This window comes from Callospermophilus lateralis, chromosome 1 (assembly GCF_048772815.1).
Source record: "Callospermophilus lateralis isolate mCalLat2 chromosome 1, mCalLat2.hap1, whole genome shotgun sequence".
In the NCBI taxonomy this organism is placed as follows: Eukaryota; Metazoa; Chordata; class Mammalia; order Rodentia; family Sciuridae; genus Callospermophilus; species Callospermophilus lateralis.
Genome location: NC_135305.1, coordinates 134,788,379 through 135,076,736, shown reverse-complemented (window position 1 = coordinate 135,076,736; position 288,358 = coordinate 134,788,379). Strand labels below are relative to the sequence as shown.

General features: G+C 44.5%; 2 pseudogenes; both read right to left on the bottom strand.

The window, feature by feature from the left end:
* Positions 1–93,601: 93,601 nt before the first annotated feature.
* LOC143407296 (uncharacterized) lies at positions 93,602–94,332 on the bottom strand (annotated as a pseudogene).
* A 149,179-nt stretch (positions 94,333–243,511) lies between these two features.
* On the bottom strand, positions 243,512–248,587 carry LOC143398654 (transmembrane protein 132B pseudogene; annotated as a pseudogene).
* Between the last annotated feature and the right edge of the window lie 39,771 nt (positions 248,588–288,358).

The following is a 288,358-nucleotide window of genomic DNA, read 5'->3' as shown; positions in this document are numbered from 1 at the left end:
TCATGGCTACAAAATGGCTTCCAGACCTCCAGGCATCACATCTTACAAACACAGCAAAATAAAAGAAGACAAATCGGGCAGGAAATGTTTAGGATAGATATCATCAATATTCCCCTCATATCTCCTAGACCCACATTGGGTCACATGCCATTAAAAAAAAAAAAAGTTTGAGAAGATGGAAATCTGTCATTGTAGACTCTGTTGTGGAGTGTGGACAGGTGACTTTAATCTTGAAGTGCTAAGAGTTAGTCAATGAGGAAGGAGACAGTTTTGCTGGTGGTACTCAAAAAACCTTCTAATCCTGGCTGCTGCGGAGAGAGGCTCCTGTGGAGTTGTCAATCATCTGCTCAGAGCTGTCAATCAACCACCACCCTCCTTACTTCTGAGAATATCTGCAGGTCTACTGAAGCAGAGGAACCAATTTGGGAAGAGTAAAGCAGTGCAGGGGTGAGGGGGTCCCCAGGAAGAGCTCTAGCCGGTTATCAGAAGGAAAGACACGTACAGACACCAGCCTGAGGCCTCAGTCCAACCAGTACTGACCTGTGGGCTCACGAGGCACGAAACAAATTGCAGATCAAACACGCAAAGCACCCAATTCACTTGCCAATATTTGCTATTTTTTGTTTTGTAATCCTGGGGATCAAGCCCAGGGCCTCACACATGCTAAGCAAGTGATCTACCTCTAAGCTACATCCCTTGTCCCAATCAATATTTAAAATTTGTGATAATTGATATTTTAGCCTCTTTTGAAAACCTAGAATAATTGATCTACTGGGTTTCTGATCCTAAATGACAAAATGAAATAGCACAATATCGACATCCCTGAGAGATCCTGTGCACCACGATCTTTTGTGTTTACCACCCCATTGACCCTACGTGCCATAAAATACCACCTTAAAATAATTTAACATTTTTCCTTTATCAGAAGTCCCAGTCTTATTGCTTTAAACCACTGTTGGAAGTGAAATTTAAAGAAAAATAGGGAGTGCAAATAAAGCAAGAAGGAAGTGTTGCAGAATTTGTCCACGGCCCACCTAGCAAGTTCGCTTCCTCCTGTGCCAACTTGGTGTGGAGGCCCCGGAGAGGAAGCTTGTGCACTTGGGACAGCTCCACCTGACCAGCTTCAGGTCTCAGTGCAGGTGTGGGGCCAAGTTCCCCCAGCTCACAGGGCTAAATGCCTGAGGATAGGAGGCTGGAGGGCTGGGTGGCCATCCTGTGATACAAGAGGGTCCAGGACATCCTGACCACACCAGCACCCCAGGCCTCTCGAGATACTGAACCAGCCATCATCTGCAGATCACCCGAAGCTTGCTCAGCTCTTTCTTGGAGATGTGAAGATGTTTTCAGGGATTCAAGAGGTCCATCCAGGTGTCTTTCTCTCTGATATAAAGGAAAGGATGAAAAAATAATCTAAGAAAAATACTACTTCTCACTTTGTGATTCTGTTATTTAGCACTGTTTATAGAGCACCCCAAATCAATCAAATGCTACTGGGGATTCTCCCCACACTGACAATAACCCTGCTATAACATGTCAGGCCTGGGGTCCATATTTATGCCACTGAACACAATTCAGAGGTACAGACTGAAGTAGAACTTTTTTTCCATTCATAAAATTGTTGTAGTTATCCAATAATGACATTTTTAAAAAATGGGGGGTCTAATTCTGTAATCACTAATTAAGACACCCATCCAAGAAGTGACCTGTCTATCACTATGTCTATGTGTCTATCCATCAGATCCACCTACCTATCATTTATCTTAGTTCACAATTTCATGGCTTCCGCTGTTATTTTAATTCTAAATCACAAGGCAAGGGATCAATACATTTTGAATTGTGCTTTGAATACATCAGCTTCTTTTCAGAAACAATAGTACTTAGTACATAAAAGGATGAGAAATACCATTATAGCATTTTTAAGTTTTCCATTGATTTTGCCCTAAAAATTAACCTAGATTCAACCTTCAGCTTTCTCTTCTAGATACTCAGTTGTCCCAGAAACCCTCTCCCAGAAGGCTTTGTGTTCAGCAATTCTTAATTTTCAAACTATTAAAAAACCATCTTTATGATTAATTCCACATTGACACAATATTTGTTATATTATATTTGAACTAACCTGTATTATTGCTAAGTGTATTCCAAGATGATTCAATATCATGATGGTAAACCTTAACAAAGTGAAATAAATGGAGAATAATTGTTAATTTAAGTCAAGTGAATGAACCCATGATAGTGTGGTGCTGGTAACCGCATACAGCTCTAAACCAGCTTCCTCTCTGATAAAGGTGATTAGGATTATGTAAGAAAAAAGAAAGTATTTTGCAACAAATGGACTTTTCTCCTTGATTCAATCAGAAAAAGAACAAATTTGTCACTATGATATTTAAATGTGTCTGTTTTCCTTTATTTAACACTGAGAACCATCTCTCTTATATGCAGAAGAGTGTCTTATTCACTTCTTACCCTACTGGGTGGCCACCCAACAGCTACTCCCCATTTTGTCCTGACATTTGATGAGCAGCTTATTGTCCCTCCCCCAGACTCAGGGGCAGGTCCTGATTGGTCAAAGCTGGTCACAGTTACAGCCATTCTATACTTGTGCATCTATTCCACAAAAGCCTGTGATTGATTGAGGTCTTGGCCATGTGATGTGGTCTTACCAATGAGTGATAAGAACACATCATATAAAGATTTCAGGGCAAGACTTTGCTTCTTCATTCAATAATATTAAGGCCACATGGCCTTCCCTGGCTTTATTCCTTCAACTCTCCTGGAAGAACTAAATACCTGCAACCATGATGTCTACCTTTCTGTTATAAGATAACAACATGGCATAAAAAGACAAATATGTTAAAGATGCAAAATTAGAAATATTGAAGGAATCGAGGTCATTGATGGCCACATGAAGCCAAATACCCCCCAAAATGCTGAAAACATATCACAAAAATTCCCATTGGGGTTGGGTATGTGGCTCAAGTGGTTGCATGCTCACCTGGCATGCGTGTGGCCTGGTTTCCATCCTCAGCACCACACACAAACAAAAGATGTAGTATCCGCCGAAAACTAAAAAAATAAATATTAAAAAATTCTCTCTCTCTCTCTCTCTCAAAAAAAAAAAAAAAATTCCCATGACTTAAGGGAATATAGATAAATTCTGTCCTATAGCCAAACACACCCATTATTAACAAAGTCATCATAGGCCTCCTGCAGGTGTGTTTGTGTTTGTGTGTGTGTGTGTGGGGGGGGGTGTCCTGGTTAGTCCACAGGTATAGTTTACCTAATTCTCTGTTTGTCACTCACCTGGTCTCCTTCCTCAGCCTCGGTAAATCCAAAGCAACCATTTATAATTAGCTCAGAAGGCAAATTAAAGAAGCATAAGCCAAGAAAGTGGGAAATTCTTTCACACAAGTGGATATTCTTGGGATTGGTACTAATTAGGGGGGAAGAAAAGAAAAAGAAAAAAAATAGCATAGCCCTCCCCCTCAAATTAGAATCTATTTATTCCATGAAGCAAAGGAGGCAAAATACATTTAAAGCAACCTTTGTTTCATTGGCTAATTCATAAAATATATAATAAGCCTCTACTATGCACTGTTTACACCTGATACAGAGTAGTGCCTAAGAAAACAGGATTCTGATTGTTGTGATGATAATTTTCACTGTTGACTTTTCCTCTGTCACTGCATTCTGAAAATCCCTCGGGCTGGCACTCTTGGTTAGCTTGCTGCTGCGCCAAGAGCCTGTTTTGCAGAGTGCTGTCTGACCCCAGATGGAGTGCAGATATAGTGGGGCCCAGGAGGAGAAAAAGACCAAAGCCGCCCTGATTCCTTTGTTCCCTGTGGTTCACTGACTGAGCTTTAGTTCCTTTCCCACAAATTAGAGTTTATTGACATTAGTTTCAAGAATGGTTTGCTCATGTGGTAGGAGGGGGCATCGTGGTAATTGAGCCTCCTGGAGTGTGTGTGGTCTGGAGAGGGCAATCATCCAAATGCCCCACCAGTGAAGGACCAGATTTAAAAGGTGTGGGGTCCGTGCAGAGGGGTGTCACTCAGCCAGTGAGAGGCAGGGTGGTATGAGAATATGAACTCCTGAGTTAACACGGTTGAAATTGTCCACATTGCACTGAATTAACGACACCAGTTACCAACACCACTGATCACATCCATCCCTTTAGAGGAAATATCTAGAACAGGTAAATCCATCAGTATGGAAATGGGTCAGTGATTGAGAAGGAATTGGGTGGGGAAGTGGGGAATAGCCTCTAAGGAATCTGAGGGGCTGGAACCAGATTGTGGTGATGAGATCCCAAAATGGTGACTGCACCTCATGCCAATTGTCCTGCAGTACCTGTGACTGCCAACATGTTGTGTGAGCTTTTAGCAGGATGAAGTGGGGTGAGATTGAAATGTTGCCCCTTTCTCTCTGCTTTGGAGTGTCTGTTTCCATTGACAATAACACAGTGACCCAGCTGGCCCTGGTCCTGAATTTTAATGGTCACAGTCAAGACCAAATGCCCGTAAGGCTGGGCTCTACCCCTAGCCTGTGCCAGGGAGAGGAGATTCCCCAAACCCTCCTGGATGAAAGACCCCATGCAGACTGTCTCAGAGAAGGACAACAAGAATAAGTTCTCAAACAGGTTTTACCAATTGCTTTGACAGCTTTGCTGCTTCAGCTCCTGCCTCTGGAGTGGAGATCTCTATTTTGCTTGGATTAAATTGTCATCCCTGAGAGCTCTTGGGCCAGCAATCCTCTTGCTGTAAACAATGGTTGCCATCTAATGAATCTGTGTGCTTAAGGTTTTCTTTTTTAGAAATTTAATTTATTTGTTTTAAGAAATCCATGACACCAAGAATTGGGGAGAAAGACAGAGAGAATAAATAAATTCTCTGTGAAAATCAGTGAGGCTGGGAGGCTCCTAGCATTTGGTGGATTATTTATAGAAATGTGATAATTGTTTTTCTGCTGTGGTGTGACAGGTAAAATAAGAACGTGTGCCAGGGGATACCTGCAGACATGTTCTTATTTCTTCCATTTTCTTGGTGTGCCGGGGAGATTCTGCCACTCAAAGGCCTCTGAGTTACTCTCTGAGTAACTCACTGATTGGAAAAAAAAAATGTGAAGCTATGAACTGGAAATATTCTGGCCCCAGAACAATAACTCTCTAGATCGAGTTAAATGTACTTACCTCGACAGAAAGAAACCCCTCCGGTGCCGAAAACAGGGTTCACAGCACCCAGCAAGGGCTCCTGGGGCAGCTGAATTGTACTGGGAAGGATCGTGATGCGGGTGATCTGAGGTTTAAATATCTGAGACTGGATATCAACCAACTGAAATAGATTAATATCCCCGGCTCCCAGAAAGACATCCAAAGTTCTGTGCTTAATTTAGAGCCAATGTTAGAAGTACTCTGCAGTCACTTAATTCTTTAGTATTGGAGCCAGCACTAAATCGATATGTGTCCCTGAAGGCCATTCTGGGGACATTTGCTGAGCTTTAGAATGCTCCAAATAGGCTTCCTTGTGACTTCCACAAGGGCAATTAGAGGAAGCCCCTGGGATGCGTGATCTCATATCAGTCCACATTCACTCAAATGCAATGGCATCCATTTGGCCACCAGTCATTGGCACACGATGATGAATGAATTGGAATCTGGGCTTTGCCTATGTGAGAGGCAAAGAAGAAAGCACACACAAGTCTCAGAGGAGATGGCTTATTTTGTACCTGTGATGTGCACAGAAGGAAGGTAAGGTCTGAAAATTGAAGAAAAATGAGTCAAGTGTCACCTGAAACCAATTTATGTGGTAGACAGCCTGTGTGTTCCCCCTCAAGTGTGGAGCTCGATTTCCTTTATACCTTAGCCCCTTCTCCTCCCCTCAGCTACTACCCCCAAGAGGGACTGCCAGGAGGGACTGGGATTCGAATCTCTTGGTCAGGAAGATTCGATATCATCTCAGGAGGTGCTGCTCTGAGAAGCCAGGTATACTCAGGGTATGTGAAAATGTGAAGTTAACCGTATTTCCTGAGAAGTACAATTCATGCTATTTGAATGGGGAGGAAAAAAAAAAAGAAGGCAGAGGACATCTCCCTACCTTCCTCCTTTGGGCTCTGGAAAACTGGAGAAGTTTCTTACTCCTTCCATTTGCTCACTGGGCTTCTGAGGACTAAAGTCCTGCTGAATTGCAAGGCCAATGTGTCAGTCAGCCTTGCACCAGAGTGACCAAAGGACTGGTCAAGGGCAATGTAGAGGAGGAACAGTTTATTTTGGCTCTCAGTTTCAAGGTTCAGTCCGGGCTCAGCCGAATGCAGTGCTGTGGGGTGAAGGTGCAGCAGAACATCATGGCGGAAGGGAATTTTGGAGGAAAGCAGCTCAGGACACGGCAGCCAGGAAGTTCTGAAAACTCTTCTCACCAAGAACAAAATATAAACCCAAAGGTAGACCCGCATGACCCACCTCCTCCAGCCACACCCTGTCCCCATGTGGTCAAAACCCAGTTAATCCACATCAGGGAATTAATCCACCGATTAGGTCATACCTCTCCTAATCTAATCATTTCACCTCTGAAGATTCTTACATTCTCTTACATCTGAGCTTTTGAGAGACACTTCATATCTAAAACATAATAACTGGGGAGGCTGGCCTTTCGTCAAGAAGAGGATACACTTGTTCTAATGTGTGAAGGCTGCCATAATTGGCTCCAACAGCAAGGATTTACTTTCTCAAGGAAATCCCAGGTCATGGTGTTGGCAGGGTGGCTTTTTTGGTCTCTCTGTGGCTTGTAAATAGCCATGTTCATCTATCCTGGGCCTTCACCTGGTCTTTCTCCTCTACATGTTTGTGTGCACATTTTCTTCTCTGACAAAAACCCTGGCCACATTGGATGAGGGTTCACCCCCAAAACCTCATTTTTACCTCATCACATCTTTAAAGATTCTAACTTCAAATAGAGTCACATTCTAAGGTGCTGGGAGATATGACTTTAACATGTGAATTATTTGGGGGAGACATAATTCAGCACATAACAATGATAATAACCATTTTTCCTATTCAACATCTGTGATTCCTTATTCTTGACTGAATTTCCAAATGGCAGAAAAATGCTCACTCGGCGTGAGATCTGAGCTAATGCTGCTGTAAGCTCATCTTAGTTTGGGATGCTGTAACAGAATACCAGATGCTGGGTGGCTGAAACAAGATGCATTTTTATTTCTTATTGTGAAGGCTGAAAAGTTTGAGATCACAGTGCCAGAGATCTCATATCTGGTGAGGGCTCCCTTCCTGGTTTACAGATGACCGTCTTGTGTGCTCACTGGATGGGGAGCAGACAGAGGACACAGAAGCTCTCCCTTGCATCTCCTTATAAAATAAACTCTGCCTCAGGGGAAATACATCGAGTCTGTGCAACTGTCTTGTTTCTCATTAAACTTCCACCTACCAATTTTAGCACCCATATACTTATATTGGATGCAAAAAAACACTGTGTGTGCGTGTGTGTGCGTACACGTGTGTGGTGCTAGTGATTGAACCTGAGGCCTTACACATACTACCAAGCACCCTACCACTGAGCCATATCCCCAGACATTCCATCACCATCAGCATGATTTTTTATAGTTATTATATTATCATCATAATCATTTTATTTTTGAGGCAGGTACTCAAATTGCCCAGGCTGACCTTGAACTTGTGATCCTCCAGCCTCTGCCTCCTGAGCAGCTGGAATTACAGGCTCAGGCACCAAGCCCAGGGAATGCAGGAATTTAACGTGATTCCTCCCTCTAGTGGTGACTTCTATACCCCTAATTCTTTTTATATGTAATAACGGAAATTCATCTTTGAGAAAGAGCCAATTTTTCTGTTCTATTAAATGTTATTTTTTAATGTATTTGCTTATTTACTTATCCCCATGAGGTCTCCAAAAGGCTATATTTTTTTGGATATAACCCAGGGCCATCCTGTTGGTTTTGCTTCTCCAGTGTTCCCATTTCTGATGTCTGCGACAATTTCACGGTGGCCTCTGCAGCATTCACCCACCTCCCCGTCTTGTGAACACTTTGTACTTTCTGAGTCTGCGGGATGCTGCAGGCACATCTGTGCTTTCCCTACCTGGGCCAGGAGTCCCACCACTTCTTCCAGGAGCCCTGCCTTATTTATTGAAGAACAGTATTTACAAGCCAAGATGGCTGTCCCACATACCCGTTTCCACTGAGTGCCAGGCCTTGGTGGAGAAGAGAATGGGAATGCTCATTGTGTGCACTGATCTGATGTGGATGGACAGATGGTCTCTCCATCTACATATTTGCCTGCCCACTATCCGTCTACTTATCTGCTTACCTGAGTCTAGATGAGTATCTACTTATATCTGCCGAGACACAATTGCAGCTATATCCAGATACAGCTATATTCATAGACAGAGGTTAGACAGAGGGTAAGCTCTAAATATCTATTTATTCATTGAAGTCTCATAGAGATTTAAAATAGCTTAGGAAATACTAACGTGTACCCTCATGGAAAGCAAATGGACCCATAGAATAATCAGCACCGTCTATCCATCTCTAACATTACAACCGCCAATCAAAATGGTACTATTCAAAATTACTTAAATCAATGTCTCTACCATTTGCTCCAGGTAGCTGGTTAATTTGTAACATAGAGATGTTACTTTGTCACAGTCTGCATCCTGGCTTGCATTTACCTAACTTGCTCTTTGATTGTTTTTTTTTTTTTTTTTAAGTTTACATACATGAAAATTTACTATTGCCCCAAAGTAGAGGATGAGCTCCCCCTACCCTGGGGTCACTCACAGGATTCTGCTTGCCCTAGGGGCAGCCTCTGTCCCATAGAGTGAGTCCTAATTTAGTTCTTCTGTCCATAACCAGGATGCGGGCTCTGGAAGTCAGCAGATGAATCTCGTTCTTGCTTCTCCTGCAGGGTGCTTGCTGCAGGGCAGGTGCTCTGTAAGCCTTTGCTGAATGAAGGAGTAAAGGAATCATCAAGCAAAACCACCCCAGAAGGACAAGGGATTCCAAGGTCATCTGTTTCCCACCAGCCCTGCCCTAGCAGGAAACATTAAAAAATGAATTGCAACATTGGAAAATTATAAGAATTGTATGCCAAAGTCCAATTCTTAGTCTTCCTATGAAGTTCGGATGCTCTGACCCCCTGGCTCTTGCTCTGTCTGGCTTCCATCTGTGGGCTCTAAATGGAGTTGGCCAGCCTCAGCAGGACATCTGCTCTCCATTTTCCACAATCCACAGGGCTCCTTACTGTGCCCTAAGGGTGAATATTGCATTTGGTCGTATGGACTGCATTCATCACCCTGTTTCTGCTTTTTTGTTTGTTGTTACCCTTGTTGTTTTTAAGATAGGTTCCTACTGTGTTGCCCATGCTGCCTTGAGACCTGGACTCCAGCAATTCTTCTACCTCAGCTTCCCCAGTAGCTGGGACGATGCATTGTGCCATTTTAAAAAATTTCCCCTGGTTTAGAGTTACAAGGGAAGTGAAACACTTTTCCTCTCTGGCTATATTGAAAACTGATAAACCAAAGCAACACCAAAAGCACCAGGTGTTTCCAGAAAAGTGAGAAATCTCACCTTTCCTTCAGAAATGGAAAAATATAAGTATTTGTTTAATGATCTATAAAGAATGTTCCCGAGGAAATCCCCCAGCATGCTTCACTCATTGGTACATCCTTCTGGCCCCTGGAGGTATGTCAGCTTGGGAAGGCCAAGTCCACTGGCCAACGGAGCTGAACATGCTTCCTGGTTCAAAGAGACAGTGGGGATATTTCCAACCTTCCTCATGCCCTGGCATTGGGATGCCAATGAGTGCCGTCAAGGTCACATCAAGGTTAATGCTGAACCTTTCTTTTTCTTGGTGAACTTTTATACTTGGATGAATTGAATAAGCTCCTTTTGCAATTCATTTTTCTTGTCTGAGTGTTTGGATATTCATCTGGCCATAGAACAAATTTAAAACAGCAGCTGAATGGCTTGTTGAGTTTGGTCAAGCTGGTGTGTCCTCTGTCTCAACTCTGCAGAGTTTCCAGTAAAATTGGATTGTTGGGGATGAAGTCTTTATTTCACAATATTTACTGATGAGTATTAAACAGGAAAATAAAGTTGTGTGAAAGATTAAAGCTCTTTTGTGTTGAGAGACATCTGTTTATTGCTTTCATTATAAATGTGCTCTAGCTCCAGAGGCAAAACGCAAAGCAAATTTAAATTAAAGTAAAAAGACACAAAGCCAGACAAAGCTGTTGTGCCCTTGAGAGAACAATCAATTGTGGGCATCAATAGCTGGAACGACTGTTTCAGGGGACAGGGTACACCATGTTGTTCCCAGGAGAGCCAATTCACGTCTGAGTTTCTACCTTGCAAGTGTTGCTCCTGACGCTGGCCATCTTTCTTTTACTTACTGATTCAACACCTATTAATCAGCACCCCTTGTGCCAGGCATGGGGCAAGGTCCAAGGGCATCTTGGTGAGCAGTCAGCACCTGGTCCCTCTCTGCTTCTAAACCAGGTTGTGGCATCCGGGCCTGGCCAGCTGGAGCCCACAGTCAAACGCAGCTCCAGAGAAGTTAGATCTTTTTTTCTCTTGCTTTCCTTTCATTGTATTTCCCATCCTGCTTTATTTCTTCCCTTCACATTTCTTCACTAAGGCATTGAACTTGGTGGCGAGAGTAAAACGTGGATTCAGTCTTGTGCGCTGGAGCACCCCTGTCCCCTACAGCAAGCTCAGGAAGAGGGAGGCTGGCTGTCATGCGCTGTCCTGAGGCTGTCTCTTGTCGCTATTTACTGCCTCAGTCTGGCTGCGCACAATTCAGGAGCCATTTGTCAAAAGAAACTAACTTTATTTTTAGAACCACACACACCAAACAAAACAGCTCCTCAGGAAAAAACCCTAAGAGCTCAACTGCCACCACTGGCTTCCCACAAGCCTCTCTCCCAACCACCAGCCTCTCCACCTCCCACAATCCTCCTGCTCTTGAGGCCGATTGGCTGGGTCTTGTGGGCGGAGCCAAAAAAGTCCCCCAATGAGCAGCTCCGTGGCCTGAAGGGGCAGGGAAACAGCCCAATGAGCATCACCGCAGAGGAGCCAATCAGCTAGATGTTGCTGGGGCTGCTGTGAGCCAATCATCAGCTGACAATCTGAAAGTTTGCTGGGGCCCCTTCTGCTGTGGCTCTCAACAGTTCACTCCTTTGCTTTTCATTACAACAGAACCTGGAATAAAGTAGCTTAAAAAGCAAAAGAGAAACTGAATTCATGAAAGGGCAAAATGTATTGAGGCAGAGAATGAGCAGAAACAAGAGGGGCTGTGTCCTTTAAGAATACAACCCAGGGAAGCAAGCTGAGATAGGGCTGCAAGTGCTGTCCCCAGGGAGCATTTGCAAGTGAGCACTGGTAAACCGCCTTTCTTGCATTCAGCTGTCCAGAGGCAGGAGGACACAAGGGGGAGGACATCCAGGCAGCCAGTGAGCTCTGAGCCCCCATAATCAACTCCTGGATGCAAGACAGTCCTGGCAAACTATGAAGGGGGCATATCTCCATCAGATCTTGCAAACCTAGAATGTGAGGAGCAGAGTGGTGGAGGCTGTCTCAAAGCAGAGGAACTTGGAGGTGCTCACCACAGGAAATGACAAGAGTCTGAGGTGATGGTGTTGTTGATCCACCAGAGTTGATCACTGCCCACCCAGTGTCCACAGGAATCAAAGCAGCACACTGTACCTCACACACAGGGGCAAATATTATGTAGCAATCAAAAATAAATAACAAAATCCAAATAGGATCTCTGCCCACTCCCACACACAGAACTAGAGCAGATGCTCAGAAACCATCTGACATAGAGATTTGTCTAGCTCCCATTAGAACGGTTCTAGAAAGACTCAGTATCAGCTAACATAGGCTCTTTTAAAATGTCTCAGACTTTCCAGGTATGTTTTTTAGTTTCTGAAAGTTGCCAGGATGTTTGTATGTGGAGAACAGCAGGGTGCATAATTTAGTTAGAAATTCCACCAATGGGGCTGGTTCAGTTATGTACACATTACGATGACCTTGCTCAAGACCTATAGTGCAGAAAAACTCAATTTCACAGCCACTTCATTCCTGGGGGAATTGCATTTGAGTCACCTACATATTTATATCATGTAGCCTTTGAGAGCGAACATCAGATATTTTTTGTTGTTCATGAGCTTAACACACAATAAAGAAAATGATCTACAAAGACAGAAGAAACTATTTTATCCAACATGAAAGGATTTAAATATTCAAACATTTTGATACTCAATAGGCAGATAATGGAATCTGGTGTATTTTCTAATAGCGTTTCTACAAGGCTTTTGAAGGAATTTGGGTTAGATACATTGTTTTACTTGTTGTATTGTAAAGCTTTTTTCTTTTTTCTTTCTTTCTTTTTTTTTTAAGAGTTCCATTTCAGAAACATTGACATCATCATGACTGTCACGGAGTGTGCTTGCAGAAATTGATCACTGTAAATTCTTTTGAAGTTTAAAAAACTGAATTTTGGGTTATGGCAATTATTCTTTTAAACATTTATGGAACTTGTCCATTTTTATTTTCAAAGATGGAAGTTTTAATTACAGTGGGGGATGAATTGTCCATCTATGCAACCTCTTTTATCCTGGACTTTGCTGAATTAGTTAAGGCAATGTCAACTACAGGGGCACAAAAACTCTGGCAACCCAGGGTTTTACCCCAATAGAAGATGCAGCCATTGCTCTTCTCCATGAGACCCCTCCAGGACCCAAAACTTCCACCACAGAGCCTGACACCCTGCAGCCTGGCTGACCTCAGCCACCCTTTTGCATGTGGGAAGAGTGCAGTTAGAACACAGTTCTAACATGTGGAAAGGTCCTGGGGTGCAAACCAAGAGTGACCGGCCCCATGAAACTGTAATAGAGGGGAGATGATACAGTCTAGCTGTGTCCCCAGGAGAAAAGGGAATCAGATTTTGTAACACATACAAAGTTTTGCTACACATTAACTACATAAGTTCCTAGTGCTCTGTGTGCAAATTCAATTTTCTGACATAGAAAACACACAAAAAAGAAGATCTCCAGTCTTCTTCTACCAGGATGTCATGTTGGGTGCCCTCAAGGCCACCCTTAGGTTTGGTAATTTCCCAGGAAGACACAGCACACAGTAGCCTCCAGGTATGATGATGGATTATATCAAAAAGATACAAAGCAAAAGCCATAAAGGAAAAGTTCATGGCTAAAGGGCAGAAGCAGCCAGGTACAGGCCTCCAGGAGCCCTCTCTCCATGGAGTCACCTGAGATTTGATTCCTCCAGCATCCAAGGGTGACACATCTGAGACACTGTCTACCAAGGAGTTTCATTACAAACTTAGTGCCTAAAGACTTGACTTAGTGCTGGTCTCCTGGTTCACACCCAGATTCCTGACTCCCTGGGGGAAAGCAGGTGCTCAGCATGGACATTCTTGGTGGCAACAGTTTAGGACCAGGGAGCCACTCTCATGTCTTCCAAGAACAGGAAGCTTCCCAAATCCAGTGTCCCAGACACTAGCCGAGGGCTGCCTTCCCAGCAGACCCCAGCAGGGCAGGCTCAGGCAGTCTTTGTGGTGTAGGTGATTTTGATTTTTGAGATGACAGCAAGAAGTGTGAGACTTTAGTAAGGAAGCCAGATGCTCAAGGATATTGACAGTTATCGTCTGATCACTTTTTGCTGTGGGTGGTGGAGTGTGGTGGACTTGAGGGGGCAGAAAGGAGAAACCCCACCAAAGCGGCAGAGTCACTGGGGATCTCCTGCCTGGTGTGTGCCTGGCAAGCCCTCACCGTCACCCAGAGCCTGGATTCCACACTCCTCCTCCTCCCTCCTAACAACTATGTTTGAGCTTCACTAAAAACCCCTTCCTGCTTAAACTGATTGAATCAAACCGGTTTTCTGTGCTGAGAATGTCAAATTGCACAGCCCCTTAGCTTTAGAGTGTGACAGAACAGAAGCTCAAGCCACAGACATTTCAGTCGATTGCTACTTGAAAGTCTTAGACTATGGTCACCCATGGAACTGTCAACGTCTATTTTACCACTTACATTCTAATGTTTTTAGATTTTCATTAAAAACATTTTGAGACTCAGCTTCACTTAAAAATCAGAATATTTGGAAACTCTGTAAAAGAAAATAGAGTTCAATAATGAATACAAAGGAGTCTATGAAGAAAACTCATTTATTATTAGTTATGAATTAAATAGTATGACTAACTAAGTTATGTAATTATTGAGCACCTACTGCCTCCCAGGCTGTGGACCAGGAGCCACGTCTGCTGTGGTGATCAGAGTACAATGCGGAGAGGGACCAGGACTCTGTTTCCTGATCAGTTTGTTAACCCACTGGGGATATCATCAGATAAAAATGCAAGAAGGTCCTGAGGAGACTATTCTGGATCAGGCCCACTTACTTCCTTATGTGGATGCCATTTCTTCCTTAAAACATTCTAAGAAGTAGACACTATTATCATTAGATGAGGCACAGAGTGAACAGACTGCCCAGTACCACACAGCTAACCAGACAGCATGGGTGCTGCTGAGCTGGTGCCTGGCCTCCCTCCCCACCCTGCCCTCTGCATTTGGGACCAGAGGGGCTCCAACCCTACTCTTTAACACATCTCAGTGTGGCGGGTGAGATTGAACTTGGATGGCAGAATTGTAGCAAATAAATATTTGTTAATTTTTAAAAAGCAGAGGTTGGTTTTGAGGCTGATGCAGTTGCTCTACTGTGCAGCTGAGGAGTTTTGCCAGTGGGCCCAGGAATCCTGAGGCAGTGGCAGCTTGCCATCCTCTCCCAAGCCCTTTGCTCCTGTCTTTAAGTGCAAAGCAGCCCCAGTTCTACATGTGCACACTGACTCCATATTGAACATCCTCCCCTGGGTGGAAGGGCATCCTGCTGGCAGACTCTCTGCAGCTGGCAGGAGAACCTTCCCTCTCCAGGGGAAACACCATCCTCTGAGCACTTGGTGCATCCTTGGACTATGACACCCGCAGACTCTTTCCCAGAGCAGGTGAGAGACAGAAACTGGAGGGCAGATTGTCTGTGGACATTTTTGATGCCTGGTGCAGACTGGGGCTTCTCTCGGTCCTACCAGGTGATGAAGCACAGGAGGTTCTAAAGAAAGGGATTCCTTGATGTCCAGGTGCATTTCCACGAGCAATGGCAGACCAGCTCGTTCAAGCTTGCGCCTTCACAGACCACATTCTGCTGAGGCTGAGTAAGTAGCATTCAATATTTCTAGTGGATTTTCTTAATGGATTTTTTTTTTTTTTTTTTTTGCATATAACAATTGCACCTCCTCATGGGACACAAAATGATATCTGGATACATGTGCACGCTGGGTCCTGCCTATATAAAAGCTGATCTTATAGAAGGTGAGAACAGAATACTGGTTACCAGAGGTCTGTGATGATGTGTGTTCATAGAACTACCTGATAAATCCCTCTGTGATGGGGACTTGCTCCTGTCCTTTGGGATCTAAACGTCTTTATCCTGTGAGTTGCCTGTTAGGCAGAGGTCTCAGGTCACCCTGGGGCTTTATTCTGCTCTTTAAAAACATCATGCTGTGGGGGAGGAAAACCTTTGACACAAACTGAACTGCCCCTTCCCAAGGGTCTTGGGCTCACAGAGGTGCTCAATTCTTGGAGAACTTTTATCTCCAAGATGAGCTTATTAGATGCAAAGGCATTTATGAGGTCTGTAGATTCACTAGAATCATTGAGCTTGACAGCAGAGCCACACACCAGAGATGATGATTACATCATCTTGTATCTCTCTCTCTCTCTCTCTCTCTCTCTCTCTCTCTCTCTCACACACACACACACACACACACACACACAGAGTTTTTTATGTTTTCTAAATCACTTTATATGCAATATCTCATCTGCTGAGACATTAAGGGCAGCCTTTATACTTATAATAATGACCCTTAATTGCATGACAGTCCCATCATGGGTATTTTATTGTTCACCCAGTCCTCCTGATTTCAAGGTGCCAAGGTTAATGCAGGGGAGGAGAGCGGCTATGATGCCATTCCCTCCATTGGAAGTTCAAGGAGGTGATGCCAGGAGAAACCAGAGCTTGTTCAAGTCACCGAGCACTGTGAGGCTTTCTGTCCCTGGCCAATGGAACCCCATGCTGTGCCCCATCATGCATGCCCCTGACCCCCTCACTATAAGGACAGGGAGGGCCTTTGCCTCCTACTGCTCCCTGGCTCTGTCTACATGTGCCCCTCACTGTGGTGGATCTGCAAAAGAGCAGAAGCTGCAGGGATCTAGCACATTCTTCTGAACAAGCCTCCATCGGAGTTAGGATTCTAAGCTCCACTCCTCACTCCTCTGGTGCCATGTTGGTTGGACAGGGGGCCTCTATGAGCATCAGCTTACCCTGCTGTCCTGACTGATTGATGATCTTGCCAGCATGTGGCACTTTTGATGAGGATCTCCATGTAACCAGGATCAGATGAACCCAGCAATTTAAAATGCACCTCACAATTTAAAAAAAAAACAAAGGGAATAAAATCACAAAGTGTGTTGGATAGGCAATCTATAAGCCACAAACTCACAAAGAGCAAAATGATAAATTTTTAAAAGTTCACATTCAATGGTATTTTATGGAATATAAATTAAATCAATATGTAGCTCTCGACTTACACGGAACAGATCCCCAATAATTTCACAAAATGTAAATGTGAATTCCAAACCTTTTTTCTATTAGAAGTGCAAATTTCAGGATGAAGTTTCAAAACAATTGTGGACCTATAAAAGGGCACATCTTTTTGACCAAGTGGTTTCTTTAGAATTCCATTAAGAAAATAGAGGCATATGTACATGTATGTAGAAAGGTTATTTACAGTGATTTGTAGTAGCCACAAAAATAAAAACCTTGAAACAGCATGAGTGTCTCAAAATAGAGCATTAATTAGTTCATACCTGGCGTGAGGGAAGTGGTCCACCCCAGTGACACCTGCCACAACCTGCCCCGTGCCCCTGATCACTCTCTATATCTCTCCAGGAACTCGGCTGTCCCTCTAGTTCTCATCCTGCCTGCGACACCAGGCTCTGTCACCTGGCCTAAGAAGCCTTTCTAGGGAACAGGTGCGCTGGCCAGACCTCAGTTGCTCCCTGAGCCCACCAGTCGGGGAGGCAGGAGAGTCCATCCAGGGTATTCCAGGAGATGACTCCCCTCTCCAGATAACTGCACTCTCCCTTTCAGGCCAGAGCAGAGCAGGGTGACCGACATTTGTCCACAGTAGTGCCCTTGCCCTGGGCAGTCAGCATTTTCTTTCACTGTGGAGGTTACCTTTTCTGCAAAGTTTTAGTTTCCTGAGATCTTGGGTTTAAATCCAACATTTGGGTAATCTGCATTACATTTTGTAAATGGTAAAAAACAAAACAAATAAACAAACAAAAAACAACAATAATAACAAAAAAAATTATTATGGCTAAGAATATTTGGCCAAATATCGTTTTTTCTCATTTTTATTGGTGCATTACAGTTGTAAATAATGGTGGGATTTGTTGTTACCTATTCATACCCAGGCAAAACATAACAATAGAATTTGGCCAAGTTTTTTTTTAATTCAGTTTTGGAAACTGGATTTTGAAATCAGATGCATTTCCCTCAAGGCCCGTTGTTTCTGTGAGAAATTTAAACCATGTGTCCATCCTAAAGCACATCTGAATCGCTTTGGATGTCCTTGCACCAAGTTTCTCTAGAGCCCACCAGCCTCTGTGTTGCCCTTGGGATTCCACAGCACCATCCGTCTCCACACTGGTGCCTCAGAACTCATCTCACCAACCACCTATGTGTGGGTGTAAGAGTGACCACTGAGGGCTGAGTGTGTGCTCCGTGCACACCTGCCCTGTCCACCATTCCTGGTATCAGAAAGACGAGTCTTAAGAGTGTCACAGATCCACAAGCTAGCGAGGACAGCAGCCAGCCCATGAGCCTGGTCTGGACAGAGACCATCTGATATACCCACGTAACTGAGATCCTACCCAGGACGACATGCCCAGGCCAGCTAGCTTTCAGCCCCCATGCTGTGTTTAAATTCAGGATCCTTCTGCTGTCAGTAACAGAATCTCACTTGAGAAGTGTAGATCAGTCCACAATGAGGGGGGCACTTTGGATACCCAAATTTTCAAATAGATTTGAATCAGTTGTCAACAATTTAAATAAATTTTACATGAGGGAAAGATGTTCCAAATATCTTTGTGATTGGTAGAGTTTGGGTCCCCGTGACCTTTGCCCCTGATGTTTTGCCCATATATTGCCTTCTGTAGCAAGAGTTATTTGCAAACCTGATTGAGGTTACTAATTAGTTGACCTTGCAATAAGGAGAGGACCCTGAGTTCTCCAGGTGAGACTGGTGTCCTCATCCTGGCCATCCCTCTTGCCAGAATCTAACTCTGAAGTTCAGTTTCCTGCTGTCCTTCACACACCACTGTGCCAAATGGCCCAGAGCACGTGCACCTTGATTGGTGGACAGCATGTCATCCTGGACATTCTGCAGCTAATATAAAGCCAGGTCCATGAGCATGCACGAGCAACTCAAAACCTAAGTAAGGTAGAACAGGGCAGTCTTGACCTGTCCTGGGATCAGTGAATGCCAGAACTTTATGGGTGTCACTGGAGGGAGGGAAACCTGGTTTTAACAAGATATAAACCCAGAGAGAATTGGAGCCAGGTCTGCAGACAGCCCTGTTGCCACCACGGTGGTGCTGTTGGAGCGGAGAAGAGATCAGAGACTCAGACCCGGAGTCCTGCTCACAATTCTACGTTTTTTTTTTTTTTTTGGTCTAAATCATATGCACTTGTTTTTATCCCTTGCAAAAGAAAGGGAACTAATGGATTCACTTTTAAAATGCAGGACCACACACTATCTCCATCTTTCTAACATGAGGAACTATGGAAATAAAATGTCTGATGGAAGACAGGAAGGGAAGACAGAGGGAGGAAGAGACCCCAGATGACCCAGCAGGAGCTTTAACTGAACATTCACCTAAGAAATAGGAAGGGTCTAAACTCACGTTCTGCTACTCTCCACAGAAATGTGTTTTGCCTAGGGGGACGCCTCCTGTGACACCATTGCACTGTCCCTGAGCAGCTCACAGGTGCTTTGTAACCAACCTCTTCTTTCAAAAAGATCTCATTATTATTTCAGAAAATCATTTTTGTTGGATTGTGAAGTATTTTGTTCCATGGAACCTGATCAACAAGCTTGTTCTAAATTGACACTCCAGGAAAAAAAAAAAAAAAACAATTCTAAAGACAATTAAAATGAGCTGCTTTCCATGCATCATGGGACCCCACTCCGGCAATCTCATGTGGGACCCAGGTGGGCGATATTTATGGCTTCAGCATCAACACCCACTCCCCAGAGGCTGATCACCAAGCTTTGGTTCTTCATGATGATATGGAGCAAAAATGTTTGAAAACATCTGGATCTGTATTGCAGCAAAACTTCTCATGGAAAACTAAAAAGTTTTTATTCCCCTCTCATTTTAACAGAGGCCGTGAGGAGAAATTCAGGCTTGGAAAAGAGGAGAATGAAAGCCAGTTTTAGAAACTGGAGAATTCATTGAGCACTTTTGTAAAATGAGGACGGGGGGAGGGGACACATCCTTTTTCAGATGGCTCTGTCACAAGCCCTGGAGGGAACTTCTCTGGGTAGAGGTCCCCTGAGCCAGCAGAACTGGAGGGCAGCAGGGATGATGAGCTCGGCCAGGGTCAGGGACAACCAGGGACCCATGGCTAAAGGCTGCTTGGTCCCACTGCCCAGCTCCATCCATTCCTTCCAGGGAACCTGTACCCAGCTGTGCCACACTGTCTCCTCCATGTTTTCTGTGGATATGTGACATGCAGCATGAACTTCTTTGCTAGAGCAGCCTCTTGATACCTCAGAGGCCCTGGCCAACAGCCTTGGCCAAATCAGCTGAGCTCCCCGTGCAGGGTCTCCAGTTAAATACCAAGCATTTGCATTGTCTTAGAGAAAAAAAAAATATCACCAGGGACCAAGGGACTGCAGATATTGGTGGGTGTGTGACATCCTTACCTGTAGTGATCCCTTCACTGTGTTTGCCTAGGAAAACCTCCTGCTGATCACCTTAGGGAATTAAATACACACGTGCTAATTAAATGTGCGGCAACTGCTCCTCTCAGCTTGACAATTCAAATGCTTATGAATCTTTACTTCTCTGATTTATTTCATTTTATGGTCCTATTTATTGTCCAATCTAAAGAGAAACTGATGCCCTACAAGGGTAAAAATATACTCCTTCAAGATGGTGAATTTGGGTATGATTTACAAGTTTTACATTAAATTATTTCGGGTTCAGTTTCTTTGCAGGCAAGAGTGAAAGCAGACAAAGGATGGACCCAGGAACAAGGATCTGTGTTGAAGAGCTAGACCCCCTTGTGTCTGATAAACCGGCCACCACCTAGAATTTCATCAGTAGCACCAGAAGGCTCCCAGGATTCCCTCCCCCTTTCCCCTTTGCCTCTAGTCAGTGTGGGACATTCTTCTCCTGGAGTCACATTTCATCTTCTGCTGGAAATGCAAAGCTTTCACTGACTCCTGCTGTGATCCCTGTCCTCTTCCCAAGAGGAAGCATATTTAGGAAGGATGCTGGAAAATAGAAACTAATGAGCTCTCTCAGGAGGGAGACTAGTTGCCTTTCATCTGAGGATTCCAGAAGATGTGGACTAAACCCTCCTGCAGAAAGCACAGCAGCTGTGCCCGTGATGTCCAGCATCTGGGCTGTTATTCCCCCTTATCCTGGTACTGATAAATTGTGGCCCAATAGCTGTCATGTCGGGCGGAAATCTCTACACTTCCCGTGGATGTCCACAGTATCACAGGCTTTAGCTGCGCATATTTCTGGTTTGAGGTAGTGACAGCAAATATTTTGTGAAATGAAATGCTGCTGTCCAACATATTGCAACCATGGGCCTCTGTCTACCCTGTGGCCATGCAGAGCTCCTGATTTCAGGCCTTCTTCTGGATAACAGCATTGGCATTAAGCTCACCCCAGGCTACAGGTTTGTCTCAAGTTACCATTCAGCTACAATCTGCACTTGGAGATTAATTTAGTGACTTTGACTGCCCCGTGGAACCTGCCTGTCAAGGTTTGCTTGCTGTTTCCAGTGGCTCGTCAGTTAGAAACCTAGTGCTGGGAGTGAACCCTCAGTTCCCAGAGACGGTTTTCATCTATAAATGTGCTCTGAAATAAGGTGCCATCTGCAACGTCATGGAGAGATGGGCGGTCTCTCCAGCCTCCATGTGGAGGCTCGACTTTGGCCTCCCCAGCTGGAATTTCAGGCTGATCCCCTCAAAAAACGAGGCTGATGGTGGGGTCAGGTTCTCCAACCATCTGTTTCCTAAACCCCTCCTTCTTGATCGGGGAGAAGAAGTCCAGTTGGATTTTTTTTTCTTTCTTTTTAAAAATATTTCTTCTTTCTTCTTTTAATCTTTTTTTTTTTTTTTTTTTTTAGAACATTATGGCTAATCATAGTAGTTGGGTTCATTTTGACAAAATCATACATGTGTGAAATTTGGTTTTCTCCTTTTCAATCCTTTCTTTTTCTGTGTACTAATGTCACTGCAAAGTTAGATGACAAAAAGAAAGTGCATTTCCAGCCATAATAAAATTGAGTGATCTGTTTATCAAATGTTACCTTTGATTACCAAAACTTCCAACGGCTCTGTCTTAATGGACTCTGCCAAGAAAGGGTGCTCCTCTTTCTGTGATCTTAGTGTGGATACACTGGAGGCTACTGCATGGAACAGAAGCTGTCCCAGGCATGGGCCACTCTTCTGTGACCAGTGTGAATGTCAGGGACCATGGTTGAAGCTGTCCGTCTAAGCCCTGTTTGTCCCCTTGTTAAATGACCCCAATGGACAAGGTCTTTGAAATCTCCCCCTTTGATTTATTTTGTTGCATGTTTACTGATAAATAGTAAATTTGCATATTTATGGGGTGTCAGGTGATGCTAAGTAACATATCCATTACCTTTGCTTATTCTGGGGGAGGTCAGGAGAGGCTGAGGGGTGGGTCAAGGGGAGATGTTGGTCAAAGGGCACAGGCTGAGTTAGACAAGGCGAATGTGGTTTTGAGATGCACCACTTGGTGAGCACAGTTGATAAAATGCCAAACGTGCTTCTCCTCTGACCTGCGGCCTTGCAGATCTGCTATCTCCTGTCACTTCTCCCTCCTCTTTTGAGGTTTGTTTTTCTAGACTTTCAGTGTTTTTTGTGAATGACATCTGCCTGGGAGGCTGCATGCCCTCTTGACTGTGTGCTTCCTGAAAGGAGAGAGCCTGACCACCTTATTCATCCAAACTTCAGTAAGTGCAGCACCAGGCTGCTTTCAATTTGCCCATGAGCATTGGCCAAATGAATAACCCAAAGCATTTCAGATGTTGTGAAGAATCCATGGGTTCCACAGCCTTGTGCCACCCACAGATGGACAGATAAAGAAAATGTGGTGGACATAAACAATGGAGACTTATTCAGCCAGAAAGAACAATGAAATTATGTCATTTGCAGGATAATAGATGGAACTAGAGACCATCCTGCTGTGCAAAATAAGTCAGACTCCTTTTAAGCCGAGGGGCACATGTTTTCCTCTCATATGCAGAAGCTAGAGAAGAAAAAGGAAAAGAAAATTGGGGACAGATCTCATGAAAATCAGAGAGAGGTCACTAGAAGAAAGGGTCCAAGAGGTGGAAGGTGGGAATGGAGGGGGAACACTAGGGAGGGATATCAGTCACACCCTATTGTTACACTTTGTGCAAGTATGAATATGTAACAATAAATCCCATCATTATGTACAACTATAATGCACCAATTAAAAACATGTAGGTGGAAAAAACAATCAGTTTGTTCCAAAAACCCAAAGGATTTTCCTTTGTTAAAGGTGCAGGGGTTTCAGCCATGAACCCAATGGACCTGCACAGGATTGAGATGCTCTCAAGCCATCTCTTCAGTTTGGGCTATTGTCTTGGGGAGCAGGGCTTAGACATACTACTTTCTCTCTCTTCCCACTTCATTTGGGAAATATCCTTTCTTCTGTCTATTCAGTTATATGTAGGACTTGGTGTTGATAGTCTGGAGAGTCCCAAACACCTATTCCACATTCTGATGTTTTATTTCAGGGTCAGACTAGAAAGAATCCCTTGCAGAAACCTAATCACAGAGGTTCCTGTCATTTTTGCCTTTCTGTGGGTTTTGTTTGTTTGTTTTACAGAATTTGTCTTCAGTAACCATTCTCCTATGTCAAGCCTTCCTAAGGTGTCACTGTATAATTGTACAGGGTCTGATTTGGAGCTAGTTACATCAATTCGAATCTCTCCCAGGAAGCAGAACCCCTTTGTTTGCTCTCTGATAACTTACTGAAAATGTGGAGATTGATAAAAAGCACAAGAATTCAAGTTGACACTTCACAGCTTACCTTTCAGATTGTCCATTTGCAGCACAAATGTGTTCTGCTAAACCCAAGGCCCCAGGGACTCTGGCAAAGCCACAGGCTTAAAGGACTGCATTAAATCCTGCCAGTGTTTCTTCAGCATGTTTAGCTGAAAATTTGAGCCAGGGTTGGGGGAGGATGGGGTGTTATCCATTCAATAGGTTGAGTCTCAGTATTGAATAGAGACCTGGGAAATTTCCATTTTTTACCTTTCCATTTATTGGCACTTAACAGAGACTTTTAAGAAGTTGCTCTGTAGTTTCCTTTTGTCTTGAGATCAGCTGGCAATTTGTGTTGTGCTTTTTTAGATGCCTGGTAAATTTCCTCCTCTCAGCTCTCGTGGATCAATCCCTAAGGATTGTTGATTTTCTAAAATGCCCCACAAGGTCTTGGGTGGCCTGCATTTCTTAGACTCTTCTCCATACTTGAAGTTTAGTCCTCTGTTTTCTGTGTGCACAGGGAGATTTAACATATCAAGCCTGGCATTTAAAAAGCAAATAAGACACCTTCAGATTCCTTGCAGGAGTTTCCTGTCAATCTGATGGCTGAGAGTTCCCTTAGGACTGATTATTGCTTGTGGTGGGCAGAATGCCCAGCCCCAAGATGTTGAGATCCAAATCTCTGAGACCTACTACATGTTACCTTATATTGACCAAAATTATTCTGCAGATGTGTTTCAAGTTATCCTGGTAGGACCCATCTTATCCTACAAATCCCTGAATGTGTAGGAACCGCAGAAGGTGGGCATCAGAAGACCATGTAGCGGTGGAAGAAGGGCACAGGGGGTTGCAACATTGTTTACCTGGATGGGGGGAGAAACAGGCAACCAACCCAGGAATGCAGGAGCCCCTGGAAGCTGGGAAAGTCAAGGAAAAATGTCTCCCTTGGTGCCTCCAGAAACAAACACAGCTTGGTGGGCCCCTTGCTTTTATCCTGATGAGAGCTACATGGTGTTTCTCTCCTACAGAACTGCTTCTTTCCCTGCCTGCGGGTTATACTGAGCTAAATGACAGCTCTCTGCACAGGTGAGCCAGCAGCCAACTGACCAACACAGCAGGCTGGAAGGAATTCTACCCTACTTCAGGAGCTATCACCTGGGGTGGCTGGGCTCAGACACCTGTGGGCCACCAGATCAGATCCCTGGGCAGCTCTCATCTGGGTCTGGGTCCTGTCCCTGCCCCTGTCGGTCCCTGCAACATCACCCACTCAGAAACCCACCCATTCTGTGGACTCCATTTTCATAAGGAGAGCTGTGCCTGTCTTAGAGAGGCTGAGCATCCAAAGAGTCTGGACCACAGCAGCTTTCGAATGTGAACAGGGAGCCTGGGTGAGGAAACGCTCTTGGAAAATCTGCTGCTGACTGGTGGTTATATATTTATGTTTCTTAAAAACAGGGTATTATTATCAAGGTCTGAAGAGTAATTGGGAACTTATACAATGTCTTCGGAACATGAAAAAGGATCATGAAGTGCAGTGCTGTCGGATTCAAACATTGCCAATTTGTTCTCTATCCTTTTGCTGCTTCTGGATGCTGAATAACAATGTCTCTCAAGAACAAAGTTTCTCAAGCCATCAACACGCCTTCCTCTGGGAAGAATGTGGGTTCCAGGGTTACCTTTTGAACAAGGAAGAACTTGTTATCCTCTCCAATCATTTGCTCTCCTTTGAGTCCACAGGACCCTCACATGTGTTTGAAGACATTTTCATGTACTTTCGAGAAGTGGGTCGCATACCTGGCCTCCTGCAGCACTGGCCATGTGGCTGGGACTGCTATTTGCCTGTGCTCAGCAGATAATGTTTTGGATTAGAGAGAAAGCACCAAAAGTCAATAGTCCCCTGCCACCCCCATCACTTATTCCAAAGCCAAGGCAGAAATTCAAGGCATTAGAAATTCCCAGAGGCTTCAATTTACCTGAAATAAATTTCAATGTTGGGCTAAAAAACGTTATGGTCAGTCACGTGCTACCAACAGCCATAACTTTTAAACTCACATCTTTCTGCTGAAATAAGCAATGGAAATTTTTCTTGTGCTTTCCTGTTACTTCAGAATATTGCTCTTTCTCTAAGTACTGTCTTCACTTCCCCTAAAGAATCTTTAAAAGAGTCACTGGCAAAACCCTGTCCTGGAGATGCCTGCTTTTAGAGGGAAGTTGTGTGTGTGTGTGTGTGTGTGTGTGTGTGTGTGTGTATACCATACTTTGTCATTTTACAAAATCAAATACCTTTCACATTTGAAGGAAATAGTAATTATGAGTTATGGATCATTTGCAAGAAGCAATATACAAAAATTAGCTTCTGGGCCTGTTTCCAAACTTAGAGTAAATTTATGAGAAACTGGATATTGATCACTGATTTATACAGTCTGTTGAATTTATCAGCACAGCCTATGAGGGAGGACTTGTTAGGTTAAATAAATTAAGTTGTAATGAAATAGATTGTTCCTTTATGAAAAATTAAAATGCATGAGATCTGGTAATTGTAAGTTGAGATTTGAAATTTCTCCTTTACAGATATTCTCGCTGCAAAGTGTGAATTATGTCTTTAAGTTCTAGGGCCAAGAATAAGACCAAGCTCCAAACTTTAAAGGACTTGCACACGTGATTTTGGAACTCAGGGCAATGAATATCTCAGAGTGGGCGAGAGAAATTTAAATGGTCCCCCAAATCTCCAATTGTGGTTGTAAAATTTTACTCCTAAAACCACTTTGGCACATGCAGCTGTTGCTACATTATTCTCATCCTTCTAGAAGAATATCATAAGGGGGAAATATTTGCACAGCTCCACCAAGCAATGGAGATAAATCCATTTTCCAGTCCACAGCACTAGATCCTCATTGCAGAGATGGTGACTATAAATATTGAAGCCACAGGAAGCCCCAAGTCCCAGAGCTGAACTAGAGAGGGGGGACTTCCCTGGAGAGAGGGAAGAGTGTGACCTCTCCTCCCAGAGCTGCAGGGGAGCTTCTGTCTCCAGCCCCCTAGAAGTGAGAGGGGTTTGCCTTAATTTGCATTCCTTCAAAATCAAACCTGGGGACAAGTTTTCACACAAAAGTAGTTTATGTGAAAAGGATTCCCTGGAAGCATTAGTGGAGGTGGGGAGAGAAACCAGGAAGGGAAAGCAGTTGAGAAAAACTGCTGAATTGTTTTTCTTTCAAAATTGAGATAAATCCATACACCATGGTTTTTTTAAAGAAGTGCACTGTTTTTTAGTATATTTGTAGAGCATTTATCACCATCAGCACTCTTTAAATCTAGAACATTTTCATCTCCTCTAAAAGGAACCCTGTGCCCATAGACTGTCCCACTTCTGTCCCCCACCCTGGCAGGTGCTAGTCTGTTTTCTCTCTGTGACTTATCTAGTCTGGATATTTCATACAATTGGTATTATATAATGAGTGGATTTTTATAACCAGCATCTTTTGCTTAACGTGAGGTTTTACAGCTCCATTCCCATTATAACAGGCATCAATATTTGATTGTTTATTTTATGGTTGAATTAGATTCTATTGTGTAGATATACACAACTTTTGCTGTTCTATTCATGATGGATGGACATTTGGTTCATTTTTACTTTTAGATAATACTAATAATACTGGAAAAAAAATTTTGTACACGTTGCATGTGTGTGTTCATATGTGCTCAATTCACTTGGAAGCAGAAGAATGTCTGGGTCTTCTGGTAACTGACTTTTGGACATGCTGTGGTTTTCTTGCTGTGGTTTTGAGGATGTCACCCTATTTCCTAGTCTTTTATTATCAACATCTTGATGTGTGAGGAATGGTATCTGGGGTTTTGACTTGAATTCCCTAATGATTAACAATGTTCAGCATCTTAGAGCATCTTGCCATGTGCTGATGGAATATTTGAATGTTTTTAGAGAATTGTCTAATCAAATCCTTTGCTTATTTATTTCAGTCATGTGACTTTTATTTGTTAGTTGTCAGAATCGCTCGGGTGTGCTGCATACTAGATCCTTACCAGTACTGGCAAATATTTTCTCCAATTCTGTGTGTTAATATGTTCATTGATAATGTCCTTTGATGTTCAGAACTTAAACTTTGATGAACTTCTCCATTTTTCTTTAATTTTTTGTCATGTTTAAGAAAATATTGACTAATCCAAAGCCATGAAGATTAATAACTTGCCTTTTAGAAATATTTTTAATGAAATTTGGTTACTTCATCCATTTTGAGTTAATCTCGTGTGGCTTGTCACACAGTTTATTCTTTTGCATTTGGATATCCAGTTATCTCACACCATTTCCTTGGGGGAAAAAAAAACAGTAATTCTCTCCATTGGCTGTCCTTAATAGGAGTCAATTCTTCAGGAAAACATCTCAATCCTAAGTTGTGTTCCCTAACAATACAGCTTGAAAATCTATAAAGCAACACCTCTGGGAGCAGGAAAGAAAAACAGATATATTCCTAAAAGAATGGAAATCTTCAGTAGCCTCACTGCACACTTGAGCTCTTCCTCAGATAGGAAGTCGGCCAAGGGTAGAGACATTCTTAAATCAGGCAAATCAACTGGGTCCACATGAAACTGATACAGCACATCACCCAGCAGCAGAATGCATATCATTTAAGGAGCATATGGGACATTTCCTGAAGTAGACTCTATTCTATGAAATAAAACTTAATTAGTCTAAAGTAATGGAGGTGACATTCTTTTTTTTATTATTAGTTGCTCAAAACATTACAATGATCTTGACATATCATACGTTCGATTCAAATGGGGTATGAATTCTCATTTTTCCACATGTACAGATTGCAGGATCACATTGGTTATACAGCCACATTTATACATACAGCTATGCTAGTGTCTGTTGTATTCTGCTGCCCTTCCTATCTCCTTCCTATCCCCCCTCCCCTCCCCTCTCATCACCTCTCTCTACCCAATTTACTGTGACACATTTCTCTCTTTTTTTCTTCCCTCTCACACCATCATATATGTAATTTTGTATAACAATGAGGGTCTCGTCCATCTTCCGTGCAATTCCTCTTCTCCCTCCCATTCCCTCCCACCTCTCTTCCCTGATTAGTAGTAATCTTCTTCTCATGCTCTTCCTCCCTACTCTGTTTTGAATCATCTCCCTTATATCAAAGAAGACATTTGGAATTTGTTTATTAGGGATTGACTAACTTCACTTAGCATAATCTGCTCTAATGCCATCCATTTCCCTGCAAATGCCATGCTTTTGTTATTTTTTAGTGCCAAGTAATTTTCCATTGTGTATAAGTGCCACATTTTTTTTTTATCCATTCATCTATTGAAGGGTATGTAGGTTGGTTCCACAGTCTAGCTATTGTGAATTATGATGCTATGAACATTGATGTAGCTGTTCCCTGTAGTGTGCTCTTTTTAGGTCTTTTGGGTATAATCTGAGAAGGGAATAGCCGGATCAAATGGTGGTTTCATTCCCAGCTTTCCAAGGAATCTCCATACTGCTTTTCAAATTGGCTGCACCAATTTACAGTCCCACCAGCAATGTACAAGTGTATCTTTGTCCCCTCATCCTCGCCAGCACTTGTTATTGTTTGACTTCATAATGGCTGCCATTCTTACTGGAGTGAGATGGTATCTTAGAGTGGTTTTAATTTGCATTTCTCTGATCGCTAGAGACGGTGAAAATTTTTTTATGTAATTGTTGATTGATTATCCTCCTCTGAGAAGTGTTTATTCAGATCCTTGGCCTATTTATTTATTGGGTTTTTTGTTTTCTTGTTGTTTAATTTTTTGAGTTCTTTGTATACTCTGGTGATTAGAGCTCTATCTGAAGTGTGAGGGGTAAAAATTTGTTCCCAGGTTGTAGGCTCCCTATTTACCTTACTTATTATTTCTCTTGTTGAGAAAAAATTTTTAGTTTGAATACATCCCATTTGTTGATTCTTGATTTTAACTCTTGTGCTATAGGTGACATTCTTATAAGCAAATCAAACATAATAAAAATTTTAGGAAGTCATCAGTTTTCTGGAATCAAACACACACTTCAGAATCATCTGTGGATCATAGAAGAAGTCACAAGGAAGATCAGAAAATATTTTTATTTAAAAAGAAACTTTTAAAATAATAGTTGGAATTTGTGGAAAAAAGATAAACTGTTGCTGACAGGAAGGCATGTACCATCAAATGCACACATAAAAGAAGAAGAAAATGGTCAAATTAATAATGCAATTCTCCGCTTAAGAAACTGGAGGAAAGAACAACTTACATGTTTAGCTGGCAGAAAGAAAGCAGCCATAAAAATGAGAACATAAGGTAAAAATTAAAACAGAAATGTGGGGGGAGCAGAGTGAGCCGAGCTGGTTCCCCACTGCAAAAGGCCCAGTGGTTAGCTCCCAGTGGGTTTCCTGTTTATGCATATTGTCATTTGCAGGCATTATCCAAGGGGTTCTCATGGACATTTTCTTCATTTAGATATATTTAGCTTCTAAATTTATGTTCCTTAATGCACGTAGATGGGCATATGTGCATACCCATGTGCATTTTGTCTACGTTTTATATATACTGCTGTACACAGTAACAGCAGCTTGATATTCTCTCTGTAGAGTCTCTGACGGCACCACATCAGCTCAGCCTCACTATGACAGGTCACATAGTGCCCTGTGGAACCGGGAAGTTCAGGTAGGCCAGCTCAAACATGGCTGGATCCCCAGGCTCAGCAGGTCACAGCAACTCCAGGTAGCCTCATCTTCAAAGAATCATCTTATGACAAAAAAATCTTGGAAAAGAAGAGTAAATGATCTCCTTCAGCATCCAGATAATGACTGCAATGCTCTCAATCATGTGGAGTCTGAGGAAGTTGGGGTAGGAGAGTGGTTAGCCAAGGCTGGGGAGAGTTGGGCAGCAGGAGGGCTAGGGAAGGCTGGTCAGTGGGGACCAAGTTACGTTTGGACAGAAGTAAGCTCTGGTGGGTTCTTGCACCAAGGGGAACCACAGAGGATGATAAGGTAGAAGCCCCCTCAAAAGATCTAGAAGAAGATGCTTTACATATTTTCACCAAAAAGGAAATGATGCCCACCTAAAGAGATCAATGGGTCTGGTTTGAACATTATGCACCATGTCCATATATCAAAACATCACATGGTACCCTATGAGCATGTGTGATTTTAATGTGTCAACTCTTAAAAAATATATAATTGATATGCACTGAGTTTTCCCTGAAAAGGTAGGAGCCAACCCTGAACCATGGGGGGTGCCACAGAGTTCATGACCCTGAGGCACCTGCTAGACACACTACAGGAGTGAAGACCAGGCTCTGGGTTCAAATCCTGCCTTTCATAGTGCAATTTTATTGAAGGCACAATATCTGCCTGGATTGCCATCTCCATGCAGGCATGTTGTGTTGAATGAGGTGACACTGGAAATTCACTCGGAATGCCATCCAAGGAGGGAAGACTCTCTGGCTTTTACTGATTTCAGGAGCCACACATTTTACGGCTGCTGCAGAATCTCAGGGCAGTGGAAAAAGTAGCACTCAAAGGAAAGGACAGAAGGCAGAAGATGGCAATCATGCCCATTCTCCAGCTTCTGAGCTGGAGCAACACAGAAGTTGAGAGATGCTCACGCTTCATTCTTACAGAGGAGAGATGTGAGCTTCAGCAAGTCTGAACTGCTGTTCCAAGGACAAAAGTTTAACCAACAGTTTGACTTGCACCTGAGTCCAGGTCTGTATGTCAAACAAAGTCTGCACCTGCTCTACCACCAGGCATCCTCAAAGATGCCTGCACCCCATGAAACTTGAACCCACAATGTGCATATGGCCGGTCCCTAACGCATAGGCTTCAAATATGACGCAAACAGCAGAAATGATGCCCTGGTTCTACAGCTAGAGCACAGGTGAGCCAGGTGGGTCCTGCCCTTTCAGGTGACAGGTAGCACAAATCTTCAAACAGCCACTCCCCTGGTGTCACCAAAAACACAGTATCTCTGTGGCAGTTTCAACTTGAAACTCAACTTCACTGAAAATAGAGATAAATCAATAAAAATCCTGAGTGGTAAGTTGTAATTTTCGAAACGGTCCAACAGTCTTCTGTAATCTTTTATAAAAAAGTGGTGGAGGAAAGGGCACAAAAGAAGGTGCCAGGAAAATTCATGTCTACCTTTTAAGTCCTTGAAGACTTAAAATCCTAACACTACAGGAATTTTCCCATGCCCTCCTCTGATGTCTGCATTTCCACATAGAACATTTCCTTACTGTGGAGATAGGTGCTGTGCACAGTAAAACAATCAGTAATGGATTCTAATGGATTCAATTTATTTAAAATGCATTTAAAATGTATGCTGTATTGTACTATTCAAAATTGAATTTCAGTAACCAAATGGTGAAGTTCCCTAAACATAAAATTTTAATTTAGCCCCTTCACTTTATAATTAAAGAAAATCACAATTCCCAAGTCTAGATCTTTGTTCCAACAAAACTATTGATTTAAGAATGGATTTCATTAAAAGTACTAAAAGTAGAAACTATTTAGAAATTGTAGACAAAGAGTATTATCAATGTGCTAATTATCTCTAATTTAGGTATGTGTGGTTACGGTAAAAATGGTTTTAATATTAATTTTTTTAGGTTAAAATAGTACAGAAATAATGTTGTTGTTGTTATTATTATTATTATTATTATTATTATTATTATTATTTTAGGGTCAAGTGTTAGAAGCCAAATGCTAAGTCAGAAACTCTTTTCAAAAAAAGTTTATACACATGGTTTTCTATGCATTTAGTCTTGAATTGATTAATTTAACTCTTTCCCTGGCCCAATAGCCAGGTATTCATTATTGGACTAAAATGTTTGCTGGGTTTGTTTTGTAAAAGACCAGTGCTGCAGTGCTACTACCTTCTTTAAAAGCAATAAGAAACAACACTCAATTTCTAACCCAATCTTGTCAGAAACCCTGACTAATGAAAGTCTCAGCGTCTTCCCAGAGGGCTGGCTATATCTGCTCCAGCTGCTGCTATGAAAAAACCATCCCACAGCCCCCAGGAGGTGTGGGTCCCCTCCAGCTCTCTGTTGGACATATGGGACCTACAGTCTGGGCACCTGTTAATGATATTCTAGAATCTTCCTCTTGTCCCCATTATGAGAGTGATAATGAAGCCCAGAGCAGAATTGGAGTCAGGGAAGTGCCCCTGCTTCCAAGGTGGCTCAGAGCAGGGGACAGGGCCTGGCTGGGAGTCTACATTGCTTCAGGATGTGCAGTTGTAAAGAGGAACTCCCAGGCTGTTTTCCCTCCCCTGTCACCGTAGAGAAAAGATGGGCTCTACCCCAGTAGGACTGGAACCCTGTGAATGTGCACCCACATGTCGTTCCCATCCAGGAACACGAGGAGTGCTCTAAGATAGGGAAGGTGGAAGCCATCAGTCAAACACCCTTGGGCAAGTAGAAGCAAGCAGTGCTGGTCCCCAGGACTCTCTGCTGGTCACACCTGGCCCTTGGCCAGAAGCTTGCAACTTCTCTGTGATTTCTCCAGTTCCAAGGCTGAGCAGTGTCCACCTGTGCAGGGAGCCCCTGAGGAGGAAGGAGAGAGAGAGGCATATATTCCCAGGACTGGTGCTGGAATTCAAGCACTCCCGGGAGCATAGAGCCACCTTTCACACCAATGGGCTTCTCACCACCTCCCACATGGAACCCATTGCCAGTTGGAATGAGAGGCTGCCTCTTGCAGCAAGTATGCTGCGTCGACTTTTGGAATTCCTATTTAGCCCTGTCACCACCCCGGTTCTGACTTCCTCTGGGATCCCCTGCCTCTCTGCCTTTTAAACAGGGCGATGCTGCTTGTCTTCCCTGGGGTGTTAGAACGGTGGTCATCTGCACTTTCCCAGGTCTCATGAACATTAGGGACTTGTTAGAGAGTGGCCAGGTGAGGGCACTTTCTGTTTCTTGCTTACCCATCCCTAGGGTATCATCTTTCCCTATGTCCTTCAAGATGGTGCATCCTCACCTCCGATTACAACCAGCGAGAAGAGACACATATAGGAAGACAGCCTTCCTCAAAGATGCTTGTCGATGGTGCTTGCTCGTTCTCCTTATCTTCCTGACCAAACTTGAATCACATGACCATATGTGGCTGCAAGGAAATCGGGAAATGCTGTTTTCAATGTGCACGGCTGGCTGAAACCAGAGATGTCTTGAGTGGAAAGGAGAATTTCAAATGTGTGCCTGGGGTGCGGGGGTGGAATGGGGAGCTGGTAACCAATAGCAGATCATGAATATGCACCAGGACATGGGTAAGCGCTCCATAAATGTAACAAATAATAAGATCGTAATCTGCTATCTGGTAGATATTCTCTGATCTTAAACAAATAGGGAACATTTTTCAAACCACTTATTAGGATTGCTGCTGATGTCTGGCTATCTGCAAAAGAAATGTTGCTAAAAAAAAAAAAAAAACATTTTACACATAGGGAAGAAGTTAATTGCTAGAATATTGCTTTCAAACACAGCCAGTGGTGGCCAGAGTTTAAAGACTGTCTCCAGATCATAGTAAGTCAAACTCAGGAAACTTAAAGATGACTTACTGTGATGAAATTTCCAGAATAACTCCTAATTGCCTGTTATGCTCATACTCTAGGCACATGGCGACCATGTGCCTTTTAAGAAATGATCGCGTGTTGGGAGCCAGCCCAGTGTGACTGAATGTCGTGATTAGGATGTGTTTTCAGCTGCAAAATTGTGAGCAAGCACAAAGCTAAACAGGGAAGATGATGTATGACAGGACGAGGGGACCAGATGTGAGCTCCAAAACTGATACTTGGATGCAAACTCTTGTGTCAATTCTCCCAAGAGCAAAACATAAAACCCTGTTTTGCCAAGAGTCCTACCTTCCTGGATGACAGTCTCTTTCTCCTCTGAGTATAAATGCAAAATGAAATCTGTAAGCCAAATTAAAGGTTATTTTCATGAACTTAAGAATGTCATTGAATTTTTAATGAGCTAATTTTGGAGATAATTTTAGCATAATTTAAATATAGAAATAAATTACTAATAGGAATTACTTCTCTAGCAATCAAGGGACTATATTTAAAATTTAAAAAGATGGTAGCTACTTTGCTTAATCTAATTTACTTTATAGTTTAAAATAATTTAATTTTTATAATTTAGATGAATATTTTCAATAGGTTGCATATTGCTTAAAAGAAAAGCAATCTGATTTGTGTAATTCTCATCATAATTTTGGATTAATAAGCTTTACTTTGAAAACTACCAGTTATCCAGGAACACAGCTTTGGAGTATGAAGAGCTATGCAATTACTTTGGTGATATTGTCATAGAATGAGAATTTGGGAAATATCACCTATAGCATCAGTGCTATCAGCTCTGTGAATGCCATCATAATATCATAAAATTAATATGAAATGCATAATATGAAGGGTTTCACTTTTCCTTTCAGTGGCCCTGAGAGGCAATACCAATGAATCACTCCTTAATTCAACATGTGCTCTCAGTTCCCCCGTGGGTTAGCCCCAGGATGCCAGAGCAAGTGGATCAGACGGCAGGGGAGCCTAGCCTAGTAGGTGCTCCTGATCCAAGATGATTTTGACCAGACTGGCTGTTTTGCTCCTCAACAGCTTAGTGTGAAAGACGGAAAGATCTCCCACATGGTGATGAGATCTATGCAGGGATAAAACAGCTCCTTTAATACAAAGTGTTTTTAAATGCAATAATGCTTATTTTTTAAAATGCTAAAAATAAATCATTAATTTCATTTCATTCCACAACAAGCCCACCATTAGCATCTTGGGGTCCTGTCATCAGTTTGGAGATGGGTTGGTTAATGCTGGGGTTAGGACTCTGTCGTGGGACTGGTCCTCCCCTGGGACAGGTCAGCGGTGACCAAGTCAATAGATGAACAGGATGGTGGGAGAGAGGAACACACATGTGCACACACAGACATTTGGTAAATCCCTTACCTCCTACGGAGCTGGTGAACTTCTGATGTTGTATTGCCTTCAGGTACTTTCAGAAGTAAGAGAATCCATCCTCGGTCTAGAGCAAATATCTTCCCACGTCAGGAATGATTTTAGGATGCAAGTTGTCAACATTTCAAGGGATGCCCTTTGGGCTGGCTAAGGTCTAGGTCAATGTTTTGTTCATTTATATCTGTGAGTGGCAACCACATCAATGGGGCACAGTATAACAGCCACAGATGTGTTTGAAGGATAGTGGTCGAGTAATTCTCACTCTGATAATTTTTGTTGTTGACAATAGTGATCAAGCAATAAACATACAAATAAAGGATGAAAGCATTTCATAATATGTGTACAGAGAAACACACCATGAAGCTCAGTGTGTCCCCATGACATTCTATGGCTCCATGACTCACATGGTAACTCTTTTCAGTCATCCTTGCCTGACTTTACCCTCCTGAGGAAAATGGCGTGCCCTCCCTGTCCCATGTCAACTACATCTGGCACAGTATCTAGCCAGGGCTGTGTTTGCACCAGTAATGGTGGTCAGGCTGTGCTCTGGGAGCCAACAGCATCTTCATCTTGTGGCATAAACATAAATGACCACAAGGAAGAATATTTCATGCTTTTGCCACAGATCCAGTTGGGGGTTTGGGTTAAGAGTGGAGGTCTCCGCGCTGTGGATACCCAGTTGGGCAGAGGCTCCATCTCAACATGAGATCCCACCTGCATGGATGGGGAAGTAGGGAGAGTCAGGCATTTCGAGAAAGTTCAACAGACCCGTTTTCCAGGCACACACAAAAGAGGCATATGCGGGGCTGGGCTGTGGCTCAGTGGTAGAGCACTTGCCTAGCACATGTGAGGCACTGGGTTCAATCCACAGCACTATATAAATAAATAAGTAAAGGTTCTGTGTCATCTACAACTAAAAATATTTTTAAAAAGAGAGAGACAGATGCACAGTGGATTGGAGAAGATGACTCACGTTGGTGATGGTGTAGTTATTGAAATGATCTCTGGTGGCCTTCAGGCAGGAGAGTGAAGTAGAGCAGCTGCCATTTTACACAGATCTCTGCAGGTCCTTGATGGTATGTCAACACAAGAGCAGACCTGGGGTGAAGTTGGAGGGGACAGTGAGAGTCCAAGTACAAGGAGCAGCCAGAGCAGAGTGGTAGAAGTTGGGACAGAAAGGAGGGCGTTTGGTGTTGGAATAATCAAACTTGGTGCTTCATTGCATGTGAGAATAAGGACACTTCAAGACTCAAGAACGACCCCGAGACAGGAGAGTGGCAGAATAAACTAGGAGGACCTGGACGAGCTGTGGGTATGCAGAGGAAGCGAGGCAGAGGAGTTCGATGCCATGGCCTCCTCAGGATTGCTAAACCTTGGGGCTGTGACTCGAGACACTGTGGAGCCCATCACAGCACAAATGACACTCTCATCTTACCCACAGCGGGTGCCAGTTGGGGTGCAGGACAGACCTGGAGTGGGGGTAGGAAGCCCCGCATGGCCCAGAAAAAAGACCTCAGCCCTCTTGATGCTGTTTTGGGAGCTCTGAGTCAAAGGTTCCTAAAGTCTATGGACCAGGGGTAGGGGAGGATGGAGGAGTGGAAAAGTGCTGGCTCCCTGGTCAGAGTGGGGAATAGTGTCCCCAAAGTCTCCTGCCTCCCCAGTAAGCAGGACTTGGTTGAAGAACCCAAACACTCCTCGTTGGCCCAGAACTCAGAGACCTGGGGATGGAGCCACATGATGTCCAGCTGAGAGCCCACACAGTTGACATCAGAGCCAGCAGCACACAGCTCCCCACAAAGCCTGTCAGGAAATGCCTGCATGACCCTTGTCCCCTGCTGATGCTGGACACCAGATCTTCTAGCCTGAATGCAATGGAGATAGCAAGGACACAACAGGCCAATGGGGATGTTGGATAGGTCTGGAAAGAGTTTGGTTGTCAGGACTTGAAAGAAGGCATGGTGTCTCCAGGGGCAGAGGTCAGGGACACTGTACCCACAATTCACAGGATGGTCACCCATGGTACAGTCTACAGTGCAAAGTATCCTACACCAGGTAGAAAATTATCCAGCCCAAAATATCAAGTGCCATTGCTTGTCAAATGCCACTATGTAAAGATGGCTTTGTTAAGATGGTAGCTAGGTTTCTCCAGGTGGAAGGACTGAGAGATCATTTGTTCCAAGGTCCCGGAGCAACAGGCACTGAGAATTTCAGGAAGTGGGGACCCGTCTGAGGTCAAGTAGGCATCTTTGGTAGGGCAGGATGAAAATTGGAAGATGAGAGCAGGCACCGCTTGCAGGTGATGGCTCTTTAACACCTGAAGAACAGTGTGACTCCCCACAGGTCTCAGGGACACGCTGGGGGACTGGACACATGTTGAAGTCAGTGGTGCCTTGGCACGTGCTGGTTTGGCCAGGAAGCTGGGGAAGTCTGGGAAAGGAGTGATGGGGGTGGTGGTGGAGTGGGCTCTTGTCAGCTTTTGCTCATGCCCTGCCTTAGAAATACAAGCCACATAGACATGTCCACCTGCCTGGGGCAGGAGGTGTCCCTTCCTCCAGGCTAAGTAGCACCTCTGTTCTTGGTCACCATGACTTCAGGAAACCCAATCCGGGCCCCTGAGTGTCTGCACAAGGGGAAGAGGGTTCAGAGTGGTTGGGCAGCCGGCCAGCACCTCGCCTTTGTGATTATTTACTGTTACCCATCCATCTGAGTTTCCTTTAACTTTTTGCCAGAGCACCAATGTACTCTCTTCCTGCACCATTTAGAAATTTCAAAATTTCATCTCAGTTTTCCAAGAAAAAAGAACTCTGATTATAATGATTGCTCTGGGCCCAGCAGGGAAGATTGCCGAGCTCCACAATGTGAGCTCCTAATTTGTCCTTGCTCATAATTTTCCACAAGTGATCTTAAATAGACATTATTTTCTTTAAATAAAGGAAATACATTAATTATCTTGCTCATTGGGTTTCTGGTAGATGGCACTTACATTTCTGATTAAAACTTCCCAGGATAGAGGTAAAGATCGTGTGCATTAGCAGTTTTGTTCAAAAGCTGCCAATAAGGAAGGAAATGTGGATGTAGCAGCTTAAAACTTCACTGGTACAAATTGCAGCCACCTGCTTGCCCAATTCCAAAGGAAATAATTCTGTGAAGGATGAATCAATCTCTGAATGAGTGTTGTAAGTATAGGGTTGCTGTCTTTGCTGGTTGGACTATTACAGAGGTCCCCCACCTCCATCCTGACCCAGCCCATATCGCTCTGTGGGCCACAAGGGGTCACCTGTAGGGGGCAGCTTGAAGAGAAAAGGGGTTCAACTGGTACCATTCCAAGTAGCAAAACATCACCAGATACCTGAAGTTCAGAAGATTCATTGTGCTAATGGATTATTGATTTCAACCAGGGGATATATTTATCAAGTGTTGATGTTGCTTGTGACTAATTACAGAACAGCACCTGAGGCTGAGGTAGTGGGGGACTGGGGGCAGAGTCCCATCCATAAAGCTGCAGACACATGGATTTGGTTGAGCTCATGAAAAAGGCATCTCCCTGTAAAGCCTGGCCAACACATCAAGTCAGGAATGGGCTGATCAGCAGGGAAACAGACTTCACCTGATTGTTTCGTAATTCTGACATTATTTTGGGAATACGCTTGTACATATCTTTTGTCTGGTAATCAAAAACACAAATTTACTGAAAACACACTCACATATTCATGTATTTTTAAAAATTATTTTACTTTTATTTATTTGTTAAATTAATTAATTTATTTAAATTAGGTATATTTGACAGCAGAATGCATCTTGATTCCTTGTACACAATTGCAGCACAATTTTACATTTCTATGGTTGTACACGATGTAGTGCCACACCATATATGCAGTCATACACGTACCTAGGGTGATGATGTGCATCTCATTCCATCATCTTTCCTGCCCCAATGAGTCCTCCTTCCCCTCCCTCCCCTTTACCGGTCAAAGTTCCTCTATTTTTTTCCCATGCCTCCCCACTTCCCATTATGGATCAGCGTCCACTTATCAGAGAGAACATTCAGCCTTTGGATTTTTGGCATTGACTTACTTTGCTTAGCACGATATTCTCCAGCTCCATCCATTGACCAGCAATTGCCATTATGTTATTGTCTCTTAATGCTGAGTAATATTCCATTGTGTATATATACCACAGTTTCTGTATCCATTCATCTGTTGAAGGGCATCTAGGTTGCTTCCACAGTTTAACTATTGTTAATTGAGCTGCTATTGAACATTGATGTGGCTGCCTTACTATAGTATGTTGATTTTAAGTCCTTTATGCAGCAAAATGAAAATAAACCCCTGTCTCTCACCATGCACAAAACTCAACTTAAAGTGGATCAAGGACGTAGGAATTAGTCCAGAGACTCTACATCTAATAGAAAAAAAAAAAAAAGTAGGCCCAAATCTTCATCTTGACTTCCTTAACAAGACTCCTAAAGTGCAAGAAATAAAATTAAGAATTAATAAATGGATGGACTCAAACTAAAAAGCTTCTTCACAGCAAAAGAAATAATCAAGGAGGTGAACAGACAGCCTACATTTGGGGAGCAAATTTTTTGCCACATACGTGTCAGATAGAGCACAGATCTCCAGGATATATAACAACTCAAAAAACTTAACACCAAAAAAACAAACAACATCCATATGGGAAAAAACCCACCACTATGTGTTCATCTTCATGCCTGGATTTAAGGACTTTAATGATTTTCAATATCTTTTTTAAACTGTGTTTTCTACTTTGTTTTTAATAAATGTGCATTTATGTGCTAGAATATGTTAAAACAAATAAAAATGTCTATTAAAAGAATATTGACCTCATGGGCATGCTGGTGCACTCTTGTAATCCCATGGCTTCGGAGGCTGAGGCAGGAGGTACCCAAATTCAAAGCCAGCCTTGGCAAATTAGTAAGACTGGGGATGTGGCTCAGTGATTGGGCAGCCCTGGATTCAATTCCTGGTACCAAAAATAAAAAAGAAAGAAAAGAAAACGAAGAAAGAACAGGGCCTCTAATTTGTGAGGAAGCTGCAGGTCTACCTCCAAGCCCTGCTGTGGCTGGGGCCATGGCTGATGGAAGGGGACACACCTCATGGCTGGGACCAGTCCACATCCTTCTCCATCCATCCGCACTTGGGTGGTGCCTCATGTGACATCACAGTCCTTCATTTCTTTAAAAGTTTCCACTGTGTGAGTCATTGCTGAGGCTTCACATCTGCAGGAGAAACATCTGAATGTGTCTGATGATTATTTCCTGGGGTGTCTCATCAGAGGTTCAGCTATTAATGTCACCAAAATGAGCTCATCACGCTTGATTCCACATCATGTCTGAATCACCCGTGACAGATGGATGTAGTTTTTGCAGAATTAGTGCCATGGCAATGCGTGAATTTTGCATATTGTTTTGAGGATATATTTGCCTTAGTTGTCAAAGTTATAATGGTGGCTGTCCATGTAGGTCACGGTGAATGACCCGTGAAATAGTGACCACCATCTCTGACTTTCTATTAAACAATGAGAACTAATCAACAGAACTGATCATGAAACATTGTTTGATTGTTTGTTTTCATGTAAGAGAACAAGAAAACATTTTGGCCCCAAAATGCCTTCTATGTACTTGATTTTCTCAGGGAATCTTGACATTAATCTATCTTACCACATCTCCAAATTAAACTTCATTAAAACACAAAACAAAACCAAGAACACCTCCCACTGCCTCATACCCCCAAATCCCCCTATTGCTGCCAATGGATTGATGTGACATTAATTGCAGTCATGTTTTTGAGAGCTATTTTTTTTTTCCTTTTTAAGGTTATATATGACCAGGAACGTAACCCTCATGCACCCTCAAGTATTGAGACAGTATCTAATTTTCACCTGTGTGGTTTTTCTGCTTGAGGGCAAAGGATAATTAAAGGTGGGTTTTGCTATTAACTGGGGTCCCTGCAGGTCACCACTCCTTTCTTCATTATGTCCCTATCCAGCAGGAAACTAAACTGTGCTTAAAAGTGTTCAAAGTCCTTGAATGGTCCTGTGGCAGACACCCAGCCGCCACCCCACCCTTCTAGCAGCTCACAAACCAGTGCTGTGGGACTAGCCATGTTCTCACCCTGGGAACCAAGCAGGACCAGTCTGATCTGACTCCACTGCACAGTTCCCACCCAATGATTGGCCCTGAGACCCACATGTGATCCATTTCTGGACAATGGAACATAAATACAATCTACTGAGTTTTGAGGAAAACATTTCCTAATTAAAAAAAAAAAAATCCACAGATAATCTTGTTCACTTATCTTACATTCTGTCCCTGACTGGTAGGCTCTCTGTGACAATGTGATGCCTGAGCGGAGACAGTTGTTTTGGGATTATGAGGCATCAGAATACAAGGAGAAAAATAACAAGTTGAGTGTGTGAGAGAGAACAAGTGGAAGGAAACTGCTTTTCAGATAATGTTATTTAGTTTTGAGGAAATCAACCTTGAGATAGATATTGCTGGACATTCATTTATCTCAGGAGCAAATGTCTTCATATTTTAAATCACCCTGACTTTGGTTTTCCAATGCTTACAGCTAAACACAACATGGAAGGATAAAATTTCTTCATGGCATTACTCTTTTATCTGGACCCAAGGCAAAAGGTCAGGTACTCCAGGCAGGACCTCCTGACACCAACCCCACACGGCTCCCACCTTCTCCACTCAAACACAGCAGCATCTGTAAAGATGGAGGGTGCCAGGAATACAGTTTGAAAACCACTGATATGTGTGCAAATATGACGGGAACATTGTTGTTTACCACTGTTCATAATGATGATTATCCCAGGTGGCCTACTTGAAGCTCCACGTCAGAAAAATATGTATCCTATGACACTATTTTTATTTCAATGACATTATCATGCAGACATAAAAATATCAGCCAGAAGATCTAGCTGTGTCTGCTTCTAGCAATTTTATAAGGATCATCTTACTGGAAGGTATAGCATTTTTTTTAAAAAAAATCTTGTATCATCAATACTTAGTGCACAGAGTATTGAATTATATAAAAATAGAAGTCATTTAGGAAAAATGAGACATCTCCCCATTTTCTCGTCTTATCTTTATACAAACATTATATTAGAGGCTGTTAAGTTGCCACTTAATGTTAATTCACAGGATGATTTATTGTTGGTGGCAATGTTTCCAACAGATTTGAATGTGAAAACCGTGTCATGGTAATGCTTCCCCGGCTATCCGTTGGTGCTTTTGAAATTCAGCATGTAATTGTGTGAGCTAAGATTGATCTTGTGAGGGATAAATATTTAAAATATGGTAAATGTCTAGAAACACAACTGTAAGTCAAAATAATGACACACAGTGGAGAAGTCGATGGGCAACCCTCAAAAGGAGGCATTCCCAGGGTGGCTCCCAGCATCCTAGGAGACCTCCTGAGCTGTCTAGTTCACGAAGTCCTAAGGCAGACACTGAAACGGGCTTTACCCTTCTCTTGCACAAGTATGCATGTGTGCAAATGGCTGTATGTCTGCATGCATAGCTGTGTGTGTATAATTAGAAAATAACTATGTGCATACATTGCATATGACATATCTGTCCTCCCTTCTGCCGACTCCACAATCCAGTTGTGAAGTGTGCTCACACAAGGCAGGGAACCCCAGAAATTACCCCTCCTTCCTGTCACTGTGCCTTCCGCCAGCCCCACCCTCCCTCCTCAGCCTCTGGTAACCACTGTCCATTTTTATGAAATTTAGCTTTTAAGATTCCACATCATGAGTGAGATCATGCAGGCTTTGTTACTAAGTCTGGCTTATTTCACCTAATGCAATGTCCTCTGGATTCGTTCTGTTGTCACAAGGACAGGACCCTGTCCCTTTCTCTGGCTCTGCCCTGCTGTGAATGTTCAGCACATTCTCCTGACCGAAGGCTCAGCTGATGGACATCCAGGAGGATCCCATGCCCAGGTGCAGTGACCTCAGCTGCTATAGCCCGCAGCCTGCAGAGGTGATTTCTTGCCCTCGGGGGCGTGTCCAGTGCTGGGACGGCCAGGTCATATGGGGGCTCCCTCTTCAACTTTTGTGGATGCTCTGTACTGTTCCCCAGGTTACTAACTTGCATCCCCACAGGGGTCAACGAGTGCCCTGTCCAGGCCTCCTCCTCAGCATTTGCCAGCTGCTCTCCTTCCCCCTGGGCCGTGATGGCTTCAGGATGGTGGAGATGCATTTTTCCATGACAATCAGTGATGTGGAGGCTGTTGGCAACACACCTTCCCCACAGGCCATATGTTGCTTTTCATCTCCATTCAGCCGGAAACCCTTTCCAGCTTGGACTTTGAGGTCTTCTTCCTCAGGATCATATCATTTTCCTTCAAACATCTGGCAAGTGCTGCAGGTCTCTCAGTTATGGGTTTCTACCTGGGTTCCGTTGTGGTCAGAGAATATCATTTAGGTTATTCTTGGCTATTCCTTGGCTCCCTGCTCAGGACCTGGATGTGGCCCATGGTGGCAGCTGCTCCATGGGCCTGAGAATGTTCTGCATTCCTGTTGAGGGCCACAGCTGAGTAGGGATGATGCATGGCATTTTTGCCAGAAGTAGTGGTTGAGAGGTGATGCCAGAGAGTCATTAAGATGATGACTTTTGAGTTCTCACGGAGTTCCTGTTGAGTTCCAGTTGAGCTCTCACGGGGATTCCTGAAGAGTTCGCATTGGTTGGGGAAGTGCCGGAGGAGGGATTTCCGGTTGGTGTGTGGTGTGTCCAAAGAGAAGGCCGCGTGCCTGGTATTCGGGGGAGTGCTGAGAATAAAGGAGTTCCTGTTTTGAACCTACAAGGCTGTGTGGCGGCTCGGTTATTTTGTGCCCAGCCAGACTGAGTCATTCATTAGCCCAATGTCTCCCTCTACGGCATCACGGGCAAATACCCGGTATTCTAACCTTTTGATACCTAGCTTTGCTAAACCCTCCTCCTATGGGGAAACTCCTTTTAAAATGTCTTGTTTGTTCACAATTGTAGCATGTTTTTGGCCTGGCATCTAAAGCCTGTTGTACTGTAGCTGCCAAGACTTGCCCTTGTTCATTAATGTCTCTACATAATTTAATATATGTGTTTAAATCTCCATGTTTCCATGGTCTAATGGCCTCCTTGCACCATCTGTTTGCTTGCTCAAAGGCTAGCTGTTTAATTAATGGCGATTGCTTGTTCTGTGTCCCCAAATACTCTGATAGCTGTTTGAATAAGCCTATCTACAAATTCAGCGGAAGGTTCATTAGCTCCTTGTATTATCTTAGATAATTGACCTTATAAATCTCCATGTCCTTGTAAAGTCTTCCATGCCCTAACTGCATCTGCAGCAATTTGTAAATATATAGCAGGATCATATTCAGTTTGTTGGTGTTGACCCTCATAAGGTCATTTTCCAAACAACATATCTAAATTTCTTTGAGGGTAACTGGCTGCTGCATTTCGCCTAGCCATCTCCATGCAAAATTCCTCATTGGCAACATTCCATAACAAATATTGTCCTCCATTTAGCACAGATTTACACATGCTAGCCCAGTCTGCTGGCATCATGTCCAAGTTGGTAATGGATTCGATCATGCTTACAGTGAAGGGTGCTTGGGGACCATAGGTTGTTACAGCCTCCTTTAACTGCTTCACTGTTTTGAAATCTAAAGCACAGTGAATTCACTGCCCTCCTGCCTGCTCAAGTACAGGGCATGCTAATCTTTGAGGTCCTGTCTCAGGATCCCATCTATCAACTACGGGGGTTGGGAGCCCCATAGGGTATGTTGTCTCTATAGGTGGAGCAGTTGGTTGGACACTTACGCCCTCTGGTCATAGAAGGGTGTTAGTAGCAGCCTCCAGAATCCCTCTCCTAATTCTCCAGGGGTCTGTGTCTTCTGTCTTCATTTTCTTCCTAACTGACCGTAATATAGAACTAAAATAAAATATTACATTATTTTTATCATTATGTTATTGAAGAGTTTTAGGTTAGGGTTCTTAATTATGAAAACTAATGAGGAGGACATTTCATATTTCTCCAAGCATATAAAATTATTTAATTTGATTTTTACTTATGAGATCTATAATTATTCCCTTCATGGATAATTATTCATATTAAGGGGGGGAAATGGTCCCCATCTCATCACTAAGTTGAAAAAAATCTCATCTATTAATAATAATTTATATTAATAATAATTACCAAATTAAATATGCCATCAGATTACCCCAGACTTTAGTGAGTTACTGCTTCCCTGAACCAGGAGCAGAGTAGGGACTCTTCAGATGAACCCAATGTAATCTAATTTTATTCTGATTCTTAAGAACCCTTCCTTACTCTGACACTCAGACTAGTTAGTATTCAGATTGCAAAAGGCAAGCTTACTCCCTACTTCTGCTCTTAAAACATGGTGGCCCTGAGTTCCAACATGTCAGCTCATCCTCAATGGTGTGGCACCCCAAGGGATATCAGCCATGGAGCCATGATGCCCTGGCAGCCAGGTTCTGCAGACAGCACATGTCCCTCTCTGAGTCATCCATGAAGGGGCCTCCCCACAACACCCAAGTGACAACATCAACATGATCAATCCTGTCCCTTGTTTGATTGTTTGTTTGGTACTAGGGATAGAACCCAGGGGTAATTTGCCTCTGAGCTACATTCCAGTTATTTATTTATTTATTAATTATTGAGACAGGGTCTTCCTGAGTTGCTGAGGCTGGCCTTGAACTTGCAGTCCTCCTGCCTCAGCCTCCTGAGTTGCTGGGGCCACAGGCACAGCCTGTCTGCTCCAGATGCCTGTTCTTCCTTGAAAAAGATCCGCATGAAATCCTTGGATTAAATGTCAAATTCTCTTAATCAAATATCAGCATCTCTGTACATATATAGAGATAGAAAAAAATGTCATACTTACAAAAATTTCAGGCAATTCAACTTTGTGTTCAGGAAGGGCAGCACAGATCTGTAGGTGCGATATGAGAGGATGAGGCTTGTGGTCACCTAGTGAGTATGAGTTCTTGACAAAGTTATTAAACATGGATTGCACCACAAAGCTCTCCATAGCCCAGATCCGTCCAGGTGATAGCCCTGCATACTAACTGGGAAGTCAGCATTAAGGCAAAGGATTTTTTTTCTTTGACTCAATTTCTAAGAATATTGAGCCGCCATGACAGGCAACTGGCACTTCTCTCAAAGGACTGGTTTACACTTGAAGACGCCAAGCTGTGGTCAGTGCAAGGCAGCCACACAAAGTGGACTCTGATTCAGTAAAGTGAGATGTTTTACTTCCCGAGGAACATTTAACCTTGAGGAGTTGGCAGTAAGCTCATTCTCTGTCCATTTAAAGCTGAAATTGCACCAGGGAGCATGTCAGAATCATGGATAGAGAGGGCGCTCAGTGAACGTATGCAGAGAGCAAGGTTTCTCCAGAGAGATGCTGGTATCCACGCAGCCCGAGTCACCCTGAGGAAGGCTCAGGGCACCTTTGGGCCTCTTTCTCCCTCTTCTGGCTTCAGGACACATTCACAGCCTCCTGAGCCTTATAAGCCCCAGAACACCAGTTATCATCCACCTTGGCTCCGAGGCAAGTTTTTCCACAGTCTCCATGTGCAGATTAACAGCGCAGGTTCTCATTCAGACAAACCCAGGTTTAAATCCAAGCCCTGTCATGCACCCGCTGTGGCCACTTGAGACCCACCTCCAGTGAGCCACTTCCCCTCAGCTGGAGAACCATGGCCCCACCTTCCCAGAGGAGCATGGAGAGACCAGATCAAATGGGAATGGGCCTTCCTGGGGTTGACCTCAGCACTGCTGACCCTTACTGCCCTTTCCAATTATTCTTCTCCAATGAAGCTCACCCGGCTTCTTTGCCATGGCTGTTCCATAATTCTCACTTTAATACCCTGAGAGATGATGATGGCACTTGACAGATAAGCCACTGCTGTGCAGTTAGTGTACATTTAAAGTTTTGTCAATCTCTGCGGGGGGAGAAAAGGATGGTCGTGCAGTCTTAGCCGCTGCGAGGTCAGCACAGGCTTGCAAAACCCAGGCTCCCGTCTGCCTCCGACTGCATGCCCTGAATGCTGCCGGGAAAGCTCTGCTCATTCATTCATCAAAATGGGCACCCATCCTGTGACAGACCCACGAGGTTCACAGCAGAAACCGTCTGTGCAGAACAGGCACGGGGCGTGCGGAGACTAGAAATCTGTTCATTGTTGGTCTGAAATCCATATCCATCTGGCTGTGCTGGGTTTGTGTGCTGATCTGCTAGTCCCAGCCCTCAGTGAGGGTGAAGCCGAGGGGTGACACAGTCACATGGAGGCACAGACATGATACAGTGCGGTAGTTCATGGATGAGAAGCTCAGGATCCGCAAGGAACTGCAGCAGCTCAGCTAATCCAGGGTTTGGAGGCTGAGAAGTCAGCAGTTAACCTACAACAGGTGGCAAGAACCAGGCCAGGCAAAGGAAGCACATATCTGTCCTTAGACGGAGGGGACAGACAGCATTTCAAATATTGTCGGTGGCCCACCCTTCCTATAGCTTCTAGAACATTCCATGTGAATGTTCTAACCTGTGCTTTTTTTTCCTTGACTTAATTTCTAAGAATATTAATTAATTACTGAGCTTGCAACCTCTTATGTTTATTTCTGGGCCTGCAGGCCCTTCCTCCTCCCTACAACTGTGAAGTGAGAATGTCTACAGTCTGAGGTGGGCGGGCAGGAAGTCTGAGGGCAAGGCTTTCCCTGCCCCAGGAACAGCCCTTCAGCCATGACTCTTAAAAGTGGAATGAGGACTGGCTGGTGGAGGGAGGGGCTGCACTGGGGAAGAGGAGACCCAGACCTGATCCCAGAGAGCAGTCCCTGAAGGAAGTCCAGGAGGGGCCCAGGCAGCAGGGGTCCAGGTGGTCCCTGAGTGGGGTTCCGTCCTGGTGTTGCAGACGGAAACTCAGGTCTGGGAGGAGAGAAAAGGTGCTCATGAGAACAGACTGAAGGGCATTTGAGAGGACTGTCAAGGAGGGCCGGGCCACAGGTGCATAGAGGATCAGGCAAGGCTGCATAAATCAAAATGGACGTTTGTTACAAGAACCATGCAAGAAATCACAGACCGTCACAGAAATACTGTCCCAATGCAGATGTGTGTTGGTCATGTAAAGCAGGTGATTGACACTATTTCAGATTCTGGAAAGATATCTGCTATGTGAATACACAGATGAGGCAGAATCAGGGCGAATCAGACTCTGCTATCTGCAGTAGCCAAGGGCAAAATCTTCTGGCTCAAGACTCCATGTTTATCACCCATCTCCTCAGCAGAATTGGCAATAGGTGTCAGCCAAGGTTTCAGTAAAGCAGTTGGTACAAAACTAGATTTTCTCAATGTACTAGAAAGTTAAGTGAATAACATTTATGAATAGTTGTTACCAATGCAAAGTGCAGATATTATAAACCTGGAATATACTTGTCTGTGTTTGTAGGTTCTTCTATATAGAATTGTACAACCGTATTAACTCCACACTCCTATACAGAAGACAACTTAAGCTCAACACCCAACCAGAGTTCACTGTAAGTGATTTAAGAGTTTCACTATTTTAAGTTGAAGTTTTGGGGCTCTATGTATGAGTGTGTAGTCCTAAGGATGGAACCCAGGGCCTCACACATACCAGGCAACACTCTACTACTGAGCCGCATCCCCAGCCCTTTCTATTTTATCTCAAGACAGGGCATTGCAAAGTTGCTGAGGCTGCCTTTGAACCTGCCATCCTCAACCTCAGTCTGCCAAATTGCTGGGATTACAGGTGTGTGCTGTTGCCCTGAGTAAAATTTCAGCTTTTTAAATACCTCCATCAGGCCAAGTATGGTGGCACACACCTGTAATCCCAGTGGTTTGGCATATTGAGGCAAGAGGATCTCAAGTTTAAGGTCAGCACAATTTAGTGAGGCTCTGAACAACTTAGCAAGACTCTTATCTCAAAAAAAAAAAAAAAAAAAAGTCTGGGGATGAAGCTCAGTGTTTAAGTGACCCTGGGTTCAATCCCTGGTACCAAAATAAAGAAAGAAAGAAACAAACCTTCATTAGCTGAACTGCGACTCTGTGGGTAGCAAGTCTGTGGGGGCAGTGGAAGTTTCCTGACCTCTAGGGGTCACTCACAGGGATTGCTCTGGGTTGACTTTACTTGTGCTCGTCTCTCTCCCTATACCCACTCTCCAACCTAGAAAGGGTGAGCAAGTAGGGAAGTTCTGAAAAGCAACAGTGGGGTTGAGTGCCATGTCATATACCTGTAATCCCAGCAGCTCAGGAGGCTTAGGCGGGAGGGTCCTGAGTTCAAAGCCAGCCTCAGTAACTTATTGAGGCCCCAAGCAATGTAGTGAGATCCGGTTTCTAAATAAAAAGGGCTGGGGTTATGGCTCAGTGGTAAAGTACCCCTGGGTTCAATCCCTGGTACCAAAAAAAAAAAAAAAAAAGCATAGGTGGTATTGCATGTGAAGAGGCACATCAGCTGCTTCCACTTGTGAAGGTCAAAGAGTAACAGGGAGGTGACTATTGTAAACAAGAGCTGAAGGTGGCTGTGTGCACGGAAGTTGATCAGGAAACGTAAAACTTTTAGAATATTTCTCATTACTACATTGTGACTCTCCCTAAAATTTCCAAGAGAATCTCTCTGACTTTTCCTAGAAGTTCCCAATAAAATAGAAATCTGCTTCAGCTTTTTCTCAATCTTCCAATAATCCCTGCATTTATTGTTTTTCGAATCAGTTTTTCCATTACCTATAGTTCATCTTGAGAATGGGAGAGAGGGGTTGAGGGTACAATTCCCTGCATGGATATGTTTTGAGGTGGGTGGGAAGGAATCGAGAGTGGCACAAAGTATTGCAACTAATTTCTTTGAAGATGTTATTTTGACTCCTGGTAAAGTTCTGCTTTGGTTAATATTAAAGCGAGGGTTTTCTCCCACAGCATAAATGAAGGGGAGCTCCAGGGCATCATGCTGTGATCTCTCCTGTCTGCAGGGGTGAGGACTAGGTCTAACAGTCTACAGCACCTGCATTTGATGGGAGGTTAACCTGCCACCCGAGTTTCACCACAAGACTGGATATTGCACAGAACATAATAGAAAGTAGGAATCCTGCCTTGCAGGCTCCTAGCGCAAATCAAACAGCAAAGATGATCTCTTGGTTTCCCATGTGGAGAAATGCCGTGTGTGGCTATGTCTTTCTATGTGAGAGTGAAGGGAAAATCTATTTCATTTGATGTTGAATTTGGTTTCTTCCATGAGCCCTGGGCAAAACTGAAAGCATGCAGGATGTCCTTCACAAAGCAACAGCTGGGCTGTGCTCTGTAGCAGCTGTTAATATAAATGTTTGCCATTAATTGGTTTCAGAGGCACTCCAGAAATTGCATGTCAAGCTGTATAATGGGATAATGGTGCAATGCAAAGAGATAATATTATGATTATTTATTCTCATGCACCATTGATGGTTATAAGAAATAGAAGACTTGGGCTACATCTTAATCCCTTTGGTGTTGCTGTAACAAAATTCCTGAGGCTGGGCGTTTTGTATAGAAGAAAAGTTTATTAGCTTGCCATTTTGAAGGTCAAAGGGCATGGCGTTGACCTCCAAGGGGATCTGCTGGGGACTACAACACAATATGGTGGAAACAGGTGCAGGAATGGGAACATACACAGCGTGATGGGAAACATGGTATTCAGGGAGCAGTTTCACCTCCTTCAAACAACTGTTCTCAGGGGAACTAACCAGGGTCCTCCAAGAACTAAAGTTCCTTCCCAGGGTGGTGCCTCCAGTGACCTAATCACTCTCCACTGGGCCCCACCTCTTGAAGACATCTCTCAGCATTGCCTGAGGGCTCAGCTTCCTTAGGGAATTCTTCTCAGGAACACAGAAAACCACATCCAAACCATCCCAGGCTCCAATTCCCAGGTCTAGGAATCCGTGGGTCATGGCTTGAAGTTTAAAATAACAACGTATCATTGTGGCCTGAAGTCTCAGATGCTCCAGTTCCAGTTTAACAAGGTCATTCATCCATTTGTCAGGTTCATTTTCTGCCAGGCCACTTAGAGACAATCCATCTCAAACATTTTTTGAAGAGAAGAGTATCTGGTGACCCCTGTTGTTCCCCTGGTCCATGTCTAGTTCAGTTGGGGGACCTCTCTGTGCTAGTTCCACTGTACAAACAAAGGGGACTGAGACAGTCCCCACAGCCTTGGCCATCACAGTGGGGGTATGGAAGGCTTGGGGTCACTGTCCACCTGCATGAGGGTACGAAGAGGGAGGGCACAGTGAACTGTGGTGCCACCAACTGAGAGCAGGCAGTTATCTTCAATGGACAGAAGCAGGAGCCGGAAATAATGGCATGAGTGAAGGTGACAGGGCACAGGAGTGCTGCGTGTCCTTGTGACAGTCCCAGACCCAGCACAAAGAGGAGGGCACAGAAATGAATGCAGAAGGACAGAATCAGAGGAGCACTCTTTGTTGTGGAGAAGTGCGGGAGGGGACCACGTTCTCTAAACTGTTTTCAGGTGGTGAGATTTTCATCTTTGTCTCTGTTTTATTCTGAAATCTCAGGTAAACACTTCCTAAGTAAAACAAGATGATACCTGCAGCTCCAAACTATTCACGTACCAGTTGAGAAAATGAAAAAAAAAAAGAAAAAAGAAAAAAAAAAAAAAAACGAGCAACTTCCTCTGAATCCTGCAGGGGAGCCTGGGGGACATCTCACTGATTGACACACTTGTCCTTTCAATGTGCCCCCAGGAGGCGTGGTGCATGGATTAGTCAGGCCTGGTCAGGTGACTTCCTGCCTCCTCCATTAAAGTCAGTCACAAATGAACCTGAGGAGGGAGGTTCATGGGATGGAGAGAGGAGAAAATGAATCCTCAGGAGAAACCATAATATCAGAAGGGGGGTTTACCATGGGAAGAGAAAATAGAAATGCAAAACTAAAGAAAAACAAATCAGGATGTTTACCCCAAGCAGGGAGTCCTGGAGAGGTTCTGATGCTGTCTGTGTTTATATGCAGTGGAGATTTACTATGGGGAAGGCACTGAGCCTGGTTGGAATTGCAGATATGCAAAGCCCTGGGGGAAGCAGCAGAACAAACAGGGGCAGATGAATAGCTTTGCTTGTGGGGTGTGTGTGTGTGTGTGTGTGTGTGTGTGTGTGGTTTTTTTCATTTTGCTTTGCTTTGTTTTCTCTGCAATAAAAATAAAATGCTGAAAATTTTACTTTAAAATGCTGAGAGTGATGCCCCTTGGAGGAGAACACCAGCTGGGCTTGGAACACCGGGTTTTGCTGCTGCCTCAGTGTTCACAGCCCTGGGTACAGGAGGGTCCAGAGAGGTGCCGGGTGTTATTCAAATTACAGTTCAATGACTTAGAAAAAATACTTACAAGTCCTCCATACATTTGTAAACGCCAAGGTGCCAAGGTGCCCAGTGTGGGTGGCATGCCCATTTCCTTGTCAAGGTTTTTCTCAAGACTTGAAATATCTCACCTAGTATTTATTTAATAAACCTGAGAAAAGCAAAATGCAAAATTATCCGAAATCTCTGTTTTTGCTGTTCTCATCTTTCTCCTTTCTTTAGTATGTGGGGCTCAGCAAACCAGTGGCTAGGAAGCTGACCATCTCCTCTTCGATCTTGGGGAACTGAAAGCATAATCCCTGTTGCGTGAGAAGCGCTGCTCACCAGCATCAGGCTGGATGGAGCTGGCTGGTACATTTGCAGCCACTGGACTCAGTACAGGAGACAGACCCTAGGTCCATTTGATGCCAGTCGCTTAGGAAATAAAAATGACTACAAGTCTCCCACATTTGTGGCTGCAGGGTCCAGCTCAGTAATATTCTGAGCTCCTTTTAGGGAAACCTCTCTCTCTTTCCAAATGTTGAGAATGAGTCATTGTGTTTCAGCCTCTGTAATACCACCTTTGTTTTTCCTGCTTGGAGAGTTAGAAACAAGGCAATTTGAGCTGCCAGAGGATGAGTTTTGAACCTGCTGTTTGAATTCAGCCCTTTAGAGTTATATCCCCGCACTTCAGTGAAAACGCTTCCATTGATCTCTAATAGCAAAGCCACAGCGGCCTCCACTCAGAAGCTTCAGAATCAACTAAGAGCTGGGGCTCAGCCACGGGTCTCAAGACTCAGCTGGCAGAAACCCTCTTTGTTCTGTTCAGGAGGACTGGTCAGTCTCTGTGCAGCAGGTGGGGGCTGTGGACGCTGGCCTCCCAGGGCTGCTGGGCCATGACCACCTCGTCACCCAGGACCTGGAGAGACCAGTGGGCCTGACTGGGATTTCACGAGGGAAGACCAGCAACAGGCCCAGCAGCTGTCTGAATCCCTGTTCCCTTCCACAGTTCCTTTCTGGGCAGCAAAGTAATCAAAGTAAAATGGAGGCGAGTGGATAAGTAAACTCAAGAAGCAGCCATGGGAGACTCGGCAGTTCAAAGGTTGTGGGCAGGATTCTCAGCAGAAGGAAGGGAAGAAGGATGATGAACTGCTTTTTATTTCCTTGGACGTTCAAGGTACCCTCAGTACCTAAGGGATTCTTTCATAGTCAAGAATGCAGAACTGGACCCTCCATCATGATTTCTTCAACTTCGAGTCAGGAAAATGCTTCAAGTCAGGAGGAGACGCTTAGGTGGGGGAAAGAGAATGTGACACAGTGACAGTAAAAGCCAGACGACTGGCAGCAGTATTATCTCCTGCGTCTAAGACAACACCTAATGACCACAGGATCCCCTCCTAGGTGTCTCCCAAGAGGAATTTGTCCTCCAGAAGATTTGATTTCTTCAGAAAAGCCACATCTTGGAACCACCCAAACACCCACAAAGAGGAGGATGAATAGACACATTGCAGTGTGTTTGTACAATAGAATAAAAAAAATGAGTACAGCAATAGGATGAATTATCTGCTACAGAGAAATGGCACAGGAATCTCAGCATAATGAAGGAGGAGCAGGGGCAGCCAGACTCTAAGGAGTCCTCACTGCATGAGCCCTGGTGCGCGAATCTCAAAAACAGATGAAACTATGATCGTGGGTTAATTCTCCTCTCCCTTTCTTGAAAGGATGCGGTAGGGCTGGACATTGACTGGGAATGCCTGTGGGGAAATTATTAGATGCTGGAAATGTCCTCTGTTCTGGATAACTACGTATTTTGGAAATGGGTATATAGGGGTTTACCGCTAAATAAGTGCCCACCACGCTGTAGTCTGAATATTTGAGCTTATTACTGTGACTTTTGTGCTTTAGTGAACAGAAAGGAGTCGATTCAGTTGGAGGGTATTAGTCTACCTGCTTGTATTAATTCTGTACATGGGTCTTCAGGAAGTCTGATTTTTTTAAAAGTCTTCTAACAGTTTAATGGATCATAAGTTGGTTCATTAAAAAATTATTTTTAAAAAGGAAGAAAACACATTTCCATTTCCAGAAAGCCTATTTTGTGAGGTGTCTCCTTTTTCTCGTAGCTGAGGACACATGTGAGAACTGCTTTTCCTGGAGTCCGGCCTTGTAGGGACAAGCCATGGTCAACGGTGGCAGGCACATTCTCTGACATCATGTGACATGGGCACCCAGCAGTGGCCCCAGCTCAGCAAGACTTGAGGCTTGTCAACCCGGGAGCTTGACAATGAAGCTCTCAAAGCACATCTGCTCTGTGATGGAGGGATCAGGGATTACGAGGAGGCAAACCACAGGAAGATTATTTTCAAATACTCAGGGGAGGGTTTTAAATGTCTGTAACAAATATAAATTATAGATAGGAAGATGTGGCTACCAGAGACTGACTTCAAATAAACATGAATTTGGCTCCACAATGTAGCTATTTCTTGGAGTTCTGTCAGGTAAATAATTAAACTGCCTTCATTGGTTCTCAGCCCAGAGGTGGTATTGCCACCAGGGGGTTTGGAAGGCCATGGAGAGGCTTAAGGTGCTCACCCTGACCAAGCCCCACTTATGGCACTTAGTGGCCAAGGGCCAGGGCTTCTGACATCCTGAAGTGAGAGAACGGTGCCAGACCATGAAGAACAGTGCCGTGCAGATGTTTATCACTCCCCTTCCCAAGAAATCCTGGAACAGAACAGGTGAGGGCCTCTGTTCTGCTTGGGAATTCCTAAACCATTTCTTTAAAATGGCCCCACTGCATCCATCTTTTACAACACAGGTGACACCTTGTTACTATGTGAATGTTCCCAGTCACTCTCCTGCCCCCTGCTAAACATCCCCACGTCTTGCCAGGTCTTCCGCATCCTCCCACATCCTGGAGAGCTCCTGCCTTGACAGATGGTGTCTTTGTCCTTTGGTGGTAGACAACTGGGAGGAAAGAAGCTAAGAGTGGGCTGTGACAAGAGGCACGTAGGCTGGGGCAGAGGGGACTGTTCCAAGAGGTTGGGGTTAGGAGTAGAACTGAGAAGCCGTGGAAGGTGTGCAGAAGGAGGATCAAGCTCACCTCCTCTTCCAAAAAGCAAGCCCCTCACATCTTTGCCTCGATCTGTGGGTGTCTCCATGATGGGTCCAGATTCCAAGGTGGACTTGATCCAACCCACTCTCCACCTCCTCTGTTATGGTGGATTCCTCAATGAGCTCACGGAAGGGGACGTCTCTCATCCAGCGAGATGTGTGCAAAGTGGCTTCTTCAATCACAGCCATCTCGTAAAGCCTGTTTGAGAACAGAGGTGCCATCTTCCACTTGGGGCTCTCGTGTATGGATGAGTGAAGCATGGAGTGATTCATGTGCCTTGTCAACGAGAGCAACAGAAGACACGGTCCTCTGGCATCTCACATGATCCTGGGCATATATTTTATGAATGGCATTGGTGATGCTCCCTCCTGTGACTCTTGCCTTGATAGCACTGGTTACCATGGAGACAAGATGTCACAGCTCTGGGTGATGCAGAGATTTCACAGGAAAGGACAGCATTTTATCAGGTGGCAACTTGTCCTGTCCATGCAGTTAGCTCTCTGAAGGTAGCCTCCAGTTTATGAAAGACACTCAAATAAGCCACATGGGTGAAGCCGCTATATGCATGCTCAAGCATTCCTGTGGCTGGACAATTAAAAGTAAATGACCTGTGCTATTATTCCATATTGATTCTTCTAAAGATTCAATATCAAAGGTGACATATTTCTGGATCCTAATTCCTCCGCGGCTAAATGTTTGAATTGTTTCATGCCTGAGCTTTTGACGGCTATAAAAATGTTCAGCCTCAAGTGTTTGAAATGGGCCATAAATTCTTGTTTGTGTCGCTGTGGTGATTTACATTGTCACCCTTTTAATAACCACATCAAATACAGGCATTAAGTGGTGATAGAGCACTTCTACATAATTTAACATCAGCCATTTGTAACAACTTCTGGCTTAGTTTGGAACATTGGATGAGGAAATTAAAAGTATACAGAAATAAATCACCTCGGGCCTGAAACATATAGTATTTGAGGTATGTGCTGGTCAGCCCTCCATCACTACAGCCAGCACTTGATGTACTCAGCCTACAAAGAGGAAAGGCTCTTTTGGGGTCACAGTTTTGGAGGGTCCTACCCATGCCTGCCTGATGGGCCCTGTTGTCTTTGGGCCTCTGGCAAGGCAGCACATAATGGCCAGATGTGAGAAAGGGAAGAACACGGGGCCAGAAGACCTTCACTGTACCCTTGAAGGCCATGTTCCTGATGGCCTAAAGGTCACACCACTTCCTAATAGCACCAAGCCTTAAACATAAGGGCCTTCCAGGGACATTTCAGTTCCACACTATAGCAAGCCCTGAGCATGAGGAGGAGACCACACTTATAAAGGAAAAGCTAGTTTTAATAAATTGTGCAATTCTACACTTATTGTAAGGAATGACTCCTGACCCTCATTTCTCCTTTCAAGAAACCCATGCTGCAGGTCAGCAGGGCTGGCAGCTTCTTGCCAGGCTCCAGGGATGAGCTTACCCTCATAAGCTCCTGGACGGTGGATCATTAGTCTTTGGTAAAACTGCAGACTGAACAGGTCTCTGACATATTTCTGGTGGGTCAGACTCACATGGGGTCACTCCTTACTTCCCTCCCTAGACCTTTCCTCCTGTTGAGGGAAGGACATGCCGCCCCTTCACAATCAACCCCAAAGCAAAAGTGAGTTGGCAACTGGTTGAATCCAGGCCCCGAGGGCAAGGAATGATTTCCTGATTCAGGGGAGCACCAATGCCTTTCTAACTCCTGAGAGAATGCATATCTGATTCAAAGAGTCCTTCTCTTTTCTTTCAGGAAAACTCACCCCATTGCTAGCTCCAAGACCTATCTCAAAATCCAGTAAATGCTCAGCTTCCCACAGGTGACAGTTTGGGCCCAAGAGTAAACACATGACCTGAATTGCACCAATCTGAAGAAAAGGTGCTGCAGTTTTGGTTGGAGAAACTAGATACTTTCCTCCTCCTCCTCCTCCTCCTCCTCCTCCTCCTCCTCCTCCTCCTCCTCTTCTTCTTCTTCTTCTTCTTCTTCTTCTTCTCTCTCTCTCTCTCTCTCTCTCTCTCTCTTTCTCTCTCTCTCTCATCAATACACTCACATGCCAAGTTGCTGATCACAGACCTCTTGCACCCACAGGGGGAGCGAGGCTCCTGTGGACAGGCTGGAAAGAGGCTTAGGTGTAGGGCATGATGGAGGAGCTGTGTCAGCTGCAATGGGGACCTTCTGCCAGGGTCTCTGCAGTGTGAGGTGCTGGTTTCCCCATGTCTTGGAGAGGGGTGAGGCTGCCTTTTTGGCACCTGGAGTTGGAATCAGCATCCTGTGTGCTGTAGAATTGAATTAGTGAATCATATGTCCTTGATTCAAGGACCTCCCAGTGGAAGAAAACCCTGACCTCTTTGTGGCCTTGCCCTGTGCCTGAGGACCTGGGAGTTTGCTCAGGGGAGGTGCAATTCTAGAGGCAGGACCCCATCATTCTGTTCCACTCCATGCAATGTTTGGGGCACCTCAAATGTGTTGCGCTGATTTGGAGGCCATCCAACCCCAGGGATGCAAACACCCCAGTATTGTTTACCTCACAGCCTTTACAAGCAGGGGGATATCTAGCCTAGGTTGCCTGCTCCCTGGGCAGGTGGATTCCTCCTATGTTTATGAATGCATCCATTAACTTTAAAACCAAGGTCACTCTGTTTAGATCCTGTCCAAAATACTGGAGATAAGGGAACTAGCCAGCTCCTCATCTCCCTTTCCTCCATTATCGCATCCTTTAGAGAACTTATTATCTCACTCCAAGCTTTCCTAGGCACTGATTAATTTTTAACCCAACAGAGGCCTCTCTGGAGGACCATGATTAATATTTCCTTCCTGTTTCGGTTGCTATGGCAGCCGGGGTGTTTTGTTTGTTTCCCAGAATCAGTGGCAATAATTTGTGAAATCATTTACCAAGAAGCAGAAGCCAGTTGAAGGGAAATCACAATGTGGTATCTAAGGACTGGTACCAATAAAGACCAGTGATGATTAACCACGGTTGTCAACTCGACTGGATTGAGGGACACGTAGAAAACTGTCAATGCATCATTCTGGGTGTGGCTGTGAGGGTGTTTCCAGAGACAGGGTGTCCGTCAACCCCACTGGGGAAACCTTCCCTGAGAGAGAGAGGAGCCCTCCAACAGGCTCAGGTCTGGACGGAAGGAGAAGTTGAGGGTGAAGCGTCCTCACACGCACACACACACTGGGCCTTCCTGCAAGGGTGAGCCTTTACCTGCTGCTGTCACTGTGTAGGCCAGACTCCTGGGTCTCCAGTCTGAACATGGACTTGCATCAGCAGTTTTCCAGGGGACTTCCAGGTCTCTGGCCTTGGACTGGGGCCTCACTGGCCTCTACTTTATTCTAAAGTTTCTTGAAATGAGCAACTATTTTGTCCTTCCTCTGAAGGCCGCAGATGGTCACTGAGGAAATAAATATTCAGTCTCTGGTCATGTGAGCCAGTCTTATACTTAGATATTCTATTAGTTCGCTCCTCTGGAGAATCCTGACCATACAGCCCATCGTTACCACCCACAGGCCTGAACAGTCAATGGGAACAAGTCTACCTCAGCACCTGGAGCCCAAGAGGGCAGTGACCTCAGACAACATCATCAAGCTACAGGAAGGGAACCAGCAACATACCTACTCTGGTTCGCCTCCTTCATTCTTTTCCTGTTCTTTCCCATGCTCTGCACTGTCACACCACCTGGGAGCAAGAGGGAGGGCAGGGAGATCCTTCCTGAGTCCACTCTGAGCACTGGGCACCGAGCAACTCCAGGCAGAGTGGGAACCATTAGAAAACATCATTTCTGGTGCTGTCTCTTCTTAGCAACCACCTCGGTCTCACTCAGTTTACCTAGTGGCCCTGGACAGACCGTGCTTCTGCCACCCAGACTTCTGCTGTGACTGATTGAGAGGGCAACCTGGCAAGATGGAGGGGAAGAGGCGAGTGTGGGCAAACACCTGGTGGGAGGGGGCTGAGGGTCTTTTCCTGCAGAGACGGGGCTGTGCATTCCATGGCTTCATGTGTCTGTGTTGTTAGTTAAGTGATAAGTGTCCTCTGTGTGCCCGGGAATAATATACTATGGACCAGAGAATAATGATGTGACCAAGCCCTCTCTGTTCCTGTGCCGTGCAATGCATATGAGACAACGTGGAGAACAGAGAATGCAGAGGACCTCCTGCCACTCTCCTTGCTATAAACAGAATGCTACTATGAAGAAAAGCAGAGCAGATAGACGTGCTTAGGAAATGGCCATCTGGAAGCTTCTTCTTGTAGGCATCAGAAGAGCCTCCCCAAGGACACATTGCTGGCTGGCAGGCAGGTGGAGAAAAGCAGGATCCGCTGCTCTCTGGGTTCAGACTTTCGTGCTGGGAATGGCATCCCCTTGAAGACTTTTGACTCTTTGGGTACATCAAAAAGATATCCAAAGGCTGAGAAGGTAGCTCAGTGGTAGAGTCCTTGCCTGGCATGTGCAAGGCCCTGGATTCCATCCCAGCCCTGCACACACACGCACACACACGTGACCCAAAGTTTTGCTTTCTATGGTTTCCGTTATCTGTGGTCAGCCACAGTCTAAAGCATTAATATTTGTCATTATTCTTTCAAGAGAGACCATATTCACTTTTTCATGGTAGCATATGGTTATAACTGTACTGTTTTGTTACTATTATTAATCATTTACTGTGCCTATTCCATAAGTTCTCCTTTATCACAGAAATATATGTATATTTCAGTACTATCCATGGTTTTGGTCATACACTATGTGTCTTGGAACATATCCCCCAGATAAGGGGGAAAACATTATGCATCTTCAGATTTCAGAAATAAAAGTTCACATCTACAACATCCATCAACCTAAGATCTACACTTTCTCATGCAGAGGGTCGGCTGCTGGGGAGACCTGGATGTTACTTCAAGAGTCTGTGGAAGGAATCAAGGGCCTCATGGCTTCTACTGAGATTCCTTGGTGATGTGTCCCAGAGTTCCAGAGCACAACTTCTTTTCGCTTTTTCCTCTGTGTTTCACTTGACAGAGAAGACCTTTAACAGTGGCCTGTGAAGTATCGTTTTTCCTAATAATGGATGAAAGACTTGGAAAGGTGAAGTCAGCTTGAACCAAACCCTCAGCCTGTACCCAAGCCTGGCTTGTGCCTTCAGGATTCACAGGATATGTCCCAGAAAAATAAATTCCTGAATTAGGAGCAACCGAGATTTTGGTAGTATTATGCTCTGCCATCACCATGGCTATCTAAGGAGGATCGCAAGTTTAAAGCCAGCCTCAGCAACTTAGCAAGACCCTAAGCAAATTAGTGAGACCCTATCTCTAAATAAAATATAAAAATGGGCTGGAGATGTAGCTCAGTGATAAAGCACCTCTGGGTTCAATCCCCTGCACCAAAATAAATAAATTAATAAAAACAACAGCTGCCTAATAGAGAACATCACCCACACAGGTCTGCTTGTTGTTGCAAACACCCCCAGATAGAGGAAACATTTGTACATATTTATTAGAACATTCTGAGGATTACCAAAGCTCAGAGTGATTACAATAATTTCTATCAACCATATCAGTTGTTTTATGATAGTTATTTCATCATTATTATTGACATAATTTATTTTACCAACACTTACTGTTGAACTTCCAGGTGATTCCTAATAGTTGAAAACTTGAGTCAGCCCTGCTAAAGAAGACCCACTCTGTGTGGCAATGTCTGAGTATATGTGTGGTATGTGTGTTTTCAGTCAGCTCTTGTATTTGTTAGTGTGAAATACCAAGTAACTTTTTCTCATCTCCAAGTATAGTAAAAGTTGTAGTTTTCTCTAGGAGATCCTAATAATAGCAGACATATTACAAATCCCTTGTGGATTGACTGCTACTCAGAGTACCACCTCACCATTTATTTTTAGCAAGAAACTGACCCACAAAAATGTCAGCTTGAGTGATCCCCAAGGTCTTCTTCAATGATAAGTTGTGGGTGATTATGGTCACCAGAAATGTTAAAATCAATGTGACAACAAGTGAATCCAAATGGTATTTTTCCTTGGAAATTTTTCCATTAGAATTTCCAGAATATCAGACTTGTTTGGAACTGTATAAGTTAGATTGCTGAAGCCCTGCTTGCCCCCATAAGTCAATATTTGGGCATCTGAATCAAATAGTACTGCCAATTTTACATATTGTGAAAGGAAAAACTCGAGGCAAATTAAATTTAGCAGAGCTTGAGCAGAGAATGATTCACAATGGGGCACAATTCAGAAGCAGAGGAGGTTGAGAGGGCTCTGCCTAGCAAGCAGAGTGAGCAGCGAGTTCCACAGGCTGGACAGGAAAGCAAACTAGATAACTCTCCTGCTTGGCTACAGGTAGGTGGCTGTCTCACTTGGGCATTGTATGAGGAGACATTTGCCTTGTAGGGCCATGGTGTGACTAGTCGCTGCCTGGAATATGCTGGAACCCTAAAATATGCTCTTAAGATGGGTTTTGGTTTATGTGCCAAATTCAGCTGCAGTTCATCATGTAGGAATGCAAAGCTCAGAGTCGCCTCAGCTATTTAACTTAACCTTGTTGGCAGGTGCAACCGGGTGCTGAGTGGGAAGTCTCTGGAGAACTGAAGGCCAAGTGACAGCGGCCTTTGGTTGAGCATGGGAGAGTTGCTGTTTTGTCCCTGCACCAAGGTAGAGGACTTGATGAGGACCCTGCAGGGTCTGGGAGGAAAGCAGAGCGTCCTGGCACAGAGGCAGGGCCCGGGGCTGAGTCAGTTCTGCAATCATCTCCCTCCCAGCACTGGTGTTGGCTCTGAGCTTGGGCCACGGTCTGGGGTTTGGTCTGATATCCACTGGGTTCTTGGTGACACCCCCTGCAAAGACACAGGTCCCTCCCAAGAACCCTCAGGCTCTGGGGCTCAGTTTTGTGCAAAGCGGGCTCCAAGCCCTTCCCAGGAGACCTTCGTGAGGGATGCGGGATGTCCTACATCTGAGCAATAGTGTCCTGTGTTTACTTGGCATCCAGAAGCGTGAAGCTGCAGCAATCCTCTGCCAGGTCAGGACTGCCTAACTCCCTCAATGAGCCTGCAGGGCCCTGCTGGACATGCCATTTGTGTCCGCCCCAGCGTGGTCCACACCACAGCCTTCTGCGGTCCACACCACAGCCCCTCTATACACCACCACCCGTGTCACTCCTCTGCAAAGCCACTTGGGCACATGTGTGGTCCTCGTCTTTCCGTCATCCATCCAGTGGATTCCTGGCGAGCTGCGGTCCTGACTTGGTGTCTCAGGAACATGCGTGGTGGTCGCGTTCAGATCACATGGGGAGCAGAGGAGGGCTGGGGACCCAGAGCAGATGACTGCTATCCAGACGGGTGAGAAAGGTGCGTGGGCAAAGCCCTTGGGACAGTGCAGGTGTCTGATAGAACCTAGGAGAGGAGTGGGCGGGCACTGGCCCAATGCAGGTTTGAACCTGTGACTTGTCTGAGGTCATTGCCCCTTCGAGTAGCTGGGAGATCCTTAATAGAGAGAAGTGGATCATCTAAAAACACACACACATATATTCTCCACTACACATACCCACACCCACAAACAGACAAATGCAATTCCTTTTATATATATATGACTCCATTATATAAATAACTGTATATGTGTTTGTGTGTATATTGTGTGTACGTGTGTTATGTTTATTTTTTTTTCTACCCATTCATCCATTGATAGGCTGATTCTGTAGCTGCTGTTGTGCATTGTGCTGCAATAAGCATGGGTACGTGTGTATCTCTAAAATTCGTTGGCTTTCGTTTTGGGGGGGGTAAATACTGAGGAGTGGTAAAGCTTAATCATATGGTAGATCTACTTTTAGCTTTTTGAGAAATCTCCGTACTGAATTCCATAAGGGCTCCACTAATTTACATCCCTCACCAACAGTGTATGAGAGTTCTTTTATCCCCCCAGGTCTTTGCCAGGATTTATCATTATCTGTATTCCTCATGCTTGCCTCGAGTGTCATTTTCTAATAAAATGAACCAGGGCCCTTTGGAAAAGAATCTGAATTTACAAAAAAGAAAAAAAAAAGGTAGGGAATACATAGCATGAACCTGAATCATATTGTGGAGGAGAAAATAAGGAAGGGCTTAAAAATCTCCTGCTGTTGGAATGTATCAGATGGACACAAGAACAATGGAAAGGGGTTCCAGTGGCCAAACCTGGAATCATGTAAGCAAATAAATAAATCAAATGGATTGCACTTCAGCTTAAAATATGCGCAACTATCCATGCTGAAATAAATGACTGAATAAGTATTGAGCAAGGGAGGAGAATAGATTTATCCCCAATATGGAAGAATTCCAGAACTTCCATAGATAGATACTCCTCCTCACAGATGTGGAGCATGGTTCTTGGATCCTAAAATTTGGAACTGGGCATAGTGACTTCCTTCCAAAGGGTGAAGTGCTGAGGTGGGTAACTTTAGAGCGAGAAGCATAGTAAGAACTACTTCAGCCCCGTGATCAAGTTCAACATCGACAGTGGTCATTCACAGTGACAACATGTCACCTTGACAGGATATGGTTAGCAGAGCCTGCTACCTCTGTGGTCTTTCTCATCACTCATACCTCTGGTCTGATCACAGAGAAAATGTCAAGACACATCCCAACCGAGACCCAGGCCACAGAACACCTGACCAGCACTCCTTAAAATCATCAAGGTCATCAAAAACAAAAATTATCCCAACTGGGAGGAGCCTAAGGGGATGTAATAACTAAGTATAATGTGGTTTTCCAGATGGAATAGGGAAACTAAAGTAATATTAATAAAGCTGAAGGATTCTGAATAAAATAAGAAATTTGGTTAATGTATCTATTTTTTTTTCAGAAATTGTGACAATCATCACTGTTCAAAGATGCAATTAGTCAACGAGGAGTATATGTAAAAGTATACCATCATGCCATTTTATCTGAATGTAAAAAATAAAATAAAAGTTCTATTTAAAAAAAAAAGAAACTGAACTTCAATTTTTCAAAAGGAGGAGGGGGAGAAGGAAGGAGAAAGAAAGAAAGAAAGAAAGAAAGAAAGAAAGAAAGAAAGAAAGAAAGAAAGAAAGAAAGAAAGAAAGAAAGAAAGAAAGAAAGAAAGAGGAGGGAGGGAGGAAGGGAGGAAGGAAGGAGGGAGGGAGGGAGGGAAGGAAAGGAGGGAGGGAAGAAAAGAAAAATAAGCACATTGGATAAATAGGTTTAGAAAACACACTAGACAACTATCTACTCCAAATCTATCTTTTAAAATAACTTTTTTGAATTTTCTTAACGTGTTTGTCTTAATTATCATAGTATAACTTGAAGGTCAAACACTTCTGAGCTTCAGCTAGAAACTGTTACATGATGAAGAAATTACAAAATTTTGTACTTTAGGAAAGGAAGAATCTTTTCAGACAGGATTTTACTCCTGTACAGCTGTTAGGATGAATTTTAATGATAAAGAAAATACTTGTTCATGTGCAACAAAGACAGGTAGTGTCCTACACCATGTGTCCCCACTTTTCCAGGGTCCCTGATATTAGGCTCTTCGGCACCTGTGGACTCCAGGGGCTAGTATTTGCTGTCAATCCTGGCAGACGCAGGTAAGGGTCAGGGCAACCTATCAAATCTCCTTCCTCATTGCTGCAATATGGAAGAGAGCTTCCTGACAACTTTGGATTTAGCAGAGAAATAAAATTTTGCTGCCTTAACCCAATAAAATCCCAAGATTTCTCTTTCATAGCAACTGGAATTAGATCCTCTAATGAAGGACATCTCCGACCAATGACTTTCCCCCAGCCTGTCCTAGCCAACGCATACAAGTGTGAAAAACATGTAAGGTACAGATGCCAAAACCAGGGTTTCTAGGCCAGATCCTAAGATCCAGGTGAGAGAAATAAAGGGCTCAGGCTCTAACCATTAGCTATTTTCAGCCTGGCATTACTCCCAGCTCCAAGCAGTCCTAGAGCTCCCTGGGTGATGAGTGATGAAGTATGACCACGTGGGAAATGCAGATTTAATAAATCATTATAAACCTTTACTGAACTGTAAACACAGCTGGAACCAGAGCCTGACATTTCACACCTCTTAAATTAAAAATAATGGCTCCTTCTTTGGCCTTTTGCCCATAAGTACAGTAAAATATCATGAATTTTAGAACTGTTATTTTCTAATTCTCTCATTCAAGGAGTATATGTAGCCGCTACCATGCAAAAACACTGTGCAAAACTCTGAAATTTCAGGTATAAACAAAACACAGCCCTTCTCCTCCAGGGGTGTGTGTTTTACGGGACTGAGCAGCACATGGCTGGCTGCTTTAGATCCCTATGATTAGTGCAGCAGCAGGGGCCTGCTTGAGGCACTAGAGGAGCACAGGGAGATTGGACTTAGCACAGCATTGGGCTGCAGTAGAAGCTTCCAGAAGGAGCTAATGACACCATTAAATTTGGCAGAAAGGATGGGGAAGGAATTGTAGGCTGCAGGAGGTAGTGAGCAAGAATGAGAATTGGAAAAATGCAGTATGGACGTGATTATCATTTACGTCAGGCTTTGCATGTGTCATAAGGATTTAACTTTTTTCTGTATATTATTATGTAATTGCACCTTATTTATTATCAGTAGTCTATAAATAGTGCAAGTAGCATCCATATTAAACAAAGTGAAATGATATGAATTAGAAGTTAAGAAACTGATGAAAGGACATATTCTAGGGTGCATCTTAACAAACATGTGCCTTCGGTTAAAGGACTTTCAAGAGCACAGTCCTGTGGCTATGCCTGTTGAGAATGAGCTACTATTGAAGTGAGACTCAGTATAAGGTGATTTTGATTACGCTCTTCCTGTCAAACAGTGCACACTAATTTTGGAACATGATGACCTGCAGCTCAAATCTTAAGAAGTATTGTGATCTATTTGGTCAAATGTTAAATCTGTATTAAATTATTCTTAAAAATTATTTCTCAAATAGGAAGGAAAAATTGGAACCTCTGTCAATATCTCTGATACATAAATAATTCAAACAGAAATGAAAGAGAAAAATGAACAACATTCATGAATAGGCATCAGCCAAAGAAGGAGCACCAGTGAGCACTACAGAAATGAGAGATGCTCAGATGTCCCAAGAATCAAATAGCTCTAACTTTAACACCAAAATTAACATGATGGTAATATGCAATTAGCATGTATAAAAGTACTACCATACCCAGAGCTGGAAGGTATAAACTGATAGGCACTCACATGGGCCACTGGTGGTTTCTGTTATTAGAGATGTTATTGAGGGCGCTTTGCAATACACATTAAAAACTTTAGAAAACCTAACCTCTAGAAGTCTCTGTCATTGACATCCACCCCAAGGAATTAATCACACACTGCTTTCAAGGATTTGGACTCCAAATACATTCACATCAATATTGTTTGTAATAGTGCAAACGTGGGGATGACCCAAGATCCACAAGCAATGAACGTTTAACCAGCCACTGCAAGCTCTACCTCCACCGACTTCTTGTGAAATGTCACTGCTATCTTTAAGGACAGTAATCCTCAATCACCCTTCCTTTGCACAAAATGGTCATGTGATTACCATTGAGACTCTAATAATAGATGCATAGTACAGAGTGCTGGGGATAAAGTAAATCCATGGCATGAACTATTGGGGGTTTCTCCCCCTCCATTCAACAGAGACCACAGCTAATGAAGTACCAACAAATTCTTACTGAAAAAAACAGTCCGACTATTTTCTCTATCATAAAAAGCTAGTGATTAAAGTTCAAGGAAACTCACTGGGATTGGCAAAAGCAGTGTATACACATGCTACCTGCCCATAGCTCCATCCTCCTGCAGGTTGGTCCTGCAGCTGGCTTGCATGCTGGCAGCCCAATTTCCCTTCTGGTTATGCACATATCAGAGACTGAACCTCCAGGTCAGTTCTGCAAACACCTACTCCATAGACCTACAAATTGGCTTTTCTCCAGAAGAAAATAAAAAGTATTGGCTTTTTCTCTTTCCATATTTTGTCTGCTTCTATATTCTGATCCTTCTGGGTTGTATAGGGAAGCCAGTTTTAATCTCTGTTTCCAATTAAACAACTGAGATCATGCTGTTGCACTTAAGAACAAAAAAAGTTTAAAATGAATAATAAAATTATTGTTATATGGGGAAACAGCTTATTTTTCCTATTATTCTGTTGCTATGTTAAAAATCTTAAAGATAGATTTATTTAAATGAGAAATATAGATCCTGAAAAGTCTTAGGCTAAAGTAATGGCCCTTTGAGGTCTGGGCCTCCTGGTGAACACCTGGTGGCTAATTCATTACTCCAGGAAGCCCTTTCCCCTTGCATTGTATGAAGCAGAATGCCCTCAATAGCTCTGTTAGGAGGGTCTGGCTACTGGGGCTTGTGCTGATTCTGTTTTCCTAAAAACAAGCCTGTGTTAGTGTGTGCATCAGCAGGCATTTGAAGAATATTGCCCATCTTTGGAAGTGAGCTTTTATTTTAGCCCCACTGTGAGCCTTCTGTGTCCTGGGTGCACAGAGGGCTTACCCAGAAAGCTGTGGAGGAGAAGCTGGTCTTAGTTCTGAGGGCTGCTGCTTCCCCAGGGATGAAGCCATAGTGCTGCCTGGTCTCCTGGAGGGAGTAAACATCTACCAAGCTCCTCTAGTGGATGCCTTATAGACTGGGGAGGTCTTGTTTCATGATGCCCAAGGAGACTCAGTTCTCCTTTGCTCCGTAGGCAGTGTTGGAAAAATAGATCCTGTACATCTCACATTCTGGCTGATTAGTGAGATTTATTGCTGAAGCAGGTCAACTCACCTCAAACTTTTGAATATTTTCTTGTGTGACAATTAGGAAGACTAGCATTTTTTTCACTGTTTTGTGTGTGTGTGTGTGTGTGTGTGTGTGTGTGTGTGTGTGGTGTGGTGTGCTGGGATGGATCTCAGGGCCTTGTGTGCTAGGCAAGTGCTCTGACATTAAGCTACAAGTTCTAGCATGTAATTGTGTAGCTAGACTTTCCTTCAAGTTCTATCGTGTTGACACATTGTGTTGTGGATACATGTTGCATCCTGGATGCATTTCTGTCATCATGCTGCCTTGGGTCTTATTTCCTTAGGTCACCTAGTGTGAGTAAGAGTTGATACCACTTACACACGAGGCTTCAGGCCACACACCTCTCTATCGCTCTCTTGCTCAGTTCCCATGACAGTCCTGTAACATTGGCACTCGGGTTATATCCAATGTGCCTGCGAGACACTGAGGTCCACAGGTGGAGGGAGCAGTCAGGGCATGGGCTGGAGAGCATGTCCCACCCACTTCGTGTCCATGTGCACCTGTGCTTTTGCGTGTGCCAGGTGGGGGCTGCGTGGTGGAAGTCCCATAGTGGTTCTGGAGTCCTGAGACTCCTCTGCCCACTGTGATGACTGACATGACCCCATATCTGCTCCCCTCTTGACCATATCTGAGCAAACCTGGATGACAATCTGGCACCTGGTTTTCTGAGCACTTGCAGGTTCATGTCACAGAAACCCTGGCCTGAGCAAGGGAAGCCTCACCCCAGCCCCACCTCCTGCCAATAGCAAAAAGCAAAGGCGCCCATTCCTCCATTGCCACCTCTGTTCCACTCAGAGGACTGGCTTCCCCTTGCACCCGGAAAGCCCCATCTTGTAAACAATAAACCATTTCAGATGTTTTTGATGCAGTTTAGATCAAGAGTTGTTCCATCTGTCTTAGCATCCTAAGCAATGAAGAAAACTACAGAATAATTGCTAAGTCTCTGAGTGACCTTGTGACAAGGCCCTTTAGCAAACTAACTCTTGCTTTCCTGAACTGTAAAATAGAAATAATCAAGTTTCCCACCCCACAAGCTCCTGGGGAAGGTGCTTATTCCTGGAGGCACTGACTAATGGCGTATATGAGAGATGCTACTAACAATCGTGGAGGTGAGACTTGTATTTCAGATTTGAATCTGAGTCATGGGAACCAGCCAGGCTCCTACCAGTGGGGTTGAGGGGGAACTTCTAATCCCTGCCTGGCCTTGGTCTTCAGGTTCAGCCCACACTGCAGGAGCAGGGAGCATGCTCCAGTCCTTTGAGGGAAGAATATGTACTTGTAATTACTGGGGAAGGAAACTGAGCGAATTATTTTCTGTGCATCATGTGTGAATGTGGCATAAGGAATCCCACTATCATATAGAATTATAATGCATCAAAACAAGATAAATTTTTTAAAATGTGAGATTGCCTCAGTAGTAACAACAACAAGAGTCTATGTATGATCTGGAATCATTCTTCCTGTGAGGCTTATTTCTTCTCATTGACGTATTCATTTATTTAATCATGAATTCACAGATAGCTATCTTATACTCCAGGCTATTCTACTTTGGGCCATTGTCCTTTGGGCTTGTTACTCAAACTTTTTCAGTTCTGGCCAAGAGTTCTCTTGACCTTTTCTTCAACTGCCCCTCAACAGCGACTTTTGTCCAGCCATTTCTTACCTTCTCACCAGGAAGGTGCTCCAGGCCCAGCTTCTGTCGTCCCTGTCTCAGTCCTAGAAACAGCCATTTCTTCAGGGATCCCGGGTTCCCTTTATAGAAAGAAAGGGCTGGGGGACCACAGGATTCTCTGCAGTATTCCACCATATTAGCACAAGTAGATGACCGTTATTTCATGCTCTCTCATTTCCTCAAGTCACTTTCAAATAACCCCTGTGTATTTAGGAGCTCACAGTTCCTGGTTCTCTGGTCAGAAATGCAGCAAGATGACTGACTTCTCTGCTGCATATCTCTGAAGCCAGTATCTGTGTGATGGGGGCTATTTAAACCTCTTTTAATTTGGAGTTTTGGGTCACCTCAGCATTGCTCTCCAGTAATGACGCAGGGATTCCGTCCATACTGTGTGGAGCTCAGGGAGGGTCAAGGAGGCTGCCGATATGCTCCTTGCCTGGGAAGCCAGCTGCCTCCCAGGCTTTCTTGCAGGCTCTCATGACCAATTTGCGCATAAGAAAGTATTTGGCGGAAGCATCCGCTACACTCCAAGAGATTAAACTCTGCGGCTCTCTCCGGAGCAATTAGCTGCAGGCTTGTCATGATGTCTTCCTTCTGGGCCACTTTTGGAACAACCAATTGCAGAATCTTTGGCAGCTCTCCGTGGACATTAGCTGAGAAAGAGTGTGGCTCTGCCCCTGCCCCTGCACACGGGAAAAGTGTGAGGATGGCTGGGGGCTGAAGAGGGGTGAACAGGACCCTTCTCAGGAGGCACACAGCATCACCTGCATTTCTCATTTCCCCCTGCTGCCCTCCCTTTGTGGGTCAGTGCTGCCTGATGGTCTCACCAGAATGAGAGAACAATGGGCTAAAGAAAGGAGCCACAAAATGCAGCAGTGTCCACGTTGCCATGAAACCACCTATCAAAAGTACAGAGAAACAGGGACGTGGATCCTGATGTGATACGTAGGCAAGAAAGGCCTTCAGATCATAAAAAATAAGGAATCAACCACACCAAACCACTTAAACTAGACAACATTTTGGAATCCCTCTTCATTGCACCATGCCAAAACAAATCTAAAAGGCAACCGATATGTGAGGGAAAATATTTGCAAAACTGGTGAGAGATCATGAAGATTCTCAGGACAGAAAGTTTGGAAATTTATCAAGATAAAACTAAATGGATAAAGGTCATTAATAGGCAAGTCAAGCAGAAAAAGTCAACAATCATTTGAGAAAAAATATTGTGCAGCTCCCTTAGTCATAAAAGGAATAAAAAATAAGGGTGAAGTGGTTGTTCTGGTGGCCTAAATGACACTTGACTGGTAATACAACTGGCCTTGCTGTGGCCTGGGTTGGAATGGGCACATTCAGATGTTAGTAGTGATGCTGCACATTTAGTGACCTTTCTGCATGACCCTTTGACAATCAGAAGTTAATGCTTGTGGGTGAGTTTATGCCTGATTCAGTCATTTCCTTCCTGGGTATTTTCCTGAGTCAAATCGTTAAAGATGCACAAGGTTCTGAAGTTACTGACCTCCTGTTCCTGTTTCAGAACAAGCAAGCAGGAGGGGCAGCCGTCTATTGGGGATACTGGCAACCCTGGGAGAGGACTGGGTCCTGTGAGTGGCAGTTCAAATTTGCTCCATGTGTGAAATGCTATGACTTGACCATATATTGTCAAAATAAAAATGTCCAGAAAACCCTGAAGATAGAGTAAGCTTCTCACAATATTATTGGATGGAGAGAGCTTATTTGACACTTGCAACTTACCTGGAAATGTTTGAAATACTTTACTTATATAAGCTCATCTGCTGGATGGATATTTTCATTTTATTTTATGGACAAATAAGTCAAGCACAGAAATAAAGTAGCATTCTCTAGGTCACACAGCAATGTGTCCAGAGGGCTCTCTGTGCCACCTGCACTGGGTCATTCCTCCTGCACTAGGTGCCTTCTTATCTGCCAGTGCTATGGTATTCACGGTCTGAACCTTTTTGGGTTTATTGTTTGTTTGTTTTAACTAGGTATATATGACAGCAAAATGCATCTTGATTTACTGTACAGAATTACAGCACAACTTTTTATTTCTCTTGTTGTACATAATGTAGTGTCATACCATAATTGCAGTCTTATATGTATCTAGGGTAATGGTGTCCATCTCATTCCACCATCTTTCCGTGCATTCTCCCTACCCTCCCTACCTTTTGCCCAATCAAGATTCCTCCATTTTTCCACTTCTTCCTCCCTCTGTATTTTGGATCAGCATCCACTTGTCAGAGAGAACATTTGGCCTTTGGATTTGGGGCATTGACTTACTTAATTTAGCATGATATTCTCCAGCTCCATCCATTTATCTACAAATACTATGATCTCACTCTCTTTTAATGCTGAGTAATATTCCATTGTGTATATACACCTCCGTTTCTTTATCCATTCACAATTGAAGGACATCCAGTTTGCTCCCACAGTTTAGCTATTATGAATCGAGCTGCTATGAACATTGATGTGGCTGCATTACTACAGTAGGCTGATCTTAATGGGTATAGAGTGAGGAGTGGGATAGCTGGGTCAAATGGTGGTTCTATTCCAAGTATTCCAAGGAATCTTTTTCCAGATTGGTTGCACCAATTTTCATCCCCACCAACAATGTATGAATGTGCCTTTTCCCCCCACATTCTCACCAACATTTATTGTTGTCTGTATTCTTGATAACTGCCATTCTGACTGGTGTGAAATGAAATCTTAGAGTAGTTTTGATTTGTATTTCTCTAATTACTAGAGATGTTGAACATTTTTTCATATATTTGTTGACTGAATGTTCAGCCCCTTAGCCCATTTGTTGATTATATTGTTTGTTTGTTAAGTTTTTGAGTTCTTTATGTATCCTGGAGATTAGTGCTCTATCTGACGTGTGTGTGGCAAAATGTGCTCCCAAAATGTAGGCTGACTCTTCACCTCATTGATTGTTTCTTTTGCTGGGAAGAAGATTTTTAGTTTGAGTCCATCCCATTTATTAATTCTTGATTTTATTTTTTGTGCTTTAGGAGTCTTGTTAAAGAAATCAGGGCCTCATCCGACATGATGATGATTTGGGCCTAAGTTTTCCTCCATTAGGCGCAGGGTCTCTAAACTAATTCCTAGGTCCTTGATCCGCTTTGAGTTGAATTTTGTGCATAGTGAGAGATAGGGGTTTATTTTCATTTTGTTGCATATGGATTTCCAATTCTCCTAGCACCATTTGTTGAAGAGACTTTCTTTTCTCTACTGTATGTTTTTGGCTCCTTTGTCTAGTATGAGATAATTGTATTTATGTGGGTTTGTCTCTGTGTCCTCTATTCTGTAACATTGGTAGACCATGTCTATTTTGGTGCCAGTACCATGCCATTTTTTGTTACTATAGCTTTGTAATATAGTTTAAGGTCGGGTATTATGATGCTTCCTGTTTTAAGAGTAAAATCCTTGCTAAGGATTGCTTTGGCTATTCTGGGGCCCCCATTTTTCCAAATTAATTTCATGATTGCTTTTTCTATTTCTATATGGAATGATGCTGAGATTTTAACTGGAATCACATTGAATCTGTATAGTGCTTTGGGTATTATGGCCATTTTGACGATATTAATTTGCCTATCAAAGAGCATGGGAGATCTTTCCATCTTCTAAGGTTTTCTTCAATTTCTTTGTCTAGTGTTCTATAGTTTTCAGATCTTTTACCTCTTTTGTTGAATTCATTCCCAAGTATTTTTTTAGGCTATTGTGAATGGGGCAGTTTTCCTAATTTCTCTTTCAGAGGATTCATCACTGATGTATAGGAAAACAGGAATGATGTTAGAATGAGATGGACATCATGACCCTAGATACATGTAAGGCTTCACATACAGTGTGACACTATGTACAACCAGAGAATTGAAAAGTTGTGCTGCAGTTGTGTACAATGAATCAACATGTATTTGATTTGTGGGTATTTATTTTATTTCCTGATACTTTGCTGAATTCATTAATTAATTCTAGAAGTTTTCTGGTGGAGTTTTTTGAATGCTATAAGTATAAAATCATGTTGTCAGCAAATCATGATAGTTTGAGTTCTTCTTTTCCTATTTGTATCCCTTTCATTTCTTTTATCTGTCTAATTGCTTTGTCCAGAGTTTTAAGGACTATGTTGAATAGAAGTGGTAAAAGAGGGTATCCTTATCTTATTCCAGATTTTAGAAGGAATGCTTCCAGTTTTTCACCATTTGGAATGATGTTGACCTTGGGTTTAGCATAGATTGCTTTTACAATGTTGAGGTATTTCCTACTGTTCCTAGTTTTTCTAGTATTTTGAACATGAAAGGGTGCTGTGTTTTGTCAAATGCTTTCTCCACTTCAATTCATATAATCATATGATTCTTATCTTTAAGTCTATTGATATGACAAATTATATTTATTGATTTATGTATGTTGAACTACCCTTGCATCCCTGGAATGAACCACACTTGATCATGGTGCACTATTTTTAAAATACATTTTTGTATGTGATTTGCCAGAATTTTACTGAGAATTTTTGCATCACTATTCATCAGGGATATTTGTGTGTGAAAATCTCTTTCCTTGAGGTATCTCTGCCTGGTTTTAGTATCAGGATGATACTAGCTTTGTAGAATGAGTTTGGAAGGATTCCTTCCTTTTCTATTTCATGGAATAATTTGAGGAGTATTGGTATTGATTCTTTCTTGTAGGTCTTGTAGAACTCAACTATGAATCCATCTGGTCCTGGGCTTTTCTTGGTTTTAGGTTTTTGATGGTGTCTTCTATTTCCTTACTTGAAATTGATCTGCTTAAATTGTGTATGTCCTCTTGACTCAGTTTGGGTTGATCGAATGCCTCTAGAAATGTGTTGGTGTATTCAAGGTTTTTTATGGTATTAGAGTATCAATTTCAAAATAGTTTTCGATTGTCTTCTGTAGTTCAGTAGTGTCTGTTGTGATATTTCCTTTTTCATCACAAATTTTAGTAATTTTAGTTTTCTCCCTCGTTCTTTTTGTTAGTGTGGCTAAGAGTTTTTCAATTTTATTTATTTTTTTCCAAAGAACCAGTTTTTTGTTTTGTCAATTTTTTGAATTGTTTCTTTGGTTTCAATTTCATTGCTTTCCACCCTGATTTTAGTTATCTCCTGTCATCTACTACTTTGGTGTTGGTTTGTTCTTCCTTTTCTAGGGCTTTGAGATATAATGCCAGGTCTTTTTTTGTTGACTTTTTTCTTTTTTTAATGAATAAACTCCATGCAATGAATTTTCCTCTTCGCACTGCCTCCATAGTGTCCCAAAGATTTTGATAAGTCGCATCAGAGTTCTCATTTAACTCTAAGAATTTTTTTTTATTTCCTCCCTGAAGTCTCCTGTTATCCATGTGTCATTCAATAGCATATTGTTTAGTCTCCAGTGTTAGATTCTCTTTTTAATTTTATCATTGATTTCTAATTTCATTCCATTATAGTCAATTAGAATGCAGAGTAGTATCTCTCTCTCTCTCTCTCTCTCTCTCTCTCTCTTTTATTTGCCAAGACTTATTCTTTGGCATAACATAGGGTCTATTTTGGAGAAAGAACCATGTTCTGCTGAGAAGAAAGAATATTCACTTGTTGATGGATGGAATATTCTATGTATGTCTGTTAAGTTCAACTTATGATTATATTATTGAGTTCTGTAGTTTTTTGTTTGGTTTAGTTTGGAAGATCTGTTAATTTAGTGATTAAAGTCACCCAGTGCTATTGTGCTGTGGTCTATTTGGTTCTTGTATTTCAGAAGGGTTTGTTTGACATACACAGATGCCCCCATTGTTTGGGGCTTAGATAGTTATGATTCTTATGTCTTGTTCATGCATGAATCCCTTAAACAGTATGAAATGTCCTTCATTATCCTTTTTCACTAGCTTTGGTTTGAAGTCCACTTTTTCTGGCAGGAAGATGGAAATCCCTGCTTGTTCATGCAGTCCATGTGAGTGGTACGTTTTTCCCACCCTTTCACCTTCAGTCAGTAGATGTCTTTTCCTATGAGATGAGTCTCTTGAAGGCAACATATTGTTGGGTCTTTTTTTTTTTTTTAAATCCAATCTGTCAGTCTAGGTCTTTTAATTGATGAGTTTAGGCCATTCACATTCAGAGTTATTATTGAAATACGATTTGTATTCCTGGACATTTTGGTTTATTTTAGGTTTTTTACCTAACTTGGTTTCTCCTTTGATTAGTTTTTCCTTTAGTATAGTTCCTCCCTTTGCTGATTTTCTTTTTTTTAAATTTATTTTTTAAATACCTTTTGTAGTTGTAGATGGACAGATGCCTTTATTTTATTCATTTATTTTTATGTGGTGCTGAGGATTGAACCCAGTGCCTCACACATGCTAGGTAAGTGCTCTGCCACTGAGCTACAGCCCCAACCCCCCTTTGCTGATTTTCCTTGTTGGTTTTCACATCCTCCTCCTGGAATATTTTGCTCAGGATGCTCTGTAGTGTGGGCTTTCTCACTGCCAATTCTTTTAACTTTCATTTATCATGAAAGGTTTTTATTTTGTCTTCAAACTGAAGCTTAATTTTGCTGGATATAGTATTCTTGGTTGGTATATATCTTCTTTCAGAGCTTGATATATGTGGTTGCATGGTCTCCTGGCTTTGAGGGTCTGGGTTGAAAAATCTGCTGAGAAACAAATTTTATTTATTGTAGGTCTCCTCCCTACATATGATCTGATTCCTCTCTCTTGTAGCCTCTGTATGCTAGGCATTTTCATTATAATGTGCCTTGGTGTAGATCTGTTGTAATTTTGTACATCTGGTGTCCTGTAAGCCTCTTGTATTTGATTTTTCAATTCTTTCTTTATGTTTGAGAAATTTTCTGATATTATTTCATTGAAGAGTTTGTGCATTTCTTTGGTATGAAACTCGGTGCCTTCCTCTGTCCCAGTGACTCTTAGATTTGATCTTTTGATGCAGTCCCATAATTCTTGGATGTTCTCCTCATAGTTTCTTACCATCTTCACTGTGTGTGGTCAATTTTATTTTCCAAGTTGTATACTTTGTCTTCATTATCTGACATTCTGTCTTCCAAGTGCTCTGATCTGTGGATGATGCTTTCTATCAAGTTTTTTATTTGGTTTATTGTTTCCTTCCTTTCAAGGATTTCTGATTTTTTTCTTCAGAATCTATTTTTCTTGAAGTAATCTTTTGCTCCCTGTATTTATCCCCTTATCTCTTTGTTGGAGTGATTAATTTTTGCCTGTATTTGCTCATTTAGGTCATTCTTTAATCACAGCTCATTTTAATTATGAACCTTCTGAACTCCTTCTCTGACATTTCATCAACTTTGCTGTCCCGGGTTCTGTTCTTGCAGGATCCTGGTTTGTTTGGGGCACTCTCCTCCCTTGTTTTTTCATGTTGTCTTCCTTTCTTGCAGTGTGGATCTGAGATATTACAGTTTCTACCCTACAATCTTATAGTATCTGTGAGGATTATCTGTATCTCACCTTGGGGTTGGGCTTACAGACCCTGCCAGTGTCCCGGACGGATGCTACTGCAAGTGTAGGTGGTAGCAGCCATAGCGGAGGTAACTAGAGGTATAAGTGGGGGTGTCTCAGAATGGATGCAACATCTTCTAGAGATGAAACTTAAAGGGTGGGCTTTGCACTGGCTTTGGGATTCTATTCCAAGGTGCAGCCACTTCTAGGCCCTGTCCGCTGTCCCAAGGTGGAGGCTATGACAATGGCTGCAGTGTCCCAAGAAGGAAGTAGGTCAGACCTGGGCTTCCAGGAGGGGGACGAGAAGTGGACATGGGCTTCCCCTGGGCCTGGGCTCCTGCACAGGTCGGCGAGTGGTCCTGGACTGGGGCCTGAACTCCATGTGGGTCTCTGTTTTGTTGCTTTGTTTTTCATTTTAATTCAGAATCTGGAAACCCCCCAGCTCCTCACGGCACTTCCCAGTGTGTGCAGCGCTCTCCCACAGTCCTCATGGCACACTTGGCCTAGACAGCGAGTGAGAGGCTAAGAATGGCCCACAGAAGGGCAAACCCAAGCCCAGAGAAGCCTGCTGTGTACATGTGTAGCCCACAGTGAGTGGAGATGACACTTTGCTGGCATCTTTCTAGCCCCTGTGGAAGACACAGAACCTACACTCTGAGCTTTGCAACCATCAAGGGCACCAGAGAATTCGAAGCTGGGCCTGGACCTGCCAGGGCCCTTTTCCCACCAGGGCTTCCTGCAGGGGCTCTGGCTACTCTGGAAGAGCTCACTAGGGTGTCTCAACCTACCTCCATCCCTCGAGGGCATGACCCCATGATCCAAGGACCTCCCACAAGGCCACACCTCCTAAAGGCCCCCTTGCCTCAAGCAAGGCCACTTGGGGACCAGGCCCCAGAAGACTCGTGACACTAAGGGAAGCCCAGGCCCTCTGCAGGCCAGGCAGCTGCCCTTCTCAGCTTTTGGAAGTGGGGCTTTTGCCTGAGTACTTTCACTAGGTACAAACTGGGCTTAGTAACCCCACCCTTGTATTTTCTCATAATTTTCTGGAGAAGGCAGTCACCTGGGGGAGGTCATGTAAGTCACAGCTGTGCCACCACAACGGGGCCTGGGCTACCACAGTAGAAAAGCAGGGGTGGTTTCATGGTGTGGCAGTCTGAGGCTCTGTCCTCACTGTGAGCCCTGGTTGCCTACTCTGGGGCCTCTGACCCGGGGAAGAGGTGGCCCTCTGCTCACCTAGAGCCAACTGCTAGAGAGAAGGCCAGGCTGCCCGCCTCCGAGGGCCCCTGGCCTCTGGCTCCACGTCTCCTCTGCTGCCTGCTAAAGCCAGGGTCTGCTTCCCGCAAGAGAAGAAGAGGATCTAAAGGGGTTCACCAAACCTCTTTAGAGCTTTCCTTACCCCAATGTTCCTGCATTGGGGGGAAATTCTAACAGTGTAAGTGACCAACACTTGACAGTGCTGTTTTCTCTCCCTATCTACTTGGACAGCAGCCCTGTGTCTGCAACTGAAAAGAATCCGGGTCTGCTTACCTGCAGGAACTCAGATGCTTGCTTTTTTGCAAATTGGCACTGGTTGTACTATTGCACACTTTCCTTTTCTTCTATGTTCACAGTAGTGAGGAATACACACAAATGCACTGGTCCACACACACATGCTTACACATGTGATTTTGTCACTTGGTTAAGAATAATTATATAAATTCATGTAACCACAAATATACACAAATATATATCTACTTATGTAACCATACTGTTAGGGTGAACAGAAATGGAGACACTTATTGGGAAAGGGAGCTAAGGTGCCAAGTGACACGATGTCAGGGCAATTTTTACTTTATACTCTTTTGTATATTTTGAAGTTTGACCTGTGAATAAACTATAGACACACATCATACACATATGCGCTCACATGTATTCATTTTCTACTAATTTTAAGAACAAAGAGTAGCTTAGAAACCTTTCCAGAGGGACCTATGAAAATCCTTTCACCTGCAGAATACTATCTCATTTAATGCATACATTAGAGTTGAAGCTACTATTTATTCCATGTCTTCACAGGCGACACTATTGTTTTTATTACCAAATATGTTTCATAGACCTGGTATCAACTCATTGAATATATCTTAAAATAAAAAATGTGTATATTTATATCATCCATATAAGTGTGTAGTTTCTTATGCATGAATAATATAATTCCTGGCCAACGCTGTCATGTGTTTCAAATATCAAATCTGTGTTTATGGATCTGTCTGGGGATAAGCTGTACTAACAGTGACACAGGCACACCAGCTGAAATATCATCATTACCTAATGTAATCCCAGGCCTATCTGAAAACTGAAAATGCTTTTTCAATTAAAGAGTTATCAGCAGGCCTTGTGGCTTTGCTGGGATGAAAGTGCTCAGCTGTGAATTCCTCTTAAACTCCCGCTGAGAGCCTGTGCACAGAAGTGATTAAACCCACAGGGCACAGGGTGCACATGTCCAGTGACCCAGAAGGCAATGGACACAGGCAAAAAACACCCAGGGGCCTCCGCCTGCTCCTTCTTGGGGCACAGACAGGAGGAGTGGCCTTAGAGTCCAGGGCCAGTCCCAGAGACCTGGCGCAGGGCTTGTGTTGTGTTTCCTGGGCTTCTGCTCTCCAGAGTGTGTCTGCTATTTCTGGATTCTCTTCCTCACTTCTGACAGCAGTATCACAGTGTTCTGCTAAGAATGTTTCTCTCCCTCATCCAGTGCCTGCCAATTTTGTATTGTCATCCCCCACAGCTCCACAGTGAGCATGGAGGCCTGTGGAATCCCTGCATCCTGCCCCTCATGAGTGGCCAGGACAGAGGTGTGCACACACCATGCTCAGGGAGGCTCAGCGGGAGCCCCTGTTGGAACTGAGCAAGGCTAAAAGACATAAGGACAGGTAGAAAGGGGTGGGGGACAACACATGAATGGCCATGATCGAAAGTCCAGGGTTAAACGCCACCACCACCTACCCTGAACACAAACACACTAGAGATCAATTATGAGACCTGTGAGCAGATCCATAAATAGCCTCTCCCCTGACTTGGGCCTAAAAAATGCTCCTGCTCAACATACAGATGTTTCTGTGATCTATATTTTTAGGATCTGATTGCTTTGTTTCTCCTCATGGTCTCCATCAAACCCTCAGGGTTCCAAAAATGTAGTACAGTTCACATTCACTGAGCGGAATGATGAAGAAGCCCCAAGATGGGGAAGCTAGCTGAGACATTTCATCAAAAGCAAAGAAGAAAATAAACCTCTAACAAGTATCTATCAACATGTCAATAACCAGCACAGGAGAACGAGAAACACCCTCTCCCACCTTGTGCTGTAGATCAACATATATACACACCGAGCAAAGCCTGCACCCACATCACACCCTATCGGTGTGTGCCCCTTGTTTTCTTCCTAATTAAACAGATCTGTGTCTCACTTTGACCCATCTTTACATTACCTTCTGTGAGGAAGCGAAAGACTCTCAAGAAGTCTTCTTTCTCTTGGGGACTTCCTCTGCACCCTCCAGCCCTGTGACAGAACTGCAGGGGAGACAGAGGAATAAGGATTTGAAGATGATGTCCTCCTGACCTGGAAGATGTAGGAAGCCTCCATGAGCCAAGAAGTGGGTGGCCCCTAGCACCCAGAAAAAGTGAGATAATTTTCCCTGAAGTCGCCTTAGTTGTAAGGAAACTCATCTTCAGAAGGGTAGGGCGATCAACTGCTGTGGTTCTAGCCACTGTGCTTGTGCTCATTTGTTACAGTATCGATAGGAACAGATGCAGTTCCCTCTCCTTCCTTTCTGGGCCACTGACTCCCCCTTTAGGACCCACTCCTCCCTGTGCACACCATCCTTCCTACAACAGAGCTTCGATTATGTCGCACCCTGGCCAAGGGCCACCCAATGCCTAGGGAAGAAGATTGAACCTGCTGGGTTGGCATTCTTAATCATGACTGTCCACTCACCTTCCAGTCCTGTTCTCTCCTGCCTCCCTCACAGGCCGTCTCTTGAGAAGCCAGAGCACATCCATGCTTTGAGTCCAAGTCTCAGGACGGCTTTCTCACTGATCTCTCCATTGACTGTCTATCATATCTCACTGCATCTCTAAATGCAAATTAAGGGGATAAACCAACAATTATCCCTCATCTGCAATGTTCTAAACATGGTGGTTTCATATATATGATCTGATTTAATGAGCAAGCAAAAGAGACTACAATTTTCTATCACATTTCAATTGTGATTAAGCAAGTCTAGAGTTCAGATTCAAAAAAGAATGATCTTTATGGAGGGAAAAAAAAGAGCCTGAATGTCATTCAGCCAACACATGGGTCGACATGCATGCATGAGTGTGTGTGGGCTGGGAAGTGGATATTAACATACTGTTGTCACTATTGGTGGGGACATTCCACATCCACTTTTATCTCAGGCAGTGCTTTGGTTTGGATCTGGAATTTCCCCCAAAGGCCCATGTGTTATATGTTCCACAGTCAGTGGATCAGTGTGCATGCTAAAAAATGAAGGTCATTATCTTAAAATCATTTCAATGTGACTGTAAACTATCATGAAGCAAAAGGAGGCAAGAAATATTTTGAAGTAACATTGCTTTCTTTTCAGATGAAAAAAGATGGCATACATTTCCAATTCATTTCAAGTTAAAGTAGCAAGTATTTGGAGTTCTAATTATGTGATCTGTGCAGAATTATGAGGCATAAATTCAAAGAAGTATTTTGATGTTTTTTTCTCATTTCCTTTTTATTTTCTTTTTTCTCCTGCTCTCAGACTGAAAGCTGAGTTGTCAAGGGAAAGATATGAAAATGCTTGAAGACTAAATATCCCCAGGCATTGTTCTTCAGTGACTGTCATCATTAAAAGTGGAGGTCCCCCATGGCAACAATTTGGGGGGCTGATCTCAAACACACCAGTATGATTTCAAATACAAAGCTTCCTGCTGCCAGGCTTAGAGGAAGGGAGAAAGCCAGGTGACAGTGATAGCTTTTGTTGTCATTGGTTTTTTGGTGTTTTTTTTGTTGTTGTTGTTGTTTATTTTTTAATTTTTTGTTTGGAAAATACTTTAGATTAATGAAAATATTTGAAAATAAATATCATGCAAAATCCAACTCTACATCTTTGCCAGGATACCCCTGTTGATAATATTTTGCTCAGTTTGACTCATTCTTCCTTTGCCTCCTCCCTCCCTCCTGCTCTTTCCCTCCTCCTTCACCAGTTTAGTGTGATGATAGATAGCATCCTGTGAAGGCCAGTTTGTGTCCTTTGCTTCAGCCTGGTTCAGGGGTTGTTTACTCTCATCTTATTTCTATTGATTTAGTTAAACTTCTGAATGGATATGTGTGTGTGTGTGTGTGTGTGTGTGTATGTGTGTGTATGTGTGTATTTGATTTTTTTAATATGTATAACATTCCTTATTCTTCATTATCCCCACTCCTTATTGGTAATCATCTCATTTTCTGATTTGTCCTTATTTGTAAAGGTTGATTTTAGGTGTCATATTGACTGGGCTAGGAGATGCCCAGATATGTGGTAAAACTCGATTCTGTGAGTCTCTGTAAAGGTATTTTCAGAAGAGATTTGCATTTGATTCAGCAGATGGAGCAAAAGTATCTGCCCTCATCAGCACGAGTTAGAATCATCCAAACCACTGAAGGTCCAAATAGGATATGAGATGGGAGAAGGGTAAGTTACTTTCTTCCCTTGAAATGGACCATCTCTTCAATGGCCTCCTATTCTTGACACTTCAGATGCAGACAGGGCTTAGACCAGCTGATGTACTGCCACCCAACCCTCTGTGCTCCTCAGGGTTCTGGCCTCACAGTGAGTTACAACACTGGACTTCCTGGCTCTTCAGCCTGCAGATGTATCTCATGAGGCTTTTTACACCCCAAGATCCTAAGACCCAATGACCTAAAAGTCTCCTCTTAAATATCGATGCTATATGTTTGTATAGTAGCCCATTGATTCCATTGCTCTAGAGAACTCCACCTCACGCATTCTTGTGATTGCTTTGGTAAATAAACACAGATATGTGCATATTTTACTATTTTCTCTTTTTTCTTACACCAGAGATAGTGCACTCTCTGTCCTCTTTTTATTCATTGATTTTTTCTGTGCAGAATTTATGCACAATTTAACCTGTGCCTTTCTAATCTTGTTAGGAGTAGCTGGTTCAGTGGCTTCACCTACCTTCCCACTGTTATGGAACCCACAGCAACACCACTTCCAGAACCCTCTGTGTTGCCCAAACTTGATACTCTGTACTCATTAAGACACAGCTCACCATAGGCCCCTGCCCACTCCTGGAAGCCACCCTCTACTTCCTGTCTCCCTGAATTGACTATGGGCATTATATAATACTAATACTAAAACTATTGTTATTATTATTATAATTATGCTTGCCCTTTTGAGTCTGGCTCATTTTAATCAATTAGCACAATATCCTCCAGCCACATCCAGGATAAAAACACTGATCAGAATGTCATTCATTCAAAACTGAATAATTTATATTCCCTTTTGCCTTTTGCTTCCCCCTCCCCCATTTTGTCTGCCCCTCTGGCCCTCAGAGTGCTGGTCCCTTGCGGCCCCCTTTGTTTTGATACCCAGCATGACAAACCCCCTCCAAGACTTATAGTCTAGAATCTTTCTGGCTATTCTTCTGCTTATTGAGCTATACAAATTTTAAAATCAACTTGCGGGGCTCCAAGAAAACGTTCCTTAAGATTTTCACTGGGATCACATTAAAGCTGTACGTGAAGTCAGAGATAATTGAGCTGTTGATAATGTTGACATGTGTCACCTTGACTGAGGGGGGACCAACCCATTCAAGCTTATTTTTATTAGGAGATGTGTTCATGCTTTCCTGTGTATTGGCTGCAAACTCCTCTGCTCCTGCTTGTCCATAAATGTTTATTTCTTGTTTCTATTATAATTGGGGTACATGGACTAACTTCATCTTTACCTGGTTATAATTTGTGCATATATACACTATTGATTTTGTATGTCAATGTTATGTTTTCCTGTCCTGTGGAAATCTTTTGGGTCAATTTTATCATTAATTCTGTAGCTACCTAATCAGGTCTTCTCTGTTTTATTTCTTCTTCCTAACTTTGATGACCATAATCATTTTTCTTCATCTAATTGTCTGACGAGTACCTCAAGATCACTTACATTATGGTGGAAATGGTTGACCTTCTTGCCTTGCTCATAGTTTCACTGGGATCCTTCAAGGGTCCTCACATTATGTCAACTGTTGGCTTTAACGCTCACATCCAAACACCCCACTTTTATTTTCTCAGTATTGGTCATTAGGACAAACATGTTTAATTGCCATTTTGGTGTCTATGGACATAAATGCTCTTTCTGTTTCCTCTTCTTCCTTCCCTGTCAGCCCAACAGCTGATGGCTGGCTTGCCAGGGTTGGATGGAAGGGAAGTGAACAGAGAGGGTCCGTGAGGCTCTTATGCAGGTGGCTTCTCAAGCTGGTATCATGCTCTGGTCTTGTGGAGGTGTACTCCATTTCCTGTGGGGACTTTTTTACCCTTTCCGAGGCCTCCTGCTGGACTCCTTGGTGAGATGTCCTCTGGTCCACTCACAGCGGGCTGCTGTGGCCTTCTCTCCCCTCCCTCCTCTCCCCTACTTCTATTTATCCTCCATCCACCCAGGACAGACACTCATTTCCCACGGCTTTCCCAAAGAGGTCCCTGAAAGTCCTTGTAGATGTTTAGACTGCCCTTTCATCCTTTATGGGTAGGTTATCATGCGTTATTTTCCGAAAAACCACCCCAGGCAATTTCTGTTGTTGTGGCTTAATTATTGATATTACCCTCTTCATTCTCCCAAGTCCCTGTTGGGCTCCGTGGCATGACTGTCCCAGGTCTGGAATGCAGGTGAATTCATCCTTCTAACCTGAGCACCAGGTCCCTCCTCACAGAGCAGCCCCCAGACCCTCTGCCACCAGGCAGGTTACAAAGGCCCCTGCACATTTCTGGAGGAGAAATCGTACCATAGTCCATGACATCTCCAAGTTTCAAGTTGTCCATGTGGCCCATCAGTCAGTACATAAAGAAAGCAGCGGACCCCAATCTCCCCACTTAGGAGTGACAGCTCTCATGAAAGATTCTTCTTTTCTCCCATAACTTCTACCCTGTTGTATAAACAAATCCAAGATGGCCTCTGTACGGTGGCTTCTAGGTTGTTTACTTCTTTATAAGAGGCTGGGAACTGTTAGCTTAAAAGCCTGCCAGAGTCACACTCAAACTTTTACACATCTCATTGTTATTAGCACAGCCTCAATAAGCATATTTTTAGCCATCAAAAGCCTGCCTGCCTGGCGTGCTCTGCAAAGTGGTCTCCAACATCTGCCAGCCACAGATAAGACAAATCTCGTAGCAATAAAGACCCCCGAGTGGCTCCTATGCTTCTGAGCTCTCTGACCTGGAGACCCCCACCATACAGTTGGGCCACAGAAGCTAGATGACTGAGCATCTTTTCTACCAGGAGTCCTCTGGCTCTCATCCCTTCTGGGTGGTGGCCCCCACACCTTTGGGCTGTCTCATTCTACGAGGGGCTTCCTCTGCCTGTCAATGTGTCAGTGTGTCATACCAACAAGGTGTGAGTGCTAGCATCCCTGGGTGGTCAGATCTTGGTCCCTGATAGCCCACCCAATCCTGAGACTTTCCTAATCTTCCCACCTACTCCCTCCTCCTGCCTGCTTTGAATGGCAAAGAGACTGTGAGTTGGTGAGTAAGTTTTTAGAGGCTCCTTTGAAAATCTGCATGCTGGTCTCTTGCCTTGCTTGGGCGATGGTGAGAACATCCTGCTCCAGGCGTGCAGAGCATCTACAACAGATGGAAATGCAACATCACAGGGGCACTTATTTTCTGGCATTAGGATCTAATCTGCCGGTGAGGTGTTATCCTGTGATCTCATTTAATCCTCACAACAAGGAAAGGACATGAACTGAGATCAGGAAGGCTGAGGAGCGAAAGGGAAAGGGGTGAATTTTAACCACAGGCTGGGGCTGCTGGGGATTCTCCTCTGCTGCTCATCGACCGATGAGGATTTGATGGCAATCTGTAAAGGAAGAAGGTTGGAAGCACAAATGTCTGCTTACAGCTTTCCCCTGGGTTGCTTCTTAGTGGCTCTCATCCTGGATGGGGCATAGTTATTACAGGGCAAGTCTCACAAATGCAGCAAAACCTGCATGCTGTGTCCTTGAGACTTATTTTCAGAGCTCTTGGGTGGCAGTTCTCCAGAGTGGGTTTCCCTGTGTTCTGAAATCAGAAACCCTGCATCAACATGCCAGTGTGGGAAACATGGCAGAAGAAATGGAGAGAAGAATAACTCTGTGCCTGTACCCCACGGGCTCTTCTGCCCGTGCCCTAGCTAAGCTGTCATAGAGTTTCATTCTCACAGTGCTGACTCAGGTGATGTGATGTGTTTGAGGCAAAGGAAGAAGGTCACAAGGCTGAAGGTAGACAGCAAAGGGGAAGTTGGCAGGAGGAAAAGAATCAGGTCCTGTCCAGAGGTCTGCTAAGGTGTGGCGAGGTCTTTGAGTTTTATTCCAATCCAAAGGGGAAGACTCTGATAAGTGTTCAGTAAGGAGAGACGATAGTTGATTTACACCTTAAGATAACCACACTCTCCATGGAGAGTGGATTGCAGGACATGAATACAAGTCAGCAGACTGGGGCCTTGAAGACTTCAGAGACGGTGTAGACAAGGGGCCTCCATCAGGCCACATTGTTTCTTTCTAAGCTCTGCTTCCCATTTCCCTTCATAGGACGTGTACAGCAGGAGGCTATTGTGATGACTGAGGTTTAAGCACTCATGTCCCAAGAAGATTGATGGAGTCATCAGCACCTTAGCATTCAAGAGCAGGACTCCAGGAAGAAAGAACAGAAAGAAGCACAATTCAGTTCCCAGTCCATCCACATGTCGCCAGGCAGACTACATGAGCGACTATAAAAGACATATTCTGAAGCTAATGCCTGGAGCTGGGAACATGTCCCCAGTCAGCACACCTGCAATAGAGTCTAAATCAGGGGCAATCTGTGAAATGGACAAAAAGACTCAGATTAAGGTGTTGGTTTAGCACTGGCTGCACACCTGCCACATCATTGTCACACTCACATATGCAACATAGGCACACAGGGATGTAAAAGAAAAAACTCAGCCCTGTAAGATCTCACTACCAACCCCAACCCCCAGAGATACCTGTCTGTGCTCAAAGGCTTCCAAGGGAATGGCATTTCCATTCTAGAGCTGGGTTAGCCAGTGAATCCCACAGAGCCGGTGCTTCTGCCTACCTGCCGGATGCTTCTGTAGCAGAGTCTTTTAGGACTGACTCAGCCCGAGGCCAGCAGCCTGGGTCGATTTGCTAATCTCAGAACCTCTCCTGTACAGCATGTTCTCATTTCATTCATTTGTACAATAGCATCAGGGAATTGTTCCACTTTGACTCTGAGCCCCTGGGATGTGAACACTGCGAATCCCATTCTTCATATGTGAGGTACAGTCTTAATGTCTTGGGACATTAGGAGGTACAGTGAGACTGGGACTGTGAGGTACAGTCTTAATGTCTTCCTGCTGGTGTTTTTCTAGGTGTGATGGTCACCTGTTAAATAACTTGAGAGCTACCAACAGAGCTCTGTCATTCTAAAGGGTGCCCGAGTGCCTTGTGCCTGGGCTATAAGAATGCCCGACCCCCAGACCCTCACACTATGTGTGGACATGTTTGTCCCTGCCCAGGCAATGCTCAGCTGGGACTTGCTGGCAAATCTGAAGTTGGAAATGGATATTTAGAACAAAGAGCTGAACAGTCTCTTCAATTCAGACTATACACATGTCCACTGGAGACCATTTGAGTTTCTAAATTGAGAAAATGTAGCAATCTGATTGCCTGGAAGCCTTGGATTAGAAGAATTCTGAGAGGATCCCAAAGGAAACAGTGTTATTACGGTGATGATCAGAGACTTAAACAGGAGATTTCCCCCTGAGCAAAGCTCACATTATTGGAGGCCTGGGGATATATCTGATAATAAGGTAAGAATTTGAAATCTGATTTAGAAAAAAGTATATCTAGATACATTAGCATAGGGTTTCAGCTTTGTGTTGTGACTGCATGAATAGGCAAGGTTTTCTTTCTAGAAGCTTGCTAGCATCCCTTGGTAATAAAAATTGTCTAATTGTCTAATTTTATACAATTTCAATGGTTTCCATGTGCTGTTCTTATATTCTGTTATGATTCAGTAGCATTTCATTCTTTTTCAGAGGACTGAAATACCTAAATTTCCAAAGTCCAACTAAGAATTTCCCATTTAAAAAAAAATCCCTTCCTTGATTATAAATTTTCAGAAGAGCCTTCAGCTATGAAAGGGTTTTTCCAACTCCTTTTAGTTCCATCCTCCACATGCCAATCCCCCCCCAACACACACACACACACACACACACACACACACACCTTTTTCCACCCTAAATGTCTGAGCTGGAAAGGGCTTTCTAATGTTAAACTCCTTCTAATGTCCAGAATGGCACTCTTCATACCTGCCCTCACCGTGTGAGAACAACCCAGGGACTGTTGGTACTCCAGCTTTATTTCAGCTCTGTGGATCCCTAGGATCACAGAAATCCCTGTTACTAAGCATCATTTTATGGGTCAAATTGTGTCCCCCCAAAAACCTAACCGCTATACTTGTGAGCATCACTCCAGCAGATACTGGAGTGACTCAGGAGCCAAGGGTTCCTGGGGCTGCCAGAAGTGGAAAGAGGCCAGGAAGGACCTCCGTACAGCTTTCAGAGGGAATAGCTCTACCAACCCTTTGAGTTTGCACAGCTAGACTCAGAACTTCTGTTGTTCCACTTTGACCCTAAGCTCTTGTGGTACTTTGTTAAAGCAGCTCTAGGAAACTAATACAGACACTACACTGGAAAGATGTAGAGAAGCAACTAATGCACGTATTGCTCAGAGCCTGAAGCGGGCTTCTCATCGTCCCAATGACAGGGTCTGCCTCTGTGCTGCGCATGCTCCGACAAGAATCTCCAGGTGTGTTCAATCCAGGGGATGGAAGTGCGGCCTTTAAGATAAGTTAAGGCAATCTGTCCTTCAGGGATTTGTACACAGGTTAGAAAAAGATTAATAGATACAGAAATATTTATCAAACAATAAAAGCTATATCAATGCCGTATAGGACTTTTGCAAACAAATCAAAATAATTGTGATTTTCAGCGATTGAAGATTGTAGCATGTGCAAAGGGAATTCAGTCAACATACAGTCTACCTACAATTTGTCCTGACACCAAGGGCAATCTCAAAAGCCCTGGCTCATTCCATCAATGCACATGAATTCCCATCCTGAAGGGGCTGTGGAAGCCAATTACGCTCTGAGTCTGCTTGGCATGCACAGTCGGAAATGTGCTAATAACTAGAAACTTGGTTCTTTGCTTATTTATAATTTTTTTTAATAAAACAAAATTGTTGTAAAGAAACTAAATTGCATATTTCTCTGTGCTCTAGAATACAGGGTTTAACTTATTTTTTCACGTTGTTTTACTGCAGTGTAACAGAGGCCTCTCCTGTGCCTGTGTCCTAACAGGTACCCTTAAGCATTACTCCATGAATTAATTCAGCTTGATCATCTTTTAAGGTAATTGAAATAATAAGGTATAAAACTATATTTTTTACCAAATGGTTGGTTGCCATTTGGAATTCTTTTTATTCTTTAGGTCCATATTTCCACCTATTAGCAGTATTTTCTTCTATCAAATGATTTTTTTTTGGGGGGGGGGTGGTGAAGGGAGTGCAACTATATCCCAGCTCCTTCCATTTTTCATTTTGAGACAGGTTTTTAACTAAGTTGCACAGGCTGGCCTGGAACTTGAGATTCTCCTGCCTGAGCTCCCAAAGAGGCTGGGATCCTAGGCCTGCTCCACCACATGCATCTCAGTGTGTGTGCATATTTTAAATGCAGAGGAAAAAAAGGACATTTTCAGACTTAAAAATATTCAGGGAATTATGAGAAGACTTCACTTCAAAAAAATGAATGAAAAATCAGTTGGGTTCCATGACACAGGCCTATGATCCAGCTACCCAGGAGGATGAGGCAGGAAGATTGCAAGCTCCTGATCAGCCTGGGCAACTAAATGGAATTTTACTCAGCAGTAAAAGAGAACAAAATCATGGCATTTGCAGGTAAATGGATGGCATTGGAGAAGATAATGCTAAGTGAAATTAGCCAATCTCCAAAAACAAATGCTGAATGTTTTCTCTGATATAAGGAGGCTGACTCATACTGGGGTAGGGAGAGGGAGCATGGGAAGAATAGATGAACTCTAGATAGGGCAGAGGGGTGGGAGGGGAAGGGAGGGGGAAGGGGGTTAACAAGGATGGTGGAATGTGATGGACATCATTATACAAAGTACATGTATGAAGATACGAATTGGTGTCAACATATTTTATATACAAACAGAGATATGAAAAATCGTGCTGTATATGTGTAATAAGATTTTTAATGCATTCAGCTGTCTGTTTTTTGTACATCAATAAAAATAAATTTAAAAAAACTAAAAAGGGCTGGGTATGTAGCTTAGTGATAAAGCACCCTTGGGTTCAATCTCCAGCACCTCAAAAAAAAAAAAAAAAAAAGAGTAAAGAAATAAAAGCATACACACATCCATTTCTTACTCTAGAATTCTAGTTAGACAGCTTTCTTTCTTTCCCTCATTTGAAAATGGTGTCTTTGTTTCTTCCTGCTTGCCTTGCTTTTGACAAGAAACATACAATTCTCAGAGTCCTTCTTGGTGTAACGTTTCTTTTTCCTCTGGTTATTTCCAAGATTTTGCTTTGCAACTAGTTTTGAGCAGGTGGTTGTGAGTTCTCTATATGATCTTTAAAAAAAAGTTTCCTGCTCTTGACTTTTATTGAGTTTCTTGGATCCCCGAGCTAATCGTTTCATTATATTATTTATTCAAATGATTTTACAACCTCCCTATTTTGAAAATTTCAATTGCATACTTATCAGGTCACCTCTTCTGAGTGTAATGAATCTCTGCTACTTTTTGTTTCCATTTTCACAGGGTCTTTTTAGCTCTGTGTGTCTGAGTTTGGATGGTCTTGATCTCTTTGCATCACTTTCACTAATTTCTTCTTCACCATTGTCTAACCTGCTGTCCACATTCCCAGCATGACTTTTCCTCTCACACACATTGCAGATGTCATCTGGACCATTTCCACTTGTGGTTTTTTTGTTTGTTTGTTTTTTTTTTTTTTTCATCTTTCAGTGTCCAGGAAATGTATTCAGCCTTTCTCCTGCTCTTTGAGCCCATGGAGTACCTGTCTTAATATCCTCTGACTCTTATCCCGGCCTATTTGCTGGTAGTAGGACAGCTCAGCTGACTGACATTTCTTCTTTATTTCAGAAATATACTTGTCAATATTCAGTATCAAAACAGTTGCACTATTACTTATCTTTCTCCCAACTGGCCCCAAAGAGACCACAACAAAGGAGAATACATTTTAAGCCAATAAGCTGCAGGATGTACACCTAACATACCTCACAAAACCTCACCTAAAAAAGTGTGGATTGGGCTGGGAAAGAAACTTTGAAAGATCAGCACACTGCCAGCCCAGACTGCAGGACTCTCTACAGCCAGAGGAGGTGGCCAGGTATCCCACCAAAAAGATGCAGTTTTAAAATGATACAAAGTTTAAAAAGTTGTGTACATAAGCTATTCAAGATTCTCCAGCACTGACTGATACAAAGCACAATGAGATGGCGCTTTTAGATATAGCAGCTTCAGACCCAGAAAAGGGTGATGAGATGAGTTCATAGGCTAAATCAGTGGCCAAAACATAATTTTCTTTCTTTTTTCTTTTTTTTTTTCCAAGCAGTCTGGAAAGCAATTAAGTGCTCACTCAAGATTAAGGGGCCCATGATCCATTCTGTGAATACTTGGGAAGTGGGTAGAGATGGGAGAAAAATTTGGTCTCAGGGCTAAGAATATGGCTCAGTGGTAGAGCATTTGCGGAACAAGCACGAGGCCCTGGGTTCAATCCTCAGCACCAGAAAAACAAAAAGTCTCAGAGGTCTCACCATGTTAATTTGGTCATTTCTGATGAAAAAAGTAAAAAATAAGAATACAGTTTTCTAAAGATACCTTAAAGCTAAAAACAAAACAAAACCTGAATAGCAAGGTTTTTGTGTTTTGGCGAACTCCTCTTGGAATCACCTTTCTGGTTTGGCTGCTACTTTGCACTGAGCAATGAGGTTTGCCATAGTAGAGTCCTTCCTTGGGCTTTGCTTGGCTCTCAGTAAGGCAGGCCCATTCCTCTTTTCCTCCTCCAAGAAGAGGGCAATAGGGATTAGGCTGAAAAGCTACCTTCCAAAAGTGAGAAGGGAATTAGATTGCTGCTTCAGAGCTATGAAATTATTTGGAATGTTTTACAAATGGTTACTGTAACAACAAAAAAAGTAATTACAAAATGTGTACATCACAACATGCTTTTAAAGACACTTTGTGTTGTGCTCACATTCCCTTAAATGCTGTTCCCAAAGGTGCTCAGCCTCTAGCCCACCTGGAATCTCTGGTAAGAAGCAGAGACAGTTTGGTGAAAAAGACAAGGGGGTGGGGGTCGAGGGGGTGTTGAAAGGAGAAAGCAGCTTTCCAGTTAAAGATCAGCCCTCAGTTTCAAGGCTGGCTGGCCTCAGGGTCAGAGGGAGGAGTAGCAACAGGGCGGGACTGGGGAGCTCTACATCTCATTCAGGTCAAGCAGAGTCTAGTCCATCATCCTTTGTGTACAGAGGTGCTCCTCTTTGGTGCATTTCAGCTTATATTCCAAATCATCAATTGTCTTTTCCAGTTTGGCTACCGATCTTGGCAAACTCAGCGTGGGTCTCTGCCTCCTTGAGTTTATCAGTGAGAATCTTTATTTCTTCCTCATATTTGACTTCATTTTGAGAGTACTTTTCTTCAGCAGCATTCAGACACTTCAGGTTCTGGTCCATCAGTTTGATCTGTTCATCCGTCTCTCCACAACGGGACTCTGCCAGCTCAGCACAATCCTCTGTGCGTTCCAAGTCTCCTAACTTAGAGCCACCTCTTCATACTTCCTATCTGCTTCTTCTGCAATGTGCTTAGATTCTTTGAGTTGGATTTCCTAGAGTTCCATCTTTTCTTCATCTTTTAGGGCCCGGTTTTCAATAACCTTCATACCTCTCTCACTCTCATCAGCAGCTTTTTCTGCTTCCTCCAGCTTTTGCAGGGCAGTAGCAAGGCGCTCCTGAGCACGGTCCAGCTCCTCCTCAACCAGTTGGATCCTTTGGCTCAAGGAGGCTACGTCTGCCTCAGCCTGTTCCCGGGCCTCCTTTCTCCCTCAACTCCCCGCTGGAGGCGCTCAGCCCTCTCCTCAGCATCATTCGCTTGCTGCTGTAGAACCTGGATCTTGCGCTTCACCGCCTCGACTGTGGTGATCCCGGCCATGGTGCCCACCCAGCGGCTTCTCGATATCTGCCTTCTGCCTCCTCTCAGCGCTGCAGCCGCTTCTCCATGACCGATAATATTTAACTGAAAGCAAAATACTGTAAAATTTTCTCATGGAGAGCCACACACATTTTATTTCTCTATATTCATAAACTGTGTTTGTGGTGGAACACTATTAAAGGACTCAGAAATCATTGGATCTGTTTTGTTAGGCTTTTAGGATTTCTTCAGAAGGACTGGGGCAGCATGAATCTAGAGCTAAGAGCTGGTTATTTCCCAGTTTGGATTGCAGGCCTTATAAAGTGCCCCACCTTATTTCCACTTGAATTTTGAGGTCTTCTTGTTTCCCTGATGTGGCAGAAACCACCCCAGGCTTTTCCATAGTACCATGGTCCTGCTCTCTGACTCTTCCATGTGGCCCTTCCCAGGGCCTTGGTAGGTTTCTCCTTCATGTGCAGGTCAGCACCCTGCTGGACAGCTGGAAGGACCCCCACAGGTCTCCAGAGACTTTGCTCTGCATCCTTCAGCTGCCTGGACCCTCTTGTCTGTCTCCTCACTTTGCAGTAGATGGCCTCACCCTTCATTCTCCCTCCCTTCCTGTGGACACCCTCTAAAAGGAACATTTGGGACAGGTCTGGAATTCACCTCATTATTTTTCATTTTCTCAAGACTCACTACCCTTGGTGGCCCATATTCTGTGCATTTGAAATTGTTTCCTATACTTTTCTGATCATCTAACTCATTAATTAATATTTTATGTAGAAGGGTGAACTATTTATTATTACTCCCTTTCCTGGAAGCTACTGAACATATTCTATTGGAAAAAAAATAAAAGAAAATAACACAGCACTGCAGAACACATATTATCACAGACATGCAGAAAGCTTGCCTCTTTCAGATTCCCAGTTCGTGGCTTTGAATGTGTTTCTTTGGTTTACCGTTTCAACATGTTACTAAGATGATCAATTGTGTTTGATCCTTTAAATAGCATGAGTTTAGAAAGATGAGAATTGCATCTTTTATTTCCCTTTGACTATTCTTTAATTTTAAAGTCCTTTTATTGATATTTAGGATTAAAGAACTAAGCAAAATAGGTAGCTTAAAATAAAACATTTAAATGCATTCATAAAATATCAGGTTAAAATGCAGGTAGAATAAATAGGGTTAGTCTTTTAGGTAGAACACAGATGTGTGTTTCTATGTGAGCAAGGAGAACCCTGTAATCCCCTGCGATAGCTCCTTAACAGTTGAAGTAAGATGATGAACTTTCATTGATACTCAGTTCTAAGTTTTCCATGGGTAAGAACTGGGTTTCTCTTTCTAATCCCATCCAGGTAATGTGTAGACCTTACTGTATACCAACAGTGTTTGCTTAATGGGTATATGATGAGTAAGCTAATGTAGAATCTAATGAAACAGGATATTTCAGCATCCCTCCAAGAAAGAGATAGCTATTATGAACATCACCGGTGGGAGCCAGCTTCTTCAACTCACCTGAAGGGAAAGCCTCTCCTTTTCCACACATTACCACTTCACGGATTTAAAAATCAGCATCTCAGCAAACAGTCTCTCCTATATAAGCATCAATATGTGACACACAAAGAATAAGTGAGGAAAGTCAATGGAGCGGGTTCATAAGACAAGAGGGCAGGTGACACTGGAAATAAATGAGAAGCCCCGGGTTCTTACAGGATTCACAGACTGAGAGGTGAATGCTCAGAGTTCATTCAGCAAGAGGCAACCTCCACATGGTCATTATTGTTTCTTACCCAACTTATCTGTATAATTCATCTTTAAAGGCACAGCAGGACGAGAATGGTTTCTGCCTGAACCAATTACTTATGAATATTTTCCCTGAAAAATCAAAAGCATGTTCAGAAGTCTCGTCTAATTCACTTTGTGCTCAGCAGAGTTAGAAGAGCCATCATGGTGATTTCCCCTTTAGAATCCTGGAACCTGCTCTGACCTACAAAGTAGCCAACTAGGGCAGAGACAACTGGGGACAGAGGCAGGAGCTGGGCTTTTCCAGCTCCTCTTGGGGCGAATCTAATCTGTGCTTCGTGGCTCTGCTAAAGTAGAAATGAGAATTCTCAAAATGGATTACTGTAAATTCCCATTTCCATTACCCAATAAAGTCTGTTTATTCTCTTATATTCCCACCTATTTCATTGCCCACGGACAGCTAGGTGTTCAGACGCCAAAGAGCACAGGAAATGAGAGCTCTCTGCAGTGCACAGGGCTACGGCACCTCCTGCTCCAGAGCCACAGTGACAGCCTAGCCCTCACCATGGCATGTGGGCATCTTCCTTCTGGCCCCCAAAGGCCACCTGGAGTCCCCATACCCTGTCCGCCCCTCTGCATCAGGTTCCTGTCACCCTGTCTTCTTGCTGCTCCTCAAGCAGCTTAGATTTCCTCTCAGGTTGGGCTGCTTGTTTTTGTCCCACTCTGTTCTGGATTGATCTTCCATTCCACTTAATTTTGCTTGATCCCTGTTCTTTATTTGGGTGTTAGTACAAATACTCTCTGTCTCTGGAGGCATTGGCCGTGATCACTCAACCTACTTTTCCCTCCCCTCCATTCACCTTCCCCAAATCGCCGGATGACTGCTCACGCACCATTATCTTTACCTAAGTTATGATCAGCTGTGTCCATCTCTTCCAGGAAGACTCTAACTGTCCTTGTCAGAACCTAGAATTCTGCCTACCCAGCGCACATCCTCAAGTAGCATTTGTGAGAATCGTAAAGTAAGCATTAAAGCAGGATGGACAGCTAGATTGTGATGTTGTGGTGTGCTCATGCCAAGAACTCTCTACAGCAACAACGAATTTTCCATAACTACTTGCAATACAGTTTTGCAAAAGAAGCCAGACACAGAAATGCATGCTGCAAATCTTTTGCCCATCACAGAATTGCCCAGGGTCCATAGAGAAAAACTTCTATGTATATAGTACAATTCCATGTGTATGTATGTATGTATGTATGTGTATGTGTATATATATATATATATATATATATATATATATATATATATATCACATGCAGAATTAATTGAGACACTCAGACATCAGGATAGTGGATTCCCTTGAATAGATGGAACAGGAAGGAGCTTAGGCAGGCCTCTGGGGGCTTGTCCTACCTTGTCTCTTGAGCTGAGTACTGACCACAGAAGTAATCAGATTCTAACATGAATCAAGCACTCAACACCTGCAGAGTTTTAATTAATTTGGCCTGAATCCAATAGGTTAACATTTAAGGATTTCTTTCCTATTTACCATGACTTTGATGTCCAGGTTTTATATTATAAATACATAAATTTCTATGTGCTTATGTGTATATGATTAAACATAAAATATGTGCCATTTTATATATACATATAAATACTTTTTACATGAATTCAAAATAAATTGAATGTATTCATTCAATAAACGTTTAATTTTATTATATATAGTCATTTATATTATATATATATATATGTGGGGGAAGTGCATATATATTTGTATATATAACTATAAAATAAATATATAACTAAGGATTCCTCTTTCTCAATTTTTTTTGTAGGTGGAACTCTCTGTCCTTTCAGGGACAGAGCTCAGATGGGCCAGAAGAGACCTGGCAGGCTGGTTTCTCTGCAGGTCTCTTGGGGCTGGGGTGTTTCCACGGTTGTCTCCTGTCCTGAGGAAGACTGTCTTTGATCCCATTGTGCACATGGGGGCCTTTGGTTCCATGTGGAGTCCCAGGAGGCCTTATTCTGCAACCAAAGGCCCAACGGCAGGAGAAGGCATTGCCTGGGGCACTGTTCCTGGACCTGGCCACTCCCCACAGGCCTTTTACAAGGGCAAATGTGTGAGGACCCCAGCAGCCCCCTTTCTCAGAAGTACCCCAGAGTATGCCTGGACACTTGTTCAAAGAGGTCATGAGCAGAGGAATTATCAAAGAGATACATAGAACAGTGGCAGAAATTATGACCAATGTCCAATCGGAAGGAGACTGGGTGTTCATAAAACAGAATCCGTTCTCATGATGCATTCAATAACGGCATTAAAACCCATGGAACACATGTACATGTTTATATATGGCATAAGCACAGATGACTGCACAACAAGAAATGACCATTCTTGACGGGCATAGGGTGGATGCTCAAGTCTGGCCTATTTTTTCTTTTGAATTTCCAAGTTTTCTACCATGACAATGTGTTTTTCATTCCCAAATACTCTGTGAAACATTATTTTTGTGAGCAAGTACTACAAGAGATTGTGAAACTAAGATCAAAATTCACTGCATCAGGGTAGTAATTAAAAACATTTTTAATATGAATTTTTTTCTGTCTTACACAGGAAGCCTTTTGTGTATGACAAATTTGAAAGAAGTAATCTTGACTCCACACTATGCCTGAACTATTCCTGTTTTATAGTTACTACGTATAAATAACTTAAACATTTGACTAAGATGTACAGTGCTAGTGGTTAGATTGACTTAGTAGAGTAGTGATAAATCATTTAAAAATAAAAAAAAATTAAAATGTTCTGGCCCAGGTAAAAGGAAAGCCATTGGCTGTCGGAGCATGGATAAGAGCCTACTGAAGCATTTCATTAAGATGGATTGCAAAAGTCAGAGGCTGTCTGGGTTTACCATCCCCTCCAGAAACCAATTTAGTCCCAATGAATCATGCAGAAAGATGGTATCTCAATTCTGGTTTTGCAACCAAACCCCAACATTGCAATTTATTTCCCCCTGAACCAAGATTATAAATCACGCTGCTCATAGGTTGCATGTTCCCTAAGGGAAGGCATTTGAAACCAAAATATATTTATATAATATATATATTTTTTTCTCATTGCTAGAATGAGGTTAATTAATACAGTGTTGGGTTGCAGTTGAGGTTTCACTCCCAGGAATCCTGGGAAATCTATTGCGACTGGTTATGATTTCATAAAATCCCAACTCAAGCTCTTAGTCTGAGCCCCACTATGTGACCAATGGGTCATTGTTGGGGGCCTCCATGAACAGGAACTGAGCACCTACCCTTGGCCTTGAATAATGAAGGTGTGGAACTGGCCTCTGCTTGCAGTGTGAAAGCAAGGAAGTGCAGCTCTGATAGTGGGCTTTCCCCAATGGACTGGGCCACACCCTGCTGTTGGCTGTCACTCAATCCCTTGCCTTGTTTGGGTGGAATATTCTTGAAGGGCTTCCCCCAATAAAAAGGAGGGTTTCAGGTGTACTCTCTCTCTTTTGCCTGCCTCTCTGGCCTCCCTTGTGGGAGCTGAGGTCAAGGAGCCAGCACTGAACCCCCCCCCGCAACAGGTATTTTCTGCCTCTGTGTGGTTATTTAGTAGCCAGCCCAGTTCACCTGAGTGATCCTGGCTGATTCGGTCACATGTCGCAGCAGGTAATCCAGTACCATCTATGGCTTTCAGCTTCTTGCTTTATCTGTGGCCTCCAAGGTCATTCCTTTTTTTTTTTTTTTTTTTTTTTAAACCTGGAAATCAGGTTCTCTGCCAAAGGCAGTTGAGTTGAGGAGGCTCCTGGGTCAGCCACCTTGATAAAAGATGGAGGAAGGAGTAGAAATGGATGCGGCCCATCTCCATCCCTGCCTTCTGCTGTCAGGTGGCAAATAGAGAGCATCCCACACCACAACTGAGTTTTTCTGTTCCAAGATGCAGCGAAGTTAGTGGAGTTGACGTGCCACTTTGAGATTTTTCTATAAAAGGTCATCTGTCTACAGCAAGGGAACTAGGAGGGAGGAGGCAATAATTGCCTTGCTCCTGCAAGCCAGCTCCCACCTCCCGTGCCCGGTTTCCTGACCTATTTTATAGCGTGAGTAGGAGCAATAGTTACTTCTGCTTGTTAAATGTGAAAAGTTTATCCCAGACACCGAGTCAGCAAAAGTTTTGTTTTTTTTTTGTTTTTTCCTTTTCAACTCAGGATGCTTCTTCATTGAGTCAGGAAAATGTCATCTTAGAGGGAATAAAGGGCAGAATCATTCTACTTCCTTAGAGGTGGATTTCAGGTGGCTGGTTTTAAGCAAAGCAGGTTAAACAGACAAGCTTTCACAAAAACAAAAACAACAACAACAAAAAAAAATGTTCATCCTCTTGGCTCCTGATGCCCCTAAAAATGACTTCTTAGGCACATTTCCTCTTTAAGTGAACAGCTAAGTATCTTGACATTCCCAGGCAGGAGGTGCTGTTGAGATGGCATCCAAGGAAGCCCAGGACACAAGCTACTTGGATAGACTTAATGTCCCTCTCTGGGCCTGGTCTCTGCCACCTGTATGAAGTGGATCCCAATAGGATCCCCCCACCTGGCAGGCATGAGACTAGAAGGAGAGAGTGCTACAGGGGCAGGCCGGGCCAGGGGTGGAGACAGGGAAGAGCACCTGAGCCTTTTCATTCTGTTTCTTTTGGTACAAACCACCCCTCCCCCACTGCTGCAGCACCAGCTGATGTGACAGGTGAGCAGCACCCACTTAATTTGCAACCCTCACCAGGAACCTCTGCACCTTGCTATTGTGAGTGCCTTTCACAGTCCAAAGGCATTTGGAGAGGTTGTGGTCAGGGGGCCTGCTTGTACTGTGATCCTAAAGCAGCAAGGAGATTCAGGAAATCTCCCTATCAAGACCTCCTAGGGAGAGGCCATGAAGGATCTGGATTGTCTGGCACCCTGCACAGGGCCCAGGCTGGGCAGGGAATTTGCTTCTTGTATTCATCACATGTTCACCTGAGAAAGACTCTGCCTGTGAATTCAAGGATTTGGAAATGTTTGGGTGATAAGTCAAATAATAAGCTGAAAATAATATGAACTGTGTTGATCACTGTAGCAAAAGCACCTGAGATAATCCACTTTAAAAGAATTAAGGTTTCTTTTGATTCACAGTTTTAGAGGTTTCAAGGGATCAGGCAGTCCTTGTGCTTTGGAGCCAGTGGCAAGGCAGCAAAGCATGCTGGGAGCACAGGGAGGAGGAAGCTGCTCAGCTCAGGGAAACCAGGAAATGAGAAGAGGAAGGGGGAAGAACAGGGTCCCCATAGCCTGTCAACTTATTTTCAAATCTTTTGGCCTGCATGCTCCTGTGTGTGTGTGTGTATGTGTATGTGTGTGTTTGTGTGTGTGTGTGTGTGTGTGTGCGTGGTGTTGGGTAGGGAGTTCATGGCAGAGAATTTGACTGTAGCTTGTCAATGCACTTACTGAATCCTCCTCATACTATGCAAGTCAAATGTTGCACAAACACCTGCTTCTGGGTCTCCCTACGGTCAGCAGCACTGTTCTGCCCTGACCTCCCACCACCATAGTGCTCTGCCTCACCCAAACAAAATGGAACAAAGGGATCATGGACTGAAGGCCCTGAAACCAGGAGCCAAAATAAGTCCTTCCTTCTTATAAGGAATCAACTGACAAGTTGATTATTTTGGGCATTTTATTACAGTGACAGAAAGCTGACCAACATAGGTCCCCAAAAAATGACATTGGGGAGGACACTTCAGATCCAACCATAGCATGCGGGCTGGTGAGTTCCTCATCCTCAGCATACGTGCTGGTTTATGTTTGGTTACTATATAACCAACAAGGTTTGGACCCACAGAGTGATGGGCAGACTGAGAGTGGTATTGGCCTCAGCTCCAACCCTCAGTGACCTCAGCTCCTCATGAAGTGTGAGCAGCACACAGGTTTCTACTGACTGATAAGATCCCCAGCCAGTATTAGGGCCCCTGGCCTGGACAAGCAAGGACTCAACGCTGCCTCCTGCACTGCCGCTCAGGGCTGCACAGCTGAACTGAGACTCCAGAAATGCGTCCTGCTGGTGTTCAAGCCAGCGCTCTGCTTCCCATGAACTATACTTCTGTGGAAGTAGATCCTAGAACAGTGGCTTCCTGCAGGTTTCTCACCAAGGGAAAAATGATGGGGATCCAAAGTGAGAATGGGCTGGCAGAGACACAACACTGATTTCCAAAATAAACCATTATTTACTCAGGGCCATCTCAGCAATGGAAACTAAGATGAACTAAAGCTGGAGACAACTGAGGATGCTCAGGCAAAGCCCTTCCCTCCTCCTGCCATCCTCAGAGATTCCAGGTATGTCTTGATGGACACCCCAGAGGCTTATTGTATGCAGATGTGCTCTATTACCTAAAATACCACAGTGCCTTGAGTTCTGTTTGCCTAACTAATGCTGTTGTAAAAATAAATCAGGAAAATACTTTGAGTGGGATATTATGAATCCCACAGAAAAAGCCAGATGATTTTTTGTTTTAAATGCCAGGCTTGAAAAGATTTAATTATATTGTTGTGACTGAGTCCACAAGCAATGCTCTGAAAACAGTACTCATTGTTTTGGAAGAGACTTCCTTAATAGATTACTTCTAAATCAGTTTTAGCTTTGCAGAGAGTATAAAAAGTTGCTGAACATTCCTTCACCTTCTTCCAGCTACCCTTTTATCAGCACAATCTTGCATAGACCTGGTACATTCGTTCTAATTTTGAGCTAATACCATTGCATCATTATTAACTAAGGCCTCTAGTTTTCAAGAGGCTACTCTGTTGATATCATAGATTGTGTGGACTTTGAAAAATGCCTTGTGTCCTGAATGCACCATTAAGGTAACTTACATCATAATTTCTCTGCCCTAAAAGTCCCTGGGCTCCCCCTATTTATTGCTTCCCCCCACTCCTCCTAACCCCTGCCAATAGATCCTCTTTATTGTCACCGTAATTTTGTCTTTTTGAGATTGCCATATATTTGAAATAATGTAGTATATAACCTTTAGAGATTGACTTATTTCACTTAGAAGCATTCACCCACATTTCCTCCATATCTTCTCCTGGATCCATGGCTCATTTTTATAGTTGAATAACAGTCATTGTGTGAATGTAACATAGTTTATTACGGTGGCATGGCATAGAGGTTTGAACTTCGTATGGAAGAGTACAGATCACTGGACTTAGCTTTCTCTCCTAAAATAGAATGGAAAATGCTTTCCAGTTTCTTTAATACCATTTATTTGCAACCTTTCAGCTGTGAGCCCTGGTCTAAGCTTAGATAAGCTTAGATTAATGCCCATTAAATTAATTTGAGGTACCTAACTCAAAAAACTGAACTCAAAGACCAAAAATATGCTGAGATGTATTCAAAGAAGGTGATTTTATATTTTATTTATATTGTTTTATTTAACTTAGCAATTTTCAGGGAACTTATCACCCCCATGTAGACACTTCAGCTTCGAGTGGACCAGCCCTCCCCCTAGAATAGCTCAACACAGGACATCAATGGACAAAGAAATTGTATCTTGTTAGCACATAGCAGAACAGCTATGTTCCATCCTGTCTTGAGGGACCTTGAGGGACGAGGCCCCTAGGAAAGAAAGGAAGCGTCTTATGAGAGTCTTACCCTTGGAGCGGGGTCCTGGGTGGCCAGGGAGGTGAGGCTGAGGTGCCAAAGAGAAGGAAAGTGACATAGAATAGCAGAGAAGCCAGTGGAACTCTTAGCAGACACATAGTTTGGGGAACACTAAATATGGAGGTCGGGTGGTTGTGGTCAGCATTTGAGAGAGAACAAAAGTGTAGAGACATAACCTTGCCAGTCTCCATGCACTGACCCTGGAGAGAGAGCTACTCACTTGTTCTGAATAAAAACCCAGAGGCAAAAGAGTCCAGCATGAGGTGGCAGCTAAGAGGCTGAGAATTATCAGGAACTTTGCAAACCCTGGTGCATACAGAAAGGAAAAAAATGGGCTCAGGGCCCCATGGGTGCCCACAAACAAAACTTGCACCGAGTGGTCACTCCATTTAGAAAGGGAACATGAGACTCCACAGGCCCTATATAAACTGAAAACCAGCCTGAGGCTTCTCCATGGAGAAGCAGGGAATACATGCCCAAAAGGGATTTTTAAAAGCCAAGTATACTCCCTGATTTATGCCTGCAAGGACTCTGGCCAGTGATTGCATGTGCCACTGTGTTTAGAGAGGGGATGCTTCTCAATAGGGCACTGTGGCCTGCATCTTAAATAGCTTCAGAAAGGATCTAGGTTTGAATTTAAAACATTCTCAAGCTCATCTTGCGCCCATTCATATTTATTCATGCCAAATGCAAACATCCCGAAGGACAATTTTGCATTTAGGGTGTAGAAAGGAATATATCCGAAACCAGCTGGAAAAATGCTAAGAGTCCACGTGGGCATGTTTGAGTTTGCCTCACCTGTAAAGCTTACACCTGATGCCCAGAGAAGAATTAGTCTCACAGCCCCTGTCAGGCAAGACGAGCCAGAGGCTAAGCCATTGCCACCAGGTAAGCAGTGAGTTGGTATCAACAAATGAAACACATGGTTATGTTTGGATATGGTGATCAGGCGGCACTCCAATTAGTGTGGACCCCAAAGTACACACTCAGGGTAGATTAAACTCAATGCATAATGTTCATTTCCCACTGTGAACCAAACTGTGTGCTGGGTCACAGATATTTAAAACATAGTGGTGCATACCTGTGATCCAGTTACTCGGGTGGCTGACGCAGGACAATGACAAGCTCAAGGTAGCCTCAGCAACTTAGCAAGACCTGGTGTTAAAATTTTTAAAAAAAGGTGGGGGGGAGACGAGGGATGTGACCAGTGACAGAGAACTCTGAGTTCAACCTCTCAAACAAACAAATCTATGAGGTGCCATTTGGAGAGCCTGGGGATTGTGGGGGAAGACACAGAGGGTGTGGACAAGACTGGAGCACTAGGTCATGTCAGAGAGACTGGGTGTGATGTTGGGCTCTTGTGGATGGACAGTCCATGGATCCCTAGAGGGGACATTTCAGGTGGAAGAGGAAACAGGAATGGAGGAGGGGAGGTCCCCTGGTGAGGAGGGAGAATATGGGAGGTGGCTCTCCCTGAGTTAACTGTTTGTGCATGGCATTGAGACAGCAGGATGGGAACACAAGGTGGTGTGCAGTGTCGGGGAGATGGGGCTGCTCAGTCCACCACGGACAAAATGATTAGCCTAGACTGCAGAGTGTCAGCACCGAGGCCCTCCTGCCTATGTCTGGCCTCACTGATGCTCCCAAGCTAAGGAAGTGCTATTACCTCACTTCCTGTGCAGTCAACCTGAGGTCCAGAGGAAGCACAGCTTATTCAGTCACCTGGGAAATGGAGGAACCAAGCTGAACCCTGAGCAGAGCCCAGGACTAGCTCAGCTCCACAGCCAGAGGACAGGTCAGAGCCCGAGCGCTGGCCCTCACCACTGGGGGGTGCCAGCAGCACCCGGCTCTCTGTGCCTGTTACCTTCTCTGTGAAAGGGGGTGGTATTAGTATCCTTGAAATAAATGAAAACTTCTAATGGAGTGTGTTTTTGGTAACAGGGATTGGACCCAGGGGTGCTTAACCACTGAGCTACAACCCTAGGTTTTTTTTTTTTTGTTTTTTTTTTTGAAGCGCTGGTCTCAAGCTTGGGACCCTTCTGCCTCAGTCTCTTGAGCTGCTGGAATTACAGACATGTGCTACCATGCCCAGACCTGAATGGAGTGTGTTAAAGATGCTCTAGATACTAGTGGACATCTGCAGAGACATTTAATAGTTACTGCAGATGATGCCTTGTAAGGCCAACATCCTCCCCCCCACCTCTCTCTCTCTCTCTCTCTCTCACACACACACACACACACACACACACACCATACACACACACACACTCACTCACATACCCCCTTCCATCTCTGACTTTTTAGATAACGTGATTCCCACTATCCTTGGTTAATGTCTCCTATTGACTTGGGTGGGACATCCTCAGGATGAGGTTTGATCTTGCTGTGGATGCAGGTGTGCCTGATTAAACACAGCTCCTGTGAGACCCCCAACGAGGCCCACAAACCTTGGAGACGCTGCTGCCATGAAGAAAACACACAAGGGAAATCCCAAGTGGTTCCATCAGACAGTACAGACAGTACCAGCGTGCGCTTGGGTTTAAGAGGCTCTTGTGTTCCCTGAAGCCGGCACACAGCCCCTGATTTCCAAGTAATGAGCATATGCTGGGATTAATCAGTGTGATCAGTGCAGAGTTTATTAATTCATGCATTAGCATCTGTGCTGGGTGGAGGCTCAGCCAGAGTGAGGCAGCGCTGGTCTCAACCCGGCCCCTCACAGTGAGTCAAGGCCAGGATGGACGAGAGTTTGGAGCCTGCAGCGTCGTGTGCAGGTAAAGCTGTGTCAAAGCGTCTCCAGCCTGGTTTAGCAGACCAGGGCTGTTCCTGGTGGCAGAGGCCCCTGGTGCCCTGGAGACTCAGCATCTTGAGTCCTGTAGTCGGTGGTTTCCACCCCAGGTGGCTGAGGGCGGCTACTCCTGACGCAGCACCAGCCTGGGTCCTGTAGGTGCAGAGGAGTCCAGGAGGGGAGGACGGGGCACCAGGTGCTGTCACACCAGTGTCACAGGACCTCTGGGTGAATGGAGAGCAATGGGCATGTCTCTGCAGCCAGTGACATCCAGCCACTTCCTGCTGGTCATGGCCAGGCTCTGAGGTCAACTCTGCCAGGCAGGGAGCTGGACCTAAGACTGAGTGCCGGGCACACCATCTCCTTAGAGCAGGGGCGGGATAGGGTTCTGTCTCCACACATGGTACAGAGGACGCATCTGTGTGCACCTGGGGAGAGTGACACCTGTGCCCCGTGCAGTGATGTGAGTGGCCCTTGGTGACAGGGGATGAAGTGTGACGAAGGTAACATCAGGCTGAAGAGATGGAGAGATGGGGTGGGGGATGGGGCTGCCTGAGACAGCGGGGACAGGGCAGGCTCCCCTGGAGGGCATGGGGACACTGTCCTCTGAGGAGGAAGAGGCCAAGGGGGGAGGGGCCTGAGGCAGGAGCAGGTGTGGCTGGCGTCAGGAACAGAGGCTCTTGGGTCACCCTGGTGAGTGCTGACTGGCTTGTCCTGTGCCAGCAGGGCCCCAGGAGGTGGCTTTGCAGCACTAATCTAAACCAGCTGAGCAGCAGGGCAGCCCAGGAGATGTGGGGTTTGCTCTTCTCTCACAACAGATGGAGGCCGATGGGTCCTGCAGCTGCCCCCGCTGACATCAAGGAAGTGGGGAAGGCGCTATGTCCAGCCAGGACTCAGCTGAGCACCCCTGGGTGCAGAGCAGAGTTGGGCTCTTGGGAGGGGCTGTTCCAGTTTCACATCAGAAGTGCTGTGGGGCGGCATGGGGCTGTCCACGTGGCCCAGGGAATTGTGCACCCAGGCAATCCCATGGTCATTGTCGAGCCCCTGTTTGCCACTCTTACCCATTCTCAGGGCAGCTAGAAGCTTCTCTGCTGCCGTTTGGATCTTGAGTGAAGGCCCATGTGTTGAACCCTTGGTCCCAGCCTGTGGGGACCTTCTGCAGGTGGCTGTACCTTTAAGAGGCAGGGCCTGGTTGGAGGAAGTTAGGTCATTGGCTGCACCTTGCGAGGATTTGGGAGTCCAGCCCTTCCTCTTCCCGCCTTTGCTTGGTGGTCAGGTGAGGAGGGCATCTTGCTCTACCATGCAGCCCCACCCTGTCCTGCCACAGACCTCAAAGCAGCAGGGTCCACTCACCATGGACCAAAGCCTCCAAAACTCTGAGCCCAAATAAACATTTCCTCTCTTTAGGTTCATTATCTCAACTACTTTGTTATAGCAATGGAAATTTGGCTAATACATTCATGTTCGCTTTTTTCAAGTTTTCTCATATTTTAATTCTATCTTTTGTTTTAAGAAACATTTATGTCTTCCAAAATATCTGTGGTAATTTACAATTTAATATTGACTTGTGTCATAATAAAAGCTTACTTCATCTTTTTAGTCAATACTTCAAATTTCTGTGCCATTGGAGGAAAGACTCAGCTTTTAGACAAAGCCAGATTTTTGTTTTTATCTGTTCAGCTGTTTAAATTAACTACTGCAAAACACCCAGGTGTATCAGAATCTTAGCCATGGGTCCTTGGGGTCCAAAATAATCTAATTATAAGGTTGATAACCTTAATGGAATTTATTAAAAGTCTGATATGCTAATATTTATGGCATAATATGTATGCCATAAATCTAAGTTCAAAAAGGTTTAGATCTTTAGCAGAAATGTGATGATATGGAACTAAATCCAGTAGTCTCTTGGCGGCGGTCTGTGAAACTGTCCCCTCTTTCGGAGACAGTGCCCCATCCCTTTCCAACAGGAGTTTGACTGTGGCCGCACCCACTGCACCCACCGCGCCTCTTGACCCACAGGAGATGTGGTTAACAGCTCATGTGCCGTCTGAGCTGTGAAACAGCCACTCTCTCTCTTCCAAAGCCTTGGAACACATTTTCAAAGCTGAATTTGGAGTCTTCTGGATCGCAATCTTAGTAAGCGTTAAATAAGTGTTATTTTTCTTTGCACTTAACCAGGATGATTTTATCTCAGTTGACATGAAATTATAAATAGCGCTGACAATGTAATTAGCTCTCGTTTATGAGACAGTAGCTCATTATGACTCAAATTTCCATCCCTTTCATCAACAAGCTCATCTGTTTTTCTGACAGAGCCCTCTCTGTGCTTTGGAGGGGGGCCTTTTCCCGGAGAGATGTCAGGGACGTGGGTGGATAGGAAGCAGGCATTTGTGGTGCTGGTGGCAGCACCCAGTGGAATGAGTCCCGAGTGGGCCTGCACCAGCCAGAAGAAGCCTGCACCATGCGAAGTCTGGAGAATCCATTTGACCCCTGGGTTCTGCACTTGCCTGAATTTCAGGGCAATAATAACAAATAAATTATTGAACTGACCACCTCGGCTCATCTGCATCTTCATTCAGAGGCAAAAGGGAAAGCCAGGCTTTGACCCCAAAAGCCTCACCAGAGAGCAACCAGGGGAAAGCCACATGAGGGTACAGTGTGGAGAGAAGCCCTCTGCCATGGGTAGAGGGAGAAGGCAGGCTGGCAGAGTGTCCTGCAGTGTGTTCCAGGCCAAGTTGCTTATTCCCTTCCAGGCCCCCTCCAAAGGCTCAGAACCTGATTGACCCATTAGGAGTCCTGATAGTCACCAGAGTGGGAATGAGCAAGGGATTTGGGAGACACCAGCACTCTGAGAGTCTTTGCAGAGGTGCACTCCATGTCCCCTGAGCCCATCAAAGTGACATTTCTTCCTACTCCAAGAACGGCTCTAGATTGGGGCTGGGGCATTGAGAAGGGTAGCTAAATACAGGTCAGAGCTAAATCTCCATTTCCTGTTAGATGGAAGCCACACCCTGCAGCTCATGACATTTTCACCTGGAGAGTTGCACAGGGCTCCCTCTAAGGAGGCACTGCAGGTGTCCTGGGTGTCCTATGCAGCAGCCCGAGGGCCCAGGGTACACAGAACCAGTCAAGATTGCATTCTGTCCCTGGTTCGTAATAGAACTGAAAATAGCTGTGACTCTGAGGTTGCACACTATTTCTTGACATACAGAAATCTGCTTGTTTGCAGATGAGGATCCCCAGAGCCTGTGGCCTCTTAGGTCTTGCCAGGCCCCATTACAGGCCCAGATAGGCAAGGTCACCTGTCCTGCAGTGGTCACAGGTGGGGGACATTTGAATCAGTCTGGAGATGTGGGGTTCCTTGATCCTGGTTTATCTGCTTAGATGTTCTCAGCCACTGTACCTCTCAAGGTTGTCCCCAAAGGTCTCTAGAGAGAGAAAATTCCTCTCCCCAAGATCTAAACAGATTTTTTATAGCTAAGGAGCCGCCTCAGCCTTACTAGGAATTATCAACAACTGGATTTTTGTAAGGTTAATGGTCCTGTGATCTGAGCATCCCTTTAGCCATGTGCTGTTGTAGATGCCAGAGAGGGTGCCCTGGACACCCTCAAAACATGGCCATGCTCAGGGAATGGGGACTGAATGGAGCAGCTCAGGTTCCAACAACAGTGGCTGTTCCAAGAATGAGGACAAAGAAATATGCAGTTGTGGGGGCTGGGGAGAGGGTGAGGGGAGAGTAGTTCATAGCAAAAATAATAATAATGATAATAAAGATATGTTTATTTCAGACGTGAGCGAGTCCTCACAGTTTTCAATCAAGCTCCCTATAGTAGTTTGGTTGGTGTTTTTTGTTTGTTTTACTTATTTTATTTTTATTTTTTAAAGCAGTTCTATGCCAAATTTTCACCATCTCATGATTTAAAATGACACAAACTGACTGCGTTACAGGTCAGTGATGAGAAGACATACCCGGGCCTCTGGGTTGACGTTGGTGTCAGAACTCCAGGGAACTCCTAGAAGGTCAGGAGGGAATTGCTTTCCCTTCAGTCTTGTAGGAGCTGTCCGAACCCCACGGCCCACCCTCCAACCTCAAAAGCCAGCACAGCCTCGAGCAGTGTCCTCCCATCGCCTCCCCAGCCCCGACCCTTCCACTGCTCCCGTCCATGACTCTCTACATTAAGACTTTTTAGCCATTGAGATACGTTAGGCCCACCTAGAAAATTCTAAATAATTTTCCACTTTTAATTCAGTTGGCCAGCATCCTGAACTCCATCTGCTCCATAGTGCCCCTCCCAATCTAGAGTAATAGACTAATAATCAATTCCCATTGTGTTCTGGATTAAGACCTGGACACCTGTGGGGGGCGCCCCCTCCATGCATTTCCATCCAATACCCAACTTCTCAGCTCCTCCCCTGAGCACCGGGTCTCAGCTCAGATGCTATCCTTTCTTCCTGCATGGAGACCAACACCTTCTCTCACCCAGAAGACAACTATTCAGCCAAAGTGGGGCAGAGATCATCAGAGTGGAACACACAGAAGGTTTTCCTGTGACCATGTGAAGATGAGTTTTTAATGTTAGAAAACTTCAACCATCAAACAACAACCCCCTTGACCTTTATGGCCAAACATGACATTTTCACCATTGGAAATAAATGAGCTCAGAGGCAATGCACAGTGCGAAAACCACCAGCTTTCAGGGGCTCTAAGAAAATGTCGTTCTTTTGTACTTGCCTCATTAAGACTTTAGCATTTCTGTTTTTTTCTTCTTTTTATGTTTAAATATAAAGGTTCTTTAGGCATTTTCTGCCGCAGCCCGGCTGGCTGGGCAAAATATCCGGGGGGTGACGAATGACTTGTGTAGATTGATGCAGCAGGAATAGGAGCCCTTTATTGTAGGATCTGAGCGATATTTATACATTTTACACAGCTTATCTAATTAGCATAAAATAGATACAGCACTCAACCAATAAGGAATCTCCACACTTAATGGCTTGCTTTTGTTACTTTACAAACCACTCCCTCTGGCATTTGGCCAGGCGCCATCCAGACTTGTTTACAGACTTTAACATTTCTCTGGCAAAATACCAGGTGCCATCCTGACTTGTTTACAGACTCTAACAATTTTCAGTAAAAATGCATGAGTTACAGGAGATTTGGTTGCATCTGCACTTCTTGTGTTGAAAGCTGACTCCTCACTGTGCCCCTATGTAGTGATGTAAGGTTAGGATGGATTGAAGTTCAGTGACCAAGAGGAATGTAAGGACAGCCTCAATGAATCCGCATTCTGGCCTCCTGTGTTGGGATGCACACAGCACACATTCCTTGCACAATTAAAGCTATCAGCCTCTTTCTGGATGTAGACGTGTCCTACATCCTCAATTGCACTTGATAGAAAATGACCTCATGGTCAAGACTGACGTAATTCTGGAATGACCTAACTGTTGTGTTTTATTTAATAAAGATAACATGATAATTTATATGTAAAAACTTCAGATAGAAGTAACATCTTCTAAAAATGACTGAATCAGTATTAAAATCTTAAGAGGACAAATACTTCAATAATGCATTTTATAAACTACTTAAAATGGCTCAAAACTTTGTTAAGTCTTTGATACACACCTTTTGTAGAAATTGAATATTTTAGGACTGCTAATTTTGAAAAATCCAGATGACCCTTTATGATTTTACGTGACCATCTCTGGCTAAAGCATACTGTGTTTCTCCACTGCACAAAGGAAAAAATTCTGTTAATCATTGTATTACCTTTATTTGATAGAAATTAGCATCAAATTGTACCTGATTCTAAGAAAGTGGAAGATTCAAAGACTCATCCCAAATCCTTTGGTCTTATGTGCAGAGCTGGGACTTCGACTGGAATTATGCTGAGTTGGTAGGTTTGTTTTCATATGTATCTTGCTAATTTTTCATATTTTTAAATGTATCTCCCAAATAAGAAGTAAAGCCCACAGCTATATTTCTTGTCTGATTAGCCTTAGGAATACATGAAGCAAATGGTTCTTGATCCACAGTCTTACACATCTTTCCAATGGATAGTTCTCATTATAATTAATTCTATTTTTTAAAGAAAACATTGTCTGTGCCAAAGAAATGAGATTTTTCTATAAAAGCATAAATAGACACTTTGAAATTTAGAATATACTAAAGAAAATATGTATAGAAACTTTTTAAACAAATTTTTTAAAAAAGGAATTTTGCATTTGGTGAATAAAATTGCCTGGTTTAAATGTGAGAAACTTTCAGAATTTTAATATTAAACTAGATGAAGTTTAACAGAATAATCTAAACCAGTGGGAAAAATAAAATTGAATATAGCAAATTCAATGGAGGTTTTAGAAAGCAAGGAAGAAGGGAAAAGTGATTATCTAATAAGCACTGCTTCTTTAGGTGTCCAGGTCTGTTTCTGGGGTAGAATCTTTCAATCTATAGGTCACAGCACATGACTGGCTATTTCAGTTTAGATATGAGGTGTTCCCCAAAAGTTCATGTTTGAGACAATGCAAGAATGTTCTGAGGTAAAATCACTAGGTTAAGAGAGCATTCACCTAGTCAGTACATTATGGGAGGTAAAAATAGCAGAGGCCCTTATTATAGATCATAAAAATGACTATGACAGTAATAATAATAATAATAATAATAATAATAATAATAGTATTAGTAGTAAAAATATAAAATTGCCATGTGACAGTTGCCCATGTACTTTCCATAGATTATCATTTAACTCTCACAACTCAACTTTATGAAGTAGATCCCATTATTATCCTAATTTTAGAAATTAAATATATCTTTAGTAAAAGAAGAAAGGCAATTTGGAAACCAGATTCAGAGATTGTTGGAGGATGGAGGGTCTGTTACTTTCATAAACTTAACTATTCACCTGTTAGTGGGTTTACAGTCTCTTTCAGGTCTCTTGGAGACCAAAGGCTGTTCCACTTTTGAAAGCAATGGTATGGAGGGGAGGCTACTTCAACAATGGCATCAGCATGATCTATTGATGTCCAAGTCCTTCATCCCCCCAGGTAACAAACGCCTGGCCTCCACCCAGGAGAACATGTGTTCCTATTTAGGGGCAGCTCCAATGCCTTGCCCACACTTCTCGGAGCTGAATAAGAGACCCTGCCCCAGATGCTGAGCAGACCAAATGGGAGAAACAATTTTCTGGAAGCAGTTGGAGACATTGGCTCTGAGCACAGGATGTGACAGGAGAGACACCTGTCGCGGATAGCTGCCTTCATCCAAGGATTCTTTCCTTCACTGAAGCCCATGAGCATCGAGGTCAGAGTCTGTGGTTGGCATGGGGGCACTGTGGTATAGCCATGACCCAAAGGGCACAAAGCCTCTGTCCCCATGGGGCATATATTCAATTAGGGAAAGATGGTCAATAAAACCAACACAAAAATACAAGATAACAGCTCTCCAGACAACGAGTCTGCTCCGATGGGTCATAAAGCAAAGGATAAACTAGACCATCTCTGGGGAGGCAGAGTTTTAGTTAGAATGTCATAAAAGTCTTTCCTGTGGAAGCAATATTGTATCAGAGTCCTGAATGCAATGAGGCCACGGGGAAGGATTCATTCCTGCAGAGGGAAGACAGGAATTAGTGTATTGGTGGTGACCTCATACAAGTAAACGTGTCCCAGAACTGTTCACCATCTGCTCCTAGCTGCAGATACTCATTTGGGTCTGGGATCTGACACCTGAATGCCAGCAATAGCTACCTCGGGGGAGTGGAGTGCTGGGAAAAGGGGTTCTCTTTCCTTCTCTGTGCATGCTAATGCCTTTGAATCTTCTCCAACAGTCTCATCATCATGCTTGCAGATTGAAAGCATGAAGGGACTTGCTTTATTTGTGGATCTCACTTACTCCTTCAGATTTATGCCATGAGTCTTGATACTGGATGAGTACATATTTCCCAGGCTCCTCTTCCTATAACCAATTAGGAAAAACTTCTGGACATTTCTTTAAGGGAAAGGAAACTATTGATTCTTTGAAAACTCAAACCATTATATTCCCATGTCTCGAGGAGATAGGTAAAATCACCCTCAACGCAGGGCCCCTCAACCCCTGGCCTCTGATTTTCCAATGTGGTTGCCATGGAGACCCCAGCACACCTGGTAGCAGGGCGGAAGCTGCGGGTGAAGGGATAAGAGAGATAAGCCTAATTGTGGATGGGTGAGCAGAGGACGCCAGGGTCTGTAGGCGTGGGCATGTGGCCATCACTTGGAGTAAGGGCAGGGGAAACCTCTCCTGAGCACCAGGAGTCCTGCCCAGCTGCAGGGTGGAGTCCGGGAATCTGACCAGGAGGAGCGCTTACCCTCTCCCCTTGGCTCCAAGTCCAAAGAGGACACAGGGAGCCAGGGGCCAGCTCCAGGAATATCATCTAGTGACCACAGTCTTCATAAACAGGGACGTTGCAAGAAGAGACAGCTCTTGTGATGTGGACTCGTGTTTTGGAAATCTATGCAGACACAGGGTTTGAAAATCTGAGAATTGTGGGTCGTCTTTACTCTGTTGGGTTTTCCACCCAAACGGTGAATCTGTGTTGAAATGTTTCTGTCTGCTTCTGGAAACCCTTTCCTATTTAGAATGCAGAATATATAAGGAATATAGGAAAATCCAATAACAACTACCAAAATAACTCCAAATAATCCAATTAAAAATTGGGCAAGGACATGAGTAAGACTTCTCAAAAGAACAAATTTAAATGATTTATGGGAAAATGCTCAAATGAATTAGGGAAATGCAAGTCAAAATGTACAATCCATCTCAATCCAGCAAGAATGCTTTTATTAATAATTAAGAAAATAAGAAATGCTGGCAAGGATATGGAGAAAAGAAGGGACTCTCACACAGTGTTGGTAAGGACAGTTTGGGGGGGTCACCCACATCATCACCGCCTTATTCATAACAAATGCCTGTCAACAGATGAACGGGTAAAAACAATGTGGTATGTATGCACAGTGGAATATTATTTGGTCATAAAAAGTGTTATCCTATCATGCTAAATGAAATTAGTCAAAAAGACAAATACCAGATGTTCTCTCCCCTACATGATTGTTAAGAAGCACAAGTCAGATGGAGTGTATGATAGTGATTACTAGAGGTTAAGAAGGGCAAGAACGCGGGGAGGCAGAGGGAGGCCTGGTACTCAGACACAATGGCTAGAAGGAATAAATTCTCATTCTGCAGAATAGAGTATTTTAATAGTTCATAATTTCTGTTAGATAATTTATGAATGCTTAGAAGACAGGAGCTCAAAGCCTTTAAACACTCTGTAATAATGAGATGGAAATGTTAATTACCCTGATTTGACCAGTATATATTGTACACGTGTTGAAATTTAACACTTTTCCCCATAAACATATATAATTAGTACAAAAAATTCTTTAAAAAATGTTTAAGAGGAGGGAACAGTTAATGACCCTGACTTGGTTATTACACACAGTATGCATGGATTGAATTAATACTGTATCCTATAAATGTGTTCAGTTAAAAGTGAAAAAATAATTAAAAATTAATACTGATTTTACTACCAGCAAAAATGAGAAGGAGGGTCATGTTCAGGAAGAGGTGAGAATGCCCCAAAGTCAAGGAGTGGAGCAATTATCTGCTCAGCAGCTGCCAAGCATTGAATCTGCAAAACCAACTAATGCTTAGGTGTCGTTTGAGTGGTGACTAAAATCTGAAGTAGAGGAAAATTCCAGTGTTGTTTAATAACAAAATTTCTTTAAGAGCCACATCAATGTTTATAGAAGCACAATTCACAATAGCTAAGCTGTGGAACCTACCTAGATGCCCTTCAGTAGATGAATGGATTAAAAAAAAAATGAGGCATGTATACACAATGGAATATTACTCAGCAGTAAGAGAAATAATCATGGCATTTGCAGGTCAATGGATGGCATTAGAGAAGATAATACTAAATGAAGTTAGCCAATCCCCCCAAAACAAATGCTGAATGTTTTCTCTGACATAAGGAGGCTGACTCATAGTGGGGTAGGGAGAAGTAGCATGGGAGGAGGAGCATGGGAGGAATAGACAAACTCTAGATAGGGCAGAGGGGTGGGAGGGGAAGGGAGGGGGCAGGGGGTTAGCGAGGATGGAATGGTGGAATGTGATGGACATCATTGTCCTAAGTACATGTATGAAGACACAAATTGGTGTGAACGTATTTTATACACAACCAGAGATAGGAAAATTTTGCTCTATATATGTAATATGAATTGTAATGCATTCCACTGTCATTTACTTAAAAAAAATTAATAAAAAATGTCTTTAAGTATCCAGAATTCAAGTAGATCCCACTTACATACTTACATACCTACTTCAATACCAGTTTTTACTCCTTTAAAATATTTTATTTTCTCAACTTAAAAGAAATGACATAGAGGTAGAATTACAGTGAAACAGTACCATTTCAAAGGCTGATCAGAGTAGGGGACCCTGTGGGGTGTATGCCAACTCTGCGCTGAGGTCTAGCTCTCCAAACCCCACTAGGGCTTTGAGGTAAGCATCCCGCCTGCACATGGATGTGTGCCCAGGGACAGTCTGCAAAGAGCCTGTGGATGGACACCATGCCTGAGCCTCTGGTTGACTCATGCAGTCTGGATGCTGAAGACAGTGACCCCTTCTGCGTAGCCATGGGAACAATACGCAGGCAGGTGCTCTTCAGTGTGACCCGAGGCTCTGGGTTGTCTCTACACTGCTTTATAAAAATAAACCCATCCAATCAAAGAGGAAATTTTCAGTTTCAGTTGAGAAAACAATGCGAATCTCAACCACATACAGCTTTCCTTCCCCGCCCTCCAGGTGCCTGGTTTAAGGACCACTGTATAGGCCAGTGAGAGGCCCCTTGCAGAGGTGAATGGAAAACCTCCTACTGGGAATGGAAAAGCTACTTGAGGGTTGTACTACTCCAGAACCAACTGTGAATTAGCTCTTTGAAGACTTATTGAAGGAGCCGACATAAACCCATAGCTCCAAATGCTATGACGGCGGTCAGATGGATAGAAACCCACTTTTCCTTCTCTAATTCTGTGCCTGACAACTGACTGTGGGGGGCTCATGTGTAGGGTCTAAATAAACATTTTAAACCAGGCAATGAAGAGTTAAATAAAAATAAAAGAGTCAATGAACTGGGGAACAAAAGAAGGCAGAGGGGCCCCTGGGGGTGCCGAGGGGGCTTGCAGAAATCTTCTCTGCTGCTGGGAAAAACCAGAAAATCTGTACTTGAAGAGTTATTGGATGGCATCTGAAGTTACCACGGTAACCAGGACGTGGACAAGATCTTCCACAGGAGGAGAACTCACTGATAGGAAAACCTCTCCTGGAAGGATTTTCACTGTGAACTCAAGAGAGGGTCCTGGCAGCCAGGCAGAAGGCTGTGCCTCTGTCGCAGCCAAGCAGGGGTCCGGAAGCCTCCCCAGGGTGCTAGACACAGCTGGAGTTCAGACCCTCCAAAGCACTGGAAGTGATGACCCCACAGAGAGCCACAGAGAAATGGAGAAATGGCGTCATGCAGGGCTCAGCCCTGCTCACAGGTAGGGTGCACACTGTCTCCGAAACCCGCTGTGCTGATGTGCAGAGAAGGCCTGCAGAACGTTGCTCCTAAGGGGCTTCTTGAGAGGCTGAGCCAATTTTGTGGATACAACAGTCAAAATTAGAGATGGAGCCTGCCAAGAAGTCAGGCTTTAGATACAAAATCCAGGTTTATCACCATCTATTCTACCTGGAGGCCTAAGGCTGGGTTCACAAAATCTAACTATTCCAATAACTTAAGAAAACTGCGAAGGAAGCATGTGAACACACAGAAGTGCCTTTTCAAAATCCAGGGACGGCTCTCCAAACTTAGGGGTCCGTGGATAGAGAGGAGGCCACTGGAATTCTTTATTCTTATACAGGGGACACAAAAGGGGAGGTTCCATGGAACATTCTATCCCCAAAAGGGCAAAGGGGTAGGATTACAAAGGAACAGGGGAGTGGACCTCAACCCCAGCAGGTGACACTTACTCCTGGAGCCGCACCTTGTTATCCGAGCTGGGGTAACCCCCAAGTTACTGTGACCTGGCACTGCCGTGCCACATTGAATGCAATAATTGTTCAGAACCTGGTGCATCAGGACTTGACAGCTCCTGACACAGGTTCTCTATGGGCAGCCCTGGATGACAGTGAGCCAGGGTCAAGGGCCAACCAGAAATAAACCCTTAGACAAAAAATGACGTTTCAAACCAACTCAACTCAATTTGTTATTGGATTAAGGTTAACTGCCCTCAATCTAACCCCAGGCCCAAAGCTAAAAACAACATGCCTTTAAAAGACTATGACATTATTGAGTCTCAATTTTTTAATAGAAACATCCAGCATTAAATCAAATCAAAAAGCTCCAGAGAATCCAGAGACATTAGACTAGGAGGAAAAAAAAAAAAAAAAAAAAAAGCAAGCAGGACAGACTCAAGAGTTGTGCCAATATTTTCATTCTAAGGATGGATTTAAAGACTATAATTAATATATTTAAAGAAAATAGATGTTATGGAACTGGAAGGGTTTCTTAGAAGTAGAATTTTAGATTAAAAAGTAAAATAGGAATTTTGGAAATAAGATCAAATGAAACAGCACTCTATAATTTTTCTAGTTCTCTGTTACATTGACTCAGATTCATCCCAAGGATTAAAACTGATGACTTTAATCAGATGGGAACATTCTAGGACTGTACCACCCAAGGGCTTTGGAATTCTCCAGACAGTGAGTCTCAGAAATAAATGGATTTAGGTTTTTGTTGAGTGTATCTAGAAATTGCTTCTCTTCACATCCAGGACTGGCCTCTGGTGGCAAACCAATGTGCTAATTCATGTCAACACATGTCAATAGCTCCACCATGCTGTGAGGAGATCAATGAAATGAACAAGGCCCTGTTCATGCTGGGACTGGGACGTGCTGCTTAACACCCTGGCATTGAGATCATAAAGGTCAGGAAGGGCAGGACCACACATGGCTGTTGGGGATGTTCTGACCAACACTGTGGGCAGCTAACAAGAAAAGGGACTTCATCCTTATAAAACCCAAGGAACTCAAGTCTGCCCACAGCCTAAATAGGCCTCCAACATAATTAGCCCAAGGGTGGACAGTCCTTGGGACTTCCCACACCTGAATATTAACATGGTGAGATCTCTTGGTCTCTAAACCATGCGACTGTATACATTGGTGCTCTTTTAAGCATCGCAGAGTGTGGTAATTTGTTACCACATCAATTAAAAAATAAATTGAATGTCATCTATCTCATTGGTGGCTGGGAGGATTAAATCAATCAGTCATGTGTATTTCAAAGGACTGTGCATGATACGTAATAAGTCCCCCATTGAGGTCAGCCATGTGGTTAGCTGTTACGTGGAGAAGGGAGGTGTTAGCCCTGTTCCAGGCCCAGAACATGGAAGATGATGGATAAAGTGTAATCATTATTATAAGAAGGAGAACTATAGATTATGCGACGTTGTGAAGATGAATATTAGGCCCTTGGTGCTGCTTTTTTTGTAGAGAATGTTGAGAGATCTAACTGAGCTAAGAACCAATCATGAGTTTAAAGAAAATTGTTAAAAATGACGTCATATTTGGAATTTTTTAAAAAGTGGGTCAGATTGTTTTATATGTGACCTTCCTTGACCTTGAGACATCTCTACTGAAAGATCCAGGAACTTGCTCATCTTGAAACATTTAAATGTGTCCCCTTTAGAGCAGTGATAGGGACACCATGCTGGTCGGGGCAGGCAGGGGCAGGCTGAGTGACTGAGTCCCGGCCTTTGCAAATGGTGTCACACTATAAAAACACGGCCCAGCATTTCTGAATGTCAAGTCAAGTAATAGAGCTGACCTGAGGACATTTGCCTTACAACAGCTGAATAATTAAATACTGCAGTTCCTCAGCATCCTGCTCCAAGTTGAATATAAGGATTTATGTCCCTCTTAGCCACTGGCACCTTACTCAGAGCTCTAAAACCCTCAAAATAACCAGGGTGTCCTGCCCAACCCTTGTGCACACAATCTTTGAAGCATATCAGCTCCTGGAAACAAATGTATTTAGTCAAAATAATCTGTACATCAGCAAGCAAACACGAATCATGGTTTAATGGAGCTTGAAATGATGTCCTCTATAATGCCCAGAAGGGAGGCCACACACCCGGGGCGGGCAGGCTCTGTCTGCTGTTGCTGCCCCGACCCCACATGGAGGTGTTACCAGGGCTGCAGTGCACACCCTGGACAGCCCCATCTGTCACAGAACATGTGCTTCAAGTTCCCTTTCCCCTCTATATCACCCATTACGAGTGCAATAGAAAGTTACCCTATGCAGTCCTGCAGGGGGTCTCAATCAGCAAAGGATGAGTAAACAAGACGGGAAGACAACGGTATGGTATACAACCTGGAAGGATTGTGCACACCCTCTGTGGTGACTTATGTCACTTTAAGAGGTGACATATACCCATTTCATGGATAAATAAAAGCTCCAGAAAGGAAAACTCCTATTCAAAGAATATTAGTGCCCCTGTCTTTGTAAAATTAGCTGAACCCTGAAATAAGACTAATTGCATCTGACGAGCAATTATCTGTCTGAAATCCTAACTGGCAACAGACTGGAGTAGAAGCTGCAGTTTAACCTGTGAGATACCCATGGCATACCATGCCCCTGACTTACAAGACAGTCCAGGAGCCTTGCCATCCTGCTTCCTAGTCATGGGCTAGCTGTGCTGTCTGCGAAACTGTGCACAGCATTCACCAACATGCATTGATAATGCACATCAGTGTCTCCTCTTCAAATGTCCATATATTAAGATAGCTTGAATTGTGTAGTGATGACTCATTGGACCATCCATTAGGAGGCACTAGTTGAAAGTCCTGACTACTTCTCCTAGAGTTTATGAAGTAGGAGGCAGTGGGAGCAGATGATCATGGAACAGGTAAAGGAGTTGCTAGTGGACAGTTTAGACAATGTCCAGGAGTGCAAAGAATTGCAACAGGGCATTTACTCTTTTGTGAAGTGCCATGAAAGGGGAAAAATGTGCAGAGGCTTCAAAGGCAGAGACAGGGATGGGCATGGAGCAGCGAGGCACAGCAGATGCAAAGTGCACTGGTGAGACCCCCACTGGGCGTGCTGGGAGCCGTGAAAAGTGACATTTTGAAAATACCTGAAATCTGTTATATTTAAGATGCAGTGAAGTCACATAAAATAATACTTATTAAATGTTCTAGACAAGACAATGAACTGCTCTCAGAATTGTCCCCCAACAAAAAATAAGGGTTTAACTCTTGACAAAAGCAGAAGGGTCCCGTCACTCACTAACCCTGCCCCATGTACACTTTTCTTGGATCACTGAGTTTAGAAAACGTTTCGGTCCTTGCTTGGTGTATGGAAATAGAGTTGTTTTTAAATGCTCAGTAAGTCTCCTCTAGCTTTAACATGCAGCATGTCTCCTTGGAGGAGCCGGGGTCCTCTCTTTGGAATGCCGTTATCTGGGAAGACAGAGCCCTCTCCCCCAAGATCCCTGGGACCGTCAGGTCCCCTCTCTCCAGCCGCAGAAGTACCTCCTGCCATGAAGGTAACACTCTGCTTTTCCTTTGAACAATCCAAGCAGCTAGCACAGTTGGCCATCCCAAGCGCAGGTGAGCTTAATGTGCATTCTGTGACTACAGGACGAGTTGTCACTTCTCTAGAGAACACATGTGTCATGGGTGGTGCCTGCCTGGCTGTGTGAGAGGGTGAGGCTTCCTTCTGCCATGGCCACCTCTGAGCAGGTGCCCTTGCGTGCCTTGCTTGCTGGCTCAATGCCCATTCAGTGACAATACTGTCTTCCTTCTCTTTTAGCTCTGGGGACAGATTCTCTGGAATGGGAAGGGGTTCTGCTTAGCTTTTAGACTTATTTCTCTAACACAACCCAGGGTACAGCTAATTTTAAAAAGACAGTATGAAGGAACAGGAAACACATTCAATGACCCTAGGGTAAATTCTGATTTCACAGATACCAGGGGGCAAGATGCACAGGGTCCGTTCTGGGAGCTGTCAGCCGCCGAGGCTACCCATGGCCTGACAAAAGGCATTCATGTCCCACTGTCTTGATTTCATCTTTGGCTCTTGTGACCAGACAGGACTGTCAGGTACTGCCCCTCTGCACTTCTGAAGGCTTGTGAATCACTTGTAATTTAGACAGTAAGAACTAAGCAGAGGGGAGAGAACATGTCATTGCTCCCCATCCTTGCACATCTTCTGAGATAACTAGAAGGGAAAACTCAAGTGTAAATAAAAAAAACACCTTCTTTTAAAAAAAATGTTGCAAAAAAAAAAAAAAATGGCTGATAGAAGCTAAGGGTTTGTAAGGCAACTCGTTTTCTCCTCCTCCTCCTCCTCCTCCTCCTTTTTCTTCCCAAAGCCTTGGAAGGATGCTACCTGGTTTTATATCCAGCCAAAGCTGATGTAAACTTGTCCCTAACAGCGAGGAACCCTGAGCATCTAGGTGAAAGATCCTTCCTTCCTCCTCACTGGAGGACCATTTGAATTCCACCCAGCCTCTGGCAATGCCAACGCAGAACTGGAGTTGTGAAGGAGCTACCCCAGAGAGAGCACAGAGAGTACAGAGCAGGTGAAGGAGGATCTAACAGGGTGGTGCCGAGAAGATGGAGCTTCGAGCTGTCGCCCTTTAAGAAGGAAACAGAACTCAGCAGTGACTCTTCTTGTGTTTTGAAGCAGAACAAGGACCAGCTGTGGCTTTAGTTACTCACCTGTGTCATGTCCCAGCAAGGACAATGACTGAGAAGTACCAGTTCTATCACAGACTGACAGGTCCACATTGCAAAAGGGGGAACTGCAGGAAACAGAGAATGTTGGGAACTCAGGGAGAAGTGACACTTAGGACGGAGGAGTGGCTGGTCACTTCATCACTGATATTATTTCTCGGATGAACGTCAATTCTTATTTCACAACAATCACTCTCATAGCTAGGATATTTTACATGTATTTGTACTCACCTGAAGATGAACCTAGAAGTGATTAGAATATACTTCTGGGTTTATTCAGTTTTATTCGGCAGCATAATTACAAGAAAATAGATAAAATGACTAATATGCTTAGGGATAATTGTCAAATTATAAGAGCTCAAGAAATACTAAGAGAGAAATGAATGAACTTTAATAATCTTTGTAATTCCGGGAAGGCCGACGCTCCTACTGAAGCTGACTGGAAATAATGTGGGCAGAATAAACACAAACACAAAAATTTAAGAAAAAATTCATTCATGAGTCTGCAGGGATCTAAGAACTCTAGGCCAGAGCCTGGGACTGCAGAGAGCCCTGGGACAAGCACAGCATGGCAGGCCTCTGTTCTCACCCTGCAAGATGAGGAGGCCCAGACTGGAGCTGAGGTCTCCTCCTGGTTGAGGTCCCCCCTTGTCTGGACCCCAAAAGCTTGTGTCCTAAGGGCCAGAGGATTCAGATGAGACCACTTTGTCACTGTTCCAAACTTCAACCTCTCCTCCAGGCTGCTCCCACTTCTGGAAATGGGGATGACCTCTGGGTGGTAACTGTCCATCAAAATGTCAGCAGGGGTATCTATCATACCACTTCCTCTCATTATCACTGCTAACCATGGAGTGCCTTTCCAAATGTCATTAGCTAAGCTCCTCCAGCTCCCTCAGCAATATTTTCAATTAATCCACTCACAGAGCCGCTCTTATCAGCGCAATGGGCGATTAGTGGGCAGTGGCCGATATTCTCTCCAGACAGTGTGTGGCTTGGCAAGGACCGTGATTTACACACAGCCCAGGTGGATTATGCAAACTGCTTCCCCAAGTTGTCAGAGCACTAAAAGACACCCAGAGATTTCCCAGCCATCTTTACATCTCTACCATCCCCTGGTTTAGGGGGAGAAATAAATAAATCCGTATAGATATTTATTCTTTTCTAAACCTAACTGCAGTCTTGGAGTGCAGAGATGGGGAGGAGCTCAGTGAAGTCTGAGCAGAAAAACAGGAACAGCCCCAATTTACCACCTTGGGATTTTCTCGCGTCAACCCGAGGTGCGTGTTTTACAGAAGTCTCTGCTCACAGCTGCTCTACCCTCCCAAAGCAGCCCTTTGGTAGAGGTTAGAAGCTCGACTAAATTGCAGTTTCACCTGGGTGGCCAGACACAGGTAGAGCAAGACACTGAGAAACAGGGATGGGCTGAGCTGACCAGGACCCCAGTGGGAGGGGACACTAGGCTGGCGGAGCCCAGCAGGAGCTGAAGGTGAGGGGGACCTACCTGCAGGGCTGAGTAGCAGAGCCAGCTCTGGAAGGGAGACTCCCAAGTTGAGTTCCTGCCTCCTTCCCCTGTGAGGGAGTCACCAACCTACCTGCCCTTCAGCTTCTCCAGCCATAGGACAGGAGGGGAGGACAGAGACCTGCCTCATGCAGCCGTTGGCACAGTAATGGGCGATGCTCCTGCCAGGTGTGTCTGATCAGCACAGGTGCCACCTCCCTGCCACGCAGGCACTCTGCCCTGGCTCCGCCTTCTCAGGGGCTCCTCCTCCTCAGGGGCTCCTCCTCCAGCCTGCCCAGGTGTCTCCACTCTCCCTCCAGAGAGTCCTGGCCCCAGGAAGTTCGAGGACCAGAATGCTTGCCCAGGTTTACTGTGGCAATCCCACCTGCCCGTTTCTGGAACGATGTCACTCAGCTTGCCAGCCACAGCTCTGTCACTCCCAGAGTGGATCACCCTGGGGACAGGGGCTGCCTGTGTATCATACAGCTCTGCACATCCTGGGGCCTGGACTGTGCTGTCACAGAGCAGCTCTCCCGTCCCTGAGCCGCTGAAGCCTTAGGTGGGCTGAGGAGTGGACCGGGGGACGCAGGAGTCATCGGAGCCGGGGGTGAATCCGTGACACCAAGGAAGCCACATTGGGGGTCCCCCCTCCCCTGTCCACTTTGGAAGCCCTGCCTTGCCAGAGCTCCTTTCTTCCCGTCCAGACTGCTCCTGGCTGGCTGCCTGCCTTTGGCACCTACTAAGCAGATCCCTGGAATGAAGAGCTGAGGCGTGGGGTGGGACATCAGAGTGGCACCTGCCAGGTATGGTTGTCTCAGACCACCTGTGCTCCTGGTCAGGGTGAGTACAGAGGGAAACCTGGCCAGTGGACAATAGGAACTTTGAGACAGCACTGTCTTCCTGCTAACATGACCTCCTTTCTTCCCATGTGACCCCAAAGTGGCTGCTGATGTCATCCCCAGTTTACCAGGGAAAGAAATGGCTCCCCAGAGCTCTAGAACTTACCCAAGATCAGGAAACTGGTAGGAATCCAGGTCAGAATTCAAATGCAGGCAGCATTACTCCAGAGCTGTCATTAACCACAGGCAGAGACAGGTGCAGGCCCCTCATGTGGGAGGAACACGGGGCGCTCCGCAGGTAACAGGACCCGCCCAGGAAGGGAGAATATGAAGACACTCCTGGGGGTTTGCTTGGTCTAGTTTATTGCATGGGGAAGTGAATGCCTGCCAGAGCTAGGGACTCAGAGACTCTGGGAATAGGAGCAGCTCAAGCCCCAGCTGGAGGTAATAGATACCAGGGCTATTTTCCAGGGAGAAATGAAATGCCACTGTGGGTAGATACTGCTGTTGCTTCTCAAGAGAAGACAGAAAGTGAGGATTTGAAAAGGAATTCTACTGTGCCCTCCATTTTAAATTGGCAGCTGACTTTGTCCTGGTAAGTCACCGAGCAGGACAACACAGGAGCAGGGGAGATACTGGGAGCACACATGGTCTGCAGCCATCAGCTCTAACATTGGGAGCGGATGGCTTGGATTTGAGCTGACTCAGTTCTTCCAGATGAGCTGTTTTTTGGATACGTGGAAGTCCGGAAGCCCTGTTGCTGTGTATATTTGGAAATTCACCACCCTCAAGGTCCTGGGATCTGCTCTTGATCCTTAAGATGTCACTCCCCATGGAAAAGGGCACTTGCATAATTAAGGGGCAGTGCATGAAGCCCTCAGGCACACTGGGGACACCAGCAGCATGGCAGGAGAGACACCGGTCCCCTCCGTTCAGGTCTCAGCTCTGTGGGGAAGTGGACCTCCACTTGGAGGTAGGAATTCTATAGTCAGGGAATTCTAATGTCAGGGAAGGGAAATTGTAACCCTCCCCTTCCTCCTGCTGGTGGGAGTCCTTCCATTAAGCAGCAAGTCACAGGTGCAGATGGAGCCCCCAGTCAGGGCTGGATGACCAGAGTCTGGCTGCATGTTAACCCTGAGGGTGTAGTCCCTGTCCCTGAAGAGACTCAGGAAATGTGCTTAGCAATGTGACAAATTAAACTCTCAGCTCACTGAAAAACACATGGATTTTTCTACAGGAAGAGAGGAAGCAAATTTGTTTTTTCTTACCTCAAGCCATTATGATCCTCAAGCAGTTTGATTAAATAATGACACTCCAAATACAGAAAAGAAGCAGTTTTGTCATGGAGGGACTGAGTCACATTGAGAGGCAGTGTCCATTTAGCGAATGAGAAATGTGAATCAGTGCAGGCAAAAACTGTCCTCGGCAGCAAATGAATTTTGCCACATTTGAAGAGAACTCCATGTTTTTTCTTTGTCTCAAAAATAGGTTTTGCTGGGTGCCGTGATGCACACCTGTAATCCCAGCAACTTGGGAGGCTGAGGCAGGAGGATGGCAAGTCAAGGCCAGCTTCAGCAACTTAGTGAGGCCCTAAGCAACTTAGCAAGACCCTGTCTCAAAAGAAAAAAGGTTGGGGAGGTGGCTCAGTGGTTAAGCACCCCTGGGTTCAATCCCTGATGCAAAAAAAAAAAAAAATGGAATGGTAGAAGCTGCTAAATAAAACTGCTCATGCTTTATTAATCACATACATTTTGCATGAGATCGTTTTCCTTGCTGCAGTTGCCACTGCAAAATTCTTTGATGTAAGTGTGGGTATATTTGGTTGGTGACAATTTATTGTTATTTTCTTAAAAGCCCAGGTTTGCAGGGGCTTTCATGTTTCTCCTCACTCCTCTGCTGTCAGCTCTAACTCCAGTGCACACCAGCTGGGGATCCGGGAGCAGGTCGAAAGCACTTCCAGTGCCGGCCCAGCAATTCCACCCAGCACAGTTCACCCGTCCTCTGGGTTTACATTTTCTCAACTAGACCTCAGAATGAAAAGGCTTCTGTTACTTGGATACCTGAAGGCAGGTAGTTTTATTTCTTGAGCTTTAGGTTTCTTATTAAGGAACTCAGTGTCTGCACCAATATGTTGGAACATGGAGCCTACATTTTATTCTAGCAGTGATGAAATTTCTTGCCTAATTCCTAGGTCTTTGATCCTTTGGGAAGAATGACAGACAGGGATGGAGTTTCATTCTTTGACATATGGACACCTGGTTTTCCCAGTCATTTGTTACAAAGGCTATATTTTCTCTAAGGTGTGTTTGGGGCACCGTTGTCGAGTCTCAGATGACCGTGTCTGTGTGTATTGGCCTCTTCTGTTCTGTTCCACTGGTCTTTCTGTGTGTTTGGTGCCAGTGCTATGCTGTTTTTCTCACTAAAGCTCCATAGTTGTTCTTAATAACCTCATTTTAAAATATTCATTTATAAGGTTCTTAGCCACAGGACTTACATAGTGCTTTCAAAGACATTTTTTTATATCTTTAATTTGGAAGCATTAATTTTTTTCCAGAAAAAAAAATGTTTGTCCTTTGCCCTGCTTTCTCATCTCTCATCTGCAGCTGGAGAGAATCCCCACACCTCTTTTTCAACAGCTTTCTCTTCCAGTAGGACATCTGTATGCTAGCACCCTCCAGCACCCTTTACCTCCCACTTCAAGAGAGGAGAACTAGGTCTTTAAATCATGGTTGGGACCCTGGTCACTCATTGCTTCTTGCTCTAGGGGTCATTTGATCTGGAGTTTCCAGAAATAAAGAGAAGCAAACATGGACTTTGATCGTGGCATCTCTTATTTGAGGATGTTCCCTTCTTCCAAGGGAAGACCCCATGTAAGTAGCAGCTCAGAGCAATGAACTGTCCTTTGAGCTTGATGTCGAGATGACTGAGTTCTATGCTACGTGACTCTGCAATCTTGAGCAAACAGGTCTCAATTGGTGACCACCAGTGATCTCCACCTGGTGACCACCACTGAGCCTGATATGATCGATGGGTAAAGACTCTATGGAGAGCTGGTTTAAAAATGAAAACCAATGGAAAATACATTCCGGACTGATTAACAATGTCTGCCCAGGTCACAGGAGATGCAAATGGTGCCAATCCTCTATGGCAACTGCCCTCTCAGGAGGAGACAGCCTCTGTGTGATCTGCTGTATTCCAGTTCCAGTGATGTCATTCTTCATGACTTTAGGGCAGTGCATCTTGCTAAAAAATTCACTTATATTTTAATAATATTGGCAGATCCAATCACTGCACTAAATCCTATATATTAGGTATATCACATATTTGTTGTAGATGTTATGTAATCAATATATTCACAGTGTGTATTATGAGAGTGCGTATAGTCAATGCTGAATTGTGGTACGTAGTCCCTACTATATGACAAACAATATAATTTCTATATATCCTGGCTCATGTCCTCAGCATTAGACTTCTGTCAGAAGGATATTCGCTTCATGTTGAGATGAGGGCTCTGAGGCTGGATTACAGAGCATGCATGAGGCCCTCTACCAAATAAGGCCTGGCATCCACACTAACCATCAGGGATCTGTGAGCCCTGTGTGAGGTGGCCCGTCCTGCTAGAAGAGCAGGATGCACGTATCCTTCAAGTGCAGTTGTACCGTGCAGTTCAGTTATCATTATGTAGCACCAATTTGACATCAGCAGGCAAATTATTCTTAGGGTCCCCATTAAATTTCCTTATGACCTTGAGTTTATGGTCATGAACAGAGCTGCTGTCTGTCTTTGAAGCACATCTTATGAATAACATATTGCAACACATCTTGAATTTTATTTTCAGTTAGGTCTTGAGTTTTATTGATTCTCATCTAGGACTTTTACTTAAAGCATTATTACAGGTTTTATTCTAGCAAGTGCAGGAATGGGTTTTATCTTCTGTGTCTGTTTTTCTCAAACTTTCCCCTTTCTTTTTTTTTATTTCCTCTTTGCCAATCTTGTTACTTTTTAATCTCTTTTTCTACTATAGGAAAAAGACATGCTGGCTGGTAGCCTGAATAATTTAAAAAAATCATTCATATCTAGGACCACTAAGGCATTAACTGTGCCAACCTATTTATGGGCAAATGTATACTTGTTTATGTTAAGTATCTATTTCAGAACAGAATTCCATTTATACAGAGCCGCCTGCACATGGAGCATTATGTCAGATTATGAAGATCTGAGAACCAGCCCAGGATCCTTATTCAAGACAACATCTCATTCTCTCACTGTTTAAAACTATTCCTCTATAAGCAAGTGACAAATCCTTGTATACTTTTGGGTTCATATACCTTCCTTTCTGACTAGTTCAGAAGTCAATTTTAAACATTTGGTGGTGCATAAAGCAATTCAAACCCAGGCCACATGGGCACAACCTGGGTCGTCACATCTGCCCATCTGCCTGAGGGCCTTTGTGCAGTGAAGATGATACCATCTGCACCTGTTAAGGATGTTGGGAAGAAGAGATTAAAACACAGAAGTCTCTCTGAACAGTGCACAGCAGGCAGGAGATGACGGTACCCTTCCCACTTCCTGTAAGGCAGGAATCACTGTGCCTCCTTGGGGACCTGCTAGGGGCTCACCAGAGATAAACGCCTGGTGTAAATCACTTAACAGTCTGGCCCCTTCTTATTCGCACTGGTAATGAGCTCAGGGACTCCCTGTCCGGATGCAGAGCTGCATGGAGAGAAGTGGGATGGATTCCCTGGACCTGGTGTGATCGCATCCCAGCGGTAAAGATGCTGGAGTAATTAAGAGCCCTTGAGGTGGCCCACTGAGCAGGAAAGTGCTCCTTTTCCCCAGGAAACACTACAGACATGAAGCCACTTTCAGCCCATAGTTGCAGCTACTCCAAAGGCAAAGGAGATGGCACCTTTCAGCTGGAGGCCCAGTTGACATTAGCCGCTGCACCTTCCTCCCTCATCTGGAATCTTCTGGGCAGACATTTAGGTAAATCTCCACTACCAGGCTTGGAGGGTAGCACCAATGAAGATAACAAAGCCCAGTCTGGGTCAGAGTTAAGGGGGGGGATCCCCGTATCCGAGATGCTATTGCTTGAACCCATGCATGGGGCAGGCTCATCTGAGAGCAGTGGCAGGCAGCGTTAGCTCCCTGTGGTCAACGCATCAGATGACGTGAACCATTTCAGGACATAGCAGATGCCATTGCAGACATTCTTTGGCTTAGCCCCTTAACTCGCTGTGCTGGGGACCCACAGGGGATTATTTACTAATATCACCTTGTGGACCTGGAAGGCCAAGCCCCCAGGCCAGAAGAGAAAAAGAGAGTCAGCAAACCATGACCCTGATGGCAGCAGAAATAAGGTAATGACAGAAGGTAGTGACAGCTGTGGTGACAGGTTGGTCAGGGAGCTTCCTGTGCCAGACCTGCGGCACCTGGGGTCACACTGACCTGCACTGACCCACAGGTACACACACACTGCACACGTTGCAGATCACCATAGAACCACCAGGACACACCAAGAGGCAAACCCAGATGAGCAAATGCGGCTTGGGAAGCCAAGAAGCCCTCCCTGTGTCTTCTGGCCATGGAGAAGTGGTCCCAGCCCCAGGCAGGGAGACTGAAGGCCTGAGACTCAGTTCTCCACCAGGGGGAGCTGCTGTCCCGGTGCCTTTGAGGCAGAAACTCCAGGAAATGAGGTTTCAGAAGGAAATCTCACCCTAATGTCCCCCTTCGGGGCCAGCCTGGCAGCCCTCCAGGCCTCTCTCCACCTGCACCTGTTGGGGTTCCCCGTGGCTAAGCCCCCAGTCATGTCCCTGGCCCACCTGGTCTTGTGCATCTCTTGGCTTCACACCTAAGATTCTGTTTCCATGTTATGTCTTGTTTTTGAGTTCAGTAGTTTGTCACCTCGGTGACTTCAGAGGAGGAGTCCCCTGTCCTTAGAGCTGGTCTTCCTCCATACCTGATATGTCACTTGTCTCAGCTCTAGTACTTTGTCATGGTTCCTTTCTGTCCTTGGAACTGGAATCACAGTGTCTTGCCATGGAGTCTTTGGGTTGATCTTACTTGAAATCTTTTCACATTCTTGAACCTTAAGTTCTGGTCCTGATGCCACGCTGGGCAAGTGCCCGCCATTACTTCTTGGTGCACCACTTCAGTCCCACATTCCTTCCACTCCTTCCCCAATGCTCTGCTCACTGGCTTTCAATCCATTTGCTCTCTCATTTGGATTGAATGAATTCTCTTTTCTGACTTCAATATGAGCAATTTTTCTCTCTCTCCCAGTGTTGCAGTTTGGAGCAGGACGTCCTCCCAGGGCCCATGTGTTGAGGGCCTGGTCCCGGCTGGTGGTTCTGTTGGAAGGTGGTTCAAATGGAAGGCTTGGGGCCATTATGGTCGTACCTGCCAAAGGAGCTGTGGGACCCTGGGCTTTTCCTCATTTCTTTTGATCCTGGCCTTGAGATGAATAGTTGTGCTGCGCCCTGTGCTCCCTTCATGATGTGCTGCTTCACCACAGACCCAAAGCAATGGGGCCAATTGGTCATGTACTGAAACTTGCAAAAGCTGTGAGCCAGGGAAAGCCTTTCTTCTTTATAAGCTTATTTATGTCAGTATTTCCTACAGTGATGGAAAACTAACTAACACATTTCCACCCTACTCTTGAATCCATTCAGCTCATTTATTTCCTTTTATTGTGTTTTCATCATTTTCTAATTTTCTTTTGAGTGTTTTTTCTAACTGCTGAAATTTTGTTTTTCATTTGTTTCAAGAGAATTTTTCACATCTTGTTAAATACTTTATTTTATGATCCCTGCTTTAAAATTCTTCTTAAATAATTCCTAAATCTGATTCATCTCAGTATTCATATCTATTGTTTATATTTTTCTCAGACTATGATTTTACTGGTTCGTGTTATATAGACTTACTCTTTAAAACTTTATGTAATCTGTTTATTTTTTTGTGTGGTACTGAGGATTGAGCCCAGTGCCTCACAAGTGCTAGGCAAGTGCTCTGCCACTGAGCCCCAGCCCCAGCCCCTGTAAACTTATTCTACTTCATATCTGGGAAGGGATGGTTTTTTATTAAACAACACTGGGTCCTATTTAAATTTTTTCTTCCATCAGACAGTAACTGCCTCAGGTTTAGGTGTAGCAGGCAAGTTGTGGCCTGTATTTTGCTATGTAGTTTTAATGATACCTAAAGTCAGAGCACTGGCCATGTCTCTCTGTTTTGCTGTGTCCTTCAGATGCTGCTGTGCACCCACCCAAGTTCCACTGGTCCTGCCTGCGTCTACAAAAGTACTTTCTGGAGACACCTGCTGTGCAGACACTGTTGCTCCTTGATGTACTGATGCCACTGCACGTAGCCCCAGTGGTGAGGGATCCCAGAGGGCCTCACTTCTGCTGCTGTCAGCCCACTGGGGCTCCAGGTGTGCAGTGTGTGTGGCTTGGTCCACAGGTGCCCTGACATGCTGCAGGCAGAGCACCCAGTGCATGCCCAGGGGCAGAGTGGCAGTGGGGGTGCCCACCAGGCGTCTCCAGGCAGCCCCTCTCCCAGGCCTCTGGTCAGGGAAAGCAGACTTTCCTTGAGGGTTTTGCTGAAACTGCTGGTGGCTCTGGATGGACAGCTCTCCAGTGCCCTCCTGAAAGACAGGTGGGACAAAAATAAAACGTAAACCACAGCCCCCCAAGGCCTGGGGGCCCAGCATGTCTGCCTTCCTCCTGGAACATCTCAGAGTCCTTCTGTGCTTCTCTGTGAAAGCCTCGCCAGGATTTGGTGTATTTGTGGGTGAAGGGAAGGGGACAGTGAATATATATCTCCTTGCTGTGAGATCTATATAGTCTGCATACTCTTAAGGATCCCAGGGTCTCATCTCTTTGTTGTACCTGTGAACCTCATTTTCAATATTCACTCTATGCGGCACAGCCAGTGAGAGGTGGGGTCTTCAGAGTTGAGCCACCCACCGTCCACGGTGCATCAATCTATATCACATTGCCTTGGAACAAAACTGAGCAGACCTCAGTCCTTCTGTCATTAAAAACAAATGCATTCGGGCTGGGGATGTGGCTCAAGCGGTAGCACGCTTGCCTGGCATGCGTGCGGCCCGGGTTCGATCCTCAGCACCACATACAGACAAAGATGTTGTGTCCGCCAAATACTAAAAAATAAATATTAAAATTCTCTCTCCCTCTCACTCTTTCTTCAAAAAAAAAATGCATTCTTTCAGGGGTAAAGGAGGATGATTATACAAGAAACTGACAAGCATTACAATAAAATATCTGTAAGGAAAGAGATTTCTTCCTATGAGATTCTCTTTAGCAAATTCATACGCAGCTGTTGGAATTAACTTCAGCTAAAGGGGAACAGTACAGCGGCTAGCCATATTGATACATGCAAATAATTTCCCATTGCAAATGCACATTATTTTCATTTTCCATAAACTAGAGCAATCAAAATAAAAATAAACTGGTAGGGGGGAAATGGCAATTGGGAAGCTGTGCGTATTGTTGGATTCATCAAATTATGCACCTTTTTATCTTCGAAGTTAATGGTGTTATACTTATAGCTTTCATGTCCTAACTCATTTTCCCTGTTTGCAAACAATTTCCTTGTGGTGAACCTGCTTCATAAATACTGACACATAATCTGTTTTTGTTTGATCCCCAAACGTGTTTAGCACAAGTAGTTTCCAGTCTGAAAAGTCTGAATGCTCCTCAATCTTTGGCTTCTGGAGAGCCTATTCCATTGACTTGATCCTTACCTTCCATCCTGAGGTGACCACTCCCTGCAACAAGGGCTGCTCTGGTCACTTGTCATAGCATGTGTGGACTACAGTATAATTAGTGCTATCAGATAAAACACAGGGATACCCAGTTAAATGTCAGTATAAGACACATACTGAATAATGTTATAGTACAGCACGACTCAAACATTGTATACACTCATGCTAAAGGGGCATTATTTTCAATCCAAATTTAACTCAAGACCTGCATTTTTTATTTGCCAAATCTCACCACCTCAAAGAGTGTAGTGGTACATGACTCCACCTCCTGAAACATACGCAGCATAGAACAAGCATTTGTACTCCAGGTGTTGTGGAAGATCGTTTAAAGACGCTGCAATACGACCTGAGTGTCACTGGCCATAGGTCCTTAAGAAGCCCTGACGTGGCCACCAGCGCAACACAACAAGGAAAATCTAATAATCAGCATCACATTCACATCCAATAGTATTTATGTGAATCAAAAAATACAAAATATTACTAAGGTTTTGCCAGAACATATGCCCTGGACAAAATCATGACAATAACCATGGAGGCCCACACACCCGGTGATATCGCTGAGCTGTGAGGTGAGGGGCTCTGCTGAGCTAAGCCTGAGCTCCTGTCCCAGCATCAAGGAAGGAAGCCAGGGGTGACATCGTGTTTACGGGGAGGACAGGGAGCCCTCTTACACAGGGCAGTGAGAGGTTAGATCTTAACTGTGGCCTAACATATGGAAGCAACTGGCTCATTCACTTGTACTAAGAAAAACATTTGGCTGGAGACAAAACAGGATCTGTTCTCATGACACACCAGGAAACATGTGCAGACGTAGCAGGTAGGACCGTTGGGCCATAATCTTCTCCTTCCTCAGGGTCATGGTGCCCCACAAGAGTCAGCCTGGCATGAGCAGGTCCTGCTATCCTGCCCTGTGCAGCATCCCAGCTGCTGGGCTTCCGATAATGAGCAGAAACTCCACGTGGGGACTCTTCAGGATGCACTTTCTGTGACCTTAGAAGATCAAAACCCAACATGGGGACACCTAGCCTGGCCCCTTCACTCAGTGGCCAGAAAACCTGGGACAAGCTTCTGAGCTCAGCTGGTGTACCTGCAAAGGAGGAGTGAGCTACTCTCTTCCAGAGTCAGGGTTCTAGAGGAACAACCAACAGTATGTCTCTGTGTGTGTGTGTCTGTGTGTGTGTGTGTGTGTGTGTGGTAATACAAAAGAGGTTTCATTAAATTGGCCTGCACAGCCTGAAGCTGGATGGTCCCACACTTGCTGGCTGCAGGCTGGGGAATGGGGGACCAGTAGCTGCTCAGTCCAAGAAGATGAGGCCCCAGAACAAGAATGATCATCATGCAGCCCCAGTTAGGGAGGGAAGGCCTGGAAACTCCTGGAGAGCCACTGGGCAGGGTCTACTTTGAAGAGTGGAGGAGCGAGTGTCTGGTGCCCTCAGGGGATCTCAGGAGCAGCTAAGAACCTGCTCCAGAAGAGTCAGGGCTACATCTGGGGCTGCTTCTTTGTTCTTCCAACTTTTGTTCCATCTAAGCACTCAACCTATTGATGGTGCTGTCCACACTGAGGGAGGGTCTCCACTTTGGTTGGCTCTCCCACATGCCAATCATCCCTAGACACACCCTCACTGACACACCCAGAAGCCTCTTAATCTTCGGCATCTCCTAATCCCATCAAATTGACAATTCAGATTAACCATCACAGAAGGACAGAAGGCTACAGGGTAATTTTGATTTTTGATTTGTCTTCCAAAACAGGATCCAAATTTTTTGAGTAAGCCAGGTACATTTTACCTGTGTTTCCTGGCTCTCTCCACTCCTCAGCTCTCACTGAACATGTAGGCATGCTTCAGGTAATTGAGGGAGGAGGGCAAATGAGGGTAAGAAACCCAAAGTCTTCAGAAGAAAGATCAAGAGGTTCAAGGAACCAGTAGCTCGAGGTGGTTTTGCTTAGAGACAAGAAACCCTGACAGGGAGAACGTAACACACTTGGAAATCTACCGGGGCCACTTCCTGGAAATTAGCCACATGTCATCTGTAAATACTTTCACTTTAATATTGGCACTGATTGCAGGCAGCCTTTGTTGTATTGCTTGTCTATAAAAAAGTCAAAGTTCGAGTGCTGCAACATCTAGATACTAACAAGGAAACCATTTTCTAAGAAGCGAAAGGGAACAGAGGAGACTGTGGCAATCTGATGGCATTTCAGCCTGTGCCCTGTTGAAAGGACTCGGAGGAGCACCTGGCATGCAGCTCCAGACAGGGGCTGTCAGGTGGGAAGGCACAGGCTGAGCTGGAATCACCAGAGGTTTCAATTTTTCATAAATTGTTGGGGACACATAGACCCAGGTAAAACTTTGCAGTTAGAGCACATTGACCTTAAAATAGCTACGGCTATGAGGGAGGTAAACAAAAGGAGTATATGTCTGCACAATAGATTTGTCTCACCAGGCTGCCAATCAGTGTGTATTTGCTTTAAGTCGCAAAGGGATGATCCTCTAAGGCCTTGTTATAGGTGTAACACTTGGGGCCCAGAGAGTGGACCCTGCCTCCCACAGCCGCTAGTGAGCATGGCCAGGCTGGAACACAACCCCTGCCCTTCCGTCCTGGGCCCAAAGTTGAAGGAAGGCAGTGGCCAAGCCCAACCTCCTGCAGGATGCAGGAGGGAATCCAGACCTCACACTGTGTCCATGGCCTCAAAGTCAGAAAGTGGAAGATGCTTTGCTTCTTTTCTTCTTTCCTTTTTTCTCTTCCTCCCTCCCTTTCTTTCTTTCAAAGGAAAACACAATTTAAAAATGCTGCATGAAGATCAAGTAAGCTTCCTGACAGATTAGGCTTGTGTGAGGTCTGTGGTCAGACCCATTGTGTTCTAGCTCCTGAGTGGGAGGGGGAGGGTGGCATGGGCTCCGTACGTCAGCTATCACTGCAGTCGGACCCAGCTGTCCCTAAGCAGGAATTCCACCTTCCTCCTACAAATACATCCTTACAATGTGTGCTCACCAAAGGAGAAAAACAGAAGATTAATTTTCATCCAGCAGTGCGAGCTAATGTATAAAATATGTCTTTTAAGCTGTTTTATTTAATAAAGGCAGCAAATCCATTAAAAAGTCATAACTCAATTCTACCTTCTTAACAGAAGCAGCTCATATTGTTTATAGTCGGCTTAAATGTTAATATTTGCATCATGAAGGACTTCAGAGAAAGGGGAATACAACGCATGGGGCTCTCTGTCACTATTTATTAAAAGGCTTTCCCATCACACAATATCACCAAGAAAAAAAGAAGAAGGAGGAGAAGTAGAAGGAGGAGGAGCCCGAGGAGGAGGAGGAGGAGGAGGAGGAGGATCCCGAGGAGGAGGAGGAGGAGGAGGAGGAGGAGGAGGAATGGAGGAAGCCATCACGAAATAAACACACAACATTTATTCATGAGGAAGCCCAGAAAATATCATTCTTCTAACTCTGGGAATTTAAAATTGACCTGTAGTCCTCACCCCACTTTTGTGTTATTTTTCACAGATAAAATGGTCTCTCAATGGTAAGACAATTGTTCTGAAGACACGAGGTCCAGTCCAGGTGCTGTTCTCAGAATTTGTTCCTGGTATCTGGCAATACTCCTCTGTAATCCCATTATAAAACAAACAAACAAAAAAAAGAAGTTTTTTTTTTTTTTTTTTTTTTAGGCCACTTCTGTTCTTAGACACCAGCTTGATTATTTCCATAATCATACACAAGTTCCGTGAGCATGCTCTTGTGTATGAGCTTACCATCGCACGACCGAATATGAGGGAATTCATAATGAAGGAGACAAGGATGACGTTGGTAAGGAGAAATATGTAAATTTCCCTTCCATTTCTGTCTAGTGACACTTGCATGGATTTATTACAAAATGCTCCCTAAGCATCTCATGTCAAGTGTTGTGCAGGGGACTCCAGTCTCCTCCACAACACAGCCTTGGTGCTGAGGTCCTTGAGTCTCCAGGGGACGACCCAACACACAAGCATGGCCCTTTCCCAGGGTAGATGCTGGAAGGATAGTGATGGAGATGTCAAGCTGATGCCCAGGCTCTTGGGGACGGGAACCCCTGTCCTCCATGCTGGTAGTAGGCCATTCCTGGGGTAGGTCAGACAAAGCCAAGGCATCTCCCTGCAGAGATGGCATATTTGTAGTGGGGAGCAGGAGAGCGTGTGTCCCTTATACCTCAGAACCACCTTCCCAGGGGGGAGAAGGGCAGCGGCTGCTGACTGCACCTCCCTTAATCTGGGAGCAGGTGATGTAAGGGTGCAGTGTGAGCATGTGCTCCTGCCGGGGGAATGGAGGCTACTCATTTATCTTTCATTCTTGTAACTATTTTGCAAGATCACCTACACTGGAGCCAGTGTGTTACAATATTGCCTGTCCTAGGCCACTGTAACGAAGCCCTACAGTGACATGATGTCAAATAGTAGGATGTTTTTTGTTGTTCTGGAGGCTGGAAACTCAACATCAAGGGTCAAGGGCGTCAGTTCCTCCTGGAGACTAAGGGAAGGAAGATGTGCTTTCTCCAGCTTCCAGGAGTCACTGACTGGCTTTGTTATCCTCGGTTAGACCCATCACTCGCATCAGCCTGCCATACTCAAATGACATTCTCCCTAGATGTGTCTCTGTTTTTTCTCATTATAGGGACATCCTCATAATGGACTAGGGGCCCATCCTACTCCAGCATGACCACATCTTAAGTTAACTGCATCTACAGAGACTCTGTTTTCCAAATAAGATCATATTCCAGAGGTGTTGGGATTTGAGTCCTGAACAGATATCACTGGAGTCACAATTCAGCAATAAACATAGAATTTTAAATAATATTTTTACATGGATCAAGTATATGTTAGTAGCCTGAAAAACTCCATATACAACCATATTAAAATGGGATAGGTCTCAAAAATAAACAAACAACAACAAAATTCATGAAAATGTTTTAAAAGCAGGCTAAGAATAAGAACACAATGTCACTTCTGAAGATGAAAACTGTGTTCACCACCTAATCACTGCATATCTTCCAAGAACAAATATGTTTTTATGTACCATATCCAATAGGTCAGAGCAGTACCTCTGGGGGAAAGGAATGATAGGTGGGCTACGGATGAGGTGGGTGGTTTCCAACGATTGTCCCCGATCCTTGACATTCTTCCTATGGAGATGCAGGGTCTGTGTTACTTGCCCTCAGTTCTCTGACAGTCTCAAATATTAATATCAGATCCCCAGGCAATAAAATGTCATGTGCATCCCCAGGGCTCTCTTGAGACATTTACTCTGGGGAAGCTAGCTGCCCCATTGGGAGATGCCGCAGCCCGGCTGGCTAGGCAAAATATCTGGGGGGTGATGAATGACTTGTGTACATTGATGCAGCAGGAATAGGAGCCGTTTATTGTAGGATAACAGAGGTATTTATACCTTCTTAACAGAAGCAGCTCAGTTTATCTTAATTAGCATAAACTAGATAGAGCAGTCAACCAATCAAGAATCTCCACACTTAATGGCTCGCCTTTGTTACTTTACAAACCACTCCCTCTGGCATTTTGCCAGGCGCCATCCAGACTTGTTTACAGACTCTAACAGGGAGAGGCCAGGTAAGTTTGTAAGTATGTATATTGTAAGTCCCAGAGAGCTGCCAGCTGAGCTAGAATGGTCAGCCAAGTGAGTGCCGCCTGGGACCTGCAGCCCAGAGGGCTGCCTGCCACCAGGGCTCATGGCTGGTGTCTGTTGTGAGAGAGTCCATGCAAAAGCTGCCCCACTGAGCTCTTCCTCAATCCCAAACCTACAAAATCCTGAGAAAGTCACAGTTATTATAAGTTGGTATTTGTTTCTTAGCAATTCTTAACTTAAACACAAACAGAAAAAAAATGAAATAAGATTACAAGACAGACCTTGAGTGGACCAAATGCCAACATTTCCCTATTGCCAAGGACTATGGTTAGTTATTCGGGCTCAGCAGAGCTTGGCTGGCAGAGGTTTGAGTGCAGAGGACAGTGTTCATTGTTAGTGGGTTGATTGCATGTGGGATGTGTTGGTTTTCTTCAGCTGTCATAAAATTGTTGGCTTATAACTGTGCCCTGGGGCTGGAAAGGTTGGGCCCACCCAGGTTATGACAGCCTTACCCCTTCATGCCTGCAGTGTCCATGTTCCACGTAAGGCTGTGCTCAGAGGGCCGCAGGATCAGGCCCTGATAACTCCATGCAACGTTATTCTGTGTACCACCAGTGGATCAGGCAGAAAATAAAATAATTAAGAAAAATGGAAGCCAGGCTCTGATTATCAGAGAAAGGAGCTGCATTTATGGAATGAGAGAATCCACAATAACCTGTGGGATGTTGAAATGGGAGACATCAGCATGAACACTCAGTTCTTAATATGTGAGTACACGATGCATGTGGACATGTGGGTCACGCTTCTCTTGCATCAATAGAACCTAGACATATCGACCTCCCAGGAACAATGAGAACACCTAGCACTGATTCTGTGACTCCAAATGGGACCTCTACGGAAAGGACCCAGACTCCTTGGAGAGATGGCTGATTCCAAAGATGGGACAGTAGTGGAAATCCTGAACCTCAGCCGTTATCTTATTGTACCAAAAGCAAGGAAGTGATAAAACACAACAAGGACACATGGGTGCATTTGAGGGGACTCTTGGCCACGGGTGCCTCGAACATAGAAAGTAGTTATGCAGTAGTTCAACCTTTTAAATAAATGGGAATCCTGCTACAAACACTGAACCAACAAACAAGTAAATGGTGGAGAAGAGAGGACTCTTTTTGTAATAGAATCCCATCAAACAAATATAGAAAAGGATTTGCAGAACTGGAAACCGTTCAGCAACCACGTCGCCATAATTGATTAAGACAAGCACCACCGCTGGGAGCTGAACTTCACAGGTAAACGATAATAAATGGAACACACACATAATTCTAAATTATTTTCCCACAGAATGTTTGTTAAATTACTTATTAATTAATGATCACAGAACACTTCCTTAATTAACCATAAAATGGAGAAATCTGGTGGACACAATCTTACACAAGGACTAAAACTTAATGTTTCCAACAATGGGGCAGCTGGTGAGTCCCCTCCACGTCAGCTGGCGAGGCCCAGTTTCCCACAGCAAGGATTAGACAATGTTGCTTTCTATTTCCGTCAGTCATGCAACACCTGAAGCTAATGCTAAGAAGACATCAGAGAGCCCCACGGGGAGGGGTGCCCTACAAAGTAGCTGACTTCGGTTCTTTCAAAGAATCAGTTATGAGGGCTGGGGATGTGGCTCAAGTGGTAGCGTGCTCGCCTGGCATGCGTGCAGCCGCGTTCGATCCTCAGCACCACATACAAAGATGTTGTGTCTGCCGAGAAGTGAAAAACAAACGTTGAAAAATTCTCTCTTTCTCTCTCTCACTCTCTCTTAAAAAAAAAAAAAAAAAAAGAAGAAGAAGAGTCAGTTATGAAACCCAGAAAGGCATGAAGTGTTGTTCTTATTAATTAACACACAAGAATCATGAGGACAAGAGAGATGCATGCTCCTCCTTGGGTCCTGTACTGAAAACAATAAATAAATAAACAAGAAAGAAAGAAGAATAGTTGTTTTTCTTTATTGTTGGCATTGGCTTTAGAGCACATTTGTGACCCACAGGCCAAACTTCAATGGGACCTTTGATGAGACAGAAGCCCCATATCAATGTTGGTTTCTTTCTGTTGATGTTTGTTGTGTGGCTGCGAAACCAAGTGTGATTTTAAGAAATAAAAAATAAAAATAGACACTGAAATATCTAGGTGTCATGAAGCATCATTTCTGCAATTTCCACTCAAATGATTCAGAGAGGAAAAAGTTCCCTACCTAGGGCATACGCTTTGGGGAGAGATGTGACGCAGCACACATGCAATCTGTCAAGGCTTCAGTAAGAAAGATAAACACGGTGAGAGGGTGAAGGTGTCTCGGGGCTGTTGGCTTGAATCAGAGAAGGTGAGGCTTCAGCTCAGGCTGACTGACAGAAATACCAGTGGGCAGGAAATTGGCCAAACCCACTGAGGCAGAGGCAGCCACAGGGCACAGGCCTCTTGATGCAAGCAGCCAGGCACAACTGGACCTGGAGCCTCAGGGCTGCGTGGGAATGGGGGAATACAGGGGCAGGATTAGGGAGGAAGGGTGTGCGGGCACAGGACGGGCCCACTGGACTGGCAGGGCCTCCATGCTTTTCTGAGGAGATGAGGAGCACCTGGACAAGTTGGAGCCAGGGACAAGGAGGTCTGAACTGTCATTCAACTTGTTCTGAACTCTTTGTGTAGAACACACTTTGTTACCCTGGCTCGATCCTGGTCCAGCTCTGTGGCTTAGTTTCTTGTCTTTTTTTTTCTTTCTCTCTTTCTACATTTTCATTGGTGCATTACAGATATACATAATAATGAGATTTGTCATTACATATTGGAACGTGCACACAATGTGACAATCTAGTGTGGCCAATTCCCCTCCCAGCACTTCCTCCCTCCCTCCCCTTGGTCCCTTCCCTCTGCTGATCTCCCTTTGATTGTCATGAGATCCACCCCCACCTTTCTTCTTTTTCCTCTTTAGCTTCCACATATGAGAAGAAACATGTTTGGCTGTTGCGAATCATGCTGCTATACATGGGTGTGCATGTAGTGCTATAGTATACCAACTTTAATTCTTCAGTGTAAATATCGAAGAGTGATATAGCTGGGTCATGAGGTGGGTTCATGCCTGGTCTTTTGAGGAACCTCCACACTGATTTCCATAGATTCCTATTGATCAAGTCACCACCTATGTACAGGCACAGGAAGTGACTTGATCAATAGGAATCCTAAAGCTCAGGATATAATGCTGTCGAATTAAAGAGCATGAGGTTAAAAAGCATCTGCATAGCTAAGGAAAGAGGAATGTGAAGAGAAAACCTACAGAATGGGAGAAAATCTTTGCTAGCTACTCTTCTGGCAGAGGATTAATATCTAGAATATATGAATAGCTCAAAAACTTTAACTCCAAAAAATCAAATAACCCAATTAATAGATGGGAAAATGAATTAATCAATCATTTCTTGGAAGAGGAAATACAAATGGCCATCAAATACATGGGGAAAAAAAAGAACTGCACTAAGGTTTCATCTCACAACAGTCAGAATGGCAGCCGTCAAGGATACGAAGGATAATAAATGGTGGAGAGGATGTGGGGGGATAGGAGCAATTTCACAGTTTCTGAGTCTTAAAAATGAAAGGATTGGAGACAGAGGAGCCCCTCTCCCTGATGGCACCAATGTTACACTGCATCCTGGTCACCCTGAGCCTCTGAGTGCCCCTTTCACTCTGCCGTGCCCACCAGCTGGACCCTAGGGAGAACGTGACCTCCCTGGCCTGGGACCCTTCAGGACCAGCTGAGGCCATCAGAGAGGCTGCCATGGGATTTGCAGCCCTTGGCACCCGGGGTGAGGAGGGTGGCAGTAACCGCAGCTTGAGGAGCAGCCGGCTGTCGGGCCGCCATCCTCGAGCAGGTCCCTGCAGCACTGGCTGAAGCCTTAATTGGGAGCGGCTGTGTAATTGCTGCCATAAACAGTACTGTCCTGGTGGTGTGGCCAATTATGGAAGATGGACGATTAGGGAAACCCCACCATCCCAACTTAGTAGAAGCACTGCCCAGAGGGGCACAGGAAGGAAGCACGCAGTTTCTTGTGGCGACAGGATCAGCACAGATGGAAAGAGGAAGACGAGCCCCAGCCAATTAGCACAAACCCTGGCATGCAGACTGCCAGCCCTTTCGTCACCTCTGAAGGGAAGGGACCAGCGTGTCACCACGACGCACCTCTAGGAAAGGCCGTGCCTGAGGCTCCACTCCCTGTCCCCTCACCTAGCCTCTGGGGGACTCACTGGAGATGGCTTAGAGACGTGGATGAACACGACTAAACAGGTCAATGACACGAGGACACTTCAACTTCTCCACAAACGGACAGACCCGCGGCTTTCTTCCCTGTCCCCGTGGCCCACAGACATTGCGTGGACAAAGATGGGAGGCCCTGACAGATGGAGAGAAGGCCGACTGGGAAGGACCTCAGGACCCAAGGGAAAAGGTGGTGGTCTGTTCCCTGGGCTCTCATTTGTGTTTTCTATCCTAATCTTGGAGCTAAAGGAGCCAGAAAATGAGAATCCCTGATGAGCTCAGGCAGAGGAAGGAAGGAGGGAAGAAGAGGGAGAGGGAGGCAGAGGAGGGAGGCAGGGAGGACAGGGAAACCATACTGATAAACATGGTCACTTAGAAAAGGAGACCCTGGTGTGAAGACACAGTAGACCAGAGGACTCCATGCCCGTCCAACAGCCCACTAAAATCCTGTGCCCACGCCAGACCCCCAGACCCAGTGCCCAGCCCCGACTCCTGTGCTCACAGGACTGTAGCGAGGTGCCTCAGCATCCCCGTTGTACTGGGGGCAGAGAAGGCCAGGTGCGTTCCGTCCTGAGACTTCTATCCTGCTGGCTGGTAACAAGCCACCATCCCCATCCCTTCCTAAAGCCTCTCTGGGAACTGCACAGGAGGAGGTGACTGCAGTGCCCCCAGCAGTGATGAGATGTCCTCCCCATCTCTGCCTGCCGGCTCAGGCCCTAGGGGGCAGTGAAGAGTCCTTTACTGCCCACAGTCATGGGGCTACCTTACCCCAGTGGTGAAGGCCTGTGGGGAACTGGGACTCCAACCCCTTTAGAGTTTGTATCCGGAGTGTTCCTAAGGGCTGCTGGGTTGAGGGCTTAGTTCTCACTGCTGGCACTATTGGGAGCCGGTGGAAGCCATAGGGGGTGGGTCTATCTAGAGTAATTAGGTCACTAGGGGTGTGACCTTGACATGTGTAGGAACTTGGCATTGTCTCCCCACCCCCTCAGCTTCCTGAATGCCATAAAGTGAGCAGCTCTATCCTGTTACATGTGTCCTCACCATAGTTCTTCTGCCTCCCCCTGGGCCATCACAATGGGACCAAGTGACCATGTATGGAACCATGAGCTAAAATAAATCTTTCCTCCTTAAGTTAATTTTCTCAGGGATTTTGTCAAAAGGAGAGAATGGTGACTTACAACCCCCACCAAAAGCTGAAATGTGGCCTCCTCAGGTGTCAGCGGAGACGACCTGGGATTGTGGATCCCAGCGGAGGACAAGAAAAACCCTGGACTGCCCCTCACTGGGGTCCTGGACATCCACTTCTGCATGGCAGACACCAGGCCGCATTCCCTTCTTTCCCTGAAAGGTGTGTCAAAGAAAGTCACTTACAACAGGAAGTGTGGACAAGATAAAGTGCTTCTGAGCTTAATGCTGCAAATTACAAGCCCATAAAGAAAATCACTTCCTAGAAAAACAACCAGGAAGATCAAAAGTCAACTGAAGAAAGGTCATCTGCAGGTGCCAGTCCCAGGGGTCAAGTAAACTCTTCCCAAAAGGAACTCTAGAGAAGCGATTAAAGGATGCTGTGTGTGTCCATAGTCAACTGCCTCTTGGTGGAAAGCTGGAGCCCCCTTGGCCTTCCCCTACCCCTTAGCCTCCTGCTGGTCCTCCTTCCTTCCTGCTCCATTTCTGGTTTTTAGTCACACTTGCTGCCTGAGAATCACACTCTACAAACCAACCAACAAAAGTGTCAGGACACAAATTTTACCTTGAGATATTTTTTCAGCAACAAAATTCAGTTGATGAGTCGGAGCTCCCAAGGACAAGTAGCTTGTCTTGTCTCAGAGTCTTCTGAGTTGCAAATGTATTTTATGCTATTAAGTAATTATGTACTATGAATATTATATAGTCCTTTTATCTCAGTCCTGGTCTGCTTTTTCCAGCTGGGGATTCACCCTAGAGGAAGTGTCGTCCAGGGTTTGCATGGCTTCTGTCTCACCTTTTGCACAGGGAGGCATATGACATAGCGGATTAGAGTAGAGGCTGTGTCCACAGGGCAGTCAAGACGCAAAATGCAGTGTTTCCTAGAGGGGATTCCAGAAGAGGAAGGGGGCGTTGGGTAACTTGAATGAATCACGATTAAATACAAACTTTAGCTACTAATCACATCAACATTGGCCGAGAGATTTTGACCAATAAGCCACAGAGGTGTAAGATGTAAGATGTAGGAGGAAGGAGGCTGTGCATCTGGTAACTGTGTCGACTCTGTGCAACTTTTGCTTGAATCCAAAAATATTCTAAAGGCCAAAAATCACATTTTAAAATATACAAATCTCAGATTTTAATAATCAGTGGGTTATTGATTTCATTATATCTGGTAGGACTATCAGTGTTTGTTTCTATTTTATTTCAAGTTATATTCTATTTAACTCATTAATTCCACATTTATTTAGTAACTTAAATAAAATGAGCCACTGTATTTGTTCCTAGGGTATTGTGTATATTAAAATTTCTTTTTTCATGAATAAAAATTTAGTTTACTCACTTGCTGCTATATTTTTTTCTCTGAAACTTAAAGAAATACTTAAATGTATTTTATTCTATTAAGTAATTATGTACTATGAATGTTATATAGTCCTTTTATCCACACAACCAAGGCCAGGGATTAGAAATCTGGAATTACAGTAGTTAATATTAAGAGGGAATATAATCAAGTAAAATATACTTCCCTAATTTATTTTCTGAATATGTTGCTCCTTTTCTACAAAGTACAATATGTTGCTCCTTTTCTACAAAGTTAGGATATTCTAAACTAAAATTTTTATGTGTATCCAAGAAACAGAAATGTTACTGGCATGAATCTTCTGAGTTACAAGTTTTTAGGACACAATATCCAACAACCAAGCTTCCGGCTTTGGCAAAGGAGCCCCTCCCACATCATGCTCACCTGCTTTCCCAGATGGATAGAGTTTCTGTGGGTTTACCTTTTTTTCCTTTTTTTATTGGTACTGAAGACTGAACACAGGAGAGCTTAACCATTGAGCCACATTTCCAGCCCCTGGTTTTGGGAGTTCATTTTTCCCCTTTAATTTTAAGAGTGTCTCACTAATTAGCTTAGGGTGATCTTCCTGCCTCAGCTTCCTCATCTGTTGGGATGACAGGCATGGGCCACCCCAACTTGCTAGGTTTACCTTCTATAACTGGCAGGACTGAAGTCTGGGATAAAGATTGCCTAGGGAGGAGGGAGGTCACTTTGGAAGTCCAGACTGAATTGCTTATTCCACTCCTGTCTTGTAAACCCTTATCCACCAGGGTGTAAAAAGTAAACCACACCCCCACCCCCACTCCCCACACACACTGGTGAGATTATAGTCTCAGCTGCCCATGTTAGGATTTCCCACCACCAGGGCTGCCTCCATATCTAGCACAGAACAGAAAGAAGCCAACCTGTGCTCCATAGGCCTGGATGGCATTGACTATTATTATTCTCCATGGTTGACTTTTCTCTTATGTAAAAACAGCTCCAGAGGTAATTGAGTGCTACCTAATTCTGACATGCACAGCTGAAACAAGAGGGTGGGAGGGGACTATGCTGCTGTGCTCAGAGGCATTTTCTGCTTAATCAAAAGTACAAGCCACAAATGCATGGGATGAAATGCAGAGAGCTGTGTAATTATGTGCACTTTAATCTTGTAGGGTCTCATGGTCCATCCCACATGAAAATTTCTCCCCTATTCCACTGGCCAGATTTAGTCACATGGCCCAACCTAGCTGCAAAGGAGCTGGGGACATGCAGGCTTCCTATAAGGTAGGGTGAAGATAACATCTGCACCCATTGCACAGTCCCCACACACCCCTAGGCTGAAAGTCCTGTTACCAGGGTCCCCTGGGGAACTAAGATTCCACATTCAGGTTTATTTTATTTGTGAATCTTTTCCCAGAGTAACAAGGTGCTTCTATGCCAGCCTGAGTCTCAGCTTGAAGAAAATAGAGCTAGTGGTGCCTTGGAAGAGTGGACACTTCTCCAGGACCCCAGCTCTGCCAGACTACAGCACTCCTCAATGACTTAAGTAAACAACAAAAAGCACGAACCATGGCTTAAAGTAGTGGAGTTAATTTCTGTCTTTCCTCTCGGCATTAGTTTTCCAAATGGAAAAAAAAAATCAGTAAAATACAAAATGTAACCTTGATCTTCAGGCACACATCTGCAAGTACAGTCTCCATTTACTGTTCATAATTATCTCCATTTCTTAGTCTTATCAGATACAGATAATGGGCAAGGCAAAAGGAAAAATGGATTTTAACTTTTATTTCACCAGATGATTACGATTTCATACCAAACACTTTCCCACAAAGGCAATTCTGTAAATGAAATGAAAGAGAAACATTTCCAATAACAGTTTTCCTTTTTTTTTTTTTTTCTTGTCTTTGAAATCCGGGTGCTGGAGGACATTTGAATCTGAGGTCGATCACACTTTCAGTCCCTGGTGATCCCAGCACCCTCACAGATCCCCTGCGTGGTTTAGTGTCTAATGTATTTGCTCCCTGTTCTTATGCCTGTCCGACAAACTAATGTTACACCCAAGCAAATCCATTTGCTGCAAAGATATTTCTTGATGGTAGGGGATTTGAAGACACAAGCAACCTGGTAGTTATTTTTACCAAACATTCTGCTTATAAGGTCTTTACCTAGAGTTTCTATATTACTCGGGACACCAAGACCATGGTCCCACATGGTGTAATGTTACCACTCACATCCCTCAAACACAGTGACTTTTCAGCTGATTTTGATTGAGTTCAGAAATATTTACCGTCAGGTGTCGGCACCTGGGACATGCAATGAGTATGTTTACCACACAATTCTCTCCCACTGAGAACTGGGTTTATGTTCTTCCTGCCTTGCTGGGCCACTTCTCTAGGCTGAGTTTTGTGGTTGGTACTGATCTTTCCTATATTGTTTAATAATTACTAATCCAGATTTGCATTTAGTTCTGAGGGTATTAGCATATTTACCACTGAGTAAATATTGGGCTGTATCTTATGCACTTCTACAACTCCACCTCTACCTACTGTAGTAGATAGTGCACAATGGACACCCACAGGATCCTTGGGGGTCTCTGATAAACCAGGAAGTCATGATATCTCACCTGTAGAAGAAGCAGGCTAAAAATGGCATGTATATCATTATTACTGACTGGAAGTAGTTTAAGAAAGTTGTGTTCAGAGTAAAATTGCTTATAAACGGTTAACTATGTGTACTTGGCAAAACTAAGTCAATAAAGAAATCAGATTAAAAAATTGAATGACTTTTACATTTTACAAAAATTATTCATATACATAAAGACAATAGGATTTCAGTATTCAGAACTAATTTGTCAAAGCAAATGTTTCTCCTTTAAGAAATGATTAATCATCATGCTAAGAAGTATTTGCTTTCCAACTACCCATAATATTGCAATGTCATTTCAAAAAAAAAAAAAAAAACAAACAAACATCATTTTTACCTTGAAGTAATAAACAATAACTGAAGACCTTTTTTTTCAGATCTCACTGAAAGATAAACAAAACAGGAGGGGAAGCATATGATGTCATGAGTCTGGCCTTACTTTGAAGGGTTCTCTGTTTGGTAGATACTCTAGAGATACTCGAGTTAGAGAAGAAAGCAAAAATGAAGGAAGCAAGGAGGACTTGCAATGCCCTGGGGCATTCAAGCCCCTACATCAACACTGCCCAGTGTTTGGAGAGCTGGTGGCCTAGGGCATGCCTGTTCATGTTGAGTTCCTAATTGCAGCCGGCCTTATGCAAATTACAACATGCAATATTCCTTCCTCAAATGGCGAAGCCAATAACCACTTCCAGGGGGACAAGGGGGGGGGAATGAACTAATTTGTAGAATAACAGGCCTGCATAGGGCATGCAGGTGAGCTGTGTAGATGCTTTCCAAAGGAGGGGACAGCCACAGACACCTGAAAATTGAGTGCTAGCACAGCAGAATCTCTGCTTTCTAACTGCCACCATAAGCTGTTGCTACACCTTAAACGTCTCTGCAGAAAGCTTGAGATAGACACCTGAGCAAATGTGAATGACCATGTTAGGACCACAGTTTGAGGATTCCATCATCTATGATTAAGTAAAACGCTACATACTTAAAACCACCCTGTGCATTCCCTGTGGATGGTAATGAGAACTATTTCCTCCTTCTATGCTGACCCACATTAGCTTATAAGTCATTGTTTCTTCACCAAGAACATTTACCATGATGCTTCTTCATTTTTACTTGTACCCATGTAAACTTGACGCTGAGGATTAAATGGAATGTTTATTAGATATACAATATTTCCAATTATTGGGATTCCCCCTTCATTCTCTTTCATTTTCTTTAAGCTTAGAGTTTTAGAATAAATGATAGAAAAAGAACCACCTCACATGAGGCTAGTATATACTAAGAGGACATATCCCTTGAGATCTATGCTACTAAAATTAGAAATAGTCTCTGGTTGGAGGTAGAATGCTTTGCAACATATCACTTTATGTATTTCAGATGTGCTGTTTAAGCTTTTTGTTTCTTTGTTCCAATGCATTGCTTTTGAAAGCCCCATCTCTTCTCAGGCTCAACTTGCAAGCTATTTTACATAAGCAGCTTGTGAACATTGGTGGAAATCTGTGGTGGCCTCAGAAGGACCCACAGGGAAGGTTTTATATCTTACTGCTTCATTTCTTCCTCGGGAACTTGCAAGGAAACTTCGGTGAGAATAACAAGTTCTGCAAAAGCTAGTTTATGCACGTATTTGGCAGGGATGGCACAGATTTCGTATCATCCACAGCAAGCAGGACATTTCCATGCATGGTGTTTGCAGATGGTCCCAGGGCATGTTGTGCTTCTCCACTGATTCTCCAGCTTCTCAGCACTATAGAGATGGTCCACATTGGAGCCAAGCATGGTCTTTGGAGCCTCAACTCTTCCACTTCCAGCCACTAACTGAGATTAAGGGGATCACTCTTGGGAATAGGCTCAGAGGTGAGAGGCGATGGGGTGACCTCCTGGTCAAGCTCCAGTCTCTGCTGTAGTAAGCTCTGAGATGAAGGGAAGACGATGCCCTCAGGCTTGGGCACCCCTGTGATGCTGTGGAGCTCTGAAGAGGGTGCCAGGCTGACCAATGAAGGTATCTTCCTGCCGCAGTCCAGCTGCAGAAAAATAACGGGGCTGGGGGGGTGACGAGCAACCTGTGTACATTGATACAGTAGGAGTGGGAGCCCTTTATTGTAGGACAGGAGGGGTATATATACATTCCACACAGCTTATATTAATTAACATAAACTAGATACAGCAGTCAACCAATAAGGAATCTCCACACTTAATGGCTCCCTGGCATTACTTCACAAACCACTCCCTCTGGCAAAATGCCAGGTGCCATCTTGACTTGTTTACAGACCCTAACATTTCCCCCATTTGTTTAATTTAAATAATGACCATAGTGGTTTTTACACAAACACCATAAATAATCTGCGACAAGCAGAAGGGGGGGATACAAAATGCCACAATACCAAGCCAATTCATGGCTCCATGCAAGAAGCCTTTGGAAAAATTATACCAGCAATGACACCGTTAGCAAAGATACCGAGTTACAATTTGTTGTAGATTACAGTTTGTTATCTCAGTCCAGGTAAAGCAGTGTCTCAATAGATTTACTCACAGTCCAGGTAAATCACAGTCCAGGTAAGTTCTACAGGCAGCTAGCCTAAGCTGTAGCAGCAGAAACAGCAATAGCTCCGAAGTTTCGTCTATTTCTCAGCCAAAGTTTTGTCCAGTTCTCAGCAACACAGGACATTCTTCCACCTTTGTCTTTACCGGCACTGGGATCAAGGCAGGAACTCGGGCAATGATGCTAAAGAAAATCCTGTAGCATTCCACTAAGAAAACAACCTTCTGAACAATTTAGTATATTATCTCAAGGTTTTTTTTACATTTGAAATAAGCCTTAATAGTGCTCATTACTCATTAGCCTCCAGGTGTGGGAGAACCATTGTAGTTACTGGCCTTGGAAATGATCAGACTTCAGGGAGAGGGTAGCTGTAGCATCTTCTGCCGGCTGTAGCATCAGGCAGCCCCAGATGGCCCTGGGGAGTGTCCCGGACTCAAAACTCAAACTGCCTCCAGGCACAGGGAGCAAGAGCCCACAGTCAGGTCTGGATTTGCGCTCTCTGGCAGTGGCGTCCTGCTCCCTGGGTGGGGGATGGGGAAGAGCTGGGTGGCGCCACTTGGAAAGTCCTTGCTGCACCGCTCCCGCATGTGGCAGCCGCCACGCCGATTCACGCACACTCCAATAATGAAAAGTATTCAGTAATAACCTTTTGCTGCAACTTTTTTCCTGATAATCCTTCTTCTTCTGAACTTTCTTTTTCTGACTAGAGTTCCTGGGCTTTTATCAACACATTCCCTAACTATTCTTGGTTCCATTGGGGTGCCTCTTTCCCTTATCAATTTACCTAACACCACTTCCATATTTTCATCACAAAGACAATACAATATTTCAAGACAAAACAAGACACAAACATACTGTATCAATCTTCTCCATTTTCTCAAAATGGCCCATTTTTCCTCTCGCCCTATCTGTCTAGGGATGAGCAGATTTGCTCCCGTCCTATCTATGGACGGGCAGCTTTTTTTTCCCATCACTTACCCCCGAGTGTCCCAGGGCTCCCCGGACGGGCCACCATCTGCCGCAGTCCGGCTGCAGCAAAATAACGGGGGTGGGGGGGGTGGGGGGGGTGGGGGGGATGGGGGGGGTGATGAGCACCTTGTGTACATTGATACAGCAGGAGTGGGAGCCATTTACTGTAGGACAGGAGGGGTATATATACATTACACACAGCTTATCTTAATTAACATAAACTAGATACAGCAGTCAACCAATAAGGAATCTCCACACTTAATGGCTCCCTGGTGTAACTTCACAAACCACTCCCTCTGGCATTTTGCCAGGTGCCATCTTGACTTGTTTACAGACTCTAACATCTTCCTATCTACCAAGGAACGTGGTGCCTTCTGGACTCCTCAAAGTTAAAGGAGGAAGGAGGACTGGGATGAATGGGTTCAAGAGGTGTCCTAGGCAGCACCTGAGGTGGTCAATGAAGAAGACGTAAACTTGGACATGCCATCAGCAGTGCAATGAGGATTTCAGATGGGAAAATAAACAGGATTTATTTCCCTAAAAAGAACATTTGTAGATGTCAAATGTGTGTGTGGCATTCCTAGATATCAAATACATATGTGCATGCATGCATTTACAAAAATGCATGTATCTTCTTTTCTCACGTCTGGTGTGGGCGACAGAATGGATTTCCATCAGAGAGATGGGCCGGCTGCAAAATAAAAGCCATGAAAGTAAAACCCTGAAACAGACACCAAAGACCAGAAAAAAAAAAAAAATATATATATATATATATATATGTTTTAAATTTTTTATTCTAATTTGTTATATATAATGCATTATAATTTATATTACACATATAGAGCACAATTTTTCATATCTTTGGTTTACACAGAGTATATTCACTCCATTTGTGTCTTCATACATGTACTCAGGGTAATGATGTCCATCTCATTCCACATCTTTTTACCCCCCTTTCCCCCTCCCTATTCCTCCCATCCCTTTGTGTCTAATATTCACATGCTCTCCCTCCATACCCCACTATGAATCAGCCTCCTTATATCAGGGAAAACATTCAGAATTTGGTTTTTTTGGGATTGGCTAACTTCACTTAGCATTATATTCTCCAACTCCATCCATTTACCTGAAAATGTCATTCTTCTCAGCAAAAGAAACAATCAATGAGGTGAATAGAGAGCCAACAGCTTAAGAGCAAATTTTTACCACTTGCACATCAGATAGAGCACTAATCTCCAGGATATATAAAGAACTCAAAAAAGCTAAACAACAAAATAACAAATAACCCAATCAACAAATGGACCAAGGAACTGGACAGACACTTCTCAGAGGTTATATACAATCAATCAACAAAATATATGAAAAAAATGTTCAATATCTCTAGATATTAGAGAAATGCAAATCAAAACTAAGATTTCATCTCACTCCAGTCATAATGGAAAGCAGAATGGAAATTCCTTGTAAAACTGGGAATAGAACCACCATTTGACCCAGCTATCCCATTCCTTGGTCTATAGCTAAAGAACTTAAAAACAGCATACTCAGGGACATAGTCACATCAATGTTTATTGCAGCACAATTCACAATAGCTAATCAATGGACCGAACCTAGATGCCCTTCAGTAGATGAATGGATAAAGAAACTGTGGCATATATACACAATGCAATATTACTCAGCAGTAAAATAAATATATGTTAAACAGCAGGGGCAGTGATAGGTTAGGCTGACCAGAGGGAATGGCTTCTAACAAAGATGGAGTCCCGCTGGCTGTATTTATAGCAGTGCAGATCAAAGGGGCTTGGTAGGTATAAGGTGGGAGGAGTCTTGTCTCCCTGCTTGCTTCTTCACAAAGAACAGGGTACAGGTGGGGAGAAGCAGGCTGTTTGGCTCTCAGCAGGACACTCCCTGACTGTGCTTGGATGTGAAGGGTGAGCTCAAACAGAGCATCACAGGAATCAGGCTTTCTCTGATGAGTGGAATTGGACTGGGAGTTCCCCAAACCAGGCTTCCCTGCCTAGTTGCTTGGACATTGCTCAGTTCCCACATGGCTCATGGATGGCTCCCCACCTGCCTGTGTTGTGGACACACACATACACATGCTCTTATGAAACCATCCATCTCATGTCCGAAAAGAAAATGTGCAGGGCACTAACAGTCTCCAGCACTTCCTTCCACTGCTGTGGAGGGAGAAGGCTGAACCCCCCATGCCCAGCAATCACCACCTGCTGGACTCTCCCAGCTTCAGACACTCTAAAGCTCTTACATGAGTCAGGATCATCCTAGGAGAATGTGAAATCCAGGCAACATGGGCTAATTTGGCTTCAGTGTGTCATTCCCAAAAAGCAGAGGGTAATTTTATGAGTAGGGCTTTTATCATTATTTAAATTTCCTGAAGGCAATGTTATAGGGGTTGCTTTTATTTTTCTATTCAAATGCCCTACCTTCTCTTTGTTTCCAAGAATTCCTTAAATTCCTTTTTGCACTCAGGTTGGCTGAGAGTCAAATTTCCCTGGAGGAAGCTGCTGCAACACCTAATGTTTACATAGATCTATGGGACAGTCAACACCCAGGAAACAGGCCCTTTAGGACCCCAGATCAGCGGACATTCAACTCTCTGTGCGTTAGTCAACTCTCTGTGCATTAGGTGACAGCTACTCATTTATTTCAGAGTCTCTGTGGGCTGTTCTTTCTTAAATCAAGTTTTCTGTTCTTCCTGATGTTTAAATCACAACAGTCTTGTCATTTGTCTATAAAATGATTTCATATTTGCTTCTTACCTGCTCACAAAGTCACAGCTAAATGATACGTGAGTGAGAGAAACAGACGATGGAGAAGGAGTGATAGGAAAATGGCTGGCGCCACCTTCAAGCATTAATCTCAGGATCCAGTCTGTTGGTGGCACCAGGATATGGTCACTGTGACAGCCAGTCACATGACTGTGACCATGAGGTTGCTGTCTGTTGTGGCCTGTCTACTTATCCACAGAGACCAACAGAAAAGATCCTCTTTAAGGAACAAAGACGGCAGTAATCACCCAACTGCATGAAAGAGGATTTCAGAGGATATTAATAATATTTCACAAGCTGGAGTACAGTAAGGAATCACTATGCTTTGGGTGTCTGGGTGTCAATGTGTTTAAGGTGGGGCTTTCAAAGTCAGAACTGGTTGAATTTGGAGTAATTTTTTGGTATAATTGTTTAAAACAGGTGAAGATAACCAGGTCAGGATGTTGATTAGTAAACTTTTGACTGATAAATGAACTTGTTTACTCAGGTGAGCAAATTAATTGCCTGGATAAATGGTTTTGCAAAATGCTCTGACCTAATTAGTAGCTCACGGTTGGCTGCAAAGTCTTATTTGCTAGAACAACAACAACAACAATAACAGCAACAACAAAAAAAAGCCCTGGAAAAACAGTTATATGGCTATGAGCTGTCTTGGTTCCAACCTGGAATGAATTATCATTCCTTGCTCACTGGCTATGCGGCTAGAAGCAAGTCCTATAATCTTTCTGAGATTCAAATTCTTTAAATATGAAATGGGGATTGTAAGAGTATTTATTTCATTATGCAATGCTGAGGATTAAATGGCATAATCCATGTGAAACACTCAGAAGAGTTTCTGCCAAAAGACCTCAAAAGAGAGAGAAAGTAAAGAAAGAAATAGCTCAAGTGCTATGGAATGATTTCAAAATATCCTAAATGCAAAAAAAGCAAGAGTTACCAATCAATAAATATCACTCTGGTAAACAGGCATCAGGGTCTCTATCAAGAAAAAAAAATGTGAAATGTTTGCAATCTGTAGAGAAAAATAGCTTTAAACATCTTATATTAAAGTAAATCTTTTCAATAATATTATTGCTGCACACCAAAGGGCCACAAACACTTTAGTAATGGAATATCAAATTTTGATTATGCAATTGATGCTATAACTGTCTTTATATTGTTTGAAAGAATCAAAAATTGTGACCAAATTAAAGTATTTGGTCTTTATAGTCTTACGACCAACTTAGCTGATTGCTGAACACTTTTAATGCAAATCTAGTACGTGCGTGGCTAGGATTCTAACTTTTCAACAACACACAAAATCCATATCTTGCTATTAAATCTCCCAGTGGAGAAGTGCTGGGAGCCATCAGCCAAGTAGGTATGACAATTTCCTTGCCAGCGTACTCCCATGCTGTCTAGTGGAAGGACTCCTGAAACGTGACCTTGCTCAAGGACCAGGGCGGATCCGTGTTTAGGGTGTCCCCGGTTTAGCATAATAGGAGATTAGGGTGTTCCCCGTTTAGAATAGGGCGTATCCTGCTGCCTGAGTTCCTCTTGAGTTCTTAGGGTCAGACAGTATATTTGGGAGACAGAAGCCAGACGGCCTGTGTGAGTTCGGGAATAAAGAATTGCTGTTTGAATCTACAAGCTGTGTGGTGGCTCGTGATTTTTGCCCAGCTAGAGACTGCAGCAGAGAAGAAGTTGAACACCACGTGTGGCAAACACAATATGCTGGTAAGCTTTATCCTTTATCACGCCTGACATCATGGGGCATTGCCTGTCATGATAAGGACCATCACTGAGACTGAAGACTGGGCTTTGTGGATAATGGGCCTTAGAATAAAGATTACCAACTTACTGGGAGGGAGTGTAACAAGCCTTGACTAAAATCAAGCAAATGCCACAGAGAAGTCTGTGTCTACGGGGAACTAGAATCTTCTAGAGATTCTAAGACAATTTCAGCACAATAAAGAGCTCTATTTTTTAACAGAAACCCAGAGATCAAGTGTAACACAGGCAGGCGTGACCATTTTTGTAGACATTGTGAGACATTCCTGTAGTGAAGTCACTAGTGTAGTAGTTGCTGCTTTGCTTAGTTTAGATTTTGGTTTTGTTTTCCATTTTCTAAGGGTGTTCAAAGACTTGAATGGGATTAATTATTTCATCCCAGACATTTAAGTATAGCACAATGTGGTAGTCCTTCCAATCTATCCATAGGATATTAATTTCATTTTTTAAAATTAGCTTTTTTCCCTCCGGGTGCCATATTTTCTCTGTAAATGGATATACAATTTCATTTGAAAATAAAAAAAATAAAATAAAATTGTAAATGCATGGCTCTCTATAATGTTAAGAATGGGTAAAATCTCCCTGGCCCTTATTTTGATACAGTCAAATTCATTTACAGTCTTAGATTTTCAAAAAGAAGGCTGGCAACTTTGCTTAGAATTTATATGCTCTGTAGAATAACTGACCCCAAGTCCTTCATTTCCAAATCAGTTGTTCTCAGCACTTATTAAAGCTGTAATTGCTTATTTTATAAGGGCTTCAGGAAATCCTTAGGATATTAATGATATTAGATTTAATTTTTCAAATAATTTCTTATTAATCAAATAGCAACTTGTGTTTTTTATAACACTCACTGATAATTAATTACAATGCCTGCTTTTTTAATTGCAGATTAAGTACCTGCATATGTTGGAGAACTTTTCATTAAAACATTCCCAGAAAGTGTGGCAAGATAGTCACTTATTTATTGAGTCTCCTTGGAGTATGCATCAATCAGAACAGCTGCTCAACTCAGCGGCTCTTTATAAAAAAGAACAAAATATCCTATGTGTAGCAGTAATTCACTTGCAGGTCAGCATGGGAAAAGAGAGAAGAAGAAGAAGCATAGCAAGCAAAGCAGCAGCAGAAAAAAAAAGTCCTTTATTGTGTACAAGCAATCTTTTTATAGTATTGTGAACAAAGAAGGCAGCCTTCCAACATCAATAAATCAGGTCTTTCAGCTAATTAAACATAGCATACAGAAGTTTTACTTTTTAATCAGAAGTGACCCGCTTCTCATGGCTAATCTACTTTCGGCCCGGAGTATGTTGAGCTCTGCTCTTTGTTAAGAACAGATAATAAAATTTTTCTCAGCGCCCTCCTAGCCCACTTGGCAGAACATCCTGTTTGCAGGCAAGTCCTCCCAAGGACAGCTAACACCTTGTTTTCAAGCATGTCCGCTGTTACCTTATCTAAACCTTGAAGGAGCCTCTCATTTGCGAGCAGGCCCTCCCAAAGACAGCAGACACCTCATTTTCAAGCATGTCTGCTCTTACCTATCTATACCTTGACAGAATATCCCGTTTGCAGGCAGACTCCATCAAGGACAGTAATAGTAACACAGTCACATCTGATTCTCTACACCTATGGAAGAAGGTGTAGAATCCAGCATCCAGATGGGCCTAGGCAAAGTGGGCCCCAGGGCTGTCTCTAGGTTTGCTTTACTTAATTCTAAGACACCTTGGCCAGCATGAGTGGCGTTCCCAAGCAGAACTCCTCTATTTCTTAATAATGATCTTCCCCCAGGCTAATGGAATCACACCTGTTTAACTTAACAACAATTCAATTACATGCCAGTTGACAGAGAGCAAGGGAGAGCGCGCACTCGCACAAGAGTGTGAGCAAGCACACGAGCACATCATCAGGGTCCAGGTAGGATCTGAGATTCTATCTAGATTTTTCTGCTGAGTTTGTCCTATTGGAGGTGAAGACATGAGACAGGGTGAGCAAGTCAGATACTCTCTCCATTGCTGCAGTCCCTCAGGCCCCTTGCTGTGGGAACATCTCTCAACAGTGACCAAAATTCTGATGTTAATGATGTGCATTTTAATCTTAGAAATGACATACTTTCTAGATACACATCGACTACATTGACTGCAATGAGTCCAACCAAAAGTCGCCTGACCCTCTCCCACCTTGCCTAGCTGGTTTCCCAAGACATTTTGAGCACAATATTTTTGAGATCTTTACATTCAAACCCAGAAAAAAGTCATGAGACTTCATGATCCTTCTACCATGTCCAGGACTCTCTTGGTTCACTTCAAAGAAAGACACATTCTGAAACATATTCCACAGAAACAATCAGGCACTTTTATTTTCGGTCCTTTACCTATGAGAACTGGGTTTGGTTATGAATGAAAAGACTGGAAAGGGAGCCATTGGGTCTAAAGGTGTAGTTAATGGTGGTATTTCAGGCATCCTAGGAAGGGTCTCTTGGCCATGTCAGGCCCAGGATCTAAACAGACAGCTGAGCACATGGGACTGGGGCAGGGGGAGAAGGCAGGTCACAGAACCCAGATGGTACAAGTGGCTGGTGGTGAATCCACTCAGGATGGTTCCTTCCATTCCTCTCTTCCCTGTTTCTCTCCCCTGCAGCCTCCTCAAAGCAGCACACTTCCTGGTGGGAATGCTTGATACACACTAGGCTATTTTTAATCACTCATCCTTGGGAATGCTTTCTGGTCTTACACAAAGGCCTTGTTCTGCTCTCAGGGAGAATGTGCAGGCAAGATTGAAATGATCTAGGGGAGGCTTGTCCCAACAGCAAGTGTTCCCTAAAGAGCCCTCTGTGGCCCCAGAGTGATTGTCCAAAGACTCAGCAGACTTCAAGCTTCATGGTGACCTACACTACCCACCTGCCCAGGTAAGTAGGATTTTGACTGAGAGTATGTAGATCAAATACAAAAGTTAAGATGTTGGGACCAGAATTTTAAAGCCCTTATTTTAAATTTTAAATCCCTTATGGTTTAACTTAAAAGTATGTTTAGGGTTAGAGCAGAGGGAGTACTATGGCTCAGGTGGAGACCCACACTGCCAGCTGTCCACCTGTCAATCAAGTGCCCCTATCTCACTGAGTCACATAACATCTTGGTCTGGGCACCCATGTCCCTAGCCTCAGGAATGGGTGGCTCATGGATAATCACAGCTCATCATCATTCCTACCTTGGCTCCTCATCGTGCCAGGTTTCCTCAGAGCTCCCTGCCTTCCAGTACCAAGTAGAACACAGGGCATTTCTAAGGAAGGATTGCTCTTTTGATCCAATGATCATTTTTGGCTAAATATTTTACCAAGAATACAGCAATCAGAGTGTGATTCTTAGATTTTCTGTAGCCATCTTGTGAGGATGAAGTTGTAATCATGAGGATGAAACCCAGAACACGGCGGACGACGGGACAAGAAGGTGTAGAGAGAGATGGCACAAATGAAATTTTTTTTCCATTTTTTATACTATGCAAGTAATGCATCCTTGGTGCTAAAAAAACCCCGGGTACCCAAAACAAGAGAAAATAGAAGCCATCTCACACAATCACAGAATGCCATTGCATTCTTGTCCCACTCTTAATCATGTAAAATTTACCTCTCATAATTCCCTTCTCCAGCACAGGACAGACTGGGAAGCTTGTTCTGTAAGGGTCATCCCAGAGTCCAGCACCCCCCAGCACTGGCCAAACACTGATTAACTCAGAAATCCTGCCACTTTTAGCAATACCCAGAAAGATTTGCAAGTTTTTCTGTTTTCCCCCATAAACTCCTGAGAAAAAGAAAGGAGATGTCATCTGTGTTACAGAGAAGAGAACAGAGGGAGTAACTCGCAAAGCCAAGGCCACTAAGTGAGCAGCTCTCCTACAGGGCATGACCCAGGGCCAGCCTCCTTCCAGGGGGCACCTCCATCTTCAACCTGCAGCCTCCAGCTCGGGTGATGCAGGGCATCCAGCTGGAGAAACTCTGCAGAGGCTGCAGGGTGGGTGATGGGAGGATGGCACTGCAGGGGACAGAAGGGTGGGGGGGCTCCTGCAGCTGCTCGCCTGCCATTGGCTGGGAGTTGGTCACATGGGCTTGCTAATTGCACTGAAGCTGGAAATGAAAAATAACTCAACAGGGTAACTCTGGTCCAGCCAATGAGGATCCAGTCACCCAATATTTCTAGTCTAATTCCAGGAACGATTTTTAAACTTGAAGCAAAAGAATGAATAACATTATCAACAAGCAGCCCTATGTATACTTGTGCAATATGGTTTGGAATTATCTGCAAAATCTTCACTCGCATATACTTTAAGTAATGAAAAGTCTTGTAAAGAGATTGAGAAATGTCACAGTTAGATGCCACTATGTAAACACATAGCCACTCTTATCTCCAGATGAGAGAGTAGATGTATGTGTGTGTGTGTGTGTGTGTGTGTGTGTGTGTGTGTGTGTATATATATATATATATATATATATATATATATAGAGAGAGAGAGAGAGAGAGAGAGATGCATATGTAAAATACATCTCTGTGATAAATTCTTGCTGTTGTTTTTCTTTAATCCATAGTTATGGAAATGAGTAGTCTTTAAGTCAAAGACAAATTCAGTATCACATCATGCAGTTTTTTGACCAGAGAAATAAAAATGCATCAGTAGAACTATTACTGTCTTTACAATTGGCACTACATTTGTGTTAAATTACTAAGAGTATGCTTTCATTTGCAGGACTAGGTGATAATAGGCCATGGCAACAAATACTTAGTACTTGATAGGTATTGTGACAAGGACTTCACATGGAAAAATGTAATAATTCTATGATATGAATGTTCTTATTATCCCATTCACATATGCTCATATTTTTAGTATAATAACATATTTATTCCACAAAATAATGGGATTCATTGTGACAATATACATGCATATAAATAATTTGATCATGTCTAACCTAGTTCTCTCCTATCCCTTCCCTCTGAGCCCCTGACTTCTTTTGTTATTTTTTAAAATAGATTTTACATGAAAAAAAAAACATTTAATACTTGTATTTCTGAGTCTGGATTTTTTCACTTAACATGATGATCTCTAGATCTATCCCTTTTCCTGCAAATGACATGAGTTCATTCTTCTTTATGACTGAATGATACTCTGTTGTGTACATATACAGTATTTCCTGGATTCTTTCATCCACTGGTATCTAGGCTGACTCCACAACTTGGTTATTGGGAATAGTGCCACAATAAACATGGAGATGCTTGTTAATCCATCCATCCATCCATCTTTTAGATACTGAGCATTGCCAAATGCTGAGCATTCAAGGTGTCGAGGATATGCTGGTGGTCAATTATACATGGTTCTTCTTCTTGTGGAGTGTCCAGTGTCATAGATATGCATAACAGGAAATTAATGACATATCCATTGAAATGAATTCATTATCTGAGCCATCTAGGAAAGAAGAGTTAAAATGGTGAGAAAGCCTAAGCAAACTGAATCTGACAAGATATAAAACTTTATGAAAAACCATATGTAGGACACACGTGTGGTAAGTAGCAGACGTGGCAAAAGGGAACAGCATTCTAGGCAGAGGGAAGAGCACAGACAGGTATGGCCCTGAGGTGGGAGCAACATTGGAAGGGAATCAGACCCATAGGAATTATCATTGTTACCATTTTAGAAAGGGGAAAACTGAGGTCAGTGGCATTTAGCTATATGCCTAAGACCATGTGGCTTGAGACTGGTAGAGCCAAGCTTTGAATTCAGACTCAAATTGTTTATTTTTCTACGCTATTTCGTTTGGCAGGAGTCACCACATTTTGCCTTTTGATAACTTAACAATGTAAATGTGTTTGACTGCCAAGAAGAAAAAATTGAGTACAATAATTTGTGCTAATATTTCGCTTGTCTTACTTGTGTCCCAAATATTGCAAGACAGAGCTCCTTATAGCATTTGGCTTCATGGGCTCTTTTTTTTTTAAGCTCATGGATTAATAGCTAAAAATAATTGATCTATCTACAGACATTAAGTCCTTGTGCCTGGAAGGAAAAATGGCTCATTGAAAATGAATCTGTTCCCCCTTATTCTCAGAGAAACGGGATGTTTCTGCAAGCCCATTTAATAGGTTTCCAGGCAGCATGGCTATGGTCCGGGGCTATGCTCAGCCCAAGGGAGATGAAGAAATTACATTGTGTTGATGCTACAAAAGCACCAGGGTTTTGCAGTAGGAAACAATGTGGAGTGACTCCTAGGAGGTGGTGAGGGCATCCTCCCAGAAGGAACCAGTGGCTGTTGAATCCACCAAGACCACTCTTCACATCCTACAGGAATCAGTGCTAAGGGTCAGCAGGCTCAGACCAGGACTTGCCCCTCTGGGTATGGAAAGGAAGCAGCACAGGCTCCGAGGCTCTGAAATCTCCCAGCCATCTAGGAGTGCCAGCTTGCTGGGGGGAAGGTGCACTTCTGAACATCTAAGGCCATGTGAACTCAGGGGCCTCATTGTCTGGGTTCTGACCTTTTCTCCGTCCCCCAATAGTGTGATGACTTTAGGCAACTTGGGAATCGCTGTATATTTTAGTTTTAAGTGAAATAGTGCAGATGAATCTCATGAGTAGGAGCTGGTCTCTCCATGGAGCCTTAGGTAGGCATAGACAGATAGAGACAGAAGGGTATGGAAGATTGCAACATGGCATGCCATTGTTCTTTTTAATTAATAGTAATTATAAGCTATTGTTAGTTAGAAATCTGGCTGATCGGCCTTTGAGAATGAGGGAGTGAAGGCAGGTTTTCGACTTTGGCAGCTGCTCTGGTGGGAGGTGTGAATCTGGCATCACTCTTGACTTCAACTTCATATATTTTTTTTTTATTTTCAGTGGTTTAAATATGATTCATCTCCCTAAAAATTAAATGAGTCAATGGTGTTGTGGTCTGGATGTGAGGGGTCCCCCAAAAGTCATGTGTGTGAAGATGTAAGAACATTCAGAGGTGGAATGACTGGGTTATGAGAAGTGCGGCCTAATCACTGGATTAATCCACCGATGGGGATTAACTGCGTGGTAACTGTGGGCAGGTGGGGTGTAGCTGGAGGAGGTGGGTCACTGGCACAAAGAGTGCCTTTGGGGTTATTATTTTGTCCCTTGTGAGTGGAGCTCTCTCTGCTACCTGGCTGCCATGTCCTGAGCTGCTTTCCTCCACCAAGCCCTTCTGACATGATGTTCTGCCTCACCTCAGGCCTAGAGCAAGAGAGTCAGGTGACTATGGGCTGCATCTGCTTAAACCTTGAGCAACAAATAAACGTTTCCTCCTCTCAAATTGTTCTTGTCAGATCATTAGGTCACAACGATGAAAAGGCTGCCTAAAATCAAAGGTTAAAATAATTATTCTAAGAAATGTTTAAATTAAGTGCTTTGTCTAACTGAAGTACAATTTCCCCAAGTACAACTACAAAAGAAGAGTATGGAGACATAGAACACAACCTTCGGGCTCAGGAGTAAGTTTCAGTCTAATATACATATAATTGGAAACTCAGAAGAAGAAAGGATGAAGTGGTAAAAATATATGTATTTGATGAAGTAATAGCTTAAATTTTTTCAAAAAGAATCAAACTGTTGATCCAGAGAATGCCAAGACGTTTTCTTAAAAAGCTGGACAGATCATAGTTTAATTCTGAAGAGCAACAATAAAGACAAGAACTTGAAGAACTTAGAAGATGCCATGACTTTCAGAGGGGACCCTTCATCAGGATCATGAAGAATGAGCTGATTGACTGACCCCTTCAATCCTGCCCAGCAAGGACTGAGATGGACAACACCCCCATGTGCTGAGAACCTGTTTTCCTGGGTTCTTGCCATCCTGACTGCCATTTGGGGGTTGGTTGGTTCAGCTGACCAAGGGGTCCCCTGCCTCTGGATGACATCAGAGCACTATGGTGTGGTGTCCTGTACACTCGTGGAGACATCTGTCCTCGTTTATCTGCTCAATCATTGCAGATTGTCCTCAGCACTGATGTTAAATTGACATTGTTCAGGGAAGCTCATTAAAATACTTTCTTCTGGCCACCCTAAAAGCTCTGGTTTGGAAGTCACACATGCAGTGTGCAAATTACTTGCATAGGGCTCTTCATGGTTGCCAGATCTGGGGTTGCTCTTGTCCTCAGGAGGAAGTCAAACACCCAATCCTGGTTTTCCTGTTCTAGGCCCAGGCCAAGGCTCTTATCCCTCTGTCATTTTTTTTATGTTAAATGATTCCATTTCCCAATTAAGAAGCTACTACTGATAAGGTATTATGTTTCAAAATTAGTCTTTCTTCTGCTTTTCTGGAGGTGGGTAATATCAAGAAGCCTTCCTAGCACTTCATTGATCTGGGTCCTGCGACGATCCCCACTCCACAGAAGAGGGATATCAGTTTGGCCTGCTGGTGTCCAAAGCCAAAAGCCACAGAAGTTGAATTAACTCCAGATTTGCTGAGTCTCTGGACCAGGAATGCATGCTGTGCTTAACTCTGCCCCACCTCACTGACCTCACTGTTCTGTGCATGAGCCGTCTCAAGGAAAGCGGGGCCTTCAGCTTTAAAATCTGGGGAACTGCAATAGCTTGTTTTCCTAGGTCTGGATTTTCAAGATGCTGAGTGTAGTTCAGTGTTTCTCAGACTGTGATTCCATATAAATTACTTGGGGTGTGTTTAAAGGTACCTGCAGGGGCAGCAGATCTGGGCTAGAACCTCAGGTTCTACAGTTGGCCAGCTCCCAGTTGCTGCTGATGGTAGATCCATGGACACATGGTCCATCAGGGAAGTAGCTGTGGCTCTCTACTGAAAACCTTTCAGTTGGATTAGACTCAATAAAATAATTCACAAATGCAAGTATTTATATGCCAAGTCCTCTGGCAATTCCCAAGATACAAAAATGGAAAAACTTGCCCTTATGAAGTTCAGTCAATGACTTCTGAATGGACAGAATGAATGGGACCAGGTTATAAACAGGCATCTTAGATGAGGGGTTGAAAAACCCTGACTAGAGAATGAGAGAGAGGGGAAGAGAGATCGAAAGACAGAGAATCCAAGAGACCAACACGATTAAGATTTGGTCAAACAGGGAAGGAGCTGTTGAATGATGGAGATTCAATAGACATTTACTGATGATTGTACCATGAATAGAGCTGCACAGGACCCAACAGAAGAGAGGCCTGGGGTGTGGTGTGGAGCAAGCTCCCAGGGCCAAGAAAACTGATGATGCTGGGAACTCCCCCTGCCAGGACACTAGCAGTGTCCCCAGACTGTGGGGATGTGACAACCCTCAAGGTAGAAAGTGCATGGATTAAGAAACAGCCGCGTGGCTTAGCGCAGCACCAGAGACTTCCTCTTCCTGTCCGCAGCGTGGAAGCTGCACAGGCCTGAGCTCTGAGTGCAGGGCTGCCTCATCCTGCTGCCGCCCAGGGGCCTCACCTGAGCATTTCTTCTGAAAGCACCGCTGACTACCCACCAGCCTGGAGTGGCCTGCCCTTTTCTTGGCTCTGCGCTTGTCCTCTACTTACAGAGAGGGTTCTCAATGGAGGCAGGGAGTTTATATGACAATGAATTGCATGTTTTTCTTAATAGATGTCATTTATCCCATAAGCAACTTGGGCAGCGAGAGGTAACTCATCAAAGCCTGGCCATCCAGGTCCAGAGCTGCCCTCCTGAGAGAATTGGCATGAAGGAAGGAGTGACAATGGGCGGGGGTTGGGGGGGTGTCCAGGAAGCCTTGGGGTTTCCAAGGTCAAGGGCATTTAAGGCAAAAAAGCTCCTAGAGCTTCATTTGTCCTCCAATCCCAAAGACTTGCGAGAATTGGATTTTACTGAGGATCAGAGAGCCATTTGTGGGTTCAGCTATGGCCTGGACACACTACAACAGTAACAGCATTCTGACTGGTAAATTTCCTTAGAAACTATTTATTAAATATGTTTTCAGACAGTAAAAATTGCCAACTTAAGAACAATCCGCCCCCCCCCCCCCCGCTTCTCTGTGACCTCTACCCCTCCCAGTTTATCCACACATGAGTTTCCAAATCTTGATGTGGACTGGCCTCTGCTTATGGGACAGGGCATGTCAGCCTCACTACCCTCCGCAGGTCTCTGCCCTTTGTCTTGGTACCAACTGGAGCACTTCTTGGAAGAGGGTGACGTTCTGTTTCTTCACACTGCATTTGATTTTACCCTGAGCAGTGGGGCATTACCGTGAGTTCATCTGTCACCAGTACTCTACACTGCATTCCCCTTTACTAAGAGGCTGTCAGCTGTACAATAATCCATATGCTGAAACCAAGCAATCCCACCTCTGAATTATTAACTTTCATGAACACCAGCTCCAACAAAGTCCTTCAAGATAATCTGCCTTTGGAACAAAATCCCTGAGCTCCCAGGTGAGTGAGGGCCTTGTGCTGGGTCTGAAGCTCACTTAGCAATGACTCTTGGGCTGGCTCCAGGTACCTTCTTTTTCCGGCATCTCTCTGTCGTGGTTTCCTACTAATCATCAGGCAAGACCTAAGGAGATCCTCTATGAGCAAAATAAAAGCTGGCATATTCTTAAGCAAATGTACTGGTCTTTGTGTCCCCACTACTCAGGTTTTTGTTGGTCTCTTGTCAATACCACATCTGGCCTCACACCTGGAAGACCTGTGCCTTCAGCTTGCACCGCCCAGCTCTCCCTTTCCCGGCTGTCCATCATGCAGGACATGGAGGACTTCCCAGGGTCACAGGGGTAGTGTGGGTAGACAGTGCTGGCTGCCCACCTCCAGGCCCTCCAGGGTCTCCTCCTGGCATAGCTGGTGTCCTTCATTCAAGGACACAGCCTTGTTCTAGAAACCGCCCATCTCTCTTCTCCCTTCAGGACCAGAGACCACAAGGGCCCCCTACTCTCACTAGCCATGGGTACCTCACAGTCACCTCTTGGTTCCTGTCACCCTGGCAACACCACTGTGAATTGTCCAGTCATCAAATGTCCTTCCAGTGAGCTGTTTCCTGTGCCTACCCTGACACAGGTGACTGTGTTTATCGTTTTAAAAATATTAATTGCAAACTTTTGTTTCACCTTAACCTGAGCCTGGTGGCCAGTTTTGCTGAATCTGGGTCCACATTCCAGCATGTTCCTTGAACAGCTCTGGCTGCAATGAAATGTAACAATTGCAGGACACGTGTTCACCGTCATTAGGAGCAAGTGCTATCCTAGAGCTGCCATTTAGCTCAAGAAGAGCGAGGGGACCTGGACTCTACAAAGCCATCACCTGCCTTCTGACTGGAAACACTGATTCAAATAAAAGAATAAAGCTCCTTTCTTTTACCTTAGTTGCTCATTTTGGGGAATAAGTCAACATGATCTCTGAGGTTGGAAAACACCGAGCACATAATTGCAAATACGAGGTGAAAATTAGGACTATCAGAGTTGAATAGGCATTAACTGGAGACCTACACTTCTTCAGGTTGGCATGTCCCCCTGGGGGATCCCTTCCTGAGAACCAGCAGAGGGAGCTCCCAGCTCTGTTCATGTCAGCAGCCCTGCAAACTGCTGAGGGCCCTGCGGGCATCACTGGGTCTGCTGGGTCTGCTGGGCCTGCTGGTTAGGAGGAAGCAATAAGTCCCCCTCCTCTGTGCCACATGACCATGCATGCAACTGTAAAGCTTACATCAGATCTTGAATGAGGAGCAAAGGTATTTCCAGGGAAGTTGTGGGAATAGCCAAGAGGGCGACCAGCTCCCAGGTACCAGGCGGCCAGAGTCAGCTTTTCCCCGGATGTTCCCACGCGTACAGAAATGACCACTGTCGTTTTGTGAGTTTGGGTGAACCTTTCCATTGTCACACGGGACACGACTGCACACGTCGTCTTCTGATTCTAAGCTTTCATCTCTCAAGCAGAAATAATGATGAAGACATGCACAAAAGCTGATTTATTTTCATTTTAACCCATGAAGTATTAAGGTTTTGGGTCTGTGAATAGTTCAATGAAATTAACAAAAGCTCGTTAAAATAAAAAATATTGTAATTAAACTCTAGATCTTATATATTTTACTACATTGTTGTTATACTATTGTTATGTTCTAATATTTATACAATTACATTGCTATATATAACATGATACAGTATATAATTATACACTGTATAATTAAAATACACTGTATAAATAAAAAATATTTTTAAGGTGTTTTACATCTGGGACAATGGGATAAATGGGTTTTAACTGAATAAGAGAGAATGCTTTTCACTAAGGTGGGTTCTGAACCTCCTTGGTTAACTGCTGGAAGATTCTCAGCTGCATCTTCCAGGAAGTCAAGGATGCATCTGGATATTTGCCCAGAGATGACCACATATTGCCTGATAATAGTTTCATGGAAGGGAACAAAGAGGCCAGGTGTCCATTTCTTCTGAGGACTGACCTCCATGTCACAGATCAATGTCTTTTCATAGAAGGTCTCCTGACACAGGCTGTCCCAAACACATGTCCTTTGCTGAGCAGCAACCCCTGAAATCTACTTTACCATCTTCAAGGACTAAGGTACTTCTTGATCCTAATATTTTTAGGATATGGTTTCTCATTTTTAAAAGCCTACCCATCTTTGGATGGAAAATAACCCAGCTTTCCTCTGCCTCTGGTTCATGGACAAGTGCAGAGGTGTCCCCTGATTTACACCCTCTTCACTGAGAAGTGCTGGGTCTTCTAGTTGCCACTGTAGTGGCAGTTTGGGGAAAGGGAAAATACTTATCGTATGAGTTAAGTCTGTCACATTTAATTAGAATTTACTTCTTCATTCTCACTGATCATCTTGTAAGATAGTTATAGCATACTTTTTATAAACAAAGAAAAGCGAGGAGAAGATAAGCAACCTGCCCAGAGGCCCACAGACCAGTAGGGATCAGACTTCCTTGACCTCCTCACAATGCACCCAGCCCTGTCCCCTAAGGGAGAAAGCTCAGGGCAATGGAGATCTCATCGTGGACAAAGGACCAAAGTTGAGGAAGCTGTGTAAACTAAAATGCAGGTAAGAGAAATGTAAGCTGATAAAGTCAAAAGGATGCTGGAGAAACAGACTTGACCTAGAGGAGAGAAACTGCTGTAGGAAAAAGCAGCTGACAAGGACATAAAAAAAATAAAACTGTAATTAATCTTGTACAAATTTATGGGGTACATAAATGTGAGAATTCCATATAGGTAGGTAGTGTGTACTGACAAACCAGGGTGATTGGCATTTCCATCTCCTCAATAGGATTTCATGTTTGAAGCTTTCCAACTCCCCTCTTCTAGTTGTTTGTAAAGACTTTAAAGGTCGCCATGAGCTATTCTGTAGAATACTGGAACCCACAGCATCCCTGCACCTGTGTCTGGGAACAGACCCTGCCCACTCCCAGTCTCCCCCTCCATCCTTCCAGCCTCTAGAATCACTACTACACATCCAGGTCGACTTTGATGAACAACATATGAGAGAGACAAAATGTGGAGTTTGTCTTTGTGTGTCCAATTGGTTTTGCTAACGTAAGGAGGACTGAGCTTCGGAGAGACTATGATGGATCAAGAAGGGATCACCTACTCATCAACACTAGAAAGGAAATGGACATGTTCGTATCACCTAACAATGTATTTCACTGGACTCCAGGTTTGACTTAACAGCCTGAAACATTGTCCATGCTAATCTGCAGCAGAGTCTTGCTAGAAAGTGTTGGGGCTTTAATAACCATCTTTAGATAATGCTGCTGTCCCTCAGCCTTGCCATAGAATGGGCCCAAGTGTCTCAATGTCAGTGTGTATTAACTTATTCTATGGGGACAAGAGCCTTTGACTCAATAATTCAGATGAAAGCATTTTGTAGCTTCCGAAAATTTCTTAGCCTCTTATTCTGTGGGTTTTACAGCTGCAAAGAAGTCTATAATACTGTAAGATATGGACAGAGCACTGAAAAAGAACTGAACGGCACATTTCCCATGTTTATAAAACTGATTTGTTGCCACAGATGGGAGGATTGGGAGTCCCGAGGACAGTGTAAAAACATTGCTCTGGTCTTCCTCAAAACTACGTCAAGAGCAAAGGTAAATGCCACATGATTTCCATCTGAACTTTGTACAGCATCTTTTATTAAAGACACGTGTGCCCAACAACTCCAGGTAGAATATTGCCTTTCTGGAAAACTGAAACAGATTCAAAAGGTCCACCTTTCTTAGCTGATTTTCAAAATCTCAGTTTTGGTCCACATCATAACAATTAATTGGATTATTAAAAAAGAGAAAATTCAGCAATGAATTGTATAAATCAAGGGTTCCAGAGGAAATATAAGGCGCACACCAATTAAAGAAACTTGAAGGCAGATGAGTAAAGGGACCTTTTGCAAGGGTGGTGACAGGGTTGAAGCAAACCCTATGAGGCACTTTTGCTCCTCAAGACCAACAGTGGGTCTCCAAGGAGGAGCTGCAGGTAGGTGTGCTCATGGCTCACCACATTCTCAGGTAACAGCCAGCCTGCAAACCCCACACACCCCAGCAGCTACAGAGATAAAGACTAAATGAGGGAATCTCCCTCTCACTTCCCATGGGGCTCCCTGAGAGGCTGCCTTTCCAAGGTCCTAGCCTGAAGCAAAATGATAGGTAGATTTGTGGACATACTCTCCAGTGTGCAGTGTTGTAGGTAAGGAGGGATGGAGAGGAGTTACATGTCTCTGTAAAGTCAGATAAAAGAGAAAGTGCGAATGCATGTATGCATTAATTCATTTGTAAATGCATATTTGAGCATGTTAATATAAATATATAAAGCAATACATTTATAACATTATAAATGTATGTATTATGTATAATTAAGGTAGAATATATATGCATTTATCCTTAAAAGACACTAAATATCTGAGATCAAATTGGATCTTGAAAGTTAGCAGCATATTTCTGTTTTGGCCATGTTTTAAAGATATGTAGAGGGATGTCAATCCTCACGTGGAAGTTCTGCTATTAATTCTGCACCAGGTTAAGAGAGTAGCAAGGTATCATATGTACATTTAGAAACCAACTTTTTCTATTAGTACATTTAATTTAATGGATTGAGAGGCATGCACATGGGAAAAGATAAAGTTTCTCTTACCCTTTATTCCAAGCAGTGGTCAAGAAATTTGAGAATCTCCTGTTCATTTCTCCAGTGAAGCTGAGAAGAGCCACATGAATTTAGCTGACTAGCATTACTTTGGGGGTCAACATTTGTAGGTAATTTGAAGAAGGACAGATAAATTTTTGACACACTTCAAGTTAATTTTTGAATATAGTGTATGAGCCCACCTTTAATTCTTCACAGGTGGCTCTCCAGTTTTTCCGTGCAGTACCTTCTCGTTAGGGGCTCTCTCTGTAGCCTGGTAATGCCATTTGAACTTAGAGTGTGTGTTGTCTCTGGATTTCTTCTTTTTGAAGATGGTTTTGGTTATTTGGAGTCTGTTGCAGATCCATATAAATTTTATAATTGTTTCCATTTCTATGAATAACATCTCTGGAATTTTGATGGGAACTATGTTGTATTTGTAGATTGAATTGGCAGTATGGATATTTAATAATATTATTTATTCCAATCCATGACCAGGCCTATCTTTCAATTTATTTTTGTCTTGCTCAATTTTTTTCATCAATCTCTTATAGTTTTAAATGTACAAATATTCCATTTCCCTGATTGAATTTATTTCTAAGAATTTCATCATTATTGATGTTTTTGGAAATAGATTCTTTTCTTAATTATGTTTGGTAGTTTGCTCTTAGTATATATGAGCACATACAAGCACAACTGATTTTTTGTTACGTTAATTTTGAATGCAGCTACTTTACTGAAGTTCTGACTTCTACCCCCTCATTTGTGTGTATGTGGGGCCTTTAAATTTCTCTCTATATAAGATTATGTTATCTGCAAACAGAAACACTTTAATTTCTTACTTTCCAATCTGAATGCCTTTTTTTTTTGCCTTGGCTTACATAATTGTTCTGTCCGGAATTTCCAGTACATTCTATAGTCCCTAACTGGGGCTGATTTTGCCCTGCACAATGTCTGCCATGCCTGGTGACACAACAGTGATTGTCTGATTGAGAGCATGCTAAGACCACCTGTTGCTCAGAGATCTGGGTGCTGCTACCCATCCCATCCTGCAGCTCACAGGAGAGTCCCTCACCACACAGAGCTGCTGGCCCCAAATGCTAGTGTAGCTGAGGTGGGGAAAACCTGGCATCACTGAGCTCTCCTGCCCCCGAGTGATCTCAGATGATCAGTCCATGTGAACAGAAAGCAGAGGCCGATCATGCAGGTCCTCACCTGGGGCCATCCTGGGCTCTGGCTCTTGAGACCACGTGAGCATCTGAGCAGACCTGGCGATCCTTATTTTTCTTGTTAAATCACCGATTAACTACCCCTTTGGGATTTTTAGTTACAATACAGTAAAATGAAAGTATAAGCCAAATACTTTGCACTGTAGGCTGCTGTGTACTAAGACCCTCACTAAGAGGCATAGTATATAAAAAAAAGAAAAAAATCTGATAAACAAAAATTATAAAAAATGAAATAAGCCAGGTGTGGTGGCACACATCTGTAATTCCAGTAGCTCAGGAGGCTGAGGCAGGAGGATCACAAGTTCAAAGCCAGACACAGCAACAGTGAGGAGCTAAGCAACTCAGTGAGACCCTGTCTCTAAATAAAATACACATCAGGGCTGGGAATGGGGCTCAGTGGTTGAGTGTCCCTGAGTTCAATCCCTGGTACAAAACAAACAAACAAAAACAACTAAAATAGTCACTTGAAGTATTAATTAATACAGTAACTAAGCCAATTTTGACTATGTATACAAAGATAACCCTGAAAAAGGAGAGAAACTACTAATAGGATTTATTTATCTTTAGGAATAAATAACACAAATGATTGTTTCCTAGAGGGGATAAAAATGTTTGCACACTACAATTAAACCATCTTCCTTCCTGCTGGCTGCAATCATTTATGTTTCCCTCCCCTGACTGACATTTCCTTCCTTAGAAGCTCCTGTCTTTTAATAATGTTAATTATCAGCAAAGATGGATCTTTTTATAGTAATGAATCAGTGTTTTTAAATGGCACCAAGATGGTTTACTTAAGCATTTTTCCACATTAATACTTCTATTTGCATTGTGTTAACAGAAGGGAAAATTAATATCTCTATCAGTTCCAGTTGCCAGAGGGTGAAATTTCTCCTGTCTCTAGCCAATACTATTTTAATATTTTTTGATAATCCAGTGTCTTAAAATAATTAATCCTGGCATGCTGAAAAAAAAATCAATGTAGAAGTCATGTAATTCCTTAAAAAAATAAAAGTAACAACATTATCACCATAATCCTGAGCTTTTTATGAACTGTCCTATAAGAGAAGACATTCCATGTGGTCTTGGATGCTGCCCCTCAGGAGCAAAGCCAGAAAACCCTTAACCCCAGCCCCAGGGACACACTCCCCCACCAGGTGACCCACCAAACTGAGATGCTCTGGGGGCCAGGTGACCATCCCACTGAAAAAAAAAAAAAAAAAAAGGATGAAAAATCTTCGAAGCATCAAGCAGCTCACAGACCCTTACCCAGGAATGTGGAAACACTGGAACCAAGACCCAGGGCCCAGCAAAGATAGCAGTTTCAGAATCTTCTAGAAAGTACACTTGTGGAAAGAAAGAAGATGAAAAATATTCACCCTCAGACATCTTGGAAGTGGCCTTTAGAGCAACTACTAAATAATCATCCAGTCTCTCCACATGTTCTTCAAAGCACATCTGAGATATTTCCTGGAAAGAACTTTCTATGATATTCAGTTTCTATTTTTGCTGCTGTTGCTTCATTAATTATCTCAATAGTCACTTGTTTGGTCTCCTTTCCACATAGCCAAGTGATCCTTCAAACACCCTGAGTTCCCAATCTGTCATCAGGTATTTTGTAAGATTATTGCTACTTTCCTCTCCTAGAGCGTCATCACTGGACTTTATAGACACTTTCTCCAGTTCCAGGGCTTGGGACCCCAAAATAACAGAGCTGGCCTGCTGTGGTGGTACATACTTGGGAGGCTGAGGAGGGAGGATCACAAGTTCAAGGCCAGTCTCAGCAACTTGGTGAGGCCCTAAAAAATTTAGAGAGACCTTGTCTCTATGTAAAATATATAAAGAGATAAGGATGTGACTCAGTCATTAAGCATCCCTGGGGTTATTTCTGATTCAAAACAAACAAACAAACAAAAAGCAAGGAGCTGAGAGAAGGCCTCAGGTCCTCTGGGGGGAATGAACATCAGCTAGTTCCCCTGAGGCAGGCAACTTGATGTTACCTGAGGCTCACCTGGGGGCTGGGTTCTTGCAGAGACAGCTCCTTCATGGCTCCTCATCTGTCACCTTGGAAGCCATCCTGTGCTTACTCTCTTTCTCCTGGGGGTCCTGGCTGTTGTTGGGACACACTCAAAGGAAGCCTCCTTTAGATTTCTGCCCTGGAGCAGCTCCTCAGAGACGCCTCCTCCTCCTGGCTGTGTGCAAGGGCAGGTTTCTATGGCATATACCCTCGCCCTGTTGGTAATCAATGGACGTAGGTAAATCAGTGCCTAGAATTATTTAATCCATGGTACCCATGCCATAGAGTTTGGCAAAGGACCACCATTATCCTAAGCCCTTTATAGACAGTCCTGTTAGATAAGACCCTCCATATGGATCCTGCATGTTCCTATCAAGAACAAACCCTTAGCCCCAGCCCCAGGGCCCTGCTCCCTGCACCAGGTGATACACAAGTACAAGAATTTGGTTGTGATTATGGAGGCAGAGGGAGCCACTGAACTTTGTGAAAAACTGGAAGAGCCTGTTTCATTAAACTTTTAGGAAAACTTTTCTTAGGTGCCAGGCTCTGAGTTCTGCAATGGCTGGGGTTGTGGGAACCTCGGAAGAGGGCAGAGAAGCCTGCAAAAGCCTTGAGAAGCTTCCTGGGCAGCACCCATCTAGCTCCTGGGACTCCACCCCATGTACAAGTTTTCTTTTGACTGAAGTGGCACAAGATTGGAGAAACCATTAATCCACCTTGTAAATCAGGATACTTCTGAGTGTGTGTGTGTGTGTGTGTGTGTGTGTGTGTGTGTGTGTTGAGATTGAGAGGCTTGAGAAAGTCAGACCTGTGTTGCTGCTGTTGTTTAGACTGCACACTGGGTAAAAGTCCAGTTGGCATGGAGGACATGTGGTAACCCACTAGCTCACTGGACCCATGTGGCTGCACTGCAGCTGGCCCTCAACAGGCACTGACTTGGGTTAACGTGGAGCTCCAGCCCAGCATCTGAGTCCCCTCCCTGCTCTCCCAGGGACTGCGTTTGCTTCCTGCCCACTCAGTCATCCTGCCCAACAAGAAACCACGCTTGATATCAAGACAAAGGCAGCAGCAATCAGACAAGCGCACACATTTAACCAACTTGGTTAGTGACCCCTCACAAACACTCCCTGAGCTGTCTCCACTTCAACAACAGAAATGGTAAGCGGAAAGTTGACTACAAGGTGTCAAACTAGCAAAATTGTAATCATTTGATCCTGAAGGTCAAAGGGTGGGACTCCCTTAGTATCTCATGGGGCTCCTGGGGAGTTGGACACAAGCAGAGGTGGCTCTGAGTGTGCCCAAGGGAGGTGGCCCCCTGGCACTGGGCAAGGTAGCAACCTGTTTAATGGATGTTAACTTTCAACCGAGTCTTATTCCCTGATGATTTGGGGCAGAAAGTCAAGATGACGACAGCATTTCCAAAGACTGTCGGTTTAGAGATCCTTTCAAGTTGTGTTGCCCCAACACATCAGTGACTTTTGAGTTATTTTCTGTACTCTGAACAAAGACAACCTCTGTCCCGCATTAGTTATCTTCTGGAATGCAAAGGAGTCTTCTTTTCCTCTTCAATTAATTTAGCTTAGAACATTTATATTTTAATTAAAGTGGTGGTTTTCATGAATATTCATTCATCACAAATAAGTCTCCAGGTTCATCAGGCCATGGGCCAGGAAAAAGGAACATGAATGTGTTCTCCTCCCTGAAGCAAGTTCACACTTGAGAATGCATAACGAGGCCTCTACACTTATTTACATTCAGGAAGAATTTACCTAGGGCCAGAGGTGTGAGATGTGTGGATAGGACCCAAGGGTACAGAAGAGAATGGAGCTTGTCTATGTTCGTACTTTTTATGGTCTGCCCATCTGTATGTGGGCTATCCATAAATATATCCATGCCTGGCTTGTCTATTATCCCCAAGGTGATCAACTTTCATTTAAAGAGCTTTAGATACGTAGAAGTTATAGAAATACACAGTCGTAACTGCAGCCAGATAAAGTCAATGCAGAGTGTTGAGGGAGGGAGAAGAGAAGGCTTCCTAAGTCAGTAGGATTCGATGTAACTTCTCTTGTGGGTGGCACAATCATGGCTCTCTTCTTGGAATATATTCATTGTGTCAGTCAGAATAAGCAAGGTTCTGCTGAAGCAACTAATATGTTTCAAGTATCAGTGCTTACAGTTCCCCTATTTCACTCTTACTCATCTGTATGTCCACTGGGAGAGGATTGCAACTTCACTCACATCTTTGTCTCATGGGGCCATGCTGACTCTGGAACCTTCTTCATGGAAGTGATGCATGTATTCAGGCTCCTTTACCCTGACCAAGGCAGGCCATGGGCTCACTCACTGCTGGGTTCAGAAAGTCTAGGGTTCATGAGTCCCTTGCAGACAGCAGTCAGGCAAGGAGGAGAGCATGTGCTCATGAACATCGTGGGGCCTTTGACATGGGCATTGTCTTTTTTTTTTTTTTTTTGTAAGAGTTGCCCATAGAGGTGGACAATATACTATATTTACTTTACTGATTAAAGTAAAAGACTGTAACATAAATTTTCGTTGTCTATTTTTAAAGAAGCACACATATTTTCATGTGTTTCATAGAAAACCCAGTGAAATATAGCCTCAAAAAGAGATGACATTACCAGCCCCATAGCTGGTGAGCAAGAGGTAAAGAAGCACTCCCCTGACTCCAGTGCCCAGCAGAGCATCGAATACAGAAATTAAGCTATGTTCAAAGAAAGAAGAAAAAGATGTCTATGGACACATGAATGACCAACTAAGATGCATCCTGCTGCAAAACATTCTACACAGCTAATTTTAAAGGAGACCTTGCTTCATTCTGGAATGCGCCATCCACGTTGATAGCTTCATTTTTTAAAAAAATTCATTATAGGGGAAGAAGGGGCTCCATTTTCCCTTTGACTCTCCCGGGATCAGCTGCCTGTCTGGCTGACTCTGGGGCCTCTGTAGACAACCAGAGAGGAGAGGTATTAGAGTAAAAGCAGGTTGTCCCTATGGCCTTCCTATACTGGTCCTGGGCAAGGGCAGGGAGAAGCTTTGAGGGCCTCTTTCTTGCCCTCCCCAGCCATGTGGTCCCCATGAAGCCATCCCAGATTCTTTCTCCATCCCAGAAGACAATCCACAGTCACCGAAACAGAAAAATTAAGCCGAACAAATTTCATTAACCTATCAGAGGGGCTGGTGTGGGGGAGAGTGAGTTGTGACACTGTTCATGATCAGGAGAGGCCAAGTCTCTTCCTCAGTCTGATCAGAAACTGAAAAAAAAAAACACAGACCTGAGCAGTAGCTCAGAGAGAAACCTGAATTTAATTGATGTCACTAGCTTGAAAGGTGCAGTGTCGTGTCAAACAGCACAGGGATTTCTGCACAGTCTGGGTTCAGATCTTCTCGGCCTAGATACAAATATAAAATCAGCATCATTTACTGATGAATTCTAGTCACTTAATTTGTTCCAATAGGTGATGCACAGCCCTACTCTGAGCTCCCAGGAAGAACAAAAGAGTCCCTGAAATGTAGGGGAACTTCAGGGATGGAGATCTTAATTAAAGTAAGGCAGTCAAGACAAGGATATTGAACGCTTTATAGAAAAATTTTGCAAATTCTGGGTATGTGCACTGCGGTGCTGAATGATGCCTGCCCCAAACAGCTTTAGGAATCAACAGATAAGGCCTTTTGCAGCCTGGTGCTGCATTCAGGGGGTGGCCATTCCGGGGGTGGCCACAGAGCTTTGTCCTCTGCCCACTGAGCAATACTGATAAAAATGTCTTGCTTCTTCTTCAACCAAATGAAGGCTCAGTTTTGCTAAAATGGCATAGAATACAGTTTTTGTGGTTAATAAATTCTGAATTCATCACATTATACTTCTATCTGCTGTTAGTAATCCTAGAATTTCAATCAGTAGCCAAGTATGCAAGTCCAAATGTCCTTTCCTATTGGCTGATGAGTATATAACAATTTATTTAAAGAGACAGAAAGAGGCAGAGGGAGATGGGCAGGAGGGATAAGAAAGTACCAGCAAGGGGTTGAGAAACCGTGCTACCTAAAAAAGTCACTCCCACTATCCCCCTGTCAAACAGGCCATGGGCACCCTTGACATGCACTGTATCAGCTAGCTGTTGCCCTGACAATGCTGTATGATAAACACCCCCCAGTGTATTCACTTTAATCAATTGCCATTTATTATTATGCATAATTATATGTTATTCTTCAGTTTATTATTATTCATAGTCTCAGGACTAAAAATCATCTGGGACTAGTTCAGTGGGCTTTTTGTTTGTTTTAGCTCACTTTTTTTTTGTTTTTAGTTTTGTCTGGGACTCCTCTAGGGATGGGTCATGGGCCCCCAAACTCCTAGAGAGATGTGTTTCCCCTCTTAAGGTGTACCCCTTCTTTAGGGCATGGGGTGCCCTTCCTCTAAGGCTTGATCACCTACTCCAGTGGTGCCTCTTTACATCGGGTTGGGGTTCCCAATCAATAAGGATGAAGTCACCCTTGAAGACATGCAGTTTCTCTAGGGGATGGGGGCACTGCTCCTTCGTGAAGGATTGGGTCCAAGGGGGTTCCTCTATTCTAGGGGATGGTTTGCTCCTCATTTAGAAATGGTGACCTTTTCTGGAGGGGGGGCTCCTCTAGTAGGGAATGGGGCTCCCATCCTCTGATAACACTTGGATCCTTCTCTCATAAAGTGCTATCCTCTAAAAGATTGGGTGTTCCTCTCTAGGGAGTGGGTCCCCTGAAAGAGGGGTATCTTCCTCTATGGACTGAGTCCTCATATAGAGGGGTGCCCATTTCTAAGAAAAGTGATGCCCCTCCACTAGAAATTAGGTTCCCGACTTAAATGGTGCCCCTCCAGTAAAAAAAGGGGCTCCCGCACTCGGAGGTGGACCCTGCTCTAGGGGGATGAGCCTTGGCCTACCTCACACCACGATGATGGGGCTCCCCCTCTCTGGGCTTGCCCCTCTTTTACTGGTTGGCTGCTGCTCTTCTATTGTCAGTGCCCCCTTATTTTTGGAAGCCTTTTTTCTAGGGATGGCTTTTCTATTGCCAGGAGTGTCCCTTCTCTAGGGGATTCGAGCACCCATCTTTCTTTATAGATGTGATGCATCTTTTGGGGTGTTCTGCTTTGTGGGATTTGGGCACCCCTTCTCTAGCAATGTGGTCTCCCTCTCGGGGTGACCCACCTCGAGGGGATGGAGGCCTGTGCCCTGCCTCCTCGAGGGACAGGCCAAGTTCTCGGGGGTGCCCTTCTTCTAGATAGAATTCTAGAAGGATGGGGGCCCTCTCACAGGTTGCCCCTCCTCTAGAGGCAAGGGACCTCCCCTCCTTCCGTGAGGGATGGGGTCCCCCTGTCGGGGGTTGCCCCCCCCCAGGCTCCCATCTGTAGCGTGAATTTGCTGGTGAGACTGGCTCTTTCCTTCCTGAGCAAGCTAGCCCCTAGAGCCTTTTTTTCCTGCTAGAGTCAGGAGTTTAACAATCAAATGAGAAGCCTGCAAAGCCTTTGGAGCTAGACTTAGAAGCGGTTCTTTGGCATGTCGACCTCACTGTCCAGTGCCGGGCAGAGACCACCTAGGGTTCAAGTGCTAAGGGTGGTGTTCATCATTCCTGGGCTTCCAGGGCTGGGGCAAGGAGGCCGGTGGGGCTGCCCTGCAGGCTTCAACCACCATGGAAAGACAGAGGTCTTCATCTACCAGGTGCAGGCACTGCTCAGTGCAAGGGGAAGGAACAAATGTGTGTGGCCACGGTGCTGGGGTGCTGGGTCCTCTGCTCCACCTGACACTCCACCTGCCCCAGGCCTCTCTCTATGTCCTTTGGTGCATCTGCTTCTCATTATTGACCCAAGCCACAGCGGGGAAGTAGCTCTCTAAGACACCTCCCTCCTACCCTGGCACTGTGCTCTGCTCCCCCTGCTGCAGGGTCCCAGCCCTGCTTCTGCCTCCCTAGGTACTGTGCCTCCCCCTGCCATTGAGCTGCTGGCTCTTGGATTTATCCTCCAACCAGGAGAAACTGAATGGAAGGTGGGCTCCTGTTGGGGGTTACTTGCTGAGTTCCGTGGAGCCTGGTACACAGTGGACATTCAGTAGAGAGTTGGCGCATTCTATACAGAATTTCACTAGATCTTTGAAATAAATTTAAGCCTGATTTCGTAACAAGCCTGAGTTCAGTTTCCCACTAGAGCCTCAACCAAATCATCCACTTTTTCCCCCAGAGTGACACTTACATGAATTTTGCTAAGAGCATCCTGTGTGTCAGGTACAAAAATCCCCTCTCTGGACGTACAAAAGGAAAGGGTAGAGCAGACAGGAAAATGAGCCATGATAAGGTAGAGTTTTTCAGCTGCATAATTGGTTTTCCAAACATACCCATATTTTATGTCTCCTTGAATTAAATCATTCATGGGAAATATGATGCTGTTAAATAAAATAGTAGAGGGCAACAATCAGTAGACACATAATGATTTTCTCTTCCACACTTGGTTAGGTCTAAAGTTGGCTAATAACTTGGTGCTGAGGTAAGCAAGCACTACCATTAGGAAGAAGAACTTGTGTGGGCTTGGTGAATGCTGACACTGGGGAAAGACAAGACTGAGAACCCAGGGCAGAGCTGCTTCTGCAGGCCAGCCTCAGCCATTGGGCCCCAGCAAGTTCTTGCAGAGCTGGGAGCTGCTGCTCTGCCCCAACAGAGCCTTCAGTCCTGCCAGGGAGACATGAGCTCTGGAGCCGATCATACATGCACAAGAGCAAATGTACACACAGCCTCCTGCCCTGAGTATTGCCCAGGGGCGAGCTCACCACATCCTAGGGTCAGGAAGCTCATGAGTTCTTAAGCTCAGCTAAACGTTACTACATGGGAAAGTAAAGTGAATGCAGATATTCTCAATTAGAGGAGATGTCAGAAGTCTAGATATGGAATCTGTTCCCATTTAAATTAGCATGGTATGTCACTGTAGGTCCTTGTTCCCATGTTCTTCTTGAAGTTGACCTGCCACTCAAATATCAGTTTTAGTCTGCACTGGCCTAGACCATTGTCGGAGTGAGTTTGGGATGCTCTGACTTTTAGAGAACAGAAATTCATTCCACACAGTTCTGGAGCCTGGAAATCTGAGATCAGGTACCTGCCTGGTCAGCTGCCCATGAGGAGCTCCTCTGGATTCAGGGTGCTGGCCTCTTGAATCTTTGCATCTTGGAAAGAGAGCAAGCTGGCCATCTGCTTCCTCTTTTGAATCATCTTAATCTCCTTCATGAAGCCTCTACCCTCCTGACCAAGGATTTCTCTGAAGCTCCCTTCTAAATAGCATCATATGGGCATTCGGCTTTCGATATTTAAACCTTGGAGAGCCACACACATTCAGCCCATTATAGCTATGGTTCTCCGTCCTTCGAGCACTAAGCCACGTGTTACTATGGAAGGTTCTGTGGATATGATCAACATCTTAGGGAAATTGCCTTTAATGGTCTTAGGGCAAAGCCCAATGGTTGAAAGAATTTAAGAGAAAGACTTGGGTTCCCCTCCAAAAATATGAAATTCTGTCTGTGGACTAGAGCTTCACTTATACCCTAGAGTTTCCAGCCTGCCCTTCCCAACAGCCTGCTTTACAGATTTTGGACTTACCTTGCTGGTATCCATAATTGTGTAAATCAGCTTCTTGCAATTTATAATCTAACTATCAATCAATCATGCCACCAATTGGTTCTACTTTCTGATGGGTGGCATCCTCTTGGACCCAGCTTCGTATCATGACAGAGGCAAGACACAGCCTGAGGAAGTGGCCCAAAGTAGGCGCTGAGTGACTGCTTACTGCTGGGTCTCCAGAGGGTATCTGCTTGCTGTTTTACCATGGGTCCCCCCAGCACCTCATGTCCCACCTCCACCCTGAGTACCCCTCCCTCTAATGAACTATTGCTGTGTCTTATCACCAGAGACATGGTCTAGTTGGATACAGAAAGATTTTGATCCACCTCCCTGTGGCTTGTCAGGTAGAGCTGCAGGGATCAGGCAAGAATCGCCCCTCAAGAAAGGTGGAGGGCACTTCACAGACCACTGGGAAATGCCAGTGTGGTTTCATAGCCCTCTCAAGTTGGACTGGGGGCCACCCTATTGGAAGCGTGAAATATCCACACATGCTGTACTTAGAATATTGCCCACTCGGCCATTAAACCCATCTTGTTACAAATGCAGACTGTTTGTTAATGCATCACAATATTGAAAAGAGCTGAAGGGAGGTTTTTAAGAGAGAAAGTCAGAAAAACAAGATGCCACCCAGCAATGATGGGATGTGGCGTGACGTTGACTCACCTGCTCCTGGGGACACTCATGGCACCAGTCACAATTTCACTCCTAACACCACTCAGTATATCTCACTTCAGAATCACCTGGAAAGTGGGGAGAGAGATGCGCCAGTGTCTCACACACACACACACACACACACACACACACACACACCCCTCTACATTACCAAGATGCTCAAAAAGTACTTAGCAGCTAGACTGCAAGTAGGGTAGATGAGCACACAGAGGGTATGAGGCATTCCAGAGCCCAGGACTCTGACTTGAAGGCCCTGCAGGTTGACATTTGAGCAGGCCTTCCTCACTCTAGCAGACAGCCAAACCCCAGAGAGTCCAATGTCCAGAATCAGAACTCAAACTCAAACTCCTTTAGCTCCACCTTAGCTGGGTACAGAGGTTCTCAGGACTAGTATGGGAACTGGTTAAGAAAGGGATTATATACTCCTGTATCCCAGCTAGTTCTCAGGACTAGAATGGAAACTGGTTAAGAAAGGGATTATCTACTCCTGTATCCCAGCATGCCTATACTTGAATATTTTAAACACAGAACCACATTTATTTTTCACTACCTCTAGGAAAATTATATTCCAGGGTAGATTGTGGGACACGTGATTTTACTCCTGACAAAATGCACTTTGCACAGCTGCCTAGCAGGCTGTCCATCGCCTCCACAAAGCAGCGAGATCTCAGAATGAATGTGGATGCCTCCTGACTTAAAGGAAGCTTCAATGTGGACTGTACCAGCCACTGGTTGCCCTTCCTGACCAGCCCTTGCAGCTAGGACGGCCACGGAGAGTGATATCCTGAGTGCCAAATGCCTTCCCTTTGCACGTTCTTGGGCATGTTCTCTCCTGTGGTTAAGAGAATGTGTCCTAAGGAGAGTAATGCCACTGGGGAAATGATGCTTCCTTCCCCTAAAGGAGAATGCCAGGAGCACAATTCAGAATAAAATAGGCATGAACAGACCTGTTCATTTGAAGAATAAACTTATAGGGCTGGGGTTGTGGCTCAGTGGTAGAGCGCTTGCCTGTCACGTGTGAGGCACTGGGTCTGATCCTCAGCACCAAGTAAAATAAATAAATATTTATTATTTATTATAAATAATAAATAAATATATACACACACACACACACACACACACACACACATATATATATATATATATATATATTTTTTTTTTTTAAGAACGAACTTATAAATAAGCATGGATCTCTTTCATGACGTCATCTTCCACACAATTCCTGATTCCAGCCCTGGTGAGCTTCCTGTGAAGCAGCACTGGGAAGAGCAGTTTACCTATGTCACTTCCGCCTCATAACCACCCGCCTAAGAGGAAGGAAATGTTAAAATGCCCAGTCTTAGAGATTGCTTCTGGAGCCCTGGAGAGCTCAGCTGTTCCCCTACAGCACAGCCTAATTAGCCCTGCGGCATCTGTGCCCAGGGTCTGGCCCTCAATCTCTGCACTGTTCCCTCTGTCTCAGAATGATTAGGAGCTCAACCACCACAGATCACTTATGTCTTATTTGTTCCACTCTCTCTCTTGTGTAAAAGGTTGCACCGAAGAAAATAAGGATGTTGGTTTAAGACAATCTGGGAGCAAAATGTCAATTGGAACTTATGCACCTTGGAATCGCCTCCGGTTTTAGTCCACTTAACTTGAGTCACAAAAGATTCTAAATTGTTTCCCAAACCATTGAAATTCTTTTTGAAACTCCAGGTTGTTATACAGCAACAATGGCTCTGTAGAGTTCTGACATTGCTTCATTCCCAAGCTTTCTATTGAATTCCTGCTGGCAATTTTTAAAGTTGCATAATGGCAAATTTCACTAAGAAAGCGCATATTGGAGAGGGGGCATACTCCCTGACTATGTGGCTTAATGAAGCAAGAGTGTATTGATCTAATATTAAATAAACATTTGATGGATTCCTAATGCATTTCAGATGCTGAAAAGTTCTGTTTTTTTTAGAAAACAAGGGATCATTCTGTGGGAGTTTCACTCAATACAATTTGAGCTAATGTGTAATTCTTATTAATTGACCATTTGGCTGATTATGGATTATTGTAAAAGAGACTTTTGTAAGAGGGTACTGGAAAAAAATGTAAGTGAAGTGTAGGAATATGTTTCCACTCTCTTATAGATGATTAGTCATGAAGTGGGAGTTAAAAGTTTCCTAAATAAGAATAAAATTAATTTTGAATTATATTCATAAACATAATTGATACAACTCATCTACTTTTATAATTAAAAACACACACTATTTACACATGGAATGACTTAGCATTTTATTTTATTTCTTAATAGGGTAAGCAAAGAAAGAAACAGAGGACAGAAGTAAAAATTGGGAGAGGAGAGCAAGAGAGTGAAACTATTCACAGAGTTTGCAAGGGGCACAGAAGCTGGGCACCAGCTCTGTCTGACCCCAAGGGAGCCTGGTGGAGTGCCCTTGCTACTAGGCATGAGCAGGGAGGCGGCACCCTCCATGTTCATTCTCTGTGTCTACAAAGCCACGAGGAGGAATAAAGACAGGCCCACCGGAGACAGCCAGGCAAGACAGCCACGTGGAAGCTCAGCTGCATGCAGGCTGCAGAGGGTGTCACTTGTCAAGGTGCCCAGGCCAGGGCTGCTCAACAGAAAGCCCACTCACTCTAGGGCTGCAGAAGAGGGAAGCCAGTCCCCACGCGCTCCATGACGTTCTTGGCACACTCCTGCGGGCCAGGTAACATTGAGCAGAGTGAACGGAGAGATGAAGAGGTGACGTCCCTGTCCCATGGAGCTGCCACCTTAGGGAGAATGACAATGAATGAATGACTTCAGTGGTCTATTCTGCCTGGTGGGACCCAGCAGGGCCACTGGAGCGAGACCCAGGAGGCGCTGCATGGAGTTACAAAACTTCTGAGTCTGTCCTGGGGTGCTGGACTCTGGACGCTGTTGCTTCTCATGACTTTAAAACTGTCACGTGTTATGATTTGTTCCTGAAATCTGCAGGACAACTGACTAGTAGGAGATGGGGGCCAATCACAGTGAAGGCTGGATATGAAGGTCGCTGCTCCCTCAGGGTAACCCTGCAGGGCATGGGCCCTCCCGTCAGGCATCCAGCTGAGCTGGGTTGTGTCCTCGCTGTGGCCACCTCCTAGGGCTGTGGCCACCTCCTAGGAGCCCTGGCTTCAAGCTCGTCCATCAGCCATGCCATGGGCTTATGGCATCCTGAGGTTGTTCTCAGCATTTGTGATCCAGCTCCAGCTTGGTGGCACCTCTCCACCACTCTGCTGCTAGTCCCCTGAGGCTTCCTACGCTGGTAGTGGCCGTGCTGGGGGTGGAGTGGGGTGCTGAACACTCTCTGCTGTCTGGTCCAGCTGTGGGACTCAGAGGCCAGGGGGGCCTGGACATGGCTGTTGGACTCAGCCCCCAGCCTCTTGTCCTACATGCACGTGTCTACCTGTGCAGGATTTCACTGTCCCTGGACCCTGGAAGAAGATTGGCAATGAACCCAGAGTGGGGTCCTTGTCCCAGGACTGCAGTGCACCCCAATCCCATGGGTATGATGTGATTTCCATATTTTATATGCCCTTAAGTAACAAGAGGTACTTGCCTGTGCCCTGTGAATGGCCGGTGTGCTGCCTCCGGGGTGGGAGCCTTTTGCTTCAGAGAGGACAGGCTACCTGGGGAGCAGGGGGGTGAGCATAGGGCCCCATCCCTCTCCTGGCCCGCAGCTGTCACTCCCTGCTGGAGACCCAGGGGGGCTTTCTTCACCTCCCCTCCTGCCATCTGTCTCTCATGAGTGTGAAGTCGAGGGTCTATGGGAAATATTTATCAAGTGCATGCAAACTCCAACTAGGCTTGAGACAGAGGTTCTCAGGCCCCAGAGTGGCCCACCCAGCCTTGGAAATTTGCTAAAATGCTCGCCCTTCACCTGGTTCTGAGGGGGTCACCCTCTCCTCCTTTCCTCTCGTGCTCCACCAGAATTGAGAGCTTCCTCGGGTCCATCTCTACCGAGCTGAAGGTCTGATGAGTGATTCCAAGATATTTAACTGTCCTGAAACCACAGCTTTCTGATAAGCCGAAGAACATTCATGACTTTTAGTCGATGTGCCTTTTCTCATCACTAGGGTCCCAGTGTAGGGGAAGAAAAATCAAAACAACCCCCTTTCTGCTTCCTTCGTGGGCCTGCAAGCCACAGAGATGAAAAGAGGCGGAGAGGAGGAAAGGTCCTACTCCTCACTGAAGGTCACAGGGTGCACAGGGCTTCATTGGAAAGAAGTGAGGCCGGGGTCAGCTGTTTATAAGGTTTGTGATGCAGGGAAAAGCCATTCTCTTCCTGACACAGGGGAAGGGACACTTCCACAGAGGGGCGGTTGTGTCCCAGTTAGGAAGGGATGCTGAGCCCTGCTGAGCCTCAGGGAGAACTGTGAGGGCAGGCAACTCTCCCTGCATTTGCTGCTTGTTAGTTGCCTTCAGCTCAAAATAGCCTGTATGCCTCCTGCATGTTTTTAGATAGTGTGTTGAGATCCCTCTCAGGAACAAACTGTTCCAGCGTCCCGTATGCTAGCAAAGAGAGGCACCTTTGTGGTTTGAAAGGAATTTAAAATGCGAGCAAAATATGAGCCTATCAAGGGTGAACATAAATTGTTGAGAACTGATTGTAACAAAGAAAACAATAACTCCAACCAGATGGAATGCAAAAAAAGGAGATGTAATTAAATAAGTCATTGCTATGTGACAGGCCTACAGTTTCTCCTTCCAAATTAATGAAGTCTCTCTTTATAAAGCAAAACATTTTTAAATTAAAAATACTTAACTCTATAAGATATTTTTTTCTAAAGCCCGAAAACTAAAAGAACACAGATTAGAAACCAGAAACAAATTAAAATTAAAAAAAAATTTCTCAAGGAAAAATTCTATTAATAATTGGTGAATTTTTCCATGCTGTAGAAAACCTACAAATAAATTGCTAACTAGGGTTTTTTTCCCCATTAATGTTGTCTTCAATTTATTAATATGTGTTAACTTAAGTAGTGTTTCTGCAATGATGCTATAAAGACAAAAAGGTATAATTTTTGGTAAAATGTGATATGGGAAATTTTTTAAAAAATGTCAACTGACATTTATTACCAATAAGTAGTTTGTGTAATGGATATTGCTAAAATTCATATATAAAAATAAAATTCAAGCCAAGTGTGGTGGCACACGCCTGTAATCCCAGCGGCTCAGGAGGGTGAGGCAGGAGGATCTTGAGTTCAAAGCCAGCCTCAGCAACACCAAGAGGCTATTTAACTCAGTGAGACCTTGACTCTAAACAAAATACAAAACAGGGCTAGAGATGTGGCTCAGTGGCCGAGTGCCCCTGAGTTCAATCCCCAGTAGCCCCCCTCCAAAAAACTAAAATTCATATACACAAATCCGGTTCCAAGGCAAAGATACTAACAGGCTTCTGCAGGTGATTCGGTGGAGGAGGTGCAGTCCTCATGGGTGGGAGGGTGGCCTTATAACCCAGAGAGCTGCCTGGCCTCTTCCCATGGGAGGAACCAGGAAGAGGCCCCTCACCAGACCCGAGTCATCATCTGGCACCTTGATCTTGGGCTTTCCCAGCACCAGGGGTGTGAGAGATACATCTCCATTATTTATAAGCCACCCAGTTGGTGGTGTTTTGTTAGAGCAGCTCAAATGAACTCAGACAGACAGACAAACTTTATACCAGTGTGTCCTGCGAGGCCCTCTTCACCTGAATGAAAAGTTATCCAGGTTGAAAACTTGTTAGTCCCATGCTCACCTCTGGAGGCCATTCTGCACTTTCCACAGGCCAACCCAACGTCTTTTGAACGTCTTCCCATTGGGAAGCCATGATCTATTGACTGTGGCTTCCAGATCCTCTGAACCTGGGAAATGTGTAATCTTTTGCATCTGTCTTCTGTCCTTCTATCTTCTCCAGCAGGCACAGAGGTCCAGCTGTGAGTCCTCCCAGGACAGGGGCAGGTGGGGCAGACCTGGGAGACCTAAATAAAAGTCGAAGTGATGAGTCTGCTGAGCAACTTTTCTTCCTCCTCCTCGGGAAATTACTTCCTTGCATACATATAGCCCTTTCCCCTGGAAGTGAGATGAGCAGGTGGCTGCAATTTATATCAATTAAATGGTGACCTCATTCTATAATTTACATTTCTCTTCCTTAATGGTAGCTTTTTAACCAAACTGCTGATGGATAGCATTTTTATGGCTTGGCTTTTCTATGTCCATCTTCTGTTTTGCACTCATTTGGAAAGTTTTAGAAAGAAATGTAAGCATTATCCAGAGGAACCATAATGAACAAAGAAGGAACACATTTCTTTTTACTTGAAAAATGTCAGATGCAGGCAGAGCACTGGGGAAGCTGATGAGCAAGGACGTTGGATTCTACATTTGGGTCTCGTATAACTTTTGTCCATCAGGTCAAAAGTTATATTACAGTCAAATTCTTCTTCCTGAAAAAAAAGGATGAAATTTCAAAGCTCTGTATAAAGCAAAGGAAACCAGGTGGTACCTAATGCAAAAAAAGGATGTGTTGATAAGGCTGAGTACTTACAAATAGTAGCACCCCTGAGCTCACTCATGTTTGGCCTCTCCCAGGATAATGTCCCTCTCCAGGGAGCTGAATCTGGTAGAGAGGGGAGGCACCTGCCCTGGCAAATCAGTACCACCCACCACCCACCATTCACCTTGTGCATACACTGGGTTTGGACAAATCTGTGATGACATGTGCTCACCATGACAGTGTCACCCAGAGGAATTTCACTGTCTTAAAATTCCCAGGGCTCCACCTATCCATCCTTCCCCTCCCCAGCTCCATCTCCTTAATGATTTGCTCCCATTCCTGTGGACCATTTAATCTATAGGACCTTGTCCATCAGGAGTGCAGTTTAATCAATCACAGATTTTTTTTTCCACCTCTTATGTATCTACACAGAAGGGGGTCTCGTCCCCATGGTCCTCTTATCCTGTGGCACAGTCTTTTCTAACATAGACGCCACCCCTAGAGTCTCCTTCATGACTTGAAGGCAACCCCACACTTAACAGACCTGGGCAGTTGGCTCTGCCACGTTTTGACATGCAGAAAACTGCTGACCTAAATAACATCCGCAACACATTTGCTTGTTGACAATGATGAATACATTAAAGATGCCCATTTGCTTCTTGTTGAAGAAATTTGTGAGTAATGAAAAACATTGTTCCACACCCTGATTCCACATTTCAAAATGCCATCAGATGCCCAAACTGAGAGCCATGGCAGAATGGTGGTAATGGGCTCGCATCCACTCGGGTAGTTTGGTACCAATTCTCCTATTTGGTGTTTGACATTCTCTACCATTTAGAGATAATGGGTACAAAGTTTTTAATATTTCTTTTGAATGTATCAAGCTAAAAAGTAGCACCCCACTCTTTGATCTGCTCACTCAGGAAGGATTTTTTTGAGCACAGCCAGACCTTGATGCTGTGCAGATACATCTGTCTCTCTCCTCAGAACAGAGGGAGATTTTTCCTATGGCCTCTTGAAGTTGGGTGTGGCTATGAGAATATTTGAGCCAATAGAAGTGGAACAATCATTTGTAGGACTGCAGTCTTCATTTCTCTTCTGCTCTGCTGACTGAGCCTTCGTCATCCTCGGTCCTTGAGTAACTACAGTGATGTGTCCTCATCACATTGAGACAGGCTGTCAATCAACATGGCATAATTCTCTTGCTGTTGCACACTGAGTTTCTGATGTTTGTAGCATAGTCTGGTCTATTCTGATTTGTGCTCCATCCTCCATCAATATGGTATTAAATTTGGGAAACAAACACACAATGAACACAATATTCTCCACCTTCAGGTGCTGGAAGCCTAGTAAAAATGTCTGGCAGAAGCAGGCAGGGGGTGATGTGCCCTGGACTGGCATGTGGAGGCTGCCATCTGCTGTCACACTGTCACACACATTAAAGAAACCCTGTGCAAACATGTCCCCACTGAGCAAACATTGCTTATCTTCCCTGTTAACAATGTGGGTTCCTGTTGGACACCTTCAACCTTGACCTGCTGCAGCTTTTTAATCCTCTCGACATCTATCCTGTCTACGGCTGCCATGATCCGGTAGAACAGGTCGATGCAGAAGCACTGGTACAGCTATGTGGCTCATGTCTACATAGAAATGGCACTTAGGGCCAGGGTCATCAAGTGTGGGCACAGATAGAAAGGAAGAGCCATTCATCAGGCAAAGGGGGCTCAGCAGAGAAGCTCATCACCAGAGTCATAATTAAGCAAAATTTTAAAAAGAGCGTTTTTGAATTTGGAAGATATTTGTATACTCTTCAAGGTCTCTGCACTGTTTTATATTGATGTTTCTTTCAATGAAATTTGAAGTTCAAAAGTCACCAAAAGTTTGAAGTTTGGGTGGTGTCAAATCATATGACCATGCCCTTGATTAAAATGTTGGTGTGCACATCAGATAGAAGGTTTATCCAAATCTTGGTGGTATGAATAAGTGAACTGTCATTTTCTTCTTTGTACCTTCAATCAACCCTCCAAATTATCTTTAACTAATATGTATTATTTTTTACGCTCAAGAAAGAAGTGATATGAAATGTGTTAACAGTGCTTTTTACTGACATGCCTCCTCATTATTTGGAAGGTGCTGGGTCTCTCCCATGGAGAAGCACCTGCACTGAGAAATGGGGCCCCATTGTGGAGCTGGTTTGGCCAGACAGATGTTCTCATGTGAAATCCAAGCTTCCAGTGGTGCTTCTGGGGGCAGATGGATTGGGGAACTCAGAGGACACGTGTGGGTGACGGGGGCCGTGGCCTGAATCTGTTAGAGACATAAAGCCTATGGTGTTGTAGCTGTGGTCCAAAATATCATGGAAACAACTTGTTTGTTAAGCATCATTGCCCAGGTAGAAAACTAATTGTGAAATATTTTCAAAGCAAATTTCTCTTTATAAATGCATTGTAAGTTCAGAAGATAGTAAAACTGTCTTTTAACAATTATATTCTTGGTACTGTGTTAAAAGAAGTTCTTTTTTTAAAGTCCCAGTTTTATTGGGGTACAATTGATAATTGTAAAAAAGTTGTTCATATTTGAAGTGTCTGTGCACTTTGATGATGTGATATATATTTACATTATGAAACGATTACCACAGTCAAGTTAATTAGCATACTTTACATCTTGCATAGCTAAAATCTATTTCTTTCCTTTTTTAGAGAGAACAATTATCTACACTTGAGCAAATTTCAAGCATGGGATGTCACATTGTGAAGTACAATCACATTGTTCTGCATCAAATCTCTAGAAACTGTCAACCTTGCTGAAGTGAATTTGCACCTCTTGAGGGACATCTCCCTCTGACCGCTGCACTCTGTCCCTAGCATCCTCTCTTCTACTTTGCCTCTGGAGTCTGACTACTTTAGATTCTGCAGGTAGAAGATGGGTTCAGCACTTGTGTTGCTGTTTCTGGCTTGTTTCCCATAAGGCAATGTCCTCCAGTTCCATACAGGAACGCTTTCTTTTTCAAGGCTGTGCAGTATTCCGCTGTGCATATGCATCATGTTTTCTTAATTCATTCATATTCCACAGTCACTTGGGCTGTTTCTGCATCTTTGCTATTGTGAGAAGTGCTGGATTTCATGTGGGCAAGCAGATAACCTCTTCAGGGTCTGGATTTTTTCTCTTGGGGTGCACACGAAAGTGGGTCTTCTGGATCATAAAGTTGTTTTAACATTGCAGATATCACCAGATATTAACATTGTAACTTTTGAATGAAATACATTTTTAAGAAATGGGCCATATTTTTATTTAATATCAGTTGATAACTCAAAGGACAACTTTACATGTATAAAAGATCACTCATTCATATCTGAAAATTGTGTTTCTGGGTAACACAGTGGAAAATGAATCTTGGTGATGTGATCTAATGTAAAAATTTCACAAATACTTCTGTTTTTGCTTTTCCTTTTCCTTTAAGCAACATACAACATAACAAAACACTTATTGGAAGCTACCATGTGATCTCAGCTAAGTGAGGTAGCTTCTGTTTTTCTTGTTCTTAAAAACAGAGTCACACTGGTTGGCAGATGGGTGATTCTGATTCCTAGCTATGAGTATCTTGTTTTAAAAATTGCTTTGTTTCCCCAATTTAAAAGGTACCAAAAGGTACTAGAGTCATCAAAATAACCAGTAGTAATTTATAACAAATTAGATTTTGTATTGGCCACACAGTTTTAAAGATGATGATGACAAGTGTGGTTGTATTTGCAGAACACAGATTCTATTCACAATGTAACTTCATTTGCTTCTTTGGAAGCAGAAGAGCTGACGTGGGAATCTGACTTCAAGGAACCATTGTGAAGGCAGCTTCTGCTGCTTTTGCTGCTGGCCTCCAGTGTGTCGGTTCCAGAAGTGTCCAGCTGGGGGCTGAGGAGTGTTGGGGGGTTCCACAATAATCAGGGTCCTTCATTTTTAAATTACGGACCAGGGCCCGGTGTTAGCCGTGTTGACAGAACATGAAAGCATTTCCTGAATAATTATAATGCACGGGTTCATTTCCAGATGTCTTGAGTCTTGTGAGCCTCACCCTGAAAGAAGGTCAGTCAGCTCTGCCTTCTCCCAGCAGCTCAGGAAGGGGCACCTCTGAAATCACAGCATCTCCACTTGAGACCACAGGTTTCCTATAATTGTGAAATATATCCTATGTGATGTGATTCTCTTTAGTAAAATAGATCCGTCCTCAGAAATCTTTGGTAGATAATAATGCAAGTCTTTCTTTTATCATTTAAGGTGGAAAACTTACTATCTTCCAGTGTGAGATGTTAATCATAGTTTTAATAGAGGTCATTGAGCGCGCGCGTGTGTGTGTATGTGTAAACTATGTTCTTCTCACTGGTGTGTGGGTGTCATAGAGATAAAAGTGGCCCCATATTCCATTATCTTTTCACATTTGAAAACTGCCCAATTTGTTCCTGGCTTCCCTACCCTTAAAGAAAGGTCTTTATCTGTGGGGCCACCATCACAGCTAGATTCATGATGATGTGACTAAGTCACAGTCAATGAGATATAAAGAAGACAAGCATGGGACCTGGCTTGAAGACTCTGCCCCCCATGCCCACTGCTCCACCTGCCATGTGCCCTGGAGTGTGGTGTGTATCCAGGCAGGACTGATAATTCCAAGGGACACTGGCATAACAAGTCAGAAAAAGTCTGGAGCCCTGGTGACTGCCCAGAGGTCAGCCACCACGGAGATTCAACTGAGGTATCTCCTGTTCCCATTGCAGAAAGTAAAAAAAAGAGGCTCCTGCCCCAGAGTTCAAGGCCTAAAGGTAACAGCTTCTTTCAGTTGAGCAGTGTGAATCCCACGCCTTGCTTCACTTAGTTTCCCACCTCCCCTGCACGGAGGGGCCACTCTCCTTCACTGACACATGCAGTGAGTGCAGCCCACAGTCAAGCCTGGGCTGCTCTCCCTTAAGCCTCCCGTTCTGCAAGGCTGGTGGCTGGGTGGCATTGTTCAGTTCTGACGGACTGTTACGGACTCCCAGAGCCTCATGTGACAGAGGCCACCTTGCACACACAAGTGCTCCACCAAGCAGGGAAGGAAGAGTGGCAGGTTGGTCAGGTTGGGAGGATGATCAGGTATGGTTGATCAGGTTGGAAAGTCACCTCTCCCTAGAAGTGGACTTAGGAAAGCTTCCCAGGTGAGGGCCTGAAGCCTGCCACGCTTTCACCTTTTCTGTGCCCACCTTTTCCTGCCTTGGTTTATGCCTAATGATTCTGGAGACTCCACTGGACTTGGTTGTCAGTATCACCAAAAGACAGGTATTACATGAGCCAGTGTTCCTACCCTACAGCTGTGAGCCCCGAAGTCATAAGCATGGACATTCCCAGTGTGTGGTACGGACATCTAATGAGGACTTACATTTCCAGCCAGGGTTCTAGACATGGTAGGGCCAAGGACACAGAATAGAGCTTCGGAAGCCAGAGGAGCCAGTGTTCCTGGGAAAACCAGGATTTAAATATGTTCTCTCTGCATTTTGTTAAATCCATGGATGTGGAACCTGTGGATTCAGTAGGGCAAATTGTGAGTGTGAGTGTGTATTTGTGTGTGTGTATGTGTGTGTACAGAGAGAGGTGACACTCTAATCTGAGTAGTCAAAACTCTACTGATTTCAATAATAAAAAATGTCCAGCCTGAATATGTTATGGTATTAATTGCAGAGTGGTAAATTGGACACAGCTTGATAACATTATATCTTGAGGATTCAACAATCAATATGTTTTACCCAACTCGTGCTTGTTTGTAAGAGCAATGATTCATGTTCTGAAAGCACAAGTGTGGTCTGTGAAAACACCCCCTTCAATGCTCCAGGGCATGTGCTTTGAGTGTGGAGGCCATGGGCAGCGGCCCAGCCCGTGCTATGGGAGACCCGTGGGCAGTGTGCATGTGACCACCATAATCAGGTGGGAGTGCACTGATCTCAGTGAATTCATGTATTAATCTCAGGCCACCATGACAGTCCCGTCACGGGTGCTGAGGAGGAGCTTGGGCATCAGTGTGGAACATAATCTCGCTTTGGGAATCGCAAGTTGGGGGCACATTTCTTCCAGCTAGGCTTCTGTTCATGAGGGGCACATGCCCCTGACCATCCCAGGTCACCTGCAGCTGCTTCACGTGACATGCACACCTGTTTCACACACGCAGGGCCGCAGGCTCCATCCGCACCAACTGTTTTTTGTTTTTTTCCTCCCCACAAAATGAGCCACATGCATGGTTCCAAGTGATTGATTTCTCTCCTTTCAGATGTATGCAGTGAATTTCCAAAGCATTAAAATGGGGTTTTGGAGAAGGAGTAATAGAAGAATGATTTTCTCTAAAACACAGGTCTTTCACATCTTTGGAATTTGTTTTTCTAAAATTGCTTATTTATCTGTCTATCAGTAACAGTGGCAGATACTTATATTTTGATGAAGGTTTTTAGAAAATATGCCAGTTTGGGACCAGGAAAAATGACTACTAGGGAAAATAAGTTCCATATTTATTTAAATGTAATTTTATATTTATTTGTGTTTTTCTGCAAAGCAGAATATTGCAATATACTAACTTGTTCCAAATGTAATTCTTCATTCAGGGGAAAAACTTTTACTTGTATCTGCTGCCCTAACCCAGAAGATAGAGTGGCCTTTGGAAACACGGCTGCCATCTGAAATGCTCTCTCTTTATTTTTCTTTAAAGGGAGTATGTCACTTTTGGTCATTTCCTCCCCAGATTTCATCTGCTGTAACCTCTGGCACTAGGAGGACGAGGATGAGATTCTGAGCGTCTGTGGTGATGAGGATGGAAGAGGAGACCTCTAGAGGAGGAGGGGGAGCAATCCGAGAGCCCTGATGTGAAAGGTCATCTGTGTGGAAAGCGAAGCCCCCAAGGACAGGGACAGGGAGAGAGCCAGCCAGGAGCTCAATCCTCACGGAAGGAGGAAGGTGACAGGAAGGTGATGTGGACAGTGCCAATTCCTACCGCAAAGACACACAACCCTGGCTGGATGTCCTCCACAGCACCATGGTTCACAGTGACACCCAGGAAGAGCAGGCAGGACAAACAGGACACTACCTCATGCCTGGGCTCCAGAGAAAGAAGGAATGGTGACAGTCTGTGCTGAGAGAGAGGGCAGATGAGGTCACCCGGCATGAAGTAAGAGGGAGCTTTCAGAGCAGAGAGTTTTCAAGTGGAGAATTTTCTAGAAATGTAGAAATTTTCTAAAAATATTTCCAAAATTCTTTAAGAAATAGAAAAAAAACCCAAATCTCAGAAGTTAAAATAAAGACAAAGAATTATTCCAATAATTCTTTAAATCTTACAGAAACATATAAAATTTATTTTCTTGCCAACAAATAAGGTGTATCTCAGGGGTGCAAAACCAAACGTCAGTAAAACCCATCAGTGAAAGAGCAAAGCCAGTCAGACAGCCTCATGATCATATGCAGAGAATTTAAGATCCAGCACATCCCTCATCAACAAATCCTCATGAATAAAAATTCAGAAGCAGAACAGCAAATACCCTGATGGTATAGGAAGTCCCTTCAGCTCACTGCGACAGCCACCCGAAGCCATACTGCATCACGCCTAGGGTGGACCATGAGCAGAAACATCTTCGCTGCCTTGGAAGGCTGGACTGTGCCTGAGTGCCCCCCAGTTCAGAGAGAAGTGGCAAACAGCAGGGACGCACGTGGGCTAGGGCATGAAAGGCAACCACGGACTGCAGGTGACACAAGCGACTCATGGGACACTTAAACTATCGGGAGACCACTGCCTTCTCTGGCTACGATGCTCTCTAAAGCACTTCTTACAGGAATGGTTCTGTGCTCTCTGACTTACATCAGTCCAGGCCATCTGGCTGCCTCAGTTCTGAATTCAGGCCATTGGTATTCAGCAGGTAAAACCCCAGGAGGGACAGGGGCCGGGGACCTCTTCACCAGATGGTTTGGGAGGGTTGTGCCGTGAATACCCAGCTGAGTAATATGCTTTAGCTGCTATGCAGAGACACTTCACTTTCCTCTGAGGACAGTGGTGCCCTGGGCATTAGCATGGATGGCTTTAAGTGTGGCAGTCACCGTGAACTACTCACCCACCTCAAGATGAGCCATTTACTCAAATTCTGGTTCCCCAGCCCCCACTGCTTGTTGTCAACTTCTTTGTCCTAGGCCTGTGGAGCCTGCTTTCTTTCTTCTCGCAGGTACTTTGTTGCCCTGGATGTTGAACCTGGCCACGGAACTTGCTTTGATCCATGCAAAGTTAGTCAAGGTGACATAAGCACGAGATTTTAAAAACACGTGCCAGTGGTTGCTCACCCAAGTCTTGGTGCTTAGCCCACACCCACCCAAGATGGATGGGTCAACGGCATGCTTCCTCCTCAGACATCTGTTGAAAATTAACATTCCCTGTTTCCAAGCAGGATCCAAGTCATTATCTATGATCCTCCTCTTACTCCGTATTTAAATTTGACGCCCAGACACATACCTTTTCCCATTTCCACAGATACCTCCCTTGTCCTGGGTCCTGGTGAGGAGATGTAGAAATGGTCCATCTGGGCAGGGTACAAAGTACCAGCCTCTCTGGGAGTAGATGGTTTTCCATGAACAGATGGGAGAGGAAGTCTGCAGAATCCCCTCTCATGAACAGTGTTCCACATAGAAAGCTGGACCCTGTCAAGCTAGGGAGGAGATTCTAGACAATCTGGTATCTTGCTATATTTGAACAGGGTTTGCAGATTTTGGGCAGGAGCCAAATTGCTTAGAACACCAAGTGTGAGTCAGGCATCCTTCTCCTCCCCTCCCGCAAAGCTCTTGTCTTCATTTTCTCTAAATAAATGTTCATTTTCATTTTCAAATACTCGCTCTGCTACATTGCCTGCTGTCTTCTGCCATGATTGCCTCTGGCTCCTGCAGGGTTGGAACCGGGAGGGAGGAGCCAGGACAGAGGAAGGCCTGATGTCTCTGACCAGAGGGAGCCTCCCTGTGAGCAACTGCAGCTGAGTTCTCTCTCAAACAGTCCACGGAATTCTCTAGTCCACGGAGTTCCACATTGTCCCTCTCAGAAGAAGCAGTGTCCTCTCAGGTGTCCTGAGAAATCCCTGTCCCCCATCACAGTGTGGGCAGGTCTGTAGGTCTGGATCCACAGCAGGCCCCAGTGACAGTACCCTGAGATCTCCCTCCTCCACCTGCAGTAAAGCATTTCTTTCCCAAATGGAGACCAGGTGACCTGATACCTCTGCCAGGCATTTCTAGAAGTGGGTATAGAATCCAGGCCTGGGTGCCCATGAACCCCAGAGAGCATGAGTCGCTGCACCGGGGTTTCCCTGAACTCTGGAGCAGCTGCCCTCCCTCTCCATCCACATTCCCTTGGACATTCCCCCTGCCGGGTTTCCCAGAGAAACGTTTAAATTATGACATTTTATTGAGGGCCCTTTCTGGACACAAGGACTTACCTTTGCCAGAAAATGAACACCTCCACTCTCCCGAGAGCTGTCCTTGGAGAGCACTGGTAGGGATTGGTGGGTAAGGACCTGAGTCCCACTGGCCACCCTCTAGGACCCTGAGCTCCAGATCCTGACTTTTCCAAGACTTGCCCATCTCAGCTGGTTGCCCCGTGGAGACCAGGTTGGCAGTGCTCCATTTATATGCTCTTCCCTCCCCGTCTCCCTCCCCCACCCCCACCTCTGTTTTCTAATGACACCCACCAAAGAAAGGAATGGAGTCCTTACCTCTGTCTGCTTCTAGCAGACAGTGACCAGAGAAGAGCTCATCCTATTGTTGGATAATTTTTAGAAAAGAGCACCAACACTCCCCCAGAGTAGGAGGACACTGTAACTAAAGTGCACAAGTAGCTTTCTAAAGACGTGCTCCCCTTAACACCCGCCCAAGCACTTGGACTTGGCGCCTTGTGAACTTTGTGTACCATTAACAGTCTTACAAGTGGTTTCCTATGACCTTGCTTTGGAAAATGGATGTCCTTCTTACCTGCTATTCACTGAAGCCGAAACCAATCCCTTATCCAGCCTCGTTTGGGGGATAAGAATTGAAGAGAAATACTGGGCACCCAACATTGACTTCATTTACAAACACGCACAAGCACGCATGCACACACAGCTCAAGCCCATGGTCATTCCCAGCGTGGTCTCCTGCTATTGGGCAGTGGCCATGTTTCTCAGAAACTCTTCATTTTCAGTGTTGGCGCTCCTGGGCACGCAAGCTGAAACCGCCATCTGCAACCTGAACTGGAAATAGCCACAACTGAGAGATTGCAAATACAGACTTCCAATTACCAGATTTAGTGGATATTAATATTTCATAAGGAGACTTAATCTATTTCATTACATTTTTACATTAGTTGTTCTAGTAAATCTTTCCCTACTGGCAGTAGTGATGAATTTAATAGACTTTATAAATAATTGGTCAATATCAAATGTGTCAAAAATTCACCCCAACTTTGGAAAGAGTCCCAGTAGCTACTTTTTGTGTTGTATTCTTGTAAATGATTCATAACTCACAACTAATCCTGGTTTAAAAAGGGTACAGATATTTCATTGTGTCAAAAGACAAGTTTTGTTTGAGTGCAAAACATGTTTAATTCCCTCTAATTATAGATATCAGGAATGCTAAACCAGGGCCAGCACATTGCTACAGACAGTTTTAATGAACGACTCAATAGTGGGAAAGTCCAAGGGAAGTAAAATAAGTGAATTGCAAATTAGAGTAACAGAAAGCTTCAAGAACTCTTATTGCTTAACTTGAAAACAGGAACATAAGATTTCTGTTTGAATTTTGTAATTGTTGGTGATGTATGCCATAAAATAATAATGTCTTGATTAAAACCATAAATTTATATTTTGCATCCATGTAGGTAAAGCAGAAACTGGTGATGTGTTTTAAAATATTAAATTTCTGTGTGCAACTTTGGGATAAATGGGCTGTCTTGACTTCCGGTCCTTTAGTCTAGTGAAGGGTCCAGTCATTTGCCAGGGGTGGGGTAGTGGCCTTCTGAACGTTTCTCAGCTCAGAGGTAGGTTGCATGTAACTTTCATTATGGGGACTGGACTTCCTTAAAGGCATGTAAGGATATCTTAAAAGTACTTGGCCTTCTTATTAGCTCAAAGGAAAGCATTTATTTAAGCCTCAGAGAATGTAAAATTGCGTTCTTTGGGACTCATTCAACAGCAAAGTCAATATTCCTCTTTATACCCCAGAAGGCTAACTGCTGGGGTTCTGTTAGCGGGCACACTGCTATTTAGTAATTAAGAGACACAGGAAAGTGGGCAGAAAATGCTTTCATGGGCCACTGGATCCAATAACACTGAACTTTTATAATCCTTTCATGATGGGAAATATTGGATATTCTCCTCAATTAATGCTTAGACCCCAGAAATGATATCCTTTCTCAGAACATGAAAGCAATGCCAAACTCAGCAGTGGGTCTTTCCACAGCTCCCCATCACCCAGCTCAATGCTTACACTTGAAGCTGCTCTGACAGTGTTTCATTTATTTTGAAGAGTGGTCGTCATGCTTAGAGACGTTGGGCTGCCTTATCAGGGTGCTCACAGATGTATGATGCTTAGTAACAGATAAGAGATCCACTGGAGTGATGTAGACATCTGCCCATGTGCCGGGTTGCCATGCCGGGTTGCTATGACCAGTGCTAATGTAGGTGTCTGGCAGGTGTGTCTAAACCTGGGGGCCATGAGGGCCGTGGAGCTGACACAGCCCAGCGGGCAGCATGTCATCTTGGGACAGGAGCGCGGTGTTGGAGACTGAGCCCTCAGCACTCTGCTTGCTGGTTCCCAGACCAGTGCCCTGTGCTCTTGGCTCAAATGTGTGGTGGATGGAGACGTGCACTGCTTTCACAATGTCCCTTTGTCACCTAGGTCAGCCTTGACTTGGGAGGAAGAAGGAAGATTCTCTTCAAGACTGAGACTGGTGAGGGCTGAGGTTCTGTGATCTCCTAGATCTGGGGACCTGTGCTTGATCACGACTATGGGTTACACTAGGGAGAGCAATCACGCTGTAGTTCCAGATTCATTCCGCTTGGTCTTTTTTACTGACATTGGCCATGATTTATACATTTTTTTTTTTTTTAAGGATCTGGGGATTGAATTCAGGGGCACTCAACCACTGAACCACATACCCAGCCCTATTTTGGATTTTATTTAGAGACAGGGTCTCACTGAGTTGCTTAGCACCTGCCATTTCTTAGGCTAGCTTTGATTTCACTATGTTCCTGTCTCAGCCTCCTGAGCCGCTGGAATCACAGATGTACACCCCCATGCATTTTTCTATCAAAACTTACAGAGCAGGTCTAGGGATGTACAGAGGTTTATTAATGGGGAAGAGTGAACACAGGATGACAAGAGCTGTGGTTTATAATTTGAGACTTTTGAATATATGTAAATAACATGCTGTATGTGTCACATTTAGTTATATTGACACAATGGAATACTATTCAGCCTTGAAAAGAGAGAAGGCTTGATATATACATAGCAACATGGGTGAATCTTAAGAGCCCTATGCTGAGTGCAAGCCAAAAAAGAAAGAGAACATAATGTACAGTTCTGTTTGTGTGAAATGTCCAGGTGGACAGATGCACAGACACAGACTACAGACTGGAGTGTGCAGGGATTGGAAGGTGAAGGAATTGAGGATAAACTGCTCCATGGGAAAAGGTTCTACTTTGGAATGTGAAAGCACTTAACACCAGGCAGAGTGGTGGGCTCTCAACACGTGGTTATAGTGACGGCCACCATGTAGTTCACTTTCTCGGTGGTTAATTTGGTTGTCGGCAACCAGAATGGATTGAGGGATGCCTGCCAAATTGGTAGGTTGGTAGAAACAGGGTGCTTCCTGAGAAGACTGGTGTGAGAGTCAGCATTGGAATGGGGAAGCCCCCTGAATGCAAGTGGCACTGTCTAATAGGCTGAGGGCCTGGATAGAACCAGGTGGTGGGGCGCTCTTGCTGGCACACACTCAACCCTTTCCAGACAGGTGACTTTCCTGCTCTTGTCCCATGTACATATCAGACTGCAGGTTGGTCAGCTTTGAATGCGGTGGCTTGCACCCATGGACTTTCAGGGGACTGTAGAGGCTTCAGCCTCTAACTGGGGCTCCACAGAGGCCCCCCTCTAGTTCTGAGGCTACCAACTTCCTGGATTGAGAAGCTACTGGTATTCCTAGCCCTCCAGGCACCAGCCACTATAGAACCTTTCAGCCTCTGATCTTATAAGACAACCTAATAAATCCCTTCCTAAAATTATACATTTTCTGTTCCTTCTGTGTCTCCAGAGATTCTTAACATGACTTTAAAATGGTTAGCTGTATGTATTTTCTTTGAATTTCTATTCAATACATTATTATAAATAACATTTTTGGATTTTTTTTTCCTTCAGAGGTTGCACAAATATTATGTCATTTTGTCAACCTGCTTTTCCTGCACTTTCCAGACTTCATAAAAGATCATACGTAGTCAGCATTCAAGGGTCACAGAGAGCCGTCAGAAACCTGATGCACCGCAGCCTCTCTGGCTGCAGCTTTCCATGACCCGCAGGAAAATCAATGGACAGAGGAGGAGTAGAACAGGCTGAGCTCCACTGAGAAATGTGAGTGTGGAGTGTGGAGAATTCGACTGCAGAGAGACGCTCAGGGCCCTCCAGAGAAGACCAGGATGTGATGTTGAAGTCCTCAGAAAAGATGGGAGGGCATATGGGTGCAAATAGGGAGGGGCCTGTGTGAGAAGAGTTAGAAAAGAATGTTAGAAACACAGGAAGATTTAGAGAAAAGGAAATGGCACACATTCAGGAACTCATCATGCACTGTGTGCCCAAGCTGCTCCGAACCTGCTCTGACCTATATTGAAAAGGCAAAACCTTAAGGCTGTTGGCACTACCATGATAAAAGTAGATTAAAAGGTGAACACGTAACAATACGGTACACACTTACTTCAGGCCTCTTAGTTCAATGGAGGCTTTGTACATGAGCACCATCCCATTCCTTTCCCATAGGGCTCTGGCAATCACAGGGCCTGCTTTAGGATGACACGCCCAAGACCGGCTGCCTGTGCACACGTGCAGTCTGGAGGGGCAGGCAGACACCATCTGGGAGGTGGAACCCCAGATGAGTGAGGTGAGTGGCCTTGAAGAAATGCTTCCAGTCCTTCTGATTGGAAAATTCCAAAATGTGTTCTACAGAGTTTCAGAAAACCCCACTCGCCCACAGTATGACCAAACATAAAGACATGCCCTGTGGTGCCTCATCCCCTGGCAACCTACTCCATCTCCCTATAGCTTCACTTTCACCTCTTGAATCACCAGCTGCCAGCAGGCCTGTCTCAGGTCACATTCCGGTGCTGGCACTTTTCCCTGGGCTTGTTGCTGGTGTGACTGGTACTGCCTTTTTCTTGCACCAGGTATGTCTATAGCTCACCATCTCTGCAGCAGTCAGGACAGAGTTGCAGGACAATCAGTCAGAGCAGGAGTTTCTCTTCTCTCATTCAGATCTATCTCTAGCAGTGAGCTTCCATTACTCCGAATCTTACAGCCTTTTCTTTCAATAGCTGATATCTACCAAGGCTTTCCTAAGCATCCAACCACATCTTCCTTCTTCCCCCACTCATGTTTCACGTACCAAACTGTATTTAACTCCATTACCCAATCACATTAGCAAGTGTGCAACCCAAAATGCTGTCTGTTAAAAAGTATGCACAATGTGGGAGCAAATGTAGGGTCTGTTGGTAGCAAGTCTCATTTCTAGAGGGTTAGTAAGGAGGTCCATGTAGTTGTTGAGGGTCTGGTTAATGACGACTGAATTATGGGAAAAGGGATGAATGTTATAAACGTGAGAGCTAAGAGCTAGATTCAAGAAGTACCACTGTGTTTATTTTACATACTATAATTGATGTGGATTTAATATGTAATGTGTATGTATATTCATAGGTGTATATATACATATGCGTATGCAGAGAAATCTGTGACCACATAAAATCTAAAATGATTTTATGTGATCACATTTTTTTTGTGCTAATCACATATTAAACTTCAAAATCTCACTGTGCACACCAGAGAACTGGCTAGACCTGCCCAACCAGTCCTAGGTTCTGCGGAGTCCGGGAAATGCGAACCGGGTTAAACCTGCAGTCCATTTTATACACCCATGCAAACATGTAAGGCGACTCTGGCATGAAGATGAGATGACACCATGTTAGCAGAGGCTCCAGATCACTGGGCACTTTAATTAGACAGGAGGAAGCTGTGCACAATTCTTTTTCAAAGTGAGCTATCAAGAATTATTTAACTGTCTGGACAGAAATGCCAATGCAGAGTGAAACACTGCTTAGTAATGAGAAACAAACAAAAAAAAAAAAATAGAAATTTGTCAGCCTTTGTCTTTTATTATAAAATCAAACCTACTGAGCAATATCACACCCATTTTTCTAGCTCAGACTTTCAGCTAAAGGTGTACAGAGAGAGAGAGGGAAATGTTTGCCTGGTAATATGTATTCCTACCACTCTCTTTCTCTAGGGTCTTATTTATAGTAGAATATTCATATTAGAAATGAGAATGCTGAAAGAATAAAGCATGAAACTTAGATTCTTGGACATTTATTAAGTTCAATTATATCACTGGTTAAAAAAAAGAAATTTTTGCAACAGAAACCTTCAGCTCCTTCTAGCAATTGACTTCAATCAGTTTAGCTTCAGTTTAGGTCATGATGAAAAAACAATTGATTGTAAATCATTAGTATTGACAAAATAATTCTTGCCATGCTTTGAAGTGCTATTGGGATGTGGAAATCTGAGGACACAAGGGTGAGCAGGCCAACGGTGCTAACGAGCTGGCAGATAGACCGAGACAAATTGGATTTCGATAGGTTGATGGGCAAGAAGATGGTGCTTTGACTGAAGAAGGGGGTCAGGTGATGCCCAGGGATGTGGGTATCGCGGCTCCTCTTCCCTGGGTCTTGTAGTGCCTTTGTCCCTTTCCTAAAAGCACCCCGATTCATTTTACTCTCTGTGTAAATTTAACACGGCCCCTACTTTCCAGAGCCAGAGAAGTAGGCAAAAACGTATAACGCTACTGAGGAGGTATTTTCTGAGCAAAGAGGCAAACACCTCAAATGGCTGAATTTCCATCCTCTCCAAGACACTGCTCTGTCTTCCAGATGGTGCTTGAAAAGAGACCATTGCCATTGTGGTCCCTGATTCCTACTTCCCTTCTGGGTCAATATATCTAGTTATCAGCTAATCTCCGTGTCCATCCAATACATTATCCAATAACTTATCTTATAAATTAAATAGTTTTACTTTACTTTCATGCCAACTAAGAATTCCATGTGATACAACACACAGTTCAAAATTTAAAGCTTTTACAAAGGGATACATCTATTGAGTATGAGAATGAATGTTCCAGGTATTCTTAAGTGTATGTGGAATGTGTAGTTTCAAAACCCAAGAACTTTCTTCCCAAATGCCCCGTATAGAAATTGCCCTCCTGCAGGCTGTTTAAATCATGCAACTGCTGGAAAGTGCTCCACAGGTTCAGGGATTGGGGGAATCCATGTGTCTGGGAAGGTTTTGGTGTTGAAACAGACAAGAGAGAAATTCCATACTGAAATACGAACAATACTGGCTAAGTATATCTCTTTAAACACTTAAAATTACGTTCCTTACATACAATACATTACACAAGTCATGACACCAACTAGATAGTACATTAAAGAGATAATAAAATCTTAGCCAAGACATGTGGGTTAATCCATCTATGCATTGTGACAGAGACTGACTTATCCCCTGAAAACTGGATACTATCATTGCTTCACATTGTGCTGTCCCTGAAACCTGGCATGCAAGACCTCTTTATGATGGTGGGGATTGTGTAATGGGTCCTCAGAGCAGAATGTGAGCAGAAGTGACTTGTGTCATAATGAAGCAGGAAACTCAAAATGCAGAGGCACCTTGGTCTTCTCATCCTCTCCTACCACTGGCTTGTGCATGTTGAGCATGGCATGTTGGAAAATAGAAAAATACAAAGTGCTGAGTTCTAACTACCATTTACAGAAGTATCACACACAATCAGGACAACTACTTTCATATTAGGAATAATGGAAAAAAAAATTCTACCAATTTGAGCTCTATTTTGGGGGGTGTTTGTTACAGCTGCCAGCAGCAGCTTAAACCTCACACACATGCATACACACAGGTAGAGCCCTGTAGATGTCTCTACCTGTTTATGGCTTCCTAGGTCTGAAGACACAGTTTTCTTTCATTCACTCAGTATGTGATGCTGGAAACCTACTATGAGCTAGGTGTTCTACCAAGGGCTGTGGACAGAGTTTACTGTTTAATTTCCTAATGTGCTGGTTCTGAATCATTTTTGTCTACAGATCTCTCATAATTTAAAAAATGACCGATGACCCCAAAGAGTTTGTATGTGTGACTTAGTATGTTCATCTTCACTACATTAGAAATTAAAACTAAGGGTTTTTTGTTAAAAAAATCATTTAAAATAGTGATATAAATCCATTACAGGTTAACATATTTCATGAAAGTAATTATATTTTCCAAAAACCATAACTGATTCAGAGAAAAAGAAATATTTAAGGTTTTGCCAACATCAACAATGTCTAGCTTTATAGAAGTCGACTGAATTCTCAGCTCTGCCTTTGCATTCACTATGCAAGAGTGTCATTTGATTGAAATTTATGAAAAATACATAGGCTTACTCAGATATTCGAGAGTTGGGAAAATGGAAGCATTTGAAAAATCTTTTCAGATAAGAGTCAAAATCCATTTTTTGACACTGCACTCCAAATCCACAAGTGGTGGTTTCTTAAATATCAGGTGTATTCATGAATTTGAAGCCACATCAATGCCCATTCCATACTTTGCTATATTAAAAATGGTTAGTTTCTTGCATGTAGAATAGTTATTTTAGCTCTTCAGGATTTTTAACGCCACACAGTCCTCATTTGGAAGGTGCCTGAAAGGCAGAACATAACGCTTTTCATTATACACCCCCAATCCTCTCCTTCAGAGCTCCACTGACTTCGTCAGCATCATTTTTAAGCCCTGAGAAGCTGTTCAGCTGGTAGGATTCATGCAAAATTTTTGAAGCTCTCAGTTTTACTTGAAAACTTAAATTTTATCCTGGGAAGCAACTACTGTCAATTATTTTCTTTGAAGTGACAAGCTTGATCCATTTTTGAGAAAATATATGCCAAATATCAAAATTGGAATAACCCCATTTATCAGCTGATCTTTCATGGAAACAAAAGGAGTTTCATGACAGAAGTAGGGGGAGAAGAAGGAGGAGGGGGAGGGGGAGGGTAGAAGGGAGGGGAGGGTGGGAGGAGGAGGAGGAGGAGGAGAGCAGCTATCTTAGTTCAACTTACCAGAACTCAGATACTAATAACACGGATTTCTTCAAGACCATCCTGCTAAGTATGAAGCACTGCTGTTTTAAGCAACCTTCTCATGTCCTACACAAAATATTTAAAGAGATCTGTCAAGAGGTCTTGAGGTATGGTAACATTAAGGACATTCACTGCATCATCAGGGGTGATAATTGTGCCCACCAGTTCACACGCACTACGTGCCAAGGATCCCACTGTTTTACTCTCCACCCTTAGTGCAACGCCCAACAGACTTGGTCAAGGATAAACCATGGGACAGGTTTTTCAAATGTCCATTTCAATGCTACTCTTGCTTTCTGTCAAACAATCACATAAAGAAGAACTTGGATGGTTACTGGGAACTTGCCCAGATAAAAAATAAGCAAGACAGCAAGCCCGCCACATGAACAGAGCCACACAATTTTCATGCAAGCATGTGATTCTGAGTATGGGGTCTTGACTGATTTTCACATTGGCAGCTAAATCTTTAAGACAAGATGAGGCATCAGGAGAACGTGGCAGCTCTGTAATTCCTTGCACTCGGTTCTCACCCAGCAAGCGTCCAGCAGTGTCAACTGTGCAAAGCTTTAATGTTCTCTGGCCAATGTGCATGCCTCGGGGCAAATGCAACTCAGTAATTTATCTATCCGGAAGGGTCAGTGCCTTTCTCCCCATTTAATTTAAAAACAAAAACAAAAACCTTTGACTTTCAGCTAGCATATAATATCTTCATTAAAATATTCAATTTCCTCTCTAAACTCTGAAGGATTAGTTATAAAATGATGCTCAAGTATGGGACTGTATTATTATATGATATGTTCTGTGAATAACAAGCAAGAAATTGACTTACTAAAATAAAGGAAAGCATGTTACATTTTTTTCCCTCAAAGTTCCAAGTAGATTTTTCAAAGCCAGTTTCTCCCTTTGATGAGATAGAGAACTATTTCACCAGCCACTGTGTTGTTTCCCAGCATTTTATGTAGATAATGTTTAGTTCATGAAAATTGGTCTTCAAATATCCCTTTTGAAATCCAACTTTCCATCTTCAAATATAAGAAAAATTTTATGTGAATACAATTCATATTCTACAGTAAAATATATCATATCATAAAATCATAACATTGTGCCAAAATAAAATCAGAAGTTTCTGAAAACAAAATATTTCAAAGCAAGGCAAGAGGGTGGTTGTGTGTCTTCAGAGATTCAAGGAAAACTCTGTGCTTTTCAAATAGCATTTTATGCCCATAACGATGCTGTGGAGGGGAGCAGGCAGAGCTGCAGATGGCAGGATGTTAGCCAGCTTTCTATCACTGTGACCAAAACACCAGACAAGAACAACTCAGGGGAGGAAAAGTGGATTTTGGGGTCATGCTTTCAGAGTTTCAGTTCATGGTTGGCTGATTCCATTGATCTGGGCCAGAGGTGAGGGAGGACATCATGGTGGAAAGGGAGTTGGAGGAGAGCAGCTGGCTATGGCAGTTCAGAAGGGGGGGGAGGGAGAGAGGGAGACTGTGGGGGGGGGGCGAGGGAGAGAGAGAGAAGGAGAGAGAGAGAGAGGGAAGGAGAGCTAGAGACTGGGAGGGAGAGGAAGAGACTAGGAAGGAGAAGGAGAGAGAGAGAGAGTGAGAGGGAGGGAAGAACGGAGGGAGAGGGAGAGACTGGGGGGAGAGGGAGAGAGAGGAAGGGAGGCAGAGAGACTGGTGGGGAGAGGGAGAGAGAGAGAAGGAGGGAGAGAGGGGGAGACAGAGAGGGAGAAGGGGGGAGAGACTGAGAGGGGAGAGGGAGAGAGAGAGGGGAGAGGGAGAGAGAGGGAGGGAGGGAGAGAAAGAGGGGGAGATACAGTGGGGGAGAGGAAGAGACTGGTGGGGGAGAGGGAGGGAGGGAGAGGGAGAGACTAGGGGGGAGGAGAGAGAGGGAGAGAAGGACAGAGGGAGAGGAAGAGACTGGGGAGAGAGGGAGAAATTGGGAGGGAGAGGGGGAAGAGAGAGGGAGGGAGGGAGAGAAAGAGGGGGAGATACAGTGGGGGAGAGGAAGAGACTGGTGGGGGAGAGGGAGGGAGGGAGAGGGAGAGACTAGGGGGGAGGAGAGAGAGGGAGAGAAGGACAGAGGGAGAGGAAGAGACTGGGGAGAGAGGGAGAAATTGGGAGGGAGAGGGGGAAGAGAGAGGGAGGGAGGGAGGGGAGAGAGAGAGAGGGAGAAAGGGGGAGAAACTGAGAGGGGGGAGAGAGAGAAAGAGGGGGGGAGATACTGTGGGGGAGAGGGAGAGACTGGCGGGGGAGAGGGAGGGAGAGAGGGAGGGAGGGAGAGAAGTGGGGAGAGGGAGGGAGAGAGAAAGAGAAAATAAAGAGCGAGGAACAAAATATAAACCCCAGAGGCACACCCCCACATCCTGCCTGCCTACAGCTACCACCCAGTTAATCCATACTGGAGGTTTCATCCTCTGATGAGGTGACAGCTCTTTCAATCTAATCAACCATTGCCCTCTGAAGTTCCAGCACTGGACATCAGGTTTGCACTTCACACCAAATCACAACAGTCATAAAGGCCCCCCCCACCCCCCGGTTCTGAAAGCCAGCTGAAGATGCAGCCTTTCTAAATTGTCTGCTTTAGGCTGATGCAGAAACAGAGGGTACACAAGGCCACTCCCATGTTCTTCACAGAAGTGACATCATCAGCGGCCACATGGCCCCGGAAAACTGCCCTGGGTTCTCCCAAGAGATTGTGTGGAACTGTCCCAGTACCTGATTCTATCCTGCCCAGTGCTTCTGTCTCCCTGAACCTGTTTTCCCAACACTATCTAGAGGGTCATGAGAATATCGGGAAAATACCAGAACTTTCTGTGTGTACTCTGAGCTCCTTCAGATAATATGTCAACATGCTCCCTTCCATTTATAGAATATCTGTTTTGTCACATCCAAAACTTAATCCTCACAATAATCCTGAATTCCTGAGAACAGCGGGGCAGGGATGGTGAGCACTTCCTAGGTGTGAATACTGCGGGCCCCATGGCTTGCCCAGACCACGCTTCTGCCTAAGTCAGTGTGAAACACCCAAAGTCGCAGAGTCCAAATCTCACTGTCTCCCCTCACACCACTTTTCCTCCCAGCGCCTCCCACATTCCCTGGGTCTGACATGTGTGTGCAGACACAGGGGCTCAAATCAGAGCAGAGGTGTAGCAGCAAGCAAATTAGCACCAAATACACACCCAAGGAGAAGCATAATTCACATGGGCAGTGAACTTTGGCATCCAGTGTCCTTGCCCTGACAGGACCCAGCCCATCTCGCCCTTGTCCAGCCTGAGCTGGGGGGTGGTCCCCAGACTGTGAGACATTTCCCACTCATCATTCCTCATCCTGTAGCCATTACCTGGAAACTCAGGTACCACATCTCATTCCATCTGAGAAGATGGGTCTCACAAAGGACAGACATTTACAGAACCTCTTGCTACATCTGTCTTCTGTCACTACATTCTCAAAGAACCAAGAAAACAAACAAGTACACACACATAATTCATCACTCAACCCAAATTCATTTTCCTTAACAAGGGAGCTTCAAATTGGTAATTTATAAGGAGAAATGATATTTTAAAATGAAAACCCTCCAAACAATTGGACAACTAGCATCTTCTGAAGTCAGACGAGGGAAAGCGCACCCTGAGACACCATATGACCAGCAGCAACTGTGAGCAAAGCTGGTTGACAATCAAAACACACTGGACTGTTTACTGTGAGTTTTAAAGAGAGGAGTGACTATCAAGAGCATCAGATTCAATCATCTTTTGTGTAATGAACAATACTTTAAGGAGGATATTCTACTGCAATTAAAAAATTAAATTCAACCAAATAACTCATATTGAATAGGACACAAACACTGGAGAGGCACCTTTCCTTTCAACAGAGGGGGTGACCATCATGCTCCGTCCCTGCTCTCGGGGTCAACTCCCGCTGTTCTCCAGGGCTGGAGCAACTAGGAGGCAGGGAATTGTGTGCACAGGGAAGGCTTGGGAGCAACACGAGGGCAGATCTTGAATTAACTGCAAAACTTGCCTCAGTCAGCGACAGCTGGGCTGGTAAATCATCAGGACAGAACAGGGACTCAGTGGATGTGAGATTTAAATGGGTGGAAACAGCTGCAAATAAGCCAGGTGCATGCTCAAGAATTTAAAGAAGGACAAGGCAATTAAAGTCAAGGGGAGCAGAATGCTGTGCAGGAGGAAGTGAGTGTATTTCTTCAAGATTTGTACTCCTAAGTGCCGACACAGTGAAATTCAAATGAATTCCCCGCATAGATCTTTCCCAAAGGTTAACCCATAAAGACTCCCTGGACCCACACAGATGGGGCAGAGAGGAATTACCTGGAAGTTGGCAGAGAGATGAGGGAGGGGGGAATAAGGACAAGAGGATAAAAACCAGAAAATATACCTTCAACTTATGACAAAGAATGAGGAGATTTTTTTCAAAAAAACCCTCAGGAGCCAGTGATGGTAACTCACAGAATAGCCTTTTCTTACCATCACAGTTCTCAACAAGGCATCACACACACACACACACACACACACACACATACACACACACACACACACACACACACATACACACACACATATGATCATATGGTTCACCATATTCTAAGCTTAAAGGGGAATAAATTAAGTACAGTTTATAAGAAACCCATACAAATGGTTGAAATAAAATTTTGTTAAAAAAAAGAAATAATTGATCTTTAAATATAGTTCATGTATATGTATACCTAATAGGGAGCTCCCCAGCCTTTACCCATCTCTGCTTGCTTTATCCCCTGCCCAGCTTTTTACCCAATGGGCTCTCATTGTGTAGGCTGTGCTCAGTGACTCAGGCACAAGGACACTGGGCAGCTCTGGACAATTCCACAGAGGCTGGTCACCACATGGGAATTAAGATTCAGAGTGGGGATTTGCAGGAGAACTGATCCACAAAGTCAGCTCCACTTTTAGGGAAGACGTTAGGAGACACAATTGCAAGAATAAAAGCCACCATGTCAAAAAGTGGTAAACCAGTGATCCTTCCATGACACATTATCCAGGGCCATCTCGACGCTCCCCAGGCTCAGCTGGGAGGCAGAGGAAATGCATATGGCAAGGTGGTGGGCAGGGCTGCTGTCTCCTTGGAGCATGCTGCTAACTGGAACACTAACCTGCCAGGTGACCTCTGGACCCTTGAAAGAAACACATTTCCAGTGGAGGAGGCATCAGAAACAGAGTCTGTGGCAGGAAGATGCCATCCTGGATCCTGAGTCAACAGACAATTCTCAAAGTAGAACTGTTGCTTTACTCTGTGGGTGCTTTAGAGGAGACTGTTCTGCCTGGTTGAGTAAAATACCAGATTGATATTCAGCAACGTGCTGTGGAGTTGAAAGCAGAACGAGTTCCCCTTCACCAAACTGCAAAGTGTCCAACAGCAACCAATTTTCTGTGTCATTTCTTGCTCCTAAAATCTGCAGTAAGTGAGCAGGGCTGATCATTCAGGAGGCTCTCTGAGACTCCATGTGGGGAGCACGTTGGCCTGCCCTGTGTGAGGACACTTCTGCAAAGGTCCAGGCCCATCCCTGGAGGCCGTCTGTCTCCTCCCCATCCTGAGGGTTTTCAGCCCCTCCTCCAGGTGGGTTAAAGAGCAGTCCCTGGGGTGAGCTTTGGCTGCCTTTTCACTGGGGGGCATCATCAGGATCATCGTGGAACTAAGGTCTGCCTTCCCAGTAAGTCATCAGGGTGACCCTTGGTCAAGGAAAGGAAAGCTTAGGGAAAGCCAATGAAGCCAGGAGTGAAAGAGGGGCCCTTGGGAGCCCTATAGCTTGGTGCAAATTCCAACAGTGGCTGCTCTAGGGACCCAGGACTCCACCAGCTGCAGTTCACTCGGGTTTTCCCCTCAGATATTTCTTCTTCTCCCTCTTTGTTCATTGAAAAAGATTAAAATATGTGCAAAGAAAGGAAAAGGGGTGGAGAAAGAATAAAAGAGAGAAAGAAAAGCCGGAAGGAAGGGAGGGGAAAGAAAGACGGGGAGGAGCAGGGGAAGGAGGGAGGGAGGAAGAGTTGCCCTACATTGCTTTCAATATTCTCAGTAAAATTATGCAATTTTAATCATTTACTGTGGATGCTGCAGATCCTGACAATGGTTGGCTGGGGTCGAGGGGGGTGTCACTTTTTATGAAGGGTCAGCTTATCGGATAAAAAGAGCAGAACAGAGAAAAAGTGTGAAGAGATCAAGACGCACAATGGTTACGGTCACCAGAAGCACAGGGATCCTGTCCCCTATCTTAGCTAAATGAGGAAAGGTCTTCCCATTCCGGCCACGTTGGTGTCACACACAAAATGGGGGCACGACTTGGTTTCATAATCACGAATATTGATGTCACATGTTAAGACCCAGGATGAGCTCTAGTTATCACTGCTTGGCATAAAATCCCTTTGAGAAATGCATGCTCAGGAGAGAACCTGCACAGGGTGGATGCATTCTGGCCTCCTGCCTGCTCCGCTTTCCACCAGGGAGTAAAGTTATGTAGGTTCTTAAATTAAAATGGGTTTGGGGGATTCAGGCACTCACGGTACAAAGAATCAAACACCTTACCAAGTCTAGGCAGGAAAATTATACCTTAATAGATCTTTGCATTCATGTTTTCTCTTTTTACTTCCCATTTCCATAAAAGTTTAACTCACAAACTATATTGACTAACACAATTAAAAAGAAAGAAAAAGAGTTTATTTTTTTTGTCATTTTTTGAACTCCCAATGCTGAATTTCTCTGTATTTTATTGGCAATTAGATGGCACTAAAAACTGAGAATCGGTCATAATGGAATAATCAAGAAATTGATAATCATCATATGGAGCAGAAATTAAATTAAGAGCTTGAATTTTGAAGCCCATTATGTTGTCTACACAACATTAAGTTATTCAGATAGAATTTTTTAAATTCAGTGAATTCATCATTTAATGAGATGACAAATTAATCAGGTTTCCTCCCCTGACTCTTTCCCAAACACCACTAAAATTCAAATATTGATTATATTTTGAGCCATAAACCCAAGAGACAAAGGGAAGGGAAGAAAATACAACCGAAAAAGAAACAACGAACAACGTGGAGAAGACGATGAGCAGCAGGTCAGGAGCAGGAGGCCCAAGGCACTCAGCCCCCTGCAGGAATCACGGGGAGGGTCCTGGGGCCCCTCCCCATGCAGCCCCATGCAGGGGCATGCAACAGGGGAGGGGTCCCGGGGCACCCCCTCATGGTGTTGGATTCTGCGCTACACAGTACAGCAGGGGCCCCAGGCATGACTGAGGTGGAGTCTTGGTGCTGCACCCGTCAAGCTAAGAGCTGAGACCCTCAACCCACTCCTCAGCTACACTCCAAATGGGTGGCAGCCTGAGCCACATCCTCCTAATGCCCAGCCTTCAGGACGGTCACATAACTCGGTCCCAGACAATCAGTGCACAGAGTGCCTTTGAGCAAGTGACAGACTTTTGTACACAGAAATATGTGCATGAATTTATATATGACAACAAGACCTCTGAAGATAGGGCTTGGCTTGGAGGCAATAAGCAGCCTGGCATGGGGATCCTGGGATTATATCAACCTCACAGCCTGTCAAGGGGATCCTGGGGTGCTGTAAATCTCACACAGAATATGCTTATTCCAGGGACCTACGGGGGATGCTTGGCAAGGGCAGAGTTTTGACCACCCTATGTCCTCGCCTAAGAAATGATTACATTCCTCCTGTTAGGACAAGGTCCCATCAGCTCCCAGGAAGCCCAAGCTGATTGACCAAAACTCTGATTTCCCCAGCCACACCACCCTGAAATACCTGAAACCCTGACTGACCCCCTGACATGTCTAAATACCGCCCTTGGCTAGCCACTTGACCAGGACTCATCTCCAGTCTGGGGCCCATTTTCCTCCTGCACCTCAGTATCATGGTTCCTGTGGACAGTGCACAGCAACACCATCAAAATCCCAGCTGGTCTGAAACCATATGTGGACACATCTGAGGACACATGGATACATGCTCTCTGATGAGGTTCTCAGAGAACGGAGATTGTGTTGGATCTGTCACATTAACCAGGTTTTCAATTACAGCGCCTTCCAGTGTGTCAGGATCCCCAGGTCCACTAGGCAGGATTTGGCACACAGAAATGTGTGCATGAATTTATATATGACAACAAGACCTCTGAAGACAGGGCTTGGCTTGTATTTTTTTGGAAAAAAATACACAGCAGAGGTACATGAGGAGAAGTTCAGAGGAAATCAGGAATGAGCTTCCAGAGCACTCCCAGAGGGCCACACACCAGCTCTCAATTCCTCCTGCCTCACAAGAGCACATCCAAAGTGCATTTACCATTACAGACGCAGTACCAGGGACTTGACTGAGAGCTTGTCACCAAGGCGGCCTCTGCCAGCACTTACCAAAATCCCAGACTCTTCAAAAGAAAAGCAGGAGGTCACCATAAACCACAGGATGTGCATGAATAATTTTGACACTGTGAACCATTCTCAGGGAATGGAGGGAAATTCCTGAGATCCAAGTTCCATAATGCCTTCCAAAGGAGAGCATATTAGGACACAGTCACCACCACCATCATCACCATCATCACTGTCACCATCATCGTCATCCTTTGGGTGCAGGGGGTTAAAACCATGGCTTCACATTTGCTAAACACATGCTACACCATGCTATACCACATGCTATACCACTGTACTACACCAAAAAATTTCCAGACCACATATCACTCATGGTAGGACAATGTGGCTCATAGAAAACAGAAGAAGACTTTGGGGAAAGGTTTTATGGAAGAAATAGCCTAGGGAAGGGAGGGAGGGTCGGGGACTTGTTAAGAGCAAGAGTGAGAGTGACAGTGAGAACTAGGGTTAACTGACCGCCCTATCTGAGAAAATGGGAGAGTTTACACAAGGAGCCTGGAAACTTCCACAGAGATCTTATTTTTCTGCCCCAAAGGATGCCACCTGCAGAATAAAGACATCAAGTATGCAGATATCAGAAGGGAGAGCACTGTCCCTAGTCTTCAAATGTCATCAGCAAGTGAAGGACTGTTAATGGACCTGTCATGACATAAAGCAGTCAAGTTTGCTGAAGAAACTGTTCTCATCGAGACCCTTGGGAAATCACTTCTAAAAAACCACAAATAATGATATGGATTCCATGCTTCAGAGGACCCTTGGTAGAGGTCTGGTATTGGACATTGATAATCTTCACATGATAACTCACTTTTCAGACACTGGCCTCAATGCACAAGAGGAGAAGGAAAGAAGTGCCATAGCCCTATGCTCTGAGAAGTCACTTTCAGAACAGCTCAAGGGCCAAGCTGCTTGCTTTGGAATGTGTCAGTGATCAGAAAAGCAGGTGTGGAAAGAGATGTACACAGCCCGCATGGTATTTCCCAAACTGGACCAATACGTGGCCCCCTACTAAGACATGACTAATACAGTGATGTCCTTGGAACATAAATCACTGGTGTGGAAAAGCTCAAGTGACTGGTTGTCACATGAAAGTCAGGTGTCATGATGTCAAAAAGAGAGATGATGTCACAACTGAGGGTGCCTTTGAGGTCTCAGGGGTGTCATAGTATAGAACAGGAGAAGGTTGGGTCCCCAGGTGACCCTGCAGAGCAGAGCAGATGGTGTCTGAGGACCCTGACTGATACCGTGAGTCAATGCTATTGCTGGTCAACTTGCCTTAATGACCACAGGTGCCGTGATGACACTCACAATACACAATCATAAGCCCAGAGTAGTGGGGAGCGTCCTGACATCATTGAGTGGGTGATCTCAAGGGAAATCACTAAGGCTTCAGAAGCCCCTCATTCTCTGTCATGGTGTCCTTAACATTTAAGATCACACTAGTGACGAAGTGAGAGGGTTCATCAGGAACAGGTTTCAGGACCTAATGGAACAAGAGCTTAACTGCTTCTGTAATCCACGTGCCTGTAAAAGCTTGTGAAACTTCCATCAAGAAAAGGAAATAAACTCCCCTTTTTCCCCAGGCTTTAATAGGCACCATGTTGTTTGCATATTTACAACTGTTTCTGATTGAAAAAAAAATATTTCTTTTCTTTACAGGTCATTTACTTTCCTGTGTTAAACTAAGAAGATGCAAAATAAAAGCCTAAGATGCCATTCACTCTAATCCACTTAATGGATTAACTGGGTGGTAACTGGGCAGAGTATGAGTGGAAGGAGTAGGTCACTTGGGTATGTATTGTCCCTGGTGAGCAAAGTGCTCTCTCTGCTTCTGAATCACCATGCCCTGAGCTGCTTTTCTCTGCATCTTTCTGCCATGACATCCTGATTCATCTCTGTCCAAGAGCAATGGAGGCAACCATCTAGGGACTGAGATCTCTACAAGTGTGAGTGTGAAATAAACTTTCCTCCTCTAAAATCGTTCTTGTCAAGTCTTTTGATAACAGTGACAAAAAAGGTGACTATGCACAATGGAGGAAAGTCAGTCTCTTAATAATGGCTCTGTGGAAACTGGATATGCATAAGAAACAAATGAGACCCTCAGCTCCCCCCAGTTACAAAGATCAACTCAAAATGGGCTCAAAGCTTAAGTGTAAAATCTGTGAAACTGCCAGAAAAAAACATGGAGAAATACTTTAGGACCCTCGTCTGGGAACAGGTTTTTTGGATATGACCTTCAAATCCTAGCAAACCATTTGTATATCCATAAGACACTCATTTAAAAAAAAAAAAAACTATACGTAAATAGCAGAAGATCAGTGGAGTAGAGAGAAGGGAACAGGAGAAGAGAGAAGGAGAGGAAAGGGGAAGGACTGGGGCTGAATTAGAGCAAATTATGTTCCATGCTTTGACAATCATGACAAAATGAGTCCTAATATTATATATAACTAAAAAGAACCAATTTAAAAAAGAAAGAAAAAAGAAAAAAGCAACAAAAGTAAAAATTGGCAAATGGGATTACATCAAGCTAAAAAACTTTGACACTGCAAAGAAAACAATCAACAGGATGAGAAGACAAGCAACAGAATGGGGAAATATTTAGAAAGTTAGTTTAGAAACTACACATTTGAGAAGTGGGTAATATTCCAAATATGTAAACTCAATAACAAACCAAATAAGCCAATTTAAAAATGGAATAAAGGGCTTAATAGACATTTCTCAAAAAGGTCAACAGGACTGTGAAATACTGCTCAAAAATTACTAATCATCAGGGAAATGCAAATAAAAACCATGATGAAATACCACCTCACTCCAACTGCACAGACGACAGCATGCTACTGAGGACATGGAGAAAAGGGGGCTCTCACCCACTGTTGGTGGGAATGTGTGCTGGTCAGCTCCTCCTTGCTGTGGCCAACACCCCTGCTAAGAACAACCCAGAGGAAGAAAAGTTTATTTTGGGCTCATAGTTTCAAATGTTCAGTCCAGGTCAGCTGAGTCCACAGCTGTGGTTGGAGGTGAAGAAGAACATCATGGCGGAAGGGTGTGGGGAGAGAGCTGCTGAGCTCAGGGCAGCAGGAAGCAGAGAGGGGGCAAGGAGCCAGGGACAGATGTAGTCCCAGTCATGCCTCCAGAGACTTGCTTCTCCCAGGCCCTCCTTGCCTGCCTACAGTTGCCGCCCAGCAGTTCATTCAGATTATTAATCCATCACGTGGATCAAGGCCCTGGTGAGATCAGAGCTCATCCTCTGAGCCTTCTACCACAGAACACTCCTCACGGATGCATGAGCTTTTCAGGGATGTGACCAAGGTTCTGTTTTTCGGACATCCTGGTGACAGATGTGTCTGTGAACAGGCTCTGCACAGACTGTTATTCTGCTACAAACTTCCTCCAGATTCATTCAGCCATCAGATTCTCCTGGGCAAATAAACACAGGCCTACTATTGGTCCATGCTCTAACAACAAAACAGGATAACCCACATACGTCAAAAAGTAAACAAATATAAATAAAAAAGAGCAATACCTCCCCAACCTTGTGATCTGGAACTTTCAACATCCATAATTTTGTAAAATCCAAAATGATATCCTCAATATATTGCTATGAAAAAGAACTCACTTAAATAATTGAGATGATTATGGTGTAAAATTAGTTTCTTCTTTCTTAGCCCAAAAAGTTTCCTTTATCAGAAAATGTTGCTTTTTGCGTGGGAGAATAACTTGCTATTCAAACAAGAAAACTTGTTTATGCATATCCTCATTGTCCTTCACAGGTCATTTATGTATAACAAGCTGAAATTTATGTTATTTAGCTGGATTTGTTAGTGGCAGTTTGGCAATTCATTATGGTGCAATTGTGTTAGGCGCCAATAGTGGCTGTAATCGGAGGTCAAGTTTAACTGTGGCTTGAAACTGAAATGACATGTCCCAGGAGGCAGTATACACTGGTTCAGGGGGTGTCTGAATGTCACCTGCTACCTGCTCCTGATGGCTGTTTTTCCTGCGAGACTTGGATGATGTCTTGTACACCTTGTTCCATGGAAAGCAAGACCACTCCACAGAGAGAGTTCGGCCTGAGCACTGGAGCAGACTGTGTCACTCAAAGTTGGGTTTAAAGAAGAGTTCATCTGTTGCCAAGAAGATCAAAGCATGCAGATAAGGGGGGGCTGAGGAAGGCAACCCCAGGACCTTTGCAGTCCCGTGTCTAAGCCCAATGGCTCTCTTTCATGCTCCATGGTGGCATCCTGCTTCCACCACAGTCCTCCTGGGTCTTTGCTGAATGAGGTCATCTCTTTCACACGCAACTATGAAGTGCAAGCTTCACAAGGGTCCAGCACATGCTGGGCTTGTGAACTGACCCATCTGGTCAATTGAAATGAAGCCCAAGCAGTCTAGAACTTGACACATGTCAGCGTAGAGTGTTATTCTCTGAAACCAGGAGTGCTCGTGGAGATTCCTCTCCTAGGAGCTTGCTCCAGAACACTTTTTACTTAAGAATCTTAGACATAGAAAGATATTTATAAGGTTGTCTGGTATTACATATAACCCAATTCACAGTACATTTTATAATGTATCTAGGGACATTCCACCCACTTTGGGGACCGCCTTGGGCAGGTCCCGCTCTTCTGCTAGGCAGACAGCTCCTGTGAATTCGGAGGAGGGGGAGGTTCTATGTCCCTTGGAAGCTGGGAGGTGAGATCAGGAACTCCTTGCCTGTCTTCTGCCAGCTCAGACTCAGGAAGAGGTGCTGGCCTTAGAATCTGGGAGCAGGGCCCTGAAGGCAGCAGAGGGCTCCCACGTAGACCCACCAGCCTCCATTGGGCCTGCGGGACCCCAGCCACCCTCTACTCTTCTCCTTCACATTCAGTAAAGCGGTGTTTTCTAAGGCTGCACATCTCTGTTGCTGCTGTGGCAGTGGAATCCGCCAACCTCTACCTCAGCAGGAGCTCCATGTCCCTGTGTCCTGAAGAGACAGGGAGCTCAGAGCTCAGGGAAGCCCAGCTCAGCCTGCGGGGTTCTGGTTACAGAACCCTTTTTCAAGGGCTTCCACCTGCTGTTTAGAGTTTTGCCTTTTGCAAATTTAAAGTAAATGTGTGCCTCACTCACCTGCCAACTCCAAGTACATAGGGGTGCCAGAAATCAGATAGTCAGGTATACAGGAAAAGAGTGAGAGAGAAAAGAAACAGAGACATGATGGAGGGGGAGAAGTAAAGAGAAAGATGATAATCTAAATGGTTCAGGGCTTCCTTCAGTCCACACTGTGAGCAAAAGCACTAGATCAACACAGAGATGATGCATAATCCTGGTGCCCCTCTGTTGTAGCCCCCTGGAGTCGCTAAGAATCATGTCATCCTGAATACCACTCTCATGTTGTCACGTACCAGGGCCCTGAAGTGTCCATCCCTGGCACTGAGAAACTGATGTGACTCCATTTTTTGAAAAACCAGCTTCTACCTCAAGGCCTGTCCAAAGGGAGGGGGGCGTGACCTTTGTCCTTGGAAAAACCCACAGAGTGCTCCTAGGCACATACCCACCCTGCTGAGTTGTTTGTCTGTAAATAACAGGAGAGATCTGTGGAGCCAGGTGTCCCTGACTCAGTTATGCTAGGTGAGAATCCATAGCAACCCTCTAGCAATCACCAATCAGCATGAGACAGGAAAAATATCTGAAATGCCTGGTGACCCTCCCAGTAGTTTGTGGTGGTTGATAACATACTGGGAAACCATGTAGTTTAGCAAGTACACCCCTCATGGCTTAAACCAATCAGTTCAAATGTATCTGCCTCTTGAAGTAACCAATCACCCTTACCCAACTTGTTCCCGCCAGTGAATGTGCTAATCAATGTTAAGAGTTGTTGTTTGGTTTTCCCGAGGTATGAAATGATTTGCTGTGAGATGTTGTGACTCATAGAGTATCCCCCAAAGACCTATAAATCCTCACTGAACTAAGGGTAAGGACTCACTCCTCTGGACAGCTGTGTCAGAAATGGTTGTGAGTCCAGGCTTGAGCTTGCACTAAAGACTGTGATTGCATCAGATTTGACTCCTGGAGGTCTATGGGGTCCCAAGAATCTGGCATTACAGCACTCGGAGCTCAGCTGGAAAGGCAGCCATTGCTTCCTGCGGTGGAAGGAAACGGGCTGCCATTGACCCCCAGGGGCCTCTAAGTCTGCAGTTTGGGTGTTTTGAGGGATGTCCGAGGGCACTATCGGCCCCTGCCATCAGTTCTGAACAGTGCTTTCCCTGATGTAGCTGTATGAGCCCTTCCCTTGCTGCCTTCGGATCTTTGCTCAGATGACAGCTTATCATCAGAGTCTGCTGAGGATGAGTTTGAAATAGCAACCCCACGGGACGCTGGCTGTTCACATGGCCATCCTGGGACACTGCCTTAACATCTGCCCCTTCTTCCTCCCTCTGCAAGAGTGTAAGCACCCAGGAGTCTGTGGACGAGGACAGTCCCTGCCCCTGGAGTGCTGGTGATGACAGAGCAGGTGTGCAGGGAACACCTGTGGAGCACATCAATAGGCAGCTACTGCAGAGACCCTGCCTAGTGAGGCCTGGGGACCCTCTTCCTTTCTCTCTCCTGCTTCTAGAGAGGATCCAGTACAGCTGGTATTTCTTCCTGAGAGTCCTGCTACTTTCCCACCCAACCTACTGGAGAAAACCTTTGACACACACCTAAGAACCTGCAGCTTTTGTGAGGAGCAAGATCTGTACAGGTGGGGGTGGGGCAGCTTGACAAAGGGGTTGCTAAGCAACTGGAAACATCTGTTCCCCTAAGTCACAATGGCTATAGGGATGCCTGGTTGCCTTCAGAGGCAGAGCTGCCCCAACTCCCTGGGGGGGGTCTTTAGAGGGTTCTTAGGATGGAAATAGATCCCCTGGATCAAATCCCAGCTCCAACTCTTACTGTGTGATCAGAGCTTCCTGCTCAGTTTCCTTGTCTCCAAAATAGGAATAAGAGGAGTTTCTACCACATGGACATCAACCTCAGGATTATACTCCCCATCGGAACCTGTTTAGAGACTGCGGTCTCCCAACACTGTTCTGCTTATCAGAGAAATGAGGGGAGGGGAGAAGGGCCACTGCTCTCCAGGAGAGGATGCCACAGGAGCAGGCCCACAGGTCTGCCTTCCCCAGGAGAACCAGCACCCCTTCACGTCGCCGCCTCAGGCTTCTAAGATGCAGTTGGCTTAGCAGCATGGGGACCTCTTTCCAAAGCAACTCTTCCCTGTTTTGTCCAGGAAATTTTGATTGGTTAATTTCCTTTTTTTTTTTTTTTTTTAGTTAAAAAGCTTTATTGAAATAGATTTTACATATCATAAAATTTGCCCATTCCCAGGGCACAACTCAATGATTTTTAGTATCTGTACTGAGTGGTGCAACCCTGGTCCTAGATGAATCAGAACATTTTTGTACTTCACTAACTCCTGCGCCCATTGGGCTCCCACAACCTGGACCCCGGTCCAGGCAGATCAGAGACCTACTTTCTGGTTTACATTTTGCCTTTTCTGGACATTTCATATCTGTCTGGTCATATGAGATGATTCTTCTGAGGCTGGCTTCTTCCATGTGACATAATGCTTTGAGGTCATGCATGTGGTAGCATGAATCCATGGCTCTTTTAGTTTCTGATGACATTCTGCTGCACGGTTGGCCAGGCTTGCTTATCCACCACATGGGGACAGGCAGCTTTACTGCCAAGCTTGGCGTGCTGCAAGTGTTGTTACTGCCCACACACTCAGGGGGTCGTCTGTGTGGACCAAGGCTGGCCCCTAGGGAAATCACGAGCTCCAGGCCAGGCCAGCCTCAGCAACTCAGCAAGGCCCCAAGCAACTTAGCAAGGCCCTGTCTCAACATAAAAAGTTAAGAAGGGCTGGGGACGTGGCACAGGAATGAAGTGCCTGGGGGGGGGGGGAGGGTGCTGGGTGGATGCAGGGCTGCGAGACATGCCCAGGATCAGCTTTCTGGGAAACAAGGCAGTTTAACCTGCATTTCCCCCAGCAGCACCGGGGTCCTCCCTTCTCTGCAGCCTCCCTGCATCCTCTATCATCTCCCTGGTGAAATGTGCCATTTTGGTAGGTGTCACATGATACCTTGTTTTTTGTTTTTTTTTTTTCTGCTTTGTGTTAATGACTGACCATGTCTTGCATTCTTTGTCTGCATATTTTACCATTCATATAATTTATTTAACAAGTTTTTGCCCAATTTTTACAGGTGTGTCTTACTGTTGTGATCTGAGTCATTTATAAATCGTAAATCCTTTTTAGAATATATACTTGCAAATATTTTCTCCCAGTCTGTGGCTTGCTTTTGTTTCATTTTTAGATGGTGTAGCTTACAGAACAACAGCTTTGAATTTGATGATGCCATTTGGCACTTCTGCCTATGTGTTTCTGTCCCCTGCCACCCCTGGCCCCCTGCCACTGGGGTCTTTGTGTTGGGGCTGTGTGATATTAAACTGTGACTGGTTATTTTCCTGGGGTTAGGGCTTTCCTGGGGAGTGAGCTTTAGGGCGAGTCCAAGTCAACTGATGTCTATGCCCCATGCATGGGCTTTTCCAGGGAGCAGATAGCAGGTCAAGCAGTGGCAGGCTCTGGGGATGGAGTGTTTTGAGCACTGCCCCCATAGTCAGAATGCCACCAACCCTGCTTTTCCTCAGGCTCAGCAATTCTTTCCTGAATAAACCTTCTTCAGTCTGTGGGAAACCTTCAATTAACTTCCAGAGCTCCTGAAGAAGCTGATTTTGCCAGGATTTCTCATGCTGGTTTGGCAGAGCAGGTTCATGAACGTCACTAGTCTGACAATACACTACGTTCTTAAGGTTGAACCTTACTTGCTGCTACCACTAACCTTCCTGGGGACAAGGAACCTTTCGTCCCCACAAGAGTCTCTAGCACACTCCTGAGCACCAAGTGTGCTAGAGACCCTTGTGGTCAGAGACTACCAGGTGGCTGGAGTCACAGCCAGTCCTGGCAGTGTCTCGTTTCTTCTTACTGTTGAGGACAATTCCACCGAGTGGTGGCCTGGCTGGTGTACTCACCAGGGACAAGCACCTGTCCTTCCTCCCTTGACTCATGAATCAGCCTGCCATGAGGCGGGGATGTGGCTCAGAGGTAGAGCGCTTGCCTAGCATGCCCAGGGCCCTGCGCTCCACCCCCCAGCACCAAGCCTACCATTGACAGGTCTCTCCTGCACAGTGGTAGTCTATTCAGTTTCACATAGTGCAAGATTTTTAGTAAGGGATGCTCTCAGATTTTATTTATTTATTTAAAAATAAACACTGCTTATTTCTCTACTGTTTGAAAAGTATTTTCACTTCAACTTTTGAGTGTTTTCTTTTTCACAAATCATCTTGTGGCTTGCACAGCTTCTGATGGCCCTGCTGCCTTGCTCATTTATGTCCCTTAGATGTAACACCTCCATTTCCTGCAGTTGCCTTCTGTATTTTCTCTCAGGGGCTGACAGGATGTGTGCAGTGGGGTTTATCTGTGGACATGGCATTCTCTCAATTCCTTGCACCTGGGAGTTGTGACTTTTAAATTGTAGTAGATTATCAGACAATATCTTCAAACATTTCTTTCTCCTGTCTTGTGACTCCCTGACTAGGATTTCTTAGCACAGTTTGATAAGGTCTCACAATTTTCAAATTCTTCATGAAGTTTTTCACTTTTATCTTCCTGTGCTTCGGTTTTGCTTTAGTAGTATAAATTTTGTTGCTTACTTTTGAGTTTGGTGATTTTTTCAGGCTGCTAGTGACTCTTTCAGAGGATGTTCTTTTGCCCTGATGCCGTCTTTTTCATTTCTAACATTATTGGACTGTTTTTACAGTTTTTCTTTGCTGATATATCCCTATCCATTTCATTGTTGCCAGTCTTCTCAAAAAAGGTTCTTCAAGATATAAGCCGGGAAATCTAATTCCACTCCTTATGTAACTTCAAGGATTTTTATTTTATTTAAATGCAATTTTTTTTCTTTCCAACACACTTTTAATTTTTTTTGCAAAACATATCATTGTAAGAGGATAATACTTGATGTCTTTTGGAAGACCAAATATTTCTTTCATACATTTGATTCATGTGAGTTATGCTTTTCCATTTTTACCCCAAATACAAATTGCAGAATCACATCAGTTATACATTCACAATGTTTACATAATGCCATATTAGTGACTGTTGTATTCTGCTGTCTTTCCTATCCCCTACTATCCCCCCTCCTCTCCCCTCCCATCTTCCCTCTCTACCTCATCTGTTGTTGTTCCATTCTCTCCCTCCCCCCCCTTTCCCCTCACAACCTCATATATGTGATTTCGTATAATGATGTGGTTTTCCTTTCGTTTCCATGCAATTTCCCTTCCCTCTCCCTTTCCCTCCCTTCATTCGTCTCAGTTTAATGTTAATCTTTTTCTCATGCTCTTTCCCCCTGTTCAGTTCTTAGTTGCTCTCCTTAAATCAAAGAAGACATTTGGCATTAGTTTTTTAAGGATTGGCTAGCTTCACTTAGCATAATCTGCTCTAATGCCATCCATTTCCCTGCAAATTCAATGATTTTGTCATTTTTTAGTGCTGCATAATACTCCATTGTGTATAGATGCCACATTTTTTTTATCCATTCATCTATTGAAGGGCATCTAGGTTGGTTCCACAATCTAGCTATTGTGAATTGTGCTGCTATGATCATTGATGTGGCAGTATCCCTATAGTATGCTCTTTTAAGGTCCTCAGGGAATAGTCCGAGGAGGGTGATAGCTGGGTCGAATGGTGTTTCCATTCCCAGCTTTCCCAGGAGTCTCCATACTGCTTTCCATACTGGCCGCACCAATTTGCAGTCCCACCAGCAATGTACAAGAGTACCGTTTTCCCCACATCCTTGCCAGCACTTATTGTTATTTGACTTCCTAATGGCTGCCAGTCTTACTGGAGTGAGATGGTATCTTAGGGTGGTTTTGATTTGCATTTCTCTGACTGCTAGAGATGGTGAGCATTTTTTCATGTACTTATTGATTGATTGTATGTCCTCTTCTGAGAAGTGTCTCTTCAGGTCCTTGGCCCATTTGTTGATTGGGTTATTTGTAATCTTATTGTTTAATTTTTTGAGTTCTTTGTATATTCTGGAAATTAGGGCTCTATCTGAAGTGTGGGGAGTAAAGATTTGTTCCCAGGATGTAGGTTCCCTATTTACTTCTCTTATTGTTTCTCTTGCTGAGAAAAAAAAACTTTTTAGTTTAAGTAAGTCCCATTTGTTTATTCTTGTTATTAACTCTTGGGCTATGGGCGTCCTAATAAGGAATTTGGAGCCTGACCCCACAATATGTAGATTGGAGCCAACTTTTTCTTCTATCAGGTGCAGGGTCTCTGATTTGATATCAAGCTCCTTGATCCATTTTGAGTTAACTTTTGTGCATGGCGAGAGAAAGGGATTCAGTTTCATTTTGTTGCATATGGATTTCCAATTTTCCCAGCACCATTTGTTGAAGATGCTATCCTTCCTCCATTGCATGTTTTTAGCCCCTTTATCAAATATAAGAAAGTTGTAATTTTTTGGATTGGTTTCTGTGTCCTCTATTCTGTACCATTGATCCACCTGTCTGTTTTGGTACCAGTACCACGCTGTTTTTGTTACTATTGCTCTGTAGTACAGTTTGAACTCTGGTATCGCTATACCTCCAGATTCACACTTCCTGCTTAGAATTGTTTTTGCTATTCTGGGTCTTTTGTTATTCCATATGAATTTCATGATTGCTTTATCTATTTCTACAAGAAATGCCGTTGGGATTTTGATTGGCATCGCATTAAACCTGTAGAGAACTTTGGGTAATATCGCCATTTTGATAATGTTAGTTCTGCCTATCCATGAACAGGGTACATTTTTCCATCTTCTAAGATCTTCTTCTATCTCTCTCTTTAGGGTTCTGTAGTTTTCATTGTATAAATCTTTCACCTCTTTTGTTAGGTTGATTCCGAAGTATTTTTTTTTTTTTGAGGATATTGTGAATGGAATGGTTTTCCTCATTTCCATTTCAGAAGTTTTGTTGCTGATATACAGGAATGCCTTTGATTTATGCATGTTGATTTTATATCCTGCCACTTTGCTGAATTCATTTATTTACTCTAGCAGTTTCTTTGTAGACCCTGTTGGGTCTGTTAAGTATATTATCATGTCATCCGCAAATAGCGATAATTTGAGTTCTTTTTTTCCTATTTTTATTCCTTTAATTTCTTTTGTCTGTCTAATTGCTCTGGCTAGTACTTCAAAAACTAAATTGAATAGAAGTGGTGAGAGAGGGCATCCCTGTCTAGTTCCAGATTTTAGAGGGAATGACTTCAGTTTTTCTCCATTTAGAATGATGTTAGCCTGAGGTTTAGCATATATAGCTTTTACAATGTTGAGGTAAGTTCCTGTTATCCCTAGTTTTTCTTGTGTTTTGAACATAAAGGGATGCTGCAGTTTGTCAAATGCTTTTTCTGCATCTATCGGGATGATCAGATGGTTCTTATCTTTAAGTCTATTGATATGGTGAATAACATTTATTGATTTCCATATATTGAACCAGCCTTGCATCCCAGGGATGAATCCTACTTGATCATGGTGCACAATTTTTTTAATATGCTTTTGCATTCGATTCGCCAGGATTTTATTGAGAATTTTTGCATCTAAGTTCATTAGAGATATTGGTCTATAGTTTTCTTTCCTTGAAGTGTCTTTGTCTGGTTTTGGGATCAGGGTTATGTTGGCCTCATAGAATGAATTTGGAAGAGTTCCTTCTTTTTCAATTTTTTGAAAGAGCTTGAAAAGTATTGGAATTAATTCTTCTTTGAAGGTTTCGTAGAACTCTGCTGTATACCCATCCGGTCCCGGGCTTTTCTTAGTTGGTAGTCTTTTGATGGCCTCTTCAATTTCTTCTTTTGTTATTGGTCTGTTTAAATTGTGAGTGTCTTTCTGACTCAATCTGGGCAGATCATATGACTTAAGAAATTTATCGATATCTTCACTATCTTCTATTTTATTGGAATATAGGGTTTCAAAATATTTTTTAATTATCTTCTGTATTTCTGTAGTGTCTGTTGTGACATTGCCTTTTTCATCCCGTATGTTAGTAATTTGCGTTCTCTTTCTTCTTCTCTTCGTTAGCATGGCTAAGGGTCTGTCGTTCTTATTTATTTTTTCAAAGAACCAACTCTTAGTTTTATCAATTTTTTTAATGGTTTTTTTGTTTCAATTTCGTTGATTTCCTCTCTGATTTTAATTATTTCTTGTCTTCTGCTATATTTGCTGTTGTTTTGTTCTTCCTTTTCTAAGGTTTTAAGATGTAGTGTGAGTTCATTTATTTGTTGGTTTTTTCTTTTTTTGAGGAATGAACTCCAGTAAATGAATTTCCCTCTTAACACTGCTTTCATTGTGTCCCATAGATTCCGGTATGTTGTGTCTGTATTGTCATTTATCTCTAGGAATTTTTTGATTTCCTCCTTTATGTCTTCTGTAACCCATTGATCATTTAGTAACATATTGTTCATTTTCCAGGTGATGCAGGATTTTCCTTCCTTCTTTTATCATTGATTTCCAGTTTCATTCCATTATGGTCAGATATGGTGCATGGTATTATCTCCACACCTTTATATTTACTGAGAGTCGCCCTATGGCATAATTTATGGTCTATCTTTGAGTAGGATCCATGTGCTGCTGAGAAGAATGTGTATCCACTTGATGACGGTTGATAAATTCTATATATGTCGGTTAAGTCTAGGTTATTGATTGTGTTATTGAGTTTTATAGCTTCTTTGTTCAGCTTTTGTCTAGAGGATCTATCCAATGGCGAGAGTGGTGTGTTGAAGTCCCCCATAATAATTGTGTTGTGGTCTATTTGACTCTTGAACTTGAGGAGAGTTTGTTTTATGAACGTTGCAGCACCATTGTTTGGTGCATACAAATTGATAATTGTTATGTCTTGATGGTGGATGGTTCCTTTTAACAGTATATAGTGTTCTTCTTTATCCCTTTTGATTACCTTAGGTTTGAAGTTGACTTTATTCGATATGAGAATGGCCACTCCTGCTTGCTTCCGAGGGCCATGTGAGTGGTATGATTTTTCCCACCCTTTCACCTTCAGTCTGTGTATGTCTTTTCCTATCATGTGAGTCTCCTGAAGGCAGCATATTGTTGGATTTGTTTTTTTAATCCAGGTTACTAGCCTATGTCTCTTGATTGGTGAATTTAAGCCATTAACATTTAAGGTTACAATTGAAATATGGTTTGTACTTCCAGTCATGTTTATTTATTTATTTATTTTAGATTGGTTAGTTTTCCCTCTTTGGTTATTTTTCTCCCCCTTTACTGATATATCTCCCACTGTTAATTTTGGGCGCTATTTTTCAATTCCTTTTCTTGTAATATTTTGCTCAACATACTTTGCAGTGCTGGTTTTCTAGCTGCGAATTCTTTTAGCTTTTGTTTATCGTGAAATATTTTAATTTCATTGTCAAATCTGAAGCTTAGTTTTGCTGGATACAGGATTCTTGGTTGGAATCCATTATTTTTCAATGTTTGAAATACGTTGTTCCAGGATCTTCTCGCTTTCAAAGTCTGTGATGAAAAATCAGTCGTTAACCTAATTGGTTTACCCCTAAATGTAATCTGCCTCCTTTCTCTCGTAGCTTTTAGTATTCTCTCCTTGTCCTGTATGTTAGCTATCTTCATAATTATGTGTCTTGGAGTTGGTCTATTATGGTTTTGGATGTTTGGGGTCCTGTAAGCTTCCAGGATTTGGCAATCCATTCCATCTTTCATCTCTGGGAAGTTTTCTAGTATTATTTCCTTTAATAAGCTATCCATTCCTTTGTATTGATTCTCTGTGCCTTCTTCTATCCCAATGACTCTCAGATGAGGTCTTTTGATGAGGTCCCATATCTCTTGGATAGATTGCTCGTGAGATTTCAGCATCTTTTCTGTCTTGACTATATTCTTTTCAATTTGATAAACTTTGTCTTCATTATCTGATGTTCTGACTTCTACTTGACCCAGTCTGTTTGTAATATTCTCATTAGCGCTTTTAATCTGATTTACGGTTTCTTGCATTTCTATGATTGCAGCTTGATTTTTTTTTAACACCTCTATCTCCTGATAAAGCTCATTCTTTGCGGATTGAATTTGTGTGGTTAGTTCCTCTTCAAAATATACTTTCAATGCTTGGATTTGCTGTCTCATGTCTTCTCTAATATTCTGTTCCATCTGAATTAGGTATGCCTTGATTTCTTTCCCTGTCCATGTTTCTGATTCTTCTAGGCCCTCCTGTAAATTTATGTTGTCCTCTATTGTTTGTAACCCTTTTTTTCCTTGTTTTTTCATATTGTTCACGTTGCTTTCCAGCTCTGTTTGACTGCTTAGTAACTGCTTTCTCCTATACATTTGTTTTGGCTTTGTATATCTCTGTTGTCTCTCTTTTGTGGTGGGAGATTATGCCTAGAAATGTTGGGCTTTGTTGTACTTTACAGCTGATTCATTCAATTCATATAAGGCTTCTTGGTTCTGTATGCATATAATGTTTTGCTGTTTGTTCTTAGGACTATATGTTTAGGTTGGGTGCTCTGGTGGTATGATGGTTAGTATGTCTTGGCTACTTTAGAAGATTGCTCCACTGAAGGTGGATACTACCAGGCAATTGGATCAGGGTGCTGATAGTAGCTAGGTATTTATGAGTCTTATAGACAGCCTTGAGACATTCACCTATTTGCATTTAGACAATTACATGCAATGGAAGATGTAATGCTTGGGATGAGAGTTGGGGCTTAGGGGAATGAGGGTGCTGTTAAAAAAAGAAAAAGGGTTAGAGGTAGAGATAGATTAGAGGGGAATGAAAAGAACAATAAAACTTGAAATGGGATAGAAAGAGAGAAGGAAAAGGGGAGAAAGGAACATGGAGAGAAGAAGGAGAGAATAAAATATCAACAACAGCAACAAAACAAAAAACAAACAAAAAAAAAACACCAAAAAAACCAAAAAAATTAAAGTCTTGGAGATCCACCTTCTTCTCTTCCAGTAGGCGGTGCTGTGCCCTCCAAGAGGAGCGTCTGCTCTCTACCAGCCAAGAGCTGTCTCTGTAGGGCGTCTCCTGGGGGTCTCTCAGACTTGTCAGTCCAGAGCCATTTCACTTCTCCAGCTCTTAACCCCCTTCCTCCTGACAGTCTACCAGCCAGGTCCTGTTCCCCAGAAGTGACTCCCCCCAAGGTCTAGTTACACTTTCAGCCCCACCCCGTGTCCCTTTTAAGTCCCAGTGCTGTGGTAAACTGGTGGCTAAGACCTCGGGATTTGCCGCTGGTGATATGTGGGGCTGGGGGTCTGGGATCCCCTCTGCTTCCCTACGGACACGACCCCTGAGAAGTCAATGATGTTTCCTGGCTGCTCGTATCAGTATGGGAAGTCACGCACCTGCTAAAGTGGATTCTGCTGAGAAAGAATTCTGGCGGCCGATTTCCGATGACGTCACCTCTCTGCTATGGCGGGCCCCAGGCTCCTTGCCGGAGTGTCCGAGGGGAGGGGTGGGACTGGTCCGGCCTGGTTTGCCTCAGCTTCTGGCTTGTGGAGGTTTGGCTAAAGACTTCTTCCTGCCAAGCTGTGCCTCGGCGTCTAGCAGGACCCAGTCCTTTGGCTGCGGGCGGGTGGACGGATCTGCAGCTGTGCCCGCGGTGCGCGGATTGTGGCTGTTAGTTTTGGAATTCCGCGTCTCTGGCAGGGTCCCGCTCGTCTGAGTCACACAGACCCTTCAAAAAAATTCTAGTAGCTCCCAGGCGGTCTCTCTTCAGAGGAATTTTGCTAGAAGAATCTCCGTTGGACGAATCCAAGAGTTATCCTTGCGATTTTATGTTCCCATCACTGGGTGTGCCTTAAAAGCGCAGCCTCTCTGCCCGCCGCCATGTTGGATCCATTTAAATGCAATTTTATTGACATATCCTGGCCTAAAAACCTTGTACTCTATGTGTGCTGGTGTACAAAGAGAAGTTTTGATATAAGTCATGAAATGTCACAATACACCATCACCACAATGCTTATCATCTGCCTGCACATGTGTGCAAGAAGATTAAATTAACATTCATCTCTCCAGCAAATTCCCAGTGTGCAGGGTGGTCACATAGCTATGCATTAGGCCTCTGGACAATCACCTTATACACCTGAAGCTGAGTCCTAGGTTAGTGGCCCCTCCCCCTGCCCACTGACCTCAGGTTCTCTGTTTTGCAAACTTGACTAGTTTAGATTCCACATATGTGGGATCGTGCAGTATTCGCCTTTCTGTCTCCTGCTTGTTTTGCTTACATGAAGTGGTCATCGTCCTCCTTTGGTGTTTTTTGTGTCTCATGATTCTGTATTGACTATCAGGCACTGTATGGAATGTGGCAGTTGCTGTTGAGGCCTAGGATGGGCCCTGTTCTTCATATTGCTGGCTGTGAGCGGGGTTGGGTGGCTCTGATGAGAAACTGGATGGGTTTTTGGTGGTTTCCCCAGAGAACCTCACAGCCCTCAGGAATTGTAGCCACCCCATCGTGGAGCAGAAGACCTGCACCAGGAGCTTCTCTGTGTACCGCCATCATCTCAGTGTTCCTCAGCCCTCACCCCTGTCTCTGTCTGTGCCCACCTTTCCACATGGCCGGTACTCATCACTGTTGCCTGGAGCAAAGTGAGCCCGGCTGATGTGGGCATTTCACATGCTCGGTCTCAGAAGCAGGCCATTCCTGTGCACTTCAGTCCCTGGGAGGAATTGCTCAGCCTTGCTTCCTGCTCCTTTCCAGGCACCAACATGGAACTTTTTTCTCATAGGTGTTGAGTATTGGTGCAAACAAGGGTCTTGCGCCACCAGCAATGAAAATGTTCTCCTTCCCATCAGAGCAGTCTCTTGGGCGGCCTGAGTGAATTCTCTGTCCCTCACTGGACAGCAGATGTATTTCACCTATAGTCCATATGTGCTGGGAGCCATCAGCCAAGTAGGTATGACAATTTCCTTGCCAGCGTACCCCCATGTTTCTTTAGTGGAAGGACTCATGGAAATAGGACATTTTGCAGGACATTGCATGTAAGGTGACCTTGCTCAAGGACCAGGGTGGATCCGTGTTGAGGGTGTTCCCCCTTTAGAATAGGGCGGTTTAGCATAATAGGAGATTAGGGTGTTCCCCCTTTAGAATAGGGCGTATCCTGCTGCTGAGTTCCTCTTGAGTTCTTAGGGTCAGACAGTATATTTTGGGAGAGAGAAGCCCAGGAGTAGGGGATTTGGGCAGAGTGTGGATTTGGGCAGAGTGTGGATTTGGGCAGAGAACGTGGATTCCCCCAGAACGTGTTTGTAGACGGCCGGTGTGAGTTCGGGAATAAAGAATTGCTGTTTGAATCTACAAGCTGTGTGGAGACTCATGATTTGTGCCCAGCCAGAGACTACGGCACATATGGAATTAAGGGAGCAAATTTATTTAGTAAATAGCCCAAGCTGAGCCATTTTAAAAGGCAGGAGAACATTATGTGGTGTTTTCCCTGTGCTTCACACATTGCTATTGAGGAGAAAAGCCGGAGACATGGGCAATTTTATTCCTGCCTGGTGATGGTAGTTGCTCACCTGCCAGTCTTTGCCTGCAAGGTGACCTTGTGCATCACCTGTGACTTCAACCCATATGCTTCTTCTCATATGCACCCACTGGAGATCCACAGCAAAGTGCCGGTGAGCGGGTGCCCACTGCCCCTGCTTGGGGCATCTGAGATCTCCTAACTGCTACAGTAGCTCAGTTTTATCTTTTAAGAATTAACTAACTTTTTGTCTAATTTTATGGGTGTCTCCTTTTCCTGCTGTGCTTTATCAAAGGCTGTGTCTCCCACTCTCTTAAGTGGGGCTTGTCATTCTGAATTTAGCTCATCAGTGTCTACTGACATTCTGGCTTTCAAAAGTCCTGTGGTTATGTTGATTAACCAATTTGTCATCTTATTGTTAATATGAGAGCAAGATTCTCAGGTCGCTTTCATCTACTTAGTGGGAGGCCAAACTTCAGGACGTTTTAATGGATTAATATAACCCAGTCAATCATGGCTGTCCTACAGTGCCATGATCAGCAACAGATGCTTTTTGTAGAGTTTAAGTTGGAATTAAAACTGCAAAGGGAATGCCAGCTCCTTCGTTCTGAACAGCATGGAGGAGCCAGCACCACAGAGCCGCCCAAAAAGGGGTGCTTGGATGGTGCTTGGATTTGTCATTGAGACTACTTCTTCACAATCTGACGCTACCATAGACCTGTTCACACAGCACTTTATCACCTAGCCCTGCTCTGTCCAGGCAGAGACTGGGTGCTGCATCCTGCCAGCACCTGGAAGACCTGGCTACCCTGCACAGGTCACCTCCTTCCAGGGGTCCTGAAGCACGGGCTGGCTGGGAGAGAGGTGTGTCCTTGGTTCACAAATGACAGCACTTATGTTGGCCTTGAACTGCCTGCTGGTTTCCATTTGCTGAAACTAGATGAATCCTGGGCTGGGAGAGGAGGGTCTGAAATGCTCAAGTGGTGATGAAGGCACATGCTGAGACCTGCTCTGAGACGTGACTCTCCCCTACCTTCCCCCACTGAAAGAACAAACAAGACAGAGCACCTGAAACCAATCTCCATAAAAGGTGATACATTTTGCAGAGGTGACAGGAAAAGCTCCTAGTTTAACCAGTTGGTGAGCCATTGCTGGTTAGTGCTTCTCCTCCAGGACCTGGAAATCAGAGGGTGGCTTGGTCCTCTTAAGGACCATCTGGGAAAACTCACATTCAAATTTAGACTCACTTCTCCCTGAGTGTCTTTTCTCAGGTCAGTGAGCTTTCTCCCAGTGTACAGGGCCGCTCCTCTGTCACCGACAGCTGCCTTACTTTTGGAAGACAAGACGGTTTTCACAAAATATGCCCCTTCCACTCCACCTGAGTCTATTTCTGAGTCCGTCAGAGGCCTCCTTCCACACCTGTTTCTCCTCCCATGTGCAGGGGCATGTGCTTGGTAAAGAGCCAGTGGTGGTTTACATCTCTGCAGAACCTGGGGACCTCCTGGCCGGCGTAGTTTTCTCCTGTTCCAGCTGGAGACGTGCCCCTCGAGTCCCCTGAGCTTCACTTTCTGGGTTGTCTTCACTGAGTGCATCCACTTCATTTCCTCTTTCTCTGTCAGGAGGAACCTTTCCCTCAACAGTCCAGATGGTTTCTAAAGGCGACCTTGCCTGACAAGCACTCTGAACTCAATGATCACTTATTTTCTGTGTTATCCCCAGCTTTCCACCTTCCACATCATGCCCTCTCGGGGCAGCAGGTGCATGGGTCACCTTAGGAGAGTTCCTTGCTCCAGTTAGAATGGTGGTCATCAAGAATAGAAACCAGCGAGTGCTGACGAGGATGTGAGGAAAGGCCCACCCTTACATTGTCGGTGGGACTGCAAATGAGCGCAGTCACTCTGGAAAACTGTATGGAGATTCCTCCGAAGACTAGCCACCATAATACCCAGCTGTCCCTCTCCTCAGTGTTTTTCCAAAATAACTAAAATCAGCACACCATATGGATGCAGCCACGTCAATGTTCGCAGCAGCACAACTCACAAGAGCCAAGCAATGGAATCAACCTAGACGCCCATCAACACATGAATGGATAAAGAACATGTGACAGATATTCACAGTGGAGTTTACTCAGCCACATAGAAGAATGGAACTCTGGCGCCAGCCAGTAAACGGATGGAGCTCAGTGAAATGAGTAGAATGCCATGGGTCCAGTGTTTTCTCTCATATGCATGAGTGAGACTACAATAAGAGGAAAGAAAGTGAAAAACAGTGGAGATCTCTAGAGTAGGAGGGGCTTGGTGGGGAGGGAGGAGAAACAGGACAAAATTGGAGTGAAATTGACTAAATCATGCTATGCCCATATGTGAGTGTACCACAGTGAATTGTACCTTATGTCTATCTATAAAGCACTAATTTAAAAGACTATAAATAAATAGAAGGAAGATCAGGAGAATAGGGGAAAGGGAAGGCAGAGGAGAGGGAAAGCGGAAGTACTGGGGACTTCGGTGGACCAAATTCTATTCCACGCTTGCATGATTTTGTGAAAACGAACCCAAGATTATGTGTAACTACAATGCACTAAAAAGAAAAAGAAAGAAAGAAAGATTTCTATCAGGAACTCGGAACAAGTCTGCCCATTAGCAGCTGTGTTTTGCATTCATTAGCGATTTAAAGCTTTTTTTTTTGGGGGGGGGGCGAGGGTCCAATCACCTGTCTTTTCTTTCCCCTCTTTCAACTTACTTGTGAAAGTAATAGATTTCCATAAATAATCTTCAATTACTTTTGAGAATAACGGTGGATTATTTTTGCCAAGCCTGGCATTTTCTTTCACGTGCCCTCCAGTCCTTCCTCTGATGTGATTCACTCTCCACCAGGCTCTGAAGCTAATTATCCCTCCATGTCTTATAACTGTCGGCTTTTTCTTCTAAGAACCATGATGGGTCCTGACTAGGAGCCACATAAAGACTCACCATGAAGACTGGGACTGTCTGTTTGTATGTCTGTTGAGAAGTTGTCTTTCATCTTTACAAATACGATAGAGCTGTTCAGATCACTCTCCAGTCATGGCACTGAGTGTCACACAGTGTTCAAGGAGTTACTTTGTTGCTGCTCCAGTTATAAGCACAAGGGCTGAAAAATAATGGACCATCCAAAGGTCTTTTTTCACTTATTTCCCAATTATTGTCAATGATTCTGCATATGATGGCTGCAGAACATACTTGAGGTGTACTCAGCTGAGGAGTCATTAACATGTGGAGAAATACGTAGATCACAGCTGTTGATCACTACAAATGCACAGGAAGCAGGTTTCCACCAGGATGAGAAACACTTAAGCAGGCATCCTGCCTGCTGTCTCCCTCCAAATCCTGAGCTCCAGCACCACCCTGCTTCGCTGCCTCAGCTGGATTCTTTTTCATCATAAAGCACTTCTGAGGGTACCCTGTGCTGGGTGAATCAGGAGATCACAATTTGGGCTGTGGATGGCATTTTGCTATGTAGATCTACCCAGCTGAGCAATATTCACCTCGTCATTGACATTAAAGTTGTTCCCAGTTGGTATTTTGTTATTGTAATTGAAGTTGCTACAAATGTCCTCATCAGATTTCCTTGGCCTGTGTGTGACATAAACATGTGTTACTATATATTTACATATGAATAGTTTCCCTTGTATTCATACTGAGTTGAGGAATTGCTTAGTTATAGAATATGTGTACAATTTTTTAGAAATTTGTTTTAAAATCTGCCAACTAATTGGCAATATTAGACAGTTTTAGCTGACCCACATTTTCACTAACATTGGTGTTTTTCAGACTTTAAAATTTTGGTTGTTCTAGAAATTAAGTAGAGCTAACTCACTGTATTTTTGACATGAATTTTCCTTTTCTCTCGTTTTGCAGTGCTGGGGTGGAGCCCAGGGCCTCATGCCCACAGGCGAGCTCCACCACTGAGTTACGCTCCAGCCCCAATAGCCATTTTCTTCTGCCTGTTTAAAAAATTAGATTGTCTTTTATGCTGGAGCGACAGCAGAATTACCTATCTGTATACGATTTGTTAGGAGATGTACTGCAATTTTTCCTCCAATTTATGTTTGCCCATTCAATTTGTAACTATATCTTTCATCTACAGAAATATTTTTAAATGTTTTATACAGAGCAATTATTTTATTATTTTACTTTAAACCATTTTGAAACACGATTAAATGCAAAATAGATTCTATTTTTCATTTCTAGGTTCTGTCTAAAGCTTTACTCTTTTAATTTTAACCCTTGGGTCTGTGATCTCTCTAGAAATCAAATAGTGAGTTATTTTAGTTCCAACCTTAATAATGAAAAATGGAATTTCACTATTTTCAAAGTGCTGTATTTAGGAGGAATATTCAGATACATTAAAATGTTTAACAGAACCTAAAAAGACAATTCTGCATATTGAATTATTTTTTCTTAATCAGAAAAACTGATTTTGATTAGCAATAATATTTTGAAGGCAGGGCATAACATGAAGCCTGCCCTGTATGGGAACCGATGGCATTACTGCTTTCTTGGAGTGGGAAGATAATTTCCCTAGTGGACTTTAAAGCTTTTGGGTTCTTATTTCCCATCGGGAAAGTACTAGTGTCCTGATCATGTTGAGTAAGCTTGTCCAACATAAACACTGAAACCCAGGTCATATTTTATTCTAATTTTTTTCTCTATGAAAAAAAATCTAAAAACAAAGAGCAGAGAGATTTCCATAACACATCTGACTTTTACAAATCCACAGAGATCATTGATGAGTGCTAAAAATTTAAATACAAAAAAATTCATATATTCTGTAGTGTTTGTCCAGCCAGGACACAGTGGGGAGAACTGGACAGTGGCCTCTAGAAATCACAGGACTAGTTGTTAGTTGTGCTCCATTAACATACCTGTGGACTTATCCAATAAGTAGGTTTGGGGCTACCTCACCTCCAGATCCTTTGAAAAACAGTGGCATAAACAAAATACCCAATTAAAAGTAAAAGAATGATAAAGAGAAATGCAGCATGATTTCCTCGGGCCTCCTGGGCAGCTCTTCCTCCAGGAGTCAGCCAGCCTTGCAGACTCTCCGTCCTGCAAATGCTTCCTTCCACAGACCATGGCAAGGATTCCCAGGCTCCAGGGCCTGGACTCTCAAGCACCATTCCAACAGCAAAGGACCCAGAGAACACCTGTGGTGAGGCCGAGTGGCTCTCCACAAACCCTCCAGCCCTGTGCATGAGAAGGAAGCAGGTGAAGATCCTCTCAGCTGCCAACTTGAGGAGACCTCAGGGCAGATGGGTTTGGAGGGTGGGTTCACTCTTGTGGAAGTCTACTGCAACAAATGGGTAACCAAACACCTCTGTTTTGACCGGCTCAGCTGTCAGCCCGGCAGAGACATAGCAGAGCCCCAGATGCCTCCTCTGTCTTTCCAAGTTAGTTCTTAGACTTGTTGTGGCTCAAAGTGAAACAAGATAGAAGAAACCGTAAGTCTAACCATAAGAGGCCCCATCCCACCTATGGGCCCCAGCCTATTTTCATCCTGATGTGGATTCCTGAGAGGCCCGTGAGCCTTGGGGCACTGTGAGTCCAGTCACTAATGCCTGCAGGCACTGCCAGAACAGAGCCAAAGGGGAGATGTTGGAGGAGCTGTGATGTGGGTACCTTCCAAACCTTATCGCCTGACTGACATCCACCTAGATATCCCTAAGAGAACCACAGCACTCTGACAGCCCTGTGCTCCCTGAGGAAGTGACGCCACCCACACATTTGACATGGTCACTAAGCACAAAGTTTCCCTTAAAAGAAGAGCCCAAGGTCCTGAAAGCACTTATTCTCATGATAGCATCCACTTTCAGGCTGCCCAAGTGCATATTCCTTGTTTCCTAAATAAATCTCTGCTGTGCCTGTTTTTGACACATCCTGGATTTCTTTTCTGTGAGGTATGACAAGACCCTGCAAGGGCCTCTCTTCTGGGAAACTTCCTGAGACCCCTCGCTGGTGCTAAAAGATGTTCCCAAGGAAGCCATGATGTCCAGTATCTGTTTTCAGCCATTTCAATTTATTTAATTGACAAGCTGTCTCGTTCTCTTATTCGGAAGCTTGCTCTAACTCCATTTCATACCACTGTTACAACCACTGTTTATTTTTTCAAAGAGAATTAGAGACTGATTTTTTTTCTTCCTCCCTTTCTTTTTCCAACCCTTGATTTCCTGACAACTATATCTTGAAGTTTAGAGTGGCCATTTAATTTCATGACTGTATTGAGTGTGACCATTGCTTTCCTACATCAGGACACATTCTGTGATGTTTTCTCTTGGCCAGAAGCATAGATGTGAATGTTTTCCTGGTCACTGAATTGATGGATTTCCATCCTGCTAAACAGAATCTCATCCATGCTTTCTCTATTCTTCTTGAGTAAAATGGCAGTTTAGTCTTTATCTGTTTTTAAAGAATCTTCTTTTCATGAATGTCCACACCGGTTTCATATTTGAATCTAGCGAGTGAAATGTTTTCCACAAAATGTTTATGTGACTAGGTGTTTTAAGTGGGCCCTTTCCCCTTAGGAGTGGACTCTATAATTTCCACTTGGATTTTTAGCTCCTATGTATTTAAAACAAAAATGTTTTTGTGGTTCACCTATATTCCCCAATTTTTGCAAAATTCATGTGAATCTTTTTCACTGAATGTTAATATTTTTTAAAAAATCTGCCATGCAATGCTGACTTAAGATGTGTCAATGAGAAAACAAGGGCTACAAAAAATGAGGATTCAGTTACTTTGTATCCATAAACAGTAGGGTGAAGCAGAGGAGGGCCCTAGAAATTCAATCTGGATGTGGCAAGGCTGTTTCCAGGGAGCCCAACTCCTGTCTCATCCAAGCAAATGTCAGTTAAAGGAGAGAAACCATATATGTTTCAAAAAGCCTCCCATAAGTCACAAATAAAACAATAAACAAATCTTCCCCAAAACAAAACAACAACAGGAGTTGGTATAAATGTGCATAAAAACAGTGGGCGGAGCACATTACCAATAAGGGTGGCCACATTCACTCACCTGTCACAGAAGAGTTCTTAGGCCCAGAGTAAGAATTGTCCACTGCACCTGACTGATGTCAAACTATAGGAAAATTAACTATCAAACTCCTCCCAGTTCTAAACAACTGTTTGTCCTGAGCTGGAGGATAAAGTCCTTTGTGGAGAACTTGGTGCACTGGCAATGAGCGAGTACCAGGTGGTGCATGAGTACTGACCCAGTACTGCAGCAGTATTACAGGAGCCATTCCAGGTGCTCATCCAGGCTTACACACAAGTTGCACTAACTCTTCAGGCCACTTCCATGTGCTTAGAAGAGGACCCTGATCCCTGCCCCCTCATACCAGGCTTCAACAAATAAATCCTTATTAAATCACCCTCTGTTGCTGAACAAGCTCATAATTCCAGCTGTTTGAAAACCAGAAGGTACATCAGTGAATTCAAATATAACACAGTATTTCAAGTCCTGGGAGTCCCCAGCCCCATGTCCTGGCAGACCCACTTGATGCTGTCATCACTGTCAAACAGGATGGAGTTGGTGTATGGGCCCCCATCCTCGGGGAGGATGGTGGTGTGGGAAGTAAACTTGACCCTCTTCTTCTTCGGGCCAGAAGAGTTTACAGGTTCGTTTTTCATCTCTTTCTCATAGACATAGTCAGAAGGTGTGAGCAGCTGACTGTGGAAGGGCTTCTGGGAACCTCCATTCAGCAGGAAGTTCCTCTCCTCAAACTGCAGCCCCCTGTCTATCATGGTCATGCACTCCTCCGAGGGGAGAGTGATGTCCACTGGGTTCTCCAAAAGCTCCACCTTGTTCCCAAGCCAGACCCAGTCGTGGGAATGGGGGATGTTGCCCTGCTCACTCACCGTAAGCCTTTTATGTCTGTACTTCCAGGAAAATGCCATGCAGTTGTCAGGAAGACCAGGATGGCCAGGCAGAAGATGCAGAGCAGGGCGTACATGCCGATCTCCAAGTCCATCAAGCCCCTGAAGGCCACTGTAAGGTTACTAGGGTTACTAGATTCTGGAAACTTCTCCTGGGTGGGGAAGCTGGTGAAGGCATCTGCACCACCACTCTTGAGCAGCTTCCTGTCCTTCCCCTCCCCAGGCAGTGGCAGGGTTGTGCTCCTCTTGGTCCTGTCCTCTGGGCCACCAGGGCCTCCACGCTGGAGCCACTCCTGGACCTCTCGCCCCTGGATCCCTTCCTGCTCTATGGAATTGCTCAGGTGATCTTTGTATTCCTGGTTCATGCCCTCAATGTCATTGCTGCCTCTTCAGTGCTCCTCCTCCTTGCCCAGTGCAAACCTGACCTTGACGCTTCCGTTACCCACAGTAAGAACACTCTTCCTCTTGGTCTTCATCGCAATGCTTGATCAGGGGCCCTCTGCAACCACAACCAGCCACTGGGACTGCAGGTTTGGCTGGACAGACAACACCATTTCATCCAATGACGTGATAGTTATGGAAAAAATCCTTGGGATCATAAATGTCTGAGTGTTACTGAATTGAACAAAATTCCAATAAAAAAATCAAAATATTTGTTGTGATAACTCTTCTTCACATTTGCAAATTTTATCACAGAAATGTTAATTCCAAAGCATTGTTTAAGTGTATATAATTAGAAAAAATAAGCCCCAGTGCTCTGTAACCTTAATCCATACTTGAGATACACTGGACTGTCATTATAATAATGATCCACATCCCAGTAACATGACAAACAAAACAGTTTAAGAAGGGCAGTAAAGTACATATTAATTTATTTCATTTCCTACAACTAAATTTTGCTGTGACCCTTCTTAAAGCTTTTTAAAAAATTAGGCTATGCATCCAAGTCATTTCTAAGGGCAACTAATCAGCCATCACCCAAGATATCATTTGAACTATAATACGTTAGAAATTCAATACAGATAAAGCCACACAGTGCTGGCTGAAGGTACTTGGGGGGAAATGCATTATAATCCTATCCCACTAGAGAGACACAATGCCCCTCATATCTTCTTAAAGTGATTCACTAAAACTCTGAAAATGTGTGAAAGTTTTAGAATTGTCCATAATTACAGGAAGTAGACAGCAATTTGGTGCCTACTTACAGTAGCTGAAATGGAATTTCTAAGTGTCAAAAGCTGCCTGCTTTCATAAAAATGGAAAAATCCAATTCTCTGTCATGGTTTATGGTAGACAGTGAATTGCACAGATGAACTTGCTGCCGAGCAAACGGCACAGGGACCTGTGATGGACATTTAAAAATAGAGCATCTGAGAGCAGACTGGGGAAGAGGCAGAGAGACATGTCAAGGTGCCATCTCAGCTGCACATGCCCGCTGATGATCACCTTTGGGACATGAAGACTGAGAGGGACAAGCTTTCTCCATTAGCCAGGGTCTTAGAGGTCTCTAGGAATCTCATCTCTTTAGGAACTTGAAGAACCTCCCAGGGAACCATTCTCTTATCTCTGGTGGAGATTAGAGAAGAGAGTGAGAAGGGAGAATCAGTCCATGCCTGGCATTTGCTGAGGACCAGCCACACTGGAAATTCACTGTCTTTTTGGTGAAGATGGAGCTAGACAGATGGAGGATATTCTAAAGTGACACCAAGAACTCTTGTCTCTGCTCATTAAGGTGCCATCAAGTAAAAATCACCAAAAGTGAAATAGGTGTAAGAAAAATCAACCTCTAAATTACAAGCATGTTTTATTTTTAATTGCAATTTTATCACAATCACTTAAAACACTGTAATTAATGTTTACACCAAAATATTTCCTAATTTACTTTCAAAAGAAAAAGTTTGCTGAAATAATTTTTAAAGCTTTCAATAATTGCTTGATTTCACCTTCCAATTAAAGCATTCCTAAAAAGAACAACTTACAGCATTTTTTTCTTTGACTCAAAAAATAAATTGATTTTAAGAGTAGTAACTGTGTATGCTTTAAAAGAGATTTTGGTTGATTTAGCAGTAAAGATTATTTCAAAAATGATGCAGATCTTGGTGCTGGATATTCAGAGTAAAGAATCATGACATTAAAAAATTAATCTGTGCTCAGAGAGCGATGTAAAGATAGGAAAGCTGTTGAGAAGATGGTTCCATCATTCCCTCTACCCCATAACCCTCCAAGTATGGCCTCCACATTCATGCACAGAGGTGGGCAGTCCCTATGACAGATCTGAGGGCCCCAGGAAAGCACAGCAGGAAAGGAGGATTTATGGCCTAAAACTATCAATTCGTCCAATTTACCTTCTATTTGCAATTTAGTTCTAGAGGACATATTGCATTAAAGCTGCACATATTCAACAGACATTAGAAAACAACTCAATTGTAGACTAACAATTTACAGTGAGAATTTATAGTTTCATTGAGAATATCTGTTGCTCAATTTCCAAAATATCATTCCATCAGTATTAGCTAGAAAATACTTACCACAGTTGCATGAGGAAAGATACAAGATCTGGTAATTTCATATTTTCAGCAAGAAATCATTTTTTCCATTTTTTAAAAATGTTATTAACCACTGCCCATGATCAATACAGTTAAAGATTTCAATTCCAAGTTCAGAAAATAAAATCTTCACAGTTTCCCTGTCTTCAATTAGTACCACAGAAAGTGAAGGCTTATATTCGTAGGAAAATAGCTTTATTCATTTTTCAGCTTAGCTTTTTCTACTAAAAGAGGTCACATTGATGATGTTCATTTATTTTTTCTCAGCATCATCTTGTGAGATAGAAAAACGCAGATCACTGTTTTTATCTCACAGACAATGACGTGCTAGGAGAGGTCAGGGCTCCTGCCTGTGCTATCCATACAACAAATGGCCTTGGAGAAGCTTCCACTCCCCAATCTTTCAGTCCGCATCTTCAGCCACCTGAGCCATCATGACATTCTTGAAAGGCACTCATTTCCCTTGAGTCCAAGGAACTTTGGGAATGTGACTGGATGCCACAGTCCACATTCTGTGGACAGCCGAGTGCCTCTGATGTCTTCTCATCCCAGCAGCTGCACATCAGGTACTGTGGCTCCTTCTCAAAATCAGGATCCTCCTAACTTGAGAGCCTCCAGTAAAACCCAGGACACAGAGTTGTCTTGGTGTTTCCTCCTGCTGTAGATATTAGCCTCCACTCAAAGTCTCACCGGACACCTCTTGGTGACCAGCATGGCTCCCCAGAGAAGTGAGGCAAATGCTGGCTGTAGACAGGAGGGCAAAAGAGACCTCTGTGAGGGCTTCCTGGTCCTCCAAGAAGGGGCAGCAGACACCAGATCCTCCTCATTCCAACTCCATCTTGGTTTTGGGAATCAAGGTTGGAGGCAAAGCTCAGACCCAGCAGGGAGCGCTGGGACCACAGGCCCTGGCCTTTCTCCTTCTGGGCAAGGAACCTGCCTAGGGGGTCACATAGCTGCTTGGGGTGGGCATGGAGCCAGAGAGCTGAGCACACTCCAGGCCCAACCCCTTCCTTACCTGGTGCGTCACAGAAGCCATGGGCCCAAACCTGCAAAACAGTGACCAAGTCTAAAGTCATTTATGTCATGTGAGAGTGAAGAGAGTTAATTCTTGCAAAAAACGTCACTGAGAGCATTCAAGGTTGAGGAAAATATCAAGACCTTCCCTGTCCCCTGCCTGTGGTCACATTTGAATGTCCCAGACAAAACATCCATGGAATGCTGGCTTCTTGTGGGAGTGGCTGGCTCAGGGGAACTGAGTGATCTCACTTATCTCCAGGTGCACATCCTCTGGGGGTCTGACCTGTCCTTGGGGGGATGAAGCCAGGATAAGTCCCGAGGGCTGTTGGAGCAGTGTCTTCTGTGTTCTATTTGCTGGTATTTAAAGAGGCCCACTGGAAGCAAGAGCTTTGGAGCCTGAGTGGAGGTGAGGGCGCTCTGCCGGGACTTCCCAGTTGGGACCCCGAGAAAAAGGTTGCACAGCTACCTGGCTTCAGGGGTTGGTTCTTTACCAACATGATGGTGTATTCTCTTCCCCCTCTCTCCTTCCACTGTGCTTTCATGTTATTGCTGAAGTCAATGCTGCTGTGTACAAGGAGAGAGCCTTTACTGCCTAACTCAGCAGCTTCAGTGTCACAGACATCTTAGAGCAGGCCCATGGACACTCCCCACGTTGGCTCATGGCCCCCATTGGACTCTCTGCTCATACAGCCTGGCTCTGTTCTCTCCCACTCCTATTATTATTATGGTTCTTTTTGATCTGAGGCACTTCCCTAACAGAGAAGATGGGCAGGGTGGCCATCAGCCCAGCCAGGCACTCTCAGATTCCAACACCAGAAGCTAAGGACTTTTTTTTATAAAGATAAGCTCCTTAGCCTCTTATTCAGTCTTTGTTCACAAGACTGGGGAACAAAGGTGGCCACACACACACCTCCATTTGCATTCTATTCTGTCTGGAATAGAAGTCCCCAGGCCACCCAGTTCCACATTTTGGTTAAGCCCACACACTGAGGAATCTGCGGACTCAAACACTCCATTTCTTGAGCCCACAACCATTTCTAAAGTCAAGTGTGTGTGTTGGGAGTGGAACACTGATAACTTACCTCTTCATGGTGCTTAGAGAAGTTTTATCTTCATTTTCTCTTCCCCCCATTCAGAGTGTTTGCAATGGAGCTCTCATCAGTCTCTCTGAAATACTAGTTGTGGAAATACCTTTATAAAAAGTAAGTTGCTGGTGCTAAAAATTTTTAGGACAATGCTGGGGAGCAAGAGATTGCAGGTTCACTTCTAGAATGACCTCCAAAGCAATTAGCCAGCTACTGTCCAAGTGGGGGTGCCACCATAGTTTCATAGGTCAGCGAGGAGGTCACGTGCCACACCAGCCTGCATACCCCTGCAGCTTCGGAGACCACGCCTATATGGGCTCCTTGCCCTCTCCTAGTGGCAGAGAACTTAGCCTGGGTATTGGAGAGGGTGCAGGTTCTGGGTGTGTGGTGTGCTCAGCAACATCTCACCACCACCTGTCTCCACATGGATCCTGAAGCTTGTCACCTAAGGCAGCTTCTCCTGTCTCACATTCAGAACCTGGTCCTGGAGCACAAAGCAATCTCAGGCCCTGTACATCCAGACCTCCCTTGTACCTGGGCACTTGGGGATTCTCCCGTATCCAGCAATCCACACCTGGCCTCAAGGATCTTCATGGTTTCTGTTGGCTGTCCACTGAGAAGCTGCTCTGACCCCCAGGCTTGTCATTTCCTCTGACTATGGAAGACACAGTGATGGCCACAGATTTTCTCACACAATGAGAAGAGATGAGGCTCCTGATTGGTTCCACAGTTCAGGGATGTCACTTCCTATCTCTGCATTTTGTCACCCCGAAAACTTCTGCTGTCTTTTTGAACATGTTGCCTCTGGCTGCAAGACACGGCCACAGAGCTGAGATGCACAGCACAGAGACAGAGGCAGACTCGTGGCCAAGGCTCACACTGTCAACCAGAAAACACTCCCTGAGCCTCCCTTGAGTCCCATTTGCTAACTTGGTGCCAAGTTCACATCTGCAGACTGGATCATGGGGACTTCCTTCCTTGTGAGAAGGCAAATCCAGGTTTTGGTGTGCAAGAAGTGAGGTTGAGAAGAATATAAAATATAGTATCAAACAGGCCGTGCAGAGCCTACCTGGCCTCCAGACCGTGGAGGTACGTGGAGAACCCTGCGTTCCATCTCCACATCCAGCCTCCAAGGGCAGGTGGTGTTTGCACAGGGACTCCATGTGGAACAGTTTTTCAGGAGTTTAGGACTGAGTTGGAGTTGGAGCCAGCCACAAGCTCTTCTCAGGGTTTCAGTTCAACAAGGCCATTCTTGATCCCTTGGTTGATTCTGAAGGTCTCTCTGGTGGGGTGGACCTCCACTCGGCCTGTGGACTCTGGCACCTTGACCTCTCAGACCTCAGTCCCTTCCCTGTTATCAGCCTTGGTGTACTCAACTTGGTGCACACCACGGTGGAGGTCACCAGGACATCTTCATGCACACACACAGAGTGACTGGCCTGTGGTACCAGGTACCTCCTCTTTCCCTCTCCCCCTCCTCACAGTCATCTGCCTCTGCTCTGTTGCTTACCATGTTCATAAGACCCCCCTTCTTTCCTCTTTTCTTTGCCCTCCCATCTACATGAGAGAAAACGTTCAACCCTTGACTGTCCGAGACTGTGGTTTCACTTAGTGCAATGCTTTGGGTTCTATCCATTTACCAACAAAAGACACATTTCCTTCTTCTTGGTGGCTGAGTAGAACTCCATCATCTATATACACCACATTTTCTTTATCCATTTGTCTGTTGGTGGGCATCCAGCCTGGGTCCACAGGTCAGCCATGGTGAACTGTGCTGCTGTAAACACGTGTATCTATGTCCCAACACAGTGTGCTGACTCTAACTCTTCTGCATGCTTACTGAGAAGCTGGGCAGCTGGATCATATGGTGGCTCCATTCCTAGTCTTTTGAGGAATGTCCTCAAAATGGTTGTAGTAATTTACAGTCCCACCAACAGTGTGTTGGTGTTCCTTTTTTCCTCAAATCCTGGGAATGTTTATTAAAATTTGTATTCTTGATGACTGTCATTCTAACTGGAAGATAGTTTTGAGAAGTATCAGCTCAGATGAAGTGTGATCACTTTTATTTTAATAATCCTCGTTAAACACCAGACAACTGTCGCTGAGGGTTTGTTTCCATGTCTTCTGGTGTATTCCATTGGTCTGCATGGCTGGGTTTAAGCTGCATGGTGTTGGTGGTTACTAAGGCTCTGTGATGAGTGTGAAGTCAGGTATTGGGAGCCTCTAATGCTCAGGACTGCTTTGGCTCTTCTGAGTTTTTTATTCTGGCATATGAATTGCAGGACTGTTTCTTCAGTTCTGTGAAGAATGCCATTGGTGTATTGAAAGGATTGCTTTGAATCTGCGGATCACTTTTGGTAACATGGCCCTGTTAACAGTATTAATTCTGCCTTTCTGAGAGCAGGGAGCTCTTTTTGAATTTCCATCTCTCTCTTCTCAGCTCTGGGAAATGCAGGCTCTGCTGGGATTCCCTACCTGTGCTGGCCCTGAAACATTCTCCAGGAAGTGCACTGGGACATGGGTGGATCAGAGAGCCCAATTAATGTGCTTTCCCTGGTCCAGTGGTCAGCACAGGGCCCTGCCTACAGCAATGTCTGAAAACCATTGTTTTATGTACTTGGTCCATTTTTAAGTTGTTTCTGTTGAAATGTAAATTTTGGTTCCTATTATTCCATCTTGGCCAGATACGGATCACATTTCATGAGCTCTTTCATTTCAAACATTTTATGCCTGACTTTTGGAGATTAAAAAATAGCACCAACACATGTTAGCTTAGGACAGGATCCAGGCAATGCTAATGCATCAAACGATGGCCCAGAAGGGATTAAGACCTCTTTATCTGGTTAAAGCTGGACATATGGAGCTAGGCAGCTTTCTCCACCTCTGGATTCACTGGACCATGGGCACACATGCTGGAACAAGCTTAGGCAATTGGGATTTGCATAGGAAATTAATCACAGGAATAAGGAGATCTGCAGGATTGCTTTCCAGACTTCTATGGAAGAGAAGGACCAAGTCAAAAACACCTGGTGGAAGCCTGGTAATGTTGGCCATAGCCAAGAAGCTGAATTTCTAAATTTACACTCTAATGAATACTTCCAGACAGACTCAGCAATTGAAAGCAGAGCCAGTCTCCAATGGCTCCTGGAGGCAGGCTTGGTGCCCAAGGACCCAAAGTATCAAGAAATAAGTCCATAGAATGTGTTCTCTTATTTGACTTTGAATTCATTCCACCATGGGGAAGGTTATCTGCAACTTCTGGGGATAAAATTCTTGTCCTGAACAATGTGGAAAGTAAAACCCACAATACTCACCAGTGTTATGGAGAATTATAATTGTTCCATATTCTTAATCTCCCTTATGAGAAATCTAGATTTACACCAGTAATAAATCACTATAACCCTGATGATTGTGTGCAGGTAGAATTTAACTAACAGTAGTGTAACACAGGCCTAATGTTCAGGACCATTATATGCACAGAGTATTCTATGAAGTGCTGGTAGAAACAGATAAGCAGGACCTAAAAACAAAAGCCTCTGTAGGGACAGAACAGGAAATATCAATCAGAGAAGCAGACATGGTGCTATTTAATTGAGAGTATTGGGATTCCACTTATTAGTCCAAAAACCGTTCCCTTGCCCAGGACATCTTTGTAAGATTAACCTCCATTGAAAACACAGTTCCTCCCCTTTAAGTCCCCAAGATCTCAGGCTTGTTGCTTGAGACTAGATTGGGAATTACTTTACTTCCTTATATATCCCCCTAGTCTTGCAATAATTATTAAAATTGAAACAATCAAACTTGATCCAAACTGATACTTCTCAAAAGAATTTCACAAACAGTAATTATCTAGTTGTAGCATTTTAAGTGTTTGGCACTATTTCTTTCTTTATAATAATAATTTAGACTCTTATCACTCCTAATTAGAGATTGTGTAATTTCCTGATGGCCAGGTATGACTAATTCTCCATTTGTTCTTATTTGTGTTATGTATATGTAAGTTGTACCACATGACGTTTTGATGCACATGTACACAGTGACTATGCAGTCAAGCAAATTAACAGATCTGTCACCTCACCTGGTTGTCTTTCTTTCCTTCATATATCAAGAATACTAAAATATTATCTCTCAGCACATTTCTAGCATGGAATACAATGTCATTAATTATAGTCCTCATGCTAAATGCTAGATTTCTGGATAGAATTTCTAGCCTTTTGTGACTATCAGGGACTTTGTGGTTTCACTACTAATTTGTGTATCCCTTTCTCTTCCTGGCATCCTCCATGAAGGTCTTATGTTCTGGGAACATCCTTGCACACAGGAGTCCTCTAATGTGGCACCGGGGGCAGCTTCTTTCCTTACCAAGTCCATGAGGCCATGGCTGCTTCTTTCCTCTTCTGGCTGCTGCCTGTTGGTCATCTGCACCCATGCCTGACTTCCTTTTAAGATAATGATTCCTCAGGGATCTGGGCCAAGAAATGGACCTCAGCTCTCACTCCTTGTGAATGACCACTTGGACTGGGTTCTCCAGTAAGGTCAGTAAGCAGGAAGACCATTCTGGGATTAGAATCAGAATTAGATTAGATGTGATTGGCTTTAACCCTGAGCTGAATGCATCCTCTAATCCTGGCTATGAACAATGTGCTCAGGTTTCCACAGCCCTTCCTTCTTGGTCTCTGCTTCACATTTGTTAGACTCTCCATGGAGTCCTGTCTCCCCTGGTGGTTCCTTAGCAGGCTCTGAATCAGAACATGTCAAGCCAGAAATCCATTGCCTTAGAATTTTAGCAATGTCTTTCCAAAGTCTTTGGATGGTAAGACCTGGTTTGCATCCCATTTTTTTAATCGATCACTTTGGTCAAAGACCTGATGTGCTGACTGGCCAGACTGGACTCCTCCCCACAAGGACAGTGGGAAGGTTTGTTCTCAATGAGGAATGTGGCTAGAGAGGGTGATGACATGAGGCTAGACAGGTAAACCTCACTTGACGAAGTCTAATCACTCTGAAAAAGCCATCAGACAGGGGAGAAGCTGCCGTCAAAGAGCAAGTGCCCATTTTTACAGAACACTTATTATACCACTGTTGCTCAATCTTTTTTTTTTAGATTTCATTTTATTATTATTGTTATGATGATGATGGTGATTTTTATTTGTTCTACTTAGTTGTACATGACAGCAGAATGCATTCTAATTCATTGTACACAAATGGAGTGCAACATATCACTTCTCTGGTTGTACATGGTATAAAAATGCACCATTCGTACAATCATACATGGACATAGGGTAATGATGTCCATCTCATTTCACCATCTTTTCTACCCCCAACCCCTCTTTTACCCTCCCCTTTGCCCAATCCTATGTTCCTCCATTCCTCCCATGCCTCCTCCCATCATAGATCAGTATCCACTTATCAGAGAAAATATTTGGCCTTTGGTTTTTTAAGATTGGCTTACTTTGCTTAGCATGATATTCTCCAACTCCATCCATTTACCTGAAAATGCTATAATTTCATTCTCTTTTAATGCCGAGTAATATTCCATTCCAAAGACAGTTTGTTTGTCCATTCATCTATTGTTGGCCTCTAGGTTGGTTCCACAGTTTAGCTATTGTGAATTCAAGCTGCTATAAACATTGGTGTGGCTATGTCACTATAGTGTACTGATTTTAAGTATAGATGCACAAGTGGGTTAACTGGGTCAAATGGTGGTTTCATTCCAAGTTTTCTGAGGAATCTCCATACTGCTTTCCAAAGTGGTTGCACCAATTTGCAGTGCCACCAGCAATGATGAGCGTACCCATTTCCCCACATCCTTGTCAACACTTATTATTGCTTGTATTCTTGATAACTGTCCTTCTGACTGGGGTGAGATGAAATCTTAGAGTAGTCTTCATTTGCACTTCTTTAATTACTAGAGATGTTGAACACTTTTTCATATATTTGTTGATCACTTGTATATCTTCTTCTGAGAAGTGTCTGTTCAGTAGGGACAGAACAGGAAACATCAATCAGAGAAGCAGTCTTGGTGCTATTTAATTGAGAGTATTGGGATTCCACCTATTAGTCCAAAGACCATTCCCTTGCCAATTGATTGATTGGGTTGTTGCATGGTTCTCTGTGTCTATATATGTTAGCTCATTAATCCTCACACAGAGGGGGCAGGTGACATCACCACCCTCAGGTGACAGGCAAGGACACTGATGAACACCAAGGGTGAATGACTCAACACAGATGAAGTGTGTACTGGGAGGTCTGTACTCAGCCACGTGGTTCCAGAGTCAACTCCTGCAGCCACCTCAGCCTCTGCATTCAGCATGGGGGCCCTGGTTCCAGGCCTGGTCACTAACTCTGGGACCTGCACAGTCACCCGTCAGCCACAAAGTCCTCTTAAGATACAAATAGTGCTCATTCCATAAGCTTCACAGGACTGCCATAGAGGACAACAAACTGTACACTCAGTTGATCAGTGAGCATTCAAGTCACCAGGCTATGGCCCAGTACTGGATGTCCTGGAGGATGAGCAAGCCAGTGAGCGCAATGTCATAGTAGGACATGAGGCCTTCATCAGGCTGCTCAGATGCTAGAATGCAAGGTCAATTCACTGTACCAGGAGAAAATTTCCAAAGTGATTTGAATAAAGCAACTTTTCTCCTCATCACTGGGTAGGGGCCAGGGCTGAGCTAGTTCAGATATCCCTAGGCTCCTTTACACACTGTTGTAAGGGGCTACTGGCCTCTTGTACGGAAATGTCAAACCTCTCTTGACCATCACACTGGCACAAATGGCACATGGGCATTGAAGGAAGCTGCAGAACAGACACCTGAAGGGCACAATTCAGGTGGCCATGGAGCAGCAATGTGGCAGGCCAGCCCCTCAGAACAGTGCTTGGGTGTTCGTGGATTCTGTTAGGAGACTATTTTTTTCAACAGGGAGATTGTTTTTACAAAGGTGAGAGCAATGTGTATTTAGGGAGTATGCAGGAAGCTCACTTTGGCTTGGCTCAAGACTCAGCCTTAGCTGACATTTGACAGAGCCGGGCTTGCTCTTTGTGGTATGCGTCTGTAGTACTCATGGGCTTGAGATGCAACTGGTGGGCACCCTGCAGGTGGCCAGCGGTTAGGCTAGAAGCCCAGGGGCATTTGTGCACTTGTTCCCAACTTTAGCAGAATCTGATCCTTCTTTCACTCTGCTTGCCCCTGGAATTCCCAAGACTTTATCTCCTTGTGACATGCGGAATAATGCCCTCTGGCCCCCACCCAGAAGTTTTTACCTCCTGTCCTAATCTCTAGGAGATGTGAATACTGTTTCCAGGCCCTGGGGAGTTGAGAATGTAGACTTGACTGAGGTTCCTCATCAGCAGACACTGATCCTGCCTTTTTCAGGTGGTCTCAGTGCAGTCACAGGTGTCTTTCAGGTGGGCTAAAGAGGGGGAAGATACACAAGCAGAGGGCCATTGGCAGGAGCAAGAAGCCCCTGGCTGTGCTGCTCTAGAGGTGGGGAAAGGTCTCATGAGCCAGGAAATCGCTGCTACCAAAGCAAGGAAAGATGAGGAAATACATTCCCCAAACAGCCCAGGGAAAGAGGGGGCTTCAGACAACTTAATATGAGGCCAATGAGACTAACTTTCAGACCTGTGACCTCTGGAACTATCCAGAATTACTTGGCTCAGTCATCTCTCCGCCTGGGAAATGTGAATGATGCTAGAGTCTGACCCACAGATGGATGGATTTGAAGGGTCAAGTGAGATACAAGGGGAAATATTGAACGGGTTCAATATTTCTGCCTGAAAGGAAGTAATGAAATAGTTTATTCTGAGCCAAGTGTTGAGTAACCATGACCCAGAACATGATTTGAGTTACCAAGGGTTCAAGTCATGACATTTTCCCCCAGGGAAACTTTTGCAGTCTGTGATAAAAGAAAGTCAATCAAGACACTTGCTAATAACATTGAAAGGGGGTCAGGTAGGCAGCTAGGGCAAGACAGGGAAAGCTCTTCTCCAGGTTGCAGATGGGAGCAGACAGCACCCTTGGCCTCAGGGCTTGTGGCAGCTGGAGGTGTACTAAGCTTAGTGACACTTGCCAAGAAGTTTATCCAGGCATCTGAAGAGAGGTTATCAGTGCAGATACAGGAGCTACCAGGAATGGCTATCAGGGGCCTGAGATACCCAGATAGCAAGGCCTGAGACAGGACCTTGACCTACAATATCAGGTCTCCCTATAATCATATTGTGCTCAGGAGATTTTAAATTATGGGTCCATCACACCACCGTCTGAAGGGTTCATTTCAGTCCAGGGCCAAGGAAGTCTTCCAGTCATAGCAGCTTGTGAATTTATGGGCTAAAGTTCGCATCCAAGAGATAGAGTGAAGACAAGTTTTTTGCGATGCCAGAGAGCTGGGGACAGAGGACTGCTCAGGGCTTGTCTCCTGGGTGTGGCCCAAGAAGCAGGAGGCTCTGGTGGGTGTGCGTATTTGCATAGGAGCAGCACATAGGTGGATTGGGAAAGTCCTTTTCCAACTGTGAGCAAGTTTCCAGATCAAAGACTTTTTTTTCTTGGCATGACAGAAAGTCGAGCTGAAGGCCCCTCCTCCTCTTCATCATTCCTGGCCACCCCACTCCTGCTCAGTTTATTAAACTCTAGTTACCAGACCAGGTGTGTGTGTGTGTCTCCTGTGATACAGCCAGGAAGTTGTACAGAATGAAGTATACCTTCTCATTTATTTCTCTTTTTATTTGTACCATACAGGAATGGTATTTGTCTGTTTCACTTGAAGGTAATTCTTAAATTACCTTCTAGTTATTCAACAATAACAATCACCACAATGATATGATAGCAATTTAGACAGACACCTGGACCTTCTGGGGAGCCTGCCAATACCCTCCAAAGCATCTGTCGAGTGACCTGAACATTCTTAGAAAACATGCACTGACGACCTGTGTGGAGGACACCCTCCCAGCCAAAATGGCAGTGCTCAGGGGCCCGGGGTGCTCAGGCTTCCTTCCCCGAGATCTGCCTCTTCTCGCCCAGTTCTAGCCCACGGGCTTTGGTGGACTCTGCCAGGCTCTGCTGCTCTCACCCAGGTAGGTGTGCTCATTGATTACTCTGCTGATCTCTCCTTGTCCTAAAAACGGCAGGTCTAGGAGACCAGGACCTTGTCCATCACTGCCACCCTTAGAACATAATCTATGCATACTCAATTAAACACCATCAGAGGTGAAGGCATGTGTTCCTGACCCCTACAGGATCCATCTGTGAGCATACGGGTGCCAGTGGATGGTGCCATTCATCTTGGAAGATTTGGGAGTCAGGTGGAGTTGGATTCCAACAGTGGCTCAGCTCTGGCTCTCTAGCAGATCTTCTCTATAAATTCAACCCTTAAAAAACAACTTGGTACCAAGTCTCTTTCTTAAAGCCACTACAGGTTAACCCAGGAAATCCACTGCTATCTCAAAGCCAGTGATGCTTTTCCAAAGGCCACATGAAGTCTCCTTCCAGTCCACAGCAGGCAACTTCAGATGTCCTCTGACAGCACATCCATCAGAAGACACCTGCCTCCCCTCACCTGTCACAGATGGAGCTGGAAACAAGCAGCTTTCCTGGGGCTGGATGGCCTGAAGACGCCGATGCTCGTTATGGGCCCTTGAGCACCTCATTAGTGCCTCATCCAGCTGAAAGCGAAGGCTGGGAAAGTGAGTTAGTGCACAAATAAACTGGCAGACACCATCGTTAAGGTGAGCAGGAGTGGACTTCTCTCACTCCATTAGAATGAAAGAGAGCATCCCCGGCTAATGAGGGATGATAGGCTTCTGAGACTCTGAACGCCATGATTTGCTGATAAACAATACGATTGCTAATACATGAACACATGAGCCCTCCTCTTGGTCAGAAAGTCCATGTTCCTATATCACATTGTCATCACACTACGGAGGTCAGGCTCCTGCTCCTTCTTCCTGTAAAGACAAGGAAGCCATCAATCACCTGCTTCTGAATTCCCAGCTGGGGAAAGACAAGCATTTTGCTGTGAGCTCCTTTGGAACCAGACACTGGGTTCCTGTTTCATAAGAACAAGGCCTGTGCTCTATAAGGTCACACTGAGTGGCACTTCATTAATACCTAGTGGTCAAGAATGTTGGCTCTGAAGCCAGCAATGCAGGCTGTGTGATGTTGGTAAGTTACTTGGCCTCTTGGTGGCTTTGTTCCTTTAACTATAAACAGGTGATAAGTAGTATTAGGTCTTTTAATAGCTTGTTAGATGGTTTAATTCAGTCAGTATGGTTATAATAGTGGCTGGCACAAAATAAATGCTTAATAAATACTAGTCTATTGAAATCATGAGTTATATTATAGATGGATTAGGAAGAAGCCATAGAAACTTCATAATAGCTCCCAAAGCCCCATACACATTGCTCTGTAAAGAGAAAGCCATCTCATATCTACCTACCTACCTACCTTAATGTGAAATAACCTCTATTCACTGAAGTCCCAAGACAAGTGTGCATCTGGTAACCCCATCAACAGGGACCATCAGATGCCGTGCACTCCTCAGCCACCCAGTTCCATACATGCTCACCTGCAGCGGCTCAGCCACACCTTCCACCTTCTCACACTGCAAAGACGTTCTATTCGGACCTGCTTCCTCAAATTTGTTTTCTCTCCTTCTGATTTTACTGCATTAGGCTCAACAGCCCAGACTGTTGAATCTTTTTTTTCCCCAACTTGTGGATTCTTAAAAATGTCTTTCTCTGTCACCCCAAAGGATTACAATCCTGGGCCACACAAAAGATGCACTTTTCACATTATTGCCATTGACATGGCCACTGCTGAGGCTTCCTCCCTGAGTAATGTGCAAATCTCCACTGTGTGCAGCCTCTCCTTATGCATGCTGCGCAGAGACATTCAGCCTCTAGAACCCTCCCTGGGAGGGGAAGAGTCGCTGCACTTTTGAAGAGCGGACCTTCTGAAGGATGCTGATGAGCACCACAGAGCCCTGGAGGAGCCCAGGATGGGGCCCGAGAGGTCAAAGAAGAACAGGACCCGACCCAATGCTCAGGTCATCATGGTATACTGAGCCACCAATGTGGACATTACAGTATTGACATGGCGGCTCAATAATTAGTTCCTCTCCATTGACACTGGCCCCTGGGTCTGCAATCAGGGGTTCTTCAGCAGAGTGTTCACATGCTCAGAACCTGATGGTCTGCAGACCCAGGGGTTTCCCTCTGAGCACCAGGCTGACTGCTGAGAAGAAATCCCCATTTTTATGCAGCACACAGGGAAGGAGGCAAGAGCTGTTGTCTTCTGAAGTGAGGCATCTTCCAGGCTCCACAGGAGACAGTGAAGCACACTTGGACCTCAGCTCTTCAGGTTCCTGTCTGTCTATGGATGTGAACAACTAGTGGATCCAAAGTATTTTTTTTTTTAGAAAAGCAAAAGCAAATAGATCAAACAAACCAATAAAAACCCATTTCCATACTGAACATAGTTTTTTTCCCTTCTTGTCCTCATCCCCTAACATACAGCATAACAAGGATTTATACAGCTTCTGCATCTTGTGGTTAGTGTAAGTAATGTAGAAATGATTTAAAGTATGTGGGAGGATGCTCACGGGTTATGTGCAAACCCGACAATGTGTGATATAAGGATGAGAGAATTTGTAGATTTGGGTATCTGTGGAGGTCCAGGAACCAATTCCCTATGGACACTGAGGGAGGATTATTATGAAAACAAGGTGTATTAGAGAAAAATAAATAGATAAATAAAGATGCCCTTCAATTTATAATGCAATTACATCCACAAAATATGGACATAAAAATAACCTAAGTTGAGATGTGCTTGCTACATCTGATCTAGGGATCTCCACAGCTGGTAACACGATGCTCCATGGAGACTGCTGTGGACTCTAATGATTGTGTGGAGCTCTACACAGCTGCCCAGCACTGAGATACTACTGCCAGCCTGGGAAAGACCAAAATTCACAATCTGAAGTACAGCTCCTACTGAATGAATATTCCTTTTATACCATCATAAAGTTGAAATATTGAGCCATTGTAAGTTGGGGACAGACTGGGTATCAATAATTATAAATAGACACATACCTACACACACGTATATATATACATATATATGCATATATATATTTATATATATTTATGCTTATTTATTTATATTTACATATATGCATATATATATTTATATACATTTAGATAGATAGATAGATAGATAGATAGATTATGAAGAATTTACTCATGTGGTGACTATGGAGAATCTTTAACTGGAGACCTGGGAAGCTGGTGGTGTAAATTCCAGTGCAGGGTAAAGGCCTGAGAACGAGGAGTGCCAATGGCATCAGCCCAAGTCCAAGGACAAGAGGTAATGTCAAAGCCCAAGCAGTCAGAGAAAGTCAGTGTGAACTCCTTTCACCTTACTGTTGTAGCCAACCAGGAAGGAGTGAGGATGGATCACCACATGGGGAGATCCATCTGCCCTACTCCACGGTTCCAGAGCAGTCCCCTTGACCTGCCTCCTCAGCCACACTCACCTGCCCTCAGATGCCACCCAGTCAGTCTACTCAGATGAGGACAGACCAACGAGGCCACAGTTCTCCAAGACAGATCATTTTGTTACAGAGCAAGGGCCCAACATGAAGCCACGGCTGCTGAGGCTGTCCTGACCCCAGTTCTGCTGAGCACACTGGGAACGCTTAGCTGTGGTGCTCAGAGCTGCAGGCCTGAGTATCAGGTGGGAGAGGAAAAGGGACAGTCTCAAGGGAGACAGTGAGTCCTCTTGGAGATGAAAGGGAAACCTCTTTTTCAGGTTTATTGGGGCCCAGGGAAGTTTCTGGAGAGTCCTGTTCAGGTCCACCTCTTGACTTCTGACTGACAACAGGACTGTCTCAGACTTTCAAGTCCCCACTGCACATGGACATACCCCACAAGGGGGGATTTGACATGCTGAGGATCCAGGCAACTCTGGGTCACTGTGACCCACACTGACTGGTTCTAATTATCATATCTGCCTGAATTCTAGAATCTGCTCTAGGTAAAGGTCACAAAATATTCACCCCCTTGGGGCAACTTACATTCTTCTTAATGGTAGGGAGGAGCTTCTCAGGCCTCAATTTCTTTTAGGAATTTTTTTTTTTTTTTTGGCACTGGAGACTGAACCTACTGTTCTGAGTAATTAGTCTAAAAATTGTTCATCTGAGCCTCATCCCTAGCCCTTTTTATTTTTTATATTGAGACAGGGTCTCATTGAAGTTAATTAGGCCTCACTAGGTTGCTGAGGCTGGTCTTGAACTTGTGATTCTCCTGCCTCAGCGTCCTGAGTCAATGGGATGAGAGGCACATGACAAAGCTCCTGTCAGGCCTGCTTTCTTCTGCAGATAATATGTTTTTGCTGAGGAATTTAGTGTATCCTATTGATTTAGGATGGGCAGGGCTGCCAGTAAATTGCTTTTTTGAAAGGGAATCCCAGCACAGTAAGCCTAGTGTAGGACCTTCTCCTCAACCTCAGGATCCCACTGCTCACTTCTGTTACTCACCGATGTCACTTCTGACTTTAACACAGGAGCTTTAGGGGACACCTCAGGCGAGGTAAGTTCCCATGGTGCCAAGAACAACTAGTTAACCATGGGTGGACGGGCCTCTGTGCCTCTGCAGAGGGCCATGCGCAGTCTGGTTCAGACCTTTTGGAACCTGGCTCCCTTTCATGCCCTTCCATTTGTGGAAGGCCAGCAGTGATACAGCGACTACATGGAGACTCCAGGAAGCTGGTGAATTAGTTCACCTTTGTCCCATGACAAAGTTAAGTCATAACAACCAAGAAACATGTCATGCTCAATTGGGGTTTCCAAGTAAAATTATTCTTCAGTATTGATTGTGAAAGATCATTTTTTTTCTGTACCAAGACAACCTATTGTTATGGGCCAGGCTGTACGGGCAATGACCAAACAGATTCCATCTTACCCATCTTACCCCAAGACTCCACATCAGGTAAGAAATGCTTCTCCTGTGGGAAGCCCCACCTCTGGGCCCATCCACAGTAGCTTAGCTCATCAAGTTTGGCAACATAGAATGGCAATTCTTATACAATGTAAAAGTGTTCTCTCTTTGGTTCCCATTTTTCCTGGACAATGTACTTGTCTAGAGATGGACTGTCCAGACGTTAGTAACCATTCTGTAACTTGTACTTAACTAAGATATTTTGGCCACTCCCTTTTCTGCTGTGATTTTAGATCTCATGATGTTTGTTTATGGTTTTGAATCATAGCAACAGCCACTTATGATTAATGAGGGTATGGACTGTAATTGATGTACTGAAACCCCAGGAGGGGGTCGAAGGGGGCAGACTTGCAGCCTGCCCCTTGGCCCACCAGGTGGTGGATCCAGATCACTGGCTGGTGGATAAATTTTTCATCTCCTGCTTTAAGATCAACTTGGTGATTTATTGCAATCTCACCTTAATACTACAGCTTAAGCAGCAGTCACCTTCCTAAGTCATCAGCCCTAACGTTAGACTATGGGTAGAAATTAACCTCTCTTAGATCTCTTCTATGGAAGGAGAAACCTTCAAGGCTTTTCTGCCTACCTTGAAGTCCTTGAGACAGAAGCAAACTTCAACTCGACTGCTGCGCAGAGCAACAGAACTGGGTGTATTTTCTTCTAAAGTGAATGACTAGATGGAGCCCAAGGGGCTTTTTTAAATTTTGAAGGAGGAGGGCTGTTTCTGAGGACTCCACTCTGCACTGGAAGAGCTCACTTCTGAGTTCTCTGCTACACAAGGAAAAGACCAACCAGTGTGTTAAAAAAATAGGCAGAAACACAAAGTATCGCGATTCAAACAGCGTTGAGAGCCTGAAAGAACTGTGGACCACATGCTAATGAATTCACACACACGAACTGGGTCAGCCAGAATCAAGAAGCACCAGACGCTCTTATGGCAAGACAGAAATGTGTTAATATTCAAATTAATGTCAAGTGAGGACACGGATACCATTTCAATAAGCTGTCTATTTTAACATATTAAGAAAGTTAAGGAGTCTGATTCTGATTATTGTAGGGATTTTGCGATTACAGAATTAAGTTAAAAATTGTTGTTAAGATAAAAAGTTAAAGAAAACCTACAAGAAAGCAGACATGCACATCACCTATGGAAATGGCCCGGGTTCTGGGGGCATGGCTGTGAACCATGGTGGGCACTCTCCTCATCAGGAGGGCCACACAGGAGGCTCCTGCTGCTCAAGATGAAGGGCCAGGGCCCCCTTTTTAGGCAGGTTGGAACAGCAGTACCCTATCTGGGAGAGTCTCTGCTATCAATCGTCCCCTCTGGGCAAGGTCACCTGGCCCCAGCTTTTCAGAGGGCTTGCTGAGCCAGCCTAGTTTGGGAAGGGGCAGAGCCATGAGTTGATGTGCAGACCATGTACTGGGCCACAGCCTGATCTGAGAGCAGAGCCAACTCCCTAGTGGCCACGATCTTCAGAGAGTCAAGTAGCCTTTCCCTTGAGAGTTGACCCTATTTGAAACCCCCATGTCCTGAAAAGAACAGAAAGGTGCACAGGAGCAGCCTCAGGGTTGGCGGGGAGAGGGTCATTGATACAGGGGCCACATGGGCTGCTCCCCACCTTGCGTTTAAAGATCATCTGTGTGTGGAGTCCTGAGCTCACAGCACATGGCCAGCAACAGCCCCTGGATGGTGTCCCTGCCTGCACCCCCCCACCCCCCACCCGTGACCTGGGATGGCCAGCAAGGGGCTGCTCTGTCTGGGTGATCACGGGACGCTCCCGGTTCCCTGCTGCATGTACCCTCACCTAGTCTGAGGAGCCTTGTGATCCTCACATTCGCCCCACTCAGCACAATCAGCCTGTGTTTGTTTATTGCTTAACACTTTTCAAAATGGCTCCAGAACATTTGTTTTGGAAATGACCATCTGCTTGGCTAAGCTTACAATAGAGTAGAATGTAGTACTGTTTTTGGCTCAGACTTAAAAGCACAGTCACACAAACAAACAAAAATAAAATAAAGGAAGGCCAATCACAGAATATAAACATCTCCACCTCAGGATTCCCCACCAGATTCCAGCAATCTCCTCTCCCCCCGCCAGACACAGTCCAAACCAGGAACTGTAGAAAGTTAACCATCTCAGTTTGTCCTTGCCAAATGTCCCCCAAATTAGTCTTCTAGCATCCAGTCTTTCCCTACACGGCATTTGCAGAATTTGCAATTCTAAATAGAGCATATTTGTTATCATTTTAAACATTTTAAAACATGGGCCTGCTAGCTTCACCAGAACACATACGTGCATTTCTGGTACCCAGTGACTCCTGGGCCCTGAAATCACATCTGACACTTCAGCAGATGGTCAGAAGGGAGGTGAAGCACATGGGCCCTGGGGCCAGACTTGCTGGTGGAGTCGAGGCTCAGCCTGTGTGATGGGGGCTTGATTGGGTGCATTAAACCAGGAACTGCAGCAGCCTCTTCTTCCTCCCACCAGCACAGCAGCATGGAGAAAGGCCAGGCGGGCCTTGGTTCAGTGCCACCGGGCCGGGATATCAGCTTGCCATCAGCCGGGGGGGGGGGGGGGATGCTCTGTGGTGAGATGGCGGCAGCCACCGTGCCCAGTGCTTGTGCCTAGTCACAGGAGGAGGAATGGGCGGCAGAGGGGTGCAAAATTCCAATCCCACTAGTTCCCTCTGCCTGGGATGGCACAGCTTCCCCTGGGGTGTTCTCGTCCCACGTCCTACTCTGTCTCTTGTACTTCTCTAGGTCTCATGATGACTCCCAGGTGCAGTGGAGTCTGAGAGGTGGAACCCCTGGGGAGGAGCTGGGCTGGCACAGCTCAGGCACAGTTGGCCAGCATTCCCCTCATCCTCCCATCCCAGCCCTAAGGAAAGAAAATGAAGGTGCTGACAGCACAGGTAATGATATTTTCTATAATCCCTACAATGCTGTGTATCCAGAACAGATCTGAACACTCCATGTGCTCACAGCTTTGCCACTGTGAAGACACCATGGATCTGCCTTGAGGTCGGCTGGATATATTTAGATTCCTCTCATCATTCTTACAGTGATCCTGAAGAGGTAAATACCATCACTGACTAATTCTACAAACCACTTGTTTGTCATTGATTTTAAAGGTACAATCGATAGCTCCTTGTCAACAATGAATAGCAATTTTTAAATCAGTGTTTGAAAACAATGACAAGCTAGAAGGGAGAGATATGGGCAGAGGAAGCGCACTTCCCCATGCACTCAGTGTTGCTCACTGAATGCATCTCCTTCCAGGATTTGCCCCTCACCCCCCCCCCGCCCACACACACACAGGGAACAAACACAAAAGAAATACAAAAATGGCCTAAACCTATTCATTTCCAGTCTCCCCAGGGAAACATCAGTTGCAATGCGAATGCTGAGGAGGAGAGGAAGCAGGGAGGTGGGGCAGAGGAGAATGCCATCGCTGTGGTACCCACACCTTGGTGGGGCAGCCCGCACTTTGTGCACAGGCAACTGAGGTATAGCGATGGCCTCCTGATCTTGGCCCCAGCTGTGCTGTTGGCAGTGACTGCCAAACTCCTGCCAGGCTGCCCTCTACGTCCTTAGCAGCAGGGTGGTACTCTCCATCAGGCGCTCTTCTTCCACTGTCAGTGTGTGCAAGCTAGGTGGGACAGCCACTGCCATCCACCACAGGCTGCTGAATCCTAAATCAGGGGTTCTATTCTCTTGACCAAGTGGCAGGTTCTGGTGTAGTCATGTGACCCAAGACACACCAGCTATGCTGAATCCCAGAACTTTGGCTGGAATTGTTGAGAAAAGACATATAAAATTATCTCCCCACTGGGCTTTCTAAACTAAGAGCACAGGTTGAGAGATGCTAGGAACATTTCCAAGCAAAGAGCTTCCAGGAGTGAATTCCAAGTGAGGGAAAGCAGGCTTAAGAGGTGAAGAGAGTCACTCCTTGTGAAGACCCAAGTTGTTGGATCACACTGTATCTGAACCTGCTGCTCTAGGCATGTTAGCTTCAGGAGTTGCTTTGTTTAAATCAGCCTGAAATGAGGTTTCTGTCATTTGCAACTTAAAGTACCTTAACTAGTAAGTTCTATGCAAAAGCACTGCACTAAGCTTTACAGAACAGAAAAATACAAATATTAGGTTTTGCCCCCTAGAATTTTCCAGTCAATATAGAAAAACTGCATTAATTATCACAAACTCCAAGTTTCAAGTTCAGGTTTTTCATGACATCTGGTAAAACACTCAGAAGAGACTTGCCTTACTAGCACGGGATAATTATCCTTAGACATAGAGCTGCCTTTGCCCCAAAATGTTCAACTTTTCCCCTTGTAACTTAACCTTGTCCCAGAACAAATCATAAGACTATTTATAGGAATCCAAAAATATCTAACACAAGGTGAATCTACAATGTTCTACATCCAATTAAAAATTACCAGACATGTGAAAAAGAAAGGAATTACCACCCCCCTAAAGAGGAGAAAACTCAGTCACTAGAAATCAACTGAGAACGGACACAGATGTAGGCAACAGGACATCATGACATTATTTAAAATATCTCAAGAGTTAAGCAGAAATGTAGAAGAAAATAAAAGGCCCACATCAAACTTCTAGGAATGAAAACTAGAAAAAAGCATGTGGGATTAGCAGCTGATTAGACAAGATAAAAGAAAATTTGAGTGAATGCAGACATGTAAGTAGAAACTATTCAAACTAGAATAGAAGGGAGCCTTGACTTACAGGTGTGGCAAGGCAGAGGAGGAGGAGGAGGGAGCACGTGGGAGCCACAGCCCACTTTGCACACCCCGGTGCACATGCAATTCCATGTCTAGAAGAACAGAGGGAGACAGAGAGAGAAGGCAAAAACTTGGAAAAGTAAAGCTTAGAGTTGTTTCTCTCCTGCTCTAGGTGTCCCACTCCCCCAGGCCCTGCTGTTCTCTCAAGGGGGCTGCAACATTAAGGTGTGATTCTGAGCACTCACCCCAATCAATGACTCCCCTGGAGGAAGCCATGAGAGCATTTCAGAGAACCTCTGCTTAATTTAATTTCACCTGCAACACCCCTGCTAAAGTGTTCCCTTGTCATCTGGAAGAATCTTCTTATCCAGTCTAGGCTGAATTAAAATTTAATATAACATCGAGTGGCCACAGAGATAGCAAGCAAAACACTGTTGCTTAATTACAACTCAACCTGGATCAACCAGCACATCTGAGGTAAACACTCTGGAGGAAATCTGTAAGATGGTTTGAATCTAAGGCAGGAATGATGACTCTGGAATATGAATTAGCCTTCCTGTACTGTTGTCATGAAGCTCTGGTGACCTCACTGACAATGAGATCCTTGGTGAGCAGTTCAGACTGGTTCTCAGTAGCAAGAAAAACTAGTGACTTAGGAACGAGGCAAAAGACCTGAGTAGACATATCTCTATGGAAGACATGGGAAGATGTTCAGTGTCCTGAATGATGACGAAAATGCACAACAAAACCAGAAAGGGATATTTTATATATATGCAAATATAAAGGGCTGGGTGCCATCACACACACCTGTAATCCCAGCAGCTGGGGAGGCTGAGACAGGGGGATTGAGTTCAAAGACAGCCTTAGTAATGGTGAGGTGCTTAGCAACTCAGTGAGTCCATGTCTCTAAATATAATACAAAATAGAGCTGGGAATGTGGCTCAGTGGTTCAGTGCCCCTGAGTTCAATCCCTGGGTAACAAAAAATTAAATAATAAATAAATAATTAAAAATAAAAATTTAAAGGGTTTGCTAGACTACAAGGGTACAGGTTGGGAGATGCTAGGGGCCTTTGCAGGTTTATATATGGCATTGCAATTTTGTAAAGCTGTGGGGAAAATGGAACCCTTGCACACTGTCGGTAGACTATAGGATGGTGAGCCCCTGCAGGAGACAGCACAGGAGCTCTCCTGAAAACTCAAGAGAGCCAGCAAATGAGCCAACAATGTCACCTACAGGTTACTTCTCCAAAAGAACTGAGATGGGGATGCCAAAAAGATGGCTACGCTTCCAGGTTCCTTGCTGTCCACAGTAGCCAAAAGAAGAAGACCACCTGGTATCTGCTGCGGATGAAAGATAAAGAAAATGTGGCACACACATACCAGAGAGTACTAGCCAGTCTTTAATAAGGGAACAATTCTTCCATGTACAACAGGAGGGATAAGCCTCAAGGAAGTCATGCTATCAGTCTAGTCGGAGACGCACAGATCCTTCACAACTCCACTGACATGAGTTCAGTAAAGCATCAGCCATGGAAACAGAGGCTGGAATGCTGGCTACCAGGGCCCGAAGGGAGGAGGGGGCTTCAGAATCAGGTGGTGGAATGTTTCAGCCAAGCAAGGGAAGAAAGCTCTGGAACCTGTGATAAAATGTGGACATTATAGTCAATGGCACTTAAAATTAGTTAAGAAAGTAGATTTCACAATCAAACAACAACAAAAAAAAAACAGATAAAAAACACAGCAATCTGACTGCCCACCCAACAGCTCACATGGCTGCCTCTGCGGCACTGAGAGTTCCCTGTGTGCACAGGACAGTGTGATTTAATTTTGCATTGCTAAAAGAGGCCTCAATCAGGAGGGTGTGTGAGGTAATTAGCAAGCTCCACACTATCAGGAGCTCCCCTCAGTTGACCTGGGTGGTCTTGCCAAGTGTGGGTGTGTTTAGGGGACAAGGAACAGGACACCATCAGGGAAAGAGACATTTGGAGGCTTCCCTGGGTCCTTTGAACTGGGCCTGCAATAATCCACCCCAAGCCCCAGGAACTAGAGCTCACCTCAGCAGGACTTCTTTGGGGTAAAATTTCCATAGAAGTGTAAACATAATTAAAACAGGGTTAATTTATTTATGGATCAATATTACAGAAAAAAAGAGATGATGCTTTTCTGGTTTCCCCTACCTACTTGTGTGATTACTCATGTCAGAGAAGGCTGGGGAGGCTCAGCAAGGCTCAGGAAGAGCCTCTGATGGTGTTGTCCTTTCTCTGGCTCCTGCCTCATGTTGCATCTTGCAAAGGAGGCACCACGAGGTCTTAGGAAGAGCTCAAAAGATTCATCCACTGATAAACCCAGCCATTCAGCTTAAAAGTGACCTAGGTGCTTTGTTCGGTTATTATAACAACTTAACAAGTAATAACTTTGCATCCCGACACACGTGGAGCATTTCAGGACCCACAAATAAAACTGGTGGCTTCAAAGGTGTTTCCTTCACAACGTGAGACATTTAACTCTCTTGTTCTATCACCATCGTACACACAGGTGGACTGTCCTCCCCTGCTCATAAAGCAGGCGAGAAGGGTCAGCCTGACTCTCAGCTTGGCAGGAAAACACGGAACAAATTCCATGGCCCCAGCTTTATTAAGAACAGTTTCAACCTCACCCACCCTTTAATAAAGATGTCACTAGTTTGGAGAAACAGTTTGTTTTCCTGTTTTACGATGAGTTCCTGCACTGCAGGGCGTCCCCATCCTCTGTGCCTCCTGATATCCAATGGCATTCACACTCAGGTCACTTGTTTTTGCTTTTTAAAATTTTAATTGACAAATAATAATTGTAGATGTTCGTGGAACAGAATGAAACATGCGGATGTGGGTTGACACTGTGGAGTGATAAACAGTCAAGCAATGCAGCCATCAGCCCACATGCTCATCAGTTTTGGGAAATCATTTAAAATTTACTCTTAGCAATTCCAAAACATGCAGTCCTCTGAGGCTGCACAGCAGTCTCAAAAATGTCTCTTCTCTGCCTAGTTGAAATTCTGTAGCTTTGTTCAGGGCACTCTTAAGGGGTCAACTTTGCTCTCTAAAGACCTGTCCCAGTGATGGGGCCTGCCTGGCAATTCCGGCAGAGAGACCCTCTTTTCTCACAGGCTGCCAGTCAGCACCCTGCTTGGATGCATGCCACCTGTGGGACTCAGGCAGGAAAAGAACCTGCAGTTTGAGTTCCCTTTCTGATGACACTTCTCAGCACCATATCCAAAGGATTACTAGATGGCATTCAATAACAGCAATATTAACTCTGCTGAACGCTAGGGAGAAGGAAAACAAGAATATCTGTGGTTAAACGGCAGCAGGTCAGCAAATTCCATTTGATAATTTCTTGTCTATTAATTCAGTTTAAAATACATGTTACAGGGTTTTATTTTTTCCCTAATGTGAGAATTGAAGTTCACAGACATAAACTCTAGATTCTATTTGCAGGGGAGACTCAGAGGCAGTGGGGGCATCTGGGTGCAGCTCACCTGCTGTGAGGCAGGAAGGAAAGGTGCCCGGCCCTGGGGCACTTCACCTGCAGGAGCTGTTTCCTGTGCTGAGGAGACCAAGTGAGGACTCCAGAAGAGAGACCAAGGAGTCGTCCCCACTCCTCAGACTGCATGGTCCTGGGCTCTATCAGGCACTCACAAGTTCCAATCTATACATTCATTTGTCATAATAGAAGCTGGAACTAGATTTTGAAGGTCATAAACCCCAAAGACAGCAAGAAAGCAGGGTGTCATTATTTCAGCATAGGGAGACTGTGCACACCCAGATGAAAATGGCCAGGCCACACAAGCCTGTCTGTCTGAGTCCTTCAGCCTGAAGACCTGCCCACCACTGACCAGCGCCCCAGGTTCAGTGTGGGACCAACTCAAAACAATCGGTGCCTGGGATTTTCGCAGCCCTTGGATAGGTTCAAGACTGGCATGAGACACAAGTGACCCCATCAGGATGAGTGTCCCAACACCTGCCACTCAAATATCCTCTCCTACTCATAGGCCTCCCAGGGACCCCACCTCCCTGTGTCTCTGATTCTACCATAGAGCCCATGGCTACATTTCATATGTGACAATGCCAAAAATCAGAGCTGCTGAGTCTCGTGCCTAAGGACAGAGAGCCAGAGAGTGTCAGGGCTGGAATCACCCAGAGCTTCCTCCTGGCTCTGCACCATCAATGACTCTAAGTGTCAAAGGAACTGAACACATCAGCCTCTCGTCCAATTTGCAGGAGACACAGGGAAACCTTCAATAAGCACTGGCAGCAGTTCAGCTCTGCCTAATTTACATGGGAGCTTCATTTAGAAATTCAGTTCCATTTTCAGGCAGGAACACTTCCCTGGATTTGCTGTGGCTTCAAACCAGCCACTTCCATGCACCAGTGACTATGACTCATTTTGACATAAGTGTGCTGCTGCCCACCTCCCAGGTCCTGTAAGAATCTGCCTCCTTCTCCCAATATAGCACACCTCCCACCTATGGGAGCCATAACAACCCTGGGAGGCAGGCAGGGAAGTGGTACTGTCATTTACCAGATGAAGATACCAAGGTTCAAAGAGGTCCCCTGGCTTAGACAAAGTCGCAAGCATATTAAGGGTGATCCCGGCAAGTCCTGAGCACCCGAGTCACCCACTGTCTCTCCTTGCCCGAGCAGTCACCCTCTCCTGCAATAAAGGACCCTCCTACAAACACACATGCCTCTCTGTCCTATCGTTCTTCTTGCCAAACACCCTTTCACTTGCTAATCCTTGGATCTGCTCAGGATGAGTCCACATGTCCGCACCCATCACAGCTGCCATGGTGGGGCACAGCTGGGCAGGACTTCCTTTCACAGCATCTGAAATACCAACTTCAGAGCCTCAAGTAGGTGCCCTGTCCTCCTGCGCCCATGGTCCAGCACCTGAGTTTCTAAGCTGACACCTTCTCTGGGAGTGGGTACACCCAGGGCTCCAGAATGTTTGTGGTCCTGATTATCAGCAGAGACCTGCCTGTGCCCCTGGTCCCAGCCAGGGTGGACGGGAAGTGGAAACATCTCAGCTTTTTATAAGAATGGTGTGTATTTGCAGCTGGAATGTGACCTCACCCGGTGATCCAGCCCCAGCACGCCTGCTGCAGGCCTAGCCAGTGACAACCACGCTCACAGGCACACCTCCTGCACACTTCATTCCCTGTGGGGCCACAAATTTTTCCACAAGAAATGGAAGGAATCCTTGAGCTCTCCACAGAGCTGCCGCCTGGAAGCTCCTTTTGCTGAGTGAACACAGGTTCATGGCCACAGCCCATAGGATGGGCCACGATCTGCCCCCTGCCCACCTCACTGTCTGCACACTGCCCTCCTGCCTCGGCCTGAGCCATGTGGGCCTGCCCCCATCCCCACCCCAGGACTGTGAGCACTGCAGGATGTCTGCCCTGGCTGTGTGCACAGCCTGAACACTCTCCAGATTGCAGGTAATGGTGTGGCTGGATTTTTCTCATTTGGGTCTTGATTTACTCAACTTTCAGAGGGGCTATGCCTGACCACCTACCTAACCTCACATGGCAAGCCATTATTCTCTCTTTTTCATCAGATTGTTTATCACTATGTGAAATAGTTTGTTTATGGTGCCTTACTCACTTTTTACAGCCTTCTCTAGAGCAGGCACAAGAGGGTACAAACCTCTTTTGATTAACTGTTGTGTCATCTTCTCTTACAGTGGTGCTTAGCTGAGACCAGCACTTGAAACCTGAAAGACAGATGCTTGCATGGAGGGATGAATGGATGGGAAAATGGATGTGACGATGGACGGAAGGATGGGCAGATGGATGGGTGGATGGATGGATGGATGGATGGATGGGTGGGTGGATGGATGGATGGGTAGATAGATGGGTGAATGGACAGATGGATGGGTGGATGAACGGCTAGATGGGTAGATGGATGGGTGGATGTATGGGTGGCTGGATGAATAAATTGATGATGGGTGGCTGGATGGATGGATGGGTAAATGGATGGATGGGTGGATAGGTGGGAGGATAGGTGGATGAATGGATGGGTGGATGGGTAGATGGATGGGTGGATGGGTGAGTGAATGGATGGATGGGTGGATGGATGAGTGGCTGAACAGATAGGTGGACGAAATGGATACAGAGATGAATAGGTTGACGAGTGAATGAATTTTCAAGTGGATGAATCAGTGGATGAAGTAATTAATGGATTGCTTATTTTCTGCCTATAATACCTTGATCATTAGGCCAGGTTTTTCTAACAACAAAGTCCTTTGGACATAATGATGCTTTTCTAATGACCCATTTTTTGTAAGGATAACTAAAGCTTTCTTCCTTTTTTCAACCTTTCTGAAAGGTGGGATGGATTTATATGCTACTAAAATAAGTGAGTGGGTAAATAAATAAACAAATTTGAAAATTAAAAGAACACCACAACCCTTCTGACAGTTTCCCAGGCACTGTGTTGAATGAACAGCTTCCATCTGTGTTGTGAATGTCACACCCTGGCTGTTGAGTGGTATTTGCATCTTCCTTTTCCCATGTCACAAACGTCTGCCTCCCCAAGTCTCTCACAATTGGCCATGAGATCTCAGTGGCTTCTGCAGACCAGAATCCCCCACCTGCCAATCCCCATTCTCACCCAGGCTAGATTCAAAGGGCTTGATGCATCCCCCTGTAAAACCTTTCTCTTAAATCTTGTTTATCTTCCAAATATCTGATCTGCCTTAGGCCAGACCGTCTAGTTCTTTCCACATCAGACTTTATACAGAAAACATGGATTTTTAAGCTCCGGGTTCACCTGTTACCTCTCTTGAGGGGAAGATGGAACAGGGCTGGCCACTGAGGTACAGATGACGGAGCACAGCCAAAGGAGAGATCAAAAGGCATGCCTCAGGCCACCTGAAAGATCCAAGAATCTCTGATAGCTTCTGATGCCAACTCCACAGACAAGAAAAACAGTTGGGCAGGCACAGGAGGGTCAGGGGATGTGTGTCCATGTGTACGTGTCTGTGAGAAACAGACTTCAGACAGTACATGCAATCATCTGTTCCATGAAGGAAAACCCCTCCCCAAACTGCTGGCAAAGAAGAGGAAGAAGAGGTCACTGGACACTGGTCACAGGCAGTCTCAATCGTCTGATAACTGTCCAGTCCGTGAATCAACCCTGGTCACCTCACGAGCCAGAGTCCTGGGCTGGCACAGGACTGCAGGACACCTATACTAGGGTCTGCTGTCAATGACCTGTCTGGATTCTCAGTGTCTGCCTGGTCCTGGTCTCTTTGATCCCCTCCGAGAACCTGTCACAGAGCATTCCTGTTAGAGATCACTAAGCTCGAGGAGGGAACCTGCCCTGTCCCCTGCCTCCTGAACCAAGCAAGGTGGATTCCGGGCTGGAGGCAGAGGTGATGGCACAACTCTGCCCTTATCTTCCTGGACACTGTTTCTCCACGGTACAATCTCCAAAGGGGTTTAGTGATCTCTTGGGATTTTTTCTCTTTCTCTAAAGCTAAAAGAACACAGGTTCAGCAATGGATGGGCATGTCATCCTAACCTTTATCAGGGTGTATCTCAAGAGCCTTATCATGACCTGGGGCAGCAAATACAATGTCCTCTCAACTTGGCCAAAATGCTGCATCACTGGTTTCAGCCACAGATTCAAAAGTCTGAGAAACTGGAAATCAGCTCAGATGCCTAACAAGCAGCTTATGAAGCCAGAGGACTGCCTCCCCATGCACCTCTCTCTGATTCAGAGGCCTCCCACAGCGCTCAGCCCCTCCACCCATGTACATATGGAACTCTCCTTCACCTCCTGTGGCCCATGGTGACCAGGTATGTTCATGGTTATCTGGTCTCCCTGTCCCTGGGGAGTTCAGGGACTGCATGCTTCATGGTGACCAGGTGTGTCCCTGGTTATCTGGTCTCCCTGTCCCTGAGGGGTTCAGGGATTGTGTGCTTCATTGCTTTGTTCTCCTTGTCTCCAGAGAGCCCTGCAGAGTTGATGGCACCCAGCAGGCCTTCAGCAGATGGGTGCTGTTACTGCATGAATTGCTACTCTAGGCCAATCCAGAGAAGATTCCACCCCCAGTTCGGTGCCAGTGTGGATAGTGACAGCTCTTCTATGCACATGAGAAAAGGGACCATTTCTAGAGATACCTCCATCTGACTGATCTGGCTGAACAGGACACTGGACTGCCATCTGCTACAACCATGAACTACTGAGATCTCAAACTACAGACTCCATGATGTGAAGGGGGCCATTCAGATGTGGTTCTTTGTGCTACACCCACATCTCCAAGTGTGCCCAGCAGCCCAGCAGGTCCAGACACATGCAGAGCTGCAGCTCAGCTTGGTGGGAGTGGGGCTGACACCTCTGGCTGGAGTCTGGACCCCGTGGCCTTGAGCTGCCTTCCTACTGAGCCTGGTTTACTACAGCAGAAACCTCCTCCTGCCCGGGAAACTACCCATGGGCAGACTCCAGCCTCTGTGCAGTACTAAGGTTATGGTCGTTATTTTCCTTCTTTGTATCTGGGAAGAAATTTGTATAGACTATTCTGTCACATGGTGCTTTAAATGAACTTGTTGTTAGTCAGCTTTTTGGCCTCTGTGATTACAATACCTAACAGGAACAATTTGCAGAAGGAAGCTTTTATTTTTGGCTCACGGTTACAGACATCTCAGTCCATGGTTGGCTGACTCCATGGCTCTAGGTCTGAAGTGAGGCAAAACATCATGGCAGAAAGGTGTGGTGCAGAGAGCTGCTCAGTTCATGTTGGCCAAGAAGGCAAGACAGAGGCAGGCACCGGGGACAAAACAAGGACACCCTAGTGACTTACTTCCTCCCCTCACACCCGACCTGCTCCCCCATTACTACCCAGTGCACTAGTCCTTTCAAATGATTAATTCTTCAAGTGAATTTATCCGCTGATTAGGTTACTGCTCTCACAATCAGTCCACCTCTGGACATTCCTGCGTCGTCTCACACAAGGCTTTCTGGGGACACTTCATATCCAAACCCGAACACTTGGGTGTTCATACATACCATAAAGGGACAAGAACTGTTATGGAGACTCTGGGGAAAAGAAGTCAGGTTGCTGGATGACAAAGAGAACAAGACACGGACTGGCGTTCAGGGAAAGGTGTGGAATTGGAGGCCGTAGACGTGGGCTTGCTTCCTGTCTCCATCATCTACCTAGAACTCCCTCCAAGCCACAGGGGAGCAAAGTGAAGATCACACACCAAATAATGCTGTGAGCTGCCAGGGCTCTTGGGAATGTTCTGGGGTCCATGGGACACTCATCTGGGGACTCCAACACTACAACTGAGTCCAAGGACACACGCAGACCCCAAATCATTCTCAAGATGGAGGTGGCCCAGGATTCTGCATTCCAAGCCAGAACACCCGCCTTGGTGCTGCAGTTCAATGATGTTAAAAGATAAAAGCCACCATCCTGAACTAGCTGTTTCCAGGGTCGTTTCTCCTGTGAGCCTCTAACACTCGACAGACTGTGAAGAAGGGTGCCCTTTTACTCATTAAAGATGGAGTCCATGAAAGGCCTGGGTGATTTGTATATTTCAAGCAGTTTAAATAAGAGTTGGATGTGAGAGAATGGAAGCCATTTGGGGATGCCTAAGTATGAGGTCCTGAAGTGCACTGGGAAGTCTGAACTCTGTCCCTAGTGTCCGCTCAGCCTGCTGAAACACGACACATGTATTCGCTGCCACTCCCTCTTCTGCCTGTGCTTCCTCTGTGGATGAAGGAGCCCTGCTCTGTTTGAAAGGGTTTGCTAAGCAGAGATCCAGTTTGGGGACCTGCTTCTGTGATTAGAAGACTCTGGGCAGCCTCACTCCTGTGTCCTGGAGCCCAGAGGCAGGTGCAGGAGCACTCTCCTCCTCAGCAAGGGAGACTAGCCTCCAGGTTCTGGCAGCTGTTTCAACAGACTGCTGGCTGTCACAAGGAGTGCTTTTTCTTATGATACACAATGACAAACAATATGTCACAACAGATGCCAAAAGTCTGTCTGAGATGGGACTTTCCATATGGAGCAGGAACAGCTTCTTCCCAGGGCCACATGCATCCTGCATGCTGGAAAGGGGAACCCGGTAGCAGGGTGTCTTGTTCCTAATGTATGGGGCATCCCAGCCTGCAGACACCAACTTGCCAACCAAGGTGCTGAGACCTGAGCGGGCACAAGGGGGCTAGCCTGGGGGCGGGACTTCCCCTATTGGAACTTCTGCTGCCTCCTGCTAGGACCAGCAGCCCCAGCTCACCAGCATAATTACTGAAGCCATACCTGAGTCTCCAGCCACTCCCCTGCCACCTGCTCCGTTGCTGATTTATTTATTTTTAATAAGAATCAGAGCATCCTTCTCCTTTGCCTGGAAGTCTTCAGTGAAATGAGCCAGATGCAGAAAAGCAAAATACTATATAATCTCGCTTACATGTGGAGTCTATGAACAACTGACTGAGCAGAAACAGAGGAGCAAGGTGACTATCAGGGAAGGGGGTGGGGAGGAGGTGGCAAAGGCACAGCAGGTGCTGGGTGCATCTACAGGTCCAGGGCACTGCACAGTGACAGGAGTTAGCAGTTCTGTGGTGCAGAGTGGAGATTTTCAGGGACAGTTGACTTGAGGTGCCCCTCCCAAGAAAACAGTAAAATGGTAATGATGTGTTGTATGCATATTTTAGTTTGTTTGATGGTAGAGATATTTCATTATGTTTATCAAAACATTTTCTATTTCAAATGCATACAATTATAAAAAAAAAACTTGAGTACCTTCTCACTGATCCTAAAGGAGCATCCTGAGCCCTCTCAGCACCCTGAGGAACCTGCATGCTTGAGCTCCCACCTTTCTCACGTAACTTACGTGACTCTGTCTTGAGCTCGGGTCAGCATCCTCAATAATGGCAAGCACCCAGCCTTTCCTACCTCTAGGGTCTCCACACCTGTGAGCTCCCACTGCTGTGAGCCCTTCCTCTTCACAGAAGATTGCCATCTCCTGGGCCTTCAATTTCCCATAAAGTTCAGGGAGGAAGGTTCATGCTACAGGGTGAAGCCATAAGGAGGAGTGAAATCAAGTCCTCTGGACCAATGAGAATGTTTAACACAGAGGGGAAGAGTGATGTCAGGCATGGTCACATGGACATCTGGGTTTGTAGATATGCACGTGTGGCATACAGAGCTCACCTGGAAGTACACAGTGAGCTGGCTGCAAGCATACTGAGGGACCAAGTCACGCCCCGTCCTCACCTGTCCCCCTGCAGGGACTTCCCAGAAAAGTGCTCATCTCCTCCAGCGATGCCATCAGATTTGGAAGATTCACAGACTTTTTCAGGCAGTTTTTCCTCTGTCCCTCATCTATTCTTCCCTCATTGAATGGAAAATAAACCCTGGGAAAAGGTTCTCTGTAAGTCCAAACCAGAGAAAACCACCTCTACTGGACACCCCTGCAAATTCCTCAGAGAAGCCCCATTCCTAGGGTTTGTCCTGACTTGCGAGCTGCATTTTCTCGGTGAAGAAGTCCGACATCAGCAGGAATGGGGATGGGCACTCTCACCTCCAGAGTGGCTACTTTCTTCAACAGTAAAACCAGGATTTATTTATTCATGTCAGCTGTGCCCACTCGGAATGTGAAATAAAGGGGCTGGGGACAGAGGAGAGTGCTCCCCTGGTACTCACAAGACCCTGGGTCCAATTCCCAGTATCAAAAAAATAAAAAAAAAATGAAATTAGGAGAGTAATTCCATTTAGAATGGCCTCAAGACATAGGCATCAATTTAACAAAAGATGTGCAAAATTTTATACTGAAAACTAGAAAAAATTGTTGAAAGAAATTAAAATGTAAATAAATGGAAAGGCCCATGCTCATGTATAGAAGACTTGATGTTGTGAGAGGCAACAATCCTTAAAACAATCATCAATATATTTAATGTAATCCTTATTCAAATTCCAGCTGAATTTGTTACAAGATTGGCAAGTCTATCAAGACTCCTCTAGATACTTCTAAAACAATCACCACGTGACACCTCTCTCACAGTCAGCTTGATGCTGAGCAATATTAAAAGGTGACCAGATCATTCCCCAGGAAGACATGACACAGGGTGTCCATCTAGAGCGCCCTTTCCCTCTGAGGAGATGAGGTCTTGGCAGAAAGACCCTTGCTCAATACAGGAGATGCGTGCCCACGGCCAGGGCACCACACACTTCCCTTTACTTCCCATGCAGCCTTCCTGTTGCTCTCAACTGGTCAGAGTACACACAAGTCATAACTCCACATAGGACTGGAGGGTGGATCGGAGCAGCCCTGTAACAGTGACCAGGATACCACCACCACCACCACAGTGCTCCCCAGACACCAGGAGGCTTTCTTCTCACAGCTCTAGAGCCTGCAAGCCCAGACCAGGGTGCCAGCAGCCTCTGCCCCTGGTGTGTGGGCTGCTCCTTGCTGTGTCTCAGCTGGCAGCCCCTGTGCACAAACCTGTTAGCCCTCTGTGTCTCCCTACTTCCTCTGTAAAAGGATGCAAGCAGGACTGAGTTGCAGCCCACTGTAATGACCTCACCTTAAATAACACAGACACCTATTTCCAAATACAGTGGCATTCTGAGGTGTGTGAGTTAGGACTTCTGCCCTTCAAAAAGTATGTCTACCTCCAGAGAGAAGTGGCCTCCTTGTAGCATGCCAGGAGAGTTTACCCTCAGTGTGCCGATGCGTGGCAGTAGCTCAGTCATCCATTCCACATGGCAGTCCACGCTGGGACACAGCAGTCTATACTGGGACGTGCTGAATGAGCCTCCCTCACTCTATCAGTGCTTCACGTGGGTGGCTTGAAACATTTGCACTTGAACCAAGAGCAAATGATGGATTAGCTAGCGAGCAGCAAACGAGCACAGTGTGTGGTTAGATCTCGTGGCCAAAATGCACAAGACCTCAAGTAGAGCAGTAGCAGTTATGTGGTGGTGACAGAAAAGGGGCCATATCATCCTGAGCACTTAGGTGACTTAACATGGTGGTCATCAGGGACAGACAGCAGGAAACAGGACCAACGAGATGGTCCAACATCATGGAGGTAGCTCATGGGGCCACTTCAGAGGTCAGGCAGCCTCAGACCTGCTTCCTGTAGAGAAGAGAGGAAGAAGAGGTTGGAAAGCAGGGCCAAGCACGGAAATAGCCTTATGCGCATTTAGAAGTATTTATTAAGTGTCTCTGATGTGCCAAGTCCTGGAAACATAACAGTGATCAGGACACCACAGCCACCACCATCACAAGACCAAGCCAGGAAGCATGAATGCAGCATTTCAAGTACATAAATAAATAAGTCTTTGTTGGCCAGAAAATATCACCTGCCGTGAGCTCTTAGGATGGCTGCAACTAGGGTGGTCAAGCCTCATCCCGGATGACCGTGGAGAGAATGGTGAGATCCTGCAATGCATACAGGAGGTGGGGAAGGGGATTAGAGACACCTAGGATGAGACACAGAGCCTTGGGAGCAAGAGGAGACCCTCAGGAAGCCAGAGGAGAGTTTTGCATCCACAAGAAAAATGTGGTGTTCACAGCCAAATCTATCTCTGCAAGATGACAGATGTTTGAGTTGTCCTGTTACATTTTGAAAAAAAAATATGATTGGTGACATTCTTCTTAGGAAATGACCCATTTTGTGTCGATCTCTCTTACTCTGCAGCAGTCTGTCACCACCCTGTAATAAAGACATATGCCAGTACAGCTTCTCCACGTGGGACACTGTCCTAAGGAAACTTTCCCCCTCCTTGGCAGGTCTGAGCGCCAGCAGTGGTCCTAGAGAGAGCTGGCAGACAGGAAACAGGGACTGTCTTCTTGCAGAGCCACTCCACCTCCCTGCAGGCACGAGTTGGCTTTGTACATGACTGCCTCTCTGCTGGGAATTCTGAATGGCCCTCAAGGGACCCACACCAGAAAATTCTATGTGGTTGTAAAATCAGCGTGGCTGAATAAATCTCCCTAGAATCAGACTGGGTTCTGTTCCATTAGGTTTCCTACTGCCTGGGCAGAGCACTGTGCTAAATCTCTGCTTGTCTCTGAGCACCGGCCCTGAAGAGAGCAAGATTTCACAGTCACCATCTAAATGAGCTCCCTCCACAGCCACAGATAAACATTTCTCAGAGGAAGGCATGTGTCTGGTAAGACTGAAATGACCAGCAAATCTGAGGTCCTGAGGTTCCTGGCAAATTCTCTTGCTGTTTTGCTTTTGTTCTTCTAAAAGCTTCTCATCTTTTTCCTAAGCTCTGGGAAGATCCCAGCTATTCTCCCCTGGCCCTGAGGATGTGAAGGCACAACAACTTCCCCTTAGGGTAGCAGTGTTTTAAGCTCAATCTTTAATTATGAGATATTGTTTCATTTCTCATTAGAGAAATTTCTGCCAGAAAGTAGAATTCTGTTGCTGTGCAGAAGACACTTCCTAGGGCCTTCATGAGCTGGCCGGTGCCAGCAGCTGAGACCGAACGCTCCTCCGGGCCCAGCTCCAGCCCAGAGCCTGGCACCCAGGCCATCAATCCATGATCACTGAACACAGGACTGGATGGAAATCCCTTGTAATTACAGAGCAACTTCCTTTTTAAAAATATGTTGAGATTTCCCATCCAATACAGCAGACAAACTACACGATCTCCATTTTGTCCCCAGGGTCACACCAAAATCATGATGAAAAAATGAATGTCTTATGCACCATTGTCTCTAGGGTCACTGTACGTTTATTTAAAGTATGTCAATTTTATTTTGGATCCTTCATCTTTTTTTTTTTTAAACGTTCTACACATTTTTATTTCCAAACAAGTAAATATCACTCACTGTAACCACCAAAGCAAAAGCTTCTGCGGTCCTTTCTTATTCTTATTATGAAAGTCAAAAAGGTCCTGGGGGCCAGGAAAAATGAGATGACCCCTGGGAGTTATGGCCAGGTGTGAATGGGCCTTCCTGTTCTGACCTCACAAGGAGCCATTGTGAAGGAATTTCACACACGGGCCACATAAGAAGTGGCCTATGGGTGGGCTTGTGCCCCTCAGTACAGGGAGCTCTTGGTGGTGACCTGTCAGGCTCCCAGATACTCAGTGCATTTGAGGGGTGGTGGTTGGTGGTTATAGTTTTTTGACTTTGGAGTTTCATTTTTTCTTTTCGCCAGTATCCTTGGTTGGGGCTCCTCCTCAGGATGAGTAGGGAGTGCAGTCTGAGTCGTGTAGTACTACAGGTGCCCAGCTCCTGTTAGGTGACTGTCTCCACAGACCACAAGCAGGTCCCTAGGAGCACCAGGCAGGGTGTCTTTGCTCAGATGAAGCTTGCCCACCATCTTCTCACCAGGACAGAGGTGGCAATGAAAGTCCTGACAAAGGTCGAGTGGAACATCCCCATCCTGTCAGATCTGAGGGTGGCCATGGGATATGGAAACATGACTCTTCCAGGTCATTGAGACCATCAGAAATATCAGCGTTGTCATGGAGCTTGTGGTGGGGGACAGCTGTGGCAACACACCCCCGAGGCTTGTCACCTGCAAGAGGAGGCGGCCCAGAGAGTGTTCTGGTAGATCCTCAGAGCTGTGGGCCACTGCCACAGGAAGGGCGTCACACACTTAGGCCTGAGGTGGACAGCATCCTGGTGGATGGCAGAGGCAACTTCAAACTCACTGACTTCAGCCTTAGCACCAGGCCCACAGCTGGGCAGAAGCTGACCAAGTTGTGCTTGAAGTCATCCAGTGGAAAGAGTGTGAGGGCCCTGGTGGACATCAGGAGCTTGGGGGTTATTCTGCATTTGATGCTCACAGGTAAATGCCTTGTTATGGCGACCACCTCTAAGCAGCTGAAGCAGATCATGCAGGGAATGTATGGCATTCCCTGTGCATTTCCAAGGAGTGTGGAGCCTCATCCATCAAAACAGATGGTGGCCCATTTGTAGTAGAGTCAGAGTGAGGAACACTCACCCAGTCATTCTAGAAAGCCACTCCCCGAACACTGGGACCCGGCAACTTTGACAATCACGTTGACATAGGTTATGATCCCTATAACACCTGGGTGTCCCTGTCAAATCAAAAATACAATGGAGCAATGACTACACACCCGATATCCAGCACCACACCACCCAGGGGGAGCTGCACACACCAGCAGAGGCCTGGGCGGGGTTTGGACCTTCCCAGTCCCGGAAGATCCTTCCAGGCTCCCTATCCACCCAAAGAGGAGTCCCAGTGAGCCTGCCCTTCCCACCTCCCCTTTCCCTGAGAGCAGCAGCCTCCTCAGAAGGCCACTTAGCCCTGGCAGAAGGATGGCGGAAGTGCCAGCTGGCCTGCCATTTCTCCTCTTCCTGCACGCAAGGACCCCTGCTCCAAGCACAGGTTCCCAGCATGATCCTGGGTCTCACAGGCCCAACCCCTGAGTGCTCTTCAGTTGGTGGGTCTCAGGATACAGCAGCAATTCCTCCTGAGGTACCTCCACAAGGCACCTCATGACAACAGCGAGGGCTAGAGTCATGTCCAGGAGGACCGCCACCTGCACTCGACAACCGTGTTGTGGCAGCCGTGCCTCAGTGCACGAGCATTCAGAAAAACATGGCTCTAGAGAGAAGGGGGCAGCCAGAGCCCATGGCAGCCAGAGGAGCTGAGCTCTGTGGAACCTGATGTCCTGGTGCAGGCTCCTGTCAGGCATGGAGTCCAACAGCTGTGGAAGCAAGGTGTGAGATGGCTGTGGCTTCTCCACATGGAGTCCAGCCAGGAGCACATCTGCATCCACCTGGAGGAGTCCCCTCTGCTCCCACCTTGAGCCAACAAGACAAGGATTCGCTCTCCTTGAAACCCTGGAGATGGCCACCCACTTGCCTTGAGGCCTTGTAGATGGAGGCTTGCTCCCTTCAACCTGGAGTAGATGGAGATTCTCCCCTTGATCCAGTGTAGACGTGATTCGGATCCTTGTCTTCGTGTATGAAAATGAATCCTGTAATTTTATCAAGAATCTTATGCAGAAATACAGAGAGTAGATTATGTCCCCTGCTCTTTGCATTTGTAAATCTCCTTATGGAGAAATGTTCTCATATGACTGAAACGAAGGTCTTCTAATGCTCACAGTTATTTTAAGATGCTCTTATCTGAGGGAGCTTTTGCTCTCATCTTTCTATGTTGTTCGGACATTTTACAATGAGGATTATTTTCAGAAAGGTGTTAGATTCAGAAACAGAGTGGCTCCAGCAAAGATGCTGAGTGATGGGTGACAGCTGAACCTGCCATGTGAACCCTGGCATCAGAGCTGTGCTAAGTCTAATCACAGGGTTCAGATACTCAGCAGCACTAACCTCAGGTGGCTAAATCCCCTGGGCAGGGGGCCATTACAAGTGTGGCTGCCCACTCTCCAGCCATCGTGCGAGGGGACAGTTGGAAAGCACAGGGTGTCGAATCTGGTCAGGCAAGGATGACTGCACCTGTAGAGTACACCCAGTGGATGCACATTCCCCTTGTCAGTCACACCCTTCAGGAGGGTGACCCTTGGTAACAACTCTGGTGACAGCAGCTGCAGGACACCTGGACATCTGGGTCCTAAGAGAACACAAAGATGCCGTCTGCCTGGAGTTGATCTGGAAAGTCCAGCACCAAACAGCAGGTGGGCCACGTGATTACACCTGGGCTCAGATGAATCCTGATGAGCCTACTGTGGGGGAGAGATGCAAGCCGCACCTTCGTGGTCTTCTGGAGTGGGGGCTAAACCAAAATCAATTCCAAGTGTACCTAAGACCTGAGTTCCTGTACTCATAAATGACCCAATGATGCCACTAAAGACACAGGTTTCTTGTGGATCTGGAGCTGCAGACCTGTTGGTCTGCGGAGTCAGGATTCAGAACAGTGGTTGTCACTGGAGTTGGGTTCCAGGGGCTGATCCACCACGCAAGGTAGAAATGGGATGCAGGATCCTCGAGGGCAATGTGGATGTCTCTCCTCCTGCAGCTGCAGCTAGGATGCTCATCAATCTCGCACCCCTTCCTGGGAGCCTCCACTCTGCCCTCCAGTCTGTCTCAGCCTTTCCCTTCAAAATACCACCGGCTGGCAGACTTCCCACCCCAATGAGATGAGATTTAACAGGACTGTATTGAGGCAGCAAAACACTGATGATGGAAATAAATCAACTGTCCAGAAATAGGAGAAAAGTCAATATATGCTGTTGTGTCTGTATTATAAAATACTTCACAGCCCTTTAAATAATGAGGTGAGGTCATTTACACTGGGAAGAAAATTCCTCAAGATACATTGTGTGCAAAGAGTAACTCATCAAGAATACTGACTTTTATTTTAAAAGTCACCCCATGCCCCAAACACACCATGTATGAGCTGTCCAGCTACACAAGTATGTAAATAGGTCAAGAAAGATCTGGAAGAAAGATTCCAACAGGATAGCACTGCCAACTTTAGACTGGGGACTGGAAAATGAAATGGGTGGCCAGTGGAGCTGGCAGTGTCTGCACGGCTTCTCCTTCACCATAGGAGAATGTAGGCATCGATTATTCTTGTAATTAAATTTTCATTAAAAACTTGAACATCAATAAAAAGCGGGACAAACCACCAGCCTTACAAGTTGCTCATATCAGAGTAGTGTTTCCTCTCACATCCCGAACTGCAGAAGATCTGAATGTGTTCCTGCCTCACGTGGCAAAGGGGATTTTGCAGATAGGATACCATTAAGGGTCTTGATAGAGGAGATTATCCTGGATTATCCAGGCAGGCCCAATAGAACCCCATGAATCCTTACAAGTGGGGAACTTCCCCAGCCATAGTCAGAGAGAGGCATATCTGTTCAAGAAGGATCAGAGATGATAACCGTGAGGGCAGAGGAAAGGGCTATGGGCCCCTCATTGCTGGCAGCTGCTGGAAGCTACAGAGAAGAAGTTCTCTCCAGAGGGCCCCAGAGAACCATGGCTCTGTCTACACCCTGATTGTAACCCAATGAGACATGTGCCAGAATCCTGTCCTCTAACTATAAGATAACAAATATATGTTTTTTTGTTTTTTTGTTTTTAACATCAGGAGTGAAAAATTAATACACACCTCTTCAAGTTTTCAGGAATGCCTACTGTCTGATCAAGATTCCCCAGGTGACAAACTGGGGGAGTGGTGTGCTGCCCCTGTCTTCTTCAGAGTAAATGGTCCTTGCCCAAGGTGGCTCACTGCAGGCTGTTTCCAGGGACAGAGGTCATGAAACAAACCCAAGGGGTCAGTCCTGAAGGTCAGAAGTGGAAACCAGGCCCCAGGAACAGAAAATGGGGACTTCACAGCAGGGAGGTCACCTAGTGGTCTTTCTAGACCACCATGATCAGATGGGAACAGAAGAAGGAACTGCCTGAAATACCAGGCATGTCTACGGTCAAGAACTTTCAGTCTCTCCTGCCTGGCAGCCCCAGATCCTAAATCCACTTTTAAGAACTGGAAATAATGTGCCAACAAATTGAGGTTGAGCAGAAGCAGCCTGCTTCAGGGCTGTGCCATGGTCAGAAGGGTTGCCTCTGCCCCCACCCTGCAGGGAGTGCCCAGCAGGAACAAGGACAGAGGAAAAGGAAAAATGACTTTCAGGCCTTGGCATGCAAACCCCGGCCAAACAGAATGCTCTGAGGCCCAGGATGCTCTGTCTCCCATCCCTGGCCTAGAGCACACCTCCCACTAAACCCCACACGCCTCATTGCCTTGCATTTGGGTTCTAGAAAGTTCCATCCCAATGCAGCTTCTTGAGTGCCATTAAAATGACTCTGTTCTACGTAACAACGTGCTGTTTGTCCCTGGCCAGGTCCTGACTAACCTGGAGGCCGCTGGCTTTTGTCACTGCCCCTCTGCTGTGCTGGCCTTGATGCTCACTTGGGGTGTGGGCTCTGCTGCCCTCACCTCATGGAGAAGTGGCCTGGCATGGGCTTCCAGTGATTTCTCCATGTCTGGCTCTAAACAAGCATATGGCGGCCCCTGAAAGACTGGAGGGGTCTCCTCTGAGGCAGGGGCAGGAGGCTCCCTCAAAGGCTATCTTCAGGAGGCTGGTGGAATTTGGGAGGCAACCAAACAAGAGTGGTCTACCGGGTCTGGAAATGTAATTAGCCTTGGTTCCTTGACATCGTTTCAGAGGCAGTTTTCATCGTGGGCCAGGAAGCCAGCAATAGCATAGGCATCGCCAGCCTGGACAGCTTCCAATGTTGATTGACCTCTCCACACTTCAGTCCTTAAGTGAGAGACTTTCAGGGACCAATGAGCCCAGCAGGAGAGACTGAAGGCCAGGGCAATGCCTTGGGAAAAGCCCACAAAGAGCAGCACCAGAACCTGAACCAGAATCAAAAGCAGCGAGCAGGAGACCTGAGAGGCAGGACACACACAGCCAGGGGAACTGCCATGGGGACACTAGGGCCAGAAGCCCTGGGGACAAACTCAGTCCTTGCCCCTGCGTGACTCCGTTCCCCGAGCTATGAAAGGTTCTTGTCCCTTGAGGAACCAAGACTGAACCAAAGAAGCCCCTGACTGAGAACACTGATGACCACAGTGGATACATGACGGCACTGGCCAGCATTCCTACCTCACTCTGAATGTCACCGTCACCTGCTCCACTGGGAACAGACCACATTGTGATTCATCTTCCGGAGTATTTTGTAAGCTTGGCCTCTCCCACCCTGTCCTCCCACCTGTGCAACTCAAGTCCCGTGACCCGAACAACAGCCCATGAGCTCCCAAACACTAAGGACCCCATGTCTGAACAAGAGCCCACCTGGGGACATTAGGTCATGGGTAGCCTTGAAAAGCATACCATAGCTCTCAGTGCAGGTTTGGGCATCTGTGACCCAGGTCTCTACCACCAGAAGATTCTCCAACTCATGGTAACAATAAATGGTAACACAGCCAACATGTCCCAGTTGCCAGGTGCCTATGTGTGCCAGACCCTCTGCAGGCAGTTTTACTAGAAGTTAACTAGAAATTTAAACTGAAATTTTGGCCAAAAGACCAATATAAATACCTGTTGCTGTTCAGAGAAGGTATCAGACCACATGGAGGACTTACAAAGTGGCCAT